This window comes from Dunckerocampus dactyliophorus, chromosome 8 (assembly GCF_027744805.1).
Source record: "Dunckerocampus dactyliophorus isolate RoL2022-P2 chromosome 8, RoL_Ddac_1.1, whole genome shotgun sequence".
Taxonomy (NCBI): Eukaryota; Metazoa; Chordata; class Actinopteri; order Syngnathiformes; family Syngnathidae; genus Dunckerocampus; species Dunckerocampus dactyliophorus.
Genome location: NC_072826.1, coordinates 27,326,168 through 27,614,525, shown reverse-complemented (window position 1 = coordinate 27,614,525; position 288,358 = coordinate 27,326,168). Strand labels below are relative to the sequence as shown.

At 41.7% G+C, this 288,358-nt stretch overlaps 7 protein-coding genes across 24 annotated transcripts; 3 read left to right on the top strand and 4 right to left on the bottom strand.

Annotated features, from left to right (window-relative positions):
• Positions 1-30,005: 30,005 nt before the first annotated feature.
• On the bottom strand, positions 30,006-91,025 carry LOC129186413 (dihydropyridine-sensitive L-type skeletal muscle calcium channel subunit alpha-1-like). Its single transcript, XM_054784672.1, has 41 exons — positions 90,838-91,025; positions 90,511-90,616; positions 81,907-82,046; positions 81,591-81,733; positions 75,991-76,143; positions 75,555-75,760; positions 75,309-75,412; positions 75,082-75,227; positions 73,644-73,725; positions 73,383-73,543; positions 73,031-73,256; positions 71,426-71,633; positions 70,098-70,218; positions 69,894-70,008; positions 69,323-69,425; positions 69,185-69,254; positions 68,972-69,104; positions 68,553-68,682; positions 68,399-68,458; positions 68,223-68,329; positions 66,567-66,654; positions 66,368-66,475; positions 66,230-66,282; positions 65,965-66,111; positions 65,639-65,840; positions 65,327-65,485; positions 62,415-62,525; positions 59,812-59,895; positions 59,695-59,742; positions 58,214-58,240; positions 57,269-57,394; positions 48,980-49,045; positions 48,127-48,218; positions 45,709-45,868; positions 42,882-43,009; positions 41,232-41,328; positions 39,263-39,365; positions 38,166-38,267; positions 33,536-33,666; positions 30,423-30,545; positions 30,006-30,287 (listed from the first exon to the last, which is right to left on the bottom strand). The coding sequence occupies exons 1-41, from the start codon at positions 91,023-91,025 to the stop codon at positions 30,051-30,053; spliced, it is 5,094 nt and encodes a 1,697-aa protein (XP_054640647.1). The 3' UTR covers positions 30,006-30,050.
• Positions 91,026-96,071: 5,046 nt separating this feature from the next.
• Positions 96,072-117,916, bottom strand: optc (opticin). Its single transcript, XM_054785384.1, has 7 exons — positions 117,754-117,916; positions 108,811-109,035; positions 106,309-106,459; positions 104,183-104,341; positions 103,881-104,083; positions 99,397-99,492; positions 96,072-96,607 (listed from the first exon to the last, which is right to left on the bottom strand). Exons 1-7 carry the CDS (start codon positions 117,913-117,915, stop codon positions 96,434-96,436), a joined length of 1,170 nt encoding a protein of 389 aa, XP_054641359.1. The 5' UTR covers position 117,916; the 3' UTR covers positions 96,072-96,433.
• A 9,349-nt stretch (positions 117,917-127,265) lies between these two features.
• golt1a (golgi transport 1A) lies at positions 127,266-159,561 on the bottom strand. The gene is made up of 6 exons (XM_054785978.1): positions 159,070-159,561; positions 157,642-157,733; positions 156,290-156,468; positions 154,422-154,485; positions 154,244-154,320; positions 127,266-129,068 (listed from the first exon to the last, which is right to left on the bottom strand). Exons 1-5 carry the CDS (start codon positions 159,080-159,082, stop codon positions 154,291-154,293), a joined length of 378 nt encoding a protein of 125 aa, XP_054641953.1. The 5' UTR covers positions 159,083-159,561; the 3' UTR covers positions 127,266-129,068; positions 154,244-154,290.
• On the top strand, positions 127,720-150,956 carry LOC129186275 (uncharacterized). The gene is made up of 8 exons (XM_054784366.1): positions 127,720-127,869; positions 143,052-143,165; positions 144,674-144,736; positions 146,183-146,353; positions 146,443-146,638; positions 146,766-146,813; positions 148,452-148,548; positions 148,889-150,956. The coding sequence occupies exons 1-7, from the start codon at positions 127,720-127,722 to the stop codon at positions 148,511-148,513; spliced, it is 804 nt and encodes a 267-aa protein (XP_054640341.1). The 3' UTR covers positions 148,514-148,548; positions 148,889-150,956.
• Positions 159,562-160,685: 1,124 nt separating the features above from the next.
• plekha6 (pleckstrin homology domain containing, family A member 6) lies at positions 160,686-250,864 on the bottom strand. Of its 18 annotated transcripts, none has more exons than XM_054785965.1 (28): positions 250,570-250,864; positions 246,762-246,925; positions 226,007-226,090; positions 223,453-223,555; positions 223,236-223,340; positions 220,394-220,466; positions 214,398-214,498; positions 202,319-202,506; positions 200,561-201,103; positions 198,657-199,137; positions 198,322-198,408; positions 194,131-194,184; positions 193,894-193,974; positions 187,967-188,035; positions 185,803-185,883; positions 182,210-182,359; positions 181,942-182,037; positions 180,857-180,968; positions 180,630-180,769; positions 179,170-179,337; positions 174,382-174,457; positions 174,024-174,142; positions 173,719-173,877; positions 173,303-173,455; positions 168,682-168,815; positions 167,572-167,723; positions 166,851-166,958; positions 160,692-165,113 (listed from the first exon to the last, which is right to left on the bottom strand). In XM_054785965.1, exons 3-27 carry the CDS (start codon positions 226,054-226,056, stop codon positions 166,861-166,863), a joined length of 3,573 nt encoding a protein of 1,190 aa, XP_054641940.1. In that variant the 5' UTR covers positions 226,057-226,090; positions 246,762-246,925; positions 250,570-250,864; the 3' UTR covers positions 160,692-165,113; positions 166,851-166,860. The 18 variants fall into 18 exon arrangements, with proteins under 18 accessions (XP_054641935.1, XP_054641942.1, XP_054641944.1 ...); XM_054785964.1 differs by having other exon boundaries at positions 246,762-246,887; XM_054785960.1 differs by lacking the exons at positions 246,762-246,925; positions 250,570-250,864 and adding an exon at positions 234,429-235,065 and having other exon boundaries at positions 160,686-165,113; positions 173,722-173,877.
• A 1,044-nt stretch (positions 250,865-251,908) lies between these two features.
• Positions 251,909-257,681, top strand: LOC129187018 (zinc finger protein 2-like). Its single transcript, XM_054785867.1, has 2 exons — positions 251,909-252,134; positions 256,060-257,681. The coding sequence occupies exons 1-2, from the start codon at positions 251,960-251,962 to the stop codon at positions 256,899-256,901; spliced, it is 1,017 nt and encodes a 338-aa protein (XP_054641842.1). The 5' UTR covers positions 251,909-251,959; the 3' UTR covers positions 256,902-257,681.
• Positions 257,682-266,728: 9,047 nt separating this feature from the next.
• Positions 266,729-270,455, top strand: elf3 (E74-like factor 3 (ets domain transcription factor, epithelial-specific)). Its single transcript, XM_054784673.1, has 9 exons — positions 266,729-266,881; positions 267,084-267,238; positions 267,558-267,791; positions 267,881-268,006; positions 268,083-268,226; positions 268,315-268,401; positions 268,480-268,599; positions 268,709-268,904; positions 269,145-270,455. Exons 2-9 carry the CDS (start codon positions 267,091-267,093, stop codon positions 269,254-269,256), a joined length of 1,167 nt encoding a protein of 388 aa, XP_054640648.1. The 5' UTR covers positions 266,729-266,881; positions 267,084-267,090; the 3' UTR covers positions 269,257-270,455.
• The last annotated feature ends 17,903 nt before the right edge of the window (positions 270,456-288,358 follow it).

The following is a 288,358-nucleotide window of genomic DNA, read 5'->3' as shown; positions in this document are numbered from 1 at the left end:
AATGTATGCATACAGAGGCAACATTTTTTCTTAAATTTGAAAAATTAAACCAGAAAAGACATTAACCGAAGCGTATGCTAACCAAGTTTCCACAGTATGTCATTAACAGGGGAGTTTAAACGTGACAAGATTTCTTGTTCAGGAAAAAAACTCTCGTGGGCACTAAGCCTGCGACGATAATTAATTAATCACACTAAATGTAAATGAACTCAAAATATTGCCATGTGCATGCGTGTCTATTTTCCACGTCTACCTGCCTCCAAACAGGCAGGACGAGGGTTCACTCTGTGCATTGCTTTCAGCACCGTGGCATGTTTATTCCACAGAACAACGGCAAGAACGGGGTGAGCCCTTTTGTCAGTCGTAAAGTCTCTTTGTCTCGGTGGGTGGAGGCGGAGCAAAACATGCATCAAATTAAATTCAGGCTTGTGTCAATTAGTACAAAACATGTTTCACAAACATTAAAGGCAAAAAACCCCAAAAACTATTCCAAAAGTTAATTTTGTCATAATTATCTATTTTCCAGGGGCCCTTGGAATTGTCTAACCGCACCCCTCGCCAACAGCACTCATCATAAATAAATTGTAAAAATGTACAGTTAATCCATGTTATCGGTATCGGCCGATCTCGCCCATGGATGATCGGAATCGGCAGCATAAAACCCTGATCGGAGATCGCCTAGTTTGCATACATCTTTACGTTAAAATGTGCCTTAACTGTCTCACATCCACACATACAGTAGCGCATGAAAACACACGCCCCATTCCGCCGTCCTCCGTCTGCTAACCCCTTGTTTGCATCTCTTTCAGGTGATGAAATCAGCTGGTGTGACATGACCTGTAATATCACGATACCGTATTCAGTTTCTACACGGCAGTCTCAGTCTCTTGTTTTCCTTGGAGTATATGCCATTTAATTGTCTTCATGTGGAAAAAAGGGAATCATCGTCCTGACGTTCTGCATGCGTGCAGGCAGCGTTTCATTCACGTTATCTAACATTGATACAGATGAGCGATTTCAAACAGTAGCTGTGTAAATGATGACAAAACATGTTTAATTGTCATGGTGGGACACTTTGGCCAGAAAGGGATTCGTGAAGGAAGGTGATGAGCCAGCTTCAGTTGAGCTCAGCGACCAGATTTAGAATTAGATCTATTTCTGTTCACCCTTAAAAATCTGCCATGGAGTGTGTGTGCATGCGTGCGTGCGTGTGAGCGTGTGCATGAGAGCGCAAGAGAAAGGGGGTTCAAGCAGGAGAAAGCGTTTGAACTGAAAAACAAACGGCTGATTTTTGAAAACTTGCATTAGGCACAGTTAGTATGTCAATTATAAATTAAACAAAGTTACATAAATTGGTGGGAAAGGAACAAGCAATGTAGTTATTCATTCAGAAGCGGCGCACGTACAGACCAGGACAAGTGAATCCGTGGCCACGCGCACACACGCACACACGCACGCACGCACACACTTCAGTTTCATCACATTTGGAATCCAAGAGCCAGCTAATAGTCACTTGAGATGCTTTGACCCCTGCTAATGTACACAACACACACAAATATTGTATTTTCCAGACAAGTATTATTCGTGCATAACTCTTTATGCATTTCACCGACAGTGGGCATCCTTGCAAGTGTGTATAAATAAATAACTTGTAAGATGCATTGAAGCATTACTTGAAAAATGATCGATGAAGACACTCACCTCAGAAGCGAGCATGGCGAGCTGCAGGATGGCGGCGTTTGAAATGAGCGGCGGCACCCCCGGTCCTCGCACACAGGCGCACACACCAGCGCTTCGTGTTTGTGTGCCAGGACAATGAGACTGGACTGGAGGGAGGTAAGTAGCTGGAGGTGGAGGAGGAGGAGGAGGAGGAGGAGGAGGAGAAGGAGGAGGAGAGGAGGAGTGTGTGGTTGGGCGGGAAGGTAGGGATGAGATCGAAAGAGTAATGAAACACAGGAGTGGTACAATAAAAGGAAAAGTCATCCCTTTGTGTATTTTGAAATGTTTGTTTGTTAAAGGAAAACTGCATTTTGGGGGGAATTTTGCTCATCCTTATATGAGACATGAACACACGTCTTTCTCTTTTCTGTGTGTTCTAAAGATATAAAAACAGCTAAAAAGAGGCAGCAAAGAATGCACGTAATGGGACACAACTGTTCCGCCTATAAAGGCGACTGAAAAAAACGGCAAGAACGCTCCATTTAAATAATGTGGCCTGCATATTAATCAAGCTACAGGAACGTTATTTTTATTGTTATTAACATTGTTACACAGAAGAACTACTTTACTGGCGTTGTGACACCTCGTCACGCCACACCGGCTAGCTACCAGCTGTCTAGCGACGCACAATGCCTCAGACCACTACCGAAAGGTAACGCTACTTTACACATCATACAGCCTAAGCAGGGCTGCAGACAGGAATTCTGGGCCACATGGAAAAAAATCACATTGCTCCCCCACTTTTTATTAATTATTAAATTTTATTCACAATTATCTATTTTTGGGCCCCATGGCAGTCAGGGGACCTTGGAATTGTCCTGACTTCCCCCCCTTATATGGCACTTCTGGCCAAGAACACTCATCATAAATAAATTGAAAACCCTGATCAGAGCATCCCTAGTTACTATTTTACGCTTCAAAGCCACTTTGTTGTATAAAGAAAAACACATTTTTAGTTCCAAACCATGCTTTGACAGCATTTCCTTAGAAGTTTTGATGCTTCTGTTTTCATATGAGATTTTTACTGTCATCTAACACAGCTGCCGCAATTTGGCTGAATGTCTTGACTACGATGACAAAGTGTTTGTGAATACACTCATCTTTCTTCCGCTGGCTAATGATCCAAAAATAATAAATGGATCCATTTTGTTTGTTGCTGTGGTGGAATCCAGGTTAATACTACCTTGTTTTTATTTTGAAGCTCAGTTTGAGCTCTGTAAGGTACTTGCTTGAAATTAGGCATGGGCCGGTTACCGGTTTCAAGGTATACCACGGTATGAAAAAGTCACAGCTTTCAAAACTACGGTGCCGTTTCTAGCGATGCCACTATGTGAAGATACTTTGTCACGTCCGGTGTTATTCCTCGCAGTTGGAAGTGGGCTTCAATGTGTTGCCAGAAGTCGCTAGCTGCCTCGTTTGCAGTGAGCGGCGCCGGTACGGCCGCGTGTTTGTCGCCTTTGTGGGTCGACATGTTACTAACGTGGAGCGTCACCAAATGTGGAGATGTGATTGAGAAGGAGACAGGAGCGGAGGATAAGCGGTATGAAGCGGTTATTCTCCAGTGAACAACAAGCAACAACCACTTAAAGGGATAGTTCTGATTTTTTGACCTGAAGTTGTATGACACCCCCATCAGCATTGTAGTCCATTGACAGAGACTTACCCCCCACTTGGTCTCCTAGGTCCAGTTCTGGTCACATTTCTGTGATGAAGAACGTAGTTCCACGTAGTTGCTGGGGACAATTAAGTAAAGATTTCTTACTTCTACGACGGAGCGCCGCGGCCATCTTGTTTACGTATGTGTCCCACAGCGGAAGAAGATGCGAATGTCTTCGTCACATTCACATGAACACACAGGCGACAGTGCGGAGGAATATGGCGGCAGACTGATATAACGCCGGGGTTTTATTTCTTTGAGAAGGCATTTTTGTGATGCAAATGTATTCATCTTTTGAACGCATATTGTTTTGAGAAGCCAAACTCTTGACTTAATAGTCCCCAGCAGCTAAACGGAACTGCATTCTTCATCACAGAAATCTGACCAGAACTGGACTCAGGAGACCAAGTGACCAAGTAGGACCAAGACCAAGTAAGTCGCTGTTGATGGACTACAATGCTGATGGGGATGTTATACAACTTGATGTCAAAAAGTCCAAACTATCCCTTTAACAGCCAGAAGTTTGTGGAAAAGTGTCCCCTGCCACTGTGAAATAATAATGTAACATTACAAGTTTTTTTTGTTATTATTTCTGTTGTGACCTTCTTGAGCCACTTGATTGCATTTATTTGCATTTTCCTTTTTTTTTTAGTTTTAATTTTACTAATAGAATATTTATTGTGTTGTGACCTGAGTTGCAGGGTTAGCCACAGTAGACGTGTTATATTATATGGTTTAAAAATGACTGTTTTGATGTGACTTTTTTTTCTGTTTTCAATGAAGATATTTAAAAATAACACATTTTTGAACTGTAACTCCAATTCCGTGAAACCGTCAAATCTTGATATTTTTTCCCGAGGTTATCAATCATCCCGTCAGAATCTCATCCGGGCCCAAGCCTACTTGAAATTTACTTTTTAAAGAAAACAATTCATTTGAATTTTGTGACTAGCTCGGGCATAGAAAAAGCGTCCCACAGAACCTTCCAGTTCCAGGTGTGTCTGTGTGTGACAAGCAGTGTCAGTTTTCTTCCCATCAATCAATCTCCACATCCAATTATTTGCTTCTCAAAGAAAGACAGATGGGGACGGGGGGGAACATGTACAGTATGGGCTTCAGATAGACAGTCACTGAGGGAAAGACAGACTCTTTGAGGGTCTGCATTGGGGGAAATCATTAGAACGAAAAAGAATTACAATGAAAAGAAACCTTTCTTTGCTTGAGTCGAGAAAAGAGTTGTAAAATGAGTCCCAAACAGAGCCTGTGGACAAACAGCTTGTGAACATGAAGGAGCACCAAAAGAAAAAGCTCTGAAGTTGTTAGAGCAAATATTGGCATCAGCATGTTTTTGTATGTCTTTATGCTTCTCTGTGTGTGTGTGTGTGTGTGTGTGTGTGTGTGTGTGTGTCTCTCCATACCCTCCTCAGGCAAGTTGACCGTCCTGCCTTCTGAGTCCTTTTAGTCTGCTATATGCCATCTAATTCTTCTTCATCTTCTCCCTCTCTCTAACCTTCCCCTTCTGGTATATTCCATCAAAGAAGAGTCCGCCTCATGGAGGTTGGAGTCATCACTGAGCACGAAACTCACTGAAGCGTTCACGAGCTTCTCCTTTCTGACTCGTTCACACTGCTCCCTTTCTCGTGTTCTTCTTGTCTGTCGGAACATGTTTGGTTTGTTCTGCCTTGTATTGCTGACACGCTGCGTGCAGAGGAGGAGGACCAGGAAGAGTGGAGAGAAAGAATGAAAGAGAATTTTAAAAAAACGTTCATGTAAATGTAGGTAGAGGGAACAGCAGGTGGGAAACGGTGGGAAGAGGCAGGTGGATGGATAGTGACACATCATGGAGGCGTCTGCGTGCGAGTGTGTGTCAGAGGATGGGGGCTGTCCTTGTACCACACACCACCAACGTAGATGAGGACGATAGATGGACAGATTGATAGATGACGATATCCAGTACAGGGACGTAACGACGGAGTGATTCAACAGGCAGGACCCCTCCTCTTAGTTGCTCCATTCTTTATCATTCATGAATTCATGAATGTTGCCACCCCACGGATGGCTAACCTACTCATGCAAATGGAAAACTGCCCTGAACAGAATACTAATAAGAGATGGATGGAGGAGGGGGGGGGGGGGGCGCGTGTGTGTCAATGAATTTGCGTATGCTTGTGAATGAGGTGTTTTTTTCCCTGTATTGCTTTTGTCAACTCAAGTCAGTTTTATTTATATAGCACCAATTTAGGGGTGTAACGATTTGATTCATATCATGATTCATGGTTGCCGATACCATTCAGGGACGATTTTGGTTCATTTATAGCAGTGCCTCTCAAAAAGTGGGGCGGGCCCCCCCTGGCGGAGGGGCGCGGTAAACTGTCAGGGGCGCCTTGAGAGGCAGGAAGGACTTTCGATATTAGTGCAGGCCTGCCAACATGTATGAATTTGGTGTACTCGGCATGAAATTTGACTTGTGAATCTGCTTGTATGCGTCACCGCTCTCCATTTTGTTGCATTTTGCTGGTTTCAGTTTCAAGTTCAGTCTGTACAGTACAGATAAATAAGTAGATATCATTATCAATCATAATCAAAATATTTTTGTCCCCCAGTGGGGGCATGACAGAAAATAATTAAGACCCACTGATTTATAACAACATGATCCGAAACAATTCAGTAACGTTAAATCGATAATCAGTAACTTTTTAGCCAAAAATTCAACCAGTGTGGCTGTAAAATACATACCTGGATACTGGACAGTGCAGGTGAAGTTTTTTGTACGGAAATCAGGTATAAATTAATTATGGATATAAACAAACAAGCAAAAAATAAAAAAGGATGGCAAACGCATTCACATTTTATTTGAATAAAGTGCAACCAACACTTCAAGTTGAATTAACAGGAAGTGAACCTTTTCTGCTCTCATTTCCAATATTCAATACATTTTCAAGAAATGTACGGTAAGTGCACCCAACATTTCAGCAGTAGGTTTACCTGCTACTTTTGCTTTTGTTTTTCAACATAAAAATAATACAAATACAACATTAATATAAAACATAACATGCGACCAACATCTCGTCAGCTTGAATTAACAGTAGGTTTACCTGCTGCTGTCTGCTGCAAGAGGTGCGTGAAATCCCATGGCGCCTTAGTAGGTGGTTGTTGTGTTGCTGTGGTATTTTACTTGACCTTTACATATCCTACAAACAGAGAGCGACTTATTTAGAACATCTCCCTCTTTGCAAAAGCCAAAGTGTTTCACTCACTCGACTGCAATGATGGCTTAATTACTTACATCCGCCATGCTACATTGTGCTGTCTCCTGGCGCGTGGCGATGACATCACAGACAGGCAGGCTTAATCAAGTAACATTTAACGTGTTTATCTTTAAAAGTGCTAAAAAAAACCACACATTCATATAAAGTATGCTGTGCTTAAATCCAATGTTTATTTCCTAGTATCGATTCAATTGACTGATTACCTTTTAAATGATGTTAGATCGATATATATCGTCCGGGATGACAACTTGCCGAACACATCGATGTAGTTGAATCATAGGAACATAAATCGATGCATCGATGTAGTAGATGAATCGTTACAACCCCATGCCAATTCAAAGCAGGTTAGGAAATACACTTTACACACTGGGCAGGTCTTGAATCATACCCTTCATACAGTCAAGAAAACCGCCTGAACCCCATATGAACAATCTCTTGGTGATGGAGGATGACTCGGTCTGGACTGGTTGGGTTGAAATAAAAAGAAAAACAAAAAATGTCTTCTACGCTTTTTTCAGACACCCAAAACACTTTACACTGAGAAGTAGGGGTGTCACAGGATTTCTCGTTCAGAAAGCAAGTGGGCACTAGGCCTGGGACAGTAATAATAATAAAAAACTAATTAATCACACAATAAATGAAAATTAACTCGATCATTTTGCCGGCCTCGATATATTGCCATGTGCATGCATGTCTGTTTTCCTTGCCTCCAAAAAGAGGAAATTGCTTGGTTGGTAACCAAGAAATTGCTTGGTTACAGTCGCTCAATTGCAGATGAAGAAGAAAAACTCTCTTAAATATAATGCAGTGCAATGTGAAAGAAATATAATAAAATAAAATGAATACAAGATAAACAAAATTTGCATATTTACAAATGGTGTGCAGCGCAATGATGTTTTGAATTAGCTTTTACAGACAGGTGAGGTATTGTAGAGCTGGATGGCGTGTGGAATGAATGAAGTCCTGTAGCGTTCACTGTGGGAACGGAACTGGGGGAGTCTGTTGGAGAATGAGCTCCGCTGCCCCTCTATTGTCCAATGAAGTGGGTGGGTGGGGTTGTCCATGATGGAGAGCAGTTTGACCAGTGTCCTCCTGTCTCTCACTGTTACAAACGCCTCCAACTGAGTGCCGATAACTTGTTCGGCTTTCCAGATCAGTTTGTCCATCCGGTTTATGTCCTTTTTTGCTGATGCTGCTCCCCCAGACTGATGGAAACATGGCTGCCAATTCATGGCAACTCTGACCGCTACCAAACATTTGTTCACATCTGTACACTAACGTGGGAGGCACCGCAGGCAAAGTGGGTGAAGTTTTTTGCCCAAGGACACAACACCAGTGTCTGGGATGGAGGAGGCTTCTGGACGACCTGCTCTACCTCCTGAGACACTGATGCCCCACTTGGCAACTTTAGAGAGGGACATTGGGAAGGTAGAGAGAGAGAAGTGTATCGAGGGGTTGAGTGATTGGGGGAGGGTGCGTATAACAGTAATACAAATGGAACACATGACAAAAACCCACAACCGGCTTGTGAAAATGGAAATTGCAGGAGGTCTCAATATAACAGTCTGACTCACACTGTCATCATACAAAGAACATTAAACTCATCACACAGCGACTTAACATTCAAACGTTATACCTCTGAAATATACATGTACGAATGAAATGAAAAAAAAAAACATTTTAAAGTTTTCCCATCATACATTTCGTTTGAGAAAACCATTTCATTGGAGGAGCATAGAAAGCATAGAAAATGCTGGTTGGCCTCTGTCCACCGGAGGAAGCCAGAGGACAAGGAACCCAAAGCCCAAAGGGAAGGTGATGTCATTGCAGCGCCCAATGAATGTGTTGCTCATCCGCAATGCCTTCATTTTCAACTCATATTGGTACATTTTTTGGATATTTGTCAGGTACACCTTCAGAGTATTAAGTTGCCGTGTGATGAATTTAGCGAAGTTTGTAAAGTGTTCTTTGAAAGATGACACTGTGAGTCAGACTGTTACGTTGTTATACTGGTCTATGTAATGACCTCCTGCTATTTTTCTAATGGGTTAAGCTTGTTGTGGTGCACTGATAGCTCGTGATTGGCTCCTGCCAAAGAAAGACCTATCGTTTCAACAATAAGTAGTATTTCTGAAGTAAAGGAGATGTCACGAGATTAGGCTTTAGCCATAAATTAGCCACACCGCTGTATAAGCCACAAGGTTCAGAGTAAAAGAACAAAGTAGAGGCTTATATACCGGAAATTTACCATACATTTCCACACCCCAACTCCCTGGTCTGATGGGCCTCTCTTATGTGATATCATTCTGACACTTCCTTTGCCCTTTTCATTGTCTGAGTGACAAGAATTCTGTGTGTGTGTGTGTGTGTGTGTGTGTGTGTGTATTCATGCGTTCTCTCTGTTCTCTCTGCAGTTTTGAGTGTTTATGTAAACAGAGTTTAAAAATGCAATAAAACTGTCACAAGGAGAAGGCTGCTGCCAAGGTGTCAACTTGAGTGCTGTCACTCTTATCTGCCTATTTTCTCTCTCTCGCTCTGCCACACATGCACACATACTTGTACATCTTCTGGTAGGCGTACATTCAAAATATTAGCCATGATTTCTCAAATAGAGGCTGTGATGACTGGCAAAATTGATGACTAAGACAGACATGGCCTTCCGAGCCAATATCCCCCTCTTTTACTTTGTCCTCATCGACACAACGCTCTAAAGTTTTTAATCAGTTTGAACCTGTGTCGCTGGCCTTCATTACCAAGGTAGTTGATGGTCTTAAGCCTTCTTCCTCTCCCATTGACCCAATCCTCCCTCGCTTTTTTAGGGAGGTGTGGGCAACTATTGGCCCTTATGTTTGGAATATCGTCAACAGCAGCCTGTCCTCTGGTATTGTGCCATCCTTTTGTACAAAGGCTGCTGTTGAACCTTTGCTTAAAAAAATGGTCTTGATCCTTCAATTTGATCAAATTATTGGCCAATTTCTAATCTACCATTTGTCTCAAAGATTTGAGAAAAAACAGCCTTTTTTAGATGCAAATGGGATTTTAGATATCTTCCAGTCAGGTTACAGAGCCTTGTAAACATTTTTAATGACCTGTTTTTAATGACTGATTCTGGAGGTTCAGCCATTTTAGTGCTTTTAGACTTGACTGCTGCCTTCGTCACAGTGGACTAGACTATTAACTAGTAACTCGCTTGGAAAACTGTGTGGGTGTCAGGGGGACTGCCCTTGAGTGGTTTAGGTCTTACCTGTCAGGGAGATGCCTTACTGTGAGACTTGGGGACTCCACCTCTTCAACCGCCCCTTTGACTGTGGAGTCCCCCAGGGATCAATTCCCGGGCCCATCCTGTTTGCTCTGTACCTTGTGCCACTTACTGTGATATTTGAATGGACTGGCCCCTCAGTACATCTCAGACCTCATCCAAAATTACACCCCAGCACGCACATTGAGGCTTTTAACTCGGCATGAGTGGTGTGGTCCTCTGTGTCTTTTATTGTTTTCTTTTAGTTTTGATTGGGTTTACTTATCTTAGTTTTAATTTTTTTCCCATTTGTTTTATTTATTGTTTTAAATGTTTTTGGTTTCATTTGATTTACTAGCTTTGACTGTATTCATTTGTACTTTTACGTTGTATTATTTATTGTTTTACTAGTTTGTGCAGCACTTTGGAAACAGTGTTTGCAAAATGTGCTTTAAGAAGTGGATTGGATTGGATTCCATTTTAAGATGTTCAGAAGGACCAAAGTGTGCATGAGTGCATTTGGTGGTAGACAATGCACAGTGGATAATGAACATGAGGCGCCCCTGTTTTTCCTGGTGCCGCAGCTGATTCTGCTGTTTGCATGCGAGTTTGTGTTGTGGTCTCCAACAATACAATAACAGTCATTTGCCCTGCTTTTGGTATGCTTGTGTGCTTCTTTCTTCAAGGGGTTACGTTCCTGGGACACAGACCAGTGAAAATCTGCAAGTAATTGAGACGTCCATAAAAATGTCTATTTTTGACACCCGACTCGCTTCCCTTCCCCCTCCAGACCCTTGTTCTAGCTTGACTCAGACGTTCTCCCCTGATTTTGGATCATTTAAAGGAAAAATGAATCATCCACGATCCTTCTGTTCACAAACGCGCATCCACTCGTGCGTCGTTCCTTGCGTCCAGTACCCCACGGGCAAAAGGTAATCCAGTCAAAAAGGAAAATCAAAACATCCGTTAATCAATTAGTTTGTGAAAAGTCTGACTCCGTGGCCTAAATGCCGGCTCAAAGGATCCCAGGTTGGCGTGTGACATCACTCTTTCCTCCTCCTGCCTCTCTTACATACACGCTGCATATATAAAATACTCAGGACATGACACACATTCAAACTGATGCTGATGCTGATGATGTGTGGATGTAGCCTGAAAATGTTGACATATATTCACCTGATGACTTAATACTCACGCTGTTAGTGACTTATGGCCATCTGTCAACTCAGCGATGGACTTATGTGGCCATTAAACCCCCGCCCCCCGCCAGCGGCTTTCCGGGACCATAATAGGGCTTCATGTCTACCAAATTTATATTGTCCACCTTTAACTTATCCGTCATCCAACGAACGCTGTATTTTACAGGACCCAAATTCTTCTCTACCCGTGCTGGCCCCATCCATTGGCAGAGAATTTAGCTGAAGCTTTGGATAGCGGGTCCGGCCTAATCCAGACCAGATCCCCAACTGCAAATTGTACATCTCTGCGTCTTGCATTAAAATATCTGGCTTGTCGAGCTTCGGACGCGCTTACATGTCTCTCCACTTCACTGTGCAGGTGTGTGTGTGTGTGTGTCATGTGTGGTATGCAGAAGAGTTTGGTGATGGAGCCTTGGGTACCAGCCCTTCCACTGGTCCCATCAAATTCCTTCCCAGAGCCAACATGGCAGGAGTTGTGCCTGTTGTCTCGTGGAATGGAACTCAGGAAACCATCTATCCCAGTCTGGATGATGGTTCCCGACAAAGAAGGCAGTCATTGTCTTGAGGGTCCGATTGACTCGTTGGGTCATGTTGGTTTGGGGATGGTAAACTGTGGTGAGTTTATGGGTCACCCCCCAGGCTTCACACAGACGGGCCATCAACTGACTTGTGAACTGAGGACTGCGGTCTGACACCATGAATTTGGGAATCCGCCAGGGAGTGAAAATGTCATTTTTAAAAATGTGTCAGACTTTAGGTGTTTTAGCATCCCTCAGTGCAAAAAGCTCCACCCATCCTGAGTAGCGGTTCACCACCACCAGCATCAGTACTGAATTTACAGGCTTTGCTAAGTGGAAACGGTCCCATGAACAATAAATACAGAAACTTCTGATCAATCCATCAATTTCACACTTAAAATAATAACCGATTTAAGACCTACCCATTTCTGGTTAAACCACGCAAACCACAGCATCTCAATAGGATTCAGGTCAGGACTTGGACTAGGCCACTCCAAAGTCTTCATTTTGTTGTTCTTCAGCCATTCAGAGGCGGACTTGCTGATGACCTGAAACATTTAAGTAACAAACATGCAAAAAAAAGGAAAGAAATCAGGAAGGGGGCTTTTTCACACCACTGTAGCTACATCATTTTATGTAAATTTCCAATTTTGGAAATATGGGCCATTAGGTAAAAAAAAATACTATACTATATACTTAAAATCCCATAGCTTTTGCATGTTTCAGTTGGTTGTTGCGAGCAGTTGGACAGTTCTTGAACGCACCATCTAACTTTCTCAACGATACTGTATTTCCCCCTTTTAATTTCACCTCATATTTGGTCCCAAATGCGGATACTATGTGGGAATGCACAAAGGTAAGTTTTGATGACTTTATTGTGTGCTAATGTGCATATCTGTTGGTGCACCTCTCTGAAAAGCCCATATTGGTGGATGCTGGCTCTGTATTGATTTAGTGCTTTTAATTTGCTGTTGTTCCTGTTTTAGTTTTAATAAATAAGATAAATTAGATCGCTATGATGTCCATATGTTTTGCTGATGTGTTGGAAATCGTTCTAGCTGGCGTGCTCATGATGCTGGCGCTGTTAATGCTATTTAGATCCAGTGCTGTCTTCCGTCATGCTAAGCTAAGGAGAAGGCGCGGCAGTCGTTTCACCGGCAGCCTAGGCTCTCGTGTTGTTTAAGAGATGGAACCTGTCAACCTTTTGCGAGTCTCGCATGTCTTTACAGTCGATTATTCCAAGGATTTATGGCTGATTCTTATCAATCCAGGAGCTACCGATGCAGCCGCATCCTTTGCTTGTCAAACCGGCTATCCGGCCCCATCGGTTTATCGTTCACAACCCCTCGATAAGAGATATACACCGGACTTGGCAAGGTAAGTTGATGACCACCATCGCAGTACAGTTGAACTTTGTTTGGGGAATTTAGGTTTTGTTGAGCTGCATCTTGAGGTTTGTTCAGCCACTTTCAGAGTCCGGGCCTCAGGAGAAGGCAGGGACCAAAACAAAGTACAAATTAGGAAGGCAAATGTGGAATGTGACAGGAATGCAATCAAACACTGATTCGGTGTTCCTCTTCTTTTTCGGTCCACGACAAACAACTGCTGTACTGTCTCTGATGTGATGTGATCAGATGTGTTTTCTGTGGAAAAAGCCCATTTTCGGAGAAGAAAAAAATGTGTTTGACCAAAAATCTGTGAATTTGCAGGTGAATGCTGGATCGTGAACGTGTGGAGATCCACTGTATGCGTCTGTGTCATGATTCAGGCCTTGATGGGTCCCTAGACACCACGACTGAGATAGCCTCTGCCCTGGTTTCCATGGCAGCAGTTGGCTTTATTACTCTCACTTTTAGCCGTGACAAACACACACGTACGCACGCTCGCCACTGGATCCTGACAGGGCTTCACTGCCACTCCACCCTGAGGCATGTTTTGGAGCAGTTCAGACACTTGTCAAGAATGAGAGATGGGAGATGTGTGGCTAAATGAAGCACAATGGAGGAAAACCATCACACAATTTCACACTTGAGTTGCTTCTGACTGCTGCTGCACACGCACACACATGCACACACACACACACACACACACACACACACACACACGTGTTTACACATTTGCGTGTAAACACAAAGACACATGATGAGAACTCAAGTGAACATCATAAAGTCCTCAAATGTTTAGAGAAACCATTCTAGGTCAATATTTTCTAGACCAGGTGTCACCAACATGGTGCCCGTGTGCACCAGGTCGCCCCTAAGGACCACACGAGTCGCCTGCCAGCCTGTTCTAAAAATAGCTCAAATAGCGGCACTTGCCAGTGAGCTGCATCACATTTTTTTGGTTGCAATTTTTGTTTAAATCAAACTTACATGTAAACTGGAAATGACAATATATATAAAAAAAAAACACTGTAAAAATGTTTGTGAAAAAGTGTCTGCCCCCTTCCTGTTGCCATGTAGGTTTGGATTTCTTTTCTCCCTTCATAATAAAAAGTTTAATTCAAAAACTGCATGTTGTGTTCAGTTGTGTTGTCATTGACTAATATTTACATTTGTTGGACGATCTCAAACATTTAAGCGTGACAAACATGCAAAAAAATGAGAAATCAGGAACGGGGAAAACACTTTTTCACACCACTGTTGGGGTTTTTTTAATAGTGGGCTTTGTAGGCGGAATAGGTGTGTCCCATTAAATGCATTCATTACCTGCCTTTTTATTATTATTTAGCTGTTTTTATATCTTTAGAAAGCACAGGAAGGAGAAAGATGTGTGTTCATGTCACATAAGGATTGTGGATGATGGGCAAAATTCCCCCAAAAGTGCATTTTTCCTTGAAGTCTGCCACTAAGCGTTAAAAAAACCACCACGAGTATTCAAAAGGTTTAAGTTTGAACACCTCGGCATCCCATAATAATCATTCTCTCCTCAATGGGGCGTGGCTCCACCACAGAGATCGTCGCACTCGTCAGTCTGCAGGTGGAAGAGTGACCCGCTCTCTCTCGTCAGTGAAGTCCTTTCCTTTTCACGTGGACACTCATTACACTAAAACATAAATGGCTTCATAAGCATCCCCCATAAACATCATAACCATCTTCATAAAAATCATCCTAAATAAAGAGCGGCATGAGTGTGACGGACGTCTACCATCGTTGTTCTGGCCGGACAACCTGGCGAGTTTGACATTCTAATCAGTTGCCTTATTCGGTCCTTTAGAGGTCACAAGTTTGGGTAATACACCAACACCTCTTTTACAACACGATTCTACAGTCTGTTAGCATTTGCACAGAAATAGTACATCTACAATCTGACTTGACCAACATCAGACAATAGACCAATTTCCTCTGCATTCGACGTATTTACATGATTACCATTCGATATAAATGAATGTGGAGTACAGAACAGTTCATATGTTTCATAGCATCCCATTTTTGTTCAGCAAGCCTTTTAATTGGGTACGTTTGCTGCTTGAAAGCATCATCATATGGTAGGACGTTATTTCTGCAGCAGCCTGAGAACACAAAATTAAAATTTGTTTGCCGTTCATGTCAGCACACGCTCCCTCCTCTCACCGTTGGAGGAACACTAATCACCCGTGATTATCACCATACATTTATGGCAAAAATGCGTGGTAAAGGTAATGGGATTCACTCACGTTGAAGTGAAAGGAAAACTGTCCATCATCCACAGTCCTAATGTGAAACATGACCACACATCGTTCCCTTTTCTGTGTTCTAAAGAGTGAAAAAGAGTTAACTTGTTGGAGCTAACAGCTATTTTGACTATGAACCCTAAAACCCCCCCTCCAAAACATGCCAACAATCTTCTATTTACATAACTCACCTGTCCCTGATACAGCCACATTGTTATTGGAGCAGCTAACACGAATAACTATTTTACAGGCATAGTGACACAGCGCCTCACGTCACTACCGAGACGTAATGGGCACACTCCAAAACGATGTGACAATCCGTACTGACTAGCAAACAAGAAAAAGCATATGAAGAACTACGAATAGATAATGGAATTATCTGTCAAGCATCAGGCCGCATTCCATGTTTTGTTTATACACGGCTAGACGTACTGTGTTGTGATATCATGTGCTATGTGCTACATGTATCATAATCAATATCATGGTGGCTTACCCCATGGACAGTTGTCCGTCTGGTCCAGCTGGCCACAAAAAAGGAAAGGTTCTGAATCCTTATTTGTCCAAAAGTGGTTGTCGGCACACAGACACAAAGAAGTAGTGTTAGTTGCTATCTATGGGCTTTGTGAAATCAATGCGCCCACGTAAGAAGTTCCGGTAATGCTTAATATGGTCAAAATACTGCAAAATAAGTAACGTAATCGCATGTTATCATGAATGTACCTGTTACTGCATGGTCACAGCATAAAAGCTTGTTGGGGGCTTTTTAGAGGGCTTTACAGTCGAAGTGGGTGTGTCCCATGATGTGCTTTGTTAGCTCCCTCATGCCTAACTGTTTGTCCCTCTCAAAAAAGGGAAAGACGTGTGTTCATGTTTCACACAAGGACTGTGGATGATGGGCAAAATTCCCAAAAAAAGGGCAGTTTTCCTCTAAGAAAGCCACATTTAACCCACAGACAAGTTGCACTTATCTACTGTCCAGTTGCACGTACATCTGACATTAAAAAATGTTGCTATGTGCAGATGTATTGATTATTATTCAAACCCATTGCCTGCCTGCATCTCCATCAGAAGTTCGTATTATCATCTGCAAGAGGAGAACAGACCAGAAGAGAATAAGAACAGCAATGCAAGGACGCGTGGCGAAGAGAATACCAATGGGTGTTAAAAAGAATAAAGACAACATAAAACCTTGCTCGCACGGGCACCATTGCACACACACACACATGCACACTCGCACACAGTGTGGTTTAGTGGACCCTTTGGAGCAATTTGAATTAGATATATTTGCACTACAGGCCTAAACACTGAGCATTCTGGGGCTATGAGGGGAATGTTAACACTGAAAGGTAGACCACTAACCTTGGAGGAGGACTTGGCACAACATTCAAAAGTTTTGCTTCACACCAGGATTGAAGCAGTGGTTGTATCGTACAGTTTGGTACGTGTTCAATCAAAGCACATTTAAGCTTGACCTCAGAGGTGAGGTTACCCATACTGTGTGGTGGTGAGCAAATCAAACGCTCCTTTTTTCTCGTGCCTGGGACGTCAACGACCTGTCGTAATTTCCCCTAAGCTCACTTGTAAACAAACGTTTACTGTTTCAGAGACATTCCGCATGCTCGTTGCACCGAATGCTCCGCCATGAGGGCAGAAAAAAAACATCGAGCGCACGGAAAAACCTTACCAGCCACCTGAAACGCAACATCACCACCACACCCGGGCCGTGTTGTGCCGTCGCGTTTGAAAAGCCATCATATTGTTCGGTTTTTGAAAGCGAATGATAAATTTGCCCCCCATGACGAACTACGTCAGCTTTAAGGTTTAAGCAAGTGCAGAGAACGAAAGACAGGCGATTCTTTGCAGTGTTCATTTCACCGATGACTGCTATGAAGGAGCAGCTTTACAAGAAGCATTTGGCTTGAAAGTACGGTATAAAAGCGTTTTGAAAAAGGATGCTATTTCGCCGGTACACAGGAAAAAAAAGACAAGAAGAACTACGTCAAGCTGCAGAACAGAGTCAGTCATCTCTTGTTTATATAATGTCTTGTAAACACTATTCCATGATAGCGACAAGGCTGTAAAGCATTATACATGTTATATGAATTTGATATGTTTACTGTGGGAGGCGGGAGCGGCTGCAACGGCGACGAAATATAAAATAAATGACACTATAAAAACACTTTACGCTCATTAAGAAGTCTATTTAAAGCAACAGTTGAAGGATAAGCAACTCCAGTGTGATTTACACTTACCATTCTGTGTTTTCAAGGCGACCAGTCTTTTCCTCCATGTCTTAAGTCCGTGTTCTTCAAGTTCTCTATTTCATCTCCAAATGTTTCTACCTTCTTTTCTCCTCAAAAACTATCGACACATTGCTCAAATCTTCGCTATTATCACGGTAAACATCCTCTGTCTCGTACGCCGCTACGTTTGTTTACCTGGATGATCGCGTCATTCACGGAAATGAGCCTGAGCAGTGAGGGCTAGCTCGTCATGGCCAGCACCATGAACTACAAGTGTAATTTTTGCGAATTTACCGGTAGGTACGTAGAACATAATTACCATCTCCTTTACATCGCATACATTATGAAACAAATTTATAAACTGTAGCGCTGAGGTGAGCCCATCAGTCACCAGAAACACCCTTCTCCCTTCCCTAAAGTGCTCATAACACCAAAAAGTTTGAAAAAAATAACAAAATGAAAGTACTCACTTAATAAAACATATTTGTTATACTGCTGAACTGTAAAATACGAGTCCAATGAAGTTGGGATTTTTGACAAGCCTCCCAGCAAGGTTTCAGAATTGCCGCCATCTTGGTTGTGACATCACGACCAGAACGCGTTCTGTGAACCAGATTCAAACAAACACAGCCGTGAACTCACAGCAAAGCCAAGAAAGTGACATCTTCACAGCAGTAACATTATACTAAGAATCGTAGAATAGATCTATTAAAAAAAAACATGGGTTCACTTACTGAAACTGACATATCAACTGCAAGATAGGCTAGCAGACGAGTGACAGCGATCCACGTTTAGCTAAGAATTCACATGAGAACACTTTCTGGCAACCAGGTTTAAACAAACACAGCCAAGAAAGTGACATATTCAAAACAAGAACACAATAGTAACATTCGCTGATATTGTGTTGTGATGCGTAGATGTTGTTTGACTGGCAGTGATAGCGCCTGACAGCTATCAGGTAGTTCTATGCACAATGCACAGAGCTGAGGACGAGTGACAGCAATCCATGTTTAGATAGAGATTTGGCAGGAAAACCATATTATTATTATACAATTCACAGAATATTCCTAAAGAATATTGGTAGGAAAATGTGGATTGCCCTACTGCCACCTTGGCACGCTTTTAAAGATGGTAGAAAGCTGATGGTAGAAACCAGTGGCGTGCAGTCAGGGCCAGCAAGGCCTTCTCTGCTGGCCCGACCACTACCAGAAGCACTGACCTACGTTTCAAACTTAAGTTGTCAAAACGTTTGAGTTTGTTTATCCTGAGAAGAGATCAGTCGGACGCACTTTTCTGTATTTTCAATCTTTACTGACGCAATTGTCTCGAACCAGGAAGTCACTGCTCTACTGTATATCCTGTTCTTCCCTTCCTTCCTTCCTCGCAGGGGTGGAAGTATCAGTGATGTGTGTGTTTCTAACTGGTTACAGCTCGTGTCAGTCTAGGGCATTTTTTTTGTTTGTTTGTGTGTGTGTGTTTTTTAGTGAAGCAAGCTGCAGCAAGCAGATAAGGTCGTCAAGCAACCCGTCTTTACAAAGTTTCTCTATTGTTTAATTCTACAGCGCTTCTATTGTTTAATACTAGCCATCTTAACAGTTGTAGTATGTGTTCCTTTAAATAATTACATTTATTATCTTCATTTCGTAGCGTGTTTCTTGGCTACTGCACTTCCTGCAGTGTATGTGTGTGTTACCTTTTTTTGTCCAATCAGTGTTGATCAGTGTCCCTTTCAATTGTATTTTTCGTGGAAAAAATAACAAGATAAACATGTGTTGTGGTGTCATGAGCACTTTAAGGTTATTGTGTCCCATAGCAACAGCAACATCAGAGAAGCCTTCCCCGAAAGCCTGAGCCAAAATACCACCTGCGTGATTGTGTGTGTTCCCCCAATTTAGGATGGAATCAACACATTATCCTCATTTTACAACATATTAGGAAACAGAAAAAAGTAGCTGTTTGATAGTCTTCTTTTTCAAACGTTTATACTGGTATAACACATTCCATGCGATGCCCTGGCTACATACGTAAACAGACTTAAGTGGAATTTTGAACAGCACGTTTTGTTCAGACATGCATGTATCATTGTGCCTTCTCATTTGCCTGCAGTGACAGTCTTGCCTCCCCTTACTAATATGAACATACTGCTGCTTGGCTTCTTAATTAAGATGTGTGAGTCACAACGCGTGTTCCAGTGTGCCTGCCTGCTCATCACCGTCTGTCACAAACAAACGGGGCTGTCTGAGCTGTTTGGATGGGCAAGAATGGTTTTAAAGGCAGGGACGTCTCATTTAGTACGTCACACATGCTTGGCAGTTGATGTACAGACGCTTCTCACACACACACGCTGTTGTTGGTGCTGGCAGCAGTGACCACACAAGGATCGCTCACACACGGTACACTTCCGCACACCACAGACTGACTTCTGCAATGGAACATCTCGATGGACACCCATGGACAGGGCGGGGCTGGGGGGGTTTAATTCAAGACACACACAAATGTCAACCAATCAGCAAGTCAACACACAATGGAGCATATCATTTTGAATCATCACGTTAATCATTAATCATCAGCGAGCAGACGTGATTGTGTAATTAGGCGATGCTGACGTTGGAGGCGGAGGACTTGGCACAACATTCAAAAGTTTTGCTTCACTCATTGAAGCAGTGGTTGTATTGTGCAGTTTGATCTCAGAACGCTCATTTTTTATCCTGTAATTTCCCCTAAGCTCACTTGTAAACAAACGTTTACTGTTTCAGAGACATTCCGCATGCTCGTTGCACCGAATGCTCCGCCATGAGGGCAGAAAAAAAACATCGAGTGCACGGAAAAACCTTACCAGCCACCTGAGGCGCAACATCACCACCACGCCTGGGGCGTGTTGTGCCGTCGCGTTTGAAAAGTGCTAAACGTTTACCCGTGACCTCCGTGCCATCATATTGGATGTTTGAAAGCGAGTGATGAATTTGCCACCCGTGACGAACTACGTCAGCCTAATTCCGAAAGTGACGTCATCGGGGTGACACCTCTCAGCTAAAGCAGGGTGAAATGCTTCTCGAGGTAGATCATCGACTTGGTTCAGTACATTTTTCATCAAAAATAGCAGTCATGCCAAAATGATGTGTTGCTGCTGGATGTTAACAATATCTGAGTAATACTCTAAGTTTGTTTTCTTTTCCAAAAGATGAAGGTTTAAGACAGGGTGTTCATCATTAATCATGAATCATCATCGAGCAGACATAATTCTGTAATTAGGCTATGCTGATGTTCATGAGCGCAGCCTTTAAAAGCCAAAATCTTGGCAAAAATGTGGATCGAATGTGATTTTGTGTCAGGTATTCACACGCACTGTCATGACTGGCAAAGGCAAAGAAGCTTTCTCTCTTCGAACGCGGTGGGATTGTTGAGCTGCATAAGCAAGGCCCCCCTTGCTGCTAATGTCGGACGCAATAAGACAGTCATTTGAAACTTCTTCAAAGATCCTGATGCTTATGGAACAAAAAAGTCAAGTCGTACAACCAAAATTACCCGATTGGCTGTCCGTCAAGACGCGGGACCATCCTCGGCCCAAATGAAGGTTGTTACTGGTGCCGAGTGCAGTCCAATAACCATCAGACGGCATCTGCGAGAGAAGCATTTTAAGAAGAAAAAAATCTCTTCAAAGGCCTCGTTTCCTTCAAAGCCATAAAATGGCTTGTGTGGAATTTGCCCGAAAGCACCAAACATGGGACATTGAAAGGTGGAAGAAAGTTTTATGGCCCTGATGGCTTCCAACGTTACTGGCATGACAAGGAGAACCCACCTGACACGGCACAGTGGAGGCTGTGGCATCATGATTCTTCAATAGAATAATGGATCTTCAGGTTGTGCAGGGGCGTCAAACGTCAGCTGGCTATGTTGTATGAGATGTTGCAGGGGGCATCCCTCATGACTGAAGGCCCTCGTCTGTGTGGTAATCACTGGCTTTTTCAACAGTAGGCTTCACAAAGGACTTCTTCCAGAGGAATAAGCTCCCTCTTATATTAATATTTCTGAGCAAAAATGAAAAATTCTAAGGTCATGCTTTAATTAAACGGCAAAGACCCCAATGTTCCCATCCTCAAAAGGCCAAATGTGTCACTCTATCACTTTCAACAGAAGAGGAAACATAATATCCCCACATACTGTAATGTGGTGTCGGTCTATACGGCCTTTCAAATGTGAATAAATATCATATCAAAATGCTTAGCATTGTAGTCAAATACTACAATCATATTGTTGCTGTCTGATGACACCTAAGATTTCCACGTTTTGCTATTTTTCTGGCACAATAAAAGGGCCTGTACTCACAAACCTTCTCAAGAGCCCTCGCAGAGAGCTCCTTAGCCTTAGCCTAAAAAGTCCTATCAAGCAATCTTAGCTGAAGAGTGATTCAACACGTTTCCGAGAGGAATATCTTATTTTGTCTTACTGAGGAGGTGTGGGTGACCCTGTTGCTGGGTATGACGCAATCTTCTCAAACCTGTGATTGGTTGTTACAAAAGAGAAAAGAAAAAGAAATATGCCCCGTGCCAGTAATGGACAGTAAAAGCAACTGATCATATAACTTGGAGTGTATTAAGAATTGTGTAAATGTCAAATTAATTTGATGTCATGACAATGAAACTCAGCAAAATAAAATGGTTACAGTTTTGATATGTTTGAACATACCTCATTCACATGCCATTATTATATTGATTTGCGTCAGCGAGTGGCTTTTTTGTCCCATCGGAGTTGACCCGCTGCTTGCTGCCTGTTGATGTCCAAGCAGAAGTTGTAGTAGAAGGTCAACCCACGTAGATTTTCGGACTTGTCTGCACCCTTAATCACCGAGCGGTTCTGTTGATGCTCATTTCGCCAACTTTCAAGCGGCAATCATCTGCTTCATAACGCAGCTCATACGTGGAAGAGATCCGTGTTGACAATTTAGCGATATGTCTGTGTAGGCTCTCAGTCGTACAGGAGTTGTCCATCGAGGAAAAGGCTTCTTGAGACGTCATCTGTACTTCTGTGTAGAAGGTGTCGGACGTTTCGCTCCTCATCCGAAGAGCTTCGTCAGCAAACTAATAAGTGCTGGTAGCTTAGGCCTTAAATACAGTAAGAGTGGGCGGAATTGGTGTGCCAACACCCTCCTCCTATTGGTTCGTTACACTAAGCCTGACTCAACTCTGCATCGGAGAACAAAACTTAGTGCTGACCACATCTGCCAATTACTGGAAATTTGCCTTAACACCACATATTTTCAGTTTAGAGGGAAATTCTACAGACAAATTCATGGTTGTGCTATGGGCTCACCAGTCTCACCCATAGTGGCGAATCTGTACATGGAAGAGATGGAGAAACAGGCTCTGACATCCTTCTCAGGGACAAAACCAAGGCACTGGTTTAGATACGTGGATGACACCTTTGTCATCATCAAAAAACAAGAAATTCAGTCTTTCACAGATCACATCAATGCGGTGGACACCAATATCAAATTTACTCGCGAGGACACTAAAGAAAACCAACTAGCCTTCTTAGACTGCAAGGTAATTATAGGAAAGGACAGACAGCTACTTACAGAGGTCTTTAGAAAGGCCACACACACTGACCAATACCTGCTTTTTGAATCAAACCATCCACTACAACATAAACTAGTGGTTATTAGGACCCTCCAACATAGAGCGGAACAAATACCAACTAGTGCTGAGGGAAAGAAAAAGGAGACACAACATGTCCAGAGAGCGCTCTCAACCTGTGGGTACCCACGGTGGGCTTTTAACAAATGTCAAAAGAAGAGAGTAGGGAAAGAAACCCAAAAGCCCACAGAAGCAAAAAGGAGAGGAGTGGTAGTCCCTTATGTAGCGGGGGTCTCCGAAAAACTCCAGAGGATCTTATGGCAACACAAAATTCCTACCTATTTCAAACCAGTAAATACCTTGAGACAAAAATTAGTGCATCCTAAAGACAAGGCTCCAAACCAGAAACAGAGCAATGTGGTCTATTCCATCCACTGTAAAGATGAGAATGCAAAGAGCACTACATTGGGGAAACTAAGCAAATGCTCCAAAAAAGGCTTTATCAACATCGCAGGGACAATGCTAGTGGTCCTCAATCAGCAGTACATCTACACCTGAAAGCTACCAATCACTCTTTTCAGGACAGCGAGGTAAAGATTTTGGCCAAAGAAAACAGATGGTTTGAAAGAGGAGTAAAGGAAGCTATTTTTGTCAAACAACAGAACCCATCATTGAATCGGAATGGTGGTTTGAGGTTTAATTTGGACCCTGTGTTCAGCAGGTTACTGAGACCAAAACCCACAGCTCTTAGTCTTGCAAATGAGGTGGAGCCAGGGCCGAGCCAGAACAATAGATGCTAACAAGCCAGTATCAGAGTCGTTCATACCCAATTCAGGGAGCGACACTTCCCTTTTATCGTAGGTGTGAATAACAGGATAGGATTATACCACTGCTCCGCCCAGGCTTAGTGTAACGAACCAATAGGAGGAGGGTGTTGGCACACCAATTCCGCCCACTCTTACTGTATTTAAGGCCTAAGCTACCAGCACTTATTAGTTTGCTGACGAAGCTCTTCGGATGAGGAGCGAAACGTCCGACACCTTCTACACAGAAGTACAGATGACGTCTCAAGAAGCCTTTTCCTCAATTTAGCGATATGTTCGCTGTATTTAGTAAGCGTGCACATTTACGAGTTTCTTGCGTCATGCATTTATTCTGTAATTAAAAACAAGCCATCAACAAAGGAAGAAGAATCCGCTAAGCAGGCGAGTGGGAGTGAGCACCACCTCCGTAGCGTAGTGCAATGCACGTCTGAAAACTGCAAAAAAACCTCTACAGTGCAACCCAGCTCCTGACCAACACAGTCAAGAAAGTAGAGTACGGACATAATCGTGCTGCACACCTTCCTGGCAAAATATGCATCGGTGTCCAAAGTGTGGCGCAAGGGCCGTTTGTGTAGCAAAAGTGGACAAATAGAGCAAAAAGGCATAATGTAGCTAGAAAAAGCTAAAAATGTTTATATTAATAACTAATAAAAACAGAAAGATTTGTATTCAAATGTACCATAAATTCTAGTGTATAAGTCGCACTCACTAAATTTAGAGGGAAAAAGATATTTGTACATATATAAGCCGCACCAGTGTATAAGCCACACGTGTCATAAAATGGCATAGTCAAGTCCACGAGTACCAGTCAGCTCTTTATTTGACAGGAGACAACCATGAACTATGAAAAACTCAACTGTCAACCAACTGGAAATTGCAGGAAGTCATTACTCAATAGAACAGCCTGACTCATGGTTTTAACTTACAAACATTAAACTCATCATACAGCAACTCGCAACCAAACCTTGTATCTCAGAACTATACAAACATGTACTAAAACCATCCATCCATCCATCCATTTTCTATACCGCTTCTCCTACCAGTTGTGGAAAATGGAAAAAAAACATTATAAAGTTTTCCCATCATGCATTTCATTTTGAGAAAACCATTTCATTGGAGGAGCATAGAAAGCACAGAAAATGGTGGATGGCACTGCAATGCTGACTCTGTCCACCAGGCGGAGGAGAGAAGGAGACTGAAGTTATTGCGGCACCCCAATGAATGCGTTGCGCAAATGCAATGCATTATGGATAATCTTTAAAATGTGTCTTTTCAACTTTCAATAAACTCATATTGTTACATGTTTGTATATTTCTAAGCTATACCTTTGGAGTGTTAAGTTGCTGTGTGATGAATTTAGTGTTAGTAAAGTGTTCTCAGTAAGATGACATTTGTTATGTTTGCTATGATATGTTATGTTGTCACACTGTTTTATTTAATGACCTCCTGCAATTTCCAGTGGGTTGACAAACTTGTTGTGGGTGCACTGCTAGCTCATGATTGGCTCCTGCCACTGAAAGAGCTATCGTTTCCTCACTGGCTCGTGAGCGGCACAGTATTTAAACAATTAGTAGGAGTTCTGAAGTAAAGGAGATGTCACAAGTTTAGAATTTAGCCATAAATTAGCCGCACCGCTGTGTAAGCTGCAGGGTTCAAAGTTAAGAAAAAAGTAGCAGCTTATACACCGGAATTTACGATATACGTATGTATGTATATATGTTGTTTTTTATTATATATATTTTTTTTATTATAAATATTAAAGGACAGCCCTGACGTAAAGAGACAGAGACAAGTAGATAAGAGAAAAGCAGTGAGGTGTATTATTATTATTATTATTATTATTATTATTATGCAGTATATTATCATAACCGCTTTATGTGGTCTCAAATAATGTTAACAATAATATCTTTGAGCTTCAATTTGTGGGACAATAAACATTTCAAAACACACCTGCATTGTTTTGTAACTCGGTTAAATAAAAAAGTCCAGTCATATTTTGTCATTGTACTTTTCTTAAAGTTAATGTTTAAATCTTGTCTCGTCCCGTGGACACAATCCCGTGCATCGTCTCGTCTAGTGAGTTGGGTGTCTTGTGACTCCCCTATTATTTAATGCAACCCTTTTATTCACAAAACAAATATTATGTGGCATGGCGATACACTGAATTCCTACAAAAGTGTGCAATGGGTGTATTGCTCCGTGTTTGGATGTTTTTTGAGTATATCATGACTGCTCTCTAGTGGAATAAAACAGTATCACAGCTAATACTTGAATGCTGTTCTACCTTTTGTGTATTATGGTAGTTTCCTGTGTTTGAGCTCACTGAGCTAGGATCTCGTGTTGGGTGTTCTTACACCTGCAGTAGTGTGTCGTGTAGCTCAAATAGGTTCATTTTGTCTTATTGAGTATATGTTTCTTAGGGTTTTTTTTTAGGTCTAGGAGTTTTTTTTTGTTTTTTTTTTACATAAACATGTTTTAACTGTCATCTGCAGTCTTCTTTGCAAACGTCACCTGACCACTGTGACGTGTCACTTTGAAGATGCACAGAATCATGAATGGTTCATGATGGTTCTGTTCCTAAATTGTGATGTAGGTGGAGTTTCAGTGTAGTGGAATCTTATACCTAATCCCCATGTCACTCACACTGAACACAGAACACATCCAAGAATGAAATGAAACTGTAAAAAAAAGAGAACAGTTTACTTTCATCCCAGTAGTTTATTGAGCGGAGGAAGCAGAAGAGGCAGGAGAACATGTATACGCCGCTGAGGTAGAGGGTACTTGCAGGCCTTTCTACCTTCTTAAAATATAGTACCAGGCTCATCCTCTAGAAACCTTCCCATTGCAATATTAACACCACTACAGTGCTTAGTTAGCACTATCGCTTTCATAGGAGCAGACCTTTATCCTTAATGATAGACGTTGAGCGGCTAAGACCAAACTTGCGGCCAATCTTAGTTGGCTTTTTCCTCTCTCAGAGCTTCTGATTCAGTGTTGTTTTCGACAACGATGACAATGACACAATTATTTTGTTGACAAACCTTTTTTTCATGATTAAAACAAGACGATGACAACCTGAAAGGCAGTGTGCCAGCATGAATTAACTTGAGGTTGTGCGCCAACAAATATGCACATGAGCACTCAATAACGTCTTCAAAACTTACCTTTATGCATTCAGAATCAGAATCACAATGGCCTTTACTCGGCACAAAATTTGCAATCACCCGTCTGTACATGTAAAATGTACCATACACTATGACAATAAAAGAGGGAGACGAGAGGGAAGAACAACAGGAGAGGGGAGGAGAAAAAAAACAATTCCAAACTATGCTCCTATGGGGGAGTACAGTGTGGGACTGGCCAAAAACCTCGGCAACATAGGCACAAATGAGCACACTTTACAACATAAGAACTCAAAGACTTGCACCAGGGAAGGGGGAAAGGGTGGTGGAGGTCAGCATTTGGGAGCCAAATATGAGGTGAAAGAAAAACGGAAAAAATAAAGGATTGTAGAGAAAGTTGGCACACGCACAATGGTGCATTCAGGGACCGTCAAACAAAGTGGAAAACAGAAAACATAAAAAATATGGGATTTGTAACTGTATATTATCTTTTAAATACAATAACGGCCCTTGTTTCCAAAATTGATATGCATTTATAAAATTTGATGTATTTATTTACAAATATATATTTTTAAAGTGTATTTTTTTATCGATGCACCTGAAAGGGTCCAGTGGCAAGGTTCGGCCCCGCCCACGGACTAGCAGGTTGGGGACTCCTTTTTCAGACATTTAAAATGCATGACATTTCTGCCTATTGTGCTGGTATTATGTTTTTTTAGCTATAAAGATTAAGATACCTCCATTTGATTTTGTATCCACCTGCAGACTTTCACAGGTCTACTTTGTGAGAGTTTTCCTCATCCAATTTACAATACTCATTGACGGTACAGCTGATAAGCGACATTCCACAATGGTCCGAAGACACTTTCAAGATTGCAGATGACAGTCGAAACACGCCAAGGTAAAAAAACCCTCCTGGTATACCTAAAAAACTCAAATGAATATAAGAAACTAAACATGTTGTGTTGTGGTCGATTAGGAGCGGCATAAGGAAGTTTTTTTTTCATAACTTTTGTTATAATACAACAGCAGGACATTGTAATAAAATATAATAATTATAATAAAACCAAAAGCTTTCACCGAGTGCAGACCTCCGGCAAGTGTGAAGAAAAGTGAAAAAAATGTTAGTGTGTGTCTATGTTCTCTAAAAAGCCCAATTTTACTAGTTTGAATTCAACTATAAGAAATGAGTTGGGTATACAAGTATCATTCTGCTGAGATTCACATATCACCTTCCGCTTCAGGCCTAATAAATAGTTTTGAAAAAATTGCAAAACATACCGCCGTTAAAGTTAAATCACAGTAGAGAGATCCTGCTAGTCGAGGATTACCTTCCAAGACCCCCAGTGCTTGACCAAAAAACACAAATAATGAGTTTAGCTATAAAAAGCCTAAAATGTCTATTTATGTGGCTCACAGTTATTAAACACATTTGACTTGTGAGGCAGCACCCTCTGCTGGGTTAACAGCGGCAGCACTGCAGCTGCAGATAGCGCCATCAAACCACTTTCTACTTAACTTATCATAAAAATGTGTGTACATTTCAAAGCAGAAAAAACAAATCTGCGAATATGCTACTGCGATAGAAACATCTCAGTCTCAAGAATGAGTTTGCCCTCGACGCTGAGACACGCTAGAGGTGAGTGTTGTTTCCTAATACATGAAGCGCTCCCTTGCTGGAGTCCATGGGTCATTTCTCTGCAGCTGTAAAGAAGAATACAAAACAGATGTTACATTTTAGGTTAAAGGCATCCATTTTTCAAAACAAATACACTCCTGATCAACATTTTCAAACCAGTTGAAAAATTACAAGAATTTACATTTTGCATTGTTGGATCTTAAGGAGGTTCTAAAATGCAAGAAGAAGAAATGAGAGTGAGACAAAAAACGTTTTTGAGGAAGCAATGTATTGTATGCAAACAAGCATTAAAGTGAAATAGGCTGTTCATCAGCTGATCAAAAGTTTAAGACCATAGCTCAAAAACCCTGAAATCCCTCTAAAACAGCCTATTGTGCAGGTATTATGTTTTTTAAGATATGATGTACCTAAATTTGATTTTGTATTGACCTGTAGGCATTTACAGGTGTACTTTGTACACAGAGAGAGTAATTGCATCCAATTTCCAATACCCATCCATCCATTCATCCATCTTCTTCCAATTACCCGAGGTCGGGTCGCGGGGGTAGCAGCCTAAGCAGGGAAGCCCAGACTTCCCTCTCCCCAGCTACTTCGTTCAGTTCCTCCCGGCGGAACCTGAGGCGTTCCCAGGCCAGTTGAGCGACATAGTCTGTCCAACGTGTCCTGGGTTGTACACGTTGGACCGACTGGTTGGACGTGCCCTGAAAACTCCACCTCCCTTGACAGGCGTCCGGGAAGCATCCTGACCAGATGCCCGAGCCACCTCATCTGGCTCCTCTCAATGCGGAGGAGCAGCAGTTCTACTCCGAGATTCTCCCGGATAACAGTGCTTCTCACCTTATCTCTAAGGGAGACCCAACCACCCTAAGGAGAAAACTCATTTCGGCCGCTTGTACCCGCGATCTTGTCCTTTCAGTCACTACCCAAAGCTCATGACCACAGGTGAGGGTAGGAACGTAGATCAACCGGTAAATTGAGCGCTTTGCCTTTTGGCTCAGCTCCCTCTTCACCACAACGGACCGATGCAGTTCGCATCACTCAGGGGTATCGACGTTGACGAAAGCTCACGTTTCACTGATTCACGCCACAACGAGATGTGAGTTAGGAACAAGTCATAAAAAAAACATACGATGGTGTGAGCTGAGGTGGGTCCGCTTTTTTGGTGCGCACCAGTGACCACATGACAGCGTTCACACTTGACCAAACGGACTGCACCAGGAGAGCAACTGCTCCATTGTTCATTTTAACCAAACCAAAAATGACAAGAAGTAAGCTGTTATTGGAGCACATGGGTCGCTGGCACCTAAGCAGACAAAGAGACCCACTGCAATATTAGCAATATAGCCTGGAGTTTAGTCAGTCAGTCTGAGTTGATACTCAAAACACTGATTCATCGGTTAGCCTGTGGGGAATGTAATAAAAAAAAACCATCCACAATGTTTATTTTTCTTCTCACTCTGCTGCAAAATGTTAACACACACATGACAAACATTAATGCACAAACCCTTGGTGCTGTTGCTCATGATTCCTTCTGCCCTCTGCAGTGGGCGCTGACTCGTAGCCTGGTTGCCACTGGCCATGTCACTCTCCGTGGCAAAAGGATCAGAGTGGTTTCCAAAAAGACTTCCTTGCCTCTGTTTTCAAAAAGTTACATACCATCAAACGTATGTGACTACTTACGTAAATGAATTTTAAATGATGACATTTTTAATGATTACATTGACATTAATTCGCTCTATTCACTTATCCTTAATCCCACCGACTCTTACCCTGAAGATTTCCTCCACAGCATCATCAGTAACTCTGTCTATCTCGTCCTCATTCAGGAGATCTCCAGAGATGGATCGATGCAGCTCTGGAGCAGCCTCCTCCTCAATATTCCTAAGTCCTGCCTGAGAGACCAAACTGTCATATTAGGGCATGAGTGTGCACGTTTTGGTTTAATTGTCATTTCACTGACTGTAGTTAGATGGCAATTTAAGAAAAACGAAAGCAAGTGAGCTTGCTTTGAGGTAATATTGTATATACACACACGAGTCTGCTTTAGAAACATTGACAGTATGGCACACATAGTGTTTATTTACCGTTTTCACTTGAAAATTAAGTCTAAATGAAAAATGAGAAATTATTTGGAAAATCATAACAATTTCTTGAACGCATGTGCGGATGCCACGTTTGTCGAGTGTTAAAGATGTTGTGACTCATATGATGGTTACATATTCTTGTGCATGCACACTGAGCTCAAATATGGGTTCCGAACAACACAAAATTTGACTTAACACCAATGACCGACTGTACGGGGTGAAAGATGGAACATGGACGCAATAGTTTTTGTGTTATTATTATTAAATCTCTTGCTCCATTCTTCCCTCAAATTCTGTCCATAAAGCTCAGGAACAAAATGGATGACAAAGAGCATCATTGGTGCAGTCTTCAACTTCACTAGAAACAAATTTGACTTCCGTTGGTTGGACTGAATGGTTGTAGGGTCCGAATGGCCTGTATCAGGGGGTTGGGTACCCTGAAATACCAGGACACCCCCCACAGAACTCCCAGAGGGATGGGGACGAATGTCCACAAGGCACATGTAGATTGGTTAGGCAAACTCCCATGCACCCTCCAGGAACCTGCCGAGGGTGCGGAGCTGGTCCAGTGTTCCATGGCCACAACGAAAAGCACATTGTTCCTCCTGAAACTGAGGTTCAACTAGCCAACAGAACTTCCTCTCCACGACCCCCGAGAAGACTTTACCACGGAGACTGAGGAGTGTGAACCACTTATAGTTAGAGCACAACCCTATCAGAGGTAGTGTCCCCAATTTCTAACCTCAGCCTTTAAGACAGGAGAGTCCATCGCCGAGTCCCCATACTCCAGTTCCTCATTCGAAGGTGTATTGGTAGGATTGAAGAAGCCCAATTGACCTACAATGTCAGTACCTAGTCGTTGATGTGCTATTCCGGACTTCCTCTAAGCAGTCAGAATCAGGGAAGTCAAACAATAAATGACATCTGTCTCATTCTAATGTAACCAAGGGTTTCGGGAAGCTAGCTGATCTGGAAGTTTGGTGTAAATAAAGGACGGGAGCTACGCTACGGCTGGGCAAATTTATTCATTTGCACAGTAAGACTCTGTTAGCAACAGTCAAGGGACTTTCTCAACTCACACAACACACTCCTGATCTTCAAAATAGGAGCGCTTTGGGCTACATCCTATTTACTTGTGTTGACAAAATAAGAAGAACAACTCTGGTTAGCCCCTTCATTTAAACCATTCAAACTTATATGACCTGCCTCTTAAAAGCATTGAAATTGAGAATTGTTAGGAACCGTAATTGAAACGAGGAATCAGAATCGGAACCGGAATCGTTCAAATTAAAACAATGCTCAACCCTAATGCCTGCCTCAGCGTCTGCTAAAGCCGCATTCCGCTTGGACTTCTAGTAACTATCAGCTGCCCCCGGGTCCCACAGGCCAAAAAGACCCGACAGAACTTTTTGTCTTTGACAGAAGGCGTTGACCATTGGGTTCTGGTGTTTCCGCCACAACAGGCACTGATGACCTTACAGCCACAGCTCCGGTCAAGTGGCTCAACAATAGAGGATTGGAACATGGCCCACTCGGACTCCATGTGCCTCACCTCCAGGGAACATAGTCAAAGTTCTGACAGAGGTGGGAGTTGAAACTCCTGACCCTCACAGCAGATCCTCACAATACATTTGAAGCTGCAAGCCGGCATCCGTCCCCACCATCAGAGTCAAGCCATCGGTCACTTGAACCATGTCGTGTAAATCCAGCCATAGGTCATAGTTGCGATTCTGGGGTTTTTAAGTTGTGGTTTGACTCCTTTTCCAGAGCCTGCTTTTAGAAATTGACTGAATGAACAGTCAGACCACTAAAATTTCTTCAGCTGTTATGAAAGTGGTGAAATTGCTGCAAGTGCTTAATGACATCAGCAGTTAAACTACACAACAAGAGCACTGAGTAGTGTTCCTTTTGTACCCAAGGCGAGGTACAGACTTAGTTTAGTTACAGTGTTCCCTCGCTACATAGCGGTTTAGCTTTCACGGATTAGCTCTTTTGCTTTACTTTTTTTTTAAAAACAGGGTATGATCGCACATTGTGTACTGCGTCCTTGTGTTGTATTAGAGTGGTCTATCGGTTCTCTGTTGCATGTGTCTGTTGTTGTATTTATTACTGCTACCAGTAGAGGGTGTTGTATACTCATGTGAGAGTTGAAGACTGTCCAGTTTGTCTCAGTAAATAGAAAGCAACAACACTCCTGATTGGCTAAGGGAGAACGCGGCCATTGTGTTCTGCGTTCTGATTGGCTGTAGACCATTGTCAATCAATCTTCTTCATGCCGGACTGCCTGTTTCCTGTTGTACATGCTGAATGAAGGCAGAAGTTACTCTAGGCGGCCTGGAATACTGTAAATGAATCTTCGGTTCATGGAGGACGACAAGAAGGAATATGTTTTAACGATACAAAAACGGTGCCAGGACAAGCCACGATCAGAGAAGTCACTTAATTTCTTGTGTCCAGTCTTGTAAGTTGATCTTTAAAATAATTAAAATTGAAACAAAATTTTAACTTTGTGTTATACAAGAGAGAAATGTAATAAAATGTTAATGTCTGTCTGAGAAAAGTGTATAAAGTGTATGGTGAAGGGTTTTACAGCCTTAAAACATATAGTATATTAATGGTACAAAAATATAGTTGGCTACTTTGCAGATTTCACTTATTGCGGGCTATTTCGGGAACCCACCCGCAATAAAAGAGGCAACTGTTGAAAAATAGTTGAATAATAATTAGTGATACTGTTGCAGTTTAAAACAACACAAAAAGGTGCAAAATAGTATGCATGAATGTATTAAACTGCTTGCCTGTATTTCATTTGTGGCATTTTTCTTCGTGGGCCTGCAACCATAGTATTCCTCCTGTCTTTTCTTCATTTTTCGAAAGTAATCCTGGATTAAGAATGTTGCATAGAATTTTCCGACTGTCACTTCATCATCTGATATAACAGAGGAAAATAAGACAGAAAAAGGGCAGTTATAAATGTTTTATTCCTAAGAGATGATATAAATACCAATAACCAGCACCAGTCTTGAACCTAAAAGGTCATCGATGCAGAACCTGATTTTTCATATTGTTAACAAGCCTGCAAGATGCAACATAGAACTCACATTAATCAGCGTTAAAAGAATATACAGACAGACCAGGGGTCTCATCTATAAAGCTTGCATACGCACAAAACAGGGCCAAAAAGTTGCGAATGGTGTTTTCCATGCTAAGTATGTGATGTACAAAAACCCAAACTGACGTGAGAATGTGCGCACCAGTCCGCCACCTTTGTAGCTGGAGCCGTGGCAAAAAGGCGACGAACACATTAAGTGGTGAAGTGAAGTCATATGTTAGCAATAAACATGCAATAGAAGCCAATAAATGTTTATCATCACGCCGTTATTGACTTAAAAACATTTAAAAACACTGACACTGATGGATGTCATTTGTCAATTCAAATATAATATCCTACATTGCATCTGCTGGTCAACATATGGTGACTGTAAATAGATTGATAGCTGTGGTATCAATCCTCAAGTATCATAAACACCATTACGCACCAGTGTAGTATCCACACTAAAAGACACACTAAAAACACAACGCAGCGCTTCAATAATTCATAACTTTATTTTATAATCATAAGAATATTATGTATTCCATTAATGTTAATTATAACAAACATCAAGTTGTCAATTAAAACATTCTATGGTGTTTATATTTACAAGACACACAGCTAATATGTCCTCCGTGCTCTGTTGTTCACTTTTCTTTGGACAGTTGATCAAAAAATAATACAAATAATAGACATTTCTTGGTTGCACATGTCAAGATATAGCAAGTAAATAGTAACATTTATTTGTCTTATTGCAGCCTTAATTTGTGTGGACAGTGTCAGGGCCATGTGCCTGTTTGCATCCATCCGTCCATTTTCCTTGGCTTATTCGGGTCCGGGTCGGGGGGGGCAGCAGTCTCAATAGGGAAGCCCAGACTTCCCGGTACCCGGCCACCTCCTCCAGCTCCACCGGGAGGATGTCAAGGCGTTCCCAGGCCAGCTGTGAGACATAATCCCTCCAGCGTGTCATAGGTCTGCCCCTGGGCCTTCTCCCGGAACATGCCTGGAACACCTCACCAGGGAGGCGTCCAGGAGGCATCCGGACTTGATGCCCGAGCCACCTCAAATGGCTCCTCTCGATGTGAAGGAGCAGCACCTCTACTCTGAGCTCCTCACCCTATGTCTTAGGGTGAGTCAAGCTACCCTACGGAGGAAACTCATTTCAGCCGCTTGTAGCCACGATCTCGTTTTTTCAGTCACAACCCAAAGCTCATGACCATAGTTGGGGGTGGGAACGTAGATCAATTGGTAAATTGAGAGCTTAGCCTTCCGGCTCAGCTATCTCTTCACCATGACGGTCTGGTAAAGCAACCGCATTACTATCGACCTCACACTCCAACCTTCCCTCGCTCGTGAACAAGACCTCGAGATACTTGAACTCCTCCACCTGGGGCAGGACCTCATTCCCAACTCGCAGGGATCAATCCACCCTTTTCCAAATCAGAACCATGGCCTCGAATTTGGACGTGCTGAGTCTCATTCCAGAAGCTTCACACTCAACAAACCGCCCCAGTAAACGCTGAAGGTCACAGCCCGATGAGGCTGAGGCATCTGAAAATAGCAGAGACAAGATCCTAAGGCCACCGAACTGGACTCCCTCGACGCCATGGCTGCGCCTAGAAATTCTGTCCATGAAAATTATTAACAGAATCGGAGACAAAGGGCAGCCTTGGCGGAGGCCAACGTTCACCGAAAACAGGCTTACTGCTGGCAATGCGAACCAGGCTCCTGCTCTGGTTGTACAAGGACCGAATGGCACGTAGTAGCACACCACCAATCCCGACACCGTGAATGCCTTTTCCAAGTCCACAAAGCACATGTAGACTGGTTTGGCAAACTCTCAAGTACCCTCCAGTACCCTTGCAAGGGTGTAGAGCTGGTCCAGTGCTCCGCGAGCAGGACGAAAACCACATTGCACCTCCTGTAGCTGAGGTCCGACTAACGGTCGTACCCTTCTCTCCAGCACCATGGAATAGATTTTCCCAGGGAGGCTGAGGAGTGTGATCCCCTATAGTTGGAACACACCCTCCGGTCACCCTTCTTGAAAAGGGGGATCACCACCCCGGTCTCCCAATCGAGAGGTACTGTTCCTGGCTTCCACGCAATGTTGAAGAGACCTCAAATGTTCCCAGCACACCCTCATTACATGTTTGGGTCTCCCAGGTCTGTCGGCATCCTCCCCCGCCATCTAATCCAACTCATGACCAGGTGGTGATCAGTTGATACGACTACATAGTTGATCATAGACCTGCAGCCTAGGGTGTCCTGCTGCCATGTGCACTTACGGACATCCTTATGTTGGAACATGGTGTTTGTGATGTACAAACTGAGGTTCACACAGTAGTCCAACAACATCACACCGCACCGAACCGCACCGCACCGTTTAGATCGGGGAAGCCGTTCCTCCCAATCACACAGGTCACACTGTCATTGCCCACATGGGCGTTGAAGTCTCCCAGTAAAACGACAGAGTCACCAGTTGGGGTGCTTTCCAGCACCCCTCTGATGGACTGCAAGAAGGCTGGGTACTCTGAACTCCCGTTTGGCGCGTACGCACAAACGACAGTCAGGACCCTTTCCCCAACCCGAAGGCGTAGGGAAATGACCCTCTCGTTAACCAGGGATGACTCCAACACTGAGGCATCGAGCCGGGGAGCTATTAATAAGCCCACACCAGCTCGCCGCCTCTCCGCTGCAGCAACTCCAGAGGAGAACAAGGTCCAGCCCCTCTCGAGGAGTTTGGTTCCCAAACTGTGGGTCGAGGTGAGCCCAACATTATCTAGTCAGAATGTCTCAACCTCTCTCACAAGTTCGGGCTCCTTCCCCACCAGTGAAGTGACATTCCATTTACAAAGAACCAGATTTTCGCCGAAGACCAGGTCGCCCAGGCGCCCGCCCTCGATCGCCACCCAAAGCACAATGCACTGGACCCTTACGCTTGCGACACCAGACAAGACAATACACAACATTGGGTCTACGAGAAACAGACAAGATGAGATTTTTACATTACTTTTAAAAAAGTACAATGAAACAATATTTTTAAAAAACAATGCACAGAGTGAACGCTCTTCCTGCCTGTTTGGAGGCAGGAGACGTGTTATGATTAATTAATTAATTAATTATCGTCCCAGGCCTAGTGCCCATTCATTTTTTAGAACGAGAAATCTTGTCACGTTTTAATCTTGCGAGATCTTGTGACACGAGATCCTGTGACACCCAAAGTGCATATGTCACTTCTTTAACTCTGATTATTTTTGTCCATACGCACATTTTGGGTTTCTGGCGTACGAAAACTTTTAGTCAGAATTCCATGCACATTTTTATAGATGAGACCCCAGAGCACTTCCAAAACATTACGTTCCCCTCTTTATTGCAAATCTGTCAGGGATCTTCAACTTTTTTCCACTCTATGAACACTTAAAGGAAAACTGCACTTTTTTGGAATTTTGCCCATCATCCACAATCCTTATGAGACATGAACAAGTCTTCGTTCTAAAGATGTAAAAACAGATTTAAAAAAAGAAGCAGCTAAGAAAGCACATAATGGGAAGCACTTATTCCGCCTTCTGAAAAAAATCTTCAAAAAGCAGCAACAACCCTCCATTTACATAATGTGACCTGCATATTAACCAAGCTACAGCGACATTGTTATTATTATTGTCATTAACATTGTTATGCCAAAAAACTACGTTACTGGCGTAGTGACACCTTGTCACACCACACCAGCTAGCTACTAGCCGGCTAGCGACTAGCTTCACCACACACTGGCGTGTCAGTGCCACGCTCACAACGCCTCAGGCCACTACCGAAAGGTAACGCTACATATTGGAGCTGCCGCCACTGCTGCTGTGGTTTTTGACTTTGGAAAAGTTAAGCTTTCCTTTCTGTGTTGCTGTGTGAAATCAATGTGCCCAAGAAAGCAGTTTTGCTAATTCTTAAAATGACCAAAATATGGCAAAATACTGTAAGTGTTACATGTTATCACGAATGTACCTGTTGCTACATGGTTACAACATACTGTATATATAAAAATGCTAAAAGTTGTTGAAAGTTTTTGGAAGTGTTTTTGTTTTGTCCGTTTTTGAATCGGGCTTTATAAGCGGGTTAGGTGTGTCACATTAGGTGCATTAATTACCTGCCTCTTTTAGCAGTTTTTATGTCTTTACAACACACACACAAAAGAGAAAACATATGTGTTCGTGTCTCACATAATGATTCCTTGATCGCAGTTCATCATTGTAATGGATAGATTTGTCTTGTTTCCACTGTATTAACACTTAACATCACACTTCTCTATTATGCACCCCACCCCCCGCTCCCCAGCCCCCCATACTGACCTCCAATGGGTGGGATGACTTGGTCCAGTAGTTTCATACTAGTTCGCTTCCAGATCTTCTTAATAATCGCTCTAAGCTCCTCATTGGCTTGTTCAAAATTCCCTGATAAAAAAAGATTAATAGTAACAATTATTAATTATTTATAGCATTTACATCAACTTGCACATGTCTGCAAGTTTCAACTGTCTTGCTTCTCTCTCGCTCCAAGTCAGCTGGGATAGGCTCCAGGATACCCGCGACGCTCGTAAGGATAAGCGGCATAGAAGATTGGTCGATGGATGGATGGAGTATACAGTCAGCAAGAATGCATGCAGATATGGTTAGCTATTTCAATCAGTCTCTTTGTACTTTGAAACGGCTACCTTTCAGCATTAACCAGCATGTCATTGCCGGGAATAGAGTTTGTACCATATCAACAAAATGATACCCTGCGGGGCCAAAGAGAAGGTCACACACAAATGTTTAGTTGTACTGCCTTAAGTGTGATTACGTATTTGCTGTGGCATCGTTTCCACAAGCTTCTCCATTGTCACAACATGTATTTCTGTCCAGAGTACATTCATTTTCGCCAAGATCATCTTGACCCCTGTGCATAGTGTCCCCACTGTCCTTCCACTGTTTAATGATGCGTTGGACAGTTGTTACCCTGATTTTTGTAGTTTCAGCAACATCCTTAGATGTTTTCTCATGCTTGATGCATGCCAATCATTTGTCTTTTCTGAAACCGGTCTTTTCTGCAACAGCAGGATGTGTCTTTCATAGGAATGGGTATCGAATTCAGTACTTTTATAGGTACTGACCGAATTCTGTCCACTTACTACTACTACTGCTGAGTACCGATTCACACAAAATCAAACAGTACCATGTTTCGGTACCTAAACGGACCTTTGTGACTGTGAGGGAGTGGAAAAGTTGAGAGGAGTGAGGAGAGGAGAGGAGAGGAGAGGAGAGGAGAGGAGAGGAGAGGAGAGGAGAGGAGACGAGAGGAGAGGAGAGGAGAGGAGAGGAGAGGAGAGGAGAGGAGAGTTGGTCAGGCAGTTTATATTCTCATTAAACATGTCTATTATAAACTGCTGACAAAATCCAAAAGCACAAACCTTCTGTCTTTATTTTCAGTGCCGTTCTAACAAGGGCAAACAGTGTCGCATTGAAGGTGACTGTTCCGTCACTGTTGAGGGGCATGTTCATGGAGACTAGCCTCTGCAGCAAAACAGAGAAAGAAAATCAACATAAAAACAGCTTCAGATCTTTTTTTCTAATGACTTTTCATGTTTCATTTGAGCTTTTTTAAAATGTATTTCTCTCAATTCAATATTTTTCAATATTGACCATTCATTAGAATTTATTATTGTCTGATAATATCTCACAGCCCTTCCCTGAGTTCACCACCTTGCAAAACTCCTTAACTGTTATGGTGCACTTTGGCTGAATTGCAGTGCTGCTTTTGCACCTTCTATGATTATTGCCAAAAGGCATGTAGATTCATTTGTTTGTGTGCTTGATTTAGAAGACAACCCTTTCCTCTTGCAAAGAACAGGGTGATCGAGACAGAGAGAAGCGTGTGTTTGTGTCACATGCACGACACAAGCAGCATTAGTCAGAAATTCTTGCAGCTCGAGTGGATGGAGGCCCCTTGTCGGCGTCCCTGAGCAGTGTTCTTCCTGTCTTTTAACACATTTTTGGAGTTGTCAAGTGCTTGTCTTTATTTCTGTTGTGCCAAAGTTTTTTCTATTGCTAACTTTTCCAAGTGGACCTTGGATACATTTTTTAATAATACATTCCCCATGTATTATATGGCTTGTGCTAAAATGATGAAAATATTAGGAAAACCAGATTTTATTAAGCAAACTTTATCTCAAGCTAGATCCAGATATATTTGGTCAGTATAGTCGTCCCTCTCTACATCACAGTTCGAACATCGCTCCCTCACTCTTGCGTGTTTTTTCAAAAATGAATTAATTAATTATCGTGGGGGGTGGGTTCCCAAAATAGGCCGCAATAAGTGAAATCCTCAAAGTAACCAACTATATTTTTGTACAATTATTATAAATGTTTTAAGGCTGTGAAACACCTCACCATACACTTTATACACTTTTCTCTGACAGGCATTAACATTTGATCACATTTCTCTCTCAAAACTCAAATTCCGTGAATTTTAATGATCAAGTTATGAGATTGGACAGAAAAATGAAGTGACTTTCACTCCTCTGATCGTGGCTTGTCGTGGCTGTAGCGTTTTTGTATCCTTGTTAAAACATATTCCTCCTCATGGTCCTCCGTGAACCGAAGATTCATTTACAACATTCCAGGCGCCCAAAAATAACTTCTGCCTTCATTCAGCATGTATGATCGCTAGCAGCTAGCAATCACACAACAGGAAACAGAAAGTCCTGTAAGGAGATTGATTGACAATGGTCTACAGCCAATCAGAACGCAGAACACAATGGGCGGGTTCTCCCTTAGCCAATCAGGACTGTTGTGGCTCTATATTTACTGAAACAAACTGGACACGTCTGGACACGCATGCAACTCTCCCATGAGTATACACCCTCTACTGGTAGCAGTAGTAAAAACAATAACAGACACATGCGACAGAGCACAGATAGATCACTCTAATACACCACAAGGCCGCAGAACACAATGCGCGTTCATACACTGTTAAAAAAAAATGTGAAAAAAATGTCACTTTCAAAAAATCAGCGAATCTGCGAAAGGTGAACCGCGATGCAGCAAGGGAACAGTGTACTCCAGGTGGAGCATTCCCAAATGTGTATGATTTTTGCTTCATTAATAGATCAGAGCTGAGGTTTATACTACAGTACACAAGCAATACTAATGATAGCCTAAAGAGTCCAGATCAAGCTTTGACTTCTTTTGACTTATGAGTATAAAACGATCATCGCTTTAAAAATGCGTGTGCGGATGTGTTTTTTTTTTTTTAATAAACAGAATGTACATTTAGCCCACAATGAAGCAAGTAAAATCTCACTATTCAGAGAAATCAAAGACTTGATTGAACGCGGAATTTCCATGTGACTACACTGTTTGCTTGGTCAGTGCTCATACCTTGCAGGCAATACGATGAGGACAAAACTTGCCAAAACCCAGAGGAGGAGGTATTCGCCGTAGGAGTGTCACTACATCAAGGTGCTTAATGCGCCCCCTGGGAATAAACAAATATGCAAGTACACATGATAATCAATTAAATTACAATGGATTATAATGGATTCAAATGTGCAGTAACATTGTAAACTTTACACTTGTGTTCACAGCTCCATTTTATGCACGCCGTCATGCTGACGTCTGTCCTTGGTGTGCATGTACAGCCATGGAAAAAATGATTAGACCACCATTGTTTCTTCAGTTTATTGTGCATTTTAATGCCTGGTACAACTAAAGGTACATTTGTTTGGACAAATATAATGATGATAAGAAATATAGCTAATAAGAGTTTAATTTAAGAGCTGATATCTAGCAACTCCCATGGTTTTCTTGATAATACAAGCGTCCCAACTAATGAGGGTTTTTCATATACGAGCCGTCTCTCGGCTGGCTAATAGCTTTGACTATGAGCTAAAATTTGGGTTACGCCGAGGACAGCTATTTGGGGGCTTGGGTCAATGTGACAGGCGGAAGTGAGCGAGCGCTCAATGCGGTGGCAGTAAAGGCCTGTGTAGGAATTTATTAGCCTTATTATTATTATTTATTTGTGTTTTTTTAGTGTTTGTGCTTGAACTGCTGTATTTGTCAAAGTTGACAAGACCTGTGATGGCAAACATCCACGTCGTTGAAGTCGCCAGACTCAGAAAAGTGTGACAAAGTAATCAATATTTATTTTTCTAACACCCTGTTTTCATTTCACTTCATTGGGTGTTTTTGCAAAGCTTTATTCGTCATGTTGGTCACAATTAATTTTGTGAAATGATTTGCTTGAAGGGCCGCACGGTGGCCTAGTGGTTAGCATGTTGGCCACACAGTCAGAAGATCGGGAAGATCTGGATCTGAATCTCCATTTGAGCATCACTGAGCATCAACCTGTGCATGTGTGGGTTTTCTCCGGGGACTCCGTTATACTCCCACATTCTAAAAACATGCATGTTAGGTTAATTGGTGACTTTAAATTGTACATAGGTATGAATGTGAGTGTGAATGGTTGTTTGTCTACATGTTTGTCTATATGTGCCCTGCCTCTCACCCAAAGTCAGCTGGGATAGGCTCCAGCATACCCGCAACCCGAGTGAGGCTAAGCGGCATAGAAAATAGATGGACACACTGATGAAGATTAAGCCCCAGGTTATACCTCAATCACTGATGATCACTGAACTCAGGTCTTTTAAAAACTTTGAAGTCCCACATGACCTCAAGTGTTTACAAAAAAACAACCAACAAACAAATCTAAAACGCACAGATTTAGAGCGGCATTATTTCAACATTTTTGGCAGAATTATGGGTTTACAACTTCAGTTTAACTACAGCAATAATATTTTATCACCAACCACAGATACACAAGGTAATGACGCCACCAAAGACTGAGACTTGTGGTGTCGAACAAGTAACATTATTGTGAAGTATTGTGAAGCAGGATTTAATTTGTTGGTGAATTTATAATTCTGTCAACTGGTAGAGACTTGTGCTTATGCATGAACAAAGATCAGCAGACTATCAGCAGGGACAAATAAAGTCACATACTCAGTCAGTACAAACACAAATACGTACGTGGCTTCAGGGTCATATTCTGCCCAGATTTTCTTGAACTCATCCAAGTGCTGTGGGCCAAGGATGGACCAATCGCGTGTCAGATAGTCAAAGTTATCCATAATGACAGCCACAAACAAGTTGATAATCTGTTGGTGATAGGAACAACATAGCCATTCAAGTCATTGAAGTGTCTAAATAACCTTTGTACTGCTGTGTGTTGTAGTGGGTTTTTTTTATTTTTTTTTAAATTTTTTATAGTATTTTACCATGCCTTGGGCGTAATAGTACAGATTTTCAAATTAAATGAGACTGATGCTTTTTCTACATGATGTTAGTGTACCTTCAGAGACAGGTCGGTATGTAGCATATTGACTTAAATGTAAGATATAAAGAAAATATTTGTTTCCCTTGAAAACAGTGTGAAATAGATGGGTGGTCTTACAATTGGGGCATTGAGGTTAATCCATGCAAACCAACTGCGCATATCCACACAACACTCTAACAGAGGGACAGCGCTTTCAAAGCATTTTTCTCTTATGTATTTGTCATTTCTGCATGCAGAAATGCATTGACTGTAATTTCAATGCCGGTCCATGTCTTCAGTAGTATTCTTGGCTTCATAGAGGTGCACAATGGTGCAAAGTATATTTTAGAAGCTATTTGGACAGTCTGTGGCTGCAAAAATGACAAACATGATCATCACGGCAGACAACATTTTGTTTTGGAATATCTGAGTTTTGTCACATAAGTTGCCCAATCATGTCTTGAAATCATGGATATGGTTTTTACTGCGTAGACTTTGTCTTTTTTCCCCCCACATATTTATTCATGTCTTTCTCTTTTCCGTGCATTCTGAAGATATAAAAACAGATAAAAAAAGAGGCAGCTCATTAATGCAGGAAGCACTGTCATCTGGGAGAAACTCGGAGGAGAACCGCTGCTCCTCCGCATTGAGAGCAGCCAAATGAGGTGGCTCAGGTAACCTGGTCAGGATGCCTCCCGGACGCCTCCCTGGGGAGGTGTTCAGGGCACGTCCAACTGGTAGGAGGCCTCGGGGAAGACCCAGAACACTGGGAGGAGAGGTGGGGAAAGGGAAGTCTGGGCTTCCCTGCTTAGGCTGCTGCCCCCACGATCCGATCTCGGATAAGCAGAAGAAAATGGATGGATGGAGCTCATAAATGCACATAATTGGGCACACCTATACCATCTACAAATCCCACTATTAAAACACCTCCAAAAACAAGGTTTTATGTCTTTATGTCAAGGTTTTGTATTCATGCTGTGACCATGTAGTAACAGGCACATTCATGATAACATGTCATACTTACAGTATGGTGTACTTTGGTCATTTTAAGCATTACCAGAACATCCTTCCTGGGTGCATTGATTTCACATAGCAACACAGAAAGGAACGCGACACCTACTGTTAATTTTTCCATACTAAAAAAAACCCCAAAAAACACAGCAGCAGCTCCAATATGTGGCGTTAGCTTTTGGTCGTGGCATGAAGGGCATTGTGAGCACGGTGCTGACGCACTGTGAGCAAATGTGTGGTGAAGCTAGTCGCTAGCCGGCTAGTAGCTAGCCGGTGTGGTGTGGCGAGGTGTCAGTAATGTACTTCTTTGGCGTAACGATGTTAATAATAATGACAGTGTTGTCGTAGCTTGGTTAATTATGTAAATGCAGCGTTTTTGGCATTTTAAACATTTTTTTTTCAGAAGGCTTTATAGGCAGAATGGGTGCGTCCCATTACGTTCATGCTTAGCTGCCTCTTTTTATCTGCTTTTATAGCTTTACAATGGCCAGAAAAGACAGAGATGTGTGTTCATCTCTCACATAAAGATAGTGGATGATGGGCAAAATTCCAAAAAATGTGCAGTTTTCCTTTAAGATAATGGTGATCAATGAAGCAGTCATCAAAGGAGCAGCTAAGAAATATGAGCAATATAATATGATGAATGACTTCAACACACCAAAAACCTGATTTTAAAAATATCTATTTTGTCTTTTTTGCTAAAAAACTAATTTTTCCAAAAAAGCGTCTGAAAAAAGTGGTTGTCTCGTATTCAGGGTTATCTCATATTCGGGTCAATATGGTGATTATATCTCAAGAGTGTGGCCAGCTATTACAGTGTTTCCCATATCGTCATTTATTTGTGGGTTAGGGTCACTATTCAATTTGAGCCACCGCCACCTGTTGGTAGCTGGAGGTTTGCATCGTAACGTCGCTCCAAATTTCAGTATGCATTAAAAGTAAAAAAAAGGAAGCGTTTCTTTTGCCATGAATTTACTTGGAAATCAAATACAAGCGGTCACGAAAGGCAAAGTATTTGGCACAGGAGCGTACCTCCACAAGATGGGTGTGTGTGCATTAGCACCGCCGTGAAAGGCGGGGCATGGAAGCACGCTGCCCAGCCTTCGATGAGCGGGAGTCTTGATCGCAAGACTGCTAAGAAGACAGCAGGGAGACAATCTTCCGTCATTTGGTAACACTTGGTCTTGTCGGTGAAATATGTAAACCAGGTGTGTCTTAAGTGTGGCCTGAGGTCCTTTTTTTTTAGCCTTTTTAAAACAATTACATTTATTGCCAATTCTGCAAATTAGATGATGATGTCATCGAGACACCAAAGGCAAACAATCCACCATCATAAATAGATTGCAGTCCTGTGGAAAGCACTGTATCAAGGATAAGAAACTTAGTTGAAAGCAAAAATGTTTTTTTTATCAAAAAGAATAATATAAATAACAAAATAACTGACTTTTAAGCATTTTTCCAGCGGGCATAGACAGATGTACACTGACTTTTTAATAAAGTTAAAGTGGTCACATTCTCACTTTTTCTTACCAGAAAGGCACAGAGCATGTAGAAACTGATGAAGTAAATGACTGCAAAGTTGGATCCACAGGTAAACTCGTCTCCAGGAAGATAATCTGACTTGGGGTCACATTTCTTTCCATACATACTCGCCAGCATCACTTCATGCCATGCTTCCCCTGTTGCACACCTGCAAATAGCAGTGAACAGTCACTGAAAAAGCCAGCAACAACACATTTCAGGACACTTGTTGAATTTGCACCACCCAAGCATCATATATACACATACACTCCTGATGAAAATGTTAAGACCAATTGAAAAATTGCACACTTTTGTGCACTTTTGGATCTTAAGGAGGTTCTAAGTAGAGCTTCAAAACGTCTGTGTGGTAATGACTGGCGTTTTCAACAGGACAACACTGCACTTCACAAAGGACTTCTTCCAGAGGAATAAGCTCACTTTTCGGGGCCATCCTGCGTGTAATCTTAATCCAACTGAGACAATTTTTTTTTCTAATCAGTTCCAGACAGTGGATGCCCTTCGTGAAGACATCTTCACGACCTGGAGCAACATTCCCACTAGCCTCCTGGAAACACTGGCATCAAGCATGCCCAAACCCATTTTTTAGCTGATTAACAAAAATGGCACAAAACCTTTTTTTTCAACATTTGATTTCTATTTTAGGAGGGGTTTAGGGCATTTTTTGAGCAATGGTTTTAAACTTTTGATCATGAACAGCCTATTTCACTTTAATTCTTGTTTACAATCAATCGCCTACTGAAATTTTTTTTTGTCTCACTCCCGTTTCTTCTTTGTGCATTTTGAAGCACTACTTAGAACCTCCTTAAGATCCGACAGTGCAAAAGATCAATTCTTGCAATTTTTCAACTGGTCTTTTTGATCAGGAGTGTATATATAAAGTTTGTGAGTCTTTGATGTATTTATTTATTCGGGACAGGGCACATCAACGCAATCAAATTTAACTTTTCTGACTTTAGAATCAGCAAAAGTGCATATGCATGCTCTGATTTTCACCTATCGAGTCTCTAAGAAGACATTGAAACTTTTAGATAGAAAACAGTAGTATAATAAAGTATAATATGTTAGACTTGGACAACTACCAGATGTTTTTGGATGTCTGTCTTGTCTTTAAGGTTCTGAATGGACTTATGCAGAAGAAAACTAACAATCCAGCCAATACTAGATTGTTAACCAGGGGTGACAGTAATATACAGCGATGTAGGGCTAAATTTAGCCAAATGGTTGTTTCTATCAGAGGCACACAGTCATGGAACCATCTCATGTTAGAAACTGTGACAATTTCCCAGCCTTCAAGAAAACACTAAAACGGTGGTTAAAGGCAAACCGGTCCTTTGCTCATGGGTAATATCCATTCCAAGCTGATGACTATTTATATTGCCTGACAACCTGTTTTATGTTTACTGTAACTGGACTTGTAAGTTATACATGTATAATGTTGTCTGTGAATGTATTGTATATTTGTTTTATCGTCTTTTCATGGTTTTATGGTGTTTTATGTGTGGTGTCATTTGTAAATGTATGTGTTTTATTGCGCCTGCCTTAGGCCAACAGATGAAATGTATTATTGCGGCTAATTGTGGCATATTTACGCTGATTTTTTTTGGTTTCTCATATGTTGATTAATATGCAGTGTCATAATCAAATAAATAAACAAACGAATGAACAGTCTGATACTTCTGTACAGGCTGTAAATAAGCCAGGTTATAGCATATTTGCTCATTTTCATCTGTAGTCCCGCGGAGAGGATCGCCACACTTTCTCCAGCTGTCAAGGGAACTAGGGACATTGGTACGGTGTCCAATTGCCTTGTGGTGATCATCCTGTGTTACGTTAGGATGGAACCTGCCTGGTTCACGCACCTTCAACTCGGTTTTCTTGCTACAATGAGGAGGCAAACGTGTTGCTGTAGTCTTCCACAGCCAGTCGATAGCAGATTTGTTTGGGTTAGTTTTTTACAGCGGATGCCCCTGCTAATACAACCCTTTGAGTCATCACCTTCTTGGGACCCTCACTGGACATCTCCAGTGGTTGGGTGTTGGGGTCCTTGCAGGGAATCGAAAGGCAGCAGCGTGTACCACTACACCACCAGAGCAACGAGGCGGCAAATATTACCTTGTTTAACATTCTTCTCTTTCATATTCTTCTTTATGGACCCTCTCAGGGTACAGGGGATTTCCAAAACAACTGCCACTGAACACTATTGTTAAGTACAAGTGAGAAGTACGTCTAAAGCCTGAAACGTCTTGTTTGTTGTATAGGATGTTTATTCATTTTGGAGCACATGACTGAGTTAAGCTTAAAATGAAGTATTTGTCTTAACAGGAATTTGTACGTTTACTGCCCTGAGCAACTATATATTTCATGGCTGTTGCTCGATATTCTTTCACATGGAATTTTACCACCGACCTGAATAACAGGAGCACAGCATGTGGAAATGTCTGGAAGTTGTTGTTTCTGTTAATGTAGGTACCATCAACCAAAGCAATTTTCCCGAATATCTGCAGGGAAAAGAAGACTAGTGAGGATAATCTTGCCTTTCTCAAAGTGTTCCATAGTGTGGGTGTACTTGTATGATTCTTGGAATCCCTCGTGCCACTGCATATAGTATAATGAAAGGTAATACTTAAGGTGTAAGGTACACAAAATTACAGTAGTTAATGAGGAACCAACCTACCTTATCCGAACCCTAATCACTACTCATTCGTTCCTCATCAGTTCCTCAGTAACTGGTCTAAATGTATGTGCTTTAGTCATTAGTTCCTCATTAGTTCCTCAGTAACTGGTCTAAATGTATGTGCTTTAGTCATTAGTTCCTCATTAGTTCCTCAGTAACTGGTCTAAATGTATGTGCTTTAGTTATTAGTTCCTCATTAGTTCTTCATTAGTTCCTCAGTAACTGGTCTAAATGTATGTGCTTTAGTTATTAGTTCCTCATTAGTTCCTCAGTAACTGGTCTAAATGTATGTGCTTTAGTCATTAGTTCCTCAGTAACTGGTCTAAATGTATGTGCTTTAGTCATTAGTTCCTCATTAGTTCCTCAGTAACTGGTCTAAATGTATGTGCTTTAGTCATTAGTTCCTCAGTAACTGGTCTAAATGTATGTGCTTTAGTCATTAGTTCCTCATTACTTCCTCAGTAACTGGTCTAAATGTATGTGCTTTAGTCATTAGTTCTTCATTAGCTCCTCAGTAACTACTGTATTTTGTGTACCTTATTGTAGCGTGTGACCTAATAAAACAGTGGGGATGTGTGTATGTACCTGCATTCCAACGACAGCATATATAAAGAACAGCATTAAAATGAGCAGGGCCACGTAGGGAAGAGCCTGCAAGCAAAACAGAATTAATTACTAATTTTTCCACCACAGAAACCTCTGCACGTTCCCACGTATAGTGCGATAACACACTGATTTTGTTTCCGATTTGATACTGACTAAAATGCTGGCTGATATAGGCAATATCAATTTGACACAGATACTTTGATAAATGTAAAATTTTTTATTTCATATCATAGCATATCAGAGCATAAAGAATACAATAATTTTTTTAATTAATTAATTAATTAATTAAAAATATTTATATTTATTTATGTTAAACCCTGTAAGTATATTGACATTACAACTAGGGTTGGGCATTGAGCATTGATTTCACTGGAATCGTTCATTTATTAAAATTTTGATCCTTATGTTCGGTGATGCAGCCCGCCGAGCGGCAAAAATGGCTGCATGACACCAACCAAGAAGAAGCCGGTGAACACCCACGAAGAAGAAGCGACGGCGCTGGAAAGACAAATGTTTCAGACAAACATTATCTCAAATTCAAGATTCAAGATTCAAGAGAGTTTTATTGTCATGTGCATGGTAAAACAGCAGTTATACCATGCAATGAAAATCTTATTCTGTTCATTCTCCCAAGGAAAAGAAAGAAAAACACAAGAAAGAATAAGAACATAAGAAACATAAACACATATACATAAATACCAAGAAATTAAGCAACAACAGAAGAGACATTAATGCAAATGACTGAAGTATCGATATTTTGATTTCAGATTTAATTTTAAAGCATGAAGAGTTGAAGTATTGATAGTTCAGTATCAATCCACAAATCACTGCCCACAGAAATTAACCAGGTTAAAAAAAAAACTCTCCTAACCCCAAAGTTTCCCTGATAGAAGTATCATAGTGGAGTAGAGCTTTTAATATTCCCAGGAACTTTTCCAGGTTGGGCTCTGTGCTGAACAACACTAGTTGATGGAACACACTTCCAGCATTTCTGTTCACCTGCCATCTTGAACTCTTTGACCTCTTTGACCTGGTATCCATAGACCACCTTGGGTGACCATATTTTGATTACCGAAAACCGGGACACTGAAATGATACTCAAAGTTTACTCAAAGATGCCTTATCATTTTAATACATTTAAAGTATGCCTCCTCTGTATGGACGTTTTTTTTTTATTTTTTTTTTACAAAATATAACTTACAAAGTACTATCTATAACCAAAAACACAAACTCAGAAAGGCCTCTCAGAGGTTACAACTACATAACTAGGGATGCTCTGATCAGTCAGCCACCAATCGATAACGGCCGATTTTCGTGAAAAAGCATATACCGGTGATCGGCATATACCGATAAATGCCTTTCAACGGCAATCACAAAAGCCGATCGCTTGTGCCTCATACAGTTGCAGCCTACAGCGATCCCTGCGTGCAATGTAGTGTCTTGCTCTAACGTCTTGGGTAGGATCCCCCTCCCACTTCCCTTCACACTGCGCAGGCGTGCCAAAACAAAACAAACATGTCTGCCATGTGGAACTTAACTACCAACACATGCCATGAAAAATATCTCGCAGGGGTAGCACGTTAAAAAGCCTTAATTTAAGACGACATTTGAAGAACAAGCACTTGACAGAGTATGGTGAGTCTTTGAGGCTCACAGTGTGATCATCAGTCAAATGGCGGCCAGAAAGCTGGACACACGCTTGTATGTGCGTGACAGTCAGAAGGCTAAGCAAATAACCCGAAAAATTATTGAATTCATCGGACGAGATGACCAGCCTTTGTCAGCAGTGGAAGACACCGGGTTCACCGGGTGCTCTTGCGCTTGGAGCCCAGCTATGTGCTACCTGGAAATCCTGCCAGAGCTCCATCAGACAATGCACTCTCACATCCAAAGTCTCCTTAAAGAAGGCGTCTCATCCTCTCAAGTTTCACCAGTGATATATTTTGTCTTGAAAAAGTAAATAAAATATATGTTTGTCTAAATTGACTAACACACATTTCATCTTGAAAGGCAAGTTACAGTAATAACAATAAAATCTCAATTTTGAGAACAGGCTAAATAGGCATCTGTTAACCTAACCTGAACAGGTGGTATGTTAACATAACATATAGTTATTCAGATAACTATAAACAACCCGCAAAGTAATCAATATTCATGGCCTTGGAGACATAACGGCACTGTTGACAAGCCTCTCTCGGCAGCACGTTGTCCCTCCAGCTGTGGCCACAAGCTTTTAGCCGCGATTAGCTTTGTTTTCTTCCAGTAAGAGTATCCTCCACTTTTCGCCAGTCCCTCATAAGTTTCTCGTTGACTCCAAACTTTCTTTCTGCTGCTCGATCACCGTTTTTGGCTGCATATTTCACTACTCGCAGATTGTAATCTGCAGAATATGATTTTCTTTTAGATTTTCTTTCTGTCATGCCCATGCTGAAGTAAGGGGTGCGCTGCAGCCATAAACTGTTAACTGTTCACCAATCAGAGGCGCCGATGACATCATTTCCGTAGACGTATGATAACAAACATGGCGATATACAGTAGAAGCTACATGTGGACTGCTAGCGCTACAAAATGAAACATGTTCTTTATTAAAATGTAGAATATGTTGATTATCACTACAATGGCGTGAAGTGTATTTCATTTTACCGATCAAGAAAGCACTCCATCGGCTGTGACGCTATCATTACTGAAATAATTGTGTGTCTGGCAAATTATCCTTGTTTATTGAAATAGTGAAGAACAAGGCAGGCATATATGAGGGAAGCTTTCAATGTGCGGACGAAGCAGCTCAGTCAAACGAAATCACAAGCTTCTTGCCATGCTAACATTCCCACGCCATTTTTCCAAAATAACGACATATGCGTGTGAAAGTTGTCCCACCAGCTAGAGGTCCGATCAGTTCCTAAATTGCTATCGTTAGCGGGGTTGTCGTAGCTGTTTAGCAAGCAAAGCAGCAGCAGTATAGCGTCGTTCCTCCGAAGCCCACAATGCCGCCTTTGTTCGTTCAGTTTTCCAAAAGCTCTGTTTTTAAGGACAAAAACCTTTGTTTGGTTGTGGATGAGAGGTCAAAACGCATAGAAAAATATGCAGTTTTAAAATATCCGTATTCATGTGGACTGGGCCTCTGTTGTCTTTGTCTCTGTTGGCACACAAGCCGAGAGCACCCTCTCGCGGCTATCAGTGTGAAAACCAACATATATAAGTCGCTTACAAGTCGCTTACAAGTACATGTTTCAGGATCAGCCAAACCATGAAAAAATTGGGACTTTAGTCCGCAAAATACAGTACCGGTACTAATTTAATGAGTAATTACAAACTTTTCCGGCCCCCTGGCAGTCAGGGGACCTGGGAATTGGCCTGAGTTTTCCCCCTGATACCTTATACGGCACCCCTGGCCAATAGCACTCCTCATAAATAAATTGAAAAATGTATAATTAATCCATGTGATCTGTATTGGTAAAACCCTGCAAAAAACCCAGCAGCCCCAGCAGCATAAAACCCTGACTGGAGCTTCCCTAGTTCCACCATATTTTCATATCCATCCATCCATCTTCTTCCGGTTATCAGAGGTCGTGAGGCAGCACCTTAAGCAGGGTAGCACAGACTTCCCTCTCCCCAGATACTTCATCCAGCTCCTCCCGGCAGATCCCAAGGCATTCCCAGGCCAGTTGAGAGACATAGTCTCTCCAACGTGCCCTGGGTTTTCCCCAAGGCCTCCTACCGGTCAGACGTGCCCTGAACACCTCCCCGGGGAGGCATCCTGACCAGATGCCCAAGCCACCTCGTCTGGCTCCGCAAGAGCAGTGGTTCTACTCCGAGCTTCTCCCGGGTTACAGTGCTTCTCACCTTATCTTTAAGGGAGAGCCCAGCCACCCTAAGGAGAAAAATTTGGCCGTTTGTACCTGCGGTCTTGTTTTTTTGGTCACTACCCAAAGCTCATGACCATAGGTGAGATTGACCGGTAAGTTGAGAGATTTGACAGATCGATGCAGGGTGCGCATCACTGCAGACGCCGCACCATTCCACCTGTCGACGTCGTTTTCCATTCTTCCCTCACTCGCGAACAAGACCCCGAGGTACTTAAACTCCTCCACTTGCGGCTGGATCGCATCCCCGACCCGCAGATGGCACTTCACCCTTTTCCGAGCGAGAACCATAGACTCGGACTTGGAGATGCTGATTCTCATCCCAGCCACTTCACAATCGGCTGCGAACCGATCCAGTGAAAGTTGAAGGTCACTGCTCAATGAAGCCAGCAGGCCCACATCATCTGCAAAAAGCAGAGACCCAATCCTGCAGCCACCAAACCGGAACCCCTCAACGGCTATAAATTCTGTCCATAAAAGTAATTAACAGAATCGGTGACAAAGGGCAGCCCTGGCAGAGTCCAACCCTCACTGGAATCGGGTCTGACTTATTGCCGGCAATGCGAACCAAGCTCTGATACCGGTCATACAGGGAATGAAAAGTCTGAATTAGGTGGTCCGGTACCCCATATTCCCGGAGTACGGTCAAATGCGGTCAAATGCCTTCTCCAAGTCCTCAAAACACATGTAGACAGGTTTGGCAAACTCCCATGCACCCTCAAGAACCCCGCCGACAGCGCAGAACTGGTCCACAGATCCATGACCAGGACGAAAACCACACTGCTCCTCCTGAATCCGAGATTCAACTATCTGGCGGCAGATCCTCCTCTCCAGAACCCCTGAATAGGACTTTCTTAGAAGGAAGTGTGATCCCACGATAGTTGGAACAAACCCTCCGGCCCCCCTTCTTAAAACGGGGATCACCACCCCGGTCAGAGGCACCGCCCCCCAATGTCCATGCGACGCTGCAGAGTCGGGTCAGCCAAGACACGCCCGCAGCATCAACGGCTTTAAGGAAATCCGGGCGGATCTCTTCCACTCACTAGGCCCCACGGGCCACAACATCTCGAGTGCAGGTTAGCAGCACACCATCCCCACCATACACAGTGTTGCCCATGTACTGCTTCCCCCTGCTGAGACGATGGACAGTGGTCCAGAATCTCTTTGAAGCGTCCAGAAGTCATTCTCCATGGCTTCTCCGAACTACTCCCATGTCAGAGTTTTTGCCTCAGCGACCGCCAGAGCCACAGATTGCTTGGCCTGCCGGTACCCGTCAGCTGCCTTTGGAGTCCCATGAGCCAAAAAGGCCCGATAGGACTCCTTCTTCAGCTTAATACATATTTTATTATGCCTAAAACACTATCCGTTTGATAAGTTTCAATGGTGCCGAAATAACTTTAAAATGTCTGGAATTAAATAATGACAGAAATAATGTCTCTTCTGTAATAGAAAATTTGACCAGTGAGAAAATAATAGCTCTTTTCTCCAGTTTTACTGAAAAAATGTATTCATTACAGCACATGCAGCAGTGTCCTCATGCCAGTTAAACCACAACATTTTCAAATTTTCTAAAAAAACAAAAACAGGACACCCAGGACAGCACATAAAAACAGGACCCACAGTCTAGGCCTGTAGGTGGTACAGTTACACAGATGCTCTGTTTCAACTTGTGTCTGCATAAGAGCCTTTCAATGGTGTAAAACCAGATGTATGATGGATGTTGTGATTGTTTATTGTTTTAAGAGCAATGTTTTACGAGCATTTATATGCGCTCTTGGTGAAGGACAAACTGAGATAGGCCTGCTGTGAAAGTGAACGTAAAGTTTCCAATGAAACATCACTCCATCTTCCCATTGGTGGAAAAAAATTCAATCAAACAGAGATGGAGCAGGGTAAGCCAACACTTCCACCACATTATTTGTTGTGTACATAATAATTTGTAACTGCATGCCGGAGGCCTTGCATGGCTTTGAAGACAAATAATTCTTTTTGTTCTGGAGACTGTTCCTGTCTCCACCATCACCCATGAGATTTCCTGACCGTCCGGAATTCTTGGTGAAATCAGGGATTAAAATGGTTCCCGTCACTCCTGACATGGTAAGATCAAGGATTATATCCTCAAAAAAGAAACTCTCCCTCCTGAGGCCATTTCATCAACCAAAGCTCCCCCAGCTCGGCCTCCACCATTGGTGCCCATAGCTGTTATTCCCAACAGCGTCAATGCTGTTGTCTACGACACTAACGGGCCTCTGCGTTGCTAAACCTCATAACATCCAGAGGCCCAGGGAGGGAAGGTTCTCGCCTAAAACAGATGGAGTTTTAGGCAATGTCAAACCACATTGATTAGTCAAGAGACAGACAGTTAGACTGTCTGATCAAAGCAATATAATCCACATTCCTTGCAAGAAAACAGCGCCCACTTCAACTCCAGCTGATCTCAAACATGTTGTACTCAATGTCAGGTCTTTAAGTAATAAATCATTTTTAATTCATCATTTTGTTTCCTTTTACGATCTTGATTTTATGTTTTTAACTGAGACATGGCTCGACAAAAACACAGCTAATGCCGATTGAGTCTAGTCCTCCTCATTTCAACTTTGTTTCTCAAACGCAACAAAACCAGAGGGGTTTCTGTGCCTTATTCAGGGAAAATATACTCACCCAAAAAGTGTAATTTGTGTAATTTTTCTTGTTTTGAGTATGTGTCATTCAAAATGGTGTTAAAACAGACTTCCATACTTTATATTGCCATTTACAAACTACCACAGATTTGTTTTATTGATGATATTACTGAATTACTTTCAGTTGTGTGCACTGATTTTGACTGTGTGGTCGATACAGGGCACTTGGACGTGCATGTGGATGTAGCTAATGACAGGCATGCTAAAGAATTCACTATTATTTTTCTGAAATCATCACCAACTGTAGTAACAACTCTCGTGTACCGTTTGCTTCAGTGAACAAATTAACAAACCCTCCAGTTTCACTGCCCTTACAAATCATTTCTACATCTAAGTGCAATGAGTTTGCAACATTTTTTCACGACAAAGTTCAAGGTATAAAAAATGCAATCATTTCCACAACACAAATAACTATTCTGCAGCCAGCTAGACATCTCGAGCTGACACATTTTATACTTGTCATTGACAAAGCAGTCGAAGAGATCATCTGCAGTCTTGATGAGTTATCCACTAGATTTCTAAAGTGTGTGCTGAGCAGTTTGCTACCACGACTCACACGTCTAGTTAACATCTCACTTCAGACTGGAACATTTCCAAAAGCCCTAAAAACTGCTGTCATTAAGCCTCTTCTGAAGAAGAGCAGTCTTGATACCACAGCTATCGGCCCATATCAAACCTGCCATTCTTGGGAAAAGTCTTATAAAAGGTTGTAAACCAACAGCTTACTGGCTGTGCCCTCTCTAACAATGTGCTTGATACTTTCCAATCAGGTTTTAGGCCCCACCACAGCACTCAGACAACTCTGATCAAGGTGACAAATGATACCCGTCTGAACACAGATGCAGGCAAAGTCTCAATTTTAGTTCTGCTGGACCTGAGCGCCGTCGTTGACAAAGTTGACCATGTGATCCTATTACAGAGGTTAGAAAACTGTGTGGGAATTAATTAATTAATTAATTAAGTCATTCAATGTCTTGTATTCTTTATGCTATGATATGAAATACACTACTTTTTCAAATTTACCAGACACATTATGCGAATTTGCAAAGTATCGGTATCGATACTGACGTATTTGTCACACTCTATGTCTGTGTCTTGTCAGTTTGTTTATTTTTCACTTTTATGCCTTAGTTCTGGTTGCCGTGCCTTTGTTTTGTAGTTCTTCCTGTTTTGTGCTGCTCACTTTTCATCTGCTTTACTTTTCTGTTCTTATGCACCTGACGCTAATTTGTGTTGCTGTTATTTAGTTCAGCTGGTTGTGTTTGCCGTTCGTTGGAGCATTGATTCAGTTTGTACACGTTTTTGGAGCTTTGTGCCTGTTTTCTGTTGCTGAATTTTCTGCTCTACAATCTTCATAAATTCAATTACTTTTACCTGCGCTTGGGTCATGTCTCTGCATCCTGAGGTCGTTGCCAACATTACACCATGCTTCGTTGCGACAGTATTGAGGTATTTTGTTTAAAAAAGCTTTAAGCATTCACACAACTCACTTCCACATTTGAATAAGACTGAAACATGACTTCGGATAGAGCCATCTATGTTGCTGGTTCTAGTTTATCTTCATTCTTATCAGTCCTGTGCTCTCTGTAAATGTTAAATGGATGTTGACAAATTTTGAAAACACAAGTGCAGTGTCATTATGGTCTTCTCAGTTCCTCTGAATAGTTCAAAAACAACACAAAAGACCTCTTTACTGTTTTTTGGGTGGTTGGGATGAAACTGACCTGAAGGGATTTTATAAAGGTCCACAGGAGATTCCTTATTCCTTCAGAGCGATTCAAAAGTTTCACCAGACGCATGACACGAAATAGTCTGAAGAAGGTGACCGACACACTCATGTTCTCTGAAGACTTTTCAGAGAGATGGAGTAAGCAGAACAGTTCAATGTTAAAGGAAATCTGCACCTTTTTTTTTTTAAATTTTGCCCATCATCCACAATCTTAACGTGAGACATGAACACACGTCTTCTTCTTTTCCGTGTGTTCTACAGATATAAAAGAAGCTAAAATGAGGCAGCTAATTAATGCATATAATGGGAAACACCTATTCCGCCTATAAAGCCCGCTATTAAAAGACCTCCAAACACCTCCAACAAGGTTGTATGATTTTCTATCCATGCTGTGACCATGTAGTAACAGGTACTTTCATGATGACATGTAATACTTACAATAGTTTGCCGTATTTTGGTCCTTTTAAGCATTACCGGAACTTCTTTCCTGGGCGCATTGATTTCACATAGCAACATAGAAAGGAACGCGTGCAGCGCCATGATAGCGTGTGTGGTGAAGCTAGTCGCTAGCCGCCTAGTAACTAGCCGGTGTGGTGTGGCGCGGTGCCATTATGCCAATAACGTAGTTCTTCGGCGTAACAATGTTAATAATAATAATAAGAATAATAACAATGCCGCTGTAGCTTGATTAATATGCAGGTCAATTTATAGATTGTTGGCGCTTTTTTGAGTTTTTTTCAGAAGGTAGGCGCAATAGCTGCGTCCCATTACATTCTGAGCTGCATCTTTTCAGCTGCTTTTCTATCTTTAGAAGGCACAGAAAAGAGAAAGACGTGTGTTCCTGTCTCACATAAGAAATGTGGATGATGGGCAGCGTTCTTTGAAAATCAAAACTCAGCAACAAAAAAAAAATGTGCAGAAAAATTGCATTGGAACTCACGGCAATTGCTTGCATAGGATCCACTGCCTGTAAAAACACATATTTACATATTAAATACATATTTATATTAGCGTTCGTTGGCATAGCAACAAAATACACTCCAGTACAGGAATTTGATCCTATTCGATCCTGATGCTATTCAATACTGCCCAGACTGGTTTTAATATAATTTTAATATAATTCAAACAATATATACTGTATATTAAGGGTGCACAATAATTATCGGACCGATAGGAGGGAATTAGGACGTCAAACCGATAAATTTGATAACATTAAATATAGCTCCGTTGACCGATAATTAAAAAAAAAGGCTCCAATGAGGCGAGTACTGTGTGGGTGAGCAAATCAAGCACTCCTTTTTTCTCCTGAATGTGACTTTAACAGCCTGTCGTAACTTCCCTTGAGCTCACTTGTAAACAAACTTTCCGACAAAGACATTTAGTGTGCTAAAGGAGTTGTACTAAATCCTCCACGATGCTGGAAAAAACCCCATCAAACACACAAAAAACGTTACCAGCCACCTGAAACGCGGGCACTGCAGTTCTGGTTGCCATGCCTTTGTTTTGTAGTTCTTCCTGTTTTGTGCTGCTCTCTTTTCATCTCCTTTACTTTTCTGTTCTTATGCACCTGACGCTAATTTGTGTTGCTGTTATTTAGTTCAGCTGGTTGTGTTTGCCGTTCGTTGGAGCATTGATTCAGTTTGTAGACGTTTTTGGAGCTTTGTGCCTGTTTTCTGTTGCTGAATTTTCTGCTCTACAATCTTCATAAATTCAATGACTTTTACCTGCGCTTGGGTCATGTCTCTGCATCCTGAGGTCGTTGCCAACATTACACCATGCCTCGTTGTGACAGTATTGAGGTATTTTGTTTAAAAAAGCTTTTAGTACTTTAGTATTTAGTACTACCAGGGTATGACAATTGAGTGAATGCATAGTGGGTTCGGTGTAAAGAGCTTTGAGTGTCTACAAAAGGAGTTATATAAATTCAATCTATTATTATCAGGGCCCGAGCAACAACAGATAGTTGTGCAGGCCCCCGTGTAAATGTTTTTTTACCCATATTTTTTACATTTTTGGGTCAAATGACCTCCCCATACTTAAAAACTCAATGCTGTTCAGAGTCCACAGGGTGTCCCTTAAAAATGAACCTGTTAGCGCCTACTTTTTGAATACTCAGCCCCCACCCAAAGACCTTGACCTTGCAGCATGGTGTTTGGTAGACTAGCATGTATAAGTTGACCTACGGAAAAGTCACAATGACCAAAATAACACAGGAGGTTGACCATTTCTGCTGTACCCCCTACTGGCATATGTCATAATTGTGCTCCAGGTGGTCCGATTTCCTTCCAACTCAAGATACTGTGGGGTTTCTTGAGTTGCAAGGAGATGCGAGACTCTGTTAAACTTTACTCACAGCTTAAATTATTATTATTATTATATGAGCTTTCTGGCAAAATGTACAGTACATGAATTCATAGTTACTTCGCAGCCTTGGAGACAGTAAAGCCCTCCAGAAGATTCCAGTGCTGCCTGTGGAAGAGGACAAAAATTCAGGCAATCCAATTGGGAATAAAGTGGTTTGTCAAAGGAAATACTCACATCAATTTCACTCAGAGTCACATCCACAACACTTCCGATGACAATGACAAAGTCAAAAACATTCCAGGGGTCTCCAAAGTAACCCTGCAAGAACACAAGGTGGGATGAGAGCACATTTTAAAGCTACCACTCATACTGTTTGTGTAGCTCAAACAAGCCACCGAGTCGATAATAAAAGATAATAAAAGATTGCAAGAGAATTTAAATATGGTACATGGTGAATGTGTTCAATTCTGTTATAAAAAGTTCAAAACATTTTGTTTGGTAGATAATTTTCTGTTGTACAATGCTGCACGGCAATACATTTCAATGATGTCCCATTGGTAATATGCATATGTACCGTAATATGCTTTTGTGTTATGAACAGCTTAAGTGAGCAGCAATTTCCGGCTCCTTCAATGCTGCAAGGAGTCTCCCTTGTGAGTGTTTGCCTTGTGCAGCGCACATTATATGTCATAATATAAGTTTGATGGCATTTTATCTCCTGTATTGCATTATCTGGCATTTAAAAAAACGCCCCCCAAAAGGATCAGCTCAGATTGTCCTTTCACTCCCACAGTATGGCATTAACTTTCATAAACAGTCTCACGTGGGGAAGATATTAATGTAACTTTGATGTTCTATGGTCTGTATCTGATGATGTGCTGATTACAGAATGTACAGTCGTACACAAAGGTTGGACACCATTTTCATGAATCAATGGATATTTGGATCTATTATTGCGTGTTGATAAATCACATAACTGACGGCTACAGTAGTATTTCAGAAGTTAAATGAGGTTTATCGGATTAACACACGATATGCAATACGCATCAAAACAAAATTAAACAGGTGCAGAAATGTAAGCACCCCTGTCCATCCATCCATCCATCCAGTTTCTATACCGATTCTCCTCTTTAGAGTCGCGGGGGCATGCTGGAAGACAGGCAGGGTACACCCTGGACTGGTGGCCCGCCAATCGCAGGGGACCCCTGTCATTTTGTTAATTTTAATACAGTGTTCCCTCGATCCATCGCGGTTCAACTTTCGTGGACTTGCTGTTTAGCAGATTTTTTTAGTGCAATTTCAGTGGGAGGGTTTTTTCGTCGTAAGAATGCTGTTACAGGCCGAGCCTGGCTTTTTAAGAAGAACTACATCATGGGAAGTTGAGTGTTTTAGTTCTGTGCTTTAGCACGAGGCGGCGGTGTCGCTCTATTCTCTCTCTCTTCTGTCTGCACCGCCCATTGTCTTCTGTGTCCTCATTGGCTGTAGACCATCGTCAATCAGTCTCCTTCGTGCCGACTCCTGTTGTGGTCATGGCTACCTAACTAGCTAACCGTGTGAGCTGCTTGCTAACTGCCAATACTGTAAACAATAGAAGAAACAGAAGAAGCTAACTGTGTTAGCTATTAATACAACGACAGGAGCAATGTGTTTTAACAAGGATACAAAAACGCTACAGCCTAACAGTGCCAGGACGAGGCACGAGTGAATACGTGAATACGTGTGAGTCACTTAATAATTTCTTGTGTCCAACCTTGTTTTTGATCATTAAAACTCAAACAAAATTTGAACTTTGAGTGTTTAAACGAGAGAGAAATGTGAGAAAAATTTCATGCCTGTCTGAGAAAAGTGTATAAAGTGTATGGTGAGGGGTTTTACAGCCTTAAAATATATACTAATTGTAAAAAAATGTCACTTATTGGGAACCTATCCCCCGCGATAAGTGAGGAAACACTGTACCACTATCAACCTAGCACTGGCTAACTGGACCACTATCAAGCTGGGTTTTGTGAGCTCATTAAGCCTTGAACTTCATAGATAGATGCATCCAATAATCTAATCAAAGCTATTTAAGGTGGCCAGCTGCAAGTTGGTTTTCTCTTTGACAGTACAGTGAAGACGGGCAACACTGGGTCCTCAAAACAGCTGTCCAATGACCTGAAAATGAAGACTGTTCGACATCACGGTGTCCACGAAGGCTACAAAAAGCTATCTCAGGGCTTTCAGCTATCAGTTTCCACTGTGAGGAACACAATGAGGAGACAGAAGACCACAAACACACTTAAGGCCAGAAGTGGTAGGCCAGGACAAATATCGGAGAGGCAAAGGCAAAGGATGGCGAGTCCTGTTATAGACAACCCACAGACCACTTCCAAAGAACTGTAACATCAACAAGCAAGCTTCGTTTTGGAATAAAGTGCTGTAGTGATGCATTTTGCGCATCTTCCGTTAATCCAATAAACCTCATTTTCACTTTGGGAAACTTCCAAAAGATATGTATGTAGAGAAATGCTGCAAATTCACAGGCAGGCTACCAGGACGTTTGGGGCACCAGACCTGAGGAATATCAATCTTTAAAGACTTAGGATATAACATTTTACAGTATTACAGTAACCCGTTGCATGTGTTTTATGGTGTTCATGTGTTTTGGATTTTGGATAATTTCTGTGTTTGGAACGTTTGGACGTTGCAGTGCTTTTCTCCCTGTCAGCCACTGTAGTTTTAGCATGTTGTTAAGTAAACAACAACAAGGAATTCGGACCACATACTTCATTTTTTATGTTTGCGGCCCTCTTTGGACACTCCTGGTGTATAATGACAATGTATTGATGTTTACTAACCTTAGCTTTGAAGGCCATTAGTTTCAGGATCATCTCCACAGTGAAGAGCACAGTAAAAATCACATTCAGCATGTCAGACAGGTGCGTAACGTGGTTGGACTGGTTGCAATGCTGTGGGTTCAAATACAAACAGACATGTGTAGTTCATATGGCAGCTTTCCTTGCAATAACATTTGAATGTGCATTCATGTCTCTGAATGTGTGTAGTTGTGTGTATGGTGCCCCTCCCATGAACTCAAGCCAGTTGTGTCCCCCCTACCTTGGAAATCTAAATTTTGCCTGTGTGTGTACGAGTTCCACTGCAAGTGATGCAAATTGAGACACCCTGATATCTTATTTGAGGGATTTATTATTATTATTATTATGTACAGCAGGGGTCACCAAGGTTTTCCTTGTGAGAGCTACTTTTACAAAATGAAAATGGCCATGAGCTACTCATTTTTGTAACATTTATTTTCAGAGCTTATTTTAAACCCAAACAAAGCGAATATGCTTGTTTTACCAGAACATTAACAAGATGCTGGTGTCCACAACTCACATTTTGTATTTCAGAATGCATTTCTTTCTACTGTTCTTTCATTATTAACTGAAAACCTGAATGAAAAGCAGGCTTGCGGGCACCTCATGTGGTCGTGGGGGGCTACCTGGTGCCCGCGGGCACCACGTTGGTGACCCCTGATGTGCAATATGTACACTCCTGATCAAAATTGTAAGACCGGTTGAAAAATTGCAAGAATTTACATTTTGGATTGTTGGAGCTTAAGGAGGTTCTAAGTAAAGGGAAAGACAAAATGGGAGTGAGACAAAAAATGTTTTGAGTAAGGAATTTATTGCAAACAAGCGTTACAGTGAAATAGGCTTTCCATCAGCTGATCAAAAGTTGAAGACCACATCAAAAATGTGGATTCAGTGTCATTTTCTGTCAGGTATTCACATTGTCATGGTCTCTTGATGGCAAAGACAGAAAAGCTTTCTCTCTTTGAACGCGGGGGGAATGTTGAGCTGCATAAGCAAGGCCTCTCGCAGCGCACCATTGCTGCTGAGGTTGGATGCAGTCAGACACTCATTTGAAACTTCTTCAAGGATTCTGAGTGTTAGGGAACAAAAAGGTCAAGTGGTAGACCCACAAAATGTCACTGGCCCTGAGCTGGAGGATCCGATTGGCGGTCCATCAAGACAGGGGGCCATCCTCGGCCCAAATGAAGGTTGTTACTGGTGCTGAGTGCAATCCAACAACCATCAGATGCCATCTGCCAGAGAAGGCTTTTAAGAAAAAAAAAGCCTTCAAAGGCCTTGTCTCCTTCCTTCATTCATTCACTCATTAATTTCCTACGTAGCTGGAGCCTATCCCAGCTGACTTTGGCCGAGAGGCGGGGTACACCCTGGACTGGTTGCCAGCCAATCGCAAGAAACATATCGCGTTGATACCTATGGACAATTTAGAGTCACCAATTAACCTAACATGCATGTTTTTGGAATGCGGGAGGAAGCCGGAGTACCTGGAGAAAACCCACACACGCACCATACAGAGATGTCCAACGGAGTTTCAAACCTAGATCTTCAAGATCTCCTCACAGTGTGGCCAACAAACTAACCAGTAGGTCACTGTGTGTCTCCTTCAATGCCACAAAATTGCCTGTTTGGAATTTGCAGGAGAGCACCAAACATGGGACATTCAAAGGAGGAAGAAAGTTTTATTATCTGACGAGAAAAAATGTAACCTTGACAGTCCTGGCGACTTCCAACGTTTCTGGCATGACAAGGATGTCCCTGAGATGTTTTCCACACGGCACAATGGAAGGGCCACCATCATGATCCTTCAATAGAACAATGGAGCTTTGGGTTGTGCAGGGGCGTCAAGCGGCAGACTGCTATGTGGAGATGTTGCATGAGGCATCGGTCATGACTGAAGGCCCTTGTCTGTGTGGTAATGACGGGCTTTTTCAACAGGACAGCACTGCACTTCACAATGCCCGCCCGAAAAAGGGACTTCTTCCAGGAGAATATGTCACTCACTCTTTTGGACCATCCTGCATGTTTCCCCTGATTTCAATCCAATTGAGAACATTTAGGATGGATGGCAAGGGATGTTTCTAAAAATGGACATCAGTTCCAGACAGTGGATGCCCTCCGTGAAGCCATCTTCACGACCTGGAGCAACATTCCCACTAGCCTCCTGGAAACACGGGCATCAAGCATGCCCAAACCCATTTTTCAGCTGATAAACAATAATGACACAGATACTCATTACTGAGTCCCGTTTTGAACATTTTATTTCTATTTTAGGGGAGTTTTTTTTAACTATGGTCTTAAACTTTTGATGAGCTTTTGAACAAACAAGCATTAACTGACAGTTTAATGCTTGTTTGCAATACTCAAAAAGTGTTTTGTCTCACTCCTATTTCTTCTTCTTGCTTTTTGAAACTCTACTTAGAACCTCCCTAAAGGGATAGTTTGGATTTTTTTACATGAAGTTGTATGACATACCCATCAGCATTGTAGTCCAATAACAGCGACTTACCCCCCACTTGGTCTCCTAAGTCCAGTTCTGGTCACATTTCCGTGGTGAAGAACGTAGTTCCACTTAGTTGCCGGGAAAAATTTAGCAAAGACTTTGGCTTCTCAAAACGACAGACAGATATAACGCTGAGCATTTTGTGAGGTTAGAGTTTTTGAGAAGGCATTTTTGAGATGCAAATGTTTTAATCTTTTGAACGCATATTGTTTTTAGAAGCCAAACGCTTTACTTAATTGTCCCCAGCAACTAAGTGGAACTATGTTCTTCATCACAGAAATCTGACCAGAACTGGACTTAGGAGACCAAGTGGGGGGTAGGTCGCTGGAATTAGGATGAAGGTTTAACAATAACACAACAACAGACAGTGTGTGTTGCATGTGTGTTGTGTTCATACCTGCATGCCAAGACACATGGTGTTCAGCATAATAAGAAGGAACATGAGGTACTCAAAGTAGCAGGAGGTGACGATGTACCACACTTGATACTGGTATGGGTTCTTGGGAATATAACATCGTAGCGGTCGAGCCTTAAGAGCGTACTGCACACACTGGCGCTGGGGAGTCACAGGACGATAGATACTGTAGAACGATTTGACTACATGCTGACATGCAGCAGATGTGAGTTTTATCAAATTCGATTTATGACCTCCGCCAGGGAGGTAGTGGTACAATGTCATTCGGTGACGTTTCAGTGTGTGTAAACATACCTGGTTTTTGTCCAGCTCACAGTTCTTGTACTCTTGTTCTCCTTGCTCCTGGAAGGTGACGATGACGAAGCCCACAAATATATTCATCATGAAAAAGGCAATTAGTATGAGGTAGATGATAAAGAAAATTGAGATGGCCACTCGGTTGTTGTACACGGGACCTTTATCCTCTACATTTGAATCAATGGCCTTATAAAGTAGCCTGGATGAAAACAAACAAAACAACACAGAGAAAAATACGTTGGTTTATTTCAGTGGGTAGAAACCTGTAACCACAGTTTCATTTCAACTAATTGTAAATATGCTGAAAAACCATTCACACTCACTTTGGCCATCCTTCAAATGTAGAAATGGTGAAGAGCGCCAGCATGCCGTTGAGGATGTTATCGAAGTTGAGTTCTGAGTTGGTCCATTCCCTTTCACGGACCTCCATATCATGAAGTGCCCCTTCCTGGTATTTGATGTAGTAACCCCTGAGTAACAAAGTTGAAGAGAAGAGTGGCATCAGTGAAGTTCACAATGAGCTAACCAGATTTCACCATTTTTTTGTACTTCTTTAAAAGCCAGGATGAACACATCATTGCTGCTTACTTGCATTCTTCCTCAGTCATTTTGTCTGGATCAGTGCAGGAATAGAATTTGCCCTGGTAAAAGATTGCACAAAAGTAAATCAGTGGTTTTGACATAGCGTATTATAAAATATGCATCGTTTAAGTATAACATTCTCACTTTGAAAAGTTGAACTCCAATGCAGGCAAACATGAAGTCAAGCAGCATGGTGACCAGTACAATGTTCCCAATGGTCTTGACAGCAACAAACACGCACTGGACGACATGCTGCAAATTGAAAAGATCAATTATTAAAAATCCTGCTACATCAAGCTTGTGCTGATGCTTGCTATCCAGTCATAAACAGTACGTGTCATACCTTGAGTCCCTTTGCTCTGTTAATGGCCCTCAGGGGGCGCAATACCCTCAACACCCTGAGAATCTTAACCACTGAGATGGCACTGGATCTAGGTAAAAAAAAAATCAGACTTTACTCGTCAATAACCATAATATTCTCTGCAAATTGTGTTTGGTCGATGTGCGACATGTCTAGTGACATGTCAGGCATCAACGAAATAGCACTTTGAGCCAACTCTTTGAAATGAACCAGCGCTTTTGTTAGTGGTAGTTTTACTTTGGTTAACGATGGATTATTGTGGCTGTGCTAGGCTGTTAGTGGATTTAACTTTTTACTTTTATTTTATTTTTTTTATTTTATTTTATTTTATTTTTTATTATTATTATTTGTTATTTTACTTTTCTCCTCAAATACTGTATTGGAACACATTTTGTCCTGCATAGTCCAGAAAATGACTGACCAACTTTATTTGTTGAACATGTAAATAAGCCCTTGATAATGAAACGCTGACCTGTCCTCTCGCGCCACCTTCAGGCCAAACTTTTAAATTAGAAACCATTTATTTTAAAAAGTTTTCACCCAAATTTACTGTGATGATAAGACCTTTCCTGCAGCGCCACCAGCAGCTCAAACTTTCAGGTTCAGAGTTAGTGTTGATGTTGGTGACAACAACCAGGTAGCAGGAATAGTGTACCAGAACATCTGTACCAAATATGGAGTGTAGGGATAAGCGAGTACACCACTATTTGTATCTGGATCTGTTCACCCATTTAAACTATCTGTACTCGGAGTGGGCGGGACATAAACATGAAATGGGCGTGGTTGAACCGAAAACGGGTGGGGCTTAAATCTGTTCATTATTTTACGTCTGAAATTGACATGAATTGATCAGCAGTTGCTATATTTATTGTTTATTATTTGTCTATATGTGTACTGTGTATGTGTGTAAGTGATCAATAGGACTTTATTATTTCATTATTTTTTAATGAACTGTGCAAAGTTGGTGATTCATGCAAACATCCAGTGATGGCAAACAGGTACGTAACAAAACAAGTTTATCAAGTAAGTTTAGATATGAGCTGAGGCTGAGGTGGAGGCAGTGACCAACGCAACACGAGCCGTTTTCAACTCTCTCATGTCAAATGCACCGCGTACGTAACAAAACAAGTCTACTAACTAACTTTAAATATCAAACCGAAATACAGCAAAATAGAGAACGTGAACTGGAGTCGAGCCAAGCAAGCAGAGGGTCACTGTCTGTATTGTGTCTGTTCGTGTGGCGCCATAATGGCTCCTCTCTCTGATACCCGTCTAATACGAGTATTATTGATGGCCAACCCTCTTTGCCCAGACGTGGATCACCGGGGCCACCCTCTGGAGCCAGGCCAGTTGGCAGGGCCTGAACCCATTGGGGCTGCACATTTAGCAGATTGAAAAAATATCATCATGATCATTTTATGCTTTATCAACAGTACCCATAAAAAAAAAATCATGAAATATGAAGCAAAATATAAAAAGTCGACTCCTATTTTTTGAATGACAAACATTGAATGGGGTGAAATTGAGCCCAAGGATGATAGGAGGGTTAAGTTCATGTATATTCTAGCCAATGAAGGCAGGGAAGTCTGTACTTTGAACGAGTGTAGAGGTGGAATGACAATGGTGGAAACCACTTACTCCATGCCCATTGACAGCAAAGATACACTGACAACCAGTAGGTCCAAAATGTTAAATGAGTTCCGGCAGAAAGATCCTTTGTGAAGAAAGGCACCGTATGTTGTCATCTGAAAAATGATGAAAACTATCCATTTTGTCACAATCAACATTTTATTTTGATGTTTTTTTTTACTTACCTTGAGCACAATCTCTGCTGTAAAAACTGAAGTGAAGACTATATCAGCATACGCCAACACCTAAACGTGTAGCAAGTGGAATTGCAAATGACAATGTCAACAAAGCATTCAAGTATCCATTTGTCACTGAATAGACATGTGTGCACTTTGTCACCTGGTTCCTGAAGGACATTGGGTCTATAGGATCCTCAGCTGCTAAAGAAACAGATGACAGCAGAATGAAAAGGAGGATGATGTTGGTAAATGTTGTTGCATTAATGATGCGATGGCACAGCTTCCGGAACCTAAAAAGGATGAAAAGATGAAAGAAAAATGTGTTTAAATGGCTGATCAAATACAAAAGAGTCAGTATGTTATGGTATGAGAATTTCCAAAACAGTAATGATGAATTGAGGGACGAGGTAGCATGATAATGTGAGTCACAGTTCAAATTTTAATGAGCATGCAAAGGTAATACTTGCACATTTGTACCGTAATATTTAGTACATTTTGCGCATATTGCATATATTGTACGTTGTACATCTTCATGCTGTTTTTCTACTGTGTAAACACCAACAATCAGCACTATCATACTTGTTTTGTGGTCCAAAGATGAAAAATGAACTAGCTTCTGGCATGGGAACTGCTTCTTCTTTCAACTGAAGATCGGCCATTGGACGAGGTCTTGGACTTTCTGGAATCTCAGGGTCCTCCTCCTCGTCATCACCTAAATACAGGTAGAACCAAAGACCCCTTGCTCACAATGTTGTATTATGACAGACAATACAATACAGCAACCGTGTTTACCGGGAAAGTCAGCTGGAGGGAAAGGGTCTTTAATTTCATTCACGTTGGATTCAAACTCATCGATTTTAAGCTGCAAAAAAGTATTGAAATGTACAGCGCAGTAGATGACATTTTTGATGTTTAGTTGAAATGATTTACCTTTGCAGTCGTAGGGATGCCTTCAACACCCTTGGCCCTCTGCTCCGCTAATTTCTTTGCCAGATTAGCTTTTTCCTCAGAAGTCTTGTTGGGTAAATTGGCCCTAAGAATCATGGGGTTATTGCAATGTTATCATATGTATTGCGGAATCATAGCATGAGTTACACAGCTTGTCAAGCTACTGTATTACCGTACTGTATGGCTTTGTATCTCATTAAGACTAACCTAATAAATCCTAACGTGTCATTATTGATTACTATTACTGGTACATGTACACTCCTGATCAAAATTTTAAGGCCAGTTGAAAAATTGCAAGAATATACATTTTGCACTGTTGGATTTTAGGAAGGTTCTAAATAGAGGTTCAAAATGCAAACACAAGTTTTGCACTTTTATCAGAACTGAACAACATTTCTTCATTTGAACCAAAAGACAAGGTTACCATGTGTTAGTAAATTGCAGCGACAAAATGGCACATTTAGAGGAAGGGCCTTCATATTAAAGAGCAACATTTCAGCAGTACCTTTTTGCTTGGTTACTATACTGTACTGTGCATGTATTACAGACTAACCTGAGTGCTCTCTTACGCTTTTTTTCCTCGGCTTTCTCCTTCTGAGCCAAAGTTAAAGACTCGGCCTCAGCCAAATTATCAACTGCAATGGCCAGGAAGACATTTAAAAGAATGACTGAGCGACTTTGCAGTCAAAGGATATAGCATAGTCATTTGCATATTATGTTTGCAAGGTACACACAAAAAATGCAACTTCAAGGATACAATTTCCACAGACAAACAGGATGATGAAGTAGATGCTAACGAGGATTCCAGGCATGCTGGGTCCTCCATGTGCCATGATGCCATCATACATAACAGCATTCCAGTCTTCGCCTGTCAGGATCTGCAACACAACGTGGTTGTGAGTGTCACAGACTAACACACGACATGACATGATTCACAACAATAGCATAGCAATAATGGAAGAAAACGTCTATGGTAAGTTACAGTATCTACTATGTAACTATTCATAACCTATTCAAACAGGCTTCGAACTGGGGAGAATCGTGTATTTTAATACAACAAATTAGTACAACATAAAATATGACACTTACATTCCTGATCAAACCAGTTGAAAAATTGCAAGAATTTACATTTTGCACTGTTGGATCTAAAGGCGGTTCTAAGTCGAGCTTCAAAATGCAAAAGGAAGAAAAGGGAGTGAGACAAAAAAATGTTGTAAGAAATTTATTGCGGACAAGTATTAAAGTGAAATAGGCTGTTCATCAACTGATCAAAAGTTTAACACCGCAGCCTCTAAAAGCCAAAAATGCGAATTCAGTGTAATTTTCTGTCAGGTAAGCACAGTTATTATATTTTAATGTGCTTTTTTCATCAATGGAACAATGCAGGTTCAGGTTGTGCAGGGGCGTTAAACGGCAGCTGGCTATGTGGAGATAGGCCCTCGTCTGTGTGGTAATGACTGGGTTCTTCAACAGGACAAAACTGCAGTACACAATGCTCCCCCGACAAAGGGCTTCTTCAAGAGGAATAGTGTCACTCTTTGGGACCACCCTACATGTTCCCTTAATATAAATCTAATTGGTAACATTTGGGGATGGATGACAAAGGAAGTTTACAAAAATGGTCATCAGTTCCAGACAATGGATGCCCTCCGTGAAGCCATCTTCACCACTTGAAGCAACATTCCCACGAGCCTCCTGGAAACACTGGCATCAAGCATGCACCAACCCATTTTTCAGCTGATTAACAAGAATGGCACAGTTACTCATGACGGAGTACTTTTTTGAACATTTTATTTCTATTTTAGGAGGGTTTTCAGGTTTTTTTTGTTTTAGCTCTGGTCCATTGAAAACAGTCTATTGAAATTGAATGGTTGTTTGCAATGAATTGCTTACTCAATTTTTTTTGCCTCTCTTCCATTTCTTGTTTTTCCATTTTTAAGCTCTACTCAGAACCTCCTTAAGCTCCAACAGTACAAATGTACTTTCTTAAATTTTTATCAGGCGTGTATATCAAAATGGTACTGTTTTGTGCACATTGGTAGATTTTTCGATCAAATTTGATAGGAAAATGAATTGTTCTTATACCTGGAAAATGGTGATCAGGGCCTGGGGGAAGCTATCAAAAGTGCTGCGGGGTTTTGGCTGGTTGGGAAAGTTGAACTTTCCTCCAAACACTTGCATACCCAGCAGGGAGAATATGACAATAAAGAGAAAGAGGAGTAGCAGCAGGCAGGCAATGGAGCGCACCGAGTTTAAGAGGGAAGCCACCAGATTACTCAGAGACGTCCAGTATCTAAAGCACACAGAAGTTCAACAATTTGATCACTCAGGTGGCAGCAATGAATTCTAACATTAATTACATTTCCTCAAAAGGAGGACTTGATGCCTGAGTAAAAGATTTCAGTCAATTATTACATTTTCAATGCTATTTTTCCACGGAACTGACATACTGAGACCAGCAATTGTTTGCACCCACATTTATACCGACATTCATACATTTGTGTTCTGACATTTATCCTGTTCAGGGTAACAGGTGCGCTGGAGCCTCTACCGGTTGACTTTGGCCACCCTCGGCTAATCGCAGGGAACAATCAAATTCGCACATAAAGACAATTCAGATTGTCCAGTAAACCTAACATGCATGTTTTTAGACTGTGGGAGGAAACCGGAGTATACAGAAAGAACACACGCAATCAGGAAAATGCAAACTCTTCTGCTGGCTCTCAACGAGGCGGTCGCATCTTTTCCGTGTCCTCTCCCTTATCTTCCCTGCTTTGCTTCCCACGTCTTGTTTTGTCCTATCCCATACTTTAAAGAGCCTCTCTGCGCATTGCACTCCAAATCTAAATCATGGAATTGATCAACTGGTCTCTCCACACAATTGACATAATCTTCTCGACAAGAAGCTCAGGTTCGAAGGAACCTGTCTGCCCTGACGGAACGTTCACCGTGAGTTACAGGATGGACAATTGGGGGAAGTGGAGGGTCATGTGCCTGGCGATTCTTTCCATTGTGGACATCGAAAACATCTACCTATTCAGAACCATGATAACACGTCTGTGGCTGACTGGATTAGGCACCGCTCTAGAATTCGGAAAACAGAGACACCAGTCAAAGTGTCAGTACCTGCCTGTCACGCTTGACGGATTGCTCGAGAGACCACAATGGACAAACGGAGTAGCCGAATCTATTGGAATGCGACTACTCAACACTAACCCAAACAATCAAATTAATCTGCATTTCGGCCTCCACACGGCACCGGCCTCATCCAAGGTCGCTGCATAAACAACTTTTCCTGGAGATTGCTGCAGTCAGACGCTCAGGATTCCTTCACGGACACCTGTTGATTGATGACTCTGTCTGGGGCCTGTTCATGGTCGTCTCTATGGCAACTGCTGTGACATCCTGCAGACTGAGGCACCAAGATTGTGCATTCGACGGAGCAACTTCTCTAGGCCTACACACACACATATAGAAGGACACTCACGCACGAGTAAAGGCCATTCTGAACTCCATGCAGAAAGGTCTGCAGGTCAGAAAGAACCTTCTTGGTGTGAAGCAGCAGTGCTAACCAGTCATCCATTGTGACTTTTACTCTCTATTTTCCTTCCACTCTCCTGCCTTGTCTATTTTCGAATCTCGAAGGAGTGAGAATACTTTTGTGAAATACCAAAATCATACAGTATTTACCTGGTGACTTTGAGCAAGCGTAACAGCCGAATGCAGCGGAGCACCGAGATGCCCATGACTGACATGATGTTCATTTGTACGAGGATGAGCTCCATGATGCCAGTGGACACAACAAAGCAGTCAAAGCGATTGAAGAGAGACATGAAGTATGAAGACAAGCCAAGCGCGTACATCTTCATGAACATCTCCAGAGAAAACATGGATAGCAGCAGATTATTGGCGTTGTCTGTTGATTCATGGTGTTGATTTGTTTTCATTGCAAGTGATGTCCACAGGGGGGAAAAAACAAAATGAAACTTATTCAGTTAGAGTTGTAATGCTGCACTCAATTGAATGCACACTGTGACCTGACCTTGCCAGTTTGAGAGCCTTTCCGACTGCTTGTGGTGTTCCGTTGCAATGGCAAGCGTATTGAAAAAGACAAGCATGATCACCCACCAGTAGAAAAGTTTGGACTTAACATACACCCGACATTTACGACGGAGCCAGCGGTTCCACTTGCGAGCCACTTTACTGTGCAAGGGGGACGACAAACAAATGATATCAGTTGATTATGTTCACTCCTGTCAGCAGAAAAAGAGGCGGTGGGAAAGTTGAAAATGTCACTACTTACTAGTAATACATTATCAGCTGCATTGTGTCCATTTTACCAGCACTCCCTGCCTCTGATTCGCCATTTTCGGTGGCGAGCAGACCTGAATAAAATGAAAAATGCACATGCAGTATAATGTCTACCAAAGTAAAATTAGTTTTACCAAAGTGTTCCTGGTCGATTACCAGAAAAAAATCAACTAAAGCATTCATTTTTAGTAATCAATTAGTAAATATAGGTTATAAAACGTTCCAGTTCGTTTATCCCGAGAAGAGATCAGTCGAACATACTTTTCAAGCAATTGTGTGGAAGATGTCACAAAGCTCAGCGCTGGGGCTTCAGTCCATCCACTGTGAGTCGAAGGAAGAAGCCCCGAACTAGGAAGTAACTGCTCTATATCCTACACTCGGGTTTCACACTCACAGGGGTGGGACTGCTCCCCTACATGCATCAGTGGTGTGGCTATATGTCTGCTTCAAACTAGTTCCAGCTCAGGTCAGTCTAGGGTATGTGTGTGTGTCTTCTAAGTGAAGCAAGCTTCAGCTGGCAGATAAGGTCAAGCAACCTGTCTGTACAAAGTTCAAGCAATGGTGCTTCTATTGTTTAATTCTACAGTGCTCCTATTGATTAAATCTAACCATCTCAAAGAATTGGTCAAAAACAACTACAAATAACAGTTGAGTATTTTTTGCAGGAAACCCTTGTTGTTAACACATTTTCAGGTTTTCCTCTGTAAATATCTCATCATACAAACTATATACACTAATGAACACAATCTTAAAACCAGAGATAAACACTTTATTCATGTTTTGCACAGGTTGCATGTAACCACATTGTAATTCTAGCAACAAAGACAGGGTGACAAAGAAGAAATGAGCAAAAAGGCTTTGTCTTTGAACGTGGCAGGACTGTTGAACTGCACAAGCAAGGCCTCTTGCAACAACAACAGGTCATGGGAGTGTCAGTCTGGCAGAATATCGGAAGCCTGTTGCTCTATTGGCAATACAATTGTCTGAAGAAATGATTATATTATTATCTGGAAAACTCAGGGTGAATATTATGAATGCATAACAGGTTTATGCCAACATATCAGTATTTTGGCCTTTTGTATCAGTTCAAAGTGTATTAAGAACTTAGTTTCTGAGATACAAACCCCACAACCATCACCAATGGAACACAAGAGGTATTAAAGGAAATATAAATCCATAAAACCATAAAACCTTGTTGGAGGTTTTTGGAGCGAGCAAGTTTTGTAGGTGGAAAAGGTGTGTCCCATTACGTGCATTAATTACCTGCCTCTTATTAGCTGTTTTTACATATTTCGAATGCACAAAAAAGAGAAAGACGTGTGTTCATGGATTGTGGATGATGGGCAAAATGTACAAGTTAAAACTATAAATTTGGCATTTGTCTCATTTTTATACATTAATCAATCTGAGTTTTGTTCTGTGTGCCTTACTCTGTCCCTCCTGGTCATTATCCATGATTTCAGCCTGCGTAATCCACTCCATATATCCCTTCAGGTCCTCATCAAGCTGCTGGGTCTCCCTCAGCTTCTGAAACTCTCCCCGAGACTTAGCCTTCTCTCGCTCTTTGGTGAACTCCCTGGCAGGAAAGAAGTTCAAGTAAAAGCAAAGCATACAAGTCAACCAAAAACAATGGGTTTAGGTCTGAGTCAATTCCTACCCGCTAAGTACACCCAGAACCAAGTTGAGCACGAAGTAGGAACCAACCAGGATGAGTGTGGTGAAAAAGATCCAAGGCCATTCCATTCCGATAGCATCATTTACCTGTTTATTAAACAATTGTGCTTTATGTGTTCATGTCATGTTTGTTAGTGACACCAAATGAAAAACTTCTAACCAAAATCATAAGATTTGCATTTGTTAGTATTACATAGGACAACTAAGTGTCTTCTTTCGGATGCATTACCCAGTAGAGAACATCAGTCCATCCCTGTGTAGTGATACACTGGTACACAGTCAGCATGGAAAATCCCAGGTTGTCAAAGTGAGTGATGCCGTGATTTGGACCGGGCCAACCAGCTCGACACTCTGTGCCATTGATAGTGCAACGACGGCCATTTCCTGCTTGGGCACACGGAGCAGGCTTCTCATTCTCCACTGTGGCAATGATGTCTGAGTGTGGGGAAATGGACGGGTTGATTGTAGGTCATTACACAATTTGTAATGTCTGCTAAGAGCTTTGTCTAAGTAACTTACAGCTCATACATTATCCTTTTGAAAGCAAAACCGAGCTGTTTATTTTCAGCTATATTTATTCAAAATGAACAGAACAAAACGACAGCAGCTCTGACACCTCCATAAAACTTTACATAGGTGCCAACACAGCCGTATAGTGTACTTACCAGTGCCTGTGTAGTAGCAGGTTTTATGCATTTTGCACTTGAAGAGCTCAAGTGCCATAATAGAGTAGATAGTAACCATGAAAAAGACGAGCAGGGCGATGTGAAACAAGGGAAGCATCGACTTTAGGATGGAGTTCATCACCACTTGCAGGCCTGGGGAGGAAAACCATGCATTTTGTGATCAAATCAGTCTCGTATAGCACTCATCAATCCATCCATCGTCTATACCGTATACACTCCTGGTCAAAATTTTAAGACCAGTTAAAAAATTGCAAGAATGTACATTTTGCACTGTTGGATCTTAAGGAGGTTCTAAGTAGAGCTTCAAAATGTAAAGGGAAGAAATGGGGGTGAGACAAACGTTTTTGGAGTAAAGAATTTATTCCAAACAAGCATTAAAGTGAAATAGGCTGTTCATTAGCTGATCTAAAGTTTAAAAACACACCCCTCAAAAAACACCAAAAAAGGCGTCAGTAATGAGTATCTGTGCCATTATTGTTAGTGAGGTGAAAAATGTGTTTGGGCATGCTTGATGCCAGTGTTTCCAGGAGGCTCGTGGGAATGTTGCTCCAGGTGGTGAAGGTGGCTTCACGGAGGCCATCCACTGTCTGGAACTGATGTCCATTTTTGTAAACTTCCCTTGACATCCATCCGAAATGTTCTCAATTGGATTTAGATGAGTGGAACAAGCAGGATGGTCCAAAAGAGTTAAAGGACTAAAGGTCAGGCGGGCATTGTGAACTGCAGTGTTGTCCTGTTGAAAAAGCCAGTGATTACCACACAGGGCTTTCAGTGATTAGGGATGCCCCCTGCAACATCTCCACATAGCCAGCTGCCGTTTGTCGCCCCCACACAACCTCAGTTCCACTTCCACTGTTCCATTGAAGGACCATGATGGCGCCCCCCTCCACTGTGCCGTGTGGAAACCATCTCAGGTGGGATCTCCTTGTCATGCCAGCAACGTTGGAAGCCATCGGGACCATCAAGGTTACATTTTTTCTCATCAGAGAATAAAAATTGCTTCCACCTTTCAATGTCCCATGTTTGGTGCTCTCCTGCAAATTCCAAACGGGTAATGTTGTGACGTTGAAGGAGACGAGGCCTTTGAAGATGTTTTTTTTTCTTAAAACTCTCCTCTCACATATGGGATTTGGTCTGCTGCTCAGGTATTCTACCTTTTCATTTTTCCTGTGTGGAGCTTCCTTTTTCTGATCGTACATTTTTATCTTTTGCCATCAATTCGTCTTTCACTCATGTGAACGTACAGTATCGCTCCGCAACACTAAGAACATCAATACCACCGTCTTATTTCCACATCAATAACCATTTGCTGTACTCTCACTGTAAATGAGCTGGTTGACCTTTACAATTACACTTTCCATTCGGCATTTGACTCCCTGGCCCCACGAAAACATTGCACACTCTACTTCCTCAGATCTGCACCTTGGTTCAATCCTGAACCCCGCCAACTCAAAACTGTAGCCTGCCACCTGGAATACCTTCACAAGAAGACAGGTCTCCCTGTATATCTTCAAATGTACTTAGAACACACACAATGTACAGATCTGCTCTTAATGCTGCCAAATCCGCCGACTACGCCAACATTTTCCACCGTGATGGAAATAATACAAGAACCTTATTCTCAACTGTTAAGAAACCCTTTCATCCTCAACCTCCCATTTCTCGTCACTATCACAATGTCAACAATATCTAGATTCAATGTATGATAAGGTCAGCTCTATCCATCACAACCTGAAAACTTCCTGTTCACCACGCTTAACTCCCCTTGGCTCAATCCCAGCATTGATTTGCCTCCCACGCGTACCATGTCGGCTTTCCTCCCATCTCCCAGTCAACAGATTATTGATCTGATCAGGTCCTCTAGGTCCTCCTCCTGCCAACTCGATCCCCCTCCAGCTGCATTAGTTAAGGAATGCTTACCAACTCTTATAACTGAAACTGTTCACACCTCCTTGTCTACTGGCACCGTTCCCCCTCCTCTCGAAACCGCCTCAGTTACACCAGTACTCAAAAAACCTGGTTTGTATCCCCGTGTTCTTAATAACTAGCGACCCATATCAAACCTTCCGTTTATTTCCAAGATACTTGAGCGTATTGTAGCCGCTCAACTCCAGGACCATGTACTTACAAACAATGGGCCTCATTCACGAAACGTTCTTACGCACAAATGTGTTCGTAAAGCCTTCTTACGAAGATTTTTGGCATTCACGAAACGTGTTCTTAACTCTCAGTTCTTAGATCTAAGAACAAATTCCACAAACGCTCAGGAGGACTCTTACGCACAAATACAGCTTGCACTTTCAATGCGCAATCGCCCTCATGATGGATTTTGCAACCTGATCCCAAAAAATGTAGTACAAATAAAATATCCCAACAATTATTTATCATCAAAACAACTAAAATATGCTCCATGGATAAATATATATTCAAATCCCAATTCATTCATCCATTTCCCTACCTCAATCGCAAACGGTATCACTCAATTAATATCCAAATAATCTCAGATTCGCAACAAGATTCTGAATGTTGTTGCAAGTTTCCCTGGAGGTACACACGACTCCTACATTTTCCAAAATTCCTCCGTTGGAATGCGCCTGAGTCATGGCGCAGCATGCGACGGATGGTTAATCGGTGCGTAAATTGTTAATTTCTTTCCTTTTGCATATTGTTATGTGGCCATTAACTTATTTTACAGGTTATGCCCAGGCTATGCTCTGGCACCTTGGCTCATGACACCATTGAATAATCCCCAGACCCCACAAGAACAAATGTACAACCAAAAGCACACACATAGACGCTCCTCCGTCGAGCGCACCATCGGTATACTCAAGGGACGCTGGATGTGTTTGGACTCTGCAGGTGGAAGGCTGCTCTACAAACCAGAAAAGGTAGGTTTTGTAGTATTTATGTTAGGTTTTAGTTTATTTATGCTTTGGAATGGCAAAAAAATAAGAGGCAAACATTCTGATTCTTTGTGAAGGCTCTCATTAATCCAGGAATTCTCCATTGCAAATATGTTTTATTTGGTCAACTTCAAGGTCACAATGTTACATCTTCATGCTTACCAATCATTCACGGTGTCCCCCAAAGGTCAGTCCTTGGTCCCCTACTTTTTATAATTTATCTTCTTCCCCTGTGTAATATTTTTGTGATTTTGGCGTTTGTTTTCATTGTTATGATGATGAAACTCAGATCTATCTCGAAATCAAGCCCTCCTCAACACACCCCCTACTGGTCTTACAGACTGTCTTCAGGCCATCACCAACTGGATGTCCATGAATACCTTCCAATCGATGGTTGTATAGTTCCTAATGTCACAAGTCAGAGTCATCCTTGACAGCACACTTTCATTCCAATCCCACATTGATAATATTTCACAAACAGCCTTCTTCCTTCTTTGCAACATCTCCCAACTCCGACCCTCTCCCTCCCAGGACTCAACAGAAATTCTCATTAATGCTTTGGTCGCCTCTGGCCTTGATTACTGTAATGCCCTTCTGACTGGTCTTCCACATAAGCTCACCCATCAACTTCAATTTATTCAATTTATTTATTGCTGCCAGATTATTATTACCAACACCAAATACTCCGACCACATCACACCCATTCTCACTAACTTCCACTGGCTTTCTGTCCGACAATGCATTCAATATAAACTCAAAGCACTTCTTCCAGATGGAGGTTCAACACATCGCTTCTGGAGGATCAAGAATTCAACAGTTATTTAAAGAGAGCATGGACATCCTTTATGACAACAAACGACTCGCCGAATATCTCTTCAACTTTACTCTGGCATACGGGAAAGCTGTTTTAAGAGCTATTACTCATCTTGCTAAATCCTCATAACCAACATTATACCTCCAACAATGAATACAGACAGAACTACCCTGCTTTTAAAACCTGTCAAAGACCACACTCACCTATCGAGTTACCGACCCCTTTCATTAATTAACATTGAAACATTGAAATCGTAAGCAAAACACTGTGAAACACAATTGAAAAAGTCATTCCCTTCATAATACACCAAGAACAAACTGGATTTGTTAAAAGTAGACAATCTTCTCATAACACACGGAAATTATTTAACCTAATGCAGCTTTCAAACAAGAAGAAAACAGAAACAGAAACCAAAATACTCTCACCAGATGCATAAAAAGCATTCAACAGAGTCAACTGGTGCTTCCTATTTACAACACTGCAGAAATTTGCATACGTGTTTGTCTGTCAGTCATTAAATCATTGTCATCCCTAGCTAATTGTACTATCAACTACCACTCTACCTCTCTGCATGGACCAAAGGGATGCGACAGCCCTCACCTCACAGTTTCACCTTTCCATAGGACACATAAAATATTTTGGAATCCACATATCCCCCAAGCTGTCAGAGCTGTTCAATTTAAATTACACACCACGACACTAAACAATTCAAATCTCACTGTCAGAAAGAATCTCAATAAAAATGTCAGTTCTTATTTCTTTACCATGATCCCTTCACTTCCAGATTACCCTGTCTCGACTCCCTGAACACAGCAATATCTCAATTCTACTGGAAAAATAAAATACCACGTATAAAACTATCAACATTACAAAAATCCAAGACTCAAGGAGGATTAGATGCACCCGACTTCGAAATTTATCACCTGTCAAGTCAGCTCCGATTCTTACCATTGGCTCGCCCATTCACATCATCACTCACACTGGTTAGAAACTGAACAGGCACTATGCGGTAATATCGACCTTTCTGACCTCCCATTCATCAGCCAAACAATCAGGACACCTGCTTAGCCTCCATAACCTCAGCTCTGACAGCTTGGTGGACAACATTTCTTATCAAAGGCTCCGCTCGTGCACTACCCACTCACTTGCCAATTTGGAAACCATTACACTTCATATCATGGAAACACAAAGGCACCACACATGTCCACCATATTGTACAAGACTCCAAGATCATCAGTTTTCAACTTTTTGTTTCCACTTTTGTAACAGTCAATATCTCCAGTTTTTACAGCTTAAATCAACCATCTTACCCCAAACCAACAACACACTCAACTCACAAAACCAAACAATCATCATATATCAACCAATCATCATAGATCACCCCCAAAAGTTATTTACTAAGCAGAGAAGAGACGCTCGCGGAAGCTTCATCTTAGGTTTCTGCTCAGCCAATTTTAATTAAGAAAATGTTAAAAACGATTGGAATCATACAGAAAATACATTTACAATACAATTCAGTGGACAAATATTAATATTGTTTTTTTATTTCTTTTGGAGGCTCTGTTGCACATGCCTCCCCGGACCGCATGTCAGTGAGGATATCACTTTCCAAATGAAATGATCTTATTTTCCAAACTGATATGCACTTACTTAAAAGTCAATGTAGTTATTCACAAAAATGTTACTGTTACCGGTACTGGGTTGCGGCCCAGTGGTTGGGGACCTCTGATATGCAGTATCTAATTTTCGGGGATGTAAGCCAATGGATCATCATGATCCTGACATACAAAATACATGTTCAAACACTAAAGCATTTGTCAAAGCAAACATTTGTCTGGAAATCTGAAAAAGCGTTTGCTTACTGGGCACTCCAGATACCAGCCTCAGTGGTCGAAGAACTCTGAAAGCCCTGAGAGCTTTCATATCAAAACCGCCACCCTTTTCTCCAACTGCAGCCTCCACCCCACTGATATGATTAATAGCATCCACAGCCACAGTGAACAACCTGAAATAATAACACAGGTCTGGTTAAATGCCATTAAAGTCACAACACCTAAGCTACATTTCAATCACATTCCAAAATAATATTCCAATTTTAGTTAAGCGTCATCACAACAAAAATATACAGAGAAAAAACTTTGCGTTACTTTACAAACTAAGCACAACCAGTCAACTTACCCAACTGATACACACACAAAGTCTAAAATATTCCAGCAATTTCTTAAATATGCATCTGCATGAAAAAGAAATCCATAGGCAATTATCTTCAGGAAACATTCTACTGAGAAGATGATGAGGAAAATGTACTCCAGGCTTTCCTGCAAGACAGTAACAAGAATTTTGTTAAAACGACAAGATGAACATTTATAATCTAGTATTCAAAAATCAATATGCCAATATCAGTGTCGCTTTCATTCACACAAAATAATTTGGCATCACATCGCTAACACCAATACACACACTCAAGAAAACACAAATGGCGTACGCGGGGTGAGCTCTGCTGGGTATTCCAGAAAACAGCCTTTTCCAACCATATTCCAAAAAAAATGGATGTCAGATTATCGGAAGTTCTTAAGTGTGAATGTGAGTGTGAAGGATCGTTTGTCTACGGCGATTGACCGGCCACCTTGAGTTGGCTGTCATAAGTGGTCAAAGAAAAAATCCATGAATGAAGTCAGTCAAGTCCTTACATCTAATAGGACTTGAATGAGGAAAAGCTCCCAGAATATGATAGGTGTGCTGTGTTTCACAAATTAATACTGGAAAACCATCACCAAGTTTTTTGACGCACACGGCCTCTTGCAGGTTTCAAAAACTGTTATTGCTGTAACAAATCAAAAGGTGCTTAAAGTGTCACTTTAAGTTTGTCGGTACTTATTGTATGTGCCTGTATTTGACTCATTTTCGTTCTACTTTTACCAGGTACACTTCCAGTTTGTTTTAAAATTTTAAATGTATTCACTTTGTTCAATCAATTATTTTGGCCTTTACAGTATATCTGAAAATAACCTTGATTTGTGTCTTGATATACCCGATTTTTGTAACTTACAAAAAAAACCAAAAACATTTTGAGTAAGCAGTTTATTGCAAACAAAATTTTAAATTTCTGCATGTCTGTGTTGCCTGTGTTTGCCCTATGCTGCTGATTGTGGTAGTGATGTACCGTAAATCATCGTGTATAAACCGCACCTTTTTTCCACCGGTAAGAAGCAAAAAATCGGGGTGCGGTTTATACACGTGTGACCAGACTCGGACTGAAAAATAATATCAGACAACGCTTGTACAACGCTTCAGCGGAAGATCACTCGTACTACAAGCCCGGTCACACCGCCTGAACTTTGCTGTAGCGTTCCTGGAGCGGTGAAAAAAATTAATCATCGCTCGTAACCGTTCACCACCGTTTAACAGAAGTTGGCCCCCGTTAAGGCAACGCCGTATCCGCTCGGCCACCGCTGATGGTCCCTCCTACCTCTCCGAAAGTTTTGAGCTGGACAAAATATTGCCAGCGGTGAGGAGGGGGCAATTTTCAAGTTCATCACCGCTCCAACAACGCCCAGTCAAAGTTTGGCGCCGCTAGACGCAAGTTCATGGACGCTTGGGTCCGCTAGGCCAGAATTTGGCTCTAAATACGGGGAGAAATTGACCAGAAACCCATTTGGGAAGCCGTCTATGGGTCAGACAGTTGCTTTGACTTTAGCGCCCTCTGCTGTACAGTTGCTGAAAATGCTTGTGTATGCAAGTAACTTATCTGACGGCTGCTGTCTGTATTTTCACACAGTGAATCCATCTCTAGATACACTGAAGCTAACCTAAGCTTCCATTAAAACATTGACCGACTCAGACGACGAGCTACGTGCAGTATTCGAAGATTCATCTGAGGAAGAAGACTTCTTTGGCTTCTAGAGAAAAAGAGAAGCAGTGAAAGATAAGATATCAAAACATCTCTGAAAATTGGCCTGATTGTTTTTTAATCTTTTCCTGTTTAAAATCTAAATAAATAAATAAATATTTTCAAAAATGAAATAGGCTGTTCATCAGCAAAATGTTGGCAAAAATGTGGCTTGAATGTGATTTAGTGTCAGGTATTCATACTGTCTTGATCTCTTGATGGCAAAAATGGCCTCTCTGATGGCGGTGGGATTGTTGAGCTGCATAAGCAAGGCCTCTCGCAGCGCGCCATTGCTGCGATTCGACGCAAAGGCAGTCATTTGAAACTTATTAAAACATCCTGAGGGTTATGGAACATAAAAGTCAAGTGGTAGACCAAACAAAACGCCATCAACCCTGAGCCGGACAATCCGACCGGCTGTACATGAAGACGCGGGACCATCCTCGCCTCAACTGAAGGTTGTTAGTGGTGCTGAGTGCAGTCCAATAACCATCAGACGGCTTCTGCGAGAGAAGGATTTTAAGAAGAAAAAACGTCTTCAAAGGCCTCGTCTTCTACAACACCACTAAACTGAAATTGCAAGAGAGCACCAAAAATGGGACACTGAAAGGTGGAAGAAAGGTTTATTCTTTCTTGATGGTCCTGATGGCTTCCAACGTTACTGGTATGACAAGGAGATCCCACCTGGGATGTTTTCCGCACGGCACAGTGGCGGGGGCGCCAGGATGACCCTCCAATGGAACAAAGGGGCTTCAGGTTCATGTGGAGATGTTGCAGGGGGTGACCTTCATGACTGAAGGGCCTCGTCTGTGTGGTAATGATTGGCTTTTTCAACAGAACAACGCTGCACTTCACAAAGGACTTCTTCCAGAGGAATAAGTTCACTCTTTTGGACCATCCCGTGTGTTCCCCTGATCTAAATCCAATGGAGAACATTTGGGGATGGATGGCAAGGGAAGTTTCCAAAAATGGACGTCAGTTCCAGACAGTGGATGCCCTACCATGAAGCCATCTTCACCACCTGGAGCAACATTCCCACTAGCCTCCTGGAAACACTGGCATCAAGCATGCCCAAACCCATTTTTCAGCTCATTAACAAGAATGGTGCAGCTACTTTTTTGAACATTTCTATTTTAGGCGGGGGTTTCGGAAACTGAGCTGACAAACAGCCTATTTCACTGTAATGTTTGTTTGCATTCAATTGCTTAAATTGCATTAAATTGCTGCTCAAAATTGTTTTCGTCTCACTCCCATTTCCTCTTTTTGCAATGTGAAGCTCTACTTAGAACCCCTTAAATCCATGAGCGCACAATGTAAAATCTTGCAAACGTTCAACTGCTCCTAAGAATTTGATTGGGGGTGTATATCATTTTTGCATTACTCTCAAAGTTTTGCAAGTATTTGGAAAATTAAATTTGACATTTCCCCCCCCCATTGATGTTCTTGCTATACATTATATGGTTGTGGGTCACTGGAGTTCCTTTGTTGTGTGAACAGCAGTCTGCGTTCTCTTTTAGTCATCCTTCACCCTGAGGGTTAACAAAGTACTAAATGGCCACAACGTATGCAATCAATGGCATGTGGTCTAAAGTGTGTGATCCTGGGGCTCTGGTTTATTTAGAATAATGGAATCATTATGTATACTGAAGTCCTCCTTGTTCTTGCGGAGACAGCGTTTTCCGGTGGCCCTCTATTGTGTTCTGTGAAAAGAACGGATGTCCACAGGCTTAGGAGTTTTGGAATATTTTTGGTACTTTTCTTGACCACAGATCTTGACCATAATTATTGGACTGTGTGTTCATAATGTCAGCTTCAATACTGTCTGTTGTGAGGAACTAACTTGCTGAGAAAAAAAGTATTGCTGATAATCGCCAGCAAGACGAGCCAACCTTCGCTAACAGCTAAACTGGAAAAACATTGTCTGGCGAAATGACTCGCGGAAAGAGGTTTCTGCTTCTTGAGTGAAAGTCTATCAGGACAACAAGAAGGTCGTGGGAGAGGCTCAGTAGCCAGGTACTCGCAGTGAGATCAATAATATTGATTGACATGAGGAAGGAATTCTTAGAACTACAGAACCATGACCCAAATTGGCTCTCAAGCTCTGAAGAAACAAAACAATGAGAAGGTTGAGATCATATCGCAAATGATGTGCAAGATGGATGAGTTGGCGCAAAGCACGGGCATGAATGATGCAATTGTGACTGGGCTCCGCGTTACGCCAAGGTCTTATGCCAGGACAGTGAAGAACAGAAGAGGACAAGAAGATTTGGATGTTGCTTCTACCAGGCAACAAGAGGCCAACTATCTGCTATCAAAGGAGGTGTAAACAATGTGGATGTACACAACATCAATAGATGCATTCAGTGACGTGCAGCCAGATTTAACAGACTCTGAAAAGTGGAGAACTGTAAAACATCTTTCATAGGGATGCAGCACTCTTGAAATTTCCGAAATTGCCACGATATTAGGACACGACCACAGAACCATTTAATGTTTTGTTGCATGTGCACAAAAGGTTGAGTGAAAAACATAGAAATGAACTGCCAAATATTTGACAAAAATCAAACATGAAGCTCCCAGGAACCCATTATCCTCCAGTGCTGTCATATTCCAGAACTGTAATCTACCTGGGGTGTCCAGAAGTACAGTACAGTACATGGTGTTCAGTGCTCAGAGACACGGCCAAAGTAAGAAAGGCTGAAACCCCACCACCGCTGAACAAGACACACAAGTTGAAAGGCTATGACTTGGCCAACAAGACAGATTTTTCAAAAGTTTTATGGACTGATGAGATGAGGGTGACTCTTGATGGACCAGAGGGATGGGTCCGTGGCTGCATCAGCAGTGGGCCGAGAGGTCCACTCCAACTCAGACGCCAACAAGGTGGAGGTGATGTACTGGTAAAGGCTGGAATTATTAAAAGATGAGCCTGTTGGTCCTTTTCAGGTTGAAGATGGACTCAAACTCAACTCCCAAACCTACTGCCACTTTTTCCACACAGAGGTACAGGAGAACGTGTGCATCTTTCAAGAAGATCATGATTTTCATGCAGGACAATGCTCCATCTCATGCATCTGACTACTCCGCTGCGTGGCTAGCTAGTAAAGATCTTAAAAACTGACCTAAACCCTATTGAGTACTTGTGGACCCTTAAACGTGAGATTTACAGTGAAGAAAAAAGGTAGACTTCTCTGAACAGTGTCTGGGAGGCTTTGGTTGCTGCTGCACAAAACGTTGATGGCCAATGATCAAGAAAGTGACAGACTCCATGGATGGAAGGCTTTTCCGTGTTATTGAAAATGAGGGTGGCTATATTGGTCACTGATTTATTTTTGGAAATGTCAGATATATTTATTTATAACCTTTGAGTTGTTCGTTTATCATTCTGACATAATTGTGCACACAGATATTCTCAACAAACGCCAAAACTTCACTTTCACTTCCTTAAATATTCAAGTTTGAGGTTTATTAACATTTTGGATTGACCAAGATCACTGTTGTTGTTAAATAATAAAACTAATCATCAACAATGCAAATTGCCTAATAATTGTGGACGCAGTGTAAATAAGAATGTGCCTGAAGCCCCGATGCTTATGATTGACATCCTTGTCACCCTGTCTCTGTGCACTCGGGGACGTAATAGTAACCTTTTTATGCACCACTTTTTTATGTGTATGTGTAACCTACATGTCTCTTATACGTTCACACAGCATTGGAATGTTTTTCATGGCCTCTCCCATTTCAGTAAAGGCATGCACTATGCAGCACTTTTATGCCACTAGCATGACACCAGTCTATTTTGAATACATAACACTGACTGACTTATCCCACTGCCCTTCACAGGGATAAAACAGTCATATGAGCCCATCAGTGCCCTTGCATGCTTGATGTTGAATAAAAGTAAAATGACATTACACACTATTATAATCTACAATACAATACAAACTAGATCTCAAAATGTCACATCTCATAGTTGTTTTTGTTGACATGTTTTCAGTAACATGCGAGGATTTTCCTTTTTCTTTACTTGACAAATAAAGAGGGGTTTTGTACCACCACCCTTACGATGCTCTATACGGAGTAAGGCCATGCCGCTGCAGTGGAGCCAGCTAGTTTAATTTAAGGCAAATTAGCAGGCTGCTCTTGTGTCTGTTGCATGATTGGACATGATGAGACACAGAAGTAATTAGCATTGGCGTTACGGTCTCCAAACGTCCTGGTTTTCTGTCACCAAAAACCCAGTCACCCTATGTGACAGTATTGGTCATTTTGGCACATTTGAACAAAGGTGTTGAAACGTTTGAGTTTGTTTATCCCAGGAAGAGATCAGTCAAACACTTTAGTGAAGCAATTGTCTGGAAGATGTTACAAAGCTCAGCGCTGGGGCTTCAGTCCATCCGCTGTAAGAGTTGCAGGAAGAAGCCTCCAACTAGGAAGTAACTGCTCTATATCCTATTCTCAGGTCCCACCCTTGCGGGGGTGGGACCACTCCCCTATGTGTATCAGTGGTGTGGCTGTGTCTACTTCTAACTGATTGCAGCTCATGTCAGTCGAGGATATGTGTGTGTGTGTGTGTGTGTGTGTGTGTGTGTGTGTGTGTGTGTGCGTGTCTTCTAAGTGAAGAAAGCCGCAGCAAGCAGATAAGGTTGTCAAGCAAGTTGCCTGAACAAAGTTCCTCTATTGTTTAAATCTACAGTGCTTCTATTGTTTAATCTAGCCATCTCTAACAGCACAGTCCTTTGCAGGTCACATGGAGAAAGGCAACCATTCACGTTGGTATTTATGCTTTAGTCTTCAGTTAACCTTACATTACATGGTTTTGGACTATGGGAGGAAACCGGAAACCGGCATACGCAGAGTAAACCCATGCAGACAAGGAAAGAACATGCAAATTTAAAGAAAAACTGCAATTTTTTTTTTTTTATTTTGCCCATCATCCACAATCCTTGTCAGACATGAACACATATAAAAACATATAAAAACAGCTAAAGTGTGGCAGGTAATGAATGCATGTAATGGGACACACCTATTCCACTTAGAAAGCCCACTATTAAAACACCTCCAAAAACCTCCAATAAGGTTTTATGGTTTTACATACTGGCTGTGGTCATGTAATAACAGGTGCATTCATGTAATGCTTACAGTATTTTGCCGTATTTTGGTCCTTTTAAGCATTAGTGGAACTTCCTTCCTGGGTGCATTGATTTCACATAGCAACATAGAAAGGAACGCTGTACAGCGTTAACTTTTCCACGCTCAACAACAAAAACACAGCTGCAGTGGTGGCAGTTCAAATACGTAGCGTTACCTTTCGGTCGTGGCCTGAGGCTTTGTGCTGACGCGTTGCAGGCGAGTGTGTGGTCAAGCTAGTTGCGAGCTGGCTCGTAGATAGCCGGTGTGGTGTGGCAAGGTGTCACTATGCAGTAACATAGTTCTTTGGCGTAACAATGTTAATAACAATAATAATAACAATGTCGCTGTAGCTTTGTTAATATACAGGTCAAATTATGTAAATGGGGCGTTGTGGGTGTTTTTTTCAGAAGGCTTTATAGGCGCAGTAAAAAGTGCAGTTTTCCTTCAACACAGGTCCATGCATATGTGAACCCAGAACATTTCTTCTTTTTTTTAATGCTCAAAAATACTGTAATTTGGTTGTCTCAATAAACCATTCCCTGTGCTGCTGAAAGAAATGAATTAAAGAAGGCAGAGACAGAAAATGACATTTGTTTTTCTGACTTTCTGTGTCTAAAAATTCCTCACCATGCAGCACATATGTCCAGTGTTGCCAACGTGGCGACTTTGTCACTAAATCTGGCGACATTCCAAGCCCTCTTGGCGACATATCTTCTCAAAAACGACTAGCGACAAATCTAGCTACTTTTTCTGGTGTGGTTGGGGAGTTATTCGGTATTTGGGAACTTAAAAGTGAAAGCACATATTGATCTGCAGTTCCTGTTCTCACTGAGCAGCGGCAGGTGCAACTGGGACATCCGCCCCGCCTCAAAGCAGCCACAAGCCGTCAGTGCACTGTCAGGTCCACACAGAGAGCATAGCAGAGCTCCATGCATCCATGAATCACGCAATGCCGCCGGGGTGGATCTCGCCATGTTTTAGAGAGCGGGATCTAAAACTTAAAAGTTTCTTAATATTCATTAAATTACCACTCATTCCACTCAAGACTCATTCGGGGTCAGTGTGTCAGAACGTGAGATGGGAGAATGATGTGTGATAAGTTAAACAAGTAGTCCTAACTACAAGATGAAAGGTGGAGGCTGGAGGCGAGTCCGGATGTCATTATTACGCTGTCTTGACTTTCAGAGGCACTGGCCGAGCTAAAATGTTAAAATGATTTTTGATTTTTATGAAGTGATGACTCATTTTAAATTAAACTAAGAATCAGGTTTATTTGTAGTTCTAAACATAATTGAAGTCACTTTTTTGTCTCTCCTAGGAGGTTGTGCTTTTTTTCATACAGCATCTCTTACAACATCATTTGCAAATTAGCCAATGACATCATCTAGCGACTTCTAGGACAGCCAATAGCTACTTTTCTTACTGAGGAGTAACAGGCAACAGTGCATATGTCATATTGCAGTTGATTGACAGCAAGTTAATGACCAATGCCTATTGTTTGATCACGAATGGCCTTTTCTGGCGTGACCCCACCATGTGCACACTGTGGCTTTTTCCTTTCAGTGAATCTGCTTACCTGTGGCTGTCCAGTAGGTAGTCCAAGTAAGGGAAAATAGTAAAAGATAGCAAAAGATGCTTGATAATATATGACCGGACTGGACAGTAACCACTTACTTTAAACAACACAATTTAGTCTGCTTGTTTGAAAACTCACATATGAATATAATCACCCACAAGCGCAAACAAGCATGCTGACGCACCAGATTGCTGTTGGTGTTGTTGCTGTCTTCCTCGGGCATTGGTAAGTACACAGCCAGGGCCACGCAGTTGGCAAAAATGGCCAGCAGGATAATGATTTCAAAAGGTCTGAAAGTCACTTATCGGAAAATGCCAACAGCAATAGTGCATTAAAGATAACAATCCCAAATCTACAATGATGTAAATAAAACTCTATTATTTTCCAGCACCAAGAATGAAATCAATCATAAGCTTGTCAAGATAACAAATGCAAATGGTTTCTGCAGTTGTACTTATCGCACTTGATGCCGTTGTAGCGGTCGGACCCAGCCAACTCTCAGTGAGGATACTTCCACTCCACAATGCTGATGCAAGCCCTGCGGAAGGGATTCCTCAGAGTCAAGAAGAGAAGAGAACGTGCAGGCCTCGGATTGCCTCCTGTGGCCATCAGCTTCTTCAGCTTCTCCTTTTGTTTTCTCTTCAGAGTTTCTTCATCCATGATGAAGGACGATAAGGGGAGACCGCTACTCTCTGCCATTGCAACTTCAATTTTTATTTACTTTAAATTAAAACAGATATTCCAAACGTTCCAGTAGTGCTCTCGCTCTTCCTCGTAACTCTGGGGAATAGCTGCCCCCTCTGCGCGTAGAGCACTGCTTGACTGAACAGCTGCTTGGTCAAGAGAATAAATATAGACAATGAGCTTGGCGGTTGTAGCATGAGGTGACATGACATTTGTACGGATATAGTCTGGGGGGAGGAAACGTGTGTCGATGACAATGACAAGGTGGTGGTTTAAATTGCTGTAATATGCCCACTCTTAAGAGTGATGCAACAGTAAAACACTTGCTAGTCACTTGTTGGACCGAAATACACGTCTGATCAAAATGTTAAGAGCAGTTGAAAAATTGCATGAATGTACATTTTGCACTGTTGGCTCCAAAGGAGGTTCTAAGTAGAGCTTCAAAATGCAAAAAGAAGAAATGGGAGTGAGACAAAAAAAAATCTGAGTAAGCAATTTATTGTTCATATTGCTGTTCATCAGCTCGTCAAAAGTTTAAGACCACAGCATTTAAACACCAAAATCCTGGCAAAAATGTCGAGTCAATGTGACTTTCTGTCAGGTGTTCATACTGTGATGATCTCTTGATGGTAAAGGCAAAAAAGCTTTCTCTCTTTGAACCCGTTCGGATTGTTGAGTTGCATAAGCAAGGCCTCTCGCAGCGCGCCATTGCTGCTGAGGTCGGACGCAGTAAGACACTTGAAACTTCTTCAACCATCCTGAGGGTTATGGAACAAAAAAGTCAAGCGGTAGACCCAAAAGACTGTTACTGGTACCAAATGCATTCCGGTAACCATAAGAAATCCATATGTGAGAGAAGAGTTTTAAGAACAAAAAATGTCTTGAAAGGCCCTCAACACCACAAAATTGCAGGAAACTTTGCACCAAACATGGGACATTGAAAGGTGGAAGAAAGTTTTATTCTCTGATGAGAAAAAATGTAACCTTGATGGTCCTGATGGCTTCCAATGTTACCGGCATGATAAGGAGATCCCACCTGAGATGTTTTCCACACGGCACAGTGGAGGGGGGCCATCATGATCCTTCAATTAAACAATGGAGCTTCAGGTTGTGCAGGGGCGTCAAATGGCAGATGGCTATGTGGAGATGTTCATGATCATGACTGAAAGCCCTCATCTGTGTGGTAATGACTGGCTTTTTCTGCAGGACAACGTTGCACTTCACAAAAAATTTCTTCCTCCTGGAAACACTGGCATCAAGCATGTCCAAACCCATTTTTAAGGTGATTAACAAGAATGGCACAGCTACTCATTACTCAGTCCTTTTTCGAACATTTCATTTCTATTTTAGGGGGGGTTCCGGGTTTGAGCCATGGCCTTAAACTTTTGATCAGCTGATGAACAGCCTATTTCTTGTCAATGCTTGTTTGAAATAAATTGTTTACTCCAAAAAAGGTTTGTCTCACTCCCATTTCCTCTTTTTGCATTTTGAAGCTTTGAAGCTTAGAACGTCCTTGTGATCCAACAATGCAAAATGTACATTCTTGCAATTTTTCAACTGGCCTTAACATTTTGATGATGAGTGCACCACTAGTAGCTACAAAGACAAAGTATTCACAGGTTGAACATTCCAAGTCTGATTTTTTTTTTTTTTAGTATTTCTGCACCGATTTGTATGCCTGCCAGGTTGCAACTCATTGCTACCCCAATGTTCAATGTAGCACCTGCTTAACATTTAAAATCATTCAGCACCCCCCCAAAAATCATTCAACCAGCTTAGCAATAAAACCAACACTAAAATAAATAAAATACACCAAATGTAGAAGTTTTTGACATGGTCTTTGAGGGATGGTCTTGCATGTCTGGAGGAGAAGTGCTTGGCTTTGGGACAGCTGCAGCTCAGGAACTTGACACTCAAAGTTCTGCAGCTGACGACCAAGACACTTGCTTCAAGTTCTTCACGCTTAGGTCATACAAGAGGTGTCTTGTGCTCGATCATGAACTGGACGGGGGGCAGCTCTACTAATGTGGGGCAGGAGAAAATTGCAAGAAATAACTCGAACCTTTGCCGACGTTTAATGTTATGTAATGTAATGATATCTCTTGTGTGATTCAAAAAAAAAAACACTTCATCCGCATCCATGGCTTCATGATGAACATTGTACCTCAATCACTAATCATTACAGTTGCATACTCTACGTTGACAAATCACAAGAACAGCTGAAAAAAGGGGGTGTTAATATTGACTTTAATTACTGTCAACACACAACATTTTAAGCTGGTGCTAAAACTAGTGAAAGAAGAGACAGTACAGTAATCCCTTGCTCGTAAATGGTATATTTTTGTAGTTATGGCATAGAAAACCTGTTTACAATCTTCTAAATACGTTCTTTTACATTATTAGAACCGTGTGGACATGAAATAACACCACCATAGTCACCTTTACACTTCTACTACCCAATATCGTAGATATAATTAGAGTAAATAAGCCATTTAAGGCTAAATTAAAACTTGTGTTCACGTATGTCGCATTTAATGTGTTCCGGTGCTCGTAGAGGAGCAGAATGGGTAACGGAGAGGAAGTGACATCGGGGGTTCAGAGTTGAGTTTTAGCTTGTCGTGGGTTACGGCCGCAACAGTAGCCTGTGTTATTATGATGTTGTAAGATAATTTAAACGTGAAATAAAAGCCTGTTGTTCCGGTGATCAAGTGTGGCGCTTGTCTCACCAGAGAATTACTGACACCTAGTGACCAATGTTGAATACTACAATCACAAGTTGATAAGCTAAGATAAGATATGCCTTTATTAGTCCCACAAGGGGGAATTCCAGGTTTAGTACAAAAGCACACAAGAGCATAGAAAGTGCAAAGACAAGGTAATAGAAATCAAGAAGTTATATACACTATTCACAGCTATGTACAAGTCGGTCAGCCACAGGCTTATCACACGGTTGCACTTGGTTATTGCACGGTTATTGTGCAGGATTATTGGAGCGGGTTTATATTATGGAGTTCTGACAGCTGCAGCAAGGAAAGACCTGTGATATCTCTCCTTCACACACTTGGATGTATCATCCCGTCACGAATGGAGCTCCTTAGTGCAGTGAGTGTGTGTTGGAGGGGGTGGGAGTCTTCGTTCATCTTGGAAGTGCCTTCTTAATGGCTTAGATTTATATTGTAGTTCATTTAGCCATTTTTGATTCATATATGTTTGAATATGATTAATACATGAGTAGGGATGGGCCTCGATTCCCGTAAAATCAAAAAGTACAATGTTTTGTTACCAAAAACGACAGTTTTGTGTCATGGTGCTGCTCGTATCAGCATTCAATTCACAAGAGAAGAAAATCAAGCCAGAGGGAGGGAGCAATGTTTACACCAACAAGGAGACAAATAATAGCTACATAAGCTGAAATATGCCATATTTTTAAATATATGGATAGAATAAAACCTACCTGTTTAAGAAATGTCAATGTTCTGGAAGAAGACACTTTTAATACGAGACATCCGGGTGTGTAGAAACAACCAAACAGCCATATTTTAACCAAACCAAACCACCAAACTTCATTTTTGCATTCAAAAATGAATTAAAAGAGGCTGAAAATCATGCCTGCGTATTTGCTTAGTCAGTGATAAGTATACAACAACAATAGCAGGTCAGTAGACAGTATTATACCGTACGTATGTGAGAAAGAACACCCACAGCAACATCTTTAGGAATACTTTATTTACTAAAGTAAGCCTGGAACGTCCACATACAACAATTCAGATGTCACATGACATGTAATCCAGCAATTACAAAGAATTAATTACATAGCAAACAGCTTGTATGCAAACCGTGAACTTAATCTACCCTGATAGTGATTTCTTTCTATGTCTCTCAGGAGCAGCACAGCCACACGAACCAAAGCAGATATCATTTAAACACACTTTCAACAAACATTACCCACAACACCAAAGAGCGGTAGAAACTTATACAAACCGTCAGACCCACGGCTTTAGCAGGGGAGGCTTCACAGCTAATAGCAGTGTCAAACAGCAATAACCACATCACATTGATTTTTATTGTATAGTTCATGTCACAAAAAATAACATCCCTAGTCAACAGAAATGAAAAAACACACCAAAAACAAATGTTTTTTCGTATTTGGCCACCGGAAGTTGTGATTTTCAAAGACAGAGTGCAAATGATTACACCAATTGTCATATTTCTTATATGTGGGTTCAATTGGATCGCAACCACCACCTCCCGGTCTGTTGGGCAACAGTTAAAATATAACAGTTACATCACACCTGTGTGCCTGTGGCTCTGGGTCATGTTCCGCAGGACAGGAATGAGTATTTCCTGTCCTTTTAGTGGTGTTTAAAAGCCCAGCGTCGTCTCTAGTACGGCGCTGGTTCATTGTACTTTTCCTCTTCGCCCGTGCTGTCACGTAACGTTCCTCCGACCTATCGATACCGCCTTTACAAGCGTATGTTTTTCACAGAGCCTTTTTCACCTCTGTCGCTTTCTGTTTGCTTAATTAAAAGACTTTTATTTTCCCACCGCTGCCTGTCTCTGCATACAGGGGGTCAAGCACTCGACAGCTCCACAGCCAGATCCTGACAAAAATGTCCTTGGAACCCTACGCAGAAACAATTTTAGACACGGCCAAACAAGGCCAGACACACGCAGAAATCTCCGACAAAAACATGTCAGTCTCACTTTAAAATCAGGTACACATAAATAATTAAGGCACATAAATTTAGACTAGTGACTGAGGAACTAATGAAGAACTATTGAGGAAGTACGTCTGTGTAGGCTCTCAGTCGTACAGGAGTTGTCCATCGAGGAAAAGGCTTCTTGAGACGTCATCTGTACTTCTGTGAAGAAGGTGTCGGACGTTTCGCTCCTCATCCGAAGAGCTTCGTCAGCGAACTAATAAGTGCTGGTAGCTTAGGCCTTAAATACAGTAAGAGTGGGCGGAATTGGTGTGCCAACACCACACCAACAGTAAGAGTGGGCGGAATTGGTGTGCCAACACCACACCAATTCCGCCCACTCTTACTGTATTTAAGGCCTAAGCTACCAGCACTTATTAGTTACTAATTACTAAGGCACATAAATTCAGACTAGTGACTACGGAACTAATGAAGAACTATTGAGGAATATTTGCACTCTAACAATAGTCCCAATATTGTTGTTAATGACTACAAACCCAGAGATAACAAACCCTAGTCTTCTTCTTAACGCCTCTTTGCTAATGTTTTGAGATTTCATTCATAGAAGCACATTGTCAGCAGCATCAGACATACATTTTCTGCACAAAAGTTGATTCAATGTCAAATATATTTATGAAGGAAAAAAAGATGAAAGAAATTCCGAAGAAATATACACCATAATACCATAATACCATAACACTACTACCAATTTTGATGTTGTGGTTACCATCGTGGACTCCCTACAGGCAGGCGTGGCAGGCAGACGTAGGCCTGTGGAAACTGATGGATGTTCAAGGGATTGTCGTCCAGGCGGATGTCCTCCAGGTTGCGACGGATGAAGTTTCTGTCATGGCGGTCACAGAAAGTGTCTTCATGCAGGTACTGGATGTTGTTGCCCTGATTTCAGGTCCAAAGACAACTTATTATTTTTTCTACTCTCAAGAGTGCGCTTATCTACCAATATGTTGCAGCCCTGTGGCTCATCTGTCCAAGCCCCCCGATCCTGTCCCAGCTGATTTAAGGAGAAAGGCAATGTGCTGTACACCAAACTGGTGACCGGTCAATTGCAAATCTGACACACACAATTTCCAAATTGCATTTACACCTATGGGTAATTGCATCGCCAATCTCACCTCACCTGCATTCATTTACATTTGACACCGCTATGCCCTCTCTTTTCACTGACATTTATTCTTTCGGTATTGCTATTTACCGCTGAAATAGAGCATACGGATTTTCCTAGACCTCATGAGTTTGCCATTCACTGAGAGGGCAACTGTGCAGGACACTGTTGACGTGCTTGTAGATACTTTGAACGAAAGCTCCAAACCCTTCACTGACCTTTTCTGTAAAACTTATAGCACCGTGTTTTAAAATCATATTGTTTTTAATAGGGCTGTCAAAAATATTGTGTTAATGACGGTAACTAATTTATTTCATTAATTACGTTTAAATGTTTTGTGTAATTAACGCATGTGCATCATGTCAAACCACACCTCTCTGTTATGACGGCAGACGGAAGTATAGTGTAGTGTCCCCACACAGTCCCACAGAGTCTGACGTTCTTTTATAAGTTTATTCTGACCTGAACACATCAACAGCAGTGCAATTCCAACACCATATACTGTACTGTATGTATCTCCAACTCACAAACGCATCTCTAGTACTCCTTGGACGCTTCCTCATTGTCACTTGATGCATTCACCGACACTCCGAAAATCACAATGTCTTTATTATGCGTTCATGTGTGGTCTAAATAAACAGAAAGATGAAGAAAAACAAGAAGTGGATATTCATGTCTCTCACTAACACATCTCTTACCGCGGAAGTACAATTTGACGCATTTAAGTATGCTTGGAAATCACAGAAAATACATCTACACTCCAAACATGTGAATTCAACGTAAATTACTCTTCATGGCTCGTAATACAGTAACACGGTTAAAGTGTGATTCAAATGTGACTCAAAAGAAGCTAGCATTAGGCAAGTGGATTTTCAGACGTGTGTGCTATCTTTTAGCTTGAGCTAAATTTTCAGTTCATTTGGAGCTGTTAATGCACACAAATGTACAGTATATAATCCTGCCTGTCATTTATCTTTTGTTCATTCATCTTTTTGTTCATAAAATACAGTAAAAATGGGCATATTTCACATATAGTTTCAAATAGTGATTAATCATGAGTAATTAATTGTAAAGCTGTGATTAATTTGACTAAAATTTTTAATCATTTGACAGCGCTTGTTTTTTATATTCTTGCTTTGTATTTTATTGACTTTTATTGACTCTAGTAAAAAAAAAAAAAAAAAACTGACCAAATTGTTTGTCTATTTACCTGGCATCAGTGTGGCAGTATTCCATGCCACAATACATCTTCATTAGCCTGAACTGAATAAATTACGCAAAATAAAAACACTATCACCTAAAGTAGCACACATGACCACCACCTAGTTGGGTGCTGTCGGGGCCAGAAAAGCATTCTATGTTGGCTTAAACACTATCAGAAGCATTGAGCTACATTTATAGCTAAGTTTTTCATGACTTTATATGAATTTATTCCAACAGTCTATTATCTTCATTCTGTACCATGTTTCTTGGCTACGCTACTTCCAGTCGTGCAGTGGTTCTCAACTATTTTCTGTCATGCCCACCCTAGGGTACAGAAATGTTTTCACGCTGCCCCGATTTTGACATACAGTACTATTGAGAAACTGATCATATCTGTTCTGTACAGACTGAGCTCGAAACTGAAAACAGAAACATGCAACAAAATAGAGAGCTGTGACACATACAAACATATTCAAGAGTCAAATTGCATGTTGAGTACGATGAATTTGTACATGTTGGCAGGTTTGCAGTAACATTGAAAGTACTCCCTGCCTCTCACGCCCCTCTCTGACAGTTCACGGCGCTCCCCCAGCAGGGGGGCCCGCTCCACTATTTGAGAAAGCCTGCAGTAGTGTATGTGTACATTTGAATTTTTTTGTCCAATCATATTTGAGCCTCTATGCGTTGCCAGCTCAATGTAATCTGCCCAGGGCCTTTAGGATCAGGGGTGCTGGCTAGGGATGAGCAAGTACATCACTATCTGTAACTGTATTTGTATCTGTTCACCCATCTAAATTATCTGTATCTGTATCTGTATCTTTCATATATGTACTCGGAGTGGGCGGGGCATAAACCGAAAGTAGGCGTGGTTCAGTGGGTGGTGCTTAAATTAGAAAATTATTTGAAATTGACATGGATTGATCAGAAGTTGCTATATTTATGGTTTATTATTCAGCGATATGTGCACTGTGTATGTGTGTAAGTGATCTGTAAGATTTTATTATTTAATTAAGTTTTTAATGATCTATGTGAAGCTACTGATTCATGCAAACATCCAGTGATGGCAAACAGGGAAATAATCTGTCCGCCTTGTACACTGTAGTTTCTCAAAAGCACCATTGCGACCTTGCGACCACCTACAGGGCACCTGGCCTTGGAGGAGGTCTGTACTCTCTTGTGCTTTTCTTGTTTTGTTCTATATATTAAATCCAAGGCACTTTTTTGGGGGTCCTCTATGTAAGAAATGAAGAATTCTTATGGGTTTCCTACTTCCTGTTATGCTAAGTACAATACCACCTGAACACACATTGCAGATGCTTACAAATGCAGCTAATAATGACATTTGTAACTGTGCCCTTACCTGCAGGTGTAACACTCTGAGACTCAATGGCAGTGGTGTCGGGATGTAATCGAGGTAATTATTGGACAGATACAGGAATTCCAGCTGGCTCATATCCTGTGTAAAGAAAGGAGACAATAAAGAGACAGTAATCTCTCGTTTATTACGGTTAATTGGTTCCAGACCCGGCGGCGATAGGTGAATTTCTCAAAGTAGGATTCAACATTAATAAATGTAATATTTTCGTAGTTATGGCAGAGAAAACCTGTTCACAATCTTCTAAATACAGTTTTTAACATTATTAAATCCATCTAAGACATGAAATAACACCCATTTGTATTACAAAATATGGTAGATATAAACAGAAAATAAGACATATTGTAAATGGCTTTACACTCGAATCACCCAATATAGTAGGCATCATACACATACAGTCAAACCTGTCTTAGCGGCCACATTTATAGAGCGGCCACCTGCCTATAGCGGCCACTGAAAAATCCCCGCAGCAAATTTACATGTTATAGACCCTGTGTATAGCAGTCACCTGTCCAACGCGGCCAGCGGCCACCCATTTTGTCTCCCTTGGTCAATATCTAACCGCATATAGCGGCCAAATTACCGACTCAAGTAGAAGCTTCATGCACGAAACAGTTTAGTTTTTCAATCAATGAAGCCGTCGTGTGTAGACTTTAATTACTGAGTCCTAGCTCAGTCACAATCATTCACAAGATCCACACAAACTGTCAGTTGTTCCACATAAAAAGTCGTCTTCTTTTGAGCTTGCTATTTCCTGGTCAAACATGTAACTTTAAGAGCATTTGCACCAAAACATTACCGCAAAGTAGGCTGGGAACAGGACGTGCTCCCAGCGACGCTACAATAAAAAAAAAAACATACGCTAGCATGCATGCGGCAGCGGGAGCAAAACTGAGTTTGGTTGCACTTAATTGAAGTATTTTAGAATGTACTCACGTTATTTTTCATCAATCCTCATCCACAAATCCATCAAAGTCCTCATCTTCTGTATTCGACACAAAAAAAGCCGTCTTCTTTTCCGTTTGCTACTAGTCTGTTAACTTGTCAGTGTTATTCAGCTCCGAAGCAAAGAAGGAAACTTCTCCTGTCGCTTCTGCCAACTTTATTTATTGAACGCGGCCACCAGACAGCAGCTCAGAACACACACACATCTCTCAGCATCGTCTCTCCTTCCTGCTTGCCCACAAGGCAAAGGTTAAACAAGCCCCACTACATAGCTGTCCAGCCAATGCCTGTAAGAAATGACACCGTTTATTTCCTGGTGTGCACTGGTCAATACTGTAATGCCGCTTGTTGTGGGGAAGGAGAGACTCACGTCGCCGATGCACTTTAATGGCTTTATTAACAGCGGAGAACACTGCAGGACTTTACATCCACGCCAACATAAACACACTTCCCAACTCTCTACAAACTCACAGCTAGCACTGAGCCTAGCTCTCCTGCTCGGGACGCCCACCGTCACTTCCCGTCACTTCCTGATAAACTAAAGCTGTAATGACACTCTGCCGTATAAAAAGTAAAATATAAAAAACAAGCGTAAGACATTACTAGCACAGCTTTGTTCTGTGGGTCGTGGATATATTCTATCAGTTATTATTCAGCCTCTAGCTTCCTTTTAGTAAGTAAAAGCCTTGGCTATGATTGCACTACATTGTCATGTAGACCTACAAAGTACACTTGGAAGAACAAGAGGTGAATAAATGTATTGCAACTGATGTGAAACTGATGAGGGGTAGGATTAAATAAGCTTTGCTTCTTCCTACTCCTTTTTGGACATGCAAAATTGTGAATTGTACTATGTGATGTGCTACTGTTTGACTCATATGCATGTTCAGGATGAATTAAAACCATGAACCATGAACCATGATAATAACAAGCCTAGTAGTGCTGTACCACTTTTATCCGCAGTCCCACAGTGCCCTCTACTGGTCAACATTATTATAAATTTTTTTTCTTCCCTTTTTCTTCCCTGTCTATAGAGGCCACCTGTCTATAGCGGCCACTTTTGCAGCGTCCCTCTAGTGGCCGCTATAGACAAGTTTGACTGTATATATATATATATATAGGCCACTATGAAATGTGCAGTTGTATCATACAGCACAATGCCACAGATGTTGCAAGATTTGAGGGAGCGTGATATTGGCATGCTGACGGCAGGAATGTCAACCAGAGCTGTTGCTCGTGCATTGAATGTTCATTTCTCTACCATAAGCCATCCCCAAAGGCATTTCAGAGAAGTTGGCAGTACATCCATCACCTCATGTTGCAGCAGCATAATGCACGGCCCCATGTTGCAAGGATCTGTACACAATTCTTGGAAACTGAAAACATCCCAGTTCTTGCATTGGCCAGCATACTTACCGGACATGTCACCCATTGAGCATGTTTGGGATGCTCTGGATGGGCGTATATGACAGCGTGTACCAGTTCCCGCCAATATCCAGCAACTTCGCACAGCCATTGAAGAGGAGTGGACCAACATTCCACAAGCTACAATCCACAACCTGATCAACTCTATGCGAAGGAGATGTGTTGCACTGCATGAGGCAAATGGTGGTCACACCAGATACTGACTGGTTTTCTCAGTCCCCAGCCCTCTCAGCCCCCAATAAAACAAAACTGTCCATTTTGTGTTGAGCTGTTTAAAAAAAACAAATGTTTAATAAACAAAAATTAGCATAAAACAAACATATTATCCAGTCTCATGTTGGTAGGTGTATTCAAAACTTCAAAAGCTGCAGACAATTTCATAAATAAATTATTTGATTATGTATCCTGATGTCAAAGCTCGGAACTGAAAGGGGATGTACTTTCTTTTTCACATGATTATTCAGCCGCATTCTTTTGGGAGTGTTACTGGTTTTTCAGAGCATGAGTGTATTTACCCCAAAGCCAGTAAAAAGAATACAAGTATTTGTTGTCACATGTAGCACACCACCAATAATAAACAGACATTCCTGTAGTTCTATTAATGTTGTTGTAGGCCACTTTGCAGGCCGTCTAACCGACTTCCTTCTTGTCTTTTGTCCATTGCTGGATAATATCAGTGTTGTGCTCCACTTGTTGACTGTCTTCGCTGTTGAACACAAATTACAGTATCTAACGCAGGGGTGTCCAAACCTTTTCCAGTGAGGGCCACGTACTGAAAAATGAAAGGATGCAAGGCCCACTTTGATATTTTGTAAAGCAACACATAGAGATTGTGTTTAGATGTGTTGTCATTGACTAATTGACTAACTACATTTGACTGATAATCTGAAACATTTAAGTGTGACGAACATGCAAAAAAAATAAGAAATCAGGAAGTGGGCGAACCCTTTTTCACACCACTGTATATTGGCCCATCAGGGTCATATTCATCAACCAAATATGTCCCTGAGGAGCGCTCAAACACATATGTTGATTGTCTAGCAAATGACATGCATCACTGCATTGTGCACTTGCATGCTCACATTGAAGGACATGTGATATAGTCACTCGTTGACCAACAGACATCGAAGGGCCAAGCTCAGCACTTCCCCAATGTTATACATGAAAGCAGGGATAAACAACGACAGGATTTATGGCTTATTCTTATCGATCCAGGAGGCTTCTACCGATGCATCAGCATCTCTCGCTTGTCAATCCGGATATCTGGTTGCATCGGTATATCGTTCACAACCCTACTCTCCACGTGCACCTTGTACGTCCCACATACATTTTCAAATATTTCACCAAAAGCGTGCATTTTACATGGGTATTGACATCAAGTGCACTTACAATATCTATGCCAGGGGTCACCAACGTGGTGCCTGCGGGCACCAGGTAGCCCCCCAAAGAACAGTAGAAAAATGCATTCTGAAATACAAAATGTGAGTTGTGGACACCAGCATTTTGTTCATGTTCTGGTAAAACAAGCATATTTCCTTTGTTTGGGTTTAAAATAAGCCCCACTCACCCAGCACACCATCTATTCACACTCCTACCATCAGGTAGAAGGTACCGGAGCATCACATGCAAAACCACACATTCTAGGGACAGCACCTACCCACAAGCCATCCACCACTTGAATATGTGCTAACACTTACTGGACTCCACCACCGACCTACCACGTCTTCTGCTTATTTTGCACGCTGTTACTCAAGCAACCCTGTGCAACCATGCACTTTTACCATTGCACTTTTTCAATGTTCGTACGCTGTTATTCCTGTCTTCTATGTGCTGTTTTTCACCCCTCCTTAGTTTTGTCTCTCGAGTTGTATTGTCGTGATTGTATTGTCAAACTGTGAGCACACCAAATCCATTCCTAGCAACTGTATACCTATACTGTTGATATGGCTAATAAACCTGAAACTTGAACTTGAACTTGAACTTGAACTTGAAGCTCTGGAAATAAATGTTACAAAAATGAGTAGCTCTTGGCCATTTTCATTTTGTAAAAGTAACTCTCCCAAAGAAAAACCTTGGTGACCCTTGATCTATGCATTTACCTTGAATATCTCTGAATGGATCCCATGGCTGATCAGCCTGTTGTTTCGTAGATCAATGTGCCTCATGGTGACTGGCAGTTCTGGCAAAACCTGCAGGTTGTTGTCAGCTAACAGCAAATCCTGGAGTTGCTGTAGTGAGCGAAACACATCCTCATCCATTTCTGAAATCTGGTTTCCAGTGAGATCAATAGACTGAAGCTTACCTTTGAAAGAACATAAAGATCAAAAGTTGTTTTCTTAAATTGTCAATGTATGAACAACAGTTTTCATTTGAAATTTTCAAGGTAGATTTGATTCCCTACTGAGTTTTATAAAGTCAGTGTTCTTGATGTGTCGGATCATGTTGAAGCGTCCATAAAAATGAGTAGTGTCCTTGGGCAGCGGGGGAATCTGTTCTAGGCCGGTGTCATCACAGTACACACTCCCTCCAATGCACACACACAGAAGGCAGGTAGGCATACCTGCATACAGCAAGAAGACATTAGAACAAAGCTAGTCAATCAGTGGTGACAGGTGAACTACAATGGATATTCAAGTCTACACACTGCAGTGGTTACATAAGCGTGCACATCCTCTTAAACCTGAAGATGTGACTGTGTACTTAACTGATCAATCAACGCCGCTGGTTGAACTTATTATTTCAAAAGGTAGATGACTGTTTTTGACAGTGACCCAAAAGAATGGCTCCACCACAAGACTATTCAAGTTTTGGAATGGGCTAGTCCAGGAATTGGCAACCTTTGGCAATCAAAAGAGCCATTTGGGCCTGTTTCCACCAATTCAAACGCACTTGGGGTCACAAACTTCTTTGAACATTCAATTGAAGGTAACGTTATACATACAGTTTCCTGATTGTCCCGTTCCTTTTCTGTCTTCCTGGCAGTGTGATGAGCCACACCTGTCGCCACCTGGCAATTAATCATGTCTCTTAAAGGGGACCTATTATGCTTTTCCTCTATTCTGACCTATAAATGTTGTTTCAATGTTGTATTCTCGTGTTAAACAATGCCGACGCATCAGATAATGAGGTTTGGAAGTGCGACCTGAAAGCTATTTTGGATGGGGTTTTTTTAACACCGAGACTTCCTTATAATTGGCATGCCCAACACCCCCGCTCTGCTTCGCTCTGTTGTTAACACGCCAAGCAAGGCTCCAGGAAATGTTTGTTTGGGTGGGCCTAAAGAGGAAAGCATCAGGCAGAAGTTGGAGTTGCTGATTCCTGGTCAGCAAGTCAGATTCCTCCGCTGTCTAAGCGGAGTAGGTGTGTACCATTAAGTGCATTCTTAGCTGCCTCTTTTTAGCTTTTTTTTTATATCTTTAGAACGCACAGAAAAGAGAAAGACGTGTTTGTGTCTCACAGGGATTGTGGATGATGGGCAAAATTACCAAAAAAAGATCAGTTTTCCTTTAAGCCTTCTCCACCAATTTCTGGTCAACATTCACAATTAAAGTGTTATAACACATTGATTAGTTCCAGTTCCAGTTCCACTCTCCGTGCCGCTTTAGTTGCTATTGTTTATTAGCAACAAAGGGCGCTAACTACCGATATAGCTGACCAACATCATGGTTTCTCACCGAATTGGCTCATCAGAAAACACTGGTGGAGAATTGCTCAACTCAAGCTCAACTCTGACGCAGAACTTTGAAAGGCTCATGCAGCTCACAGCTCACAGCAGAAGGATAAACAAGGTGCATGCGGCTCCGGAGCAGTGAGTTGTAGACCCCTGGGGTAGTCCGAACAAAGCGGGCTGTGCACAGGAGATGTTCTTATAATCCAGGAGTCGGGAACCTTTTTGGCTAAGAGAGCCATAAAAAACCCATATTTAAAAATGTATATCTGTGAGAGCCATATAATATTTTTTAACATAGAATACAACTAAATGCGCGCATTTTTAAGCAAGACGAAAAATGTTAACCTATAATAAGTCTCTGAATTTATTGTTTTTAATAAAGTTGTTATACTGAATAGTAAATAAAATATTTCTTACCATTAATGCGACTTCTGGTGCTGTATGGTTTTACACCACACTCCTTATCTTTCTTTCTATCTTCTTCATCAAAACGGCTGGCTCTGCAGAATTAGCTGGCTGACTATTTGATTAAAGAAGGGAAGTTTACTTCGTGACCTCTCAGTGACCCACGTAGGCTACCACTTTATCCAGTAATAATCAAGTTTTAGTGACTGACAGGGAAAATATCGGAAGGGTAGCTGGCATTGGCTCTCGCCAAACGCATTGTGGTACAACATGGACGGATTAAAATGCTTAAGAAAGTTTTAGATTTCGAACGTTATTTTTAACACTGTGATTTGTGTTTTACTGTTTACATTTTGTACTCTAGAATTGATCTAATTTATTTATTTAACTTTATCCACTGCACACGCAAACATTGTATGTGATTTCACTGAGGGGAAATTTCATTGACCAACCCAATCCAGTCTGAGGTCCAAATAAACCAGATCCTTTGAAATCCAGGGTTAAAGGTCCTTTCATAGGAACAGTCTGTTTTTCCTCCTGGTGTTCCTCTGTGGTTTGGCTGTCTGGTTGGCCAATGTTGGCTGCTACAGTGCTCACTTCAATCTGTCAAACACGTAGAATGGAATAAAAACAATCCACAAACATTCATATTAGTTTACAAGGTTAGTTATTTGAAGCAAGATGTTTTCTACTCTATTTCAAGCCAAGTGGTTCCAATCAACAAGCTGACAGACGAGAGTTTTTCGGACTAATGCTTATGTGACCGAAAAAGACCTGTGGAAATGTTGCAGTGTTTTTTTTGTTTAAACGCACAGACGGGGTGGGGCCTTCAGTCAAGAAGGATGCCTGCTGCAACACCTCCACTTGATGCCATTGCACATCCTGAAGCGCCAACCTTAAGCACAGATATTGTCTTACGGTCATTGGGCTGCCGAATGTATGCTGCAGTGAAAGGCCTTAATTTGGCTCGAAGACAGCCCCTTGCATTCTCCGGTTTAGCGCTGGGGTAAAATTTGAGGGTCTACTACATGACTTTTTTGTCCCATAACAATCAGGCTCTTTTAAGAAATGTCCTACTACCGCCAACTTCAGCAGCAATGGCGTGTTGCAAGAGGTCTTTTTTGGCAAGAGATCTTGTGGCAAAGTCCGTTTTTGGTTTAAAATAGACTGATTTGTATACATGACCTAAATGTAACCTCAGAGTACAGTCATTAACCTCCCCTGGCCCAAGTACCGCGGGACTCTGGCTATATTGCCGGATTAATAATAATTAGGGCTGTCAAAGATAACACGTTAACGAGTTAACGGAAATTCCCTTTCACGCCACTATTTTTTTTGACGTGCAATTAACATGCGCACGTCCTGTTTGACCCTCGGCCCACACTGCAGTTTGAGCAAACACAGCGGTATGGCAGTTGATGTGGAGCCACAGGCAGAAACAAATATTGAACAGAAATGGACAAAGAAGAGGGTTTTGAACAGTACGTTTAGCTTCCAAGCCCTGGCAGATGGCTCTCTCCACAAGACCAAAAATATTTGTATCTGCTGTCGCTGTGAGTTGGGTTGTGATGGCGTACGTCAAGTCCCAAAGGCAAAAGAGAAGTGAGACGGTAATAGAGCACTGCAGGTATTTTTATTGTCATTTATACAGTGGTACCTTGGAATACGAGTGTGTTTTTTTTAGATGCGGCCGATTTTTTGCTCTGAACTGCAAGCTAAAATTTGGGTTACTAGCTGCTAGTTACCCACAGGCATAGCTGAGGACAGCTATTTGGGGGACTTGTGTCAATGTGACAATTGCGGAGGTGAGCGAGCGTACACACAGTGCTTAATGAGATGGCAATAAAAAGCTCACGAGGGAATTTATTTGCGTTATTATTATTCATTAGCCATTTATTTTGTTTGTGCTTGAGCTGCTGTGTTTGTCAAAGACGACAGAATACAAGTTGCATGTTGAAAGACCGGCGGTGTCGTTGAAATGATAAAGTGTGTGTAAAAGAGTGTTGTGTGTGTATGTGTCTGTAAAAGTGTGTTTGGAAGCGAAGTATAAGCCATAGCCTGGCTTCACTACAGTATTTGGGCACAGTCCTGGCTCTTTAAACTACTGACTGTTCTTGAGCCCTTTTTTTTGTAAGTTGTCAACATTAATTTTTCTAACACCCTATTTTCTTTTCACTTAGTTGTTGGGTGTTTTTGCAAACCTTTATTTGTAACATTAGTCGCAATTACTGTATATTTTGTGAAATGATTTGCTTGAAGAGAATGATATTTGAGTGCTGGGCCGTTTACCTTAGTAATGTCTACTTGTTCATGTTGTTTTTTTATACATTGTTGTCCATTTTGTATTGAGCTGTTTAAAAAAAAAACTCATAATGTTTTATCAACAAAACATTGCATAAAGCAAACATATCCAGTCTCATGTTGATAGACGTATTAAAAACTTTCAAAGGTACTCTTATTATAAATAAGAATTTCTTTTCATCTGCGATTAATTACAAATTAACTATGGACAACATGCGATTAACGGCGATTAAATATTTTAATCAAATGACAGCCCTAATAATGATCAATAGTCATAGTGTGAACATAAACAAATGTCAGCTAAATGCTCATGAAAACCCAAACTATGCAAAACATACGATCAATACAACAAAGGAGAACCACATGAGAATCTGGAATGGCCAGACCTTAATTCCATACACAATATTTTGACGGAGCTGAAAATTGTTGCCAAACCTGCAGGATTTAGAAAGTATCTGTAAAAAGGAGTGGACCAAAATCCCTCCTGAGATGTGTGCAACCCTGATGAGCAACTATAAGAACCGTCTGACCTCTGCTTGCCAACAAGACGTTCTCCAAGTACTGAGTCACGTTTTACTTTATTATTATTGGTAGTAGTAGTAGTAGTAGTAGTAGTCTCAACATAATACATGCTATGTATTCCTCACACTTACCTCTTGGTCCAAGTCATCATAATCATAATTATCTCCATAAATGTTGGGTTCCAGGCTCTCCAAGTCTGTCACACTGTTCAGGTCATAGTTTTCAGGATCCAAAGCATCATCTGAATCATGTAGTGGAGCTGTCAACCCAGGGCAGGGACCCAGGACAACCAGGGCCAAGGCAACAGCCATCATCGAAGATGGCAAACATACCGGCAGCTCCAACATGGTGACCACCTACAGTACATGCATTAGAAAGGGGTTCAACTCATGTGACTATGGAGGTTCTTTGTATCAGCTTCAATGAATGAATGAAGTCTACACTTCATTGCTGATCATTTAATTTCAAATCCATGGCGGTGATTTATAAAGGCCAAAACATTTTTTTAAAATTGCCTAAAAACTTGTGGTCCTGTAAGTTTACACTCGTGATCAATATTTTAAAACCAATTAAAAAATTGTAAGAATGTACATTTTGCAATTTTGGGTCTTAAGGAGGTTCTCAGCAGAGCTTCAAAATGGGAGTGAGAAAAAAAACATTTTAAGTAAGCAATTTATTGCAAACAAGAGTGAATTAGTGAATTAGAGTGAATTAGAGTGAAATAGGCTGTTCATCAGGTTGGTTCATGAGGTTGGACACAGTAAGACAGTCATTTGAAACTTCTTCAAAGAGGGTTATGGAACATAATTCAAGTGGTACACCCCAAAAAATGCCACCGGCCCTGAGCCAGAGGATCCCATTGGTTGTCCATTAAGACACAGGGCCATCCTTCGCCCAAATGAAGGTTGTTACTGCTTCCGAGTGCAGTCCAACAACCATGAGACGGATTCCACGAGAAAAGGCTTTTAAAAAAGAAAAAAGCTTGTCAAAAGCCTCTTCTCCTTCAGCGCCACAAAATTGCCCATTTGGAATTTGCACAAGAGCACGAAACTTGTCACATTGAAAGATGGAAGAAAGTTTCATTCTCTGATGAGAAAAAATGGAACCTTGACGGTCCTGATGGCTTCCAACGTTAGCGTCATGACAAGGAGATCCCACCTGAGATGTTTTCAACAAGGCACAGTGTATCATGATCTGGGCTGCTTTTTCCTTCATTCCGTCACATCGCCTTTTCTGCTTTGTAACTTGATTACTTTGAAATGTTGCGCCTGGAGTGTTGTTGCATTACGCTCAGTGTGAAATGTTGTACCAGTACCATTGTTATGACATTTTGAGTATGGGATTGTTTACTTTTCCAAGCTACAACAGCATTTTCATTGCACCCATGTGACAAATACTTCTATTTACTTATCCGTGCTATGTTTTGGTCTGGTTTGGTTTAAATTTTATTTGAACATACATGCAGGTTGAAAACATCTGAAAAACATCTCATGAATCATTTCACAGTTCCACATGTCCAAAAAGAGTAGGAAGAAGCAAAGCTTATTTAATCCTAGCCCCCGTCCGTTCCACATCTTGTGCAGTACAATACATATAATAATCAATATAATAAATAAATAAGATGAAGACAGGCATAATAAAGCAAGTTCAAGACTCATCTGCCTTGTATTTAGCAAACATCAGTTGCTTGTGTTGTTTTTTGAATTTGCTCATCTTGCATTGTTTTAGTTCCTTGCGCAATCTGTTCCATAATTTAATTCCACATACTGAAATGCTCATATCCTTCCAGCTCAAAGTCCAAATCTTTGTTAGCATTAATCCAAGTTTCTGAGATTGCAATTACTTTAAAGGGTCCCTTGAATTGGTTCAAATATTGTTTGATGTTGTTAAAGTTCGCATTCATGCTTCTGCTGTTTATGTGGATAATTGACAAAACCCTCCAAATCTCAGCTACGGGAGGGAGGGTGCAGAACCCGCATCTTCCCTGCCTCCGGAGTGCTTCGACATGAACTGCTCGAGCCACCATCAGATCCACTTCTTTTCTATTTTATCTTTGGCATTGTTGTGGTTGCTGAGCAACACCAGCTCAAGTGTTGTCAATTAGCCGTTAGCTTGTTTTACACTGCCTTTGGTGTTTAAGATTCTTTGTAACAGCAAGTTTGTGCCTCTCACCAGTCCGCGTTTTAGATATCTCATCAAGAAGACTTCAAAATGTGTTAAGAGTCCGGCTTTGTGAGCAGTCGGCGATTCAAAGCCGCGGCTAGCTTGATAGCTTGTCGGCTCCTACTATACGTTTTTTTTTGGTGAGTTCAGTTCAGTTATTCTGTTTATATTTGCCAGTGCCTTACAGCATCTTGGGGACATGATGTGCTCTTTTACACATTAAAAAATACTGTAAGAATGCCACTTTCATATCATTGGCATCATTATTTTACAATGTAAGGTTAATATCCACATCAACAAACGTTAACCGTAGAATCGTATCGAATCATATCGTTTGTACACTGCCTCAAATGATGACTTTCTTATCCCATAATTATGACTTTTTATCTTATAATTTTGACTCATAATTGCGACTTTCTGATCTCATAATTATTACTTTTTATCTAAGAATTTCTACTTTTTACCTCATAATTATGACTTTCCAATCTCATAATTATGACTTTTTATCTGGTAAGTTATTTTATAATGGAAGATTAATATCTACAACAAACATTAATCCAAGAATCGAATCATATTGCATCATTTGTACACTGCATCAGATCGTTCTGAATCAGTCTGTTTTGAAAAGACACTCCTGATCAAAATCTTAAGACCAGTTGAAAAATCGCTACAATTTGCATTTGCGTCTCACTCCCCCTTCTTGCTTTTGCATATTGTAGCTCTTCTTAAAGCCTCATAACATCTAAATGTGCAAAATGCAAATTCTATCAATTTTTCAACTGATGTAAAGATTTTGATCAGGAGTGTATATGGTGTTTGAATTGTATCGTAAACTAGATTCAAATCCAATTGTCTATCACAAAGAGATTTACATCCCTACTATTCATCTCGTAAATTTAGACTTTTTATCTCATATTTTCGACTGTTTACCTCATAACTATGACATTCCTATCTCACAATTAGGACTTTTTATTTCATAATTTATTTTATAATGCAAGTTTAATATCTACATCAACAAACATTAACCATAGAATCTAATTCAGTGGTTCTTAACCTTGTTGGGGGTACCAAACCCCATCAATTTCATATGCCCATTCACCAAACCCTTATTCAGTGAAAAATTAAATATAATTTTTTTTCAAACATAGGCATATGTTTGTTTATAGGTATATGTTGTTTATAGGTATATGTTTGTTTATAGGCATATGTTTGTTTATAGGTATATGTTTGTTTATAGGCATATGTTTGTTTATAAGCATATGTTGTTTATACTGTAGGTATATGTTTGTTTATAGGTATATGTTGTTTATAGGTATATGTTTGTTTATAGGCATATGTTGTTTATAGGTACAGTCAAACTTGTCTATAGCGGCCACTAGAGGGAGTCTGCAAAAGTGGCCGCTATAGACAGGTGGCCTCTATAGACAGGTTGGCGTCCAGTTTGAATGTTGACCAGTAGAGGAAAAAAAAGAAAAAAAAAGGGAAAAAAATAATAATAATAATGTTGACCAGTAGAGGGCACTGCGGACTGTCTGATAAAAGTTGTACAGCACTACTAGGCTTGTTATTATCATGGTTCATGGTTTTAATACTGAACATGCATGAGTCAAACAGTAGCACATCACATAGTACAATTCACAATTTTGCATGTCCAAAAAGGAGGCGGAAGAAGCAAAGCTTATTTAATCCTACCCATCATCAGTTTCACATCAGTTGCAATACATTTATTCACCTCTTGTTCTTCCAAGTGTACTTTGTAGGTCTACATGACAATGTAGTGCAATCATAGCCAAGGTTTTTACTTACTAAAAGGAAGCTAGAGGCTTAATAATAACTGATAACTGATAAATACTTCAGTTAAGTACAACCGAACTCAGTTTTGCTCCCGCTGCCGCATGCATGCTAGCATATGTTTTTTTTTTTTATTGTAGCGTCGCTGGGAGCACGTCCTGTTGCCAGCCTAATTTGCGGTAATGTTTTGGTGCAAATGCTCTTAAAGTTACATGTTTGACCAGGAAATAGCAAGCTCAAAAGAAGCTTTTTATGTGGAACAACTGACAGTTTGTGTGGATCTTGTGAATGATTGTGACTGAGCTAGGACTCAGTAATTAACCCATAAGAACCCAGACCCATTTATCCTTGAAGGAAAATTATCCTGGCTATACCACAGACCAAGTGGACCACACCACATAGAACACATTTCTAAAGTTTTTTTCAAAATAACACTTTTTATTCCCAAAGATCTGTGTTGTTACATATTTGTTACATTGGGCGTTAGTGGTAAACATATTCCTTCTTTGAAAATAAGTAAACCTGATGTTTTTTACGAGTAATGAATGGACAAATGAAGCTTCATGAACACTTGTGATATTTTTTGACTCCTCTATATAGCACTGTTGGTTTAAAGATGCCATTTTTTCAAAAATATCACAAGTGCTTCATGAAGCTTAATTTTCACATCACTAGTTTTTACTGCTTGGGGCCACAAAACTGCCTTTTTATTTGTATTTCCATAACATGTAAAAACTGTGACTTCAATGGCAAGGTTTAACAAACTTCTTTATCAGTTTTGCTTTGCACCACAAAATATGCCAAATGCATCAAAAATGAATAACACTGCTTATTTGGGGACATTTGCAATAAGCTACCATAGCTGCAGACCTACAAACATAAATTGTGCAAAAAAACGTAAACGCTGAAGAGAAATGAAACTGTTGTATCATCAGCACCTTGTCCAAAACATTTTCTCAGTAGTTATGTCTGGTAAGTCTCTTCAGCCATTTAGCCTAAGTCAGATGGTAAGACTTGAAACAGTTTCGTTCCTCAGTGAAGCAAAGACACACATCACATTTCTCACAGAGAGTGGTGGTTGCATTGACTTTGCAGAGTTTGCAGCAGCCATGTTTGTCACATTTCAAAGACCAATGTGCGACTTGGTCAGTGCGAACATCATCTGGATCTCCAACACGAAACCTCTTGGGCAGTGGTGGTGGTAGAAATGTGGCATTGAGTGATGGGCGGCCTCCTTGTGCCTGCCAAAGAATGAGGCTAGTGGCAACCTCTGCCTGGAATCTGTAGCTTGCCAGTTTGATACATCCGTGTTGTCAATGAAATGCAGAGTTGTCAGCAGGTTCTGAAAACAATTACTTGACATGACGTCAGCTACCATGGGTCACCTTGTGTCATTTTCCCAGTATGCACGATTTGCCGTCAGTTGGCAAAGAGCCATGCACAGGTAGGGGCCAATCAGTATTTCCAGGTCTTTTCCACTGGCGTTAACATTGTTGTGATGTAGAGATTTTGTACACTGTACAAATTTGTTTGATCCTTTAGTAACTTAGCATTTCTGGTGTTATGAACTTTCTGAAGTACTCCAGAGGACTATGAAGATTGTCTGGAGGTGGTCCTTTAAATGTACACTCAGGGGCTTCAAATGGTTTCTCCCTCCAAGAAAACTTTTTCCCTTGGATAGTTCCTTCTTCAGTTCCTTTTTTTGGGCATGGACAGTTTCTTGTTTTTTTCCTAGGACGGATGTATTTTGCTGCCCTGAATTCATTTAGTTGTGGTACATCATCTGGTGTACTTGATTCACTACTGTCCGAATCACCACACTCACTTGACTCGTCACTATCCCCGTCTTGACTATTGGGATTGTAAAGAGGGTCATCAGGGTCTTCATCTGAGCAATCGTCACATCCCTCAAACTAACTATCATCTCCCAAAATGGCCTCCAGTGCATCATAACAAGTGTAGCGCGTGTTCTTTCTCATACTACAAATGAAATTGGAATAACAGAATATTTAATAACAAGAATAACACATTAAAATTTTTGTAGGATCAGCATAGGATACTAAAGATGTGTTAACATGATGTACAGATTTGCAAAGATGGTTTTGTAACACAAACCAAATACTTTCACATTATTTTGTGTTTGTAATTGTTCAGTACACTTTTAATTGACCAGAAGAACATATTTCATCTTAATATAATTGAAACAGCTAAATTAATTGGGTGGATTATTAGCATTTTTGTTATTGTGACAAATGTGTCACATCAGGTTCTTCATTCTGATTTTAAGGCTAAAAAGCCGATGTGACAAATATGTTACAGCAATATTTCTGTTACTTTTTTATATTACTTTCGTCAACAAATATGGTCAGACCAGGTTGAAAGTAATTTAGGACATGTTATCAAAGCATGGAACCTAAGAAATGTGTTTGAAATTACATGTGGTATCAAAAAACAGCTCTTTGAAATTAGCTGCTTCCTTGAAGTTGGCACACAGGCCAGACCTGCATTTTGGAGAGGTCACTTCCTGCTACAGTCACATGACTGTCACATGGTCATCACACCAGGATGTTTAGTATGTGTTGCTTAGGGACTTAACAAGTTAAAATCAGACATAAAGCTTTATAAGGAAGAGACTGGGACCTTCAAAGTGCTTGTTACACTCGTGTCACCATGGGTTCTTATGGGTTAAAGTCTACACACGACGGCTTCATTGATGGAAAATCAAAACTTTTTCGTGCATGAAGCTTCTACTTGAGTTGGTAATTTGGCTGCTCTATGCAGTCAGATATTGACCAAGGGAGACAAAATGGGTGGCTGCGTTGACCAGGTGACTGCTATACACAGGGTCTATAACATGTAAATTTTTCAGTGGCTGCTATAGGCAGGTGGCCCTTCTATAAAGGTGGCCGCTAAGACAGGTTTGACTGTATATGTTTGTTTCCTGGTGCACAAAATGACAGAGACAGGACGCTGACTCCCATCACGGTTCGTGATACATTGTATTGTATTGTATTGTATTGTATGTACTTTATTGATCCCACAGCGGGGAAATTTACTTGTTACAGCAGCAAGCAAGCAAGACAAGTAAAGAGAACAGTAAAGTAAAGCACTACAACATGGTTCAGGTGGTGCAGGTGTTGTACCGCATGTGAATCCATGCGGTACATATCCGTCCGACCACTTTCTTTTTTTGCTCAACATAGTTAGAATGGATTAAAATATTAAGAACGAAATCACACGACGTACTACCACAACAGTCACACGTTGACTACTTGATGGTACGTTTCATTTGTACTCGGAACTGGGAAGTCGGAAAGACAGTGACGTGATCTCCGAGTTAAAAGCGTTCCAGATGCCAAGTCAGAAAAACTTCACACTATAGCAATATTTTTTATAAATGATTTATTGATTATTTATCGTTTACACACGAGGCAGCCATCATTGATCGTTAACTCAGAGGTGGTGTGGATGCTCTGACTTCCAAGTTCATTCCGACTTCGGGGGGCGTTTCAGTCGGGTGTTTCCACTAGGAACTCAGAAATTCCGACTTCCAAGTACAAATGGAACGCACCATGAGCGCGCTAAATTCTTCGCAGCACTGATTGGCCAAGGCAAGCAATGTAATGTGATTATCTGCAGCCAGTGATGGCTAAGCGGCGGCGAGTCATCACGGATTGACACGATGGGTCCGGTGTGTCTTAACCTCCGTCTTAACCCCTAAGACCGACTCACCGAACCCCTAGGGTTCGATCGAACCCAGGTTAAGAACCACTGATCTAATTGTATCGTTTGTACACTGCATCATATCATAAATTCGACTTTTTATCTCATAATTATGGCTTTCCTGTGTCATAATTAGGACTTCTTATCTCTTATTTTATTCCGTATTTTCGACTTTAGCTCATCATTTCCACTTTCTTATCTCACAATTATGACTTTTTATCTCATAATGTATTTTAGAATGTAAGACTAATATCTACATCAACAAACATTAACCGTAAAATCGATTCATATCGTTTGTACACTGCATCAAATTGTATCAAAGTGTTCTGTGTTTAAAATATATCTTTTTTTTAATCGTATCATAAATTGAAATCCGTGTATCACAAAGAGATTTACATCCCTACTTTTAATCTCATAATTATGACTTTTTATCTCATAATTTCCACTTTTTACCTCCTAATTATGACTTTCCTATCTCAGAATTTTTACTTGGTATCTCAATTTTTACTTTTTATCTCGGAATTTCAACTTTTTATCTCATAATTATGACTTTTTATCTCATAATTTCCACTTTTTTTCCCCTCATAATTTTGACTTTTTATCTCAAAATATTACTTACCATTGGGATTTTTTTATTCAGTGGCGGAAAAGGGTTTCCATAATGAAATGACATTGTTTAGTATTTCATGAATACGGCCATTTATCACGTTTACTTGTGTGTGTGTGTGTTTTATAGTCCCAACCTAGTTACTTTGTATTGGTGAGACAAAGAGGCATTTTAGCTGTTTGGTCCGAATGACAGAGGAATGTTTGTTTCGAAAGTGACATGAGTCTGTGAGTGTTTGGTTGTGAGGAAGAAAGAAGCCAATTCTTTGCTGTTACAACCTTGTCACATCCATCTTATATCATTTTTGACTCTCTCAAGTGGATAAATAAAGTCAAATATTGTGTTGAACAAAGATGTCAGCATGATGCAGTGCAATTCTACACCACTGCCAACCCTCAGCCACAATAATACAATTCAATATACACTTATTGAGCAATGCCGTTTTGTAAAGGCTTAGACTAAATTATGAAATAGTCTTTCATCATTTTGGCATTGCAATACAGAGCGGCTTATCTGCAGTTTTGTTTGATGTTACCAACTTCACTTCTGTGACTTTTTGCATGGAACAACTAGGACAGGTCTTAATCCTGTAAAAGTCTGCTGACAGGAAACACATTCCTACACTCATTAAACCAGTCAACACGGGGGGAACAACTAAAATGCATGAAACAAATGACAACATTGTTTGTTTTTTTTCCTGTGATTGGTATTCATTGTTGAAGAAACAACAACCATAATTATCAGTCTGATAATGTTAGCATCATTAATATCAGAAAGAAAAACAACTTACTGCTTTCTTTCTGCTGCGCGGCCTTGAAGAGTTTGCCAACTTGAAAACCTCTGTTGCTATTTTCCCCCTGGGCATATCGTGAGGACCCTCAGACTGATCCCAGGATTCGGACCGGCCTCGCTGTTCCCTTGGCCACAGTGTTGCTTCTGAACAATGCGTCATTATGAAGGGAAAACGGGGGGGTTGGTGACACAGCAGAATGAAAAGGGGGTTGTGCGGATCATTTCAGTCAACGTGTACTCAGCTGTCAACATACTGTATTCTCCACAAGGATGAAATTCCATCATCAAGCAGCTTGAATTTCCATCATGGATTTAAAAAATATGGTTATTGCCTGTATATGTGTAAAAGTTGGTTATGATTTGTGTGTGTTTTTTTTTTTTAATTTTGAACCAAAAACAACAAAGACGTTGTAGTTGACGGAAACTTTGCTAATGGCAATGCCTGGCCAGAAATCTGTTACTTGGAATCCTAGATATGCAGTAGAAGCAGTGTTAGAAGTAAAAAAAGAAATGCTGCTACATTCTATAAATGGGAACATTATCTTGAACTGAAGCATGCTCAGCATGTAGCTATTGTTCCAATGCATGCTTTGCTATGTACTGGCTGGCTTCTAAATGGTATGATTATGATCACAGGTAGTAGTACTCTCCTGATCAAAATTATAAGACCAGTTACAAAAATGGGAAGAATTTACATTTTGCACTGTTGGTTCTTAAGGAGGTTCAAAGAAGAGCTTCAAAATGCAAAAGAAAGAAATTGGAGTGAGTCCAAAAAGAAATTGAGTGAGCAATTTATTGCAAAAAGGCATTAAAGTGAAATAGACTGTTCATCAGCTGATAAAACGTTTATGACCATAGCAAAAAAAAGGACGGCATCGACTGTTTGGAAGTGATGTCCATTTTTGTAAACTTCCCTTGCCATCCATCCCCAAATGTTCTCAATTTAATTTAGATCAGGGAGCACGCAGGATGGTCATAAGGGATGCCCCCTGCAACATCTCCACATAGCCAGTTGCCGTTTGACGCCCCTGCACAACCTGAGACTCCATTGTCCCATAGAAGGAAAAAGCACCCCAGATCATGATCCACCGTACCAAGTGGAAAACATCTCCTTGTCATGCCAGTAACGTTGGAAGCCATCAGGACCATAAAGATTACATGTTTTTCTCATCAGAGAAAAAAAAACTTTCTTCCACCTTTCAATGTCTCATGTTTGGTGCTGTTGTGCAAATTCCAAACGGGCAAAATGAGGCCTTTGAAGATGTTTTTTCTTCTTAAAAGTAGGGATGCGCTGATCAATTGGCCACCGATCAATATAAAAAACGTGATCGGCATGTGCCGATAAATGCCTTTCAAAGCCAATCAAAAGAACTGTTTGGCATGCGGAAGCAAACACTACATGTGTGCTGTGCCACGTAGGGTTGCCCACACCCACATTTAGCCAACAAGGGACGCACTTTGTCCCAAACTGTCGCGAGAAATCAAAACTAGTCTGGCTTCAGTTTGACAACTTGACATAGTCTTGTGTTGTTCTAATGCTGATCACTCCCTTGTCAAACCTATTGATGTTCGACTTTTCTTTGCATCTCTGTTGACACGCTTTGACTAGCTGTCACTGGCTGTACCTGATAATTGGCAGCAGCAAGCGAGCTCGCTAGCTGGAGTTATCTGCCTAGCTTCTGGTCTTCAGACTCCTAATGTGACTTTTTACCAGAGTGACATTTTGTTTTTAAAACAAACAAGCAATACGGAGCTTGGTTTTGTCCCAGGGAAAAGCTAGGTGGATGTTACAGTCATGGCGTACGTACTTTTTCAAGTGTCACCGAACAACTTTACTCTCATGTTATCATTATACTAGTTACAAAATGCCTTGTCCTCAAAACACCATCTGTGTGTGGTTGTTTAATGAACTTAAACACGTAGTGTGTCCAGCTTTACGGTGGTGACATTATCACAGGGGTCTCCTAGCTTGTCAGATGATTTTGAGTAGCTCCCCAAAGGGTCAAAGAATATTTGCTTCAGATCTGTAACTGTTAAATTCAGACTTTATGCCTTTATATAGTGGCAAATGAGTACAAAATAGCATAAAGACGATGGCCACACTGCTTGACTGGAGATGTGCTTGGTAAATAAAGTAGTGTACAATTTAAACGTTGCCAGTCATAAATAAAAGACAAATAGTTGACAGCTCAAATAGTGATGAAAGTTGAAAGTTGTCCCTTGCAATAGTACAGTTCATTTATCGCTCCCTCGCTACATCGCAGTTTTTCAGAAATTAATGAATTGATAAGTGATTCTTCCGTGAATCACCAACTTATCCTGGTGGAGGGGTTTGAGCGCCCGAGTTATCCTAGGAGATAAGTTGTTTGAGGCTATATAGCCCTGGTAGGGTGTCCCAAGGCAAACAGGTCCTATGTGACGGGCCAGATCAAGAATGATTCAGCAGACCCTATGAAGAAACACAAGAGGACGTGGGATACCGGGGCCTCACCCTCAAGCCAGACCCGGGGCAGGGGCTCGCAAGCGAACTCCTGGTTGTCGAGGTCACCCGTGCCTTGCAGCGCTTTGGCACTGCTATCATATTTACCTACTGATGACGCAGCATCAGGAGCAACGGTGGGGTTCAGTATCTTGCGCAAGGACAATTCGACCAAGGAAGCAAGTGGCATGAGGCTTCGGCGGTGGTCGAGGCAAAAACCCCGGTGTGGGAGAAGTTCAGTGAGGCCATGGAGCACAACTTTCAGTCGGCCTCGAAGAGGTTCTGGCAAACTGTCCGATGCTTCAGAAAGGGGAAGCAGTGCCCAGTCCACACTGTCTAAAATGGGGAGAGGGGCCTGCTGACCTTGACTGAGTCAGACAGTGGAAGGATACTTGGAGGCCCTTCTCAATTCCACTGACATACCTTGCACAGAGGAAGCAGAGTCAGAGGACATTAAAGCGGTAAGTTCCATCACTGTGGCTGAGGTATCTGGTGTAGTCAAAAGGCTCCCTCGGGGGTGGACGAGTTTCGCCCTGAATTCCTCAAGGTCCTGATGGCCTCATCGGGCTGTGACCTTCAGTGTTTACTGGAGCGGTTTGCAGCTGAGTGTGAAGCGTCTGGGATGAGACTCAACACGCCCACATCCGAGGCCATGGTTGCCAAGGGAATGAGGTCCTGCCCCAGGTGGAGAAGTTGAAGTATCTCTTGTTCATGAGTGAGGGAAGTTTGGAGCGTGAGGTCCACAGGCGGATCGGCACAGTGTCTTCAGTAATGTGGTCGCTGTACCGGACTGTCATGCTGAAGAGAGCTGAGCCGGAAGGCAAAGCTCTCAATTTACCGTTCGATCTATGTTCCCACCCTAACCTATGGTCATGAGCTTTGGGTCATGACTGAAAGAATGAGATCACGGATACAAGTTGTTGAAATGAGTTTCCTCCGTAGGGTGGCTGGACTCTCCCTAAGACGTAGGGTGAGGAGCTCAGTCATCCGGGAGGGGCTCAGAGCAGAGCCGCTGCTCCTTCACATGGAGAGAAGCCAGTTGAGGCGGCTTGAGCACCTAGTCCGGATGCCTCCCGGACGCCTCCCTGGTGAGGTGTTCCAGACATGCCCAGCCGGGAGAAGGCCCCGGTGCAGACCTAGGACGCGCTTATGTCTCAAAGCTGGCATGGGAACGCCTTGGTGTCCTCCCGGTGGAACTGGAAGAGGTGTTTGGGGACCAGGAAGTCTTGGCTTCCCTACTGAGACTGCTGCCCCCACGACCCAGACCCAGATAAGCGTAAGAAAATGGATAGCTGGAAGGATGGACGGTAGACTAGGTTTCGTGGTAGACTATGGTCTATAATTAGAATACAATACAAATATGAAATACAAGTGATATGTAGTATTCTGGCCACTAGGCAGCAGTAATGACACAGAACATTGAGACATTACCTTGTCCTTGTCCGACAAGTGTTAAGTTTTTGGCTTGTTAAGTTTAGAAAAAATTAATTTTCGGATAACTGTTTAGCTCACTAACTAGAGGCCGTCTCGAGACCCTGCAGCCGAAAAGTTGTGCAATGTGGTGTAAACAATGAATAACAGCAGTGTAAATGTGACTGAAGGCTTGTTATTTCATGTCTACAGGGCTTTAAGAATGTTAAAAACCGTATTTTGAATAAACAGGTTTTCTATGCTCTAACTACAAAAATTATTAACATTGAATCCTATATCGCGGAAATGTATTTGTCACGATCGGGTCAGGAACCAATTAACCACAAGAAACGAGGGATGAGTGTATATTGCAGTGTACTAATTTCATTTCTACTACGTTACACCTTGCATTGCTCCTCACGAGGCGACACTCTTCTGCACTCTGTGCGTATGGTAGAGGTGCCTCCAACCCACCGAGACAAAGAGACTGTATGACTGAGAAGAGGGCTCGCAACGTTCATGCCGTTGTTCGATGGAACAAACGCTGAAAGCAATGCACAGAGTAACTCCTCTTCCTGCCTGTTTGGAGGCGGGTGACGAGGAGAACAGACACATGCACATGGCAATATATTGAGGCCGGCAAGTTCATTTTCATTTATTGTGTTATTCATTAATTTATTATCGTCCCAGGCCTACCCAAGAGATTTTTTTTTTTTGAACAAGAAATCCTTAATCTTGCAAGATCTTGTGACACAAGATCTTGTGTCACCCCTGGTTAATACCAGAACCATACTTAGTTTGAACAGCTCTAATAGCAACGGTGCTTAGTACATTTTCATCCCTGTGTACCTGGATAAGGTGACGGTAGCGCCGAAGGACTCCGCCAGTGATGTGTGTCTTGCCCTAGCAGTACCTGACATTCTGTCCACCTCTCAAATACCGTATTCCATGTTGTGCTTCAATCCAATCCACAGCTCCTTACTCTTTTTTGACAAATATCACACACAGAATCTTGGCTGTTTGTGGAGCTGAAATAGCTCCGCACATGGCTTCTTTTACGATCGGCAGTCGTTTAACAGCCTGCCTGACTGTCTGAGCAGTGAAGAAAAAGTAGTTGGGGTGTCACAAGATCTCGTGGCACAAGATCTCACGAGATTAAAACGCGACAAGATTTCTAGTTCTGAAAAAAACTGTCTCAGGGAAACTAGGTGTGGGCCGATAATAAATAATTTAATCACACAATAAATTCAAATGAACTTGATCATTTTCCCGGCCTCAGTATATTGCCATGTGCATGCGTGTCTGTTTTCCTCGTCTCTCTCCTCCATTGTTCCATAGAACAACGGCATGAATGGAGTGATGCCTTTTGTCAGTCATCACGTCCGCTAGCATACACAAGTGCAGAAGAGTGTAATGTACTAGAAATTAAATTAGTAGATTCTAATATATTGCATTATATTTTTTAAAATTTTGTCACCGTACTTTTCTTAAAAGTAAAGTTAAAAATCTCACCTACACCCAATTTCGTGTATCGCCTTGTCTCGTGAACTGAGTGTCTCGTGACACCCCTATCATTGAGACAAGATCTTAATCATTTAGTTACTGTCCACTCTGTTACCTCAAATGGCAGACGTGTCGAACGTATTGATTTTTTTTATTTTGATAACCAATGTTAGATCACAATGATGTGGTATCGAAAGTATCGATAATTTAGTATCGATCCTCACATCACTAGCGCCCACCAGTCACGTACCATTTGCATGCCTTGTGGTTCATACGTGCTCACAGGTTGATTATAGCGTGACAGCATGACTCAACGAGGGCAGACGCCACAAAGCCTAAAAAGTACTATTTTGACTATTTTCATTCAAAGTGGCAGGAGGTTGATTACGCAAATTCAACATCCATCTGTCTCATTAGATTTGTGTAACGGATGCCAGCCAGTGTGGCTGTGCAAGTGTATGGTAGTAAACCTCATTCCCTCATCCTTAAAGGAAAAGTACACTTTTTAAAAATTTTACCCATCATCCACGACCCTTTTGTGAGACATGAACACACGTTTTTCTCTTTTCTGTGCCTTCTAAAGATATACAAACAGCTAAAAAGAGGCAGCTCAATAGTGCATGTAATGCCAGCGAGTAGCTAGCCGGTGTGGTGTGGCGAGGTGTCACTACATCAGTAACGTAGTTCTTTGGCGGAACAGCGTTGATAACAAAAATAGTAACAATGTCACGGTCAATGTCACAGAAGCACTGATTTAACCAAGCTACAGTGACATTGTTACTATAGCTTGGTTAAATCAGTGCTTCTCAAATATTGTTTGGGCCACCCTGGGGGGGAGTGGTGAACTGTGAGACGCAGGTGAGAGGCAAGGAGTACTTTCAATGCTAGTGCAAACCTGCCAACATGTGCAAATGTCAATGGTGTACACACAAATGTGCATTTTTGTGGTTTCAGTTTCAAGTTCAGTCTGTACAATACTGGTAAATCAATCGATATCAGTTAGTCAATGCTTATTTTCAAATAGGGAATTGTTGCTTTTGGAGTTTTTTTCAGAAGGCTTTACAGGCGGAATAGCTGCATGCCATTATGTGCATTCTTAGCCGCCTCTTTTTATACTTTTAGATGATGGGCAAAATTCCTAAAAAAGTGCAGTTTTCCTTTAAGACGGTTGACTGTCTGGGCTTTCGGCCCGGCGGTCAGCATGCTTGACTCCTCTTCCAAAGGGCTGGTGTTCGAACCCAGCCCGGGGCAAGATGAAACAGGTGGCTTACATTTGCACTGTCAGCGAGGCCTCTAAAAACAGCAGTCATTTCAGAACTGTGCACAAAAAAAGCTCTTTTGATGTTTTGAAGTTTTGCTGCATTAGTCAAATATCCAGTCATCCAACCAAAGACACCGAGTTGGAGGAGGCGGTCAAGAGGAAGCAACAACACTGAGAGGCGGTGATATACTGTATTATCCCACCACACACCCACCCTTTTGTCTCTGTGGACGGATAGAGATGGCAATAAGTGTCAGCGCTCAGTCTCTTCAGGTCACAGTGAGGCATACTCTCCCAGTGACACAACACACGAGGATCTGGAGTAAGATTCTACACGGCTTCACATCATCCAGGGCCGCATCGTTGGGCAAATGACGCTGAAACCTGTTTGCCTTTTCTCCTCATCCAGATGAACACATACGCGCTAGACTTTACAACCAAGGTAAGAGACAGATGAAACACTTACCTGAGCATGGTGTCTGATCAGATGTACACCTTGCTACTTTCATTAAGAGTAAATGGGTTTTCATAAGGACATACAGTACATGTAGCGTTTGAAGTCACTTTCTTACATGAGGCATGTGTGATGAGTTTGAAACTTCGTTTGTTGCTTTCTGTAACCGGTGTCACATCTTGCCGCGCACAGAAATCACGATGAACTAATAGATTTAACATCCTTTATTGCCTCACGCAGCCTGTTCAGTTTTATGGCAAGAGCTGTTTTCTGGATTGTTCTTTGTGTTTTTTGTTGTCCTGTACTGTAAATATGACTTACTTTGATGAGGCATCTATTCGCAAGTGTTCATTGTGTGCTACTTAAAGGGGGTTTAAGAAAAACGAGAGCCTGCAGCTCGGCCAATGTCACATGACATTTTTCCAAGAAATGATAAAACACGCATATTGTTAGCTTAGACTTGGAGCACAACAAAGATATTGCCGCCAGAGTAAACAAGTTTTAAGTATGGTTAATCTGTGTTTGTTGAACACAGATTAAACATTTCATTGAGATAGATTAAACAATGTCTAGGTGTGTGATTGCCTTTGACGCGAGACTTGTGAAGGTGTGCTGTCAGACATGGTTGCCGTGCACCACTTATGCATAGCTTCAGTTGGATGGGATCGGGAGGCGAGACCAACATCTTCAACTTGTTTTTGGAGATACATTTTCACTACTGCTTCACTGCACTTTTTTTTTGTTTTATTTTGCCCATCATCCACAGTCCTTATGTGAGACATGGACACGCGTCTTTCTCTTTTCTGCGCCTTCTAAAGATATAAAATCAAACAAAAAAAAAATCACAATTTTGCCACTATGTCTGAAATATGGCCATTTTTACTGTATTTTATTAACAGAAATATAAATGACATATATTTAGATAAATGTATATATTAACAGCTCCAAAGGAAGTGAAAATTTAAATCAAGCTAAAAGACAGGGCACATGTCTAAAAATCTATTTGCCTACACTAACATTTGAATCACACTTTAGTTGTATTATTATGAGCAATGAGGGGTTGCATTCAAAGACATCACGTAATGTAAGGTAAATTTACATGTGTTCAGTGTATTTTCTGGGATTTCCCAGCATAGTTAAATGCAACAAATTGTATATCAGCATTAAGAGTTACGAAATGCGTGAGAACAATATCCGTCCAGCCATCCATCCATCCATCCATCCATCCATCCATCCATCCATCCATCCATCCATCCATCCATTTTCCTTCGCATATCCCAGTCTGGGTCGCGGGGGCAGCAGTCTCAGTGGGGAAGTCTACACTTTCCGGTCTCCAGCCACCCCTTCAGCCACCCCTAGGCGTTCTCAGGTCAGCTGTGAGACATAATCCCTCCAGCGAGTCCTAGGTCATGAGAATGCTTGTCCCGGCTGGGAATGCCCGGAACACCGTAGGCATCCGGACTAGATGCCCGAGCCACCTCAACTCGCTCCTCTCGATGTGAAGGAGCAGCAGCTCTACTCTGAGCTCCTCCCGGATGACTGAGCTCCTCACCCTATCTCTCGGACACTCATTTCAGCCGCTTATATTCGCACTCTCGTTCTTCCAAAGCTCATGACCACAGGTGAGGGTGGGAACAAAGATCGGCCAGTAAATTGAGAGCTTTGCCTTTCGATTCAGCTCTCTCTTCACCACAACAGTCCGGTACAGCGACTGCATTACTGCAGACGCTGCAAACAATATCCAATATCCACGTCATGTTTTTCTTTGTCTTCCTTTTTATTTTGACCACACATACACACGTTATAAAGCTGTTTTTGTGATGTTCGGAGTGCTCCTGAATGCATCTCGCTTTCTTGTAATAAGAATGATGTCGCGTTCTGGAGAAGAACAGACTAGAAACATGTTTGTGAGTCGGAGATGCATGTGTTGTGTTGGAATTGCACTGCTCTTGATGTGTTCTGGTAAAACTAAAGTTTAGAGAAGAGCATCGCACTGTGTGTGTCTCTGTGGGGATGCAACGCTGTGCCTCCTTCTGCCATCATAACAGAGCAGTGTGCTTGCTCTGGTGCGCATGCGTTAATTACACACAGAAAATTATGAACATTTTATTAAATAAATTTACCGCCGTGTTATTTTTGTCAGCCCTAATAAAAAACAGCCGAAAAGAGGCAGCTAAGAATGCTCGTAATGGGCTGCACCTATTCCGCCTATAAAGCCCTCTGAGAAAACCTCCAAAAACGGCCAACAACATTCCATTTCCATGATGTGACCTGCATATTAACCAAGCTAACCGACATTATTATTATTAACGTTGTTATGTCGAAGAACTACGTTACTGGCGTAGTGACACCTTGCCACACCACAACGGTTAGCTACTAGCCGGCTAGCGACTAGCTTCACCGCACTTAGAATGCCTCAGGCCACTACCAAAAGGTAAAGCTACCTATTGGAGCTGCCGCCGCTGCTGCTGGTTTTTGATTTTGGGTTTGGAAACGTTAACGCTAGGTGTAGCGTTCCTTTCTATGTTGATATGTGAAATCAAGGCGCCCAGGAAGAAAGTTCCAGTAATGCTTAAAATGACCAAAATGATTGCGTAAGGTGTAAGTACGTGGCCCGCACGCCACGCCTGACCATGAGCGGTTGCGTGTATCGTACAATCATACGTTGCGCACATGGTCAGTGAGTTGTACATGCTTACAGCGTGCTTGCTGCGATTGCCACGTCATCGTACTTAGATGTGCTGCTCACCTACGGTGTCCTTACTCACTCTTATGTTGTAAGTGCATGCAAGTGCAATAAACGGCAGTTGATGTCGAGGGGGGGGTATATATAGAACGACCTTCCGAGGTTCTCCAGATGTCCCTGCTGCTGCTGCCTCAAGATGCCACCCATTCCACCGCAGAGATACCGGGTTCTGCGCTTTGTGTTCAGCGCTCAAGTCAGGATGTGTGGCGGATGGGCTCCTTCTACAGGCGGGATACTAGCGCCCCCATGCTGCTTGGAAAGGTGTGAATCACAATATGGGGGAACTATGACGTATCCGTAGCCTCGACGCAGACAGACCGCACACACTTGCAAGTATGCCAGATTGGGACCGCCGCTTTAATTACCTGCCTTTTTTTTTTGCTCTTTTTAGGTCTTCAGAACGCACAGAAAAGAGAAAGACATGTTTTTATGTCTAACATAAGGATTGTGGATGATGGCCAAAATTCCAAAAAAAGTACAGTTTTCCTTTCCTTTCACGTTAGACTGAGGTTAGAAGGAAAACCTGGTTTACTTACTGCAGGCGTCGGGAACCTTTTTGGCTAAGAGAGCCATGAAAACCAAAAATTGTAAAATTTCCATGAGAGCCATATCATATTTTTTAACACTGAAAACATCTAAAGTGTATGCATTTTTAAGCAAGACTGCCTATTTTAGAATGTAATAAGTCTCTGATTTTATTGTTTTTAAACACAGTTATACCTAAGCTAACCAATAATAAATACATGTAAATATATTTCTTTTCACCATCTTCTTCACCAAAAGGGTTTGCTCTGCAGAATTAGCTAGCTATGATATTTGATTAAAAAAGGGAAGTTTACTTCTTGACCTCTCAATGACCCTGGTAGGCTACCGCTTTATCCAGTAATAATCAGGTTTTGGTGACTGACCCGGAAAATATCCGAAGGGCAGCTGGCATTGGCTCTGGCAACCCGCGTTGTGGTAGAAAATGGATGGATTAAATGCATAAGAACGTTTTTTTAACACTGATTTCTGTAACTTTAAAATGTCATGCCAGATGCAGTCATCAAAAGAGCCACATGTGGCTGTCGAGCCCTAGGTTCCCTATCCCTGACTTACTGCATAATGTCTAGAATGTGTCATTCTAAATAAACAATCACGATTCACTGTGGTTTTTCATAGTTAGGAAATGACTGTTCGGTATGTGCACACATTTTTGGTTGTGCTCTTGTTCAGAATCCAGTCCTATGAGAATTGTGGGCGCTGCTAGGATTGCCCTTTTTGTGCAGGACCTGTGAATGATGCCTCCGTGGTGTGCTGTAGCCCATCCCTAGTGTAGGCGGGCACTCTGCACTCCAAGATGGACTTCATCTTCCACATCTGTGGTGGTCGTTCCTTCTGCTTTTCTCTTGCTCTTCTGCTCTGATGTTGCTGTTGGCATCCGCCACCAGTGCGTGTGGTAGATGTTTGGAAGTGTGGAACTGAAATCACAACAAAGTTAGCCATTTTGTTGTGTCAAACACTTCCTCTGGTTTGTCCTACCAGGACCTGAACTCTCATGCATATTTGGCACTCATGTTCTGGTTTTGGTCATGTGACGAACAGCCCGTTTGAATTAAAAGCAGCTTTCGGTAAACTGCTGACTTTTTTGTTGTTGTTTCTTTGTGTTTCGTTTCTTCTTACAATGTGATTAAAATCCACCACAAAATAGGAATACTTGTAGTTTTCCCCTACTCTTAAGATTTTTGTTCCGGGATTTGTGTAACCTTGATATTTTAGTGAATGACGAAACTGTGCAAGGACATTTTTAACAAGGACTAATAATTGAACTGTAATTGAAGTGCAAGTTTCACTACTCTGGATGAGCGGATGCTCACTTGAACCATTTGCTGGTCCGGTTTGGGGTTCAGGGCGCCACACGCGGGAGGCGAGATCGCGAGATACTCCATTCATTTTCAATGGAACCTGCTCGTTTGGCGGTTATCGCGAGTCGCCGTCCAACCAAGCGACACGCGAAGTTTGTGCGTGTAAATATTTGTGCTCGTGCATGTCATCGTGCAGATGCTGGCTTGCGACGCGATCCCAGAAAGTTGAAAAATGTTCAACTTTTCATCGCTTTCGCAAAAAAATAAACATATCAGATAAGTTTAATTTCCACAGACATTTATGTAAGTTTATCTTCAATACCAGCAGGATCTGGTATTAGCAAGAGTACTCCATCAACACCAGACGCTTTTCCTCCTCCGAACTACATTGATACACCCATAGTCCCTCCACATCTGACAGCCAATCAAAACCGTGGGAGACCAGTACAATTCGCTCTGGATGGGAAGGCGTCGCTCACCGGTGTAGCCGGTCACAGTCGCTCGTCGCCTCGCTGGGTTTGCTGGTCTCCCATGTATGGCGCCCGTTAGGAGTTAGTGATGTTGGGTTATGCTATGAGCACAGGTGGATTTTATTGACGGCATTTCGAAAGCACAGAGATACTGTGACGAGATTCTAAAGCCCGTTGTTGTGCCAGTCATCCATGACCATGACCTCATTCTGCAGCATGATAATGCACGGCCCCATGTTGTAAGGATCTGTACACAATTCCTGGAAGCTGAAAACATCCCCGTTGTTGCATGGCCAGCAGACTCTCCAGACAAGGCTGGCGATAAGACAACACCAGGGAACTATCAGCCAATAAGTATTTTACTAATCATATCAAAAATAGCAGAGAAGTGCATAGTCACACAATTAACCCGAGGTCACAACCGGACGTACGACTTTTTGCGTTTTTTGGGGGGGGGGTTTTGCTCGTGGAGAACGTAGTCGTGGTGACCACAGAGGAGTAAGATCACCACGCACCTAATGTGCAACCTGTGAGTGTGCACGAAATCTGAGGCTGCTCGGACGTACCACTCTTGCGTCATTCGTACAGTCGACGCACGTAAGTCAACGTAAGTCAACGTCCATCAAACTTGCACTGACCTTGCGTTCCATGCGGGCTTCGTATAAAGGTTGCAAGAACTACACGCAAGCTGTACGTTGTGCGTACCAACGACGTAAGAGCCGTACCGGAAACATGATTGGTTCTGCACAGCCGCGCGAAATCTTGGAATTGGCCAACAAAAACGTAATTTACCGGTACTGTTTAAAGCGGAATCTCGTGGATATTGACATAACGTGAATGAATGTTGTCATTGTGAGGAGAAGGAACGTTCATTTGGAGGAGTATTTCCCCGGCAGATGGCTCAATCGTGGTGGAATGTCATTACAAACACTAAACCGCCCCCTCCTGACCTAAACATGTGGAAATGGTTGGGGAGCGAGAATGGAAGCTAGCGGGTTTAGCTTAGTTTAGCATGCTAGTGCGGTTGTGTGTGTGCGACTCGGGCTGGCTGAGTATATTTTTACCGCATTGTGTTTTACCGGAGCGTTTTCCAATGCCCGATGACGACGTACAGGTTCTGAGTGAAAAAAGACGAGAAGCATGTTTGTTTAGCCGTAAACAAACATTCTCAACACACACGGAACAGAGGGACGCGCTTCTGGCCCTCTTCAAAATAAGAGCGCCGTTTTCCCCATGTCTTACTGTGTAAACAAAATAAGCTTGTCATAAAAAATATCTTACATATGCAGTTGGAATTGCATCTGCGACTACATCTTCCTTAATCACAAGCACGGGCGTTGCGGTTTGTTCAAGATTTTTTAAGATTCAAGATTCTAGCATTTAATTAACAGACATTTTATTCACTTACTCAAAAAGCGCACTCTATGCTGATAAAAATAAGCCCCAAAAGCTGCTTTCAATACAATACACCATGCTGTGCTTCTTGCTAAATCCTCTCATTGGAATTTTTCAAGAAGTGCCCTCTGCTGGATGCAATCTAATCTAGCAGTTAGAAAACAAGCACACACTTTCTTGCTGGGCTGGCGTCCCACAAGGCTGTTGTATGCACATGCAAAAACTAAACAAGCAGCTGCTGCAAAACTTACAGAGTTACTTACAGAGTCTGGCAAGGTGTAGTAATGCTGTGTCGTATCACAAAGGGATGACATATGTAAGCGTCTTTGGACATGAATGACTGCAGCGTGAGCACGAGTGCTGATGTAACGGATGCGCAAGTGTACGTCGGTAAAACCTCACTCCCTCTGCCTGAACACGCGGTCGACAGTCCTGGCTTTTGGCCGTGTGGTCAGCGCTCTCGTCTCCCATTGCAAAGGTCCTGTGTTCGAGCCCCGGATCGGGCAGTGTGAAGCAGGGCGGGTTACACGGGCAAGCAGGCTGGTCAGGGGAACAAGCGTTAAGCATTCAAAGCAATTAGCCCAGTGTTAGTCCACCCTTAGAATGTGGCGTAGTTTGCATAAGAGTCATAAAAAATGAAAATGAAATAACACAACTCCCTCGGGAAGAGATAGTGAATGGAGTATTCTTTCTTTGAAGAAAATATCATTTTCATAAGATGGAAACAACAGGCCTTGGTATTGTACTGGCTCAAAGCAAGCCCTTCCAAACTTCTCATAGGCAGATTTTTTCCTAACAACTTAGGCGGCCTAGTTGATGAATTGACACTATTCTTATTTAGACTTAAGGGATATTTCAATATTTCCATTGTTGCAGTTGTCTTCAGATAAGAACAGGAATGAATGTCATCTGCACATGCTTCCTCTTTGTAGAAATAGCATATGGACTTGAATTGTGTCCACGCACCCTGAAGGTGTCAAATGAAAGGATGATCCGTGACACAAGACTGATGAAATGTGCAATCATGCTTGTGAAGCTGTGAAGGATTTCTTGTTCACATAGAACAGATGAAAGCTAGTTATGAAATATAAACATGCTTCGAGAGATTTTGAGAGAAGAAAAAAAAAACTCAGGTTTTGGCCATTGTCATGCTGGAGGACACATCCATGACCCATCTTGAGAGTTCTGGCTGAGACCAGAAGGCCTTTATCCAAGATTCTTTGCTGCACGGCCCCGTCCGTTGTTTCCTTCATGCAGTGAAGTCTTCCTGTACACTTAAGGCTGGTTTACGCTTCTGCATAGTCGTGACATGATCCCTTCTGATGGCATTCTGTGTCAGAGTTGAGTGTGCGCTGTGCAGTTCTCTGCTGAAACACTAGGGGGGGTGTTTTCTGGTGAGTCAACTCAGTGAGCAACCACCATGGCGTTGATGACTTTGCCGCTACTGAGCAAAGGTGACTAAAGAGACAAGAGAATGTTATTGGAGCTGGAGCTAATTTATGTATCACTTTTAATGTAAATAAGGGGTTTACAATAATTATCGGACCGTGAATTATCGGGCCGATATCAGGGAATTATGACGTCATACCGATAAATCCGATAACATTAAAAATAGCTCAGATAACCTACAATTAAAAAAAAACACTCCAATGAGGCCAGATTACCCGTACTGTGATGGTGAGCAGATCAAGCGCTCCTTTTTTCTCCCGCATGTGACGTTAACGGCCTGTCCTAACTTCTCCTGAGCTCACCTGTAAAACATTCACTTTCAGATAGTGATGTGTGATACCACAGATTTCGTTTCCAATCCGATACAGAGTCAAATTCAGGCTGGTATCGGCGATACCGACACGATACTGAGACTTTGTGCAAATTCAGCTGAGGTCTGGTAAATTTCAGATCATAGCATAATTTATTGATTAAATAAAATAGTAATTGAAATTCATTTTCAATTTAAATACATTCATAATTTAATAATCAATTGAATTTGTGTATTTATTTATTTTAAACCCTGAAGTACATTGAGATAGTGGGGTGGTTTACAGTATAGCCAAGATAATAAACAACAACAGAAAAAACAGAAGACTAAATCATATCAAATATGTGAAAGTGGTATTTCAAATCATAAAAGAGAAAATAAGTAAAATAATAATAAAAAAATTATTAATTATTAAGAACTACTGTGACAATGGAAACGTTATTCACAAGGGACACATGGCTCTGTCATCGTTCCAAAAGACAAATGTTTTCATTGCCTCAAATGACTGAAGTTTCAAAAGTATCCATGTTTTGATCTGAGCATCAATTTTAGAGCATGAAGACCTGGTATTGGAAGTGCCAATCCACACATCACTACTTTCCGAAACATTTCGTAGCAAATGCTCCAACGATGAGGGGGGAAAAAAACCCATTGAGCACACAAAAAACTTGTCAGCCACCTCAAACGCCACATCGCTACGACGCCTGGGGCTTGTTGTGCCCCGGCGTTTGAAAAGAGCAAAAGGTTTGCCAGAGAACTTCGTGGCATCACACCGGCTGCTTGGAGCGTGTGCCCTAATACAGTGCACCTTGCTGGGCCACAGCAGGTGGCTCCCTGCGCTCTATACTCTGGTTCTCCTGATAGTATTGATGTGGTAGTAGTGATGTCATGATACTGAATTTGATTAGGGCAAATCAACAGGTACAGTTCTTCCTTCTTACCTCCAGGTGTGCACAAACTACAGTTAAATCTATGTTTGAAAAAAGTAGATATCAAAAAGTTATTGGTTATTGGTAACATATCAGTATGGAGAAGCAGAAAGTAAAAAAATATATACTGTATAGAGAGCATCTCTACTGTAAATGTGTACATGTTCATCTGAAATTCTTGCACTTTACATTCGCAAAAGAAGTTCTATACATGCAGGAAATTATGTACTAAAAGCGGATTGTTTAAAAAGTTCAAAAGCTTGAAAATAGCTCTTACCACGACGAGTTGAAAGTTTAGTGAATAGTACCATAATTATACTTTGCCTGTTGGTGTATGTAGTAGCCTGATGGTAAAATAAACATTTTTCATCAAATACTGTTGTTTAAAAGGCCACACTTTACAATAAGGTACACAAAAATACAGTAGTTACAGAGGAACTAATGGAAAACTAATGAGGAACTAATGACTAAAGCACATAAATGTGTTAATAAAAGTTACTGAGGAACTAATAAACAACTAATGAGTAACTAATGAGTACAGTAGTTACTGAGATGTTTTCCACACGGCACAGAGGAGGGGGCGCCATCATGCTCCTTTAATGGCGCAATGGCGCTTCAGGTTGTGCAGGGGCGCCAAACGGCAGCTGGCTATGTGGAGATGTTGCAGGGGGCATCCCGCATGACTGAAGGCCCCCGTATGAGTGGTAACGATTGGCTTTGGCTGCAGTTCACAATGCCCACCTCACAAAGAACTTCTTCCAGAGGACTAAGCTCACTCTTTTGGCCCATCCTGCGTGTTCCCCTGATCTAAATCCAATTGAGCACATGTGGGGATGGATGGCAAGGAAAGTTTACAAAAATGGACATCAGTTCCAGACAGTGGAACCTGGAGCAACATTGCCACAAGCCTCCTGGAAAAGCTGGCATCAAGCGTGCTCAAACCCATTTTACTTTCAACTGCTTACTCAAAAAACATTTTGTCCTACTGTCACTTCTTTTTTCATTTTTAAGCTCTGCTTAGAACCTCCTTAAGATCCAACAGTAAATTATTGACATTTTTCGGTGTTAACATTTTGATCAGGAGAGTAAATACTACCATTATAATAGTAGATACACTGTAAATACTACAATTAGCATTGTTTGACAGCTAAGATGTAAGCAAAAGAGCAAAGCCATTTTGCAGTACAGTCTAGTCTTAGTACATCATTTCCATTTGTCCCTTCCGTCAAAGGGCCAAAAAGTCCAGTGGTGCAACTTGAGGAGTCTGAATATTAGCAGTTTCAGAGGAACATGTACATTATCAGCGACTGATGTTCCACATTGATTAGTTCCAGTTCCAACAACATCGCTGTGGCCATTGTTCTTGGCTACAACGGAAGCAGTATAGTCAAAGAGACTAGTTTTGGTGGAGTCACGCGCCAAAGATGGATTGAGACGCCGTCAGAAGGGCGACCCTGAATCATAATTCAGGCTTCAAGGTCACATTCTGTTTGATTTGTTTCTACGTGGAAAAGAATTATATGGGAAGAATAGATTGACTCTTTGACACGCTGCATCACACTTGTCAAATCATGAAGTCGTGACTGTTTAACAGCCACGTCCAACTGACCTTTCATGCTTCATAAATGTGCTCGCTCGGGAATGAATCATGCCTGTCAACATTTGCAGTTGGAAAGAAGGGAAAATCCTCCATATGGAATGAATGCGTATTTGAAGTTCATGCTAAATGATTGCATTTGCATTCATTGGTTTGGCTTTTTTTGTCTTTCTGCGTATCTTTATTTCAGAATAAATGCATGCATGCCATTTTGCGTCATACATTTGTGTGGATTCGTAGTCAGCCAGGTGCAGTTGGAACACAAGAGAGATGCTGCCTTCATGTCTTCAAAATACACCAATCTGTTGAATCATTTTGTAATGTCATAGAATCATAGGTATATTTACAAGCTATGAGCTGTTTCAGGATTGTGAAATCCCCATGAAATGTAATGTTTGCTTTTTTTTCCCAAATGATTTCTGTCAGCAAAGACCTTGGTACTTCACCTCAGCCAATCCTTCCTCAGGAAAGGACGATTCAAGTAATCACCGCAGCCTCACAGTCAAACTATTTTTGTTTATTATGGCTTCAGTTTGCATGTTCTTCCTGTGCTTGCATAGATCTCACTGTATACTCTGGCTTACTCTGTCTCCCACAGTACAAAAACACATACAGTATTATAGTATAGTATACACTGTAGTAGTATAAACATACAGGCACATACAGGTTGATGAATTCAGGTCCGTGTGTTTGTCACATTTCATTGTACAACACCGTATTATTGTAATTTTCCTTATTTGATGCTTTTTAAAACGTATTTCTTCAGGGAAGGTGGTGATAATCGCATTAATTCTATAACACATACACTGTGCAAGTCCACGGTCTCATTTCCAAGCATAAACCATGCTTGCTTTGAAGTCATGATTACTGATTTTTATTGATTTTTACAGAAAAGACCACAAATTTCTGTCACTTGTACAAATTGCTCTGAGCGGCTGTTGAGACAAGCTGTTTTTTCAGTAAAAATGTGGGTCTCTTCTCATTTAATCATTGACAGACACAACTTTTCTAAAATGTAAAATGTGTGCATTATATACAGTGGTATGAAAAAGTATCTGAACCTTTTGGAATTTCTCACATTTCTGCATAAAATCACCATCAAATGTGATCTGATCTTTGTCAAAATCACACAGATGAAAAAACTGTGTCTGCTTTAACTAAAACCACCCAAACATTTCTAGGTTTTCATATTTCAATGAGGATAGCATGCAAACAATGACAGAAGGGGGAGGAATAAGTAACTGAACCCTCTGCCTAAGGAGACTTAAAGAGCAATTGAAACCAATTTTTACCAAACAATTCAAGTCAGGTGTGTGCCCAATCACTGAGGAGTGGTTTAAAGCTGCCCTGCCCACTATAAAACACACAGAATTGGTAAGAATTGTCTTGATGAGAAGCATTGTCTGATGTGCACCATGGCTCGCTCAAAAGAGCTGTCTGAAGACCTGCGATCAAGAATTGTCGATTTGTATAAAAATGGGAAAGGATACAAAACCATCTCTAAAAGTCTGGATGTTCATCAATCGACAGTCAGAGAAGTTGTCTACAAATGGAGAGAGTTTGGAAACGTTGCTTCTCTACCAAGGAGTGGCCGTCCACCAAAGATGACGCCAAGAGTTCAGCGCAGAATCCTCAGAGAGGTAAAAAAGAACCCTAGAGTGCCTGCTAAAGACTTACAGAAATCACTGGCACAGTCCAATATCTCTGTGCACACATCAACTATATGTAAAACAATGGCCAAGAATGGTGTTCATGGGAGGACTCCACGGATGAAGCCACTGCTGTCTAAAAAAACATTGTTGCTTGTTTAATGTTTGCAAAAAGGCACTTGGACACTCCACAGAAGTTTTGGCAAAATATTTTGTGGACTGATGAAACCAAAGTTGAATTGTTTGGGAGGAACACACAACGTCATGTGTGGAGGAAAAATGGAACAGCTCACCAACATCAACACCTCATCCCCACCGTGAAGCATGGTGGAGGGGGCATCATGGTTAGGGGCTGTTTTGCTGCCTCAGGGCCTGGACAACTTGCAATCATTCATGGAAAAATGAATTCAAAAGTTTATCAGGATGTTTTGCAGGAAAACCTGAGGCCGTCTGTCAGACAGTGGAAGCTAAAAAGAGGATGGATGCTGCAACAAGACAATGATCCAAAACACAGAAGTAAATCAACTTCAGAATGGTTTCAGAAGAACAAAATACACGTTCTGGAGAGGCCAAGTCAAAGTCCACACTTGAATCCCATTGAGATGCTGTGGCATGACCTCAAGACAGCGATTCATGCCAGACATCCCAGGAATCTGACTGAACTAAAGCAGTTTTGTAGAAAAGAATGGGCCAAGGTTAGTCCTGATCGATGTGCCAGACTGATCTGCAGCTACAGGAAGTGTCTGGTTGAAGTTATTGCTGCCAAAGGGGGGGCCACAAAATATTAAATGTGAGGGTTCAGTTACTTATTCCTCCCCCTTCTGTCATTGTTTGCATGCCATCCTCATTAAAATATGAAAACCTAGAAATGTTTGGGTGGTTTTAGTTAAAGCAGACACAGTTTTTTCATCTGTGTGATTTTGACAAAGATCAGATCACATTTGATGGTGATTTTATGCAGAAATGTGAGAAATTACAAAAGGTTCAGATACTTTTTCATACCACTGTAGATATACATAACATCTGATTTTATATATATATATATATATATATATATATGTATGTCTCACAGCACTTCTCCAGCAAAGAGTACAATTAAATTGACCAATAAGCCTGTCACGACAATCAATAAATCAATTAACCGCACAATAAATTTTAAAAAAACTATTGACGTGCATGCATGTTTGATTTCCTCCTCTCTCTCTACCAAACAGATCATCATGACAAGAAGGAACGGCGATACGGCGGCCTGAAAAATCGTAAACACACTTCACAGCGTGAATGGAATGCTAGCTGGGTTAGCGTAGTTTAGCATAGTGCGACTGAGTGTGTATGACTCAGGCTCTACGAGTGTGTTTACACCGTGTTACTTTTTACCGCTTGTTAATGGAAGCGAGCGTTTTACCACGCCCGCAGACGTTGTGCAGGTTTTCAGCAAAATAAGACGAGAGGCACGTTTATTTTTGCTCCTAGCTCGTCTTAACCGTCAGACAGTCTCAACACACACAATACACTTCCGGTCTTCAAAATAAGGGCGCCACATCCTGTCTAATTGTGCAGACAAAATAAGTGTGTCATAAAAAACATCTTACAATTACCATTGAAATTGCATCGGCCTGCATCTCCTTAACGCTCCCCAGTGGCAAAGGTCCGGGGGTGGATGAGTTTCGCCCTGAATTCCTCCAGGCTCTGGATGTTGAGGGATTGTCTTGGCTGACATCTCTTTAACTTGCATGGAAGTCAGGAACATTACCTCTGGATTGGCAGACCGGGGTGGTGGTCCCCATTTTCAACAAGGGTGACCGGAGGGTGTGTTCCAACTATAGGGGGATCACACTCATCCTCCCTGGGAAAGGCTATTCCAGGGTACTAGAGAGAAGGTTACGACCGTTAGTCATACCTTAGCTACAGGAGACGCAATGTGGTTTTCGTCTCGGTCGTGGAACACTGGACCAGCTCTACACCCTTGCGAGGATACTGGAGGGTACATGGGAGTTTACCCAACCGGTCTACATGTGCTTTGTGGACTTGAAAAAGGCATTTGATCGTGTCCTTCGCGGTGTCCTGTGGGGGGTGCTCCGGGAGTACAGGATTGGTGACGTGCTACTACGTGCCATCCGGTCCTTGTACAACTGGAGCAGGAGCTTGGTTGACATTGCCAGTAGTAAGTCGAGCCTGTTTCCAGTGAAGGTTGGCCTACGCCAAGGCTGCCCTTTGTCACCGATTCTGTTCATAATTTCCATGGACAGAATTTGTAGGCGCAGCCAAGGCGTCGAGGGAGTCCAGTTCGGGGACCTTAAGATCTCGTCTCTGCTATTTGCAGACGATGTGGTCCTGATGGCCTCATCGGGCTGTGACCTTCGGTGTCTATTGGGAAGATTTGCATCTGAGTGTGAAGCTTCTGGAATGAGACTCAGCACCTCCAAATCCGAGACGGAAAAGAGTGGATTGCCCCCTCCGGGTTGGGAATGAGGTCCTTCCCCAGGTGGAGGAGTTCAAATATCTCAGGGTCTTGTTCATGAGTGAGGGAAGGTTGGAGCATGAGGTCGATAAGCGGATCGGTGTAGCATCTACAGTAATGTACCGGACCGTCGTGAGCTGGAAGGCAAAGCTCTCAATTTACCAGTCGATCTATGTTATGTTCCCACCCTCACCTACTGTCATGAGCTTTGGGTTGTGACCAAAACGAGATCGCGGATACAAGCGGCTGAAATGAGTTTCCTCCCTAGGGTGGCTGGACTCACCCTAAGAGATAGGGTGAGGAGCTCGGTCATCCGGGAGGGGCTCAGAGTAGGCATCTACTCGGGCATCTAGTCCGGATATCTCCCAGACGCCTCCCTGGTGAGGTGTTCTGGGCATGCCTAGCCAGGAGAAGGCCCCCGGGCAGACCTCGGACATGCTGGAGGGATTATGTCTCACAGCTGGCCTGAGAAAGCCTTGTTGTCCTCCCGGTGGAGCTGGAGGAGGTGGCCGGGGACCGGGAAGTTCCCTACTGAGACTGCTGCCCCCGTGACCTGGACCTGCATAAGTGTAAGAAAATGGATGGATTTTTCCGTTTTTTTTGTCACTACGCAGGCAATGACGAAAATGAAAAAAAAAATCTGTGCATTTTTTCCTAAAAGAGACTGAGAGCCCTTTTTATTTTCATTGGGGGTTTTGTCTTTTTTGTTTATTTTATTATGTTTGTTTATTTTATTTAAAAGCTCTTGACATTACAATTACAATGTTAAATACTCTTTTTGTCTCCGTTTATGCCTTTATTTGTCGTTCTTCCTGTTTTTGTTCTGTTCTCGGTCGCTTTCACTTTTTTCATCACTTGCACCTACTGCCAATTTGTGTTCCTGATTATTTAGTTCAGAGTTCTGAGCATTGATTGTGTTTGTTTGGTTCCTACTTTGTAGCCCGTTCTGTTGCTGGATCCCTTTTCTGCGCTGCAAAACGTACCAAATAAATATTTTTTACCGGCACCGGGTTACTCGACTTTGTATCCTGAGGTCATCGCCAACAAGACACAATGCCACATGAAAAAATGGTCAGAAAATAATGTTGACAATAATATTATTTTAACTGCAATAATTTGTAGGACAATTATCGTTTACAGCAGCCATTCTTCCACTGCTTGACTATGGTGATGTACTATGCATGCATGCTCCAGTCACATGTCTGTGTTTTCTGGACATTGTGTATCATTGTGTTCTGAGATTTGTCACTGGATGCAAAAATGTAATCCATTTTTGCAGTTTGTATAAAAAAACGGAATGGTCATCCCATCTGACAGGATATCCACTCATTGGCTGACTTATTTACAAAGCAGTACTTGGGATGGTCCCATCGTATCTCGGAATTTACCTTGCTAGGAATCATGGACGTTACAGGCTACAATTCACTGGCTTTTTTTACTCTGACTGTCCCTCATGTTTTCACAGAACTGGGGAAAAAAGGCATTTTGTTTTGCTGCTCTCTCTGCATGGAACTCTCTGCAAGATGAATTAAAATTGTTGGACCTGATCCCCCTTGAACTCGAAAGCATTGGACGCTGTCACTGTTTTTAAATCAGATGTTACACTTCTTTCAACGTATTCCATTTATTAATATTGAATCCTACTTTGCGGAAACTCATCCATCGAGGTCGAGGCTGGAACCCATTAACAGTGATAAACGAGGGGCGGCTGTATAGTATAGTATAGTATACTATACTAGTCCAATCAGGGGGTGCCACAGCCCTCACTTTCATTGTTTGCTTGGCTTAGTCTTAGGTTACGGTTAGGGAATCAAACTCTTTCTATCAAAGTCTGTATCACGCGACAGGAAGACATGGTGAAACAAACAATGATGATTGAGTGTGCACAATACTATTTCAGGGACTTTTTCATATTTCATAGTACTTACGTAGGTATGATGTCACACTGTGCTTTTAATAATACAGCGCTGTTCTACATGATGGCTGCGGCGCACATCAGTGAACAGCAACAACAACAAAAAACAACAACCCATATTGTTCTTACTGACAACAGATTAGACATGCCAGCGCGTACAGGACATGAACAAGCATATCACATTTCTCACTGACCACATTTATTGTATTCTAGTGAGGAGCAGTATAAATAGCAGCATGGGAAAGAACAAACACAAGAAATAGCGACTCGCAAGGAAAAATAGAAAACAACAATTAATAGTTAGGGCCGAAATTATTCATACACTATTTTTTGTTGTGATTGAACGGGCACATTGTGGTTGGGGATGAAAAGATAAATATTTTAAGAAGTTGTGCTTGAAATTTGATATTTAGGTAACACTTTACAATAAGGTACACAAAATTACAGTAGTTAATGAGGAACGAACCTACCTAACGCTAACCACTACTCATTAGTTCCTCACTAACTACTCTAAATCACTAACTACTCATTAGTTCCTCAATAGTTCCTCAGTAACTACTGTATTTTTGTGTACCTTATAGTAAAATGTGACCGATATTTATTTTACACTTTGGTAGGTTGAGCTGCAGAGTGACTAAATGGAGAAGGAGTGGGGTGGGGGCACAGGTGGTGCTATAGTTACTACGGGTGTCACAAGACACTCGAGATTGGGTCTACGAGATGAGACCAAATTTGAACATTACTTTTAAAAAATGTATGACAATATATTGCAAGCTACTAAGTTACTTTGAACGATGTTACCTTGCGTTGCTCTTTATGAGGACGCACACTTCCTCACTCTGTGTGCATGCTAGCCGCCCCGCCTCCACCCACCGAGACAAAGGGGCTCAGTCGATTTATGGCATTGTACTATGGAACAAACGCGAGAGTGACCTCTCTTTCTGCCTGTCTGGAGGCGAGGGATGAGGAAAACAGACAATATATTGAGGCTGGCAAAATTATCCAGTTTATTTTCATTTATTGTGTGATTAATTCATTATTGTCCCAGGCCTCCTGCCCACGAAACAGTTTTTTTCTTGTTACGTGTTAATCTCGCGAGATCTCGTGATGCGAAGTCTTGTGACACCCCTAATAGTGACCTTTCTCATTACGGATACGGCCGTGTGTTTCAGTAGATGCCATTACCACAACCAACACAATCGCTGCCAGCATAATCGGCATGGCGTCTGTAAAGCCGAAAGTTGAAATGCAAAAGTGGTGCTGTACGCAGCGCAGAGCATTCCTGAACAAAAGGGTGTGCGACATTTCAGCTTTGAGCCAAAAAGGAGATTGGATACGGCACGAGCGGTCTGATACTTCGGCTTGTATGATGCTTTTTGGATTGCATCGTACTTATTCTCCCTCATTGAATCTTCTTTCTTCAGGCTCGGTATCTGTGCTTGTTTCTCATCCTATGCTTTCACCTGGCATTGGGTGGTGTTCCTGGCCCATGCCGGCACTCGGTAACACAAGAGCACCTTCGGAGCCTCAATCGCCTGGTAAGTATTACTATATATGATGCCCTGCAAATATTGCAATGAGCACATCAGAGATATCATGTTGCATTAAAATACTCCTGCATTGTACATAAACGTCCAAAGTTCAAGTGTTACCCATCAAACCACCAAATTGTGTTTATCAAAGTTATCAAAATATGCACGTCGTTAAGCCATAACAACATCCCGTTTCCTCACCATCCACATCCTCTGAGATCTGACCACAGCTCCGACCGCACTCCCTTCTGTGCCCTGTTTCTTCTGGTGTGCCCCAGGTCTCCGTCTTGGGGCCCCTGCTCTTCATTCATTCTACCTCTTGGCAATAGTTTCCATACGTTTAACAGACATTTTCTCCGCTACGCAGATGACACCCAGCTCCATCCAATTTCATACAACTCTACATGTCATAAAACCAAAATCCTACTTGTAGGTACCAAGTCCACACTAGCCAAAAGTTTTTCCATTATAGTTGATTCCTAATCCTAATCCTAATTAATTCTTCCGTGTCTCCCTCCCCTCAGGTTATGAGTCTGGGTGTCAGACTCGACAAGACACTCTGCTTTTAAGCCAGGGGCGTCAAACTCGTTTTTACCGTGGGCCACATCACAGTTATGGTTATCCTCACAGAGTCACCTGTAACTCGGAAACCATGTAAATTAGGGGTGCACGATAATAGAGCGGATATGAAGAATTATGAAGTCATGCCGATAAATCCAATAACATTAAAAAAATACCTCCGATAACCGATAATTTTAAAAACTCCCAAATGAGTCTAGGTTACCCGTAGTGTGGTGTGTGTTACTGGGCTAAGGTCAGCAAATCAAGTGCTCCTTTTCTGTGTCGTCCCCATCTCTGCTGAGCTAAAAAGGTAAACAATCATGGCGTTGGTTGTGTGGGACTTGCATCAAATGTTCTGCAAACACGACACATCAACCACATCAAAGCCACCTGAAATGCGATGTTTTGAAAGTCTACGAAAACGCCATAATGAAAGCTAGTTGTACCGGATGACCAGCCGTCATTCAAGATCACGGCTTTTGTCGACTAGTAAACCACTTAGAGCCACGGTACGGTTAATCTCACCTCACTGGAGCATTTAAAAAAAAAAAGATTTATTGGTATAACATCATAATTCTTCAATATCGCTCCAATAATTATCGGTTTGACAAAAATGAGTTTCATTTTTATCGGAACCCGTAATTAATCTTTGATTTTGCTTTTACAAGTTATCAAATTACTATGGACTTCCATTGGTAACACAGCTCATACAATACAGTCAAATACACAAAAACAAACACAAAGGCTAACTGGTGGGGGCAGCCATCTCCTAGAAATCATGCACATGCATCACGTTTATGTTAGTTATGTTTGTTGGCCTAAATCTAAATCCCTATGTATTTCATTTGAAACCTGTCTGACGTGCACTAAAAAAGGTCATTTATCCTGTCTATGAAATGATTTTGCAGATTGTGTTTGTAAAAGGAAACTAAACTCCTTTTATCCCTCCATAGATTGACAATCAGTTGGACCGCGGGTGTTTTATAATATACCCTTTCACCGAACATATGAATTTGGTAAGTGTTTGGAAACGGTGCCGCTTTGAGTCGCAAGACTAACAAAGTCCAAATAATTAATATTATATTTAAAAACATAGGAATTTGTATTATTTGTTCCTTCTGCTTTGCATTGCTTTGAAGATGTTATGAGCTCTGTTACGGTGGCTGGGAAGTGCAAAACTGTGAAATTCGTTTACATTTCAGAAAACAAATTAACAAAACTTGAAACAAATTAAAGGAAAACTACACTGTTTTGGAATTTCACCCATCATCCACAATCATGAACACGTCTTTCTCTTTTCTGTGCGTTCACTCCATTTACATAATGTGATGTGCATATTAAACCAAGCTACTGTTATTATAACTGTTATTATTATTGTTATTAACATTGTTACGCCGAAGAACTACGCTACTGGAGTAGTGACACCTTGCCACATCACACCGGCTAGCTGCTAGCTGCAGCGCATCAGTGCCTCAAGCCACTACCGGAAGCTAACACTACGTATTGGAGCTGCCTCCACTGCTGCCGTGTTTTTGTTTTTGAGTTCGGAAAACTTCCCGCTAGGTGTAGCGTTCCTTTCTATGGTGCTATGTAGAATCGATGCGCCCAGGAAGGAAGTTCCAGAAATGCTTAAAAGGACCAAAATACTGTAAGTATTACACGTTATCATGAATGTGCCTGTTACTGCATGGTTACAACATAGATATAAAACCATAACACCTTGTTGTTTTAATAGCGGGCTCTGCAGGCGGAAATTTTATTTTATTTTATTATTTTTTACTTAATATAATCTAAAAAAATGTTTTTACTTAAATTAATAGGAATAAAATTTCAATGTTTTTTGAAATACTAAAATTAATAAAATAAATTTTTAAAATATATTTTGTTATTTTATTATTATTTATTTAACTATTTATTTTATTATATTCTGCAGGCAGATGCAAAACTGTCACGTTTTAAAAACCCTTCTTCACTCACACGACGTCTCCAACCCAACATGCAGCTGCCATTGCCCTGTGCAGCATATACCCCCAATAGCAACTCCGAACTACACTATACAATACATTACTTTGTCTTCGCATTTTCTTGTAACAGACCAGGCTACGTAATTATACTAGAAATAAAATGATAAGAAAAAAAGGAACATAGTTGGGTTTTTGTTTTATGAGACACGGACACCAGCTTGGATGGTACTCCGATGTCAATCCTTTGTTGCCTTTGTTAATGTGTTTACTGAAATGTTCATTTGTTTTCAGTTTTGTTGATTTGTTTTCTGAAATGCAAAAGTGTCTGTTGAAGTGTTATGCACTTCCCGGCCAGCGTGCTTTGTGGAAGCATGTGGTTTTATCTCGCTACCCATTGTTAAAGCCAAAGAAGAACACCTTCAAGATCGGTCTTGTCTGATTTCCTCGGTGTTCATCATTCTATATTGTCGTGCTGATTGGGATTCATATGCGTTACAGAGTCAAATCTGTTATATCAAAGCAGCACTCCCTCATGTACTTGAGCTTCTGAGAACACATTTCCGCTACATTGGGAATTCAGACAACAGAAGATATGTCAACACCCTGGAAAAAGCCATCTACCATCTTTACTCCCAAGGATGTGTATCAGAAATAAATGAAGAGATTGAGGTAAGCGTTGTGTACAAGCATCCATCCATTCCGTGTGCACGTGTGTGTGTACTGTACTGTATGTTACTGTATAACATATTGTTTTTTAGGACAGGCCATCCAGGTTGATAAGGATGACAAAAAGCTCTCCTAAGGAGGCACTGAAAAAAGCTCGACATGTGATCCAGACATATATGAGCCTGATGACAGTCAGCACTCGCCCTGTGGACTGGAATTGTCAAGCAGAATATTCTGCTGCCGAAGATAATTTAACTCCAGCACCAGTTGCTGTTACCAGTAGCACAGGTAAAAAATGTAAACAAATGCTGAAACAAAAGAGGCCAATGATGAGTGAAAAGAAAGGCTGCATCATCTGGAATATGCGATATCAGCTGAAATGGTGTCATTCCTTGTCTTTGTTCCTTCATTGCAGGCGAGCCGGATGGAGGCCACACGGAGTGCTCATCTTGTGCGTTACCAGGTAAGGATACCTGCATTCAAATGACTTTTTATCAGGGGTGCATGCTAACTATCGGACCGACAATCATCGGGCCGATATGAGAGATTTATGACGTCATACCGATTAATCTGATAACACCAAAAAATAGCTCTAATAACCGACAATTTAAAAAATGTTCCAATGAGGCGAGATTGCCGACACTGTGCGGTTGAGCAAATCAAGCGCTCCTTTTTTCTCCTGCCTCTGATGTTAACCGCCCCATGTAACTTCCCCTGAGCTCACTTGTAAACGAACATTCACTTTCCGAGGAAGACATTTTGCGTGTTAGCTGTACCAAACGCTCCGCAATGAGGGCAAAAAACCAACATTGAGCACACAAAAAAAACGTATCAGCCACCTAAAACGCTAAAACTAATTGTCTAGATGGCCAGTGGGGTGGCAGAAGAGTGACCACATGTGGCCACCCTGTAGCTATGCCACTTCTTTTGGACCGTCTACTACACCAATTAATAGCTGTGCAGTGTGCCGAGGACGTTCCCAATGCATAGTTTCTGCATTCTGCTCACCATCATGGCGGCCAAACCCACTGAAGTACATGCTGATCGGCACTTCAGGTTTAACTCTTGTTTACTTTCCCACTCATATTGCTACGGATATTATTTACCTACAGCTCCACCACAAAATAGGCAGCACTCTTCTGTTGTGTGCTGCAGTGAAATGCATCCAAGCGGAAAAGGCGGTTAGGCTGAATTGATGTTCTGCACCACAGAGCCGCGTTTTTCAAAATGATCCCCCAGCTGTGGGGGTGGCAACTGGGGTGGCTGGAGAGTGACCAAGGGTGGCCCTGGGCCACCCCTGCTGCATATTGTACATCTAGAAACAGAAATATGTTCCACTTTTAAAAATGCAATCGGCAAAAACTGACACGAAAATCCACAGATTGTTCACTTCAAAGAGTCGGTTGTAAGAGTCTTTTGATGGTGACACATCACTACTTTTAGTCCATCGCAAATTACAATTAGTAATACTGACTACCTTTCAGACTCATGATCCTCCATTGAGGTTTGGTTCATTTATTGGCGTTGTTTTGCAAACCTTGATTTGCAATGTTAGTCACAGTTATATTTTGTGAGATGGTTAGCTTGAAGAGGATGATATTTGAGTGATGGACAGTTTACCTTACCCATGTCTACTTGTTGTACATTGCGTTTGTTTTTGACACATTGAGGTCCATTTTCTGCTGAGCTGTTTACAAAAACAGAATGTTTAATAAACAAAAACATGCATAAAGCAAACATAATTTATTTCTTTTCTTGGGAGAATGAACAGAATAAGATTTTCATTGCATGGTATAACTGCTGTTTTACTATGCACATGACAATAAAACTCTCTTGTATCTTGTATCTTGTATAATATCCAGTCTCATGTTGATAGGTGTATTAAAAACTTTAAAATGATCTTTCAAAGGTACACTTTTAATAGACAAAAACATCTGTCTATGTGTGATTAATTAACTATGAGTTAACTGTGAACAACACGTGATTAATCACAATTAAATGTTTTAATCGATGGGCAGCCCTACTTTCAACACAAGGGCAGGGGAATTGAGTGTGAAATAAGAACCTTCACACCGCTGTCCCATCATTCCCTTTTACAAAGGCGCTGCCCTGCCTCGGCAGCCGAGAAGAAAAGCAGATGAGTCTGGCTTCACCCGCTACTAGGGAACATGAGCTGGGTTTCGACCGTCGTGAGACAGGTTAGTGTTACCCTACCTTTTGACCCCTTCAAGACCTATCGATTTTTCTTCCAGCTTTACCTTTTCCATTAGTTGTTGGAGTCCAAACTGAGTAGTATTAATGGAACCAGAGTGACAGGTTGACCCTGGAACAGATCATTTAATGTCTTAGGAAATACATTTCATAAATGCATGAAATAGTTATTATTATAGTCAGTAATGACATGCAGTCATACATACGTACTTCAATGTGCCGTCTATGGGATGTGTCAGTATCATGTTTTTCTTCCACAGATGTATTTGTCAGTGTTTGAGTGTCCATTAGCTATTTATTTAGTTTCATTGATGTTCTTCTCTTCAGACTCTCCGGTGTGGAGTTAAGCTCTGACAACAGTTTCCAATAACCAGATAGAGGAACTGTGATCTACAACTTTCCCAAAGACTGAGCGTCACAGCGTTGCCTGACCCTGATGAGAATGCCTTATGTGTTATTGTTGTGTTCCATGTTAGAAAAAAGCCATACATGCATGTATAGATGTACATAAACACAGACAAATTGCTTTGCCACCCAGGCGGGGGGTATCTCCTTCAAGCTGGGGTATTCTACCAGAGGCCCGGGAGCTTGAGGGTTCTGCGTAGGATCTTAGCTGGTCCCAGTATTGCGCTCTTCTGGACAGAGATGTCAGATGTTGTTCCTGGTATCTGTCGGAGCCATCCACCCAGCTTGGTTACCGCCCCCAGCCCTTGCTATTTCTTGAGGTTTTCACGCTCCTTTTCCTCGGTCATGCCAGTCTGGATCTGGAAGTCCTACAGGATCTTGGCCCGGTTGTTGTCAACCACCTTCAGTGTACGCACTCAACAAAAGTAGAAACGCAACACCTTTGTTTTTGCTCCCTTATTTCATGAGCTGAACTCAAACATGTAAAACTTTTTTCCAAGCACAAAACAACCTCTCTCTTTCAAATATTGTTCAGAAATGTGTGTTAGCACTTCTCTGTTACTGAGATAATCCAGCCACCTCACAGGTGTGGCAGATGAAGATGCCGATTAGACAGCTTGATGATTGCACAGGTGTACCTCAGGCCGATGAAGCGCTCGCCAAGATGGATTTAGAAACATTCATCAACGATATTTGAAAGACAAAGGCCATTTTGTGTACATAAAACACTTTTCAGTTCAGCTTATGAAAGATGGCAGCAAAAACGTAAGCGTTGCCTTGAGATTTTGCTTGAGTTTACGGTCGTCCCTCGCTACATCGTGGCCGTTACAAAAGTAAATATGCATCTTTAAGCAAATTGTACCTATTGTTCGCCTAAATGAAGCATTGTCAAAAATAAAAATAACTAAGTGAACTAAAATGCAAATAAAAGTCAGGAGAAGCAGCTGCGAGTGTAGTATTGCGAGTGTAGTATTCTACATTGGCCACTAGGGGTCGGTGTTCAGTGAGATAAGGGCCAGACGCGATTGCTCGAAAATGTTTAAATGATCTCACAACAGGAACAATAATAACACAATAATCATGACAACAACACAGGCTACTGTTGGGGCTATAACCAACGACAAGCTAAAACTCAACTCTGAACCTCAGACGTCACTTCCTGTTCCTCTACACATCTGTCCGCCTGCCACTGAGGTACACATTTTCTGTGACACACACGATCGGTAGTGTTATTTACGTCTTAAATGGCTTATTTACTCTTATTGTGTCTACTATATTGGGTAATACGAGTGCAAAGCAATTTAAAGCTGCCATTCGATCGAGAAGCTATTCAACAACAGGTTGGACAAATTTATCAAGAATAAATTACTCGCGGACAGCCAATACGGATACAGAGCTAACATTTCAACCTCCATGGCGCTGATTGAAATTACCGAGGAAATTACCAACACTATAGACCAAAGAAAGTGCGCAGCTGCAGTATTTATGGATCTGACAAAAGCTTTTGATACAATTAATCACGCCATCCTAATGACAAAATTAGAAAGGCACGGAATCAGGGTTAGTTTTGAATTGGGTCAAAAGCTACCTAGCAAACAGGAAGCACATTTGCAAGTGTATAGCTTACATGTGGGAGCACCCCAGGGGTCAATGCTGGGACCAAAACTGTTCAACTTATATTTGAATGACATCTGTAAAGTGACAAAAGACGTAAAGCTAGTATTATTTGCAGATGATACTACTGCCTTTTGTTCTGGAGAAAGCACACAAGAGTTAATACTAAAAAAGTAAAAAAAATGGTTTGGTAAAAATAGACTGTCCTTGAGCCTCAGTAAAACTAAAATAATGCTATTTGGTGATAGCAGAAAAGATACACACGTGCAAATACAAATTGAGGGTGTGGACATTGAAAGATGAACAAAAATACATTTTGATCGATCATAATAGATGAAAAAATGAGCTGGAAATCTCGCATTAAAAATATACTGTACAACATAAGGTGGCGAGAAATACCTCAACACTAAATAAGACAAAATTTGTCCTTGACCAAAAATCACTCGATACTCTTTATTGCTCTCAGGTATTACCATATCTAACTGTGTGTAGGTGTGGGGTAATAACTATAAAAGTAATCGTTGCTCGCTAAATCTCCTGCAAAAATGATCCATTGGGATAATCCATAATGATAACACACAAATCCTCTATTTCTAAAATCACAAATAATTAAAATTCGCTGATCTAGTCAATGATAAAACAGCTAAAATGATGCATAAAGCAAACAAGTAAGCTGCTACCCAAAAATGTCATTCAATACTTTTCAACAAGAGAGGAGAAATATGATCTCAGGGAAAAACTAAACTTAAAACGCTTATGCGCGAGAACAACGCTGAAAACCCACAACATTTCAGTATGTGGAATCAATTTATGGAACGGATTGAGTAAGGAACTCAAACAAAGCACCAAGATGAGCGATTTCAAAAAACAATACAAGCAGTTGATGTTTGCAGTGTATAAGGAAGAAGAGTCTTGGCCCAGTGTGTACAAAATGCTGTGTCGAATCACTACACTACTATTACTCCTACATTACTCTTCATTCTTGTGAGTTCATTGTCAGCACTCACCCATTATTCCAAGTATGTTCTGTTATGTCTATTTATACTGACTATTATTTATTTATTATTATACTGATTATCATATATGATTATTATTTATTATGATTGTGGACAAACCTTGACAATCATATTACCATATTGTTACATTACCTTATCATTTTCCTATGCATTAACTGGTAAAGACCACAAATGAAATACAGGAAGTGAATAAATGTATTGCAGTTGATTAAATAAGCTTTGCTTCTTCCTGCTCCTTTTGGACATGTGAAAATGTGAATTGTACTATGTGATGTATTCCATTGTAACTTGTATGCATATTCAAATAAATGAAATCATTACCATTACCACTGATGAGAAGGAAGTACGCTGTCTAGAAAAAAACAAGGAACTTCCAATGTGTGAGTTGTTTATGTCTAATATAAATATATTTTCTCAGATTATATACACTATATTGGGTAATATTGGGTAACACGAATGTAAAGGTGACTGTGGGGTGTTGTTTAATCTAATAATAATTAGCTCTAATAATGTTAAGCCTTTAGGCCTTTAGTTTTTTTCAGTTTTGACGTTACTATTTCAGAAGGTTGTAGCTTGAAAATGGTTACAGATAAAGGCATACTGTAAATTAATTGTAATATATTATGCCTGTGAATATTATCATTCATTGTATTCTCAAGTCTCATCAATTAGCAGTGCATTTTTTGCAGAGGACTCTACTAGCGGGTATGCTGCTATCCCCTCTAGGCTTGTGACGTACACGAACGAACCGGTTCTTTTGAGCGGCTCGTTAACATGAACGATGGGAACCAAAACGCGGCTGGGAATCGTTCGTTCTTGGGAAGAGCGCAGCCCAGCTGCGCGGTGCTTATTAGATATGCAACTAGCATCACACCACTTTGGCACGCTGCCTTCACGTGAGTGTGCCAGTTTAAAAAAACACACACACACACACACACACACACACACACACAGAAACAGGAGAGCAGCAGCAGCGGTTTAAATGACTTTGTCGTCGTCGACAAAGTGAGCCAATTAAGGAAACGAAGCAGCATTTGGATGCACTTTTCTCTCGTGGCAGACAGTAAGGCTAAAATTTCTATATTATTAGCTATTTTCTTGTGTGGAAATCTAAAAGCACTAAAACCTGTTTGGCACAGAAATTCACTGTAGCCTGTTTTGTTTTTGATGTTTATACGTCTTCAAGTCATGGATTAAATAGAGAGAATTTGTACAAAGGGTCTTTCAAAATAATGACATCACCGTCAAAGCGGAGTGATATGGCGCCACCCTGTGGAATAGTATTGACAATGAATCCAGATCAGACTTTAAAATGTAATCCACACGTCAAATAAGTTTATAATCAATATTTCACAATAATTCAAACTCATATTGGTGGGATATCTGAATTCATTCCTCCCAGTGACTTTTTCCAGGATGAAACAAGTTAAGGCCAGGCTGGCTTCTTAAAACGTAATAAATATAAAAATGAGCCATTTTTTCTGAACGACTCTTTGAAAGTAACCAAGACCTGGCTCACCTCAAAGAGCCAAAACGTCCATCTCTAATCCCTGCATTAATTTTTACATTCCCGCTCTCCCCCCCTCACCATTAGCGGTGTTTTGACAACCCACCACGTCCCCCCTGCCACCCCAAACATGGTTAAGCAAATGCTGCGTGTAGACTGTGACATGCGGCCTCGCTACCGCAAGTACACAGTAGTGGAAAGTCTATAAACTCTTACATGTTGCATAAAACCGACCCCCCAAATGTTGCTCACATTAAAGGTTCCGTCATCTCCTGGTGTTGAGTATTAACTCCATGTGGCACCACATTTTCTGAAATGGCTTAAGTTCAGAAATGTTGCTGGGCGCAATTTTGCGACTTTGGCGCTTAAAGGGCTATGAAAGTATTTACAAGATCTAAAACAGGTTTTCCACGAAAATATAAAATTTATTCACTGTTGAGAGGGTTAAGCGCACAGTACGGCCAACAATTGGGAACCAATGTGAAGTTTGTGGATAATCCGATGAGCTCATGTGTGATCTTTGATGACAAACACTGATTTTCAACATTTGTCTCAAAAAAACAAAGTCAACAAAAACAAATAATAAATAACATCTAACTAGTCAGCTGCGCGGTGGCCTAGTGGTTAGCATGTTGGGTCTGGAAGATCTGGGTTAGAATCTCTGTGTGGAGCTTGCATGTTCTCCGTGGGTGCGTGGGTGCGTGCGTGCGTGGGTTTTCTCCGGGTACTCCAGTTCCCTCCCACATTCCAAAAACATGCATGTTAGGTTCATGAATGTGAGCGTGAATGCTTGTTTGTCTATATGTGCCCTGTGATTGGCTGGCGTCCAGTCCACGGCGTACCCCGTCTCTCGTCCAAAGCCAGCTGGGATATGTCACGATAATGAGGATTATGGCACGAAAAATGAATGAACGGATTTAACTACCCAGCAATAAACATGTAAATTGGATTGGAAGGTAATCCTTACTTCTGCTGAGAAGACTCGTGGTGCATATTTTGATGTGGGGAAGGTCCCAGTTGTGCTCACAGCTGGTGTCTATCCAGCTGACTTCGGGTACGAGGCAGAATGCACCCTGGACTGTTCGCCAGTCACTTGCTTGGCACATATTGACAAAAACACTTCTGCGCTTCCCTTCCAACCTTTTGGGCAATTTGAGTCTTTAGGACCGTAGTTCCGAAATGACCTCTCAGACCACGCTGGCGTTACTCTGCGAAAACTGTAAAGAATGAAACAGATGGAATCAGTACGCCCTTTGAGAGTTAATATAGTAAGTGCAATAAATATGAGAAGAAGCCTTTTGGGCGAAAACATTCTTACCGCATTGAGGAAAGGGATATTTACAACTGACAGCACAAATCCTACGACCGTTGGAAAGAAGGACCTACACAGAGAAACCACGCACTGATGAATTGCTTACGACACCTAAGATAGAACCTACTAAGATCCAAGGGTTTTAGACATAGTTGTGCTATGCAATGAAATTCTTCTTCTGTTCATTCTCCCAAAAAAGAATAAGAACATAAGAAACATTAATACCAATAAATTAAGCAACAACAACAGAAGAGACATGAATACTAATGAACGAATGAATGAATAAATAAAAATAAATAACAAATAGAGTTATGAGTGTGTGCGTGTGTGAGTGCTTCGTTGAGAAGCCTGATGGCCTGTGGGTAAAAGCTGTTCGCCAGTCTTGTGGTCCTGGACTTCAAACTCCTGTAGCGTCTGCCTGACGGTAGGAGTGTGAATGAGTATTGTGGATGTGTGCTGTCCTTGATGAGGTTGTGTGTTCTTCATAGGACTCTAGTTTTATAAATGTCTTAAAGTGAGGGGAGGGCTGCCCCAACAATGTTCTGTGAGGTCTTGATCACCCGCTGGAGTGCAGGAGTCTATGCGGCTCCATTTCCCTTGTTCTTGGGTATAAAAACACGTTTTTATAGTTTTACATGCATAAAACAAATGCAAATGCATATAAACGAGGAATGAAAGGGATAATGAACATTGAAGGTTACTTTTACTTTCGCTGAAGACGTCATTCGGCGGTGGTGGTTGATCTCGCTGCCACATCGTGTCTTTGGGAACTGTCACGTCTTCAGTGAAGCTAAAGCTTCATTTATCCATTTCATTCGTCATTTATATGCATTTGCATTTGTTTTATGCATGTAAAACTATAAAAACGTGTTTTGACATCATAGACGGGCGACTTCTGGTTCTGGTTGGCTTTTTTTTTTTTTAGCTAGCTAATAGGATGCTAACAAGGAAGGGCATTTTGTCCTAAAAAATACATTAACTCAGTCAATCCCAGCCATTTTTCAAGAGACAACCCCTTCAGCCATTTTAGACCATTTTGACAGATTTTTCAAGGCACACAGAATATTGGGTTCTATGGTTGTATAAACATGGAATGTTTCATCTCCACTTTCGTCTGAAAAAAAGTTAGTTCTTTAGTAATCAGCAGTAGACCGTAGGTAAGTTCCCAACAAGAAAAGGGAGAAAAGCAGCTTTTTGTGAAAAGATACATTTCATGGCTTTTGTGACAGCTCAAATATCTCAACTATACCACAACATAAACAATACAAAAAGGGTTGTTTTACATCAAAATAACACCATGAACTATTCACAGTTTTCACATTTGGAACTAAACTGTGTTTGTGCATGCGGGCGTGCATGTGCACGCGTAAAAAATTTCCAACAGTGTGTAACCCGTCTGTACGCTACACTCCTCCATGCTCTTCCACTTCCTCCTTTCTGTCGAGTGTGTTTTTACATGCAAAAGATCCATGCCGATGGCTTTATGGCGTAAAACTGCTCTAAAAGTGACATCTTTTCGGGTGAAGTTGTGTCTTATTGCCTCCTGCGCAAAAAAACCTAAAAGACGTATAAACACGTGTTTGGTATCGGGCGTTTGGGTTCATAAAAACCTATAAATAGGTCTTTTGTATTGAATGAGTTAAGAACACAGTTGGACTATTAATAACAACACGACAAGACGTGCGCCATATTGTATGCTAACCGGAGAATGCATGCAAAACAAGGAAAATTTGTGGCGTACATTTTTTACATGAACGGAAAAACCCGGTAGCACGCTAGGTTCCGCTGTACATTGTTAGAGCTCCTGGAATGTGAGTGAGCGTGACTTCATAAGTTGACGTGCTAAATGTCTGCTTCATCGGCACCTTCTTTACCTGAACAAAAGGATGAAGCCGTAACTCTCCACCAGCATACCAACGATTGGCCAACGGCACAGCACCAGTGACACGCCTCCCAGGAAGAAGAAAGAGCCTTTCAACTTTTGTCTTTGGAAAAAGAAGTAAGCGGTCCTCCTGAAGCCAATGATGAATGTTAACCCTGTCAAAAACAACATCTACAGAGAGAAAAGCAGGGTAACATTAAAGCAAGGTTCGAGTAGTCAAAGGGACTTAATGCAAAAATTACTTTTTTGGGGTTTTTTAAAGCAAAAAATATCAGAATACCTCCACCAGCGAGCATACGTTGCCAATAATGGTCTAAAAAACAGATTCCACCAATAAAGGCTCTATAATTTTACTAAATTCAACTGGATAAAAATTGTCATACATTTTTGTTTGGCTCAGATAAAAGAACTCCCGTTCATGGCTGTCACTCACGGCTGCTGGTAGACATGCACAGAATCAGCCTGAGACGTGATCATCGATTTAAAGTTACAATTGGCTGTACAGTAGCATTGGGCGATCATTTTTATATACCGGTGTAAATTCATCCAAAGATAAGAAAATGACTTATAAATTCTAATTTAAACTGGGAAAACAGCACAGTTGATGACCTGGAGTTGATGAAGTAAACATGTTGAAATAGAGATAAACACCGGCAAAAGTTGGCGGACGGAACCTCCTCTCACGGAGCGTGAATGGAAGCTAGCGGGGTTGTCGGTGCGCAATCCGTCCCGGAATCGGTTCTACGCATGCACGATACCTACAGTACGTCACTTCCTCCTTTAGCTAATTTTTACCACAGCGCTTCTGCGACGTCACGTGATGTGGCCGATATTATTTTTTTAAATGTATGAACATAAATGGTCAATAACCATACTTCATATACTGTATGTAATATATTGGGGGGTTGTTTTAGTCGTGATTATTACTAAAAGAGTTTGTCAGCATGCGGGTGTTTCTACCGTCTTACGACCTCCACCAAGACAGGGCTACGTAAAGTTACGCAGTGCACTTAGCGCAGACGTAAACGTCATATCCGGTTAAATAAAACAAACGTACATAAGCAGAATAAAAGACATAAAATGCAGTTATATTTGATTGTAAACAACCAAAAGCAGAGTGCAGTGAAGTAGAGCGGTGGTTCCCAAGCTGCGATAAAACCTCATTTTCAGGGGAATGTCCACTCTCTCATGCTGACACGTACATACATTGACAGGTTTGCACATAATAATAATAAGAAGAAGAAGAAGAAGAAGAAACACGGCGATTACAATAGGACCCTTGCACAGGCTGCGTCTCGGTGCTTGCGCCCTAATAATGATGCTATGATGCGGCAGACTACTTACATTCCCAAAGGCCAGTAAGACTGAGTCAAAGTACAGCAGCACACCAAAGAGCAGAAAAAATAAACCAAATCCCACCAGGCCAATTCCAATATCTGGAAGACAAATATAAACAGAAGAAATAAAACATTAAAACATGTTCAGTTTGCCAGTCAATACAGCAAAGACGTTCTGTAATATGGCCAAAGTGTATACTGCTGAGGGACGGGTACAGAAACAGGACTTTTATAGGCACGGACCAAACGTAGCCGCTACTACTGAGCACCGATTCACGTAAAATCGAAAAGTACCATGTTTTGGTGCCAAAAACGGCAGTCTCCGTGGAGTGTCAAGGCGCTACTCCTGGCAACATTCAATTCACAAGGGAAGAAGACCAAGCCTGAGGGAGGGAGCAATGTTTACACCAACAAGGACACAAATTAAAGCTCCAGAAGTGTAAATAAGTTATACTTTTAAGTAATGAATACAATAAAACCTCCCCGCCAACATCTTTTGTAATACTTTATTGAGTAAGGTAAGTCTGGAACGTCCAGACGCTTCGTCTTCTTCTACAAACAAAAGCCATTCAATGACCACAATCACCCCTTCGCGTTCATAGTCGTGTCGTTCACAGCGAAGAAGTTGGCTTCGCTTTCATCTGGAAGTTGTATTACAGTGCATTACTTCAGTTTGTAAAATATTATACCTTTATTTATTTTTAATTTTTCAATTTTTCCAGACGAGAAAGGAAAGGAATAAAAGTACGGAGAGCTGGGTTTTAGTTGTAGTTCAAGGAAAACAACACTTTTTTTTTTTAATCTGTGTTGTCATTGACTCATATTTCAATTATTTTAAATACTATTAATATTATATATGTCACATACACGTTTCCTTGTTGTGTTTTCCTGCCTCTTCCTTGTGTTTTTTCTTCTTAAGTCTCCAACTCCGCAGGACGTACCTGGCACCTATCACGATCTGTCTATTTATGCTGAGTGCTGTCAGCTGTCAGACGCTGGATTATTCCACCAACTCTCCCATGAACTCAAGTGCTGCGTCTCTCCAGCTGAACCTGAACCTCCAGCAGCGTCCAGCCCACACCAGGTTACTTTTGAGTTTACTCCATGGTATAACCTTTTCCACCATCGCCTTTTGTTAGCCTTGAGGAACAATGAAAGACATTGAAAACCTCACCTGACACGCTCAATAGCGTGACGATACATTGCAATTATAATATTTAAATTATTATTTAAAACCACCACAAAATCTGACCCATTGGAAGATTCAGTATATTCAGTATTCATACAGTCAATATTTCTGTAGCATGACATGAAGAGTTAACGCAGCCAGAACAACAAAACCCCAAAATTCACTGTTATAAGCCATAAATAGATTTTTTTGTACTCAGGAAGTAGGCCGCACTGAAGAGGAAAGAACAACTTTGGGAATACTTACTAATGGCAACCATGATGATTCTTGAGAAGTTTTCCTTCTACGTAACTTTTTCTTTTCCTGTCAGTTGTGACCCTTGAACGCTGATGGCGTCAGTGTGTGAGGTGAACATTAACTAGAGCAGACACATACAGGATCCCTGCAATAAATGCAGAGCGTGATGTCATCATTACGCCTTCTGGAGGATCTGGAGAAATGTCACTAAAAATGTTTTGTTGTTTCATCATATTGCGGCACTGAGCAGATGTCATTTTTATGTTGTAATTGACACGGAAGTGACTTGGAAGTCTGGAGGAGCATAGCTGTCAACTCTTCCGTTTTAGTCAGGAAACTCAGCGTATTTCTCCCTCTCGCTTCCCGTTTGGTTTCTCATCAATTTCCCTATTTTAGCCTTCATAAAACAATAAAGCCTCGAGATCACGGGTGTCAAGCTCAAAGCCGATTTAGCATTTTGTGTGGCCCGTGAAAGCCTGGAAATAATGCACGCCAAAAAATAATTGTATTATTTTAATATTATTTATTTTATTAAAATTTCTATGTTATTATTATTATTATTTTCTTTTTAAATATAATTATATTTTGTATTATTTTATTTATTATTTTTAATATTGTGATTTTTTTTTTTTTTTACTTATTTCAATGTAAGTATGGTTACTCTTTCTTGCTAAATGTATTTGTTGGCAATTTTGACCGAAAAGTTCTTTTTTTATTGTCAAATCCAATTTAAAATTATTTTTATGATTTATTAATGATAATATATTGTAATTATTATTATTCATTAGGGTTGTCACAAGAGCTCGCGTCGTAAGATCTCGCAAGATTAAGCGTGACAAGATTTCTCATTCAGTCTCGTGGGCACTAAGCCCGGGACAATAATACATTAATTAATTAATCACACAATAAATGAAAATTAACTCGACAATTTTGCCCGCCTCAATATATTGCCATATGCATACGTGTCTCTTTCCTCCTCTCTCGCCTCCAAACAGGCAGGAAGAGAGTTCACTCTGTGCATCGGTTTCAGCACCGTGGCGCCTTTGTTCCATAAAACAACGGCATGGATGGAGTGATAGTAGTAGAACATTTAATTAATAAATTGCAATATATTACCATATATATTTTTATAGTTTTTTATTGTACTTTTCTTAAAAGTAAAGTTAAAATCTAGTAGATCCAATCTGGTGAATTGGCTGGCTTGAGACACCCCTATTAGTAATACAATTATAATTAGAGTACAGTATACTAAAATGTTCAACCTTGACCTTTTTGAATGTAACTTTGTTGGTAAAACAATACAAAGTGAAAATGACAATCAAATGTGTCGTCATATACAGTGGTGGAAAAAAGTATTTCCCCATTCCTGATTTCTTATTTTTTTGCATGTTTGTCACACTTAAATGTTTCAGATCATCAAACAAATGTAAATATTAGTCAATGACAACACAACTAAACACAAAATGCAGTTTTTAAATGAAACTTTTTATTATTAAGGGAGAAAAAACAATCCAAAGCTACATGGCCCTGTGTGAAAAAGTGATGGCCCCCTAAACCTAATAACTGGTTGGGCCCCCCTTAGCAGCAACAACTGCAATCAAGCGTTTGTGATAACTTGCAATGAGTCTCTTACAGCGCTGTGGAGGAATTTTGGCCCACTCATCTTTGCAGAATTGTTGTCATTCAGCCACATTGGAGGGTTTTCCAGCATGAAGCACCTTTTTAAGGTCATGCCACAGCATCTCAATAGGATTCAGGTCAGGACTTGGACTAGGCCACTCCAAAGTCTTCATTTTGTTGTTCAGCCATTCAGAGGTGGACTTGCTGGTGTGTTTTGGATCATTGTCCTGCTGCACAACCCAAATTGCTTTCAGCTTGAGGCCAGGTATTTCCTTCAGGATTTTTGGTAGACAGCAGAATTCATGGTTCCATTTATCACAGCAAGTCTTCCAGAAGCAGCAAAACAGCCCCAGACCATCACACTACCACCACCATATTTTACTGTTGGTATGATGTTCTTCTAAACTGCGGCGTTACTTTCAGGCCAGATGTAATGGGACACACACCTTCCAACTTTTGGCTCGTCAGACCACAGAGTATTTTCCCAAAGGTTTGGGGATCATCAAGATGTTTTCTGGCAAAACTGAGACGAGCCTTAATGTTCTTTTTGTTCAGCAGTGGTTTTGGTCTTGGAACTGTGCTATGCAGGCCATTTTTGCCCAGTGTCTTTCTTACGGTGGAGTCATGAACACTGACCTTAAGTGAGGCCTGCAGTTCTTTGGATGTTGTGGGGTCTTTTGTGACCTGTTGGATGGGTCGTCACTGCACTCTTGGGGTCATTTTGGTTGTCCAGCCACTCCTGGGAAGGTTCAACACTGTTCCATGTTTTGGCCATATGTGGATAATGGCTCTCACTGTGGTTCGCTGGAGTCCCAAAGCTTTAGAAATGACTTTATGAGCTTTTCCAGACTGACAGATTTCAATTAATTACAGGTAAGTTATGTTTTAACAGGAGGGCAATCACTTTTCCACACAGGGCCATGGAGGATTGGATTTTCTTCTCCCTTAATAATAAAAGGTTTCATTTAAAAATTGCATTTTGTGTTTAGTTGTGTTGTCATTGACTAATATTTACATTTGGTTGATGATCTGAAACATTTAAGTGTGACAAACATGCAAAAAAATAAGAAATCAGGAAGGGGGAAAACACTTTTTCACACCACTGCACATGCACATGAATATGGTTTCACAGCTACAGGTGGCCCCCCGGGGGTAACCATAGCTGCGATGTGGCCCCACGGTGAAAACAAGTTTGACGCCCCTGCCGTAGAATAAAGAAGGAGTACATTTGTTTTGTTCTTTATTCATACAAACAGCTTGGTTGAACAAAGAATGAAGAGCATCATAATCATCATCATCATCATCATCATTGTGACCACCAGTGATTTTCTCAGCATAACACTTCACTCAGTAGTTTGAGGATATTTGGCAGTGAATTCCCTCATTAGCAAGTGGATGAAGTGAAAAGCATTCCAAAGCATACAAAACACTGCGGGGCGTTCCAGAGCATCTGCAGAAAGACGTCATTTGTTTACATTCACTTTATTGCAAGGTTTTCCCAAAGCAAACATATTATTGTCTCTTTTGGATCATTTGCATAGTTCAACAAGTCCATTCCCCCCCCCCAAATGCTTAGAAGTGATCGAAGGACAACCTAACTGACACGGAAACGACCATCAACGGGCCAAGAAGTACTTAACAATTGGGACAAAATACAGTTTATTTTCAGCCAGCAGTGCTACATCTAGTATCAAATATTGAAAACCAGCAGCTGGCTGACATTTCCAAAGACGTCAGAGTCCATGTCATTCCAAAAATATCTATGTTCAATCCAAAAAAAACCTGTTAAATGAAAAGTTTTGTAAATTGAGCATAAAAAGTGCACGGCCGTCATCCTTCCATGCATGTAAAAATATACTGCACGTACTGTACTGTACTGTACTGTACCACTCTGGAGCATTCTGTGTTCCCCTTCTTACAAAACTGAAAAAGAACAAAATAGTCATCTGATAAATCTTTTTGTTTTTGCTTAGTGTGGAGCTTGAAGTGCTTTCAGTGTATTTGAAAGAAGTTTTCCAAAGACAGGTCACTTGAACATTGACGTGCATGAGCAAAGAAAAACATGACGATGCGCGTGACAAACGGGTGTGTCTTTCCAAAGCTGTGTCCCGTTGACAAACCGCAACACGATGAACGATATTGTGTCGTTCATGATTTATTACCGAGTCACTGACACGGCTGGAAAGCCACACCCTCGAGTAGCAGCACTTGAAACAAATATAAAATGAATATTCCATACGAAATGTCGTACATCCTCAAAAAATTTCAACGAAAAATGAGTGAAACCGACTTGCAGATGCTCCTTTTAAAGCTATAAACTTACAAGAAATAAGTGCCATTGTGTACAGAAATCAATTCCAAAACAAACAACTATACATTTATTTATTTATAAGTATTTATGACAATTTACATTGGGATTGATCAATTTCCAATCGATCAATTCATCACATCATGCTGTCCATTTTGCAGTTTTATCCAACGCCACTAAAACTCCAGTTGGAAGTTCCAATCTTTCCATCTCCCTCGTAACTCATGGCTCTGTCCAATCATGATGGTTTTAACAAGATACTTCAAATGCTTACTCATTTTAGGCTAGGGATGCTCCGATCGATCGGCCACCGATCAATATCGGCCAGGGCTGTCAGTTCACGAGCCGATACACGAGTGTGGGTGTACGAGACGGGACAAGGTTTTAACATTACTTTTATGAAAATTACAATGAAAAGATGTAAAAAATACAATCTGCTCATTTTAATTTCTACTACGTTACACTCTTCTGCACGCTGTGTGTGTGCTAGTGGCCCCGCCAAAGACACTGTATGACTGACAAAAGGGCGTATTGTCTGGACGATAAGTCGCACTTTTTCATGGTTGGGCCGGTCCTGCGACTTATGCTCCGGAGCGACATATATATGTTTTTTTTCACACTGACAGCCATGAGAGGGCGCTCTAGGCTCGTGTGCCAGTATCTGCTACTAATATACCACTGAAAATTTACAATGTAAACATGAACTTATAAAGACAACACAAATGCCCCCCCTGAAAAGAAAATCATATTCTGCAGATTGCTATAACTTTCCTTTCAAGATGAAATGTCTGTTCTTGGTGTCTGATTTTATAAAATAAATCGCCCCTCAAAAATGTGACACTTTGCATTTTTGGCTGGTGCGACTTGTAGTCCAGAGCGACTTACAGTACGGAAAATACGGAAATTAATTTATCATCGTACCAGGCCTAGTGCCCATGAGACATTTTTTTTCCTGAAATATTGTCACCTTTTAATATCACTAGATCTCATGACACCCCAAATATCGGCCGATTTCCGTGGAAAAGCATGTGATCGTAATCGGCGGCATAAAACCCTGATCGGAGCATCCTGATTTTAGACATATGGCACTGCATGATTAAACCAAAGTCACAATGTTCCTAGAATTTACCAGTCCATGCTTTATTCCTCCAAGCTTCACAGGCAAGACTTCCACTTCTAAGGTCACTTCTAGTTCATTATATCCATATATTAACACATACCTGTATATAGCTTCCTATTCTTGAACACATGTCCACATACAGCATATATGTGGAAGACAATCACTGGCTATATCTATTGAGCAGTGGTATACGTATATACAATAGATTTGATTTGAATAAATACATATAGTATCATAACACAGGCAGTCAGTCATGTGACTTTTAGTGTTTACCTTTTTAAATGAAAAAGTCGAAGGCTCCGGTCCTTCTGCCTCCTTATAGTTTGGCTAATTGTGTAACCGAAGGGAAATAATTACAGATTATTAAGGACAAAGTTTAAGTTGGGTTTGTGTTTGGTTTTTCCACTCCATTGTCAAATCAATCCCAAAGATGGAAATGCAAACGTTTTGACAGCCAGGAAATGAGCATGGATTTGTTCAAATGACTGTGGATATTTCAGAAGCGTGTAAGGCAAAAAGAATGAATGAACTTGATAGGATGGGGGTCAGCTTTCATATTATTGTGCCGTCATGGCTCAATACCCAATCTCTAGCATGAATTCAACTGGCCTGAAAGCGCCGCCGTGACACAAACGGGTGAAACCTCCAAAGTGCCCATGAGCACCTCCCGTGTTCCTCGTGCATTCTCTGCTTTTATTGTGAGCCGTTCAAGAAGCCAACCTCAGCTTGATAACTTCTTTCATTGTGAGTACAAAACATGAACGATGACGTCCTGAGCTAAATGATACTGAAATATTGTGATAAAAAGCTCTGCTTCTCTTGATGCTGCGGGGAACGTGGCGCGTGGCTACTGACCAATGGCTGCAGGAAGTATGGGTGGTAGTCTAGTGGATCAACTCCGTCAAAAAAGTCACTGCTTTGTGTCAGGTGGTCTTCCATTTTCATTTCAGCCAGTAAACCCTCAGAAAGATGCTCCGTCAAACTTGACAGCAGACAAGGCCTGAGCTGTAGGGTAAAAAAGAAGTATATGAAAAATGCATATTTCATGCATGACGTGACAAGCTAAACATGGCTCTTTGATGACTAAAACGTGACGAGTCTTGTGTGAGTTTTCGTTGACGAGACTGGACGAAAATGTTAGTGGGTGGTCTATCTACACTAGTCCCCCAGTTTTTTTAACCCACGGCCCGGCTCGTGTTGCCACAAATCTGACTGTTTGATGTGTGTGGTAAAAGGCAGTGTGCTAGCATGAATTAACTTGAGGTTGTGCGCCAACAAATATTTACATTAGCACTCAGTAACTTCATCAAAACTTACCTTTATGCATTCCCAGATAGTATCAGCATTTGGGACCAAATATGAGATGAAAGAAAAATGGTAAAAATACAGTATAGTAGTCTATCTGTGCAGCACACGCGCAAGGTCGAAATGTCCCCATCCAATTTTCAGGATCGGGATCGGCTGCCGATCCGCTGTATTTTGAAGATTGGATAATATCGGCTTCCGCCATGAGATCGGGCCGATCCGGTTGCAGTATAACTTTCGTAACTCTGGGCCACATTCCAACACGGTAGGTGTGGTCATGCGCATCAAAGCCTCTCGCCACCGGCAAGAAGAAGAAAACGCAACACCACCATGCAGACACGTCCGCGGTGTGAAGTTAGTTTCACGTTGGACGTTGGACATTCGGCTCCGTAGCTACAGCAGTAGTCCCCCTCATTGTGCCCGGACTGCTGTGTCATGGTGCGGGCCGCTAAATCGTGGCGTAATCTCATCACAAACACTACTAAAAACTGTCGAAACGACGGCGAAAAACCGTCGAAACTCCTTCCCTTGTGGAACACTTGTAAACAAGATGGCCGCGGCGCTCTGTCGCGGATTGAGATTAGTCCATCTTCATCACCTCCACACAAATAGAGAGGCGACAGTGTGGGAGACAAATATAACGCAGAGCCATTTGTGTATCACTCTTTTGAACACATATTGTTTTGAGAAGCCAAACTCTTTACTTAAATGATCCAGCACTAAGCAGAACTACCTTCCTCGTCACGGAAATCAGACCAGAACTGGACTCACGGGACCAAATGGGGGGGTAAGTCACTCTTGATATAGTCCACTGCTGATGGACTAAAATATTAAAAATGTGTGCCCATCAGCGCACTCCATAATAATGAAGTCTTAATGGATAATATGGATATTATTACTGTTACATTAGTAAAACCTTTTACACCTTCCTTCCACGCCCAAACAATCACACAATCCTCGCCATCGGAGAAATGGCCGCACGGTGGTTAGCATGATGGCCACACAGTCAGGAGATGGGGAAGATCTGGGTTCGAATCTCCACTGTGTGGAGTTTGCATGTTCTCCCCGTGCGTGTGTGGGTTTTCTCCGGGTACTCCGGTTTCCTCCCACATTCCAAAAACATGCATGTTAGGTTAATTGGTGACTCTAAATTGTCCATAGGTATGAATGTGAGTGTGAATGGTTGTTTGTCTGTATGTGCCCTGACTGACGTCAGCTGGGATAGGCTCCAGCATGCCCCCGCAACTCTAACGAGAATAAGTGGCATAGAAAACGGATGGATGGATATTCCACCAATTAATGCACTCCAAGTAAATCTTTCGAAAGAGACGCAGCCTAGTAGGTCTCGTTTGATTCCACAGAAAGTGAAAACGAGTGATCCAGGCAGTGAGAGCAAACGGGGCAGAACAGGGGGGGTCGGTGGGTGTGGTCACTTACCTGGTCCCACTCAGGCATTCATGTTGTGGGCCGAGGTGGGAGAGTCAGCAGAGGATGGGGGTGGGGCCGGGCTGGTTGGGGAGGTGGGGGGGCTGGGGACGCACTGGGCTGGAGTGAGGCGTAAAAAGCAGGAAATGCAAAGCAAAACACAATCATCAGCATGATTGGAGGATGGCTAAAAATGACTTTCCATGCAAACATGAAGACAACATTCATACACTGCACCTGTAGGAGTATATAGGCAGGCAACAAATGCTAATATTAGCAGACGGCAAGCTTAGACGTGCGTCTTTATCCCAGAAGTGTGAGGACAAGGTGGTGTGAATGGGGGTGTAACGATTCCATTCATATCCATTAAACATCATTTAAAAAGGTAAACAATCCACTGCATCAATTCTAGGAAATAAAGCAATGAACCAATATCGTTCTTCAATCGTATCGGCAACCATGAATCGTGATACCAATCAAATCGTTATTAAAATGAATCGTTACACCCCAGGTGTAAACTATAGCAGATACAAAGGTCTGCTGGCTACAGTCAGGTGCTAACAGTGCTTTCCCTTGCAAATAACCAAAACACTACTGCATTTGTGTTACATCTCTGCACAGACAGCAAAAACCGCCTTCAGTATTATTTCTCGAGGACGAGTCTTAGTTGAGGTCCATGGAGAGCAGATAGGACCATAACTGGGAAAGTGACACGGTGGGGGGGGGTCCTTACCTGAGAGAAGGCGGCTGCGACGTGAGGCCTCAGCAGCCAGAGCACATGAGATCTCGATGCGCTTCTCCTGCTCCTGCAGCTGCTGCTGGGAATTGCCTGGTGCTCCTCCACCCTCTGCAGGGCCGTCCAGTACAGGAAGCAGGTTTTGCAGGCTGACAAAGTGAGAAGAAAGTGGACATGCTTTTGTATCTGTCACGCGAATTGTATTGTACAGTATATTCATTGTCTGCTATTCTACATCGGTCACGAGGTGTCAGTAACTGTTCAGTGAGACAAGCATCAGACTTGATTGACAGCCTTTTGTGGCTTGTTTAAATGAATGGCACAATAATAATAATAATAATAATAATAATAATAATAATAATAATAATAATAACATAATAGCCAATAACAACATGGGCTACTGTTGTCGCCATAGACCACAACAAGCTAAACTCAACTTGGAACCTCCGATGTCACTTTCACATGTCCGGAAGACATTTATTGGAACCCAAACAAGCATGAGTTCTATTTATGTCTTAAATGATATGATAACATTTGGCAAAAATATCACGGTGTGACGGTTTCACGGTAAAAGTCATTTTTAAACGACCGTAAATTCCGGTGTGTACGCCGCTACTTTTTTCTTAAACTTCGAACTTCGAACCCTGCGGCTTATACAGCGACGCGGATAATTTATGGCTAAATTCTGATGTCGTGACATCTTCTTTACTTCAGAGCTACTGCTAATTGTTTAAATACGGTGCCGCTCGCGAGTCGGTGAGGAAACGATAGGTCTTTCTTTAGCAGGAGCCAATCACGAGCTATCAGTGCACTCACAACGAGCTTGTCATCCCATTGGAAGCCGCAGGGGGTCATTATATATAGAGGGCTCTCATGATGTTATAACGCGTATTTAAACAGGTTTTCGATGCTCTCACTACCAAAATAATCCATGTATAAATAAGGAATCCTACTTCACGGAAATTCGGAAAATATGGATACGGAAGAAATTAACCACCATAAACGAGGGATTAAATGTGAAAGTAATTTTGTCAGTCCACAGAAAGGTGGACGTTTTTATTTTTTTAAATATTTGTAGTGAACTATTATGGCTGTCCTAAAACCTACTTGGATTTGGCAATGAGGGTCTTGATCCGCTCCAGTTTTTTCTGCTTTTCCTTTTGCTCCTCAGGGCTCAGAGGGGTGTCATCTTCCATGTCCAGGTAGCGCTCTGGGATCAGAACCTTGTCAGGAGCCATCAGCTAAGGGGACAGAAGAAGACTTCAGCATCACCAGTCTTCATTTGTTTCATTTTTGAAAACAGTTGTAGTAGCAGCCCACAAATCCCACTGCATGTGGCTCAAGATTAGAAACAAGATCAAATAACAACTAAATGATGGCCATGTCAGAAGGCCATGCCTGTGAATGCTTAAGAAGTGAAGAAAAAACTGAAATGAGGTGGGAATGCACAAATGTCGAAATGCAGAATGAATATAAGAGTAGCTTTTAAGCAGAAGAGCTGACGCTGTGGTGAATGTGCTGTAATGTAAAATGAATGTATGAAGGATACCTAGCAAGATAGCACTAGGTTTTTGTAAGTTCATAATACTATGCTAATGTTAACATGCCAACAATGCTAACATGCTAAAGTTAGCATGTAACATCTAGCATGGTAGAGCATAAGTGTCTGCGTATGTTAATACTTACGAAAATGTCAAAAAAACGCTACAATGTCAATGTTAGCATGCAAGCACTAACATGCTAACACCTAACATGATAGCACTAAGCATTTATATTACTTTCTACTTATGAAAAATGTCATAGGTAGCGTATAAGTGCCTGCCAATGTTAATACTAATGAAAATGGCTCAAAATGATACTTTCTTAATGTTAGCATGACTGCAATGGCAACATGCTAATGTTAGCATGACAATACTTAGCATGACAACACTATGTTTCTATTAGTTCTACTTATAAAAACGGCTACTATGCTAACGTTAATGTTAATACTCATAAAATTGTCAAAAAATGCCACTATGCTAATGTTAGCAGGCTGTCAATGCTAAAATGCTAACTGCTAACATGCTAACACATAGCATGATAGCGCAATGCTGCAGGAATGCTAAATGTCCTGACTGGGTTGTGCATTTTGACATTAGAATGTTTTAAATCGGTTGAGAAATGTGCTAGCAGTAACAATTTTGCATAAAGCGAAAACTTTACAAACAAACAAACAAACATCAAAGATGGCGCCCTCCGTGGCAGACGTCTCTGTGACACTCTCCCGCTTTTTTCTATTTTTTGTTATTTTATTGTTCATTTGGGACATTCAACACACTCACGCAGTACATTACAACAGAGAGACACTTTTGAACATCGGCAGGGTTCACCATGAACTTTCATTTAGCCTCTCAGACTTTGCCTTTCTTCTGCGTCGGGAGAACGCAGCAGCCTGCAGGCCTGGTGAGCTGAATACCCGGCGAGCAAAGCATCCGAGGCGTAAACGAGGCAAGCGGGCCGGCCTGCATGCTAGGCTAAAAGCTAGAGCGACTAGGCCACCGCTACCAAGCCTGCTGCTAGCCAACGTCCGCTCTCTTGAAAACAAGATGGACGAACTACGAGCAAGGATTACAGCTCAACGTGGGATCAGGGAATGCTGTGTCCTCACCTTCACAGAAACCTGGCTGACGGAGGATATACCGGACTCGGCGATCCAGTTGGAAACATTTGCTGCTTACCAGGGAGATCGGACTTTAGCGTCTGGTAAACACAGAGGTGGCGGCCTCTGTGTCTACGTAAACAAACGGTGGTGAAGATGGAAAAGCACTGCTCGCAGGACATTGAGCTGCTGATGGTGAAATGCAGACCTTTTATTTACCTCGTGAGTTTAGCGCTGTGTATTTAACTGCTGTTTACATCCCACCACGAGCTAACACCGCTAATGCACTAGGCCTCCTGCATGACATCATCGATAAACACGAGACCAAACACCCAGACGCTGTATTTATTATATCTGGCGATTTCAACCACTGTAACCTCAGGACTGTCCTCCCCAAATATTACCAGCATGTGAGCTTTCCCACAAGGGAAAATAACATCCTGGACCAAGTCTACTGCAACATGAAAGGTGCTTTGAAGGCTGTTCCAAGACCCCACTTTGGAAAGGCTGACCACATCTCTATATTCCTTTATCCAACATACAGACAACTTCTTAAAAAAGCTCCCCCTGTAAGTACAGCAGTTAAAGTATGGAATGAAGAAACTGATCAAGTACTTCAGGACTGCTTTGGCTGCACAAACTGGGATGTGTTTAAAACTGCAGCGGGGAGGGAAGATTGTACTGTTGATTTGGATGAATATGCTTCTGCTGTTACTGGCTACATTAGCACATGCATAGAGACTGTTACCACCACCAAGTATTACAGAAAATACCCTAACCAAAAACAGTGGATGAACTGTGATGTAAGGGCTAAGCTACGTGCTCGTTCATCTGCATTTGTCATGGGCACCGCTGATGACTACAAAAAGGCCAGATATGACCTGAGGAGGTCCATACGGGAGGCCAAAAGACAGTACAGACAGAAGCTGGAGGGCTACTATTCCACCTGAGACCCTCGGCGCATGTGGGCGGGGCTCCAGCACATCACAGACTATCGACAGCGGAGTAGCGTAGCCACGTCCAGCCAAACCACACTTCCAGATGAGCTGAATGAGTTCTATGCCCGCTTTGACACCCAAACTCCTGATGAGCAGAGAGGGTGGCTGGACTTGGGGAGCACACAGGACTCACCTCTCATGGTGACATCAGCTGATGTGCGCAGGGTTCTGAACAAAACAAACCCACGAAAAGCAGCAGGCCCAGACAACATCTCAGGACGTGCACTTCGGGTTTGCTCATCAGAGCTAGCTGATGTGCTTGCTGACATATTTAACCTGTCGCTTGCACAAGCATCTGTACCGACCTGCTTTAAGTCCACCACCATAGTGCCCGTACCCAAGAAGAGCAACGTGACCTGCTTGAATGACTATCGCCCTATAGCACTCACTCCTATTGTCATGAAGTGCTTTGAAAGAATAGTCATGACCCATATCAAAAAGAGCATCCCGGCAACTGTGGACCCTCTACAGTTTGCATATCGCCAGAACCGGTCCACGGATGATGCGGTCAACACTGCCATCCACACAGCCCTTTCTCACCTACAGGGCCAGGACACATATGTCAGAATGCTATTTATAGACTATAGCTCTGCTTTTAATACAGTCAGCCCCCACAAACTCACAGATAAGCTCCTCACACTTGGCCTGTCACCCTCCCTCTGTAACTGGGTGTTTGACTTTCTAACAGGCAGACCCCAGTCAGTCAGAGTCCACAACTGCACATCCAGCTCAAGAATTGTGAGCACTGGGACCCCACAGGGGTGTGTGCTGAGTCCACTCCTCTACACGCTCTTCACCTACGATTGCGTGGCCTCCCAGAACAACACCAGCATCATTAAATTTGCGGATGACACTACAGTCATCGGACTGATCACTGGTGGTGTTGAAACATCATACAGAAGAGAGGTGGCGGACCTCATAGCTTGGTGTCGTGATAACAATCTCCTTCTCAATACAGATAAGACTAAAGAGATGATCATCGACCCAAGAACAAGGGAAAAGGAGCCGCATGGACCCCTGTTTATTGGTGAGACTGATGTGGAGAGGGTGAAAACCTTCAAGTTCCTTGGCACACACATCAGCGAGGACCTCACCTGGTCTCACAACACCCAACAAATTCTGAAGAAGTCCCAAAGGAGACTGTACTTCCTGAGAAGACTGAGGAAATTTGGCATGTCCACCACCATCCTGAGTTGCTTCTACAGATGCACTATGGAAAGTGTCCTTACCGCCTCCATCACTGTTTGGTACGGTAACTGTACAACACGTGATAGGAAGGCACTCCAGCGGGTGATCAAGACCTCACAGAACATTGTTGGGGCAGCCCTCCCCTCACTGCAAGACATTTATAAAACCAGAGTCCTACGCAGAACACACAACCTCATCAAGGACAGCACACATCCACAACACTCATTATTCACACTCCTACCGTCAGGCAGACGCTACAGGAGTTTGAAGTCCAGGACCACAAGGCTGGCAAACAGCTTTTACCCACAGGCCATCAGGCTCCTCAACGAAGCACTCGCACACGCCGCACGCAACACACACTCATAGCACTTTATTTATTTATTACTTATTTATTTGTATATTTATTTGTATGAATGTCTCTTCTTTTTGTTGCTGCTTAATGTTTATGTTTCTTATGTTCTTATTCTTTCTTGTGTTTTCTTTCTTTTCTTGGGAGAATGAACAGAATAAGATTTTCATTGCATGGTATTACTGCTGTTTTACCATGCACATGACAATAAAACTCTCTTGAATCTCTTGAATCTTGAACTTTAGTGATGTGAAAAATGGGTAGCCTGAATGTCCTGAACGTATTGAACACTTTGATGTTAGGATGGATTTAATGGGTTGAGAAACGTGGTAGTAAGAACTATTGAATTTGAAAGAAATCTTAGAAGAAGAGGAAGTAGTGTTTACAAAAAAGTGTGGATTTTGCAAAGAAAAAAATGTTTTTGGAATGTGAAAAATGGTCAGTTTGAAAGTCCTGAATGAGTGGAATGGTTTGAATCGGTTGAGAAATGTATTTATGTTGTCTATATGGAAACTTTTAAGCGTGTTTGATGAGAATAACAATGACATATCTTACCTCTTTGCTGATGTCTAGGTCGTAGTGTTCTGGTTCCACCTGTAACCGTCTCAAACGGGCAATTTCCTCACGAGGTGACTCCAGTCCCGGGCCTCGGACTGCTGCCTCTAAATCCTTGATGTCAATCTCATGAGCTGTTAGCCGCCGCCGAACCTGCACACATTCACACGAATAATAAAGCAGCTGGATGTTTTTATTTTTCATTCTGGTGTACAAGCGAGCCAGCGATGCGATCCCAGTGCCCCTGCTGTCACGTCAAAGTACGAAAGTAGAGTACTTTTCTACAGTCTGGAGCCTAGAGTCTACTTCCTGGACATGTATGATGTACCATGAGAAATTTATTTTGATCTCCAAGGTTGGAGAACCATTGAGATCCCATGAGGTTGTTGTTGGACAAGTAACATGGTTATTAATACCACTCTGTAGCTCGCTGGAGACTGCCCGCCTGGAAGATTCAGACTCCGCCTCTTTTCCCGCACAGAGCTGCTCTGGTTGCGACGGATTCGTTCATTTTGTTCCTCCACACTCATCTTAGACCTCATTTCCACTGGAAACACAGCACTCTTGGGACGCTCCTGTGGCAACATGCACAGCAAAAACTTATCTCAATGAAAAGATGAACTTGAATTTATCTACTCAAAGTACTGAAAGACAGTCAAGGGTTGTCATGAAAAGTAAGACTCGGTCTAAAAAGTCATTTGAAGTTTTTGCTCGCTGGTACCTTTTGCTGACCTACCCTGCAAATCCCATTGGAGGCACTGCCGTGATTCCTGGAAAGTCCAGCAGACAACCTGTGCGAGTCTTCAGCAGGAGACTTGGTTCTTGGAGGGACGATCCCAACTGAATATCACATGTGGTGAAAGCGTGGGAAAGAAGACAGAATCAAAGCTAATCATACTTGACAAAACAAAAATCATTCGCTTAGACTGAATTAGATGTGAGCTTTTCTTTCTTCTGTCATTAAAATGTCAGAGATCATGTTAGCAGTGTCATACCACCGGCTAGTCTGTCCAATAATAATGATAATGTTCACCAGCTCACTGGTAGGGCTTATCACATGAACACTTGTGTTGTTCTACCTTTATTCATGGCGGATTGCCTATCAGGGCCTTGGTCCAGCACGTCACTGATGTTGTTCTGTTCTCCAAACCTGGTCTGGAAGACAGAGAAGACTGATAAACCTAAACTGCCATACTGAATGCCTGTGAACACTCATTCATCCGGGTCGTTGTATTCTAAGGGCATTGAATCGATGGTGACTGGACTGCTCAGGCTGTCTTAGAGCCAAGGTTCCCAATTACGTGCGCACCTGAACGCCTCATAGCACAGAGCACACCGTCATAGCGGAAAGAAGGAAGGTGACACAGCATGACGTTCTTCATTGCTCTGTGCGACTTTTATGAGTAAATCAGTAAGTTTGATGATTATGTTGTGTATTAAGAGTGTTTAAGCTTATATTGGTGTTCCGATCCCCGCGCTGTGAAAACCTGTCAATGTATGTGCGTGTCTGGATGAGAAAGTGGAGATTCCCCTGAAAATGAAAATGTATTTTTGCACGTTGGATGCTGCTTTTGTTCAACTTTCCCTGTCAATTTGGTTGCAAATTAATATGCAGATTTAAATCATCGCGATTGCAAGTGGACAAAAGTGAAGCTCAAGTTCAACCCATTCAAAGGGAAGGGTCCCGACATCCGGCTGAAATTAAACATATGTAGGACGAATACTTCCATACTTTATTCATCTCTAAGAGAAACTCACATCTTATCTATTCATCAGTGTTCGTGTAAAACCTTTATCAAAATTTGATCATGCACAATACAAATTTTTGAACCAGAATTACTTATACTACAATAAAATAGGGCTATATGGAACAAAACTCATATCCCGAAATATTTAGGATGAATATCGATATATACGATGTACGTATATCCCAATGTTTTTTAAGCAAAGTGGAGACAAAATGAAAGCCAAATATGCTGTCAAGTTGTTTTATTAAAATAAAGACCTCACATGAGGATGTTTTTTAACGCTTACAAGGTGCACATAAAAAGATTTTTATCTAAAAATAGCCTGTAAAATAAAGTAGGCCATTCTCTTTTTAAAATAAATATAGAAAAAGTCAAACATAATCTTTTTTTTTTAAATAACAAACCTTTAGCTATGCTCAAATCCTCAACTAATAACAAAAGAACAAAATATGAATTGAAAAGTAGTATTTTTTAGGTAAGCATTTTTCGAAGCATGTCCTTATTTTGAGCCAGGAACACCAACCTGTCAAGTGCATCAGGCTTAGCAACGGTCTGTCTAACTTCCTTGTACATTTGTGGTAGAGCTTGTGCTAAATAATTGTGACTGCGAAGCTTGCTGGACATCGCGACTCCATCGTTTTCAGCAGGTTTTTAACGACTTTCTTCCACTGTTGCAACGGGAACGATATCTTAGCAATGTGATAGGACACCTCTTTATAATAGCACACCACTTTGCTGTTCCTTTCCTGAGGAACGCAACAGGATCACAGCAGACAGCGTGCAGCTTCACACATTCCTCGTATCGGAGTTTGTGCCAAGTTTTAAGCTGGTGAAAAATATTTTTTATGCTCTGAATTTCAGGTACCTCCACGTTACTGAGCTACCACTTATTCCTTGCGGACTAATTCTTCCACCGCAGACGCTGTCGCTTCGACTGGAGACACCGGGCCTCTGCTCCGCCCCTCTCCCTCCCCCTGTATGCAGGGATGAGGGAGATAAAGCGCAAATCCAGTCTACAGTTTATCGATATCAACAATATGGTTGGTTTTATATCATGCTTAAAGTAAATATCGATATTTTAAAAATATCAATATAACGCTCAGCCCTACTATTAAATGAATTAACCAATGAATCATGTTTAATATTTCAATTTAATGAAATGTAAAAATGGTGCAGCAGTAGGGGGTACATGGCTTCAAGTCAAATGTCTGAAGGGGTACACGACGGTAAAAAGTTTAGAAGACATTTTGCCGCTCTAGTCTCTCATCCACTTCATCAGTTCATGCTCAATGACTTGGTGGGACAAACACTAGTCTGACTAGACAGGCCAGCTCTAGTCGGAGAATCTGGTGCAAAAAACGTATGTATCGTATCTAGTCAGACTAGTGTTTGTCCCACCTAGTCGTTGAGCATAAAGTGATGAAGCCTGCTCGGATGAGAGGCCAAATGTGTTCTAAGACAACGTGAACAGTTGCCATTGGGGATGCTCTGATCGACTGGCCACCAATTAGTATCGGTCGATTTCCGTAAAAAATACATGATCGGCATATATACCGATAAATGCCTTTCAAAGCCGATCACAAACCCACCGCCGTGCGGCAGCAAAATGACAATTCCTGTCATGACAACACAAACATGACATGAACGTACACGTCTACTGTGTCACGTAGGGTTGCCAACACCCGGATTGAGCCGACAACTGACGCCCTACGTCCCGTATTGCCGAGAGAATCAAAACTAGTCTTTAAAACCTCAAAGGTTGCAGTTTGACAGCTTGACAAAGGCTACAGCAGGGGTCACCAACGTTTTTCCTTGTGAGAGCTACTTTTACAAAATGAAAATGGCCAAGAGCTACTCATTTTTGTAACATTTTCAGAGCTTATTTTAAACCCAAACAAAGCGAATATGCTTGTTTTACCAGAACATGAACAAAATGCTGGTGTCCACAACTCACATTTTGTATTTCAGAATGCATTTCTTTCTACTGTTCTTTCATTATTAACTGAAAACCTGAATGAAAAGCAGGCTTGCGGGCACCTCATGTGGTCGTGGGGGGCTACCTGGTGCCCGCGGGCTACACCAATCGATGCCAGCATGTTTGATCACTCTCTTGTCAAAGCTACTGGTGTTCCACTTTTCTTGCACCTTTGTTTACACTCTTTTCCGCAAACTTAGGTACCAGTTAGAGTGGGGAAATAACTACAGTCACGTCCATAAATATGACGGATTTGAAATCAACCAGATGTTCTTTAACTGCAGACTTTCAGCTTTAATCTGAGGGTACTTACGTCCAAAACAGGTGAACAGTGTAGGAATTACAACAGTTTGTATATGTGCCACCCACTTTTTAAGGGATCAACAGTAATGGGACAATCGACTGCTCGGCTGTTCCATTGCCAGTTGTGTGTTATTCCCTCATTATCTCGTTTACAAAGAGCAGATAAAAGGGATACAAAGGGTTCACCACAAGATCTACAACGTTGGTGAGCCTCAAAACAGGAAGGCAAGATCAGAGTCTGCCAAACATTAAAAAAAAAGCCTTTACAGTTCTGGAACAACATCCGATGGACAGACGAGACCAAGATCAACTTGTACCAAAGTGACGGGGAGCGAAGAGTGTGGAGAAGTAAAGGAACTTCTCGTGATCCAAAACATACCACCTCATCAGTGAAGCATGGTGGTGGGAGTGTCATTGCGTGGGCATGTATGGCTACCAATGGAACTGGTTCACTTGTATTTATTGATGATGTGACTACTGACGAGTGCAATAGGATATGTTTTTAAGTGTTTTGGGCAATATCATCTGCTCATATTCAACCAAATGCTTCAGAACTCATTGGTCGGAGCTTCACAGTACAGATCGATAATGACCCAAAGTATACTACGAAATCAACCAAACAGTTTTTGAAGGCAGAGAAGTGGAATGTTACGCAAATGGCCAAGTCAGTCACCTGACCTGAATTCAACTGAGCTTGCATTTCACTTGTTGCAGACAAAAATGAAGGGAAAATGCTCTAAAAATAGCAGGAACTGAAGACAGTTTCAGGAGAGGCCTGGTGGAGCATCACCAGGGATGAAACCCTGGTCTGGTGACGTCTATGCCTTCGAGACTTCAGACTGTAATGGACTGCAAAGGATTTGTAACCAAGTACAAGTATCAAAACAGTTTGATCTATGATTGTTTGTCCCATTAGTTCTCCGGGTACTCCGGTTTCCTCCCACATTCCAAAATCATGCATGTTAGGTTAATTGGAGACTAAATTGTCCATAGGTATCAATGTGAGTGTGAATGGTTGTTTGTCTATATGTGCCCTGCGATTGGCTGGCGACCAGTCCAGGGTGTACCCCGCCTCTCAGTCAGCTGGGATAGACTCCAGCATGCCCCCGCGACCCTAGTGAGGATAAGTGGCACAGAAGATGGATGGATGGAATTTGTCCCATTACTTTATGTCCCATAAAAAGTGGGTGCCGCAAACTGTTCATACACTGTTGACCTGTTTGAATGTAAATACCCTTCAATTAAAGATGAAAGTCTGCAGTTAAAGCACATCTTGTTTGTTTCATTTCAAATCCATTGTGGTGATGTTTAGAGCCAAAAAGATGAGGACTGTGTCCCAATATTTATGGAACTGTAGACTTTTGTAAGTTAAGCCTCTGAATGGACAGTCTATCATTTTTTGATGGAAGGTTTATTTGAACAAATACTAAGCACACAAATGAGTCCTGTCCCTTCAGCAAGAAGCTTAGAGAGAAAGATAGTAAGACACCCTTGTTGGTGCAATCACCTCACGGGGTAAGGATAACTTTGAAAAAGGTGAGGGATCAGTCGAGAATTATATGGGAGGAACTTGTTCACGGTGTCAAGGGTCACCATGCACTTGTATTTCATAAAGGACATGCAACATGTTGAAAAGAAATGACAGTGTTGCAGCATGACACCTACGTGGTTGTAAATGCTAAGACGGAAAAAAGTGTGTTGGCTGATCTTGCAACTAGCTAAAATATGAAGCAATGGTTTGGAATGGCAAAAAAAACATGTACAAGTATAATGGATGAATCTGCCGTTGTGACCTATGATGGGTTTAAAATATAATAGTGGGGGCAGGAACACTGAAATACCTTTCTGATGTGAGAATCTTCACCATCAAAGTACCCATCATCGATGGCCAAGCTTCGTAGCCAGGTGGTGCTGTCAAAGGGCAAGGGGGGGATGGAGGGAGGAAAGGTGGTGGAAGGTTCCAAAGGGAAATAGGACTTAGGGAGAGGCGGCCTTGGGGGAACGCTTTCCTAGATCAGCAGAATGCCAGTAGGCAGCAGGAAAAAAGGAGGAAAAAATAGAAAGGGTTGAAGGAAGAGAGTTGTGTGCATCAGCGGGATGACAAGCATTGCAGTGCAGAGCAGAAAAGGATTTTGGGATCAATTCTGGAACGAGGTTTGGTACCATAGAGTCGTTTTCCTTAATTCCATTCCTCAATAGCCAGGAAAAGACCTGACTGTATGATTAATGCTACTTCCTGACTCTATTTTCAAACACTGTTCATTAAAAAAGTTATTCTTATTCAAATCTGTTTTCAAAGACATTAATTCCACCAATGCACAAGTTATCTTCCGTTGCTTTGTGCAACACCTAAACCACCTAACCCCCTAAAAGGAGCCAATAAATGACAAGGCCCAATAAAAAAGCTGGGATTCGTCGAGAATGAAAGATATTGGTAAATGATACCGTATATCTACAGATGAGTCTGCATAAACACTTTATCTGAATGATGCGTTGGGGAATCCGTTCCCTTTTTATAGGGAAGATTGAGCATCTCATCTTCTAGAGTAGCATTACAGGTTGAACGGGATGGTTGTTGGTGATGTTCACTTTCAGTTTCACTCCTAAAATAGGAAATTGAGGGTGGATGAAGGTCTGATCCGCGGCATGATGTTAACACATTTGTTTGAAAGATGTCCTGGAAAAGCAGGATCTGGGATTCCGGCATGGAAAAACGGTGGTTGTATGGCATATTTCTGTGTGGATCAGGGTATCCGATTGACAAAGGAGATGCGTGGAAGGAGTCAGGAAATACATCTTTTCTTAGGCCGACCGCTTGGCTGCAGAAATTTGAGGTTAACCAACCAAAATCTTGTAGTTGCATGTGGGTTTGGACCATGTCTGAGAGCTGATTGCAATGAGAGCTCTGGCTTTGTTGCAACTCAATATCTCTTGCTTTAGTAGGATTTATAAACTTGTTCAAGTTTGAGTTGTTTCTGCAAATCATGCTCTGCTCTGATTCTTCAATCACAGTGTCCAATCTACCGAAAGTCTCATTCGGACCTTGGGAAGCTATGGCAGGCCGAGGAAAGGTGCATTTGTAGGTTTCACATATGTTGTTCATCATTTCGGCATGTATGCTTTTGTCAGGCTCTCTATAACTTTGTGGTCTAGATTTAGGCCTGACTTCATTGTTGTATTGAGGCACGAGACATGATTTGGGACGAGGTTTAGGAACAGGCTTGGTTCTAGTGTGTGAGAATGGGCTCGTGCTACGTGTTACAAACGGGTTGACCCCTTGCTGGGTGTTTCCGGTGCTTACCTCCGGGCCCAGCTGTTTAGAGGGGGACACCTGGGAGCCGGGCACTGGGGAGTAGGGGCTGAGAGGACTGGTGAGGCTTACTGAGCTGAGGGGACTGGCTGGACTATTGGTGCTAAAGGAACCCGTAGCACCACTGGCCACTGCAGAACAAGACAGAGGAGCGAGAGACAGGTGATGAAGACACTTGAATTTGTCATAAACGTGATGATTTCCTTTTCAGCTGATACCTCTGTGCTTGGCTGTGTCAGTGCCTCTGGATGAGTGACTCTTATGCAGGCCCTCCAATACATCCTGGACTCTCCAGAACTCTTTCTGGATGTGCCTTCGAACCAATTCACTCTGCAAACAAATAGATCAATAAATAAATGTCGACAATGTCTAATTGACATGAAGCAGGGGTGTCCACACGTTTTCCACTCAGGGCCACATGGTGAAAAAGGAAGGGATGCAAATTTGCCACTTTGATATTTTGCTAAGAGGAGGGCCGCACGGTGGTCTAGCATGTTGGCCAACACAGTAACAGCCTGGAGATCGGGAAGACCTGGGTTCGATTCTCCCTTGGGCATTTCTGTGTGGAGTTTGCATATTCTCCCCGTGTGCGCGTGGGTTTTCTCCGGGTACTCTCCCACATTCCAAAAAAACATGCAGGTGATGTTAATTTGCGACTCTAAATTGTCCACAGGTATGAATGTGAGTGTGAAAGATTGTTTGTCTATATGTGCCCTGCGATTGGCTGGCGACCAGTCCAGGGTGTACCCCGCCTGTCGCCCGAAGTCAGCTGGGATAGGCTCCAGCATGCCTCCGCGACTCTAATGAGGACAAGCAGTATAGAAAATGGATGGATGGATGCTAAGAGGTTATATGAAAAAACTGCACCTCAGCTTTGTGATATACTGTAGGTGAAAAAGCCTATTATTAATATCAACTTCGGTCTTTGCTCTTTTTGCGTTGTTTTGTTGTTTCTCATGTTACAACTTTTTTTATATTTCAACTTTATGCTACTAAAATGTCTTTTTCTTGTTAGATTACAATTTATTCCTCTTTTATTCTTGTTAAAATTACTGCTGATTTTCCCATTTTTGCAGTTTTTTGGGGTTTTTTTTTAGGTTTTCTTGTGAAATTATATTTTTTTGCATGCACCACAGGCCACAAATGTCCCCCCCGGCCACACTTTGGACACCCGTCACACAAAGAATGAACTTATCTTCTTTCATTTCTACTAAATTGTATATGCAATTGCTGAAGCAATATTGAATAAAGAAATAACTAAAAGCTGAAATGCAAAATCTTAAAAGATTTACTCTTGACTGACCTGCACCCCTGCATTAAGTTGCTCCCATAGATCCCCGTGAATGGCGTGGGCCTCATCCTCGAGGGCTTCAAACTCCATACGAGCGGTCGTTAAAGTCTGTAAGTACATACAGTTTGCAGTCATGATATGCTTTATGCCGTTTGGACACTGGCTTTACATTACAACAATTCTTTGGACATTTCAGAGATAAATTTGAGAAAGAGAGACCATCTGAATATTTTTTTAAAGAAATTGTTAAAAACCATCCGGTGTGTGAGATTTGTCTTACACTGGAGGCCTGCGAAAGCTCCCCTCTGATGTTGATTAGCTGGTTTTGAAGGGATTCCTTTTTCATGTGCAGTTTTTCCATGACCAGAGGCTGGTTATGGTACTTCTCCATCTCCTGATGAGTCGCCACCAACGCCTCCTCAAGGCTGTCCTGTTAATAGCAACGCAAAAACAACATGATGCCCGGAAAAAAGGTTCACATTTGAAAGAGACACGGAGTCCAGCAAAAACAGACAAATGTCCTGAAAATGTCTTCAGACATCTTAAATGAGTTTGTGATTGTTAAGGTCTGAGAGGAAACCTGTGCTTTTTTTGGATTTTTTCCCATCCTCCACAATCTTTATATGAGACATGAACGACATGTGCGTTCAAAAGATATAAAAACTAGGGCTGTCAAAGGATTAAAAATTGTAATCAGATTAATTAGTTTTTAAATTAATTAATCATTTTTAATCACCATCAGCAACTATGTCTCAAATATGCCCATTTTATTTAATGAACAGAAAGATAAATGGACGGGATTATATATATTTGTATGTATTAACAGCTCCAAATGAACTGAACATATCAATCAAGCTACAAGATACAGTCAAACCTGTCTTAGCGGCCACCTTTATAGAACGGCCACCTGCTTATAGCAGCCACTGTAAAAATCCCCCACAGCAAATTTACATGTTATAGACCCTGTGTATAGCAGTCACCTGTCCAACGCGGCCAGCGGCCACCCATTTTGTCTCCCTTGGTCAATATCTGACCGCATATAGCGGCCAAATTACCGACTCAAGTAGAAGCTTCATGCACGAAAAAGTTTAGTTTTTCAATCAATGAAGGCGTCGTGTGTAGACTTTAATTACTGAGTCCTAGCTCAGTCACAATCATTCACAAGATCCACACAAACTGTCAGTTGTTCCACATAAAAAAGCCGTCTTCATTTGAGCTTGTTATTTCCTGGTCAAACATGTAACTTTAAGAGCATTTGCACCAAAACATTACCGCAAATTAGGCTGGGAACAGGACGTGCTCCCAGCGACGCTACAATAAAAAAAAACATATGCTAGCATGCATGCGGCAGCGGGAGCAAAACTGAGTTCGGTTGTACTTAATTGAAGTATTTTAGAATGTACTCACGTTATTTTTCATCAATCCTCATCCACAAATCCATCAAAGTCCTCATCTTCTGTATTCGACACAAAAAAAGCCGTCTTCTTTTCCGTTTGCTACTAGTCTGTTAACTAGTCAGTGTTATTCAGCTCCGAAGCAAAGAAGGAAACTTCTGTCGCTTCTGCCAACTTTATTTCTTGAACGCGGCCACCAGACAGCAGCTCAGAACACACACACATCTCTCAGCATCGTCTCTCCTTCCTGCTTGCCCACAAGGCAAAGGTTAAACAAGCCCCACTACATAGCTGTCCAGCCAATGCCTGTAAGAAATGACACCGTTTATTTCCTGGTGTGCACTGGTCAATACTGTAATGCCGCTTGTTGTGGGGAAGGAGAGACTCACGTCGCCGATGCACTTTAATGGCTTTATTAACAGCGGAGAACACTGCAGGACTTTACATCCACGCCAACATAAACACACTTCCCAACTCTCTCCACACTCACAGCTAGCACTGAGCCTAGCTCTCCTGCTCGGGACGCCCACCGTCACTTCCCGTCACTTCCTGATAAACTAAAGCTGTAATGACACTCTGGCGTATAAAAAGTAAAATATAAAAAACAAGCGTAAGACATTACTAGCACAGCTTTGTTCTGTGGGTCGTGGATATATTCTATCAGTTATTATTAAGCCTCTAGCTTCCTTTTAGTAAGTAAAAGCCTTGGCTATGATTGCACTACATTGTCATGTAGACCTACAAAGTACACTTGGAAAAACAAGAGGTGAATAAATGTATTGCAACTGATGTGAAACTGATGAGGGGTAGGATTAAATAAGCTTTGCTTCTTCCTACTCCTTTTTGGACATGCAAAATTGTGAATTGTACTATGTGATGTGCTACTGTTTGACTCATATGCATGTTCAGGATGAATTAAAACCATGAACCATGAACCATGATAATAACAAGCCTAGTAGTGCTGTACAACTTTTATCCGCAGTCCGCAGTGCCCTCTACTGGTCAACATTATTATTATTTTTTTCCCCTTTTTTTCTTTTTTTTCCTCTACTGGTCAAGATTCAAACTGGATGCCAACCTGTCTATAGAGGCCACCTGTCTATAGCGGCCACTTTTGCAGACTCCCTCTAGTGGCCGCTATAGACAAGTTTGACTGTACCACACAAGTCTAAAAATCTATTTGTCTAACACTAGTCTCTTTAATAGTAGCAGAACATTTGAATCACACTTTAAACAGCGTTATTATGAGTAATGAGGCATTGCGTTCAAAGACATCACGTAATTTAAGCTAAATGTACGTGTTTTGAGTGTATTTTCCAGCATACTTACAGTAAATGTAGCAAATTGCACACCCAAATTAAGAGTTACAAAGTGAGTGAGAAGAATATCCACTTCACACATGATAAAACCATTTTTGTGATGTTCGGAGTGCCCCTGAATGCATCTTGCGTTCTTGTAAAGTGAATGAGGAAGTGTCGGTCCCAGGATGCACGGCCTAGAGACGTGTATGAGTTGGAGATACAAACAGTATGTGTTGTTGGAATTGCACTGCTGTTGATGTGTTCAGGTCAGAATGAAGTTATAAAAGAGCGTCAGACTCTGTGTGACTGTGTGGGGATGCTCCGCTGTGCTTCCATCTGCTATCATAACAGAGAGGCGTGCTTGCTCTGGTGTGCATGCGTTAATTTAGCATAATTAATTAAATAAATTAGTTACCGCCATTAACGCCTTATTTTTAACAGCCCTAATAGAAACAGATAAAAAGAGCCAGCTAAGAATGCATGCAATAGGACGTACCTATTCAGCCTATAAAGCCTTCTAAACGCCAACAACGCTCCAGTTACATAATGTGACCTGCATATTAACCAAGCTACAGTGACACTGTGGTTATTATTGTTATTAACATTGTTATGCCAGAGAACTACGTCACAGGTGTAGTGACACCTCGCCACACCACACCGGCTAGCTACTAGCCGGCTAGCGACTAGCTTCGCCACACACTCGCTCACAACGCCTTAGTCCACTACCGAAAGGTAACGCTACATATTGAAGCTGAAGCCACTGCTGCTGCATTTTTGTTTTTGAGTTTGGAAAAGTTAACACTAGGTGTACTGTTCCTTGTTATGACGCTATGTCAAATCAACGCGCCCAGGAAAAAAGTTCCGGTAATGCTTAAAATGACCAAAATATGGCAAAATACTGTAAGTATTACATGAATTATCATGAATGTGCCTGTTACTACATGCTCACAGCATGGATATAAAACCGTAAAACCTTGATGGAGGTTTTTGGAAGTGTTTTAATAGCAGGCTTTCTAGGCAGAATAGGTGTGTCCCATTACGTGCATTAATGACCTGGTTTTATCTGTTTCTTTTATCTGTGAAGAAGATTGTGGAGAATGGCCTTAATTCCCAAAAAGTGCATTTTTCCTTTAAATGTCTTGAAGGATATAATCAATAATAACCAAGAATAATTGTACCTTGTCCATTCTCAGTCTGTGGACCACGGCTTCATGGTCTTTCACAGTTCTGTTCTGCTCACACAGCCGACCCAAGATTTTCTGTGTGAGACATTACACAAGAGTTTATGTATAAAGCTCTAACCACACATAAAAACAGTGCTGAGAAGAGATACAGTTCTGTAAAATGAGTTCAAAAAGACCAAATTACTAGAAGTCGTTAGGACAGACATACTGTAAGTTACCCTCGTATCTTCATTGGTCACCATCCCCATGCATCCCACTCTGTATGAACATGTGGGGAAAGGTTCCAATATGATTGAGTCCAGAACTCAAAACAAGGCTGGATGGCTTACATGAGAGCCACAAAGAGCCATGACCTCAACCTATTTGAACACCTTTGAGGTAAGCTCCAACACAGACCTCTTGTCTGACATCAGGAATGTGCCTCTGGATGAATGCACATCCTTACACACACATCAGTCCCACACACACCTCATTCCCACACACACATCAGTCCGACACACACATCATTCCCACAGACACCCTCTGCAGAAAGTTTTCCAAGAAGTGCGGAAACCGGTATGGTTGAGAAGGGGGGGAAGTGACTCCAGATATGTTTCAAAGTGGGCTTAAAGTGCTCAGGACACCAAAATGCTAATCTTGTTATTTTCGCTGGGAAAATAACATTTCCTGTGTTCGATGTTTGCTCAAATGTTTACATAATTTGTATTGTTTATCATTTCTATCACTGGACGTCAGATCCGGACAATCCCACCCGGAACTTCTGCTGTTGTTTGTTATACGGTGTTCCCTTGCTACATCTCACCTCACCTTTCACAGATTCGCTGTTTCGCGGATTTTCTAAAGTGCAATTTTGCACGTTTTTTTTTTTTACAGTGTATGAACGCACATTGTGTTCTACGTCCTTGTGGTGTATTGGCGCAATCTGTCCGTGCTCTGTTCTATGTGTCTGTTATTGTATTTACTACTCCTACCAGTAGAGGGTGTTATACTCATGTATACTCATGTGACGGTTGAAGACGTGTGCAGCTGGAGTAAAGATGTCGTCAGTTAATGTTTGCATTGTGTTCTGTGTCCTTATTGGCTGTAGACCATTTTCAATCAACCTCCTTTGTGCCATTTCCTGTTGTGGCCAATAGTCGCTAGCAAACTAGCTAACCGTGTGAGCTGCTTGCTAACCACCAATAAACAATAGAGGAAGAAGTTAACCAGCTTTAGGGCGCCATTAACCATTTTAACAAGGATACAAAAACGCTGCAGCCAAACGGCGCCAGGACGAGGCATGGTCAGAGGAGTGACATATGTGTGGGTCACTTAAAAATTTCTTGGGTCCAACCTAGTCCAACCTAAAATTTGAGAGTGTTTAAACAACAGAGAAATGCCTGTTGGAGAAAAGTGTATAAAGTGTAAGGTGAGGGGGTTTTACAGCCTTGAAACATATAATTATGAAAAAATTAAGTTGGCTACTTCTCAGATTTCACATATTGTGGGCTATTTTGGGAGCCTATACCCCACGATAAATGAGGGAAATGTATATTATGCCCGTTCATTGTGTCGAAGGCTTTTACTGGAACACTTGAGGAGACGGAGTAAGCTTGTTCACATGTCTAAAAGGCACCATTCGCCTCGTCAGATGATCTGCAAACTTCGTTGAACAAATGTTACTGCCTCGCAGATGGAAATAAAAAGTCAAAGACCCACAAGACGTTTGACCATGGAAAAACATGCCAAGGTGGCAGTAAGTCAATCTACATTTCTCCTGCTAATATTCTACATAGTAGCCAGCCTCGTGCTCATGGCGGCTAATTGTTGTTCTGACGCACTAGCTAGCTGCGGCTATCACTGCCAGTAAAACATATCATATTCCTCCAACATAATATTAGTGAATGTTATTGAGCTATTGTTGTGTTCATGGCTGCATGTGTGGAACGGGTTCTGGTAGTGACGTCACAGACAAGATGGCGGCGGCTCAGAAAACTTACTTCATGTCAAAATCACCACTTCATTTCACTCCTATTTCATAGTTGTTTATCTATGACAGCAGTATGGCAAAAATGTTATACCCAGTGAGTACTTTCATTTTGTTATTGGTTCTTTTCAAACTTTTGTTGGAGTCATGAGCACTTTAACGATTGGCATTGGCAGTGTAAAAGTGTCTTACGCTTGTTTCAATCTCATTGAGCTTCAGCGTCGGATGTAACTGTCTGTAGACGTCGTGGAAAGGGGGCACCTGTCAAAACCAAGAAAGAAGAAAGGATCTTAATAAAAGTCAACATGAAAGAACATTTCAGTTCAAAAAGGTGAGGCGTTGTGCCAACATAAAGCTCCCATCAGAAGTTCAAATCATGTCATGAATGTCATCAGTTTTGGACCCATAAAGATTCATTTCAATCGTTCATTTGTAAATTCAATGGCTTTTGAAAACCAGAATTTGACAAATAATTTATAATGTTCTCTCTCATTTACTTTTAGTATTTAGTCTTAATTATACATATGGGTTGAAATATATACATACGTCTCCTCTAACAGTCTCCTCTAATACTTGGTCAAATGTCCCTTAGCAAGCTCCGCCTGGACTACACACTTTTTGTAGCCATCAACAAGCTTCTGGCATCATTTTGCTTCAATGTTTATCACTCATCTAAGCAGCGTTCATTGAAATGTGTTGGTTTCCTGGCACAGACTAGTTTTTTAAAGCAAAGTCCACAAATGTTCTACAGGGTTGAGGTCAAGGCTTGGAGACGACTATTCCAAAGGTGGAATTGTAGCCTGCTTATCCAGGTGTGCTTATCTGTCTGTGTGTTTTGGAATCACTGTCCTGTTGAAGCATCCGGCTGTGTCAAATAGCTCAACCTTTGTCTCGTCTGACCAGAAAACTTTTGTCGACAAGGAATCTGTTGCAAATTTCGGTGTCAATTTTGGAGCAAGGCTTCTTTATGGTGGTAGACACCTTCTCGGTCCATGGCGTCACTGTGGACGGTCACACTGGCATTCCAACAGCCTCCAGTTTATGGCAGGTTTGGGCCTTGGTGGCTCCTGGGTTGTGCCTAAACAACTAATCTGAAGATGACTATAAGGGTCTTATTTTAAGACCTTGTCAAAGTGAAAAGACTTTCCCAACTTGTGTAAACCTACAATTACCCCTATTAGCTCTTCACTGAGGTCCTTGGACTTTCCAATTTTTCTGACTTCTGGTTGGATGCATGCTGTCAAACAAATCATTTGATGGTGCCACTGGTGACACTACCAACTGCAGTAAGTTGATAGGTAGATAGGCCTTACCAAGTTAAAAGCACCACTTATTGTACGATTTAGGTGACTGTATGTATGTATTTGAACTTGTTTGTATAATTCTGACACTGTGGAAATTAGACAAATTGAGCCCAAATCTTACAAGATGTACATGGTGTTATCAGTGCATCCTGGAAGGAGAACCATTCAAATAAATGAAAGACATTCAAGCCCACGGGAGCGGATGTAAACTTCTGACTGAAACTACAAATGCTGCAATGATGTGGAAATCAATTTCTATCAACAAGTTAAGCCAAAGTTCAGCATGTGTTTTCAATGATAACTCACTAATGTATACATATTGTATATATTTGCTGTCTACAATATGATCAGTATTGGTACATGAAAAAAGTAGTTTTCACTGGTGATTATGCCAATCTACTGATAAACTGGTTGCTTTTTAAGATGATGGAATTGAAAGTGGAAGCTGAAAAATCAAATGCTTTTGAGTGCTTCATGTTTCCTTTCCCAGCTGCTTGTTTTTACTGGTTGAAAAAAACTGATGGTCGAGCATTGACCATTTCGTTCAAAACTTGTTTTTACTAAACCGGCCCCCGCGTTAACTCGTTCACTTACCCTGCTGCCCCTAGATCAATGGAAAAGGACAGCAGGTAACATAGCATTAATTTTACAACTGTTACTCTACAATAACTGCATTTGTATAAATGTATTAACCTTTTGGAAGGGTTAGGTTTAGGATTAGGGGTTAGGGGTCAGGGTAAAAAAGCAACAGATCTGCTCCTTGCCTCAAATCAACTCTCCTTTCCACTTTCTGTTCCTCTCTGAGCTGCTCCGTGCTAAATCTAAGCTGAGCACTCGAACCTGGGAACTCGCAAACCTAAACTCACTAGACTCACTCGCTAACGCCACAGAAGGGTGCCGATAAGTGAATCGTGAGCCTGACATGGGTTTGCGGGTTTAGTGAGTCGTGTTGACCTCATGAGTTTAGTGAGTCGGCTAGGTGGACTTGTTGCGCATGTGCAAGTTTCTCTGGTGAGATTGAGCGTCGAATCATACGACGACGTCACCGCTATATTGCATGTGGCAAACGAGAACAGCGAAGGCGCCTAATTCATGTTCTGCATGGAATTGTACCAACCGGTTTACAGTCCAAATAAGATCTCACAGGATTACCTTTCACAGGTAAGGCTGAAAAAATAATTCTGATTGTTTCTGGACATTATAACATCATTTTACAAACTGAATTTGTTGACTCTGTGGCATAATGCTGTGGCATAATGGGCGCCACACACAGGAGGCAACATCGCCTCTACTCCATTCATTTTCAATGGAACCTGCGCGATGGAGCGATTATCGCGAGTCACCGTCCAGCCAAGCAACACGTAAAAATTTGTGCGTGTGAAAGTTTGTGCTGTTCATGCGATCCCAGAAAGTTGAAAAATGTTCAACTTTTCATTGCTGTTGCCCAAACGAGGACCAATCAGCGGGAGTTTCATTGATCAACCAATAAGCGGACAGGATGCCAATCAGTACACTCTAACATGGGGGGGAAAGTAATTCTTGCTGTTCCTGGAGCTATTTGACATTTCTTAAAAGGAATATAGCGATATAAAGAAAAAAGCAACACCATGGGAACTTGTTGGCGCTAGAGTAAACATCTCAGCTAAGTTTACATGAATTTTCACGTACATTTATGTAAGTTTATCTTCAATACTAGCAAGATCCGGTACTACAGCAAGAGTACTCGATCAACACCGACTGCTTTTCTTCCTCTGAACTACTTTGATACCCCCAAATTCCCTCCACATCTGACAGCCAATCAAAACCGTGGGAGACTCGTACAATTCGCTCTGGATGAGAACGCGTCGCTCACCAGAGTAGCTGGTCACAGCCGCTTGTCGCCTCCCATGTGCAGGGTTTTCTACGCGTTAGCGAGGAGTTCCGCCAATCGCGGTTGTTTGTAGCTTTCTGTGTGTGGCGCCCATAATACTGTGGATTCCCGCGGTGAAACAAGCCTCCAAAAACTTTGTAGAAAGATGCTTTTTAAGTTTGATCCATATTCTTACATTTGTTTAAGGGGCTGATCTACCACATCCAAATATAGCGCTGCAACAGGCCAACCATCTCAATGAGTTGTTAGCATATATACTGTATCTATGGGAGTCTCTGTGCACGTTTTTTTGGTTTGAGCATGCGCACTGTGACACCCGACTCGAGTGAGTGACTCATAAAATCTCGAGTGTGTAAAAGGAATCCCATCACTAGTTGGAAATCAAAAAATGGAGCCCTTCTTTGTCATCTAAAATTCACATTCATATTTAAAGAGATATGGATTCATGGGTAGTTTGCAGATGAAAATATATTGCAAGCAGTGGTGTTTAGTCAGGACCAGGAAGGCCTTCTCTGCTGGCCTAACCACCACAAGAAGCATACATTTCAAACTTCACCTGTAGTATTTGTACTGCACTGCTTGCAGGTGTGTACGTGTGTGTTAGATTTTGGGTTTTTTGTCCGATCAAATTTCAGCTTCTGGCATATCATTGTAATCTGCCCAGAGCCTTCAGAATCAGGAGTGCTGGCCGCTGTCACATGCATTAGCAATGGGGCTGTTCTTTTTAGCCAATGAGACTTCTGATTCGCTTCACAGCGCCAGCATGCAGGCCCCCAGTCCTGATCGGTTGATCAGAGCAAAACTGTTCAACAAGATAATTATGCCCGCAATGGCTGACTGAGGAGGAGGAAAATGGCATCTCTGGTGAGTAGATGTACAGTATTTGACTTTTGTCATGTTATTTATTAGACCAATATTGATTGTGAGCTGCTTCATGATGATGACATTGTAGTGTAGATGTATGGAGTCGTCTGTACCTTTAATCACCGAGCCGTTGTATTTATGCTCGTCATGTTTGGCTGAGCGCCAACTTTACAAGCACCGGTGGAAGTTAGTCACTGACTTAAAGGTACTAGCAGTAATGTAGGTCAGGTGTATTGGTGACTAGGTTTCCAAAGATAAATGGACATACAGTATATTATCGATAGAGTTGGTATCACGGCAATATTAATTCATGTGTCGGAGTTCCCCGCACTCTAAACGCCTCGTCGGCGCAAAAGAAAACAATTCTGTCCGTCCCACTGAAGGTCCAAGGTCGGAAACAAGCATTGTTGCAGAAAGCAGCTTCATTTCAAAGCAACCATCCTAAAAGCAAACACCCACAATCAGACTTCAAGTGGACGATGACATGATGGGAAAATGAAACCATTCCTTTAGGGAGTGTGTTCAAAATGACTGTGATATCATGTACATACGATATCATGTGTAGGGAGTGCTGGTGTCTGATATATGATGTATGATGATGGTGTATGATATACAGTATGATAATGGTGTATGATGTATGGTGTATAATGATGGTGTATGAAAGATGGACTTCACTAACAATGGCATGATGGCTTTTACTTTGAAAGCCCCATTGCTGTATGGGTTTTTTTTCACTACAACACGTTTTCAAGTTGACCTCAGTAATTTATTCACATCTCCCGACGATTTATTATTGTTTTTATTATTATTATTATTACTGGCATGTGTGGCAGTGAGAAAAGTTTAAAATACATGTACCGTTGCACTCAGAATCATTCAACCCTCAACATAAATTGTATTTATTTGCAAAGTTTAAATGAAGCAATTTGCAGAATCCAGCAAAAAAGATAAACAATATAAATATTATGGTCCTTGGTGTTCCAACATGACTGTGCCAGAACTCAAAGGCAAGGTTGTTTTTATGTGATCACAGCCCATTTTAAAGACAAGCTGCAGGGCCGCCTCCTGTGCAGCTGTTTTCTTATTCCTGCTACCATGCTCTGAGGATAGCCGAACGGCTGTGTGGTTTAAAATTCACAACTCAATGGCCTGCAATTACGCACCTTTGTTTTGTAAACACAGCCGTTACCCGCCAGATTAGAGGTTCACAAGGGCATTGGAATGTGGTTCTACGAGAATGCGCAGATCAGGTAGGGGGAAGGGTTATGAGTGAAAGGAGCTTGCATGGAAGCTTCATCTACGGAAAAAAAGCAGGCCTACTGGGTGTGGTGTGATAAAAGATGGTGGTGTATGCATAAGAGTGTCATCTATCCATTTTTGACCTTTATAGCTGACAAGCACAGAAAATCCTGCTAAAAACAACAAAATAAAGAAATAAATAAAAATTATTTTAATTACATTGACATGTTTTATTGATTGGAAAATCCTAACAACTTTCCTGGTGCACTCATCAACTCCTGTAATCTGTTTAGTGTTTGCATGACCATGTGTGGACTGAGAAGACATGCAGAAAAAACAACCATTACAACCACAAATGAAGATTATTCATGCTCTACTTTTTGTCTCAATTGAAAAATACTGTGAGTATTTGTGTACTATTTGGATCCACAAAGCCACACCCTGCGGGCCCAGAAGGGACTAGGCAGTGAAATACATTTGGTTCCATATACCATATCCATATTATCCCTATTCCATTCCATATTCTGGGTGTGGGTTTTGAACAGAATGAATTTGATGGAAATGGATGGAAAATGTCAAAAAGAAGTTGTGAAGTAGTGAAAAGAACAGCGCATGCAGACAACAGGACAGAATAAAAAGAGAGGCAGGCTTAGTGAAGATTAAAAAATCTTCTGCATCGAAATCTTGTGTGGAAGGACTTTAGGACCGAGATCATTCCAGTGCTGTCGTTAGTACTGAAGTTGAAAAAGTGTCATTGAAAAGGGCCCATCTGGTAGATGCTTGCTATTTCAAAGCTGTTTTATCTGAAGCCTGCCTCCCTGCTGCACTTGTTCCTCTCTTACTTGGATACAGAGCTTTGCTGTAGAGGAGGACCTCTCCACCCTTCGTGTAACCAAACCAATTAACCGGCTTCCCTCCAGCACCTGAGGATCAAAGACCTCACAACCACAAGAACCTTGGAAGCGTGTTCATAGATCATGAAATAGTCCTTTTAAGGGACATGGACAAGATGAGGCTATGACGCAGTGACAATGTTTACTGTGGATGAAATAGAACAAACAATGCAGATAGGCGCCTACCTGCTGGTCTAAATAATCCAAGTTGCGCTGAAGTTGATGGTCTAACATGTCATCCTGAGACGAAAGATGGTGAACACACACACACACACACACACACACACACATTTAAGTTTGTCAAGTCAGACATAAGCAATCAACTCTTCTTCTGAAAATAAGGACTACATTCTCTGTTCCGACAGCAATTGTACTGTCATGTAGAAGAAACACTAACTATGATCTACTCTGTCAGTTGCAGTAAGATGATAGCATCATGTCCTTTTATGTGTCACATGTTTCCCAAATGAAGTAAATGTAGACGTCTCCGATGAACGCGGCTAGGGATTGATTAAAGGGACTGATTGCAGCTGGGTCAACATGACATGTTTTTCAACCAAGAAGTAAAAGAACACCATTGGCAGCTTGCATGCGTGACCAAGAGTAGTTTACAGGAAGGAATGTACAAAAAAAAGTCTTATTTTTCACAATTACTAGTTATACTGCGGAAACATTGCCGTACATTTTTGTTCCGCCTGAATAAGATGATTGGGAACTGAAAGCTGCCTGGTAGTCGTGTAGATTTCCAAAACCTTCACTCAGATTTCTGTAACGCTCATGTAGGTGTCCGTAATGTTCAAGTGGATTTCCGTAACATAGTTTTCTGTAATACTCACAAGGTTTCTTTCATGGTAATTTAGATTTCCATAACGTAGGTTTCCGTAACATTCACGTGGCTTTCCGTAATGTTTAAATAGGTTTCGGTAATGTTAACATAGGTTTCCGTAACATTAACATAGGTTTCTGTAACGCTTCTGTAACTTTCACATAGATTTCCGTAATGTAGTTTTTCTTAACGTTCACATAGATTTACCAAACTTTCACGTAGGTTTTCGTAATGTTCACGTGGATTTCTGTAATGGTCATGTAGGGTTCTGTAACGTTCACATAGATTTCTGTACCGTAAGTTTCCATAAAGTTGACGTTGATTTTCCGTAACATTTACATAGGTTTTGATGACGTTCACGTAGGATTGTTTAACTTTCACGTAGATTTCCGTAACGTCCATTTCTGTAACGTTCACGTGGACGTCTGTCCCAGTCATGTAGCTTTCTGTAACTTTCACGTAGATTTCCGTAACATAGGTTTCCGTAACATTCACGTAGGTTTCTATAACTTTCACATAGATTTCCGTAATGTAGATATCCATAACGGAGGTTTCTGTAATGTTTGCGTCGGTTTCTGTAACTTTTGCATACATTTCCGTAGCATAGGTTTGACTAATGTTGATGTAGGTTTCCGTAACATTCACGTAAGTTTCTGTAACTTTCACATAGATTTCCGTAACATTCACGATTTCCATAACGTTTACATAGGTTTTGGTACAGTACGCGTAGGTTTTCGTAATGTTCACGTAAGTTTCTGTAACTTTCACATAGATTTGTGTAATGTAGCTTTCTGTAACGTTCACGTAGGTTTCCGGGAATGATCACGTAGATTTCTGTAGGTTCACGTAAGTTTGTGTAACATTTACGTAGGTTTCCGTATCGTTCATGTAGGTTTATATAATTTTCACGTAGGTTTCCGTAATGTAGGTTTCCGTATCGTTCACATAGGTTTCCGTAACACTCCGTGGTGCATCCACACACACAAAAGCAGTCTCAGAAAGGCAATGAACAATTTACAGTCATGCTGTTGTTATGATAGGCTAGACATTCCATCATAGCTAACATTCATAGCTAAACTTTGCCACATCGCTCTTATTATCTGACAACAAACATAGCTAGTGCGTGTGTTACGTGAGCATAGTTTACATATTAAAAGCAGGAAGAGGGCGGGATATAGTGCCAGCATTAGGGATGTGAACGATAAACCGATGCGACCGGATATCCAGTTTGAGGAGCTAACGACTCTGATTAGCCTTTTAAAAAATGCTGTATCAATATTAATCAGCCATAAATCTCGAGATTAATCGATTGTGGAGACATGTACCAGGTATCACAAGAGAAGCAATCGGTTGACAGTGTCTTATAAACAACGCAAGAGCTTGGGTTTGCCGGCGAAACGTGCCGGCTGCGAGCAAGCTGGCGGCAGCCGGCCGGTGTCATAGCTGGCCGTTCACTCAGCAAGTCTGTGTCTAAACAATAAATACATTTGACATGTTATTCTGTTGGGGCCGCATGGTGGCCTAGCAATTAGCCTGTTGGCCACACAGTCAGGAGATGGCGAAGATCTGGGTCCGAATCTCCGTTGGGCACCTCTGTGTGTCGTTTGCATGTTCTCCCTGTGTGTGCGTGGGTTTTCTCCAGGTACTCTGGTTTCCTCCCACATTCCAAAAACATCCATGTTAGGTTGATTGGCAACTCAAAAATCCATGTGAGAGTGAATGGTTGTTTGTCTATATGTGCCCTGGTCAGCTGGGATAGGCTCCAACATACCGGCAACCCTATTGAGGATAAGCGGCGTACAAGATGGATGGATGTTATTCTGTTGACTTTATTTTGGCCAGTGCCTGACAGCATGCTTGGGGATATGATGTGCTCTTTTACACATTCGAAAATACTGTAAGAATGCCACTTTCATATAATTGATGTCATTATTTTACAATGTAAGATTAACGTCTACACCAACAAACAAAATTAACCGTAGAATTGAATCGTATCGTTTGTACACTGCATAGAATTGTATCAGTCATTCTGCGTATCTAGATTTGACTTGAATCGTCAGTGGTTCCCAAACTTTTTACAGTGGCGTACCCATTCAGACATTTGACTTGAAGCAATGTACCCCCTACTGCTGCACACTTAAAAAACATGAACCATGTTTACATTTCATTACATTAAAATATTAAACATGATTAATTGGTTCATTAATTTTATAGTAAGTAATTCCGGTTCAAAAATTTGTATTGTGCATGCACAAATTTTGATAAAAGTTTTACATGAGTGCTGATAAATAGATAAGATGTCCGACATATCTTCTATTTCAGCCGGATGTTGGATGTTTTGTCCACTTCCAATCGCTATAATTTAAATCTGATCATTAATTTAACACCAAATCGAAAGGTAAAGTAGTATCCAATGTACAAAAATACAGACAAGCAGCGATAAAACCTCATTTTAAGGGGAATCTCCACTCTCTTGTCCTGACTCGCACATACATTGACAGGTTTTTACAGTGCAGTGTACAGTGCATCCATCCATTTTCTATACCGCTTATCCTCATTAGGGTCGCGGGGGTATGCTGGAGCCTATCCCAGCTGACTTCGGGCGACAGGCGGGGTACAACCTGGACTGGTCGTCCGCCAATCGCAGGGCACATATAGACAAACAACCATTCACACTCACATTCATACCTATGGACAATTTTAGAGTCGCCAATAAACCTCACCTTTTTGGAATGTGGGAGGAAGCCGGAGTACCCGGAGAAAACCCATGCGCACACGGGGAGAACATGCAAACTCTACACAGAAATGCCCAAGGGAGAATCAAACCCAGGTCTTCCCGATCTCCAGGCTGTTAGTGTTGGCCAACATGCTAACCACTCAACCACCGTGCGGCCTGTAAATTATAAATTAAACCTTCAAGATTAAACACTCTTAATACACAACAAAATCATGAAACTTACTTATTTATATAACGCACACAGAGCAATGAAGAACTTCATGCCGTGTCTACTTCCTCCTTTCTGCTATGACGGTGCGCTCTGTGCTATGAGGCTTTCAGGTGCGCTCGTAATTGTGAGTCACGTGCCCCCAATGACAATGGGCATATCTAGGGTCTATCACAAGGAGATTTACATCCCTAGCCAGCATACTGGAATGTTGACGACCTCAAGGGAGCTGGAGGAACCTGCTGCAATCAATTCCTTCAAGATGCTTGCATAAGGTAAATATTTTCTTGGTGTGTAACATGTATAAATTCAAGCTAAATTCAACGAAATCAAAATTGTTTGGTTTGGTTTGTTTTGAACCCACACACATTCACACATACACCCAAACTTCATGCAAGGTTGAGCACAGGGTAAGAAAGGGTGTCGTACTACCAGGAAAACAGAGCGTAAGAGTGACGGAAAGTAATGTGAAGGTGGGTAGGACGGAGAAAGGAGCAGCACAAGTCGGAGCTGACATTGGAAGTTTGACATCAAAGAGCATGAAAAGCACGCTAGGGTTTCTGTGTTCTGTGTATGCAAAGCGTTGCAGCACGGTGCAGCACGTACCATTTTACTGTGGATGGAAGGGGATGCAGGGTAGTTGTAGTGGTATAATCCATGACCTATGGACCTCCTATCACCTGGGTAGTCATACTAAAGGAAAGGAAGACCACAAGAAGGAAAGATGGAGGCAAGAATGACATCAAGGTTGTTAGACTGGAGGAGGGTAAGATTCTCACATTAGTCTCTCATTCTTTCTTCCATCTCTTTTTTGGATGACCGTGTGTACCGCAAAGTGCTCTTCTTTCATTTGATTTGGATGTGACTAAAGTTTAAAATGTTCATTCTCCTCGTAAAGCTACATCTTGTTTAGGTCATCTGTGTATTCACCTGTACCTCACCTTTGGCGAGCTGAGTGATCTCCTTAGGTTATAGACCGATGGATCGGCATAGACCATGTCGTCCCTCATCCTTCCCGAAAACCAGTCCAAGCGGGCAGACGGCGATCGAGCCGGTGAGGCAAAGTTGTGTGACACAGGTGAGTAAGCCCCCCCAGAAGACAGCGATGGTGACCTCGGCACAGACCTGGAACGTGGCTGGATGGAAAGCCGTCGCAAAGATTTTTCTACTCCACCGTAGTACTGGGCGCCCCAAGAGTCCCTAGGGGTGGGCGGCTCATACAGCTGGTGAGGCCCATCCCTCAGCGAGCGTCGCTTATCCTCAACAGCCCAGCGGTGGTCATACCCGCCCACAGCGGAGACCGAGCAGATGCTATCAGGTCGCACTCCTGGCGGGTACAGCGGGTATTCCTCCAAATACTGCGAGCCACTCGGGTAGCCGTAGTAGTCCACCCCTTGACTCACTGGGTAGTAACATGACGGACTGGAAGAACAGGAAAATGAAAATTAGATGCATGATGATTGTTTACATCATTGAGTGTATGACTTTGGTGTGTTTGCAAACAGTTGTAAACATAAAATGTGTCAATGCATGCATACATTATGCAGCAGCACTTGAACAGTGAACATGACATTACAATTGCTGTGTGAACAAAGAATGTAGTCCTTCAAAAAGAAGAGCTGATTGCTTCTGTCTGACTTGACAAACTTGAAATGTTTGCCCCCTTCTTGGGTTCTTATTTTTTTGCATGGTTGTCACACTTAAATGTTTCAGATCATCAAACAAATGTAGATGTCAGTCAATGACAACACAACTGAACACAAAGTGCAGTTCTGAAATCCAACTTTTTATTATTAAGGCAGAAAAAAAATCCAAACTTACATGACTCTGTGTGAAAAAACCTCAACCTAAAAATTGGTTGGGCCACCCTTAGCAGCAACAACTGCAATCAAGTGTTTGTGATAAATAGCAATGAGTCTCTTACAGCGCTGTGGAGGAATTTTGGCCCACTCGTCTTTGCAGAATTGTTGTCATTCAGCCACATTGGAGGGTTTTCCAGCATCTCAATATTGAACTTAACATGAACTTACTTCTTGAACTTAACTTGTACTTACTACTTGAACTTTAGGTGAACTTACTACTTGAACTTACTAATTGAACTTTACTTGAATTGTATTTGAACTTTACTTTAACTTAACTCTAACTTACTACTTGAACTTTCACTTTAATGATCTCTCTTCTCCTCCCTTATTGTCTTCTGTGGTCCACCAGTTGGACTTCTGTTTACATTCCAACAAATCGGAGGAAGGCAGCATTTCTGTGCATAGATGTACGCCCACGAACGGTACCTCAGGGACGATAGGTCCAAAAATTTGCAGGGAAATTGGACAAAATTAAGCGCAGTGATACAGTGATAGGTTGAATTTGCATTGTTGCCCCCGCTGAAAGGCGGATGGATGCATTCAAGTGTCTGTCAATGAAGGCTAGACGTTGGGCAACACGCTTGAAATACATTACTGTGGTACTTTTTAATAATAGTATCGTTCAGGAGCTTTAAGTTTGTTGTGTAGCTAAATGATGTCACCAAAATATTAAAAACAATGGCCAGTATGAAGCACAGAAGTATTACACCACTGCAGAGGATGCTCACCATGATCACTCAATAACACCTCGCTGCCAGTGCTCCTCAAAACCCACTGAGGCTGTCTTTGTAAGGCGAGACTATCGTACAGCAAGACAACCGTAAAGAGAGACTACTATCTTTTCAGAGTGAGACTATTGTAAAGCGAGACCTATCTAAGACCACATTACCCCTAGTGAGGACAAGCGGGATAGAAAATGTACCGCACTGCAGTAACGTCAGTGTATTGCAGTATGTTTACAGTACTTCAGAGAGGTTGTGTACCTGTTGATGTCCTCCTGGGACGCCATGCCTCTCCGCTGATTGACCCATTGCTGCAGCTGGGCCATGGAGCTTTTCCTTTGGGCCACCCTCTCTGGGGCAGTCCTGGGAACAAAACCCCTCCTCAGCACGACATTCTGCTGCTGCTCGCTTGCGTCATGTGGTGTTTTGACACGCCCCTCTGCCGGTCTTTGCGGCGCACACGTATTGACGTGACCCTGGGAATGAGGGGTTTGGCTGTTGCAGTTTTGGGGTACGGTTGCGGGAGGACAATGGTTGCTCCAACCGTTTGGGTGGTGGTTTGTTGGACCAGCATGGAGGACAGAGCCAGGTCCTCCGCCTTCATCTTCAGTTTTGCCTCCAACTTCTCTTTGTCTCATGTTGTTTTTCACTGTGTCACGATCGGGGCAAGGACTAGATGGTTGGGCGGGTTCCAAAGTGTCATTCGTGTTTGAGGATTGCCTCTGGGATTTCAGTTCAGTTTTTGGGTCAGGGTCTCTTGTCACCATGGTCTGGGTGAGTTCATCTGCGGTGTCTGCATTTGTTCTGAAAAGAATAACAAAGAACAGAAAATCGTTTTCAAACAAAAACCTTCTTTGAATAAGAAGGAACACCTTCAAATGTGTTCAAATGTGTCCTACATGTGCCCTTTGTGCTGACTTCCACACAGTAAGTCCCTCAGTCACATAAAACAAAACATTTAGGAGTGGTTGTCATGTGACAGTCATGTGACTATCCCAGGATTTGTTTCCCCATAATAGCAGCATCTCAGGAAAGCACCTATGAAGGAGCAAGCTCGTTTCCAAACGCTTATTTTTTGCCATGAATTTGTCATTTTTAAAGCCGTTTTACAATTGCAATGCTTTAATAGCACAATTTAACTCTTATTATTATATTTCTTCCACCAATTCGCAGAAAACAAGCTAGGAAAATATCACTAATGGGCTTTTAGCATTCATATTGCTATGGACAACCTGACATGAAGTATTTGTCACGACAGCAAAAATAGTCATAAGCCACTGGAATAATGTCACAGTTTCAATGAGTTTCAAAATATATCTTCTTTCCTTCAAAAGTACATTTGAGGCACTAAGCAAAAAAGTAATATGTTTCGTGATTGATGAGTATGGATTACACCCATAAAGCATGTGTGTGATTAGGATTTTTGAAGAGGACATCTTTGGTTGCAATTCAACCAAATCACGTTGGTCTATGTTACATTTTGTCAAAAATAAAGTGTTGGAATTTGTTATGGCTAATACGTTCTGAAAAATACAGATTAAAGTATTAAATGGCCAGTATTTGTCATTTGTTTAATTGGAATAAAAATGCCAAAAAAAGCATCTGTGTCTATATCAAATCAAAAAATCTGGTATTGGCCATCACTAAATCCATTTCGCATCAACAATGTAACATACACGCCTGCTCAGTTGAAAAATGGCAAGAATGTACATTTTGCACTGTTGGATCTCAAGGAGGTTCTAAGTAGAGCTTCAAAATTCAAAAAGAAGAAACGGGAGTGAAACATTTTGATCAGGCGTGTATACTTCACATCGCACATCTATGACATCAGTCGGTAGTATTAAAAATTAACAAAGAAATATTAGAAATGTGTTGTACGTGTTTATTTATACTTACTTATACAGTACACCCCCCATCACTGAGCTCTATATTGTATTTCAAATAAATATTCCTCTCTATGAATGTGATTTCATGTCACGTATTGTCACGTAAATAGTGGCATGCGTGCAGCAGCAACACCTCTGCGCTGGACTGACGTTGACCTCTGCCGACTCGTTCATGGCTCGGATCCACTCCTTCTGTTCTTCATGGCTGTCTGTGCTGAAGTAGTACGTTCTGGTTCCGGCGTGCTCCGCCTGCATGCAAAACACAGCAGGAGTTTTGAACTCCCCGTTCTCCTCCTGCTCCTCTTCCTCCTCCAACCACACCTGCGGGTGGAGACACAAGAACAACACAAAAAAAACCTTAGAAAAAAAATCCGTGGACGTTCAGGCATATTTACATTGAAATGTTCATGAATATGCACTTTGAAATAAAGAAATAGACAATAAAAGATCAGCAGACGCACAAAAGATGTGTGTCCATGCAAAGATTCTTCTGCATGCAGATGCTGAAAATGACTATGGAGTGATGAGCAAAACAAATCCAGAATGAGACGTATTTCTTCAAGATGATTTATGATTTATTTGATTTATTTATGATTTATTTGCACAAACACGGCTGTTATATATACTGACATATTCATGACAAGTCATGGTCATCCAAACAAAAGCACTGGCTTGTTTTCTGATCATTCAAAATTCTTTTCAGGTCTATTTCCAAATAGTGTGTTATTACTAACAACAAACTTTGGTAGTAATAACGCACATCACCGATATGATTTTACAGTAAAATGCTTGTTGTTTTTAAAATGACATGCAACATAAAGCAAGGCTAAACGTGCACGACAAGAGATCATGCATTTTTCAAAAATATAAAACTACTATACCTACTTTACTAGAACCCAAACAGGAAACAATGAGGGCTGGCAGAGCTCGGGAGGGGAAGGGGGACGGGGGGGGGGCAAGAAGAGGTAAAGGATTAGGATCACAAGGGTCATGTTTACAATTCTTTAATGATTTGCTTTCAACACCTTCAGCCGTTTGAAGACAAATTATTAAAAAATATACTTAACAATATTGGTGATGATGTTCTAGGTAAGAGCATTCATTATTTGTAGACTTGGAGCTGTTGCTAGTTGATGGTAATTTCTTAAGTCAACCACAAGATGGCGGTAGAGACAAGATGAACAATAACGAAGCAGCCCCTCTTCAATCCAAAGATAAACATAAACATCTTTTAAGCAGAAATATTACACTACTCAACTACTGATCTAATATAACTAATGTAAAAGTTATATTCCACTTTAAATATAAAAATACCTCAAATAAGAAATAGCATTCCTGCTGTATCGCTACACCAACTATGTTTTACTATGGCATTTTGTTTGAGTGGGAAACTGGAGGAGATGTTGGAAACACGCATATTACTATTTTATTGTATTACTTTCCTTCTATTCTAATTGTATTTCATCTAACCTTGCATTAGTCATTCTACTTTAGTGTTGCACCGACTCCTAGTAGTACTAGTACTACTGCAGTACATGCAAAATGTTGCATGTTGTGGTTGTACATGTTGAAATGTAAATGCGTTTTTGTTGTTGTTGTTGAAATGTGTGAAGTTGCAATGATGACAATTTGTCTTTCAGGGATATAAAGTACAATACAGACTCTGTACCCATAATGTAGAGCAATATATCATAATCAGCGCTGACATGTATCAGCGGGAAATGATGTCACTCATAAATAAAGTCGTTTCCTTCCACGGTGGAACACACAAGGCCCGCCCACTGCAGTGTCAGCGACGTGATGCAATTGGCTGACTGACGACATAGAAAGACCCAGCAGTAACTTAGCAACAGAGGCGGGGCTGCGCGCGCGTGTGTGTGTGTGTGTGTGCGTGTGTTTGCGTGTGTGTGTGTGTGTGTGTGTGTGTGTGTGTGTGTCCTTGTGCAGATGATTGTCCTTTGTTCTTTGATTCAGGTAATCCAGAAGGAAGGATGCACCAACAAAGAAGTCAGTCATTGTCACACTCATTTATTGCAACTGTCAGCGCTTGTGCTTTCGAAGCAAAACAACAATAGAATCATACGTTTCCATCTGACACAAGTGCTAAAACACAACCATGGGAAACCAAGAGCAAGGAATCCAAAAATAACACAACTAACTATAAAACTACTAGAGTAATCCATCGTCGATGGCGGTTATTTGGTTCCAGACCCGACTGCGGTAAGTGAATTTCTACTAAGTAGGATTTAATATTAACAAATGGAATATTTTTGTAGTTAGAGCATAGAAAACCTGTTTAGGACTTTCTAAATATGTTTTTTAACATTATTAGAGCCCCGCAGACATGCAATAGTCACTTTTACACTCCTATTATTCTTTGTTTGCACCACATTGCTAATGCGCAGGCTACAGGATCACTGCAGGAACACAAGAGACGGCCGCCACTAGCATCGCATGCTAGTGAGCTAACTAGTTAGCCTACAATTTAGTAATTCTAAACTTAAGAAGACTACATGCACTGTGAAGTTAATGTAATGTAATGCCATTTGTCATCAGTGTAACATTACTGACGCCTAGTGACCACAACAGTACGTATGACTTGTCTTTCAATGTTTTTTGACTAATAATAGGCCATAGTCAACCACAAAACAACAGTCGTCCATCCATCCATCTTCTTTCACTTATCAGAGGTCTGGTCGCGGGGACAGCAGCCTAAGCAGGGAAGCCCAGACTTTCCACTCCCCGGCTACTTCATCCAGCTCCTCCCGGCGGACCCCAAGGAATTCCCAGGCCAGTTGAGAGACATAGTCTCTCCAACGTGTCCTGGGTTTCCCCCAGGGCCTCCTACTGGACGTGCCCTGAACACCTCCCCAGGGAGGCATACGGGAGGCATCCTGACCAGATGCCTGAACCACCTCATCTGGCTCCTCTCAATGCGGAGGAGCAGCGGTTCTACTCCGAGTTTCTCCCGGATTACAGTGCTTCTCACCTTATCTGGGAGAACCCAGCTACCCTACCGAGGAAACTCATTTCGGCAGCTTGTACCCACAATCTTGTCCTTTCGGTCACTACCCAAAGCTCATTACCATAGGTGAGGGTAGGGCCGGTAAATTGAAAGCTTTGCCTTTCAGCTCAGTCCCTTCTTCCCCACAATGGCCCAATGCAGAGTCCACATCACTGTAGACGCCGCACCTATCCACCTGACAATCTCACGTTCCATCCTTCTCTCACTCTTGAGCAAGACCCCAAGGTACTTAAACTCCTCAACTTGGGGCAGAATCTCATAACCCACCCTGACATGGCACTCCTCCGTTTTCCAGGTGAGAGCCATGGACTCGGACTTGGAATTGCTGATTCTCATCCAGGCCACTCCACACTCGGCTGCAAACCGATCCAGTGAGAGTTGATGATCGCGATCCGATGAAGCCAACAGGACCAAATAATCTGCAAAAGGCAGAGACTCAATCCTGCAGCCACCAAACCGGATCCCCTCAACACTCTGGCTGTGCCTAGAAATTCTGTCCATAAAAGTTATGAACAGAATCGGTGACAAAGGGCAGCCCTGGCAGAGTCCAACCCTCACTGGAAACGAGTCCGACTTATTTCCGGCAATGCGGACCAAGCCTTGACACCGGTCATGCAAGGAGCGAACCACCTGAATAAGGTGGTCTGGTAACCCATACTCCCAGAGTACTCCAGAGGACAAAAACCACACTGTTCCTCCTGAATCCAAGATTCAGCTATCTGGCGGATCCTCCTCTCCAGAACCCCAGAATAGACCTTACCAAGAGGCACCACACCCCCGACGTCCACACGATGCTGCAGAGTCATGTCTACCAAGACACCCCACAGCATCCAGGGCCTTAAGGACCTTCAGGAGGATCTCATCGACCCCTGGGACCCTGCCACTGAGGAGTTTCTTGACCACCTCGGCAGATCAAGCTTATATAAAATAAATAAATTACTGAAATTAAATACATAATCTGACCCTCAAGAATATGCCTGTGAATATTCTCATTCATCTAGGTCATTGTATTCTCAGGGCACTAAATCGATTACAACTGGCCTGTTCAGGTTGTCTTAGAAGACGTTTCGTCTCTCAGCCAAGCAGGCTTCGTCAGTTCCCTCAAGAAAGGTCTGCGTCACATTTTTGCTTGGAGATCAAATACTTATTTTACTCAGTCCAATACTGATGTATATATAGAAATAATTTATGTTTGATTCATGTTTTTTTCTGGATTCTTGGTTGATATTCTGCCTCTGTGCATTCAAATAAAGCTAGCTTGAAAACCAGGTCTTTGAAAGTCTTTGAAGTCTTTTCAAGTCTTTGAAAACGTTCAAAATCAGCAGGGGATCAAATATTTCCCTCACTTTAGTTATTTCCCTCACTTGACTGTCTTCACACATATTACCTTCATCATATATCACACATTATGCTTCTCAGCTTTCTTCTTTCCCCATTAAAACATGATAGCAATGTGATATAAAGATGATATAAATGTGATATGAGCACGATCTAAAGGTGGTATACGGATGATAAAAAAGGTGTGATATGAAGGTGTTAAAATGGTGATTATAAGTGTGATATACGTTTGATATAAATATAAATATAATATGAAGGTGTGATATACAGTGGTATGAAAAGTTTGCGTGCCGCTGACAATTACCATCATTTTCACTGAGAAATCATTGGGTTTTTACAAATCTACACATCTACAATTTCATTGTGTGATGTGAAAGTGGTATAAAGATGGTATATAAAGGTGATATAAGTGTGATATAAATATGATTATAAAACTGCTATAAATGTGATATGAACGTGGTATGAACTTGATATAAAGGTGATATAATTGTGATATGAAAGTGGTACATATAAAGATGTGATATAAAGGTGATGTAAGTGTGCTATTAATTAATGTGATATAAATGTGATATAAAGGTGATATAAATGTTATAAGAAAATGGTATAAAGATGTGATATAAAGGTGATATAATTGTGATATAAATGTGATTATAAAAGTCACATAAACGAGCTATAAAGGTGATATAAATGTGATATGAAAGTGGTATAAAGATGTGATATAAAGGTGATATAAGTGTGATATAAATGTGATTATAAAAGTGCTATAAAGGTGGTATAAATGTGATATGAACGTGGTATGAACGTGATATAAAGGTGATATAAAAGTGATGTGCTTGTTTGACATTCTTTGCTGACTGTGTTCCATGACTGAAGGTGCCGACATGCTAAAAGTGTGTAATGTTTTGCAGCCTGTGTGTGTGAACGAGGCATTCCAGCACATAAATCACACCAACACACTTAACATGTAACACACACACACACACTGCATTCCCATATTTGGTGTTTCATGTGTGTGAAAGTTCATCTTCCAGGTTGTGCAAAAGCAGCATGAAAGATAGCAAATGCATTGTTTTGTCCTCACAGCAAGTCTTGTGGCTGTGGACACACCCTGTCTGTCTATCTATCTGTGAGTCCGCCTGCAAGTTGCAGGTCCAACAGGTTTGGACAACTCCAACAAGCGCATGAAAACAACTCTTTGAAGGACCTACTTCCCTGCAGGAGTTCCATGCACTCATTCCGTGCACACAATTCACAAACATTAGAAATATAAAAGTATATACAGTACTGGGATGAAAAGTATCACATATATCCATGCCATCTCTAAAGTACTGTGAAAAAAATACTCAGTCTGTTTTTTTTTTTTACATAGCTGCTCAGCACTGTCCTTAATGATGTGAATTACCATCACATGACCTCATGACACCCCTCACATTTCAGAAAACATCTTCATGACAGTGTATCTTCCCAAGGCACAACACTATAGAAATCAATCTTGGCTGGGACTTAGAGTAGTCCGTGTCCAGCTATATGGTGCAGCAGTATGGATTTACTGAAAATGGCACAACCATGATTGTCTAAATAGTAGCCAACACAAGTGAGTAGCAAGGTCATTGCATCATTGTATCATTATATCTTGTATCATTGTATCATTGCATCATTGTATCATTGTATCTCGTATCATTGTATGATTGCATCATTGTATCATTATATCTTGTATCATTGTATCATTGCATCATTGTATCATTGTATCTTGTATCATTGTATGATTGCATCATTGTATCATTATATCATGTATCATTGTATCATTGCATCATTGTATCATTATATCTTGTATCATTGTATCATTGCACCATTGTATCATTATATCTTGTAACATTGTATCATTGCATCATTGTATCATTATATCTTGTAACATTGTATTTTACATCATTGCATCATTGTATCTTGTATCATTGTGTCAGTGTATCATATCTTGTATCATTGCATCACTGTATCATTATACAACATATCTTGTATCGTTGCATTGTATCTTATATAATTATATCTTGTATCGTTGTATCACTGCATTATTGCATCATTGTATTTTGTATCATTGTATCGTTAGATCTTGTATCACTGTATCATTATATCTTGTATTATTGCATCATTACATCCTGTATCACTGCATAATTATATCTTGTATCGTTGTATCACTGCATTATTGCATCATTGTATCATTGTATCGTTAGATCTTGTATCACTGTATCATTATATCTTGTATTATTGCATCATTACATCCTGTATCACTGCATAATTATATCTTGTATCATTGTATTATTGTATCTTGTATGGTCGTATCATTGTATCTTGTATCATTGTATCATTATATCTTGTATTATTGCATCATTACATCCTGTATCACTGCATAATTATATCTTGTATCATTGTATTATTGTATCTTGTATGGTCATATCATTGTATCTTGTATCATTGTATCATTATATCTTGTGTCATTGTATAGATACTGTAGCTATACCATATACTGTAGATAGTGTGTAGATATACTGTATAATTACTGTGTAGATATACAGTATGGATAAGCAGAGGTAAGTGGAGCAGACAATGCAGCAGGGACATGTTGACATCAAGCCACCAGGAGAACATGCGGTCCTACTTTAGCAAAGCAAAATGTAGGCCGGGTACCAAATATTTCTATTAAAGATGGGCGCTTAAAATATAAGTCCAGTCTGTCAGCAACGGATCAAACTCAGCATTTTGGGCTGAAAACCCCAAGTAGATAAGGACCTTGATCTGGGTCAATGGGAACTACTGGGACCCAACACCGGCAAGAATGACCTCCTTACGCATGACACACAAATATATGAATATTAATGAATGTAGTTTGTCATTAGGACAGTGGATGACACTAAGAATCATCAGTATTTCAAAGCAGTCCTTTTGTAAAAAGTCATTTGGAATCCTTCATCTGCCTTCTCTGCTGCTTTGTCACCACCTGAGGGTTGCAAAACCAATCCCAGTTTACTTTTACTGACAGGCAGGACACACCTGCACCCATCTTCTGTCCATCACAAGCATACTGTATTGCATACTGTACACCGTACGGACAACCTGCACTGCTATGCACATTTACAGTACAATGTTCAATTGACCTGATTGATTGTTTGTGATTGAGTGTGGGAGGAAGAAGGAGTTCAGTGATTTGTGTGCCATTCCGCATTTTCTGCCCCGCAAATTTGCACGCTATTTTTTTTTCTCTCTCAAAATAGGCAGTCTTTTCCGTAGAAAACACATCTCATTCAGCCCAAGTTGGTAATCACTTAAAAACATGTGACCATACAGGTAAAATGGACCAGTGTTAAAAAAGCCCACACTTTGTACGCCTTTATGTCTTTATGCTTCACTGATTATGTTTTTCATCAAGCGTTCAAATGTTGCACTGTGTTCCTTGAGCGCAATAAATCAAAGTATCTAAGCGTACTTAAGCTTTAAATCCGTATTGTTTATTTAGCAGTTAGCCTGTTAGCTTCCGTCACAAGTGAACAATGGCAACTGAAGAGAGAAGGGGAGGGTTCTGGGCTGAATCTAATGTAATGGGGAAAAAAATCTAAAACAGACATTTTTATGGCTGTTATCAATTACTTGCTGACTTTCGCCAGTCGCTGGTAGGCTCAGAAGGTAACCCCTAGAATAACCTGGGATGTATTGTACTCGGCACACAGACAACATGCAAAGTCCACGTCAGGCCTGAGTCAAACCCCGAAGCATTTAGCTGTGAGGCAGCAGTACGAAGCACTCTTCCACTGTGCTGCACATTTCATACCACGTTTGTGTCATTGATGCAAAAATCAATCATCTTTCCATGCTCTATGACAACGCGGCACGGTTGGCTTTTACTTTGAAATGTGAAGTGTTTGATTTCAATAAATTATTTCAGCATCCTGGAAGAATAGAAATTAATTTACCACTTTTTTAACAATTTACATAATTAGACGGTATGTTATTATATCGTATAATGTATATAAATCAAAACAGACTGGTTAAACATTTACAGTAAAATCGTCCTAACTAATGAACATGTCAAGAGCAAGCAGCTTTGGCCTGATGCCACCATAAGAAATAACAATTTAATAATACAAGTATAATATCACAATAGCTTTTGCAGAGACTGACACTACTTCAGATACCTTGTCCAATTCTTTCTATATTTACTTATTTGCAGCTATTTAAAACCCATCACTTGCAGATTTCGCCATTACAGTTGAACACTTTGAAGTGTGCACCCAGTGTGTTTGATCACTGTTAATATTAACAGCCGAGTGCAGTATACAGTACCAAGTGTCCAGTCAGGATTATTGGACCCATGGCAGCCAGTCAAAGCCATGCTAAGTATATTTGTGTATTTGCCCTGGCAGTCCCAGCTGCAGGTGTGTGTGTGTGTGTGTACATAGAGGTTACATGTGCTAGACTTTGCTCCCATGCTGGACATGCAATGAAAGAGTCCACAAAAACAACAGGATGTCCTGAAAAGTGGCGAGAAACAGTGATTGCTGTAAAAGACACGGAACGGAACCAGTGATCAATGAGACAAATGCAGACGGTCGGAGAGATGCGTGTGTGTGTGTGTGTGTGTGTGTGTGCGCGTGTGTGTGTGTGTGTGTGTGTGTGTTTCATGTGATGCTTGACAGGGAAACAAGGCTCCCAATTGGAAAAAGCTTTCCTCAGCACATTCAGGCTTCACTGGGTTCCATCACATTGAGGGAGTCTGTTGTGCTGCTTCTGGAGTTCTATGTATTTTTGAAGGCCAACACTACCGTTGTGACTCTTCTGTATATTAAAAATGATACAAAATCCGTACCTATCTATCTACTCTATTCTCCAAAGCAAAGGGAAGTCAATCAAATGATCTAGCACAGTGGTTCTCAAACTTTGTACAGTTACATAGTCCTTCAGACCTGAAGCCCCTGTACCCGCTACTCCTGCACACTTGAAAAATGTAAACGTTTTTTATATTAATTACCTTGAAATACTGAACATAAAGGGGAAAGTTTAACAATCATGATAAAGCCATATACAAACTACAAAAATACATACAACCAACGATAAAGCCTCATTTTCAGGGGAATCCCCACACATTTTGACAGGTTTCCAATGTGAATGAAATCAAGATACAAAATAATCATTAAAATTACTTATTTGTTCATATAATGCACACGAGGAACTACTTCATGCTCTGTCTCCTTTCTGCTTGTTCTCCTTGTGCCGTGAAGCATTCGGGCGCACTCGTGATTATGAGTGGTTCATTGTTTTTCATTTTTATTCACCTACCCCCTACGACAATCGGTAGAACCTCGGGGGTTTGCGTACCCCACTTTGGGAACCTGGGATCTCACATCATGAGTGTGTGCATGTGCAATCCCCTGCAAGGATGCATCCCACAACCAAGCCAGATGTGCACTGATGTACGACTTCAACACAGTCAGCGTTACTACGTTGGCGCATATTATTTTCAAGGGATGTGTACAACGGCTTTTTCAAATAGTTTTGCAAGAATATCCTGCAAAATTGCTCATGCAAACATTGGCTCAGTATTTGTTGGCAGAGGCCACTCATCTGTGAAGGAAGACCACGCCAGTCTATCATTTCCACTGGTTCTGGTTCCGTGCAGGTGGTGCTAGTAATTCATAGAGTAGTACCTGAAATGGAGCAATTTGGCATGAAGCCACTTGGACATGGCAGGTGAGGTGGTGGATACTTTCCTGTCACTATGCAGCAACTATGGATATTCATTCCACAATATTGTAGTTATTATTATTAGTTATTATTATTATAATATTGTAGTGTTTTGGGTCAACAATTTACAAACAATTCTGTCAGTCACTAAATCACTGACTACGGTTAAATACTAGGGATGCGCCGATCGGGGTTTTATGCTGCTTATTGCGATACCAATCATCCCTGAGTGAGATCGGTCAATAGCGATACCGATCACATGGATTAACTGTATATTTATTTATGATGAGTGCTATTGGCCAGGGCTGCCTTAGACGATTCCAAAGGCCCCTGGTAAATACGTAATCATTAAAAAATAAACTTTTGGGCAGATAATTTTTTAGTTTGGCTTCCGCCACGAGATCGGGCCGATCCGGTTGCCATATCACGTTCGTAACTCTGAGCCACACTCCAACATGGTAGGTGCTGTAATGCGCCTCAAAGCTGGCTGCCACTCGACTCGCGCCACCCGCAAGAAGAAGAAAACACAACACCACCATGCAGACATGTTGGACATCGGATATTCGGCTCCGTAGTTACAGCGGTAGTTCCCTCTCACTGCTGTGTCATGGTGTCGGGAGCTCGCACGGGAAGTGCTGCTCTAACCACCGGTTGCAAATAATTGGGACACTACTAGACATGTTGAAAAACCTTGGAAACGCGTCTGCTACGGAGCATGAATGGAAGCTAGCGGGGTTCGCTTAGTTAACTAGTGCAGCTGTGTGGCTGGATGAGTATATTGGATGAGTATATTTTCAACGTGTTGTGTTTTACTGCTTTAATGTAAGGACCATTTTACAATGCCCACTGATGACGTGCAGGTTCTCAACACACCCAACACGATAATGGCCTTCAAAATAAGAGCGCTCTTTGTCACATTTGTCTAACTGTGTAAACAAAATAAGGGTGTCATTAAAATATCTTACATTAATAACGCGTTTGGAATGACATCTGTGGCTACATCTTTCTTAATCACAAGCACGGGCATTACACGGGCATTGTTGAAGACTTTGTAGCAATATGTGCTGAGGCTGACACCCCATTAGAAAAGTTAGCTAAGCTACATCCATTTCTCAATGGCTGGACAAAATGGGCCAATGATGTATTGCATCAATAAATGGAAGGATTTTTGCATTTTATTCACTAACCCAAATAGCACACACTCTATGCTGGTCGAATAAGTGGAAAAGGTAAAAAACTGAATTCTAAAAAAAATAAAATGGATAAAATGGAATTTGGGAAATAATAAAACGGATTTCATAGGGCTCAAAGAGAGTTTGTTAAAAAATTTTCATATATTCTAAATCACACCACAAATCAATCTATACCCATGTAAAATGATTAGTCCTACCCTAAAAGTATTGTGCACGCCCATTTTTTCCAATTTTATCTTACATCAGATGGACTTTTATTGGATTAGGGACCTGATTCACAGAGGTTTGTTACAAAAGCCAAACAATATTGCTGGTCATGCTGTGTGATGAAAAAGTAAATTCAGCAGTACATTGGTTGCATTATTTTTAATGCTTTGAAGAGCTATTTTCATAACCATATTCAATTATTATTACTGAAAAAGCAAACAAACCAAAAAAATCGGATCGGATTGGAAGGCGAAACATGTGGATTGGGACATCCCCACTTATCAGTGGCTGATCGATCGGAGCATCCCTATTAAATACACATGCCTATACCCAAAAGTGACGGTATATGACGGTTATGTCAACACTGCAGTGAGACCGAGGCTCCCATTAGCGGATTCCCAAGGGGCTCATTAGGAGTCATAAATAACACCATGTGACTCAGCCATGAAGTCAGTATCTATTTGCCCATCGCAACCACATCAGCACCCTTCTTTTAACCAAACAACAACCTCACACATCTGTGAAAAGATGTACTCGTACATGCTTGTACTTTGAAATATTACATTGGATTTCCATCTTTACATTAGGATCATATACTGCAGAAAACAATTTGTTGATGATCAGTGTATATGATACACAGACAATCAACGCAGATGCATAATATAGAAAACGATATAGATCCATTGGCAGCGTCTGTGCTTTGCTGGGATGTTACTGACCTTAAAGGTAAACTTGCGGGTGATGTTATCCGAAGGCTGCACTCCTCCAATCCGGAAACTGAGCAGAGGCAAACTCCCTAGCACAGTGTCCTCCTTCTCATCTGTGAAGAAGAAAAGCAAAGTGTGAAAAAGATCTCCGAAGCTCCAAAGGAACAGGACTGGATGCTGATGGAAGGATTGCACAAGAAGATCAGCAGTCGAACAGTGGGAGCTTCCAGAAACAGGACGCTTTTCCCATGGCGACAGCTTCCTAGAATAGCTAACTATTATTGTCCGAGGGTCCCTGTGATAAGCGCTTGTGATGGCTCCCACACATCGCAATCCAGTGGTGGTAAAGGAGAAGGAAAGCACTCATGTTGGATGAATAATGAATGGCAGCATCAACATTTTAGCAGTTTGAAAAAAAGGGAGAGAGTCTTCTGTGTTTCCTACCTGCTATTTCCTCAACGTATATCTCTGCATCGCCCTGCTGCCGACTGCTGTGTGTGTGTGTGTCTGTGTGTGTGTGTGTTTGGGTAGTGAGGAGGAGATAGAGAGAGGGAAATGAGGGTAGAGTGTGTGTGCAAGAGAGAGAGAGAGAGATCTAAGGGAGGGGGAAGGGCTTGTGCAATCATAAAATATACTGATCTCTGCACTGTTTGTGCACGCGCATGTGTGTGTGCGTGTGTTCGTACATGCGTGTGTGCGATAATGATCAGCCTGTGTGAGTCAGTGCAGCAGGAATTTGGGCCCCCGGCCAGCTTTACCTGTTGCTGGGCCGCACCAATTCAACATGGGTACACGTGAGTGCAAGAGCGACGTGGGACGGCAGGTAGGAAGACACACCTTGCCCTCTTTCTTCCTGGTCTCTCCCAGACCTTTTCCATCAATGATTGACATGGGTATGGGGATGGAAGCCGTGACTGCTCTAAACAATAAAAGTGATGACTGTTGTAAAGTTAAAACATGAGCTCGGTGCACAGCCTTCTGACAAACAGAGAAAATGACTCATAAAAAAATACTGTTAGTCTTTTGGAAAAAGCATTCAAAGCACCTGACCCACTTACCGTATTTTCCGGACTACAAGTCGCATTTTTTTCATGGTTTGACTGGTCCTGCGACTTGTACACCAGAGCAACTTATTACATTTTTTTCCACACTGACAGCCGCGTGAGGGCGCTCGAGGCTTGTGTGCCAGTACCTGCTACTCCTATCACTCCTGTGCCACTGAAAATTTACAATGTAAACATCAACTTATAAAGACAAATGAGGCCATGTCGACACGAATACAGATATTTTAAAACCGCATATCTTTCTAAGCGTTTTGGTCTCTCATCCACACGCATATGGAGGTTTTTGTCCTTAAAAACTGAGTTTTTGGAAAACTCCGGCCAGGGTGAAGATTTTTTAAAACTCTAGCTTCAGCATATTCGTGTGAATGTCGAAGATGGAGCTTTTGGCTTGTTGCTGACGTTATCAGCCACGTGGAACGGCAGTGCCGCGGGGTTTGAAAAGTGAAAGGTTTGCCAGAGACCTCCGTGGCAACACATTGGCTGCTCACAGCGTGTGCCTGAATACAGTGCACCTTGCTGGGCCAGGTGACTCCTCCTGCTGTATACTCCGGATCTCCTGACCTCCGTAACAGCATATCGGCCGCTCGGGGCACGTGCCCGAATATGCTGAGCCACAGCAGGTAGCTTTCACAGCTCTATACTCTGGTTCCCCTGAGCGTAGTGATGTGGCAGTAGTAATGTCATGATATTTGATACAAATAAACGGGTACAGTTGGTCAAATCCAAATTTGTTTGGTTACAAGTGAGCTTAGGGGAAGTTTTGACAGGCCGTTAACATCACAAGCAGGAGAAAAAAGGAGCGCTTGATTTGCTCACCCGCACAGTAAGGCTAATTTCGCCTCATTGGCACCTTTTTAAAAATTATCGGAACTATTTTTAATTTGGCAGGCTCACCTACAAAACTGTGCGTGGAAATCTGATTAAAAGTCTGCGAACGCCAGAAACCCAAAATGTGCATACACACAAAAATATTCAGACCTACGCGCACATTCACACAAATGGTGGTTCATAGATTCCACTCTGCCTTAAGTTACGTCCTTTCGACGCTGCTGCTTCACCGGTGAAAGTCAATGCAAAGTAACTCATGAATGTGGCGTCCATATTTACAGAGCCTTGATTGCATTGGAATCATGGCTGTTGGGAAGAGGACGAGGATGAAGAAGTGCACTTTCACAGAAATGGAGGTGGAAATTCTGGAAAAAAAGTGTCATATTTGAAAGACACAGCAGTGGCAAACAAATAAAACAAAGACGTCCTCTGCCATCTGTGTGAATGGAGCAGGGCGAACGAGGCAACAAAAAAAACAATCCGATATCAAGGCACACGTTTCCATTTTTAGTGAGGACGTTTGTCCATTTTTCCTAATTGATACCACATTTTAGATGAATCATAAGCTTACCAAAATCTGTTTCATTTAAAGGTGGACGCAATGAATCAAAACGGGGATGAAGTTATGGTGAAAATGAATTGCTGTAATTGCATTTGGATATTTTAAAATGATTTAATTTACTGATGGCATTAACACATGGAACTGTTAGGTATATTATTTTATGAGGAACAAAAATGTTGTGTGTTATTTCAAAGCACAACCAAACAAAAGCCCTTCATTTGTTGTTGCACTTAATCCCTTATAATTATTCAATTATTCAATTGACAACCTGATGTTTTTTATAATTAATATTAACCAAACACATAATATTATCTTGATTATAAAACAAAATGATGACGTATTCAACTGCTGCGTTGTGTTTTTCATTTACTGTATCTTTTGGTCGAGATACTATGCGCTGGTGCGTAATGGTGTAATGGTATGATAAATGACAAATGATATCCATGAGTGTGGTGTAAAATAACAACACTTTCTACAAAGGTTTGAAGTCAATAACAGCGTGATGTTTTCATGCAATCATGGATAAATCTTTGCAACTAAATAAATCTCTGCATGTTTATTGCTAACTTATGATTTCACTTCAACACTTAAGATGTGCGTCGCCTTTTTGCCATGTCTCCAACACGTGCGTACGTCAAACTATAAGGGGTGCGTAACGGCGCGCACACTCTCATGACAAGTTGTGTTTTTATAGGTAACAAAATCGGCGTGGAAAACAGCGTACGCAACTTTTCGGCCCTGTTTTGTGCGTAACGCAAGCTGTATAGGCGCGTCCCCTGGTCTGACAGAATTGTCTTTGTTTTGCTGAATGCTGAGTCAGCACTGAGCTCTCACACGCACTTGAAGAGTTGCAACATGCCCTCCGTCTCTGATTGGCCTTCAACACGCAGGTGAGTCAGCAGCAAGAATATTCCTTCCAGTTGGTGAAACAGCAAAGTGTACACTAAAGAGGGAGTGTTCTACATGTGTGTGTGTGTGTGTGGGGGGGGGCTTTGGGTCGTTTTTCACGCCGAGCATGCACAGTGCGACGCAGCAGAGGCACATTTGTAAATCACCGACAACAAAAGTGTTTTCCTTGTGGACGTTCTTTGAGCTTTGGTCTTTGCAGAGATGGCAATGAACTGCATTCCTCTCACTAGGCCGTCTTTTCCAAAGTACAGCTGGGCCACCATGAGAGCATGGCAGGGAAGAAAAGGACGTGGTCAGAATCAAGAGAGAATCCCCAAACACGGGAGCATGATCAATTCACAGCAAACACTGCACAGCACATGGCCACATTTCTCATTACAAGTTAATGAAAACCTTTTTTTCATCATCTACAACCCAAGGAGGAAAAGTCCGGCATATAAACCTGAGTGAACTTTTCCGTGGCTGCTGCCACTCATCCATCATTTTCAGCTTGAGTCTATCCCAGCTGACTTTGGGCGAAAGGTGGACTACACCCTGGACCGGTCGTACCAAAGCAAATACACACAACATCAATTTGAGTATCACAAATGTGCTTTTGAATAAGATGCATTGTCGTCAGGGATTTTTAGCAGCTAGGGATGTTTTTAAAAACAAGCTCTTATATTCACTTATCGTGGTCGGGTTTGGACGACTGTACTTCATGTTGAAGGGAACGGAAGCCTGAGCCCCACGCTCTTATCTTACTTTTTTTCTTTACCACACATCAGCTTGAATAATGGCTCAAGTGAGTAGTCTGTAGGTTCGCAGTACAAAAGAATCGCCACACCTCATCGTAAAGTTCACAAACAGGAAATAGAAAACAGTGCTGATGAAGTAAGCTCAAAGGAACAAAGGTCGATGTGAATAAGCGCAATGCCAACATAGCCAAATGAGAATGCAACTTGTGGAAGCAGGGGAAATGTCAACACACTTGGACCAGCGTCTTGATCAAGAAGCCAAAGTGTTTGCCATGTCGACATAAGGTCCCAGGGGTGACATATATGTCAATGCACAAACCAAGCATGAAGACAAGGGAATTGTCCGACCTCCGAGACAGCATTGTCTCGAGGCACAAGGCTGGGGAAGGTTACAGAAAAATGTGTGCTGCTTTGAAGGTTCCAATGAGCACAGTGGCCTCCATCATTCGTTAAGTGGAAGAAGTTTGGAACCACCAGGACTCTTCCATCTAAGCTGAGTGATCGGGGGAGAAGGGCCTTCATCAGGGAGGTGACCAATAACCCGATGGTAACTCTGTCAGAGCTCCAGCGGTCCTCTGTGGAGAGAGGAGAACCTTCTAGTAGGACAACCATCTCTGCAGCAATCCACCAATCAGGCCTGTATGGTAGAGTGGTCAGACGGAAGCCACTCCTTAGTAAAAGGCACATGGCAGCCCGCCTGGAGTTTGCCAAAAGGCACCACGAGAAACAAAATGATCTGCTCTGATGAGACAAAAATTGAACTATTTGGAGTGAATGCGTTATGTTTGAAGAAAACCAGGCACTGCTCATCACCAGGCCAATACCATCCCGACAGTGAAACATGGTGGTGGCAGCATCATGCTGTGGGGATGATTTTCAGCAGCAGGAACTGGAAAACTAGTTAGGATAGAGGGAAACATGACTGCAACATTGTTCAGAGATATCCTGGATGAAAACCGGCTCCAGAGCGCTCTTGACCTCAGACTGGGGCGACGGTTCATCTTTCAGCCGGACAATGACCCTAAGCACACAGCCAAGATATCAAAGGAGTGGCTTCAGAACAACTTGGTGAATGTCCTTGAGTGGCCCAGCCAGAGCCCAGACCTGATAAGTTTGTGGTATCATATTCAAGGTGCATCAACAAAGTATCTACTTACTTACATGTGATTTTTCAGCTTTTTTATTTGTAATAAATTTGCAACAATTTCAAAAACCTTTTTTCACATTGTCCTTATGGAGTTTTGTGTGTAGAATTTTTGAGGAAAAAAAGGAATTTAATCCATTTTGGAATAAGGCTGTGACATAAAAAATGTGGAAAAAGTGAAGCGCTGTGAATACTTTCCGGATGCACGGTATGAAAGATCACAGCAACTGGACTCTAAGGCAAATGAAAGACACACAAACATGATGAATGAATGACAGGAGCCAAGTATTGACATTGCTCCAGAAGAGGAATCCTTTCACCACAATCATAAACCACAGAGAATAGATTCTTCCAAAATTAGCTTATATCTGTTTACATTACACAGAGCAACAATACAAAAGCACCGTATAATAAAAAATAAATGATCAATTATTCATTTTAACAGCAGAATCATGTACGGTACGCCAATTACAACAACGTGGAGCAATATTTGAGCCACTTGAAGGAAGTCATTCAAGTCATCTGAGAAGCTTGGATCCATGCTGAGAGAGGAAGTACACACGTGCAAGAAGAGTGGGCGTGGTCAAGAAGGACATAAACCCAAATAATCAATGGAGGGACACAACCAAACCCCAACCCTGCAGCCCCCCTTTATGTTTTGTCCTGTTACTGTTGAACTTGAACAAAGTTATGAACTAAAATATAACTAATACTATAAATCAGCACAGAATTACGGGGTGAAGTCCAAAGCAAAGCAAACGTACCTTTATAGTAGAAGAGACATCTGTCAGAGAGGACAAACCACCGCTTGTTCCACTGCTTCACTCCGCTGCTGGCCTGGGGGGGGGACACATGTCCTATTATCATCATTGTTAATACATTTGATAAACTATTATCTAAATCATCATCACCACTGACTTGTCATTAATTCAACTATTTGCCCAGCGAAACAAATTAGCTTAAAGATACCGTCAATGGAAAAAATGATTGGACCACTCTTGTTTCTTCAGTTTGCCTGATACAACTAAAGGTACCTTTGTTTGGACAAATTTAACAATGACAACAAAAATAGGTCATAAGAGTTACATTTTTTGGCAGTACAATGCTATAGCTATTCATGTAAGAACTTAGGTAATTTTGGTTATTATCAAGAAAACCATGAAAGTTGCTAGATATCAGCTCTTAAATTCAACTCTTGAGCTAATTTGTTATCATAATTATATTTGCCCAAAACAAATGTACCTTTAGTTGTACCAGTCATTAAAATGGATCAATAAACTGAAGAAACAAGGGTGGTCTAATCATGTTTCCCATAACTGTCTATTATGTGAGACAACACTTTGAGCCTTGTCCACTGTCCGGTTTATTTACAACAACCAGTGTTATAAATGTACAACATTTCTATGAAACGTTTTTGGGGAACTTGAAAAATCACAAATCTGTGCCCTCACTTATATAAAAATGTGCGTTGAAATCTGACTAAAAGTCTGCGTACGCCAGAAACTCAAAATGTGCGTACGGACAAAAAAAGTGGCGTACGCACACTTTCACACGCGGGCGTCCATATTTCATGACCCTTCACCAAGACTGAGGTGGAAATTTTATTTGGAGAGCTGGAGGCCAATAAAAACATAATATTTGGAGGACACAGCAGCGGCATTATGAACTAGAGGAAGATCTATGAGCGAATGGCAGCAAGTAGCGTCCGCTGTCAACAGTGCCAGCGGAACGGGGCACACTGTGGCAGACCTTTAAAAAAAAAGTGGCCGGATATCGAGGCACACATTTCTGTTTTTAGTGAGCATGTTTCTGCGTTTTTCCTAATTGATACCACATTTTAGATGAACCCAAGCTTAGCAAAATCTGTGTAATTTAAAGGTGGACGCAATGACTCAAAACAGGGATGAAGTCAAAAATGAATTACTGTACCACAAAAGAAAACCCCATCACGGAAAAGGAAAGAGGAAGTTTACGCACACGGCCTTGACACTGTCACTGACAAATAAAGGCAGTGCATGGTAAATAAATGTTGTTATTGATGACATACTTGACATATGCAATGATAAAAAGTGAGAAATGGCGCACTAAGGACGTATTAGCTCTGTGTCTTATAACTTAATCCCTAGAATTATTTGACAACCTGATGTTTGTTATAATTAACATTAATTGAACAGATAATTTTATCATGATGTATGCAGAATAACAAGACTTTCCACAAATGTTTTAAGTCAATAACGGCGTGATGTTTTCATGCAATGATGGATAGAACTTTATTGGCTTCCATTGCATGTTTATTTGTAACATACGGTCATGGAAAAAATGATTAGACCACCCTTGTTTCTTCAGTTTATTGATCCATTTTAATGCCTGATACAACTAAAGGTACATTTGTTTGGACAAATATGATAATGAAAACAAATACAGCTCATAAGAGTTTAATTTAAGAGCTGATATCTAGCAACTTCCATGGTTTTCTTGATAATAACCAAAATCACTTAAGTTCTTACATTAATAGCTATAGCATTGTACTGCCAAAAAATGTAACTCTTATGAGTTATTTTTGTAGTCATTGTTATATTTGTTCAAACAAAGGTACCTTTAGTTGTATCAGGAATTAAAATGAACAAGAAACTGAAGAAATAAGGGTGGTCTACTCATTTTGTCCCTGACTGTATGATTTTACCTCACCACTTAAAATGTGCGTCGCCTTTTTGCCATGTCTCCAAAAAGTGTGTACGGCAACTACAATGGTGGCGTATCGGTGCGCACATTCTCACGTCAAGTTGTGTTTTCATCGGTACCATACTTTGCATGGAAAACTTTTCTGCCCCATTTTGTGTGTACGCAAGCTTTATAAGTAAGGCCCTTGGTCTTTTAGACCGTCTGTTAGAGCAATTACAGATACAATGCAATTTTTAAGTTTCTGCTCACTATCATGGCGGCCAAACTTGCGCAGTGCTTACTCGGGAAGTGGATGCCGAGTCGGCAGTCCTGTCTAAGTCTAGTCCTTGAATTTGTAAAATGACAAGAAGAGAGCAAAATTGTCCAGTGACACATGAAAAAGTTGGTACGTACCACATCAACTTAGTATCCACTTCCTCGTGGGGCGAAAACGAGCTCCAAACTAATCACTTTGCTTGTTTGTTTTTAAAAAAAATGTCGCTGTGGTAAAAAGTCACATTGGGACTCCCACGATGAGAAGCTAGGGGGATAAAGCTGGCTAGCAGGCGCCAGTGACAGCTCGGCACAGCGTGTAAACAAAGATGCAAGAAAAGTCGAAGAGCGATAGATTTGATAATGTAGTGATCAAACATGCTGGCATTGATTGGCATAGCCTGTGTCAAGCTGTCAGACTGAAGCTGTTGAGGTTTTACAGACTAGTGTTGATTCTCACGGCAATACGGGACAAAGTGCACCCCTTGTCGGCTCAATACAGGTGTTGGCAACCCTACATGACACAGCACACATGTTCAGCTCATATACTGGAAAAGCATGTCAAGTTGCTCATTTATCAGTACTCCTTCCTTAGTCAAAAAAAGAAAACATGGCTGATCACAGCACAATGTGTGCATGAATGGTAAATTGCTCCCAGGAATGAAAGCGCACCTGCTTGTACAGCCAACCCGCTTTGGTGACCTCTGCTTTGGGATTCCTGCGCATGGAGTTGGAGCGCTTGCCAAACGTAGCTGCCTTTCTGGCTGTTCTGGATGCCTGCAAGTCATGAGAAATACAAAAAAGACTAAATGTGTGCAATTGAAGGGGAAGAGTGGGGTTCCAATCGTACACACGCTCCATGTCGTTTTTGTCAATGTGCAGTTCTTACTCGGGCACAAGGCTGGACTTCTTGAGGCAGCTCTGAAACCATGTTGGGACTTTTAGTGTGGTTGATCTTCTTCGCAGCAGTATTCATATCCAAATCACAGCTCCTGCACAAAGACAAAAGCCACGATGTCAAACATTTCCTTTGTCCTACATTCTAATGTACTTTGAAACAGTAATGTCCTCTTAAAATCTGAACAGCTCTTTATGTACTAATGCCTAGGGGTGTCACGAGATGAGATTGTGTCTACGAGAACGAGACGAGAGACGATTTTAACTTTACTTTTAAGAAAAGTACAATTTTTTTTTTTAAATATGACAACATTTTGCAATCTATCAATTTAATTTCTACCACCTTACACTCTTCTGCACCCTGTGTGTATACTAGCGGCCCCGCCTCCACCCACAAAGAGACAGTATGACTGACAAACGGGCTCACTCCATCCATGCAGTTGTTCTGTGGAACAACCACACCAAGGTGCTGAAAACAATGCACAGAGTGAACTGTCTTCCTGCCTGTTTGGAGGCGGGATACGGTAAAACAGACATGCATGCACATGGCAATATATTGAGGCCGGCAAAATGATCCAGTTCATTTTGATTTATTGTGTGATTAATTTATTTATTCATTATCATCACAAGCCTGCTGCCCAGGAGTTTTTTTCTGAACAAGAAGTCCTGTTTTAATCTTGCGAGATCTTGTTTGCAGGATTCGTCTTTCATCACGCTTTGTTCACTTTGAAGCCAGGGATATGAGGATTAGGGGCTCCGTGTGGTGCTTGATAGAAACTGGTTGCTGAAGGGCAGTTCCAAAGCGCCTCTTAAACTGCGACCCGACAGACTCAAATCATTACAACTGGAATCATCCATGAAGCATTTTCATCATAAATGTCACTGTCCCCCCTTGCACTGACTGGAATGCCTGACATTCTGTCATGTTAGCAACTCAGGCCGATACATCAGTGCTAAATCATAAATAAAGCACAGTGGATCCCCGCACATTCAAGAGTCAGCATTCTCTCATTTATTCAGCATCCGCTGGACGAATAGCGAGGTGGAAAACACCACTGCATTTGCCCAAGGTGATTCTTTGCCCTTATTGCTCATCTCTGTTTAAAACAGCTTGGAGAAGATGTTGAAGATGGAGGTTTTCCCTATGAAGAGCTTCTAACATAGCGATGGAGAAAGTGTGGTTGATATGTGGTTATGTCTAGTATGTGGCATACGGTGGTGTGAAAAAGTGTTTTCCCCCTTCCTGTTTGTCACACTTAAATGTTTTAGATCAGCAAACAAATTGAAATACTAGCCAATGACAACACACTGAACACAAAATGCAGTTTTTAAGTTTTTTATTATTAAGGGAAAAAAAATCCAAACCTACATGGCCCTGTGTGAAAAAGTGATTGCCCCCTAAACCTAGTAAGTGGTTGGGCCCCCCTTAGCAGCAACAACTGCAATCAAGCGTTTGTGATAACTTGCAATGAGTCTCTTACAGCGCTGTGGAGGAATTTTGGCCCACTCGTCTTTGCAGAATTGTTGTCATTCAGCCACATTGGAGGGTTTTCCAGCATGAAGCGCCTTTTTAAGGTCATGCCACAGCATCTCAATAGGATTCAGGTCAGGACTTTGACTAGGCCACTCCAAAGTCTTCATTTTGTTTTTCTTCAGCCATTCAGAGGTTCAGAGACATTCAGAGACTTGCTGGTGTGTTTTGGATCATTGTTTTTTCGTAGACAGCAGAATTAAAGGCTCCATTTTTCAAAGCAAGTCTTTCAGGTCCTGAAGCAGCAAAACAACCCCAGACCATCACACTACCACCACCATATTTTATTGTTGGTATGATGTTCTTTTTCTGAAATGCGGCGTTACTTGCACACTAAATGTTCTACTTTTGTCTCATCAGACCACAGAGTATTTTCCCAAAGGTTTGGGGGCTCATCAAGATGTTTTCTGGCCAAATTGAGACAAGCCTTAATGTTCTTTTTGTTTAGGAGTGGTTTTGGTCTTGGAACCAAAACCATGCAGGCCGTTTTTGCCCAGTGTCTTTCTTATGGTGGAGTCATGAATACTGACCTTAACTGAGGCAAGTGAGGCCTGCAGTTCTTTGGATGTTGTTGTAGGGTCTCTTGGAGTAATTTTGGTTGGCCGGCCACTCCTGGGAAGGTTCACCACTGCCCCATGTTTTGGCCATTTGTGGATAATGGCTCTCACTGTGGTTCGCTGGTGTCCCAAAGCTTTAGAAATGGCTTTATAACCTTTTCCAGACTGATAGATCTCAATTAATCTCTGTTATGTTTTAACACGGGGGGCACTCACTTTTTCACACAGGGCCATGTAGGTTTGGATTGTTTTTCTGCCTTACTAATTAAAAGTTTCATTTAAAAACTGCATTTTGTGTTCAGTTGTGTTGTTATTGACTAGTATTTAAATTAGTTTGATGATCTGAAAATTTTAAGTGTGACTAATGCACTAAAAAATAAGAATTCAGGAAGGAGGCAAACACTTTTTCACACCACTGTATGTATGTATGTGATTATGTATAGTGTCTGTTTACTCACTGTTGCTTGCTGTGTATTAGTGCAGTCTCTTGCAGCTGGATTGCACTCATTGCTGGTCCAGCTGGTCTACTGGTGTCATGATGACTGCAAAAAGGTGGATGTAAAGTATTAATATGACATCAATGAGATCAAGTCGTAAATGTCAAAAACAGGCCCCTCCCTCCACTTTCACTGCCATATCCAAGAGTTATATTCACTTCTGAGACACTCTGACAATAGTTTCACTGCTAAGGGAGCATTCAGACTGAGGTCAGCCAAACAACAGCAGGAAAACACACCAGCTGAGAGGTTGGAAGATGCTTACTGACAGAAAAGCAAGGAAAATTGCAAGGAGTCAGTCTGATTAGGCATGGACGGCTTACCAGTTTCAAGGTATACCACGGTATGAAAAATTCACGATTTAAAAACCACTAAAATTGTGCGTCATACCGTTTCTACGATATGTACGAAAGTGGAGGTCCGGCGCGGCCACTTTGTCATGTCCTCTGTTACTCCTCGCAGTTCGAACAATGTTGCCAAAGTGTTGCCACATGTCTTTAGCAGCCTCGTTAGCGCTGAGCGGTGTAAATAACTACATCAAATTGTACCTAAATGCATATCAATTTTGGAAATATTGGCCATTATTTTATTTAAAAATAATACAAATCCCATAACTGTTGCATGTACATGTTGTCTGTTGCGAGCGGCAACACGTCCCTATTTGTTCGACGGTCCTTGAACGCACCATTGTGCATGTGCTAACTTTCTCCCACGCTACACAGGCACTATACTGTATTTTTGCTGTTTTTCTTTCACCTCATATTTGGTCTCAAATGCTGATACTATGTGGGAATGCATAACGGTACGTTTTGATGACGTTATTGGGTGCTAATGTGCATATTTGTCGGTGCTCAACCTCAAGTTAATTCATGCTTAGCACACTGCCTCACACACATCAAACAGCAACGTTATAATCTTCTATCTGAAAAACAAACTCCAGGCTCGTACCGGTGGACTGTGGGTCTGTGTTCATTTTGTGCTTTAAATTAGGTGTTGTAAGTTTTACACATTACATAATAAATAAGATAAATTAGATCGCTATGATGTGCGAAACCAGCTTCCTCCATTCCAGGCACTGCTGCTGTGTCCTTGGGCAAGACATTCACCTTCATCTCACCTCCAGTTCCGCCCACACCGGTCTATAAATGTAACAATGTACATGAATGTATGATATAACAATGTCAAAGAATGTTTGCTGGTGGTTGAAGAGGTCGTTGGCGTGAATTGGCAGCCACGTTTCCATCCATCATACACCAGGACAGCTGTGTCTACAGATGTAGTATACCACCACCAGTGTGTTCCAACAGCCTGCATGAATATTGGGTTCTCAGTGTAAAGCACTTTGGGTCTCTTGAAAGGCGCTATATAGATCAATTCTAGTATTATTATTATTAAATGTGCGGACATTTCTGTTGGAACGATTGCTAACAAGTCACACTGTCATATCAAACGTCTTTCCAGTTAGTAGTGTGTGGTTGGGAGTACAGTATAGAGGTTGACATGTGATCATTATGCTCATATTGTGATCACTTGACTGCACTGATGACTGTACTGCCTAAAGCACAGCAGCACTGCATCTGTTTTAGCAGCATGCTGGTCTTACTTCATCCAAAATCCTCAGCCTGTCCAATGCTGCCACTGCTCTGGATACAACTGATGAGGGATTTTTGCATGGATGTGTGTGTGTGTGTGTGTGTGTGTGTGTGTGTGTGTGTGTGTGTGTGTGTTTGTGTGGGTAAGGGGATGTGTGTCTTTCATATGGCATCTGGCCAATTTCTGCATGAGATACTGTAACTCAGTGGCCTCCTAACACACATACGGCACAGTATCAGTGCTTCCATTTCTGTAGCACGCTATCACGGCACACATATGTAAACACGCGTACACTCACAGCCTGCAGGCATTTTTGTATTCAAAAAAGGGGTGGGTCTACCAACCACGTACATACTACGTAGATACCACAAAACAGTATAGTTCCCGAACTCGATCAAATACAGCAGGCCTGGTCAACTGTTAAGCCTAGGTCACAACCAGTTGTGCAGGTCTACGTGCAAAAAAACACAAGAAATGCACAGAGCGACTGATTTTCGAGCCATAGACTGGCCGCTTGGGTTCTTAGTCGTGTCAAACAAATTCGATGTTTTTCCGGTTACAAGACAAACTTCTGCACTTCGTACGTCTTCGTGCGTCATCTGTACGGCCAACGTGTGTCTTTCGTATGTTTTTCTGGTGTCAGGTTTGGGCAAAATGTCCATTTTTTTCATACATCGCACTTGCGGACTCCGTATGTGTGTCGTGCGCTACACGTGCGCCCCACATACGGTGTGTAATTAGTGCGGCCAGTGCACACTCGAATATTTGGTAGGTCCTTGGTCCTCGACATCTAACTCCTTCATGGTCACCACAACTACGTTCTCCACAATTGGTGGAACGCCAAAAATTGTACAGCCAAAATTGTACATCCGCTTGTGACCTAAGCTTTAAAGGAAAACTGCACGATCTTGGGAATTTTGCCCATCATCCACAATCCTTATGTGAAACATGAACACATATCTTTCTCTTTTATATGTGTTCTAAAAATATAAAAACAGATAAAAAGAGGCAGGTAATTACTGCACGCAATGGGACACATCTATTCCGCTTACAAAGCCCGCTATTAAAACACTTAAAAAACTTTAATGGTTTTATATCCATGCTGTGACCATGTAGTAACAGGTACATTCATGATGACATGTAATATTTACAGCATTTTGCCGTATTTTGGTCATTTTAAGCATAACCGGAACTTCCTTCCTGGGTGCATTGATTTCACATAGCGACATAAAAAGAACGCTACACCTAGCGTTAAAGTTCAGATGTTTTTACATGAAGTTCGATGGCATCCCCATCAGCAGTGTGGTGTATCAACAGTGACTTACCCCCCACTTTGTTCCATGAGCGGAGTTCTGGTCGGATTTCAGTGAGGAGGAACGTAGTTCCGGTTAGATGCTGGGGTCTCTTAAGTTGAGCGTTTTGCTTCTCAAAACAATATGCACTCAAAAGAGAAATACATTTGCATTACAAAACCGTTGCTAACAAAAAAGTCAGACCTCTCGGTCACTCGGCGTTATTTCCTCTCCGTTCGTATCACTACGCCCTCTCTCCTGTCCATTGTTGCGTGTGTGGATGGAAACTGCTGTGACGGGAGACTCAGCAGTCTTCCTCCGCTGTGGAACACGGCATGGCGAAGCTAGTCGCTAGCCGGCAGGTAGCTAGCTGGTGTGGTGTGACGAGGTGTCACTACTCCAGTAAAGTAGTTCTTCGTCGTAACAATGTTAATCACAATAATAACAATGTCTCTGTAGCTTGGTTAATATGCAGGTCACATTATGTAAATGGAGGGTTGTTGGTGGGTTTTGGAGGGTTTTTTTATAGGCGGAACAGGTGCGTCCCATTACGTGCAGTCCTACTTGTCTCTTTTGATCTGTTTCATATCTTTAGAACAAACAGAAAAGAGAAAGACATGTGGGTTCATGTCTCACATAAGGATTGTGGATGATGGGCAAAATTCCCCAAAAAGTGCAGCTTGCTTTCAATGGAAATAAAGTTTAAATGAAAGGCGGAAGAAGCCAAAGTACAAATATTAGTGATCACAGCACCTACACTCACGGTAAAGCGAGACATGACCAACCAAGAAAGAGTGATGCAGTCGGATGGATAGCAGACCAACAACACCACATTACAAAAGCATTGTTGTACAACAATACCAGGAATCAGAAAACTTTCACCGCATTGAGCATAAATGATCATTATCTTCCAATACTAGCAAACAACCACTTTTACTACACAGAAAAAGACCACAGTAGTGACATCAAATATGAGAATAAACAATCAATTATTCATTTCAGCAGATTCAGAAGTTGTATTCCAATTTCAGTGGAATCAAGGATTACTGGAGCCAATTTAACAAACCATTTCAAGTCATTACAAGCTCAGAAACATGACGTTATGCTGACAAAGGAGCTGGAAGGGTATGAACTGAGCTACATCAACAGAAACAACTACAATGGGGAAGGAAACATTGGAACTGGACTAGTTTTGCAGTTCATTTACACATGAGTAGTTTTACTATATTGTATACTATATTATTAACTTTTTGACAATTTCCAACATTTTATGTGCTAATGACTTTGAGGTTTTAAAGGAAAAATGCACTTTTTAAAAAATTTTGCTCATCATCGCCAATCCTTATGTGAGACATGAACTCTCGCTAGCGGCTAAGAATGCACATAATGGGACGCACCTATTCCACCTATAAAAGCAACATGCCATTAAAAAAAATGTGACCTGAATATTAACCAAGTTACAGCGGCATTGTTATTATTATTGTAATTAACATTGTTACACCGAAGAACTACGTAACTGCCGTAGTGACTCCTTGCCACACCACACCGGCCAGCTACAAGCTGGCTAGCGACTAGCTTCACCACACCATCGGCCGCAGTCCGTCAGCACCGCACCTCAGGCCACTACTGAAAGGTAACGCTGCATACTGGAGCTGCCGCCACTGCTGCTGTGTTTTTGAGTTTAGAAAAGTTAACGCTAGGTGTCGCGTTCCTTTCTATGTTGCAATGTGAAATCAATGCACCCAGGAAGGAAGTTCCGGTAATGCTTAAATGACCAAAATACGTCAAAATAGTGTAAGTACATGTTATCATGAATGTACCTGTTACTACATGCTCTCAGCATGGATATGAAACCATAAAACTTTGTTGGAGGTGTTTTAATAGCGGGCTTTCTTGGCGGTATAGGTGTGTCCCATTACGTGCCTCTGCCGCTATCTGTTTTTATAGCTTTAAAACGCACAGAAAAGACAAAGACACATGTGTTCATGTCTCACATAGGGATGGATGATGGGCAAAATTCCCAAAAAAGTGTAGTTTTCCTTTAACCTATAATCATGAAAATGAAGAAACTAGGAAATACATTCTTGAAATATTTCACTGTGTGTTGTGAATGTAATATGTAATATAAAAATGTCACTTTTGAATGGAACTACTAAAATCAACATTTCAAAGATGTTCCAACTCGTTGAGATGCAATTGCAGCTCCCAAATATGTCAGTTGCAACTGACACAGAATGTGGGAAGAAAACAAAACAGAAATAGAAACATGAGAGGACTGGATTACAGCAACTTTCTTGCAAATGAGCCTAAAGGTCACTTTCATACGCGGGGACTTCAACATTGATCTTCTGTAATGAATCACATCAGTGATCATCCATGCATCCATTTTGCCCTCATCAGGGTCACTGGTAAGCGAGCACTGTCATCCAGGATGCCTCCCGGACGCCTCCCTGGGGAGGTGTTCGGGGCACATCCAACCGGTAGGAGACCTTGGGGAAGACCCAGGACACTATCTCTCTCAGCTGGTCTGGGAACACCTGAGGATCCGCCAGGGAGAGGGCAGTGTGGGCTTCCCTGCCTAGCTGCTGCCCCCGCGACCCGACCTTGGATAAGCGGGAGAACATGGATAGATGGATGGATGGATTTTTTGTCATCCCTCCTCCAATCACTCAACCCCATTGTGTTTCCTCTCTCTATCTAACACAGGTCTATACAACTGGCAGCAGGTGGGCCACATGCAGCCGTTCAAAGCTTTTCATTTGGCCTGCCAAACATCACCCAAAGAAGGCCCTATGAAATCCGTGTATATTTTTTTCCAAATTCCGTTTTTTCCATTTCTACTTTTTAGAATTCCGTTTTTTACCTTGTACTGCATTTTACCAGCATAGAGTGTGTGCTTTTTGGGTTAGTGAATCAGAAGTCCATTAATTCAATGCAAAAATCCTTACATTTTTTGAGGCAAAACATCATTGGCCAATTGTGCCCAGTATTTCAGAAATGGATGTACAGTAGCTTGGCTAACGTTTCCGTAGGTATGTCATCCTCTGCACACAGCGCTGCAAAATGTTCTACAAACTGTGATTAAAGAAGATGTAGTCACCGATGCAATTCCAATTGCATTATTAACCTAAGATATTTTTTATGACACCCTTACTTAGTTTACGCAATTAGACAACATGTGGCAAACAGCGCTCTAACTTTGAAGGCCGGAAGTGTGCACTGGGAGTGTGTTAAGACGAGCTGGGTGCAAGAACAAACTTGCCTCTCGTCTTTTTTCACTCAGAACCTGCACGTTGTAAAAAGCTTGCTTACAATAAAGCGGTGAAACATCACCACAGATGCATGCATCGTTACTAGTCATGCCTCGGGTCTTTATGTTCATTCAGGGGACTGCTGCACCTGGTCCTAAAACACAACTGCTTTGCTGGCCAAGTGTGTCCATTTGCGTGCTGTGTTATACTGCAGTTAGTACTGCTACTACTGTTATGCTTCATCTACTACAAAATGTTCATTTAACTTTAAATTAAGGGTGCATGATAATTATCGGGCCAATATGAGGGAATTATGAAGTCATACCAATAAATTCGATAACATTAAAAATAGCTGCGATAACCGATAATTTAAAAAAAATGCATTATACATACATTACGTACATTATAGCGATCTAATTTATCTTATTTATGATGTATTGTGTAAAACTAAGACATGAATGACATCAAATTAAAAGCACAAAATGAATGCCGACCCACCATCCACCAGTTCAAGTTCCAGCCAAGTTTTCCCAGAAAGATTATTACATGGCTGTTTGACGTGTGTGGCAGTACGCTAGCATCAATTAATTTGAGACAAATGTGCACATTAGCACTCAATAAGTCATCAAAACTTACCTTTATGCATTCCCACATAGTATCAGCATTTGACACCAAATATGAGGTGAAAGAAAAATGGTAAAAATACAGCAGTAGTCTATCTGTGCGGCATATGAGAGAAAGTTAGCACACGCACAATGGACATGCGTCAAGTGAGACGGATGTAACAGAGAGAATGCGGCCACTTTTCAAAATAAAACATAAAATAAAATGAAATAATGGAAATTATTTTTTCTTTCTGTGCGGCCCGGTATGGGGCAGTGGGTCATTTGGTACCGCGACCCGGGGGTTGGGGACCACTGCTGTAGCCTATTGTCAAACAAATCTCTTCCGCGCCGTCTCCTGTTGTGGTCATCGCTAGCAAACAGCTAACCGTGTGAGCTGCTTACCAAACCCCAAAAAACAATAGAAGAAGAAGCTAACCGTGTGGCTCCGAACGCTGTATTTTTGCGAAGTTTCTCTCCGACAAAGCCCACCCAAAAAGCAGAGGAAGCCAACTATCATGCGGCTGTAGGGCGCCATTACGAAATAAATGAATCTTCGGTTCGAGGTGGAGTAGGAGGAGGAGGAAATTAGGACGATCGCAGCAATATGTTTTAACAAGGATGCAAAAACGCAACAGCGGAGCGGCGCCAGCACCAAGAGGCACGTTCAGAGGAACTGTGAAATACGCATGAGTCACTATTAATTCATAATTTCTTATGTGTGCAACCTCATAGGTTGATTGTGAAAATTCAAACAAAGGTTTGAACTTTGAGAGTGTTTAAACAAGACAGAAAAGTGAGAAAATGTTCATGCTTGTCTGAGAAAAGTGTATCAAGTGTACGCTGATGGGTTTTACAGCCTTAAATCATCAATTGTAAAAAAAACTATGCTGGCTACTTTGCGGATTCTTCACGGAACCTAACCCCTGCAATAAACGAGGGAACACTGTATATAAAAAAGTTATCATATCCGTCTTGACAAGCAGAAAGTCATCGGTATCGGTTTGAAGAAAAAGATATCTCTACTTGAAATACTGCCTTGATGCTACTTATTACTACTTCTACAATGTGCTGACTCGGGCCCTGTTGGGACAGCGCTCGGGCCCTTACATTTGTGAGCGTTGCTTATGGAGTTGATCTAACATCTACTTCACTATCTCACCACAACCGCTTGAGACTCACATGGTGGGTTCTGTTGAAAGTTTCTTCTGTGTACTGTGTGGACATTCAACTGTTACTCATTTCTATGGGTTCAAACCTTCTGGTCATGAATTCCACAGTAATACAAAGTGTAATTGTGCAGCTGTAGTTACATAAATGGCCAAATTAGATATTTGAGCAGAATTTATGACAGCAGCCAAGACATAAAGCATCGCCATTAGAGAGGGGAGTGGGCTGGGACGCCACGCATTCACATGATTGACAAATCCATTTAGCAAGACAATGTTGTGTAGGGATCGCAGTACACAAAGCTCACCATCACACGCATACTGTACATTTATGCTTTCCTATTGCTACTGCATTGCAGTCGTCTCTGACCTACAAGATGCTGGCCACTCCTCAGTCAACCTCCCCTTGTGTCCTCTTTCACGTACCCTCCCACCATAGCCCCCTGCTTCACCTCCTCCCTTCTGCATCCACCTACCCGACTCTTCGGTCCACACGGAACTTCAACATCCTCCCTTGGATCAGTCATGTACGGACAGTGCAGGAGGACCAACAGATGGACGGCAGGAAGACAGGAAGGACGAGAAGGAACTACTGGAAGGAGTCACGTATTCACGTCCTCCTCTTTCTCCTTCAGACCACATGCCTCTCCCTTCCAGCTGCTTGTTTCCTCACCTGTCTCACCCTCACCCTTCTCTCTCTAGCACCCTCCCTCTTTCTGTCACACACACACACACACACACACACACACACACCTGCCTTCTGGCAAAGAAATGCAACACTCAGCTTATTCAATGCTCTCATAGCTGATACATGCTGTATGTCTATTATAGCCTCTCTGTCTGCCCTAATGTCATTTGCCTTCTCTCTCTCCGTCTCTCTTTCTCTCTCTCTCTCTCTCTCGCTCTCGCTCTTGCTCTCGCTCGTTGGCAGTATTTTAGAAATCATGTGTTCAGCGTTATCCTTGGGCAGTCTTTCGGTGCTGGATTGTATTGCTTGTCTCATTCATGTGGAGGTTGAACCTGACCATCTGGATGAACCCACACTAAAAGAAACATCCTTTTGGCATTACAGTGCAAAATGGTTATTAAAAATAAGAATCACAACGGATGTGTTGAAAAAATGACTAGTCAGGATCTGCTGTGAGCACCGTTTGCCTCAAATAGCGTATACGCTGATCCAGAGCGTCCCGAACATGTTCAGTGGGTGACATGTGGGGTGAGTATGCTGGCCATGCGAGTGCTGGGGTGTTTTCAGCTTCCAGGATTTGTGTAGAGATCTTTGTAACATGGGGCCGTGCATTACCATGCTGAATGGCGCAACAATGGGCGTCTGGTCACAGTATCGCTGTGCATTCAAAATGCCGTCAGTACAGTAAAATGCACCTGTGTTGTGGCCCATGGTGGCAGTGGGGTTATGGTATTGGAATGCGCGCATCTTATGGGCAACAAACCCAGCAGCATTTTATTGATGGCATTTTGAAGATAGCCAGCATGTTTGGGATGCTCTGGATCGGCATACAGTGTTCCCTCGTTTAACGCGGGGGTTAGATTCCAGAAAATACCCGTAAAGTGAAATCCGTGTAGTAGAAGTAGATTTTTTTTTCGTTCATGATATATTTTTTCGTTTACAGGATATAAATGTTTTCCTATAAAAAGAAAAATATGATAGCTTTTAGAAATAGCAAATTATATTTTAATGATCAATCTACGAGGTCGGACACATAAGAAATGCTGCGTCCTGGCGCGGATCTGCTGTAGCGTCTTTTTCCGCAGAAGCCCTTGGTGCAGGTGTCTTTTTGCGAGTGAAGAACATAGTTATGAGGAGTTGTTGGCGCTCCTTTTTCTTCTGGGCCAGAATATTCTTATAAACAGACATGCCGCCTTCCATTACATTTGAGGACTGAGAACTCTTTTGTGATGGCTGGTCACCAGTCCAGGGTGTACCCCGCCGCTCGCCAGGAAGTCATATGATATCACATGTCTTCTCACCCGTCCCTAATGAGGATGGCCACCACAGAAAAAGGATGGATGGATGTTCACAATTCATTTTGACTATGTTAGCATTCAAGGGACTGTTTGCAAATGACGTTCACACGAGCGCCCACCGTGCCTAGACCGGCCGTAGGAGCTCGTACGGGCGTTAGTGACCGAGGCTTAAGACAGGTTAAGAGGGAGAGCCTTACAACGCTGGACTGGGATGTCCCGTCTGCGCAGCAGAGTCACGAATGTTTTTGCCAGTCATGCAGTCTTCAGTGTTACAAACAAGAAGTAGATATACTGCAGTAAATACGTATTTCCAAGAGCAGTAAATAGTCAGATAGAAAGTTAGTAACTATTTAGTGCACTGTGTAAGGAATGCAGGAGTGCATGCTAGTTGGCGGATAAAGGAGGCCATTGACATTGAAACATCTTTGATGAATGAGAACATAGGCAGCATATTCCCAAGCGCCTGACCCAAGTTTTGCCTAAGCACCATGTGATGTCTTCGCTCGTCTGATAGGACCGCATGTTTGCATTTCAGCTCATGCTCTTCCTACAAATGAGCGAAAAGGGAATGTATCTTAATTAGTTGTTGGCAGGACACTGAACTGCAGCATCATCATATTTCTTTCCTGTGTGACATAACGGGAGTGTGGGGGGATGACCTGAGAAGCTGTGGAATAATTTAGTGCTGCTTTTATTTCCTCTAAGAGTTTCCCAAAAGAAACAGATAATGGCAGCATAGCAGATTCTCTCTGCCAGAGAACTTGAGATATATTCATACATGCCGGATGTGTAAATATTATGTTAAAACTCATAGCTGATGCTCTACATACATGCTGGTCTGCTTTCACCAACACTCAGCAGCTGTTTAAAAAACACAAGAAGCAGACGTCTTGGCCAGTTAGCAAATGTCAACCTACTTCCCATTTCCTAAAGGTGACACAGTGCTGGACCCATGCTGCCCTCTGCTGGGCACAGCAGACACCCACACCCCTTTTTTTATGTCCAGTCTCAATACAGTCATCCCTTGCTATACCATGGTTGGATTATATTTCCCTCGGTATATCACAGTTTTTCACAAATGAATTAATGAATTAACGATGGCTGTTCCATGGTAGATTATGGTCTATTACAAGCTAAGGTAGTATTCTGCTCACTAGTTGGCAGTAATGACACAAAACATTGAGACATTACCTTACATGACATTACCTTAACACTGCATGAAGTCAGCCATGGCATGATTGACATGATAGAGTGAAAAAAAAAGTTCTCCTTTTATCCCGTGTGGAAGTGGTAAGGTTTTGGCTTCTTAAGTTTAAAAGAAATAAATTCAAGGTTAACTGGTTAGCTCGCTAGCTTACTAGCAAGGAGCCATCTGGAGTACCTGCAGCATAAAAGTTGCAATGTGGTGTAAACAATGAATAACAGGAGTGTAAGGTGACTAAAGGGGTGTTATTTCGTGTCTACAGGGCTCTAATCCTGTTAACAATTTTTGAAATATTTATAAAGTCATAAACAGGTTTTCTATACTGTAACTACAAAAATATTCCATTTATTAACATTGAATCCTACATCGCGAAAATTCATTTAACACAGTCAAGGAACCAATTGAACGCTGTAAACGAGGGATGACCATACTAGGAGTAAGTCATCCCTCGTTTATCGCGGTTAATTTTCCTCCGATAAGCGAATTTCCGAGGAATCCTACTTTGAGCCAGCCAATCGCAGGGCCCTGTTTACAATCTTCTAAATAAAATTTGTAAACATTATTAGAGCCCTCTAGTCATGAAATAACACCCATATAGTCACCTTTATATTCATATTACCCAGTATAGTAAATATAATCAGAAAAAAGCAAATAAGCCATTTCAGACAGTTTACCTTATAGGGGAGCAGATTTGATGGCGGACAGGAAATGACATCAGAGGTTCAGAGTTGAGTTTTAGCTTATAACACGGGTTGCTGTTGTGGCCATAGCCCACAACAGTAGATTAGAGATGTTTTTTCGTTTTTCGTTATGTTTTTTCAAACCAATACCAATACCGATAACTTTCTGCTTCTCAAGACCGATAACAGATGACTTTTTTATACCTACTTTGTTAAAATTTTGATTTAATTGTAGTTTGTGCGCACCTGCAGGTAAGAAGGACTGGAACAAATTAGGATTTGACCAAGTGTACCTGCTGATTTGTCCTAATCAAATACTACTACCACATCACTACCATCAGGAGAACCAGCGCAGAGGGAGTCAGATGCTGTGGCCCAGCAAAGTGCACTATATTCGGACACATGCTCCGAGCGGCCGGTGTGCCGTTACGAAGATCAAGAGAACCAGAGCAAAGAGCGGGAGGAGCCACCTGGCATGTCCCAGCAAGGTGCACTGTATTAGGGCACGCACTCCGAGCAGCCACGGAGGTCTCTGGCAAACCACAACAAGCAAGGGTAAAAACATGAGATAAGTTCATACATTTCTTCAGACAAAAAAGCCTCTCTTTTACCCGTCCACACACAACACTGATTGTTTTTGAAAATCTCCACTGTGGGCGCTCAAGTTTTCCAAAAGCTCCGTTTCTAAGTACAAAACCTTACGTTTGCGCATAGAATGGCTTTTAAAAAGATCTGCAGTGGACACTGACTACCTGCTTGCATGACACAGGCGCTGTGAAGGCTTCAGGAAAATGTCAGGTATGCGTGTAAGTGTAAAGCTCACTCCTTCACACATTAACAGACACGCTGGCAACTAATTGTAGAGCCCGAGGGTATTAGCCTCCTTACTGGCACGGCTGCCTGTCACGACAGCACTGCGGCTTCATGTGCTGCAATCAGGACTTTCTTCAACTCAAACAGCACAATAGCTTGGTCAACGAGCTTGCATCTGATCCTGATGGATGCTCAGTGATTACTCATGAAGAACCAAAACTCAATCTTATATCTGCAGGATGATTTTCATGACCCAGTAGACGCAAGAGAACTAAATCACTGGAATTAAAAATGACAAGTGGTGTCATGAGGCACTCAGTTCACAAGACAATACAAAAGATTGGGTCCGCGAGAACGAGATGAGATTTTAACATTATTATTAAGAAAAGTGAAAAAATATTTTAAAATATATGAAATTATATTGCAATTTACTAATTTAATTTAAAATACATTACCTTGCATTGCTCCTCATGAGGCTACACTCCTCTGCACATGTATGCTATCGATCCCGCCTCCACCCACTGAGACAAAGAGACTGTATTACTGACTCATGCCGTTGTTCTTTGGAACAAACATGCCAAAGTGCTGAAAGCAATGCACAGAGTGAACCCTCTTCCTGCCTGTTTGGAGACGAGGAAATCAGCCAAGCATGCACATGGCAATATATTGCAAATTATCTACTTCATTTTCATTTATGGGTCGCACAGTGGTCTAGTGGTTAGCATGATGGCCACACAGTCACAGTCTGGAGATCGGGAAGACCTGGGTTCGATTCTCCCTTGGGTATCTCTGTGTGGACTTTGCATGTTCTCCCCGTGCGTGTGTGGGTTTTCCCCGGGTGTTTTTTCCAAAAACATGCATGTTAGGTTAATTGGCGACTCTAAATTGTCCATAGGTATGAATGTGAGTGTGGATGGTTGTTTGTCTATATGTGCCCTGCCATTGGCTGGCGACCAGTCCAGGGTGTACCCTGGCCTGTCGCCCGAAGTCAGCTGGGATAGGCTCCAGCATCATGTGACCCTAATGAGGAGAAGCGGCATAGAAAATGGATGGATGGATGGATTTTCATTTATTGTGTGATTAATTCATGTATTTATTATCGTCTCAGGCCGAGTGCCCACGAGACATTTTTTTTCTGAACGAGAAATCCCGTCATGTTTTCATCTTGGGAGATCTTGTGACAGAAGATTTTGTGACACCCCTACAAATGATTATAATAAAACTCACCAAATACACTGTACATGGCAGCCTCATACTTATCCTTTACATACTTACATAATTTCACTTTACACACTTAGACTTAGCATTGTCTATGCTTAAGTGCATGCATAAGTGCTGAGAAGTACGGTAAAATGCAGTACACTGTCAGTACCCGCATGTGCTCTTGTAAAAGTAAGTCAAATATGTTTTGTCTAAATGAAGGTGATCTTATGGTCCCCTTTTTCATATCTTATAGCCAATAGCACATTTTAAAATTTCCATTTAATCTATGTGGCCGATATCGGTGTCGGCCGATTTCACTCATGCATGACCAGTATCGGAATCCACAGCATAAAACCCTGATTGGAGCATCCCTAGTAATCAGTTACTACACTGCTCAAAAAAATTTGAGGAACACTTGGAAAACACATCAGATCTAAACTGGGGGAAAAATGATCTTGAATATGTTTCCTGATAATAAGTGGGTGATGTATTAGTAACAAAATGATGCCACATCATTTGATAGAAATGAAAATGATCACCCTATAGAGGGGGGAAATCAAAGACACCCCAAAAATGAAAGTGAAAAAACGCTGCAGCACACTGGTCCATTTGGCTAAAATGTCATTGTAGCAACTCAAAATGATTCTCAGTAGTTTGTGTGGCCCCCACGTGCTTGTACGCATGCCTGACAACGTCGGGGCATGCTCCTAATGAGACTACGAATGGTGTCCTGGGGGATCTCCTCCCAGATCTGGACCAGGGCATCACTGCGGTACCTGGACGCATGGAGGAGATTCCAGGAGACAGGTAGTTACTCCAGGAGAGCTGGACACGGCCATAGAAGGTCCTTCAACCCTCAGCAGGATTGGTCTCGGCTCCTTTGTGCAAGGAGGAACAGCATGAGCACTGCCAGAGCCCTACAAAATGACCTCCAGCAGGCCACTGGTGTGAATGTTTCTGACCAAACAATCAGAAACAGGCTCCATGAGGGTGGCCTGAGGGCCCGACGTCCTGTAGTGGGCCCTGTGCTCCCTGCCCAGCACCGTAGGGCTCGATTGGCATTTGCCATAGACCACCAGAATTGGCAACTACACCACTGGTGCCCTGTGCTCTTCCCTGATGAGAGCAAGTTCAACCTGAGCACATGCGACAGACGTGAAAGGGTCTGGAGATGCCGTGGAGAACGTTATGCTGCCTGCAACATCATTCAGCATGACCGGTTTGGTGGTGGGTCAGTGATGGTCTGGGGAGACATATCCCTGGAAGGACGCACAGACCTCTACAGGTTAGATAACGGCACCCTGACTGCTATTAGGTATCGGGATGAAATCCTTGGACCCATTGTCAGAACCTACGCTGGTGCAGTGGGACCTGGGTTCCTCCTGGTCCACGACAATGCCCGACCTCATGTGGCTAGTGTATGCAGGTAGTTCCTGGAGGATGAAGGAATTGATACCATTGACTGGCCCCCACGTTCACCTGACTTAAACCCAATAGAACACCACTGGGATATCATGTTTAGGTCCATCTGGCGCCGCCAGGTTGCTCCTCAGACTGTCCAGGAGCTCATGGCTGCCCTGGTCCAGATCTGGGAGGAGATCCCCCAGGACAGCATCCGTAGTCTCATTAGGAGCATGCCCCGACGTTGTCAGGCATGTTTACAAGCATGTGGGGGCCACACAAACTACTGAGAATCATTTTGAGTTGCTACAATGACATTTGAGCAAAATGGACCAGTCTGCTGCATCATTTTTTCACTTTCATTTTTGGGGTGTCTTTGATTTCCCCCCTCTATAGGGTGATCATTTTCATTTCTATCAAATGATGTGGCATCATTTTGTTACTAATACATCACCCACTTATTATCAGGAAAGATATTCAAGATCATTTTCCCCCCAGTTTAGATCTGATGTGTTTTTGAAGTGTTCCTCTAATTTTTTTGAGCAGTATATTTAGTTGAGCTTGGAGTTTCAGGTAGCTGCTGGATCATTGCATGTGTTCGTTGGAAGTTGGTTTGATATGAGCTTATTCTATTTGATGCTTTCCCTATGTTTGCACTTTTGTATTTTTGTAGCTGTTTTTGCGAGCTCTCTTTTTGTGAGCTGTGCTGCTTCCTGCAAGCTTCCACCTTTTTCCCCAAAGTAAAGACTTTTTACCTGCACTCGCCGCTGTCTCTGCATCTTGGGTTCACACACCATGCCCAGACATGACAATTTCTAAATAAAATGATGTGATCTTTACATGACTACGACAAAAACGGAAGTCATTCACGTTTTTCTTTATGGTCATTGAATATATTTACTACATTAACATTTTACAGTTGAAAGAGTTTCCCAAACAGTGTAAGAGTATGCAAGACAACACTCAGATCTACGTGTCACTGACGGCAGGTGAACATGGTCCTGCAGGTTTACTGCATCAAACAGATCAGTGTGTGGATGCAAAACAACTTTCTTCAGCTAAACTCAGACAAAACTGAAATCATTGTCTGTGGCCCACATAAACAAAGAGAAAGTGTAATCAGTCACTTTGAGACTCGTTCTCTAAAACCTAATCATCGGGTTAGAAATGGAGGGGTAATAATGAACTTTAACAGCCACATTAATCAATAACAACATCAGGTCTTTACCACCTAAAAAAACATTGCCAAAATCAAGGGAATAGTGTCAAAACCAGATTTAGAGAGACTAATCCATGCCTTTGTCTCCTGACTACTGTAACGGCCTTCTTACCGGGCCCTCTAAACGAACTGTAAAACAGTTGCAGTGCCTCCTGAATGCTGCTGCTTGAGTCCTGACTAGAACAAGGAAATATGAGCACATTAGTCCAGTACTCAGGTCTCTGCACTGACTTCCTGTCACTCAGAGAACAGACTTTAAAACAGCTCTGCTTGTGTACAAGTCTTTTCATGGTCTTGCGCCGAAGTACATCTCTGACATGTTCGAGCCACATGAACCATCTCGAGCTCTGAGAAGCTCAGGTAGTGGTCTCCTGCGGGCGCCCAGAGTCAGGACTAAACACGGTGAGGCTGCGTTTCAGTTTTATGCTGCCAAAATCTGGAACAATCTTCCAGAAGATGTGCGACAAGCCTCAACTTTGGCAACGTTCAAATCCAAGCTGAAAACTCTTCTATTCAAGTGTGCACATGACAACTAAAAGTAGTTGATGACAACTGAAAGTATTTTATCTGCACTCTTCATTTTTAATCTTTTTTTTTGCTTTATGGAATGATTTAAGGGACTTTATGTAATAGAATGATTTGATGTTTTTATGGAGTGATTTTATGAAGTGATTTTACCCTTCTTTTCTGTAAAGCACTTTGAATTACCTTGTTTATGAATTGTGCTCCGTAAATAAACTTGCCTTGCCTATTTCTGACAAAAGATTATTCATACTGAACGGGTACTTGAGTGTGTGTTTCCAGTGCTTCCAGGCGGGCCAGCATAAACCAAACACACCACATCTGTTCATCACACTCCCTTTTCCTCCCAATTTCTCTCACCCGCCCCCCTGTCTACTTGAAACCACCCTGCCCTCCATCACGTTTAAACTCAGCTCACATTTGCACCCCTCCTTCCCTTCCCTTCCCTACAGCAGTCAGTTGAGCAGACGCCAGCATCTGCGAGGTCACAATGAGAGGAATTCAAACACAGCGAGTGGGAGAAACAATGGTATCTTTCGCGGAAGGATCTGCTCTTTTTCTTCCAATGAGCACACATTCAGAAACTTTCTTTCCGTCTTTGCAAAGACATGTCACAAACAAACATTCCACACATGCAAACAAAAGCCCGCTACGCGCGTACGGCAGCATTCACGCTCCTCATTGCGTTGCTAAAATCGTGGAGGTCTCAACTGTATCTTTAACAATTCACACACTGTCAGCCGTTATGTTACTGTAAGTAACATAACACAAACACACACCATTTGGAATAGTATTCATATTATTCATATTATGCAGTATTATCATATTTGGAGAGTGGCATCAATCTAAGTACGGCCCGCGGGCCATGTACACCGGTTATACTTCTTAATCCAGCCCACCTAACTTTTACTATTTTTTTTTCGACCTTTAACATCTAAACTGTATCCGGATTATATTTGCAAAGCAATTTTTAATGACGTCTTGAACTATGGAAATGATTCCACTGGTTTCTGAAACCTTCTAGTGATATACGAAGCATTACGGTAATCATAGGGACTGCGTCACTGCAACTCGGAGAAGACAAGGTTTTGATAGCAGAGTGGGATTTGTAAGCTTTCTGCGACAAAGTTCAGCAGAAAAAAAATATTTTGTTTGACGTTTGGCTTTTTTTTTTTTTTACATTTGCTTTTGTGAGTCGCCGTGTCGTATTTTGCAATTTTGCCGTGTTTCTGTTTTTTTGGGGTTTCTTATTCAAGAAAAACACTGTCATTATACCCTGGTACAAGACTTTTAGCATGCAGTAATGCCAAACAACTGCCAATCTTGTATAAGACTTTTAGCATGCAGTAATGCCAAACAACTGCCAATCTTGTATAAGACTTTTAGCATGCACTAATGCCAAACAACTGCCAATCTTGTATAAGACTTTTAGCATGCACTAATGCCAAACAACTGCCAATCTATTCAAGTATTCAAACTTCCCCTGCTCCAAGTTTCGCTTTTTAGGTGATTTTAGGCCTAAAGGACAAAAAAAGGACGGAAGGGTTGCACACGTGAGGCTGTACTGAGTGACGGCAAGATAACCCATTTTTGATATAGGGGTACACACAAAAGTACATCACATGTTCCAAAGCTGAACTGACAGATCTTTTCCAGACTCAGTGAGCCCATATTCAACTTGCATCCATCCATCAATCCATGTCTACACCAGTCAGGGCTGGAGTCTACCCCAGCTGACACCCTGGACTGGCTTTCATTGCAAGGTGATGGTGAATGGATATTGTGTCGGTATACGAATCACGTGCATGAAAGTAAACGATGCACACCACTACGCAGGCCGCAGTGTTAAAAAGTGACAAACAATCGTAGAGTTTTTGTGACTTGTTCACCAATTAGTGCGTTTAAATAAACCCAATATATCTATTGAAAGCACTTGTCATATTTACTGGATATACTTACTGCTAATTGACCATTTGAATTGACCCATTTTTTGACCATTGTTGCAGTTTTATACATTTTGAATATTAAACTCACTTTTCTCACATGTTACTCATTTTCTTAGGAATTCAGTTGTTTTTTTTTAAATGTTTTTTTATTTAACTAATTTCTAAATATGAATCAAAATGTAAATGTTAAAATATAAATATAAATATTAAATCTAAATACAAACAGGACAAATAAATCTTAAATATAACTATTAAATGTAAATATATTTTAGATTTGATAAATGTAATACCATAATATAATATAATAATAATAATAATACATCAAAATATAAATGGTAAAAATAAATCTTAAATGTAAATATAAATATTAAATCAAAATATAAATGGTAAAAATAAATCTTAAATGTAAATATAAATATTAAATCAAAATATAAATGGTAAAAATAAACCTCAAATGTAAGTATAAAGATGAAATCAAAATATAAATGGTAAAAATAAATCTTAAATTTAACTATAAATATTAAATCAAAATATAAATGGTAAAAATAAATCTTAAATGTAACTATAAATATTAAATCAGAATATGAATGGTAAAAATAAGTCTTAAATGTAACTATAAATATGAACTCAGAATATAAATAATGCATCTAAATATAAATGGTAAAAATAAATGGTAATGAGCTGTTACGTTTTGTCAATAAAGATTTCAAAAAGCAGCAGCGGCTGGGTGTTGTAGTGATATTCCACGTGGTAAAGACGTGTTGTAAATGATTTACAATGAATAAGCAGGAAGTGACTTGTTGATACAGTATATACAGTAAACATAACCACACACGGGACGCTACCGTATGAAGCCATAGAGTACACGCCACTGTTTTAAGCTCCGTGGCGACTGTCAGCACTCCTGCATTGCATTCTCTATTGCATAGACTGCAGATGACGACTCATTCTTTTGCTCACCCTGGAGAAGTTCCACACTGCCGACATGTTTCTCTTTCATTCAGAAATATTGGAAGCATTTATGATGTCACTTAGTGGCTCGGTAGATTGGACATTGATTTCATCGATTGCATATTTACACTTATTAGTGCCCATCAGATCAGCCTTAATAAAAAAAAAGATGATTAGTAATATCTTTTTGATCTGGTGGATGAAGGATTATCTATCCCATGCAGAGCCCTGTGCTGTGGCTTCTTTTGAGCACCACAGTCATTGTTTGGCGTTGGCAAGCTGTAGGGGCATAAGTTTGGCACTTGCCACGACGTACTATTGAAAGTGGCATGCTGGCACATGAGAAGAGGAGTCTAGCCGCACCATGTGTGCCCATTCATGCCCGCCAGGCAGAAATCTGTCTATGCAGGACTTACATGTCCACAGAAAGAAACCATAGTACGACTGCACGTATACTAGAATACACAACTAGACCATGCTAGTGGATATTATAATAAAACAAACACTCGTGGATGTCACCTTTTTCAACAGCAAAATAACATAACTAACAAAATAGCCAACATTTCCTGTCCACCTGCAGCCTGACAGCTGCCGTCGCAACAGCATTCTAACAAGCATCCAACGAGGAACACATGCACCGTCTTCATGCTGATCCAACACTGGCATAGAAACCTCAACCAAAACAGTCTCCAACCTCTTGGAGGCATCCTACCATCACATGACTCACATCAGCAGCACGTCTCGCCTCAGATGCACACACAATACGTGCACATGCAATACATGCACACACACGATTGAGTCAAACAACAGTAATACACATAAAGAGAGTGCACACGCTTTCTCTGACATTTTCAAGTAGACAACACGTGCTGCACTGTGCTTACCTTTCTCTGTGACCCCCCCCCTCACATCTGCTCTTTGTTGCTTTCTATACTCCTGCTGCTCCTACAACATGCTGGGCTGGGCTGGGCTGGGCTGGAATGGGCTGGTTGACAGAAAAAGCCGCTGGTCTGCAGAGAAAAGGAAAGTAAGATCCAATGGATGTGAGCTGAGGGATGAAAGAGAAGAAATTTGAAACCAGCAACGCTCCAGAAACAATCACCCCCACCCTTCCTCTTCTACGCTGCCTCCTTCTCTCCCCCTGCTCTCCTCCCTTTCTTGGCCTTGCAAGAAGGCAAGGTCATTAAATATACCGTATTATTGTTCAACAGAACCAATATTTGACCCGACAAATAAATAAATAAATCAAAGAAAAAATTCAGCAAATTTGAAGAAGTGTTGTTTTTGTAAAACACCCGCCCCTAATTAAGAGTAATTCCTTTTGGTGGGGGTTGTGTGGATGTTCTCAGGTGGAAGGAAGTCACTCACCACAGCAACAGCACGCACAACCCCATACTTGAAACCTTCAATCATATTCAAAGACAACACATCAGCATGTCGGCTATACAAATCAATAAGAGATGCTGTACCTTGGATATGATATTGTAATTATAGTTGATGTTATAAATGCCATTACAAATCTGAAAACATGAATCCAAAACATGATATTGTAATTATAGTTGATGTTATAAATGCCATTACAAACCTGAAAACATGAATCCAAAACATGATATTGTAATTATAGTTGATGTTATAAATGCCATTACAAATCTGAAAACATGAATCCAAAGCTCTGGAAGTAAGTGATCAGTGAGAGCAAACTGGATGATACGCAGGACTGGAGGGCTCTGATTTACTCAGCATGGGTCATACTTGATCTGACTCAAATGTCCTCATAAATGTACAACACATAACACAAACACACCCTAAGCCAGCCAAACACAGACACAGTAAGACTGCATAGAAGTACATTGACTTACAAGTATGTACCGTTGTACTGCTGAAGACAATAATGTACAGTACATGTACGGTATATGTTCTGGAACTTCAACCCCCAGTCATACGCATTACAAAATCCACTTGCTTTCATGTAGTAGCTTGAAGTGCATTCATGTGTTTGTGTTGATGGCAGTAGCAAGAATAAACCCTGCATGTAACTGCAGTCTATAATCATCATCATCTACTGTGAGACCATCCCGCTCCCTCGGCACGGCTGCGTGGAAGCCTGGAAGGCACAAGCATTCCCTCTAAATACATCTTACACTGCTTGTATAACTACTTGTTAGTTGCTCCCTTTACGTACACACTGATCCAACTTTGACCCTGAGGTGATGTCAGAGCCAAATAGATTGTATTTATTAGAAATCCACATCCATGCGGCTTGTGGGGCTCCTGAAGCAGCTGACAGGTACCGGCAGGCCAAGCAGCATGCGGCTTCGGCGGTGGTCGAGGCCAAAACCTCGGGTGTGGGAGGAGGCCATGGAATGCGATTTTTGGTCGGCCTCAAAGAGGTTCTGGCAAACCATTTGATGCCTCAGAAAGGGGAAGCAGTGCCCGGTCCGCACTGTTTACAGTGGAGACGGAGGCCCGCTGACCTCGACGGAGGATACACTGTAGTCAGACGCTGGAAGGAATACTTTGACGCCCTTCTCAATCCCACTGACATACAGTACCTTCCGTAGAGGAAAGTCTGAGGACACAAATGCGGACAAGTCCATCTGGGGTGGTCAAAAAAACTCCTCAGTGGCAAAGCTACGGGGGTGGACGAGTTTCGCCCTGAATTCCTGGAGGCTCTGGATGTTGAGGGACTGTCTTGGCTGACACGTCTCTTCAACATTGCGTGGAAATCAGGAACAGTACCTCTGGATTGGCAGGTCACAGTGGTGGTCCCCCTTTTCAAGAAGGGCGACCAGAGTGTGTGTTGAAAGTAAAGTGGGATCACACTGATCTGAAACACACTGAAGGTCTATTCCAAAGTGCTGTGGAGAAGGGTACGACTGTCTTGCAAGGGTATTGGAGGGTACATGGGAGTTTGCCCAACCGGTCTACTTTGTGGACTTGGAAAAGGCCTTCAACCGTGTCCCATGCGGTGTCCTGTGGGGGTGTGCTCCGGGAGTACAGGATTGGTGGCATGCTACTACGTGCCATTCGGTCCTACCACAAGGAGCCTGATTCACACTGCCAGCATTAAGTCGAGCCTGTTCCCGGTGGGACTGTTATCTTGTATGTTTTAAATTTCCAAAAGAAGGCACCAACAGTGGTCTCTTCTTGCTGAAGGGACAGGACTAGACTGTGTTCTTCGTGGGCACATCACAAGTCTGTGGGGGTTCTGTATCTCTCTTTTTAAAAAAGAAAAGAAACACCATAAATGACAGACTGGTCATGTCTATGTGAAAACCAGCAGAGGTTCCTCATTCATGATTAAAGTTGGTCTGCATCCACTTAGGAAATGCAAAAGTCTTGAAAGTCCCACCCCGCACGGTACGTGAGTGGAGAAGCACTGATGATGACTGATGAAGTACTCCATCAAATCCTTCTCATCCTGCTTTGCCTGGGATCAGCTCTACTGCGGGATTGGAGTGGAATTGGCTTGGATTAGTGCAACACGGCCATGTGGGCATCAGCACCAGTGACACACCCACAGTCAAATCTCTCAGGCTGTTTTTAGCCACTGTGGATGTGTCTGTGCCAACAGTCCACATCATTTAGGATAAGGATTCACAGGTTTGACTTCAGCATCAACTTTAGCCTTCTTTTTGGGGGGGGAAACGACACAAAGCGACAGAGAGGGCTAAACCCCTTCCTAAACTAATCTGCATTACCCACAGACTATATCTGCCATATTGTGAATTTGATGTTAGTTCAAAATGACAAAACTTGAAGCACATTTGACTATACTTTATATACCACGTTGAAAAGGCCATCAATAAGTGCCACATTCAATATGCAAATATTACAAATATACAAATATATACTCAGACATGAGCAACTTCATTTATCTTTCTTTCAATGAAATACAGTGAAAATTGGCATATTTCAAACATAATTGCAAATGGTGATTAATCATGATTAATTCATTTGAAAACTGATTAATTTGACTAAAATGTAATCAGTCATTTGACAGCACTAATAATGGCATGGTGATCATTATTCTTTGCACAAAGCATTTCTGTGTTTTGGACGACTTCAACATTGAGACAATAGGAGGTCAATCAAAAGTCTTATTTGGCTAAAATGAGGGACTGGAGGGAAAAAGGTCCTACGAGGCATGAAAGCCAGACGTCATATGCATGCAGTGAGCTTGTCTGACAACTTGAAGAGCAATAACACACCATCTAATGCTCGTGTATGACAGGCCTATGTTGATGTTTTCCAAATATTCTCAAGCAAGGCGTGAAGTAAGCATTTTTGAAAACCTTGTCGAGATTAGATTGCATGTTAGTGTGAATCGACGTAGTCATTCCTTTCCATTTTTTGTAACACTAAGTGTCCATAACATGTCCTGTTAGAACAGTCCAGTGTCAGCAACCTATTCCACAATGTTGCTGCATCTGGTAACCATGGTGATATTTCATCATTTTCTTTCTCGACACAGTACATGAGTGACACGGGGTGGGGGGAACAGCTGGTGGTCATAATATGGGATGAAAAGGAGAGAAGCATTGCTTCCTGTATACAATGGATCAACCCCTTTCTGTTTTCTTTTGTGTATCTGTGATCCAATCATAGCACAATTCTGCATTGTAAAAATCTTTGTATTATCATGTAATCATCGTAGCAATATTTAGTATGAAATGCAGCTTGACCACTTACCATGCATCCACCTGCACAAACGATGCGACGTCCTTTCAGTGCGCGTAAAATCCAACACGCCGTACACAATAGATCCTCCAGTAAGGTACAGTATCTCCATTAGCACTCATGCTCCTGAGACAGGTCTAGACGAGGCGCTTCGGAGCATGCCCAGCACAAAATCCCAAGGTATTAAAGCATCACGTGACCACCCATCGCCGCCGTCCCTCACAGAACAAGTGCAGAGGAGGAATGCAATGGGGGAGAAGACAAGAGTGAATGGAAGCATGGGGGGGCGTCACAGCGCTGCTCAAGCCTCCTTTTCATTACCGTCACTGACACACTAGGAGCCCCTCCCTGAGCTGCAGAGCCAACCCTTGCATGGCAAAGCAGACAAAAGAAGGACAACAGGAATCCATTTGAAAGAAGGCAGAATATATACAGTATTTCATAAAGGAATGCATGATGGTATGCACTTTTGATCAACATGTCAGCAAGGCGTCTTTTTGCCCTTATGTCTATTTCTTTGTAGAAAAATATCAGTAGTGCCGATAACACGGTAGTATCAATTTCGGGGCGATAAAAGCGTGATGAAATCGATAGTTTCCTGTTTGTGTTAAGTTTATATTGAGAGCCAATATTACTTTTTGCTTTTGTTTACTTATTTTGCACTATTGACTTTATTTTTGCTCAAAATAATTCTTAGAATCTAATATAATATAATTAATCATTATGTTTTATTTTATTTTTGTTACTTAAAAAATTGTTGCATGTCATGTCTTATACTGTTGCATTTATATGATGTTACAAATGTTACAAAAATCACAAAATCAGTCAATGATTTTGAACAAATTCAGATTAAAAGTGTTGATATCCGTATCTGTATCAGCAATACTGAAACTGAATTTATGGCTATCGGTCCGATTCCACAAATTTGGCTTTGAGGCACGTACGCCCTCTTCTGGTATGACAGAGCCTCTGCAGTGTTGTGGGATCAGCAATAATAATGACGTCACACATTTGCATTAAATACATTTATTGCATGTGATATGTTCAAGTGCATCAAAAAAAACTAAATATCACGAAAAAGTCCAATATCTTCTGTCACTCATTCAGAAAGTGGCAGCCGTATATGCTATAGATATAGATTACACAGAGTGAAATATTTCTAACCTTAAGCCTATACATAAAGAAAACCCAAAATCCAGTGTGTCATAAAATGAGAATATTACACAAGATCAATAAATAAGCAATAATTCATCAGCATGTGTGTTGTTCAGCTCCCGTACAGTAGGTGGCGGCATTCACATTATAAGTCACTGTTGCGCCCAGCCAGTGACAGATTTAGGAAGAAGAAAAAGGGGAAACGGTGTCAGGGAAGATAGCGACTCGTTTTTGCCATCACTAGAAGATGGCCTCAGTTCAGATCTTAAGAGCATTTGTCAGCGAGAGACTGACGGAGGTTGTGGAGGAAATAATGGGGATGTTTGAGAAAACAATAGCCGAATATGAGGGTGAGATCAGTCACCATCGCAGGCTACTGGAAGCTAATCAGCTGACCGACAACAAGATCATCGATAACTGCGGTATAGTCTCTCTTGTTAAAGTCATTACTTAGTGTTTTCCCAACTTTTAACTATTGACTGTGAACAAGAAGCAGGACGAGTGTAGTTTTTGCTACATTTGCTTACTACTGAATTCTGCACGGAAGCAACACATCCACCAATGTAATAATAAAATGCATCTAATATCCTTTTAGATCGACATATTTAAGCACATCCATCTTAGATAATCACTAATAAAACAATCATTGTTGAAGGGCGAATGTGTTTTTTCAATAGACGTCATTGAAAGGAATCCTGTTAGCTGATAGATACACTCCTGATCAAAATGTTAAGAGCAGGTGAGAAATGGCAAGAATGTACATTTTGCAGTGTTGGATCTTAAGGAGATTCTAAGTAGAGCTTCAAAATGCAAAAAGAAGAAATGGGAGTGAAACAAAAAATGCTTTGAGTAAGCAATTTATTGCAAATAAGCATTAAAGTGAAATGTTGTTCATCAGCTGATCAAAAGTTTAAGACAATAGCTTAAAAAAAAAACAACCCCCAAGTAATTGAAATAAAATGTTGAAGTCAGTAATGTGTGTCTTGTTAATCAGCTGAAAAATTGGTGATCAATTAATCGCATGATAAATAAAAATGAAGTTGACCATTTTGCCAGCCTTGATAAATTGACATGTTACTGTTAAATGCGGAATTTCACAGAAAGTGACATAATGTGAATGAAATGATGTCATCAGGAATACGGTGATTTAGGGATGTCCTAATTGACATTTATTGGCCACCGATCCAATTTTTTTTTTTTTCGTTATCGTCTTGCCGATCCAGTACCAATCCTTTTTTTTGTTGTTGTTTTTTTTGTTTGTAACAATAAGTTTTTGTTACAAACATGAATTTTTGGAATTGAATATGGTTATGAAAATAGCTCTTCAAAATAATGCAATCAAAGTATTGCTGAATTGACTCTTTTTATTACAGAGCATGACCAGCGATAATTTTTGGCTAGAATAACAAACCTCTGTGAGTCAGGTCCCTAATCCAATAAAAGTCCAGCTGATAAAAGATAAAATTGGAAAAAATGGGCTTGCAAAATACTTTTTGGGTAGGAATAATCATTTGACATGGTTATTGATCAATTTGTGGTGTGATTTAGAATGATTTTGAATGATTGATGAATGATGTTAGAATGATTTAGATGACTTTTTTTCTTTTTTTAAGAAACTCTCTTCAACGCAATAGTAACCTATTGACGGTCCCTAGTTTAAACAACCAGCGGTTACAGCGGCATTGGCCGAGCCAGAAATTGGGGTGACCAAGGTGAGACCATTATTCGCATAGGGGTGCCAATTAGTTGACACCTGAAATGTCAAGATGGCTCGTGGGGTGGCGGGAGAGTGACCAAGGGTGGTCACGGCCACCATTGGCAGCCACGTAGCTCCGCCACTGTACAGCGACACTTCCCGTGCGAGCTCCCGGCACCATGACACAGCAGTCCGTGTACAGTGAGGGGGAACTACTGCTGTACCTACGGAGCCGAATACCCAACGTCCAACTGAAACTAACTTCACCACTGTACAGCGCAGGCATGTCTGCCTGGTGGTGTTGCGTTTTCTTCTTCTTGAGGGTGGCGGGAGTGGCATAGCAACCAGCTTTGAGGCGCATTACCACACCTGCCATGTTGGAGTAAGTTTCAGGAAAATATCAGTTCCCAACTAGAAAAGGGAGGAAACCAGTTTTTTGTGAAAAGATACATTTCAAACATAACTTTCAGTTTTGACACAAATATTTTTTGCTTTTGTGGCAGCTCAACTATGTAAACAAATATACCACCATAACACAAAAAAGGGGTTGTTTTATGTCAAAGTAACAATTTATTTACAAATATAACACCATGAACTATTTACAATTTTCACATTTGGAACTGAACTATGTGTGTGTGTGCATGTGTTAAAATTTCCCGAGAATGCGTAACCACTACCCTCCTCCGCGCTCTCTCACTTCCTCCTTCCTGTCATGTGTGATTTTTCGTTCACTTGATCTCTGCCGAGCTCTTATCAAATGCACTTCTGTCACCCTGTGGCCGTTTTTGTGGCTTAAAATTGCTCCAAAGTGCAATGCATTAGTGGAGAGTTGCATCATCACCTCTTTTTGCTTCTCGCGCAAAAAAACGTGGAAGACATATAAATACATTGTTGGGATTGGGCTTTCGGGATTATAAAAACGCATAAATACATCTTTGGTATTGAATGAATTAAATACTCTTGAGTAATGGTGTACTCGTATTATTATGCCGTATATTATTGCATTCATGAAAAAATGGTCTCAAAATAATGTTGACAATATCGTTTAACTATCGCCCAGCAAAATTTGTTATCATGACAGGCTTATTCTCAGTTGGATTTAGGGCACTGGTCTCAAACTCAATTTCACTTGGGGCCAGTGGAGGTAGAGTCTGGGTGAGGCTGAGCCGCAACAAGTATTGGGAGTAGGGCTGGGAATCTCAGGGTACCTCACGATACGATACAATTCACAATACATCCATGTGATAACACCACTGTTAGTTCAGTGTTGGTGTTTACTTGCCCCTGTGAGTATGTAAGTAACACTGAGCTTGCCCGGATGTTGCGGGCTGCAGGCCGCAAGTTTGAGAGGCCTCATTTAGGGGAACACGCAGGATGGTCCAAAAGAGTGAGGTTATTCCTCGGGAAGATGTCCTTTGTCAGGCGGGCATTGTGAACTGCAGTTTTGTCCTGTTGAAACAGTCAGTCATTACCACACAGACGAGGGTCTTCAGTCATGCCCCCTGCAACATCTCCACATAGCTATCTGCCGTTTGACGCCCCTGCACAACCGGAAGCTCCGTTGTTCCATTGAAAGATCATGATGGCGCCCCCTACACTGTGCCGTGTGGAAAACATCTCAGGTGGGATCTCCTTGTCATGCCAGTAACGTTGGAAGCCATCAGGACCGTAAAGGTTACATTTTTTCTCGTCAGAGAATAAAACTTCATTCCACCTTTCAGTGTCCCATGTTTGGTGCTCTCATGCAAATTCCAAACGGCCAATTTTGTGGCAAGATGCCCGTCTGGTGGTTATTGGACTGCATTCGGCACCAGGAACAACCTTCATTTGGGCCAAGGATGGTCCCGTGTCTTGATGGACAACCAATGGAATCAGGACCGGTGACCACTTGACTTTTTTATTCCATAACGATCAGAATCTTTGAAGAAGTTTCAAAATTCTGTCTTGCTCATGCAGTGTTTGGTAACAGCACGTATGGTTTGTTGCAGTCGGTGCTATTGAAGGTGCTGTCTGTCTTCATTTGGTACTACATGGGGGGTGCTGACTTTCCGATGTTGTCAGCTAACGATAGCTATTTGGCAAAGTTTAGCTAGTACTGCTAACATTGAATGCACAGCCATTCATAGCCACGTAACAGTTGTGAAATTGGCAATGAAATTGTCGATACTGCTTTTGTGTTTTTAGTGTGTGCATGTACGTGCATGAACGTGCACGTACGTACGAGACAGTGAGGCCAGGAATGCCACTCATCTTATTTGGGCTGAATGTACATTTTTACAAAGTTGAGTTTGGAATTGTGACAAATATAGACATTTATTTGACATCTGTTTTATGAAACACGTACGTCACATATGTTATTCTTATATTTTTGCATTGAACATTTGCAGCCTTTAAGTGAACTGGAGAACTACTAATAAAGACAGCAAAAGATCCCTGATCTTTTGCCATCCCTGATGTAAATAAAGCGAGCCACACACTGCAAACTCATCAAATTTTGCCTGCATGGAACTCCCAGCCAATGTTCTTGCAAAATGAGCGATGAAGCAAAACCTCTTCATTCCTTTACAAAGCAAATGTTCCTCATTCAAACGTTGCGCGTCTGATGCATGCTTTCTTCACTTCCAAGCACTAAATGTAAGTTTGTGTTTCAGATGAATCTCTGCACATCCGGCCTGTGTTAACCACCGTGAAACGCTCCCCTGGGTATCAGGAGATAAGTCCTATGCATCCATACATCAAAGAAGAAGAAGAAGTCTGGACAAGTCCCGTAGTGAATCAGGAGAAGATTGATACCCCCGACGTCCCGTTCCCCTCTGCTTGTGTGGACAATGGAGCCGATAAAGTGGAACCGCTGTCCTCCAGCATACTGCCAAGTGTTGCACGCAGAGGGACAGCTTCTCCAGCCTCCAGCAGCCCAGGTGAGCCCATTGAAGGACAACTTTACGGAGAAGACTGCGAAGGCGCTGTTGTGGACATGGATGCTGCTGGTGTCTTAAAAGCAGCCAACAACAGCCAGCCTGCAGCTTTTCATCATTTTCTGACGCAAGACTTGAATAAAGACAGGGCGCATGTCGTTGAACCGCAGCCATTGTTGGACTCACGGAAGCACACCCGTCCTGGGCCTCCTCAGAGCTCTCATAATCAGGCCAGATGTTACAAGTGCAGCGAGTGTGGCAAAATCTTCAAATACAACCACAACTTGCAGAGACACAAGTCGTGTCACACAGGAGAGAGACCATTTGGCTGCATTGAATGCGGCAGAAAATTTAATCAAAAGGCAAGCTTGGACAGACACAAAAGAGTACACACAGGAGAAAAGCCTTTTAGTTGTGTATTTTGTGGTAAGAACTTCACCCGGAGGGGGACGTTAACCTCACACATGAGATTTCACACTGGAGAGAAGCCATTCTGTTGCTCCATCTGCAAGAAAAATTATAACAACAGAGAGACGCTGGTAAAGCACATGAGCACACATGAAACCTACACATGCTAAAGAAAACATCACCTTTCGAGTGCGAATGACTTTCAAGCACGTGACCTAGAGGCAGTTCCGGTGAGCAGATGGGGGTGGGGCAAGCATAAGCGTACGCACTCGGTATGTTTGTGCAATATTTTAAAGATTAAAGTGAATAGTAGTGCTTGCCATTGAAATGGTTTGCTCCACTTGTGAGAGTGTACCTGCTGTGATGCATAAAGTAAATTTAGTTGAAAACATGACGATGGAAAAGCAGGGGAAGCTTATCTTCTTGTCTGTCACGGTTTTGCTGCACTGTTGTGAGCGCCATAGCCAATTTTCAGCCGGATGTAATGCACTATTTCCAGGCTGCTAGAAGCTAGCAAGCCACACTTCCAAACCCTCCGTGGCGCATCGCTGCACATTTTTTCAGATAGCTGCATTTCACATTTCCAACAATGTTTCAACTTTGATTTTAGTATAAATTGTGCTTCGCTGTAAACTGGAACGTGTCCATGCTAGGCCCCACTCAACGAGATCAAGAGCTGGTTAGTAGGGGTGTCAAGAGACACCCGAGTCTCGAGACAAGACAATACATGAGATTGGGTCCACGAGACGAGGCGAGAGTTTAACAATAATTTTAAGAAAAGTACAATGAAAAATATGACTAAAGTTGTGTAATTGCCATTAGTGAAATGTATTTCCGAATGGGTAATTTCTCCTTGTGGGACTAATAAAGGCATATCTTATCTCATCTCATACTGTCTGTGAAACATTTGCAGCATTTCTTGAAAAGCTTGCTTTTCAACTGAATTAAAGAGCGTCATTTCTTTTGCAATGACTTTCTGTGAACAGACAGTTTTGGGCTGGTCCATTTGTATTTACTTTGCAGATCAATCGTCTCATGAGTGATGACTGTCGGGACAAAGGCTTTGCATCTCGATGTGTAGTTTTTTTTTCCCAGATGGGAAAACCGGGTCGGGCGGATGTGTTTGAGGTGGGCAATTTCGTTTTGTCGCCTTTTATGTTGCTATCACTCGCTAATAAAGTCGGTATACTGGCTCGTTCATGTTGATAGGCTCACCTTGCTCATTATCAGTATTCTCTGTGGTATTTGGTTTTGCGATAATCTTTTTCCCTCTTAACTTTTACTACGTTACCTTGCATTGCTCCTCACAAAGCTCCAGCTAGCGACCCCGCCTCACCCCAGAGAGGCAAAGCGACTGGATGACAGACAAGAGGTCTCACTCTGTTTGCTGTTGTTTTATGAAACACCATGGTTGTATGAAGCGTTTAGGTGCTGAACCAACGCACAGAGTGAACCCTCTTCCTGCCTGTTTGTAGGCGACAGATGCTGAAAACAGACACGCATGCACATGGCAATATATGGAGGCCGACAAAATCCCATCTTCTTTTATTGTGTGAATTTATTTATTTATTATTGCAAGACTTTTTTTCTCAATGTCACGTTCTCTCGAGCTCTTGTGACACCCCTATTGGTTAGGAAACGCAGAAAAAGGTGGCTTCTCTGCATTTTTTTGGTTGTTTCCTGAACTTATTTCCCGTTACGATGTGCTATCTTAGTAATAGCATTTTCCCAAACACATTTCCACATGCAAGGACGGCGCATGGTTTTACATGATTTGAAAAAGTTACAAGAGTTTTCGTTCCTACTTGGCACGTTTGTTCCATAGAACAACGGCATGAATGGAGTGAGCCCTTTTGTCAGTCATACAGTCTCGGTGGGCGGCATTTTCCACCCAGAGATGTGCCTGTGTTTGTGTCACCATGATGCGCCTTTTATGTTGAATTTCTTCGAGAATGTTTATTTCATTGTTACAAGACAACTTTGACTCAACATGCGTGCATTTGCTTAACGTATTCCAAGGACAACATGCGCACCAAAGGCATCTGAAATGTCATAATTGCTACAAGCAAAATTCCTTTGTAGTCAGTGACTGCTTGATGAAGAGCACACACTGCAATCCAACCCTGCTGCTTAGCTTGTATCGGGCCACAAAAAACTCTAATTCTTGAAGGTGGATCTTAAAAGTACAGTGGTACCTTGGTTAACAATCACCCCGGTTAGCATGTTTTTCGTGTTTGTTTACTTGTTGCAAGAGAGAGACACACGATGTAATAAACACATGGACCGCACAAAAAAGAAAAAGATGATGGGCCGTACCGAGACAAGGGTGTAAGGCCTCCGAATTTTACGGCTTAAAGAGAAGACCGTCATCATTTCAGAGGTATGTACATGTGACGGGTGGCTCAGTCATCGGCTGCGTGCACATGCATACACAGCGTCCCGCGTAATAGTCTACCAACCCGGTGGTGCATCGAGGTTGACACTTGTGTTTCTTCCAGTCTCATTTTACATCCATAACACTCATTTCTGCTTCCAACAACAATATTGAAGCATTCCAACTTACTGTAGCATGTTTGCGGCATCCGCAGTCAAATATAGCACACGTTACCAGACGTAAGGCATCCTTGCTGGCACACTTCCACGACGTCGCTGCCGCCGGTATATTAAACAAAAATGTAAAACGATAACTATTGTCTATAAAATGTATTTTGTGTTAACATGTTTGGTGTCTGCAACAGATTTATTGGATTTACATTATTTTCTATGGGAAAATTTGCTTTGGTTAGAGTCCGTTTTGGTTTGAGTCGGACCTTCTGGTACGGATTAATGATGTTAACCAAGGCACCAATGAAACTTTGCTTAGTTCCAAAGTAGCTATTCGTTTCCTCTTGGAAGCTGCGGAGCCAATAGAAAACAGCACTCAGGTTTGATGGTTTAGGAATACTTCGAAGTTTAGTAACTGTGGACCACAACGAATGTTGGACCTACCAGTCTGCCATGAGAACATGGGTGGACCTCCGACATGTAGGTCAAAAGGCATTGCCATCACAGTCTTGCTTCTTTCTTACTTTTTATACTATTTCTTTGTACTTGGAAATGTATGCATTGAGATGCAAATGGTGTGATGCTATTTCTCCAGTGTTTAGAAAATAGTAGGACTGTCTTTGAGTAAGGATTTTCATAGTCAAATGTGATTTGTTAGATTTTTTTGTTTTACTGCTACTACAGCAGGCCCGTCAAAACGTTTTCCAGCAAGGGCCACAAAAATGAAAGGATGCAATCTGCTAAGAAGTTATATACTGTATATTTTAAGAAAAAAAACTGCATCTCAGCTTTGTGATATAGGTGAAAAAGCATATTACATTTTTGCATTTGTTTTTAATTTTCAGAATATTTAAACTTCTTCTTAAATAACATTTTCATAAATTTTCTTTTTGAAATATTCTGACTTTATTCCCAAAATATTTTGACTTTCTTCCCATAACTTTTCCCCAATTTTCCCAAAAATTACAACTTGGTTTTGTTTTGTTTCTCATAATATTCCAACTTAATGGCATTATTTTTCCTCATAATATTACAAGCTTATGCTCATGAAATTTAGACTTTTTTTTTCTTGTTGGAATCCAACTTTTTTTCTCTTAATATTTTTACTTTATTCACGTAAAATTACAGCTGTTTTTTTTTCCCATTTCCGCTGTTAATGTTGTTTTTATCTATTTTCTCCTTGTAAGTTTTCATCTAGTAATTATGACTTTATTCCCATAATATTTTTACGTTTTTCTTGTAAAAGCACTGTAGCTGTTTTTTCCATTTCTGCAGTTATTTTTTTTTTAATTTTCCAACTATTTCAACTTTCTTCTTAAATAATCTTCATAAATTTACTTCTTGAAATCTGATAATATATTTTGATTTTTTTCCCATAATATAAACTTTTTTCCCAACCCAATTTTCCCAAAAAATGAATGACTTATTTTTTCTCATAATATTACAAGTTTATTCTCATGAGATTGCAACTTTTTTCTCATTAAAATCTGGCTTTTTTTCTCTTAATATTTTAACTTTATTCTCATAAAATTACAGTGTTTTTTTTTTCAATTTCTGCTTTTTTTACATTTTCCAACTAGTTGTACTTTTATGACTTCATTCCTTTAGTATTTTTACTTTATTCTCATAACATAACTTTTTCAGCCACCTAATTTTTTACTTCTCATAATTCAACTTTATGCTACTAACATTTTTCCTCATAATATTCCTCATAGTTTTCTTGTCAAATGATGCCTTTTTCTCATTAGATTTTGATGACAACATTTCTCTTAATATTTTGACTTCATTTTTGTAAAATTACTGCTGATTTCTCCATGGTTGCAGTTTTCTTGGTAAATAATATTTTTAGAATAAAAATGCAATTAAAAAAAACGTCTGCGAGGTAACATTTGGCACCCTTGCTGCACTTTGGACATCGCTGGTTTAGAGGAAATCTGTGTAGTGCATGAAAGACGGGGCTACGTCTGCACTTACTTATTTCTACACCATCAATCCGGAGGTGTTCATTGAATTAATCAGTCACGCATGATATCATTGGGTTGCCAATGTTGCATCGAGCCAACTTACAGTATTTTGTTGCAGCAGGAGTCAGTAGTTGACTGTATCAGTGTGTTAAGTTCTTAACGACTTTGGAAGTGGCGGGTCCTGATTCCAGTCCCACCATAGACAAAAAGAAATTGCTAGCTTCCCGACTACTGCTGCCCCCTTGAGCAAGGCACCTGACTCTCCTGTCTCCCGTCTCAGCTCAGTGTCTCTCTGGTTCTGAGTTGTGTGTGAGACAGCCAAATAATAAACATAGTAATGCTCGAGCAGGTGCTTAAAACATTCATCTTACTTACAGGTGAAGTTGGGCGTCGAGCATCGGCGGGAACCGGGACTAACATTCCGATTCTCCCGGAGTCGTTCATTTTTTTCTAATTTCAAACCCTACCTTCGGTGATCGACCAGCCCGCTGAGCGGTAAAAATGGCCGCGTACCACCAACGAAGAAGAAGCGGCAGGAAGCGCTTGTGTTTACGCTTGTGTTTATCCACTTCAACCATGGAACCGGATTCGCTCAATTTCGAACGATGCCCAACTCTATTTACAGGACAGATGGTGTTGATTTCAAACTGAAAGTTTTTTTTTCTGCGGTGGCACGTGTAATTCCTCATACCAGCAGATGGCAGCACTGTATCTAAAATCTACAGGATGGGCCATGAGTTTCCATACACGGGAAAATGTAGATAGTATATTTTTTTATGTTTCAAACCAGATCCCCAGATTTCTCCCCTGTCGATTTCTATCTCCGGGGGCACTTGCAGGCCATGATGGGAGACATAAATCACCTCAAGGAACGTATCACCAATGCCATTTCAAGCAGTACTTCAACTCTGCTAATGCAAGTTCATCAGCAGTAGAAAACCCGTATTAATATGTGTTTTCAAACAATGGTAATCATATAAAATTAATTATTAAAAAAAAAAAAAAAAAGGTTTCATTCATTTCTTCTGTACACTGTCAGGGTCATGGGATTGCTATCCCAGCTGAGTGGGTGACAGGTGCTTTGTACCAAAAGCAGTTGTTGTCAAATGAGTAACTATTTTGGCTGCGACTTGGCGCACTTCCCGTGTGATGACATCGCTGTCGTCACGCTCGCGGTATCTGTGGAAAGCCCCACCGTTCCAGCCCAGGTGGAGGAGGAGAATGAGTGGAGGAGGATGAATTGCAGGTGATGAAATGTTTTGCCTGTTTGCCCCCAGGTCATGAAAGCTAATTGGGCCTCGTCAAAAGAGCATAAACCTGCAGGGCAACATTCCGCCCTCAGCTTTTCTTCTAGCACGCCGGCCAAGAAGGGTGTGAGGGATGTTGTGAAATTTGGGAGAAAACTTTTTCCGTTCCCGTTTCCTATGAAAGGCCAACACACAACAGCGCTTACATCACCATCCAACTTGCTGTGTGAACATACTGTAAACAATGTTGGCTCTACCACACCATGCACGATAGTGGCTCTACCCTAGCTTACACAATAGTGGCTCTACAAGGCCGTACACTAAAGTGGCTCTACCAGGCCGTACACTAAAGTGGCTGTCCATTCATTCATTTTCTATGCCGCTTATCCTCACTTGGGTCGCGCATATGCTAGAGCAGGGGTGTCAAACTCGTGCCATGGAGGGCGGAGACACTGCAGGTTTTCTTTGCAGCCAGTCACTAAAGCAGGTGATTTTAATGATCACCACCTCCTCTAATTTGAGGGAAGGAGCTCATCAATCAAATCACCTGCTGGAGAAACTGGTTGGAGAAAAAACCTGCAGTGTCTCGGCCCTCGATGGCACGAGTTTGACACCCCTGTGCTAGAGCCTATCCTAGCTGACTTCGGGCGAGAGGCGAGGTACACCCTGGACTGGTCGCCAGCCAGTCGTAGGGCACATATAGACAAACAACCATTCACACTCACATTCATACCTATGGACAATTTAGAGTCTCCAATTAACCTAACATGCATGTTTTTGGAATGTGGGGGAAAAGTACCCGGAGAAAACCCACGCAAACTCCACACAGAAATGCCCAACGGAGATTCGAACCCGATCTTCCCGATCTTCGTGTGGCCAACATGCTAACCTAAAGTGGCTGCACCAGACCAGATTTTAACATTACTTGGAAGAAAAGTACATTGAAGAAATACACATGGCCAAGCTGAGTTTTTTTATTGCATTATTATTATTATTATCCATCCATCCATTTTTTATACCGCTTTATCCTCATTAGGGTCGCGGGAACCTATCCCAGCTGACTTCGGGCGACAGGCAGGGTACACCCTGGACTGGTCGCCAGCCAATCGCACGGCACATATAGACAAACAACCATTCACACTCACATTCATACCTATGGACAATTTAGAGTCTCAAATTAACCTAACATGCATGTTTTTTGGAATGTGGGAGGAAGCCGGAGTACCCGGAGAAAACCCACACACACACGGGGAAAACATGCAAACTCCACACAGAAATGCCCAGGGGAGAATCAAACCCAGATCTTCCCAATCTCCAGGCTGTTCCTATATTGGCCAACGTGCTAACCACTAGACCACCGTGCAGACCATTATCATTATTATTGAGATACAAAACAATGCATGTGCGTTTTGAAATGTTTTATAAGGCATCAAAATAATGCATGAATGAAACCGTATTTTATTTTACATACATTACATATAAATTGCAATCGTAATTATACAACATGATGAAAACACACTACAGTGTGTGTGTGGGGGGGGGGGTGTAATCAGTGACATTATTGACGATACAGATGCACAAACAGCTGTTAATTAAGAAAGTGACAGTAATATCTGCTTCTTTGTCGACATTTTAACACCACGGTAGTTGATGGAAAATAAGACAAAAAGTTCTATGAAAAATGAGATGAATATGATAAAAAAAAAACATAAGACACTAAATATGAATTCACGCTGTTATTTGACACCCCTACTATACAGTACACCCCTATTTACACCGTATTCCCACCTACCTCAGATCAATCAATACCAAAAACATATATCAGTTGTCTGTATGATTTATTTCTGTTTTTATTGCTTAAAATCGTGCTACATACCAAACGGTGATTTTGCCCCCCCCAAACCTCGGGGAGAGGCTGAATCAGCAATATGTGACAAGCTGTCGATCAATATTTATATTAATATGAAGTTATGGAACAACTTCACCTATTTGGAGTGGGAAACGCATGATCAACGCCGGGAGGTTTAGAATACGTACAGTACACAGCATCACGCATCAGCCATGCTGATCATGCAGGACGGCACGTTTCGTCCAGCAGTGAATATTGATCGTAGCAGCGGAAGAATGAGTTGATCAGATGCTTGATCGGTCACCACTAGGAACCAGCAGAGAGCATGGTGACGTCTCAGAGCTCTACTGCATCTCAGTATGTGCAACATGACACCTCCTCTTCTTCTTTGGTGTCTTTGCTTTCCACAGGCAGGAGATAATAAGCACCAACATTCCCTTTTCTCACCTTTGCCCTGACAGGGCTTCTTGGATTTCTCAGTGGACACCCCCGCCTTCCACCTAAGTCAAATAGTGCTTATGTCTAGCGTATGACATACAGTAGGACGCACAACATGCATTGTTCCCACACGAGTATGCCGCCACTTCCCGCATCCGTGAAGCATTCATAGCATTGTTTGGTCCCGACTTGTCCCCCGTGACACCACGCAAGCATCATTCATGAGTTCTTCTATTTCAAGGGATATACAAGATGTTGAACTCCAGAGAAGAAGCTCTCACTGCAGAAAAGAAAAGGTGTGTATATTCGTGAATGCAGAAAGAAGAAGGCAGAACCCGAAACTAGATAAAGGAAAGCACCGGACAGAGTGGCTGACGAGAAGGCATTACAGTCGTCCCTCGATATATTGCGGTCCCTCACACGGTGGCCTGGTTGTGTCGCAACTTTGCCACACAGTCAGATCAGGGTTCCAATCTCTGTTTCATCATGTCTTTTTGAAGTTTGCATGTTCTCCCCGTGCGTGGGCTCAGCAGGTACTCCGGCTTCCTCCCATTCTTGGATTCCTGCTAATCCGGCTTCCTGCCATGTATTTTCAAAAACATGCATGTTAGGTTAATTGGAGACTCTAAATTGTCCACAGATATGAATGTGAGTGTGAATGGTTGCTTGTCAATACGTGCCCTGCCATTGGCTGGCAACCAGTCCAGGGTGTACCCCGCCTCTAGCCCAAAGTCAGCTGGGATAGGCTCCAGCATACGCCCGCGACGCCAGTAAGGACAAGCGAGATAGAAAATGAATGAACGAATGACGGCTGTTTCGTGGTAGACTCTGGTCTATTATTCGTCAAAACATTAAAATACAAGCGATATGTAGTATTCTGGTCACTAGGCAGCGGCGATCAATGAGACATTACCTTACATTACATTACCTTAAGTCATGAAGTCAGCCATGGCGACATGATAGAGTGAAAAAAAGCTCTCCTCCCATTCCATGTGGAAGTGGTAAGTTTTTAGCTTCTTAAGTTTAGAAGAAATAAATGCGAGACTAACTGGTTAGCTTGCTATCTCGCTATCTAGCGCTTCTGTTGAGACCCTGCAGCATAAGAGTTGATGAACAATGAATAATAGGAGTGTAAAGGTGAACATGGGGGTGTAGTTCATGTCTACAGGTCTCTAATAATGTTTAAACCGTATTTAGTAAGTCATAAACAGGTTTCCTATGTCCTAGCTACAAAAATATTTCATTTGTGAACATTGAATCCTATGTGGTGGAAATTCATTTATCGCGGTGCGGTCTGGAACCAATTAACCGCAATAAACGAGGGACAACTCTATGGTCGCGTTTACTTCTACCGCAACTGTTTGGGCGCTGTGGACAGCAAACAAGTTGCTATGAAGAAGCCACGCAACGCTGGATCGTTCCACTACAATTCTCAGGGATGTGACACGCTTTGATGCGCACCACCCACGTTGTTTGTGTTGCATTCACGATAAGTTCAACCAAGTGGCACAAAGGTGATAGTTTACACATACTTCACACCTGTTTGACACCAATTTACTCACGCAACTTTGCGTGCCACTGCGGGGACAGCAGTCATGTGTCAAGGTGGCTTGAGTTCACATGTACCACACATGTAGCACGTAGGTGACATTGCGCATCGGTATATAGCAAGTCATGTGAGGATGGGTATGCTGTGAGTGGAGAAGTACAGTATCCTATTACAAGTAGGAGTATTGTATTTTCAGGTAGGATGGCTTGTGTCTGACAAAGTAGATGCAGCTGCTTCCTAGCATAAATGAATATAATGAGCTACCAAATATGATAATGAGCTTAATTGCTGGTAGAAAAGAGATTAGGTGGAAAAAAGGACAGGTTTATGTTGTCTGTAAAGCGTGAGCAGCGTTGGAGGTGTGGCCAGCTTCATTTGGAATTCCCCTGAACTCACCTGAGTCCACCCCCACCCTGGAATAGGAGTATTAAACCTTTCAGGTGCTGCACGCAGCAGCAGGTGCATCTTTGGACAAACGGCAGACAAGACCAACAGAAAGTCACAGTTTCAACACACTTGGATCATAAATACTTTTGCTTCATCTTGTGGCTCTCATCAGGTAAAAGATGTTTTCCTTTCAACTTCATGAGGTAAAACATGTATTCATGTGGACTTGATGGGGTAAAAGATGTTTTAATTTCGGCTTGATGGGGTAAAAGACGTTTTAATTTGGACTCGGTGGGTTAAAAGATGCTTGCATTCGGTGTGGCGCTCATTTCTTTTGTGTGTGTTGAAGTTGTAATGAAGTTGTGATTTTCCAGCGTTTCTATGGCATCACCGTGCCTCAGCTCCGTGCTGACAAACGCCAACCTAACCATGTACCAGACAGGCCTGCCTGATGCCCTGCCCCATGTGCCCCCCATCAACAGCCAGCACCACAGCAGCCTGGGCTATAACTCCAACACCAACGCTGGTGGTAAGGAAAACATATCTCATTCTGTCAACATGTGTTTTGTGCCTGGAAAGTCTGTGGATGAAATGGATCTTGTATTTTCAAGCTAGACCATGACCTCATGGAAGGTTTCTTTGACCTCAATTAGAGGCTGTGGGATAAATCATTTACAAGCGAGTCAATGTTTAACCGAGCATAAGCATCAAGTGGTGCCACCTCATCGCTGAAACATCTCTTTGTTTTTCTGACCCGAGACAAAGCCTAGTTATATAAATGCGATCCAGCTTCAGAAGAGGGGCCATCCTATAAAAATCCCCTACCGTCATGCTGCCGCTCTGTGCAGGTCAGTGGTATGCTCAGATGAACCCCCTCAACTGGACCACTGACAATGTGATGGAGTGGATCAGTCAGCACGTAGAACGCATGGAGCTCGATGCAAGTACCCTGACCCTGGCCTACTGTGCCATGGATGGCCACACCTTGTGCCAGATGAGTCTGGAACAGATGGTCGGTGTCTTTGGCCCTGAGCTCGGCCCACACCTCCACCAAAACCTGCAAGAAAGCAAAGCCAAATATGGTAAATCTATATTTCTCCAACCTATTCCACACATGCTCATGCACAGAGTCAAGGATTAAAGAGTAAAAAGGGGTCATTTTTCATCCTAGAACTGCAGAGCCTATCAGGACCAGAACTCAACGAGACCTGCCAGCTCCTGGATAAGTTCCTGCATAACCTAAGCTTCCCAGACAACCTGTCCTTCCCTTTGCTCAGCACCATCAAACTTGGTCAAGGTACAGGTTCTGTCAAAGTGAGCCTGGTCTGAGCACCGTCTGGATGTTCTGACCCCCATGTTCCTACCACTGGCAGGTGAGGACTGTGTCATCAAGGGAGAATTTGACTACAGCGACAATTATGATCTGCTCGGCCTTACCATGGGGGCCATGACACCTCTAGGGGACGAGTGCATGTCTGATACTCAGTCGGACAGCGACTGCAGCTCCTCATCCAATAGTCAGTATTTCATTTCTATCTTCTCTATCTGTCCTTGTCTTCATTTGCCTCCCGAGGATGTCAGAACAGACTGGTTTTGTCTCATCAGGTGGCCTCTTTGGCTTCCCCAACCTTGGTTCACCAGAGTCTGGCAGCGGAGAATCGGACCCAGAGTTCTCTTACCCCATGATATCCAGTGAGTAGAAAAAGATTCTTGGAATTCCAGCGCGGTGGGTTTCAGCAAACACCTGACCACGACCTGCCGTGTTGACAGAGTCTCTGGTTAAAAAGGAGAAAGTCGAGTCACAACTTAAGCGGCCACGAGGCCGACCTCCTAAAGTCAGCAGAGAGCACTGCAGCAACATTTACGACCCTTCAAAGAAAACCAAACATGGTAGGAAACGTGCTTTCGCTTCACTTTGCAGATTCATCTTGCATATTTGACTTAAAAAGAAGGTACAAACAGGTGGCGCTAACAGAACCTTATCGGTTCTTGTCCGCAGCGCCTCGTAGCGCTCACCTTTGGGAGTTCATCAGGGATATTCTCATCCACCCGGAGAAGAACCAGGGCTTGATGAAGTGGGAAGATCGGCGTGAGGGTGTGTTTAAGTTCCTGAAGTCTGAGGCTGTGGCTCAGATGTGGGGCCAGAAGAAGAAGAATAGCAGCATGACGTATGAGAAACTCAGTCGTGCTATGAGGTGAGCTTGCTTGCATTTCAGCTTAGCTTCTTATGTATTTATTATGATTGATGTATCATTTACCGCTATTCTTTACTGCTCAATGTGTGAGCCAGTCCTGAAAGAAAACAAAGATGAAATGTTAGCTCTAAGAGTCGTCACACAAAGGGGATAACGAGGTTCCTCAAACGTGACTATCTTGCGCAGAACAAGACAGTATATAAGCCTGTGTAATTTACACGCAATTTCCTCCGTCCGCAGGTATTACTACAAACGAGAAATCCTTGAGCGTGTGGACGGACGGCGGCTTGTGTACAAATTTGGAAAGAATTCCAGCGGCTGGAAAGTTGAAGAGCTTGGAATGAGCATGTAAAGGTTCATTGCTGATGGCCGTTGAAACCCAAAAGCCAATCTGTGCAGGAGTTAGGAACTTGTAAGACTCGTTTGTCCTGTCAGGGGGGGACCTCCTTGCCACTCAAATGTTAAGACACTAACTTCCTTTCCAAGGAAGGTGTTGCAGAAAATGTAAGCCAGTGTTTTTGGCTCCAGTAGGTTTTATGAACCATTTTTAATATTGATTGTATGTATTGGATATTGTTGTTTCCTCTCTTGCGTCACAGCTGCATCGGAGTCAGTTAGAATATCTATCCACCAAAAGTCTATTTATTTCACTTTGAGAGTTGAGTTCAGACTCGGGGAGAATTCAAACTATCATCAGCAAAGTTGAGAAATACATTCTTAGAATATTTCACTCTCGTATGCAGCGGGGGTGTCACAAGATCTTGCAAGATTTAAACGTGACAAGACGTGTCTCGTGGGCACTAGGCCTGGGACGATAATTCATTCATTAGTCACACAATAAATGAAAATGAACTGGGTCATTTTGCCGGCCTCAATATATTGCCGTGTGCATTTCCTCATCTCTCGCCCCCAGACTGGCAGGAAGTGGGTTCACTCTGTGGTTTCAGCACCTTGGCACGTTTGTTCAATAGAAAAAGTGCAAGAACGGGGTGAGACTTTTTTTAGTCTCTTTGTCAAAGTGGGTGGAGGCGGGGCCGCGAGCATGCACACAGAGTGCAGAAGAGTGTCATGTAGTAGTATTAAATTAGTAGATTGCAATATGTTGTCACGTGTTTTAAAATATTTTTTCATTGGACTTTTCTTAAAAGTGAAGTTAAAATCCCGTCTCGTTGTCGTAGACCCAACCTCGTGTATCACCGTGTCTTGTGACACCCCTAGTATGCAGGGACTCTGTATCATATAAGTAATATAAACACTGAGCTTTTCCCCGAATGCGATGCACTTGTACATTTGTTTCACAGAGTGGGAATTATTTTCTTTCCTTCCATGTTAAACAGCATTTGAAGCCATCTTATTTGGCATGAATATTGCAGCAGTGTGCTCTACGTGTGCTCTAAGTGCATTACACAACCTTTGAGGAGAAACAAGTGGTCATGATGTCACACCATTAATACACTGTATACAGTATATAATCCTCTAGAAATATGCATGGAAATGAAAATATCTTTTTGATATCTTGATGTACTGTATGTATTTTTATAATTTTTCATTTTATATAAATAAATAAATATATATTAACTTGCTTTGTTTGTGTATTTATTTCCAAAGTCACATGTAGTATTACATCTACTGCAGTGCTTGTCTAATACCACCAGAACCTTTGCAAATAGCTGGAATTGATGTGCAAACATATCTTGATATTATTTGATTTGCAATTCTAATAACACTGTATCTACAGTATGTGATTTGAAGGACAGGGTATTGCAATATTTAGGTCCGAAAGTACTTGGTCAATAACAGAGTTTTTGGTATTTTGTTCTTATACAGTACAACAATGGATTTCAAAATAAAAACAATCATCTTTCATTTAGGAGGTTTTACAAAATGTATTTTAGGAGTAAGTTCCTCTTGAGAGGCTCAAGCATCATGTGTGCCGTCACACAGTGGTGTGAAGAAGGGTTTACCCCCTTCCTGATTTCTTTTTTATTGTCATGTTTGTCACACTTTAATGTTTCAGATCATCAAACAAATTTAAATATTAGTCGATGACAACACAACTGAGCACAAAATGCAGTTTTTAAATGAAACTTTTTATTATAAAGGGAGAAAAAAAAATCAAAACCCGCATGACCCTGTGTGAAAAAGTGATTGCCCCCTAAACCTAATAACTGGTTGGGCCTTCTTCATCCATTCAGAGGTGGACTTGCTGGTGTGTTTTGGATCATTGTTCTGCTGCAGAACCTAAGTTGCTTTCAGCTTGAGGTCACCAACAGATGGCCGGACATTCTCCTTCAGGATGTTTTGGTAAACTGCAGAATTGATGGTTCCATTTATCACTGCAAGTCTTCCAGGTCCTGAAACAGCAAAACAGCCCCAGACCATCACACTACCACCACCATATTTTGCTGTTGGTATGATGTTCTTTTTCTGAAATGTGGCGTCACTTTTACGCCAGATGTAATGGGACACACACCTTCCAAAAAGTTCAACTTTTGTCTCGTCAGGTGTTGGGGATCATCAAGATGTTTTCTGGCAAAATTGAGACAAGCTTTAATGTTCTTTTTGTTCAGCAGTGGTTTTGGTCTTGGAACTCTGCCATGCAGGCCGTTTTGGTCATGAACACTGACCTTAACTGAAGCAAATGAGGCCTGCAGCTCTTTGGATTCAAGATTCAAGAGTTTTATTGTCATATGCACAGTAAAACAGGTAGTTCTGCTATGCAATGAAATTCTTGTTCTGTTCATTCTCCCAAAAAAAAGAAAGAAAACACAAGAAAATGAATAAGAACATCAGAAAAACAAATACCAACAAATTAAGCAACAATAACAGAAGAGACATTAATACAAATAAATAAATAAATACATAATAAAGTGTTATGAGTGTGTGCGTGTGTTGCGTGCGGCGTGTGTGAGTGCTTCGTTGAGAAGCCTGATGGCCTGTGGGTAAAAGATGTTTGCCAGTCTTGTGGTCCTGGACTTCAAACTCCTGTAGCGGTAGGATTGTGAATAATGAGTGTTGTGGATGTGTGGATGTTGTTGTGGGGTCTTTTGTGACCTCTTGGATGAGTCGTTGCTGCGCTCTTGGGGTAATTTTGGTTGGCCGGCCACTCCTGGGAAGGTTCACCTCTGTTCCATGTTTTAACTACTAGAATGATTCTGGGTCTCCTAGGATCAGTGTCTTTGTTTTTCCCTTTACGGCTCACCTTCACTTCCCAAGCTCTCGCTGTGGTTCGCTGGAGTCCCAAAGCTTTAGAAATGGCTTTATAATCTTTTCCAGACTGATAGATCTCAATTCATCTCATTTATGTTTTAACAGGGGGGGGGGAATCAGACAAGGGGGGAATTTTCTCCCTTAATAATAAATTTCATTTAAAAATTGCATTTTGCGTTGAGTTGTGTTGTCATTGACTAATATTTACATTTGTTTGATGATCCGAGACATTTAAGTGCGACAAAAATCCATCCATCCATCCATTTTCTATGGCGCTTATCCTTACCAAGGTCGTGGGTACGCTGGAGCCTATCCTAGCTGACTTGGGGCGAGAGGCGGGGTACACCCTGGACAGGTCGCCAGCCAATCGCAGGGCACACATGCAAACTCCATACAGAGATGCCAAGTTTCCTCCCCCAAAATTCTTGTCAGACCTTCACTTGCAACGTGTTTGTGGAGCTCGCCACCTTCAGGGTTGCCTTCAGGATGTGAAAGGCATGCTTGAAACGGGGACAGGGATTAACACTCAATTGGGACATCTTCACTGGAAATCCAAATCCAAATCTTGCGGTGCTGCACAAAAGCAAGACCATAAAAATGTTTTTTTTTGTCCAAGTACTTCTGTACATGCGACTGTACATCAAATGATTCCCATTGCAAAGAGGAGATGTAGAGCTGATGGCAACTTGTGGATGGTAGAGCATCACCACTTTGCAGGACGGCTATTGAGATCTGTCTCTATTCATTCCAAAGCCCGTGTGTGTGGAAGATAAGCAAGCTGGCATGGTTTCTTCACCAGCAAAGGCTTCCTCTTGTGGCGCATGCTTTGTTGGCAACTAAGTAACTTTTTTGGAGTAGATTTGGTAATACTTCAACATGCATGAGCATCGGGGGCTAAAGTCCTGAAGCAGGCGTTTATAAAGGAGCAATCATTAAACGTTTGCTGATTGAAGACTGAATGGTGCCTCTGTGGATACCAAAAACAGAACTGCCGTCTTTGTGGAGGCCACAAACATGCAGCAAACATTTGCAATTCTTAGGACTGTTGTGTCCCCAGCCACACGGTGGTGGTTAGCATGTCACAGTCTGGAGATCGGGGAAGATCTGGGTTTGAATCTCCGTTGGGCATCTCTGTGTGGAGTTTGCATGTTCTCCCCGTGCGTGTGTGGGTTTTCTCCGGGTGCTCCGGTTTCCTCCCACATTCCAAAAACATGCATGTTAGGTTCATTGGTGACTCTAAATAGTCCATAGGTATGAATGTGAGTGTGAATGGTTGTTGAATGAATGTATGTGCCCTGCCATTGGCTGGCGACCTGTACCCCGCCTGTTGCTCGAAGTCAGCTGGGATAGGCTCCAGCATACCCCTGCAACCCTATTGAGGAGAAGCGGCATAGAAAATGGATGAATGGATGTTTTGTCCCCAAAGTGGTACACACACTTTAAAAGCAGGTCGTTAAAAGCTGCATTGTGTCCTTTCTCTTTCTCTTTCTCTTTCTGAACACCTTTTTGACTGGTACAACCGAAAATGCACCCCATACTTACGCAAAATCCTGCAGAATTCTCACCTAATCCCGCTTCTCACTGTCGTGAGTCTGCCCCCGTGAGGGCTTGAACAAAGTAGTCCCTGGTCAGGAACCATCATGGCCAACACTCAGGAGATGACCACAGGAGATCAGAAGGTCAGAAAATCTTACAAAAACAAAACCCTCTGAAAATAAACTACACTTGAACAGAAACTCTCGATTCGTCTGACCAAAAATATAACCTCAATTTTACACACATTTTGGACATCAAACGTGTTAGCGTCAAATGGTGAAGGGTGTAGTCACACTAGGCCACTCGGCCAATCGTGCCGTGTTTGGGTCCACTTCACACCTAAGGCATGGCACGTTTGGCTCGTTCTGTGTTCTGACCCACGCTCAAGTTGTGTACACTTCCCATCTTCTGACACCACTGGAAGAGGTTGCGTGTGTGTGCACCGCAGCCGAGTCAGGGGTGGCGAAGCAGGGACAATCACAGCCATGTGCTGCACGAGTGTGAGTACACCCAAGCTCTACTGTGCATGTGTTTGTTTTGATTTGTTCTTTGGGTTTTTATGGCTTTTATTTCTTTTTTGTGGCAACACAGAAGGACTATTTTCCTCAGGGGCTGTTAAGCGAAGCATCCTGTTTCTGAGGATAAATTGGTGGCTGGATGGGATTAGTTTGACCGCTAATATTTTATTGTTCAAGTCGCTCATGAAGTCATTTCTGCTGAGGTAGGAGTACATATAGTACATGAATATCATTAGTAGTATTTTTAGACTTGTGGTCATGAAACCTGTAAAACCTCCTGACTGGGTGATGACAGCATGAGCTACTTTTAGGTTGAGTCCCGTTCTTCTGGATGTTCATTCGTGCATGCCTGGCAGCGGCAGCAGAATGCAGTATTACGTCTGCGTAGTATATAACACAGCCCTTCCATGACAGCTTTCAAATGAAGCCTATACAAGCTGCCGTGACAGTCAACACAAAGCAGACACGCTTCAGCAGCAAGGCTTCTGTGGAAACCAGTCGCATCTGATAAACACGTCAAGTCCTCCGTCTATGGGGGCCAACATCCACAACTATCAGAAATATGACGTTTACCTTATCAAAAGTAGCACATCAAGTCATATGTTGCAATACATGAGGACATACAGTGTATATCTGATTTGGTATACTCTACCTGCTTTGGTATACTCTATCTGGTTTGGTGTATTCTATCTAGTTTGGTATATTCTATCTGGTGTGCTCTATCTGGTGGCTCTAAAAACTCCTAAGACAAACACGTCTGCTGTTGATGAGAGGTTTTACTGAAGTATCAAACATGCGGTCATTGACTTGACTCCTTTTAACGTCTGACTGATTTGTTTGGAATTTCCTCTGCTTGCGCTTGGCAAATCAATATTCAACAGACATTGCTACAAACTCAATCATTAACTCATGAAAAGTTAATGTAAAATATTTAGGAGTACCCGCAGTATTACACGCACTTGACCGGTGCTTTTCGACTGGTCTGGCTGCGGTACCGCTGTCACCCTTCAATGACAAGCGACGACCCAAATTGCAAAAAACTTTCAAGTCTAACTTCTCAAATATCTTATTTATTTTAATTAATGAAATGTATTTTTTTAACTGAAAATGTCAAGGGACTGTTTGCAATGGTTACACAGCTGCCTAGAGGGGGCTAACTTTTGAAGGTGTTGCAAGCATTACATCCCGCCCTCTTCCTGCTCCGAGCATGTAAGCTGTGCCTCTGGTAAGACGCACATGCACAGGTAACAGACACACGCATGTGCAAGTAACAGCCACCGCGTCGGATTGTTCACCCACTGATAGGGAACGTGAGCTGGGATTAGGTTACCCCACTGATGATGTGTTCATCCTTCAACGTCGGCTCTTCCTATCATCGTGAATTAGAATTCACCAAGCGCTGAGTTAGGTTAGCTAACTCAAAATGCATCGTCATAGATGTATCAAATCTAATTCAATTATATGACCAAGGCCAGCACTCCTGATTCTGAAGGCCCTGGGCAGATTACATTGACATGGTGACACATAGAAGCTCAAATCTGACTGGACAAAACAATCTCAAATACACGTACTGGAGGCACTGCAGCCAATAAACATGCTACTAAATGAAGATAACATACTGCTGTGAATAACTTCAAACCAGTTCATAAAAGAAATACTTGAATTCAGGTTGTAGATGTATGCTTTGATAGTGCTTAGGCCAGCAAAAAGCCTTTGCTGACCCTGAGTTCACACCACTGACGACAAGAATCACGATTTGGACATGATGAAAAGGAAAGCAGCCCACCAAGCACCACTTCCTTCATTATTTGCAGCGTTACAAATGCTTACGTATGACACATTCCCCAAAGTTGCAAAGATGTTTACATACAACAAAAACATGTTTAAATAAAAAATATATATAAATAAATGTAAAAAATAAAGAAATAGTTATGTATAATAGTGGTCGTGAAATGGTTGTAGTTGTTACATTATTGAGGTAGAGTGATGATAAAATGAATCTTGATTGATTGGTGATATCATCCTGAATATTGGAAAAAAGGAGACAAAAAGCTGAGAGGATTCCATCCATGTGAAACCAGAGTACCCGCAGAAAACCCACACACACATGGGGAGAACATGGGAGCTGAGAGGAATATGATGGTGTTATTGAGTGGCTCTGATATGAAGTGTAAAATGATATGCAGTGGAAGTCATTATTGAAGCACTGTTTGCAAAATATGAACACAATTTCTGCTACAACCATAATACTGATTAACTACAAGAACGACTTTTCGTGTCGGGCATCTGGTCAGGATGCCTCCGGGACGCCTCTCTGGGGAGGTGTTCAGGGTACGTCGGACCGGTTGGAAGCCTTGGGGAAGACCCAGCACAGGCTGGAGAGACTATGTCTCTCAAATAGCCTGGGGACGCCTCAGGATCCGCTGGGAGAAGCTGGACGGAGTAGTCGGGGGTGATGTGTGGCTGCAGGGTCAGTGGGCATGGCTGAAGGGTGCGGGATGGCCGCTGTTACATTAGCAACGCGTGGTGTTAGCAGCAGTTATTAGTAGTTATGAGGGGTTACTCCACTAACAGACACAAAGGAAGAAAAGCTCATCTCTAAATTGGGCTTTGTTGATTGAGATGAACTGGCAGCTCATGCAAATGCAAACATTGATTAAGGTCAATAATTGTTGATACAACATGTGTACAGTGCCAGTCAAAGACATTTTCGATTCTAAAATGCTGAGTCCTGCTGACGGGAAGAAGCATTAATAGCTGAAACTCACTGGCACTGTTTGACCTGTTCATCCACCTTCAACACTGCCAAACGCACATGCACACGCCCACGCACCCACGCGTGCACACGCCCCACTAAGTGACCTGACTTAGTGGCGCGTGTGCGTCTTCAAGGTCAACATACCGGTCTAGCTGCTGAGTTTACGGGAAACGTGCGAACCTGTGCCAGATACTGCAAGGAGAGGGAGGGCTGGATTTTTACTGCTGTGATCTCACTGCATTGTCCCAAGATAAACACAAAGAAAGGCATTATGCCCCCCCCCCCCCAGCAGTTACTCATTAAGCTCAAAGGCAATACTTTGTTTCTAAGCAGCACACATCTATCCCATTGCAGACACATTCTCACAGCGACGTGTTTAAAAAAAAAAACAGTGTATGCTGTTGCATATCGTTTCAATGGAACACTGAAAACACTGACGAAGTCATGAAACATTGTGTACAGTCACGTAAAAAGATTGGGATGGGCTGTTCGTGGAAGCCGCGGGTGTATAATATTTAATAATATATCTCATTAACGATGAATGTACTTTTAGAATATGCCAAGGGCCAAAAAAATGAACTGGAGTCCGAAAATGTGCCCCGGGGCCATACTTTGGACACTCCTGGTGTAAACAAACTCTTCTACTCCTGAAGTGCTGCACCCAAAGGGGTGAAATTTAGGGCTGTAAAATGATTTATAATTTTAATCAGATTAATTACAGTTTTTAAATTAATCATGATTAATCACCATTAGCAACCATGTCTGAAATATGCCCATTTTCGCTGTGTTTAATGATCAGAAAGATAACAGGATGACAGGATGACAGGACAGGATTATAAATATTTGCATGTATTAACAGCTCCAAATGACCTGAATATGTCAATCAAGTTAAAAGATACCACACAAGTCTAAAAATCTATTTGTCTAACACTCTTTAATCGTAGTCGAACGCTTTGAATCACATTTTAAACCGTGTTATTACGAGCAATGACGGGTTGTGTTCAAAGACATCACATAATTCTTAGGTAAATGTTCCTGTTTTCAGAGTATTTTCCAGCATTCTTCAATGTAGCAAATTGCACATCCGAATAAGAGTTACAAAGTGAGTGATAAGAATATCCACTTCATGTTTTTCTTTATCTTCCTGTTTATTTACACAAGCACACACGCACAAACACACACATGCATTACCATGCTGTTTTGGCGATTTTCTGAGTGTCCCTGAATGCATCTCACGTACTCGTAATGAGAATGAGGAAGTGTCGTTCCCAGGATGAACGAACTAGAGAAGTCTATGAGTTGGAGATACAAACAGTATGTGGTGTTGGAATTGTACTGCTGATTAATTGAGATCAGTCTGGAAAAGGTTATAAAGCAATTTATAAAGCTTTGGGACTCCAGCGTACCACAGTGAGAGCCATTATCCACAAATGGCGAAAACATGGAACAGTGATGAACCTTCCCAGGAGTGGCCGGCCAACCAAATTTACCCCAAGAGAGCAGCAACGACTCATCCAAGAGGTCACAAAAGACCCCACAACAACATCCAAAGAACTGCAGGCCTCACTTGCCTCAGTTAAGGTCAGTGTTCATGACAAAAACAGCCTGCATGGCAGAGTTCCGAGACAAAAACCACTGCTGAACAAAAAGAATATTAAGTCTCATCTCAGTTTTGCCAGAAAACATCTTGAAGATCCTCAAGACCTTTGGGAAAATACTGCCTGTGGCCATGTAGGCTTGGATTTGGATTTGTAGGTTTTTCCTCCCTTAACAATAAAAAGCGTCATTTAAAATCTGCATTTTGTGTTCAGTTGTGTTGTCATTGACTAATATTTCAATTTGTTTGATGATCTGAAACATTTATGTGTGACAAACATGCAAAAAAATAAATAAATCAAGAAGAGGAAAACACGTTTTCACACCTCTTTATATTTGTGCCTTAATTTTGAGGTAACAGAGGCAGAATTTCAGCCATATTAAGGTGTAATGTTGTGTCCTCAGGCACACCACTGCGCTCTGTCACTCTCGCTTTCGCTTGCTGTTGCGGGGCGAGGTGAGCCGGTGTACCTCCGGCCGGGTTTTGAGGACTGGGCTCGGGGAGCTTGCAGGTTGTGTGCCTGGAGGGCGGCGAGGCGTGCGGGCGTGTTCAGTGGTCAAAATACGTGCCCGTTGGTCACTTTGCAGGAGGGGAGGGCACTGATGTAATAACATTATTTTTTTCCAATATTCTCGCGACCGACCGGGAAAAGTCCCAAAGATCGACTAGCGGCTCGCGATGGACGGGTTGGTGACCTGTTTTAGTCATTTTAGGTCACCTTTGTCTGAAACGCTGACCGATGGCAAACGGAGACGTGTGTGAATTATGAATTGTGAATAAAGTTTTAATTGCTTTAGTAGTTCTTAATTAAGCATTTATTTGAATGGCTTTGTTATTTAACTTATTTTCTTTTCTATTGTTTAAAATACCATATTCCCATTTTCCCATATTTCATCCGATTCTGTCCTCTGGTTCTTGTGTTGTTTTATATTAGGTTGGCCGTATTGCAAATCACCCGCTACCTCAATATACTTTTAAAATGAATAAATAAATGACTTCAATTAATTCTTAGATTCTTGGTTTATTGAAATTATGAATTTATTGAAATGATGCATGTACAGTATTTAAATTAATAATTTTGTTAATTAACAAATGAATTCATTGTCTTGTGTTCTTTATGCTATCATATGAAATAGACTACTTTTTCAAATTAGACACATTAGGTGAATTTGCACCAATCATTGAATTTGACCCAGTTTCGGATCGGCAACTAAATCAGTGGTGTCGCACACCACCACAGGAGAAAGCCCAGTCCTGTTTACCTTAAACGTCCATCGCTATTCTTTTTATTGCATTTTGATGTTGCACTGCAGTTCTCCTCATGACCTCACTGCTCCACTTACAACTTCTACTGTAAGGTGTGCTGCGCTCATAAACACAACATTTATTGTGAGTAGAAAAGGTTATAAATGTTTCCCGGCAAAGGCAGGAGATAATGCAAGTTATGACCAAGGAGTGGCCTCCGTCATATTACAGTATACCATATGAATACATGATGAACCTATCAGGGGTTATCAGCACTCATGGCTACTGAAACAATGGAGCAAATACATCCATCCATCCATCTTCTATACCGCTTCTCCTCATTAGGGTTGCAGGGGCATGCTGGAGCCTATCCCAGCTGACTTCGGGCGACAAGTCTGCTCGCCAGCCAATCGCACTTATAGACAAACAACCATTCACACTCACATTCATACCTATGGACAATTTAGAGTCTCCAATTAACCTAACATGCATGTTTTTGGAATGTGGGAGGAAACCGGAGTAAACCCGGAGAAAACCCACACACGCACGGGGAGAACATGCAAACTCCACACAGAAATGCCCAGGGGAGAATCGAACCCAGACCTTCTCCAGACTGTGACTGTGTGGCCAACATGCTAACCACTGGACCACCGTGCGGCGAGCAAATACATAATAATAATAAATAATAAGCAAAAAAATAAATAATGCTGTAATTCTATGGTTCGATATCACTCCATCAATAGTTCTTCTTTTTATTGTTGCACCAACCCACCTAAACAAACTCTTGGTATTGCGTGAACTACACCTGGCAATAAACCTGTTTCAGATTCTGGTTCTGATTCTGATATATATACTGTATTGTGTGTGTGTGTGTGTGTACAATCTAATCACTTAGCTGCACTTAAAAATCATGTGGCTGTGTTATGGTTTTCAGTTGGTGTGACTGTGTGAATTCTCCTTAGTGCGTACGCGCCCCGTGAAAAGGATTTTTATTATTTATTTATTCCGTCAGATTTTGATGGTCTCTTTTAAATAGTTCTCCATAATTATTCCTAACATTGTGCGTTCTGTTGGTGATGTGAAAATGATTGCTCTGTATTCAGGCAACTGAGTCGAATAGGAATGCAGTTCTCGTCCGCAACCAGCGGTGGTGCCATCAAGGTGGGCTCGCCTTGTTCGAGAACGTGAGATTATGGGATGTTGAGCTATTATTAGACAATAATCCCTCGTTTGTAGCGGTTAATTGATTCCAGACCCGACTGTGATCAGAACATTTCTGCAAAGTAGGATTCCTTCTTCATAAATGGAATATTTTCGTAGTTTAACTTGTTTACAATTGTGTAAATATGTTTTTTTAACATCATTAGACCTCTCTAGACATGAAATAACACCTCTATAGTCACCTTTACACTCCTATTACCCAATATAGTAGATATAATCAGAGAAAATAAGGCATTTAAGCCAACAGGAAGTGACGTCGGAGGGTCAGGGTTGGGTTTTAGCCTGTTCTTGGCTATGCCTGCAAAAGTAGCCCGTGTTATTATTATTATGATATTGTAGTTATTGTGCCTGTTGTGATTTAAACCTGCAATAAAACCCTGTTGTTCAGGTGATCAAGTCTGGTGCTTGTCTCACCCAACAATTTCTGACACCTAGTGACCAATGTAGAATACTACATTGCTGTTCTTAATGTTGCTATACTGCATTCGTATTTTGTCCATTTAATCATCTTTATGCTTAAAAATGGTTAATTTGGCCAATTTGCTTATATGTGAATATTTTTTTAATAATATGATAATAATAATAATGAGAATTTGTATTACTACAATATATAATAAACAAATAAATAATAGTAATAGTCAATCATGACACAGCAATCATTTCACAATGAATTCATGCAAACATAGACTGAGGGAGCGATGTAGCCAGGGATGACATATAATAGTAATTATATCATAACTACAATAACAACAGATTTTGTGTGTTTGTTTTTATCCATATTTAATGACGTCAGAGCAAAAAGGTCCAGTGCTGATAAATACTGTATATGATCACATTTATCAGCAGCGCGAGCAGTAAAGTAGGCCAGGACGGCTGGGCGTGTGGTGAAACCTCGTGTGGTCAAACAGGTTTGGAGGTCAGTTGCATACCGAAAGTAAATCACAGGCAATTATGTCATGCACAGTTATTATATTTGCAAATACTTGAGCTAGGTGGAGCAATGAGGTGACATTTGAACATTTCTTACTAATTAGCAGCTAGTGAAACTTTACGAGGACATGGACGATTAAACAAAACACATTAGCACCCAAAATCCATAAATGATGTCTTTTCTTTACACTTTTTGACAATCACTTTGATGCTGCTGTATTTCAAAATGGAATACACGCACTACATGTGATATCACTGGCTTTTCATATGATATCACTGGCTTTTCAGCTCATCTAACTAAGTACTGTTTAAACTGTTCAAATTATAAGTAACGGTATTGTTTGTTATGTTGTTTGTATGGATGATGCTGAACAAGCAGCACTTGACGTTTTTGCACAATATTATACACTATATTGTGGTAAGAGAACATACAGTGGTGTGAGAATGTGTTTCCCCCTTATTTGCATGTTTGTCACGCTTAAATGTTTTAGATCATCAAACAAATGGAAATATTAGACAACGACAACACAGCTGAACACAAAATGCAGTTTTTAAATGAAACTTTTTATTATTTAGGGAGGAAAAAAATCCAAAGCTACATGGCCCTGTGTGAAAAAGTGATTGCCCCCTAAACCTAATAACTGGTTGGGTCCCCCTTAGCAGCAACAACTGCAATCAAGCGTTTGTGATAACTTGCAATGAGTCTCTTACAGCACTGTGGAGGAATTTTGGCCCACTCATCTTTGCAGAATTGTTGTCATTCAGTCACATTGGAGGGTTTTCCATCATGAAGGGTCTTTTTAAGGTCATGCCAAAGCATCTCAATAGGATTCAGGTCAGGACTTTGACTAGGCCACTCCAAAGTCTTCATTTTGTTTTTCTTCAGCCATTCAGAGGTGGACTTGCTGGTGTGTTTTGGATCATTGTCCTGCTGCACAACCCAAGTTGGTTTCAGCTTGAGGTCACCAACAGATGGCCGGACATTCTCCTTCAGCAGAATTCATGCTTCCATTTATCACAGCAAGTCTTCCAGGTCCTGAAGCAGCAAAACATCCCCAGACCATCACACTACCACCACCATATTTTACTGTTGGTATGACGTTCTTTTTCTGAAATGCGGTGTTACTTTTACGCCAGATGTAATGGGACACACACCTTCCAAAAAGTTCAACTTTTGTCTCGTCAGACCACAGGGTATTTTCCCAAAGGTCTTGGGGATCATCAAGATGTTTTCTGGCAAAACTGAGACGAGCCTTAATGTTCTTTTTGTTCAGCAGTGGTTTTGGTCTTGGAACTCTGCCATAGAGGCCATTTTTGTCCAGTGTCTTTCTTATGGTGGAGTCATGAACACTGACCTTAACTGAGGCAAGTGAGGCCTGCAGTTCTTTGGATGTTGTTGTGGGGTCTTTTGTGACCTCTTGGATGAGTCATTGCTGCACTCTTGGGGTCATTTTTCATGTTGACCGGCCACTCCTGGCAAGGTTCACCACTATTCCAATGCTTTCACCATTTGTGGATAATGGCTCTCGCTGTGCTTCGCTGGAGGCTTTTATAACCTTTTCTAGACTGACAGATGGAGACAGAGATGAGGGGACGGCAACAGGGGGAGCAATCACTTTTTCACACAGGACCATGTAGGTTTGGATTTTTTTTCTCCCTTAATAACAAAATGTTTCATTTAAAAACTGCATTTTGTGTTCAGTTGTGTTGTCATTGACTAATATTTACATCTGTTTGATGACACATTTAAGTGTTAAGTCAAGGTGAGGCAGACCACGGTAAGAATATGACCGTTCCTTTTGACCCAAACTAAGTATGCAACTTTTGTAAAAGCAAAGGGCATTGGAAGTTTGACTGTCCTACAAATGTGGGATTGTAAATGTAAAACCAGGTCTTTGTGTTGCTGCATATAACAATAATCTACAAATGTGAACTCCAGAAAGTCATAAAGCTATCTCCGCTCTCAGTTATTTTGCGTTAGATGGTTATGTGTCGCTTGGAGGTATTCATGGTCGCTGTACTTGTTAAGATCTTGAGAGATACAGCTTCAGCCGAATCCTGCGTTGTTGGCTCAGTGTACCAGGAAGTCGTGTGCGGGCAGACAGTCAGTCCAATTCTCCTTTGTGGTGGATGGCGGAAAGGATCTTCCCAGTGTTACCACAGCATGTGCCGGAACAACATCTATGGCCCATTTAGAACGTGAAACATTATGTGAACAGCCCCAAATTGATGAAGTGGTGAATATACCAGAGTCATTGTTGTCTGTCCCTCACAAAACATACAATTGTGTTTTGCGTTATTTTTTTGGCATCGTTTGAAATGTGATGTGTCATTGTGTATTCAAACATTTGCCAAATGACAGGGAAGCCCAATTAGGTTGGAAAACCTGTTACTCACCCATCCCTGCCGCTACGCAACCTTTTGAGCGTCTGATAATTGACTGCGTGGCTCTCCTGCCTCGTTCCAAGTCTGGCAGCCAATATTTAATGACTGTCATGTGTCGGCGTACCTGGTATCCAGCAGCGTACCTTCTTCGCTCAATCACTGCCAAGTCAGTTGTGAAGGCACTGACACAATTTATGTCTATTTTCGGAATACCAGAAATTATCCAAACAGCCATCCCTGCTTCCAGGTTGTGTTGCTGCTGCTCTCTCTCTTGTCCGCTCTCTCTCTCTCCAGTGCGGGACCTGGAGCAGAAGGTAATCAGGTCAACTCCCTACACCTGGGCCCGGGTGCAACCTTGCCTCATCCTTATGATGAAGCCCTATGCCACACGCAGTTGTTGTCAAGAGACGTGTGGCATTGTTTGACCAGGCCCGGTCTCACTTCTTTGTTGGAGCTGCCTTGGAGCCAGGTCGTGACATGAGCGAGACAAGGACCCCTTCATAGAGGTGGCCGGGGGTAGAGGTGTTGGCAATTGATCAAAATGTTTTGTTTCACCTTCTTTTATGGCTACTTTTTTGGCATTATGGCTACACTTCTTTGCCGTTCTTCAAATAAACCCGTCACTATTACATAAATGTCACATTTTATTCAACGATTGCACTGTCTGTTGTTTAGAACAGTGGCCCCCAACCGTTTTTGACCCACAGACTGACTTGTGTTCCCACAAATCTCCCGTGGACCAGGGGGATCTAATTGATCTTATTTATTATGTATTGTGTAAAATTAAGACATGAACAACATCAAATTAAAGCACAAAATGAATGCAGACCAATGAATCCACCAATGTGTGGTAAAAGGCAGTGTGCTAGCATGAATTAACTTGAGACAAATGTGCACATTAGCACTCAGTAACTTCATCAAAACTTACCTTTATGCATTCCCACATAGCATCAGCATTTGAGACCAAATATGAGGTGAAAGAAAAATGGTAAAACTACAGTATACAGTAGTAGTCTATCTCTACGGTATGACAGAAAGTTAGCGCATGCGCAATGGTGTGTTCAGGGACCGTCGAACACAGTGGGACGGGTCGCCGCTTGCAACAAACAACATGTAAATGCCAAAATTATGGGATTTGTAACTGTATATTATTTTTTAAATAAAACAATGGCCCTTATTTCTGAAATTGATAAGCATTTACATCAAATTTGATGTAGTTATTTACAAGTTTATATTTTTTTATTTATCATTGCACCTGAAAGCTTCCCGGTTCGGCCCCACCCATGGACTGGTACTGGGCCGCGATGCAGTGGTTGAGGACCCCTGGTTTAGAAGCACAACAAGAAATGTATTGAAACATGCATCAAGTGTTTTTTGCGGTAATGTAGTGTGTGTGTGTGTGATGTAAAGTACTGTACACTACTTCACTTCAAGCAACAATTCAGAAGTGCAAGTTTTCATCAGTGATTTCATACACAATGCAAGGTTTTGAACAAATGGCTACAAGTTGTGACCCTTGTGAGTGATGTGTGTAGAGTTACAAAAAATGTACAGTATTGTACTTGTCTACATGTTAGATCAGGAGGTTTGGTGGTTTGAACCCAGCATCATCCATCCCAGTCACTGCTGTTAAGACCACTGAACTCTATACTACTGGAAGGGGCGTCACGGCTGACCACATGAAACCATTGTCGGCCATCTTGCTTCACCCTAAAAAGCACACACACATACACATACATGTATCTTCATTCACTACACTTATTATGGTTCGGTATAAAAATTAACACGAATTAACAAAAATTCAATTGAAACACAGTAAATTTACTAGAGCCAAATCTCAAAATTTCCCTCCAGTTGAAGTTTTTTCCTACCTCTATGGTGTGAAATTACAATGCATAACAACTCAATTTCAGTGGTCACAAGGTGTTTGTTATGATAAGGATCTACGTAGTATCAAAGCTAAATGCTAGCATACCTTTAGAAGATGATCAGGAAAGTCAAATATTGTTGGAACTGTATTTTGTCGTAATCTAACAGTCTGGCCGGTCCTGTCGAAGTTCTCCTCGGTGAAATGACTTGAACAGAGTTGCGATCTGGCTGCAGGAATCCACCTGTCTCTCCGCATATTTACTACCCATGGCTTTAGAAGTTGAGCATTGCAGTGTGGAAATGTAAAGGAGAATAAGGGCTCATTTACAACTACTTAGATGAAAAGATGCTTACAGATTTAAAGTATCTATTTTTTAAAACTATTTTTATTATTTATAAGCTTTTACCTACCTGTGAAATGTAAATCCCTTCTCGCGATTTTCACGAGTATCACGATTTGTGCAATTAATAGCAGCACAAGACGGCATCTCGAACTCCTCTTTGTTGTTAGGCTTTCTTGTTTTGGGTGAAACAACATGGCGACTTCTATACTTCCGGTGGCTTCAGGCCTCCAATGCGCGGGTTCAGTGGTTAAGACACTCCACCCACCTTACCTCCAGTGCCGCCCACACTGCTATATAAATGTTCAATGAATGAGTGCTATAATAATGTAAACGCATGTTTGGTGGTGGTCAGAAAGGCCAATTGGAAGGATGTTTCAGTCAGTGTATTCCAGGGCAGTTGTGGTGACAGATGTAGTTTACCAGCATCCGTGTGTGACCGTGGAATGAACAAATAACAAGAAAAAACATTCAGTGTAAAGTACTTTGGGTGTCAAAAAATAAATGTCATATATAAATCCAGTAATCCTAAAGCTAACCCAAACCCAACTCTAACCCTAACCCTAAACCTGACCTTCTTGCATGTGTGTACTCAGAATAGGCCACAATATCTACTGCTACTCCTACTTGTCTCATTGGTACTTTTGTTAGACTCCTTCTGCTTGATACAGTACAATATTGCACCCAATATGGCGCCCTCTGCTGGATAGAGTATAGTTTTGCCCTAATATGGCGCCCTCTGGTGGACAGAGTATAACATTGCACCCAATATGGCTTTCTCTGCTGGACAGAGCATGGGGTGTCCAGCCTTTTTCATTGAGGGCTGCATGTTCATGAGGGTTTGGGGGGCCACTTTGATACATTTAGTGTATCAAAGATGCTAAAAGCAATCCCATGCAGGTTAATATCTGCTGAACTATCTCAACAAAGCACTGACATTGACAGCTTCGCATGTGACAAGCTGTCATTAATTGTTCCAACGAGAAAAAGAGGAGAATACGTAGGCGGAGTCGTACATGTCACATGTCACGACACTGAGGAAGGTTTTGATCTTTTTCGTTCATTTTTTGTCCCGTCTTGATGTCTTCCAAGTGTGAGGCAGACTCTTCTGAATGCAATCGCGCCAAAGAAAAGGAAAGTGAAACGAAATGAGAGACCGTGGCCATCATGAAAGATAAAGATGGTCGCCCTCAACATGTGAAAGGATCTGCTCCTATGAAAGTGACAGTGATAAATAACTAAGCAGTGTAGCACTCTAATTATTGAAACGTCCTCCTTCTAATAAGCCTGTCTCTCCCTTCCTTGCAACGCCCCTTTCGGTGTACAAGACAACCACGTTTCATTCTTGAATTTCATGTTTTCATGTATTTGATATGTCCTTCATGTGTTGTGTGTCGAGTGTGTGTTCATTTATGCATCACTTCCGTGTTTGATGCTAGGAGAAAAAATTTAAATAGTGTAAAATAATAAAGCGGACCAATTACAGCTCTGCAGTCACTGTCGCAGTTGGTGTGTAGGTAGAATTGTTTTGGGGGTGCACGTCAGGCTTCACCGAAGGGTTTGGAGGGGGAGGAGCCAGCCTGAGTGGCTAATGTGGGCGCTGTGACGCTGCAGCATCATTTGGGCTTCACACTAAAACTCCACTTACATCACAGTCTAGGAACGCAACTCATTTGAAACCCGAAGGACCAGCAGATTAAAAAGTGGGATCTCGGTTAGCGTGTTTTTTAGTTGACGTCAAAAATGTTTTGCTTCGGTTTGCGTTTACAATATGGGGCGCGTCTTGTCATGTTATTAATACACTGCATGAGTCCAACTGTGTTCTTAATGTATTTTTTATCACA

Coding starts and splice junctions, on each gene's coding strand:
- LOC129186413 (XM_054784672.1), bottom strand. CDS start 91,025: ATGGCAGAGAGTAGCGGTCTCCCCTTATCGTCCTTCATCATGGATGAA. Junction 68,683..68,971: donor ATCTTTGGACCACAAAACAA/GTATGATAGTGC, acceptor CATCCTTTTTAG/GTTCCGGAAGCTGTGCCATC. Junction 68,459..68,552: donor CAATGTCCTTCAGGAACCAG/GTGACAAAGTGC, acceptor CTACACGTTTAG/GTGTTGGCGTATGCTGATAT.
- optc (XM_054785384.1), bottom strand. CDS start 117,915: ATGACGCATTGTTCAGAAGCAACACTGTGGCCAAGGGAACAGCGAGGC. Junction 104,084..104,182: donor CACTGACTTTATAAAACTCA/GTAGGGAATCAA, acceptor GTTCTTTCAAAG/GTAAGCTTCAGTCTATTGAT. Junction 96,608..99,396: donor TCAGAGTGTTACACCTGCAG/GTAAGGGCACAG, acceptor ACCTGAAATCAG/GGCAACAACATCCAGTACCT.
- LOC129186275 (XM_054784366.1), top strand. CDS start 127,720: ATGTCCCTGCTGCTGCTGCCTCAAGATGCCACCCATTCCACCGCAGAG. Junction 144,737..146,182: donor TCACCGAACATATGAATTTG/GTAAGTGTTTGG, acceptor TATGCGTTACAG/AGTCAAATCTGTTATATCAA. Junction 146,639..146,765: donor TGCTGTTACCAGTAGCACAG/GTAAAAAATGTA, acceptor CCTTCATTGCAG/GCGAGCCGGATGGAGGCCAC.
- golt1a (XM_054785978.1), bottom strand. Junction 156,469..157,641: donor TCTTACTGGCCTTTGGGAAT/GTAAGTAGTCTG, acceptor TTCTCTCTGTAG/ATGTTGTTTTTGACAGGGTT. Junction 154,486..156,289: donor GGCTTCATCCTTTTGTTCAG/GTAAAGAAGGTG, acceptor TTCTCTGTGTAG/GTCCTTCTTTCCAACGGTCG.
- plekha6 (XM_054785959.1), bottom strand. CDS start 234,460: ATGTTGAAGTTCCGTGTGGACCGAAGAGTCGG. Junction 201,104..202,318: donor AACGTCAGTCCAGCGCAGAG/GTGTTGCTGCTG, acceptor TATTCTTTTCAG/AACAAATGCAGACACCGCAG. Junction 180,770..180,856: donor TGACACAGCCAAGCACAGAG/GTATCAGCTGAA, acceptor CTTGTTCTGCAG/TGGCCAGTGGTGCTACGGGT.
- LOC129187018 (XM_054785867.1), top strand. CDS start 251,960: ATGGCCTCAGTTCAGATCTTAAGAGCATTTGTCAGCGAGAGACTGACG. Junction 252,135..256,059: donor CAAGATCATCGATAACTGCG/GTATAGTCTCTC, acceptor TTTGTGTTTCAG/ATGAATCTCTGCACATCCGG.
- elf3 (XM_054784673.1), top strand. CDS start 267,091: ATGGCATCACCGTGCCTCAGCTCCGTGCTGACAAACGCCAACCTAACC. Junction 267,792..267,880: donor AGAAAGCAAAGCCAAATATG/GTAAATCTATAT, acceptor TTTTCATCCTAG/AACTGCAGAGCCTATCAGGA. Junction 268,905..269,144: donor AAACTCAGTCGTGCTATGAG/GTGAGCTTGCTT, acceptor CTCCGTCCGCAG/GTATTACTACAAACGAGAAA.